The 288,358-nt window shown below is 32.8% G+C and overlaps 4 protein-coding genes across 11 annotated transcripts in view; all 4 read left to right on the top strand.

Moving 5' to 3' along the window:
* LOC143258601 (trithorax group protein osa-like) overlaps window positions 1-88,243 on the top strand; it is a 132,958-nt gene extending 44,715 nt beyond the window's left edge. Inside the window, exons 3-16 of one of the 4 annotated variants that reach the window (XM_076517798.1) lie at window positions 37,306-37,492; window positions 50,065-50,160; window positions 50,965-51,687; window positions 53,680-54,080; window positions 55,675-55,710; window positions 56,714-56,902; window positions 58,109-58,319; window positions 60,451-60,994; window positions 64,808-65,108; window positions 68,384-68,428; window positions 76,028-76,223; window positions 76,752-76,817; window positions 77,469-77,686; window positions 84,945-88,243. In XM_076517798.1, coding sequence (XP_076373913.1) covers window positions 37,306-37,492; window positions 50,065-50,160; window positions 50,965-51,687; window positions 53,680-54,080; window positions 55,675-55,710; window positions 56,714-56,902; window positions 58,109-58,319; window positions 60,451-60,994; window positions 64,808-65,108; window positions 68,384-68,428; window positions 76,028-76,223; window positions 76,752-76,817; window positions 77,469-77,686; window positions 84,945-87,128 — 5,397 coding nt within the window. In that variant the 3' untranslated portion in view covers window positions 87,129-88,243. Of the gene's footprint in view, window positions 1-37,305; window positions 37,493-50,064; window positions 50,161-50,964; window positions 51,721-53,679; window positions 54,081-55,674; window positions 55,711-56,713; window positions 56,903-58,108; window positions 58,320-60,450; window positions 60,995-64,807; window positions 65,109-68,383; window positions 68,429-76,027; window positions 76,224-76,751; window positions 76,818-77,468; window positions 77,687-84,944 lie in introns of all 4 variants that reach the window. The other 3 variants (XM_076517797.1, XM_076517799.1, XM_076517800.1) reach the window with 3 other exon arrangements.
* Window positions 88,244-112,544: 24,301 nt separating this feature from the next.
* On the top strand, window positions 112,545-184,318 carry LOC143258599 (uncharacterized). Its single transcript, XM_076517795.1, has 17 exons — window positions 112,545-113,110; window positions 123,026-123,140; window positions 126,997-127,170; window positions 137,352-137,458; window positions 138,621-138,817; window positions 145,942-146,018; window positions 151,812-151,881; window positions 155,661-155,705; window positions 158,932-158,976; window positions 159,368-160,260; window positions 163,222-163,342; window positions 167,792-167,933; window positions 173,208-173,326; window positions 173,642-173,774; window positions 175,002-175,082; window positions 178,387-178,485; window positions 182,743-184,318. Exons 1-17 carry the CDS (start codon window positions 112,821-112,823, stop codon window positions 182,798-182,800), a joined length of 2,766 nt encoding a protein of 921 aa, XP_076373910.1. The 5' UTR covers window positions 112,545-112,820; the 3' UTR covers window positions 182,801-184,318.
* Window positions 184,319-188,447: 4,129 nt separating this feature from the next.
* Window positions 188,448-226,503, top strand: LOC143258600 (uncharacterized). The gene is made up of 17 exons (XM_076517796.1): window positions 188,448-188,538; window positions 189,498-189,737; window positions 190,548-190,990; window positions 193,261-193,360; window positions 193,633-193,872; window positions 197,324-197,512; window positions 203,119-203,241; window positions 206,956-207,126; window positions 207,628-207,752; window positions 210,006-210,075; window positions 210,842-210,946; window positions 211,555-211,636; window positions 213,298-213,425; window positions 215,507-215,656; window positions 216,923-217,164; window positions 223,188-223,408; window positions 225,596-226,503. Exons 1-17 carry the CDS (start codon window positions 188,461-188,463, stop codon window positions 225,715-225,717), a joined length of 2,829 nt encoding a protein of 942 aa, XP_076373911.1. The 5' UTR covers window positions 188,448-188,460; the 3' UTR covers window positions 225,718-226,503.
* A 16,888-nt stretch (window positions 226,504-243,391) lies between these two features.
* LOC143258598 (serine/threonine-protein kinase 40-like) lies at window positions 243,392-281,715 on the top strand. Of its 5 annotated transcripts, none has more exons than XM_076517791.1 (10): window positions 243,392-243,602; window positions 244,353-244,445; window positions 251,542-251,666; window positions 267,154-267,239; window positions 267,819-267,953; window positions 269,858-270,088; window positions 270,691-270,859; window positions 273,487-273,631; window positions 277,649-277,768; window positions 279,777-281,715. In XM_076517791.1, exons 3-10 carry the CDS (start codon window positions 251,552-251,554, stop codon window positions 280,108-280,110), a joined length of 1,335 nt encoding a protein of 444 aa, XP_076373906.1. In that variant the 5' UTR covers window positions 243,392-243,602; window positions 244,353-244,445; window positions 251,542-251,551; the 3' UTR covers window positions 280,111-281,715. The 5 variants fall into 5 exon arrangements, with proteins under 5 accessions (XP_076373906.1, XP_076373904.1, XP_076373907.1 ...); XM_076517789.1 differs by having other exon boundaries at window positions 243,422-243,602; window positions 244,331-244,445; XM_076517792.1 differs by having other exon boundaries at window positions 243,426-243,712.
* Window positions 281,716-288,358: the final 6,643 nt, after the last annotated feature.

Here is a 288,358-nt window from a genome sequence, read left to right as displayed (position 1 = left end):
AAAACGTTGGTTTTTGTGTTTTTTACTCTTAAGCCACTTTTTATGTCTAAGGAAGTAGAATTTATTCAAGAAATCAAACGTGAAGATGAAGTGTTTAGAACTTTTTAAATTACTTTGTGGCAGTCGGCTGCCATAAAAAAAAGGACCAGGCATGGCCAGGTGGTTAGGGTGCTGGACTCGTAATCTGGGGGTCGTGGGTTCGAATTCCCGCCACACTAAATGTGCTGGTCCTTTCAGCCGTTGGGGAGTAATAATTTTTCAGCCAATCCCACTATTCTTTGGTAAAAAAAAAAATTAACCCAAGATTCGGCAGGTACCCCGCTAGTACAGCGGTAAGTCTATGGATTTACAATGCTAAAATGAGGGGTTCGATTCCCCTCGGTGGACTCAGCAGATAGGTCGAAACGTTGTTCGCTCTTCTATGTAAAATATTTTCTCAACCCAAACGAGCCGTTTTTGCATATAAATTTCTCAACCGATGTGATTTTGTTATAAAGAAAGAACAAAAGAAACAAAACAAAAGTTAGCAGTGGGTGGTGAGGACTAGTTGCCTTCCGTCTAGTCTTATACTGCTAAATTAGGGATGGCTAAAACAAATAGCCCTCGTGTAGCTTTATGCGAAATTCAAAACAAACACACAAGCCATAAAAAATAAAAAAAGGAGTGCATAAACAGATTTTAAAATTCATTATGGCGATTTGAGTTCCATTTTATTAGGTATGTATTTCCAAATGTAAATAATGAAGCTATTCAGCGAACTTTACGATAGTAAAGGCTAGGAAATATCGAAATAAGTGAACCATTATCGTCACATACGGCCCTGTATGGTCAGGTGGTTAAGGCATTCGACTCGTAATCCGAGGGTCACGGGTTCTAATCTCCTTACACCAAACATACTTGCTTTTACAGCAGTGGAGACGTTATAATATTTCGGTCAATCCCACTATTCGTTGGTAAAAGAATAGCCCAAGAGTTGGCGGTGGGTGGTGATGACTAGCTGCCCTCCCTTTAGTCTTACACTGCTAAATTAGGGACGGCTAGCACAGATAGCCCTTGTGTAGCTTTGCGCAAATTTCAAAACAAACTAAACCGTCACATATATTCCAGTTTTAAGGAAAACTTATCACAGTGTTTGGATAATCCGTTTTTGTTTTTTTTTATATTTGTTTGTTTTAACTAATTGCTGTAACTTTCAAAGTTAAGATTTAAAAACTTTAAACGGAATATTTGAAATATTATAGGCTTACGCGGTACTCTTCTGCCTATGTAGTAATATTTTATGTTCGGATTCGATGTAGTTAAGCGTTTAAATTAACTCGAGTTCATATGGTTGAAAACACATGATAATTCCTTTAGTAATATATTGACATAGTCTATGTTTATTGTTTGTCTATTCCAGAATGTTTGCGCAAAGCTTTGCGCTTAAACTAATCTTCCTTTTTCAGAGCTTACGTCAGCTGTTTCAATAACAATCTTATACCGAAAAGAACTGTGTTTTTTATGCTTTAAAATATTCTCGGAAAGCTTAAAGTGACACTAATATGTTCTAAAGATTGTTGTTCTAAGCCATTATAGTCCCCTGATGTCTCAGCAGTAAGCTTGTTTTATAACGCTAAAAATCGGATTCGATACCCGCAATGATATAGCACAGATAGCTCATTGTGTAGCTTTGCACTTAGACAAAAACAAACGTCGTCATTCTGTCGGCGCATGTATATATAGATACAGTTAACGTGCATGATGTCCTTATAATGGAAAACACTCTGTACGACTGTGGAAGGCACTTTACGTGTGGTGGTGAAGTGAATTGATAAGTTACAACCATCATTTCCAATAAATTCTATGTTAAAAACAAAAGTCTAATGTTATGTCTTCACAATGGAAGAATAACGTGGTACTTTCCTTTAGAGTATAATTTGTAATACTGTGTAAAATGTGTGAAGAAATCAATTGAGTTTGTGAATAGCAACTAGATGTACACTTATATATACAACGATTAGTTTAAAACGTGGCAAGAACTGTTCGAATTGCATCATCTTATATTGATTGTAATAGGATACATTTATAATAAACTTATATGTTAAGTTATTTTGTATTGTTTTCAAAATATCGAAAGTGGCGCGAAAATAGAATATTAGATATACTGCCGACAGTTTAAAAAAACAACAAAAAACTATCGATTATATCGAACTTTAAAGTTTTCTTTAATTTATTTGCATAAAACACTATAGTAAGCCGTGGGGGTCGTCACAAAGTTACTGTCAATTCCACTATTCAGTTATTTTATCCAAAGAGTTGGCGGTGTGTTCCTTACCTGTAATCTATCACTTGCAAATTAGAGACGGTAGCCCTCGAGTAACTTGGCGCGAAGTTCAACAAACAATAGCTTGTTAGATAATAAACAGTTTGCTGTATATCGGGCCTTAAACAAATCACAAGAATACTTACTCCAAAAGAGAAAACTATATCTTATATTTTATTATTATCTAAAATAAAATATTAAATAAATAATTTCAAAATCTTATAATTTGAAACTGGAGAATCTTCAATAATACAAATGTTCGGATGTATATATGTTTTTAAATATAAGGACGAACTGAAAAGTGTTTAGGGATAGAAAGGCCGTGCCTCTCATGATTGAAGAATTGTTAAGCTTGCTTAAGCAAAATCAAGTACAATTATATGTGTATTTTTTTATATATACAAGTATAATAAAAAATTGTAAAAACGTCAAGTTTTGACTAATAACATTCAAAGAAATCCTCAAAAAACAAAAAACAAACTTGCTGAGTCTTTAAAACTTCATTTCAGTGGAATCTGGAATGAAATACACTCAGAATAAAGTTTTAACTCTATTATAACGTTTATGCCACATCAAATACCCAGAGCTAATAAGCATTTTGGGGTAGGTCTGCAGTGAGGTCCATTGCTACATTTCACAACAAATTTACGTTTTATTTAACATTACGTTTCAAAACTAGAAGAAAGCTTAGTGGTTTTCTTTTCTTCCATCAGGTCTATTTTTATTCAGTTCTTTATAGAGGATTGTTTTTTTTTGTTTTCACACAAAGCTACACGAGGGCTATCTGCGCTAACCATCCCTAATTTAGCAGTGTAAGACTAGAGGGAAGACAGCTAGTCATCACCACCCACCGCCATTTCTTTAGCTACTCTTTTACCAACAAACAGTGAGATTGACCGTCACATTATAATACTCCCACAGCTGAAAGGGCGAGCATGATTGGTACGACAGGGATTCAAACCACGACCCTCAGATTACGAGTGGAGCGCCTTAACCATGTGGCCATGCGAGGCCAGCTTCATAAAGGAATGAAATATTCCAAAAACGTTGCAGGGATTCCAACCTTGATAGTTAGAAAATAAATCACAGAGTATGTTACACGCTATAAGTAAATAAAGCTTAATTTCAAATTATAGGGATTGTGGTGATTGGTTAATTTAAACACATACTCAGCTTTTTCAATATTTCTATATTTTAATATTATTTTAACTTATGTGGATAAAACTTGTAGTCACGTGATTAAGATACCTTAATCAACCACTATTAAATAAACGTGGATAAAATGCTTAATTGCACGTTATAAGTCTGATTTGACACGGATGTTTTTCAACAAGCCAATCAATTATTAGACGCTCTTTGTCTGTGTATTACGAAATCGACAATATTTTGTAGTATTTAGACCCATTCACCTTAAACTACGATATTTATTTAGGCTCTGATTACCAACGATAGTACTTTGAATGTTCTCTCCATCGCCACAGCGGTTAGTCTAAAGCGTACAAGGTGAAAAAAACCGGGTTTGTACTCATGGTGGGAACAGCTCAAAGAGTTTATTGTGTAACTTTGCTCTTAATCACATTATAAAAAACAAAACCACAAAAAATATTTTTTCACTTATAATTCCTTACAGATGTTTATTTCAACAATAATGCTACTTTACATCAACTTAATATTGGATAACTGTAATTTTGAAATCTCAAAAGCACTTCAAACACTTCTGACGTAGCCCAGTCAGGCCGTTGACCAAGACCTATGAATCGTGTCTAGTTTACGAGAAACTTAAACACACTCTGCATTTTGGGTCGTGGGTGCGTTATAAAAGTGACAACCAAATCCCTTTATTCGATTATAATAGGCCAACAGTTCACACTAATTACTGTTGATTAACTACCTTTTATATCGGTTAAAAATTAGGGACATTTGTGTAGTGAAAATTCTAAAACAACTAAAATAAATTACCGTAGAAAAAAATGTTTTATTGTTTTTTAAGAAGGGAAAGTTTATCACTTGGTTATTGTACATATTTGTAACACTTTCTAAACTCGACAATTCCAGTGACTCACTAATAAACTTGATAACTTATAGCGCTTAAATTCGGGACTCGATCCATCCAGCAATCACAGTGTAGCTTTGCATTAAAACAAACCATCCGTTTTTAACCTTTACAACAACCGATGCCCCCCAATGGCTCAGCGGTATGTCTGCGGACTTACAACGCTAAAAACCGGGTTTCGATACCCGTGATGGGCAGAGCACAGATAGCTCATTGTGTAGCTTTTTGCTTAATTCAAAACAACAACCAATTCGATGACCTTTATTAAGCATACGTTTAAACGGTGAAAGAGTTCTTCATCATCAGAAATACTAATGACAACAGTTCAGTCCATTCAACATGTGTAAATTTTCGGTCTGATATACAAAGTTAATTTGAAATAATAATAATAATGCGACCTATTAATTATTTAACAATCCCGAATGTTTGCATGCGCACATTATCAACTATCGGTTCATCAAGACCATGCATGTTATTTCACATATGCGGTTTGTTTATTCGGTTATCAAAACTGTGATGGAGGTCGTGAAAATTATGCAGTCAGTCTTGTAGTAACTCGCTCCTGAAGAAGTTGGATGAACGTAACGTTCTGCAAAGAAATAAACAGAACATTCTGGAGTTATTGGTTGCTCAGTAAAAGTTAATTATTTTTAAATTACTCCAGTATACACTTCTATGTCTTGAGAGAATTCTTAATCATTTGATTATTTCACGACGATTGCCCCAGCAAACATTCTCTATTATTCAGTATTTCACTTTATGCCTAACCAGGAACTAACTTATCGTTAGAAATACTTAGGCACAAAAAAGTCGTTATGATTTCATTATAATATACATGCAAACACCAGCGCGGAATTCTATTCAGAATATACTACATCTTTATTTATTCATTAATTTCTCTTCCTCACCAAGAAAAAGAAACTCATAGATAAATAACTGTAAGTCCAATGAATAATAATAGATTTGTTGATAGTTATAATTACAGTAATAATGCTTCTTTGTTTGTTGCAGTGTAACTAATACATTTTTGTCTTTAGAAGACAATATTATTAAATAAAATTATGTGTATAAAAATTTAGAGAATATTAATACTGATAGAGTTAAGTAAATTAAAACAAAATCTAAAGAAAGGTTTGTTTTGAATTTCGCGCAAAGCTACTCGAGGGCTATCTGCGCTAGCCGTCCCTAATTCAGCAGTGTAAGGCTAGAGGGAAGGCAGCTAGTCATCACCACCCACCGCCAACTCTTGGGCTACTCTTTTACCAACGAATAGTGGAAATGACCGTCACATTATAACGTCCCCACGGCTGAAAGGGCGAGCATGTTTGTTGTGACGGGGATTCGAACCCGCGACCATCGGATTACGAGTCGAGTGCCTTAACCACCTGGCCGTGCCGGACCCTAAAGAATGGACTGCGTTAAAAACAGCAAATCCACACCTCTGACTAATTGTACTAGTTTATTATAACACACAATCAGAAGATTGAAAGCGTCGATGTATAAAATATTAAGAGTAAGTAATTTTACAAAACTCGTCGTCGGTAATAGATATGGTAAATACTGTGTGGTTGGAATACTATTATTGTACACTTTTCTAATTCTTGAAAATTAGTGTAATTAGATAAACAATGGTGTGTAAAAAAAATACGATGGACCTGTTACAATGTCGTGTGACAAGTATAATTAATAAGAATTTCCAGTTGTTTGACTCTGTAAATATAACAATGTAAATGTGTTAATCAGAATTTTAAAATCGTCAAAGTTTGAAAACGAAGAAAGGCAGATACAAGCGAAATTGTTTGTTGTTTTTTAAATTAAAAATGGTTCGCAGGTTGGCCATGTAGTGTAGATGTACCTTTCAGAATTAGCGAACCTCGTAGAATCTGTACAATATTTTCAAACATTGTCCTCGCTGTAATCGTCACTGATTATAACCGACACTTAATCCTTTAGCGTGGTTGATAAGTAGTAGGATGGGTGCTGCTGACAGCCCTTATAACTTTTCTATAAATACATAATACACATATAATTAGCTAATAATAATTTAAACACCTGCACAGTCACTTCTTTGTTGTCGGCAGATGATTTGTGTGCATTGTTAGCCAAAATAACTATCAGACATGTTTATAAAATTCGAATTCGGGGGAATATAATTGTTTCTCAGCGCGTAAGGCGTGCGACTCGTAATCCGAGGGTCGCGGGTTCGCGCCCGCGTCGCGCTAAATATGCTCGCCCTCCCAGCCGTGGGGGTGTATAATGTGACGGTCAATCCCACTATTCGTTGGTAAAAGAGTAGTCCAAGAGTTGGCGGTGGGTGGTGATGACTAGCTGCCTTCCCTCTAGTCTTACACTGCTAACTTAGGGACGGCTAGCACAGATAGCCCTCGTGTAGCTTTGTGCGAAATTCCAAAACAAACAAACAATAATTGTTTCTTTAAACATTTTATATTGTTTGCGTGAAATAAATACTCAAAATTACATGAAACCAGTCACTTTATCAGTGACCGAAAGCGATATGGAAAGGTTTTTTTTATTTATGAATTTATAGATCCCCTGAGTGTAGATGAACATGTATGTTATAGTCTAGAATGTGGATGATATTCTGTTATTAATAATTATTGAATATACAATTAATTTATGTTAAACATGAATTTAGAGTTGTATATAGTTGTTTCCTTTTTTTTTCTGAATGTTCTTAAACAACTAAAATGGTAAAAACTTTGGTATAGTCAGTATAAACTTCAACATCCAGTATTGTTTTTTTAACCTGAATCATTATAAGTTTTCTTTCTTTAGTTTGTTTGAGCTTAATAAAAATAAAAACCAAGCATTTTTTTAACTGCATTGAACTCAATCGTAGCGTATGATAGGATTTCTTATAAGCGTTTATCCTTGAATGGAAATAAAAGTACATATTAATACATGTGTGTAATATATATTTATATTAATAATAAAAAACGCGAGTCAATGTGTGGTTACCATGGCAACATTGAAACGTTTTTCCACGAAGCCCAGCAGGTGTCACTTCTGATGTGTATAATCGATTATTGTAAATGAAATAAGACGTATAATGGTTGTAGAAAATTATAACGTAGTAAAATCCTAATAAGGATTTCTGTACAAGACTGCCAGTTAGTTTTCTGAAGTCAGTTTTAAATAACATTTAAATACACGTTAACATTCCAACAGTGATCAACTAGGTATACTGTTATTATTTTTACTCGTGTGTCATACGATTGTTGTTTTTTGTTGTTTTAATTTTTCTTCTTAAAGTAATAAAACGTATGTGAACTATATATCATCACTTAATTACCCTATCTATTCATTTTATACACCCTTATTAAGTTTCTACTTATAGGCTCTCAAACACTAATATTTTATTCATTGATTTACTTTTTCAGACAATCTTTCATTTTATTTTAGAATGTAAATGAAGTAATTTTGATCTCTTGACAACGCAATTTATTAGAGCGTCGGTGTATAATGGGTTAAAATCCTCTGGCTCCATATGGTGAGCCCCAAGAGATTTGTTTGACAGTAGTGGTGTAATGTAATATTTTCATTTACATTACATCTTACTAAACATTTTTTATGAAAGAGGGCGCTTAATGTTATTTCGTGAGACGTGTATGCACGTTGTTTGCAACAGTATTTTTGTCCAAACACCAAGAGATGAAGTAAAAATATATTATACGCATTTGTTATATAAACAGTTATTGTGGATTAGAGTTTGTTGTTGTGGTATTTATTTCATTTTTTACACCTTTATTCAGTATGCTTAAAAAGGATATTATGTGATAAACCCATTAATTAGAAAACTGATCGACATCAACTGTATGTTTGTAGAATAATCTCTGCTACCCATTTCAAATAAAAGAATTGTATAAACAAATTCAAAATTGTGGAATATGCAGCATTTTCATCATTATTTATTCTTGCACTGTTTATAAAAATAAAAACAGAAACATTAAATCGGAAAAGTGGATAATTAATAAGTTATTTATTTATCATATAAAACAGATGTTAAATAGGCAAGATGTGGAGTAAGGAGAAGTGAAATATTTATTTACTCGTGTTATAAAAAACGTAAGTATAAAACAAACTAGGAAATTGTAAATAACGTACTTTATTAAGATAACTGGTCATGTTACCTTCTCTCGTAATCCGAGGGTCGCGGGTTCGAATCCCCGTAACACAAAGCATGTTCACTCTTTCAGCCGTGGGGGTGTTACAATGTGACGGTCAATTCCATTATTCGTTGGTAAAAGAGTAGCGCAAAAGTTGGCGGTGGGTGGTGATGACTAGCTGCCTTTCCTCTAGTCTTATACTGCTAAATTAGGGATAGCTAGCGCAAATAGCCCTCGTGTAGCTTTGCGCGAAATTCAGAAAACAAACAAACGTTTCTTTCCTTTTTATTATTCACGCTATGCATTTACATTTAATTTATATTATAATTTCAAATGTCAAAATATTACTAAAATGGTGAGCGGTATTACATTATTTAAATATATATTTCATGAAAGATTTATTGTTTCACTAAATTTTAAATGAAATGTTTTCTTTGTTTTTACTATTAATTAAGCCTTTTATCGAATTTTAACTTCGTAAAACCTTATCTTTATTGTTTTTACAACTAATAAATGACGCATTTTGGTGATCTTGTCTATCTTTTACTGACTCTTACGGTCAATATGTCACAATCTGAACTCTTCTCGCAAAACGTGTTTCTACAAATATAAGGAAAACAATTATCGCTAACTAAAAACGCTATGTAGGGCTGACTGCTGAACTTGAAAAAAAAATGAACCAAAAAAGATAAGGAAGGAAGTGGACATATCATTTGATCAACTAATGATCACACAGTAGACCAAGTTGTCTCGATTTTACATGAAGAGTAAATTCCATACATAACTGGCTTTCCCACTTCTCTATTGATAGCTTGGTGTTTGAATAGAATCGCAGCTTTTATTATTATACCTTTCCTTCAGTTAACTTTAAAATACTACATTTGCGAATATTTTACGATAAAGTAATATTTTAATATTGGAAAATCTGTTTGTATTTGTTTCACCAGTGAGGAAACCAGTAATTTAGGCTTAGTCTTCTATGTGATTATCAGCCAGATCAAGTGATGTGTCCACTTCCATCCCTGTTATGCTTGACTCTTTGTTTCTTTTCAGTAACCATAGCTTTTTATTTAGCCATAATTTTTTTACTAGTACTTGTTTGTTTACTTTTTTATCACATGGTACATGGAGTACTAATGTATTATAAAGCTTTATAAATTTTGTATAACAAATAATAAAAAATGCGTTATCAAAGATCGTGAAAACTTTTGTTCTATAAAACATAATCATAAAATCATAGTTACTGATAGAACTATGTAGGCGCTAAGACTGTTGAAGAAACATTATGAACGAAAATAAATCTTGGTTTTGGCTATTCGTTGATTTTAGGACGCTCTGGGTAGCTGAAAAGCGGCAAATACACCAGAGAATGAGCAACTATGTCTTCATATCTAGCTTCTGATTACCTGTAAAGAAAGAAATCTTGATAACTTTTATACGGACGTCCGTGTCATCCTTCCGATAAACTGACAGTTACGTTAAGGGCTTCTGAAATAGATCTATGAAAAGTTAGAAACGAATTTTTTGTGTGTTTATTATTATAAAACTGTTTTAACATTATATAGAACAAGGCAGCAAAGGAAAACGATTATATTTGAGCTCCCCCCAAATGAGCCAAGCCCCCCTCAGCCCCCCAATATTGTTACCTACATATATTCATAAAATATGGAAAACACAATCGTCGTTGTTGCTTAACAATTAACATCAAAGAGACATAGATCTGTAGAACTCAACGTCTTCATTAAGATGAAAGATAGTTAACCTGATAGTGACCTTACTTTTCCTCAGAGTGTATTAACTTCACATGGGATAATTCGTTTCTGCTATGTAAACTATGTCTTTATGTTATATTTCTTTTGATTTGTAGCTTTACTCTTAATGGTATATTAAATGTTCAATCTAAGCTAATCTTGATTTTGTTTATTATTGTGTATTAACTTGGGTGGAATTTAGGTGAGCCTCTTCTTTTACAGTTTACACATACGCATATTTTCATAAACAGATTATTTCTAATCTGTAATAATGAATTATTAATCAGAGTATGAGTTTCCAATGAAAACTGCATTGAAAACGCAGTTCAAAATAGCACACCTTTCTGAACTGTACCTTGGTATTTACATTATTATAATTTACCATCTATACTTCATATTGATGGCATTTTGGGAAGCCCCTCCAGTTTACTTCAGCCCCCCCTAACGAAAATATCCTGGCGCCGCCACTGATAATAATCTTGCCACTTATATAACATTAATATATTTTAGTTATGTTCATCACATATTAGTTAAATTACTGTTTAAAGGCTTTTTTTTTTTCTTCGGTCGATGAATTGGAATTTCTCAGTGTAAGTTAATGTGAAGTTATGATAAGACAAATATTCCACTTCTTAGGACGAAACTCCTATGCAAACATTAATATTTATGTACAAACTGTTTTTGTTCTCTTTTTTTTCAAAGAGACAGTTAATAGAATAGACAATAATAATTTATTTAATAAAGATTTGAAATGTACCTAAATGAACACTTGCGTTAGTTGTCATTACACAAACTGAGGTACCAGTTCTACTTCCGGGGTATGAGGATTGAATGTAGTGGTTGAACTAGTAAGTTAAATCATGAATTATTATTTATACGCATAATTTATTCCGCATGTACATTATTTTATTTTAATAATCCTTCTTTACAGGGTACTAGACTCGCAATCTGAGGGTCGCGGGCTTGAATTCTCGTCACACCGAACATGCTCTCTCTTTCAGCCGTGGGGGCGATATAATGTGACGTCAATCCCACGATTTGTTTATAAGAGAGTAACTCTTAAAAATTGGCTGTTGGTGGTGATTTACTAGCTGCTCTCTTCAATCTTACGTTGCTAACGCAAATGACCCTCATGTATCTTTGCGCGAAATTCAAACCAACCCTTCTTTTTACGGCCTATGTGTTTGAAACTGAAAACTTCTTGATAGACAACATTAGAAGTTCTTCCCCCTTCCTGGGTCAATATAGAAAGAGGTTTCTTAGTGATCGTACAGAATTGATCATGTGACACCGCCGCTTTAATGTTTTGGTTACCTTTTTTTTTTCCTTGTCAAAATGTGAGTATCTGACACTTTTAATGGAAAAAAACAACAACTTAAATTTCACAAGAAAAACTAACAAATTTTAGGAATAAAAATTGGTCCAAGACTGTGAAGTCATTAGCTAAACAAATTTATTTTTGCTCTGTGGGTGGGTCCGGGTAGTAGCTGCTCCTAGGTCCATTACATCATCCTACCAAGTTTGGTTGAGATTGGCTTAAAGACAACGAAGTAATTCATGGATAAGCAAACAAACAAATGTTTTTACTTTTATTATATAAATAAATAGTACCAAATTTTTAGCTTCTTTTTAATATTATCTTTTATTATTACCCCAGCCTTTACCCATCCCCATTGGTTTATTGGTACGCCAGATAGCTTACGATGCCAAAATTCAGCTTTAAATACCCACGGTTGGCACAGCATAGGTAGCCCATTGTGTAGTTTATCGCATGAAAACAAACAATATTTTTACAGTCAGTGATAGTAAAGGAAATTTTTGGAATAAATGTAAATTAACGCGATTTAAATAATGCTTGAATAAAAAGAAAAGCGGGAAAATAATCCTCGTTACTCCTCACCTGTAGGTTAAAACTGGTAATATTTTATTTCATCTTTCCCTTTGTATAGACGAGATATTTTTTTAATTAAAGTATATTTCAATTTAAATGTGTCTCAGAACGGCTGGTATGGGTATTAACACTCTTATTGAGGAGAGAACAACGTTTCGACCTTCCTAGGTCATCTTCAACCTATATAACACTCTGTAACAAAATGTTTACTTTTTCTTATTCTAGGGCAGAAAGTTTTATTTCCAAATTGCTTATGCCTAAAGTAAATGAAAAAAAACAACACTTTTTTCTCCTCAAACTTTGCTTTTGTGATTATTTGGGAGCTGATACGTGAAAGTGATTTACATTACAGTCTCAAATCTCGAAAAACTACTCACTTCTAAACATATTTGTTCATTTTTGTATAACTTTAGTGTAAATACATGTAAATCTTGATTCATATGTTGCTTTATTCAGACCTTATATAAATGAAAATGTGCAAATTTGTCCGTTTTTACAAAGAAAATAGGTTAATTTCTAAATGTCATTATCCAGGTCACAAAAGCAAAGTTTGAAGGGAATAATGACCATTTCCTGTACTTTTACAACATAAACAATTAAAAAATAACTCATACTATCCAGGAACAAAATTTGTGTTACATAGTGTAATAGATGACCTAGGAAGGTCGAAACGTTGTTCTCTCCTTATCAATAAAAGTGTTAGTACCCATGCCAGCCGTTCTGAGATACATTTTCATTTGAAGTTGGGTTTCTCGTCATCAAGGATATTTCAATTTATTCATTTAAAGATTTGTTATAGAAGAATTGATAAGTTGTGGGTGCCTCTAAAAATATTGAATAATCATCACAGTTAAAGTTAGTTTTTTTCCTGTAATCGGATGAGGGATGAATGTCAAATCATGTCTATATTAATTTAATTAAACAGAAAAACGCATAAGAAAGTTAAATATAATAAACTGTACTTATGCCATAAAGAAATTCGAGTAAGAGTTTTCTAGTCTTTCTTACGTTTGGTTAAACTACATAAGTTATTTCCTACACTAACACACTTCAATGTAGAAACCTACTTGTGCTCTTTTTCCTTCGGTATAATACATTCTACTTTTATCCATCAGAGAGCGCTACAATAGAACAGTACCCCCCCCCCCGTGTTATATATATATATATACACACTCTTTAAATTTAAAATTTTTTAGACAGTTTTTAATTATCCAGATTATGGGCATGTGGAAGGAGAACTTACAATACACACGTACTTATAATAATGTTATGTTAAATTAAAAAGATTACTTCGGTACTGGCGAACAAGATTCGAATATCTGCGTTACCAGAAAATATTTTTCTACGTTATAAGAGCAGTAACTTATCCCTTTGCGTTCGAAATTAGGGACGACGACAGATAGCTTTAGTAGCTTTGCAACAAATACAGAAACTTAAGAAATGCAATCACTAAAAAAAATGACAAATATATAATTATGAGATTGCTAATTTAGCCTTATTACAGTTTAACTTACACGTCAGTGCCTAATTTCGTATACTTTTGTAGCTGTGAAAGTCAAAGTAGAATCAGAAGTATAAATTTGATAACTGCTAATGAGGTAAACGATTCAGTTTGGCAGTATACTTATAAAATTCAAATAATTGTGCGTGTTCACTGTGACGCTTCATGAACAAAAATCTTAACGGAACATAAATCGTTTTAACTGTAAGTTTACGTCCACTATAAATAAATATTTTAATAGTAACACCCTTCACATATTATTTAGGAGGCCGTAGCAAAACATTTTAGCTTTAATAATATTATGAAGTATTAAATTATTTATGCTTAAATATTCATAATAAAACCATATAGCTGCACTTTAGTAAAACAATGGCTCGATTGTTGAGTGAGATAGAATAATATTGCTTAGAATAATCGTGTTAACATTCTTTTCTGTTTTGACGATTTAAAGATTTTGAGATCAAACGTAGTCTTTTCTCTCTTTAGTATCAGAAGAGGAAATATGAACTTGTGATCGAGCATTTTATGACGACAGTAATTATCTTGTTTAATAATTGTAACACATCACGTTCCTTTGTTAGATGACTTGTATTATCTGTTACGTAGGAGATTTCAATTTATGAAACTTGTAAAACGATTATCGTGTTCACACATCTCAATAACATATTATTATCGCTATAAATTTGTAAATATGTAATACATCACGTGATATATTTAACATGAAATTAGGTAAATACATAGTAATAAAGTTTTTGGTTAGAAACTTCATCTTTGCATATATATGTTGGTTATATATATTCTACGGATATAGGTCTTATAGGTTGCATTTCAGAAATAATGAATTTTATTTAATACTGTAATTTGCATAACCTTAAAACTCTGATGAAACTACTTTCACGAATTTACTCTAAAAATCGTTCATGTTTCTTTTTTTGCCTGTTTTTTAATTTTTTTTATTTCAGGATGGTTTCAAGTAGAATTGAGCCTGTGTGAGAGGCTAGAGAAGAAACAAAGATCTGACTAGAGTTGAACCTGTATGAGAGGCTAGGAAACGGAATGAGGCTAACACGCGGCTGCCATTACACACAAGCACGAGAATTGACAGCGTGCTTGATAAATGGCCATGTAGTGCGTGGAAGTGAACTAAGCTGGCAGGCTTATTCGCAGCGCTCCCCTACTTCGCGAACTCTGGGCGCATGAGTGTACTGTAGAAAAAACATGCCACTAAAAACGGGAAATTTTAAGAACGTCTAAACTTTTTAACTATACTAAAAACTATCTTTAGAGTTTATCGCACGTTTTGAATACACGTAGACGAATAAAATTCGGCCAATTTCAGTTATGATTCTCTATCGGAGACTCGAAAACTATGAAATGTGTCCACCCCTATATTTCGAAAATGGCAGTGTTCGCGCGGCTGTTTGCGGCATGGTGGTTGTCGCAACCGTTACTGTTTCAAAGTTGCCTGACAGCATATATATATTTCGGTATAAGTGTATATAGTACATGTCTGCATTTTTATTTTTTGAGGCAGCTGTAATGTATAATATAGCAATCCAGACTGACGCGCGTCGAAGAAAGATTGCTTTGATCACAATTATATTACTTAGTTCGGTAATCTAACTCATCGACTATGCCTCGGAGAAGTGGGAGAGACAGTGAGAATTAGCGAGACGGAAATTAGAGGCACATACGCCAGTAAGAACTTGATAACGATTGCACTGTTTTATATCCATGCTGGTATAAATTTAAAAAAATCTTTTTGGTAGCTACTTTGGTATTTGTATAAACATATGTGCAATCGAACCAGTTCACATCGTATATGTATGTTTTACCTAGTTATTTGTTAAACATATATACCTTTAAGAACGTATAATACTTCAACACTTTGCATATTATATCTTACACGCGTACATTGTAGCTCGCTTGGTGTACGTTGTGAAATATCAAGAGCCTCTTGTTTGTTTGAATCAAGCACGAACGGTTCGCGCACATGGGAAATAAAACCTACTTGGCCCCATAGCGGAACATGTCGAACGCTACTAGCGCCGCCGTACTTTCGTGGTGAGGCCGCGCAGCTAGACGGCTGCAGTGTTTCGGTTGACGTAAGCGAGTTGAGAAACTTTGTTCCAACGCAAGGTTAGTAGAAGGACGCCTGCTGTGTGTATGTATGTGCGTGTGTGAGTCACGGGGAAACTTGTACTGGTGCTGTGCGTGCACTTTATATATATGTATGTATATTCAGTGGTTCTCCGCGTGTACCTATATATATGTATGTATATAGGATAGTTGTTTTAGCGCCTTTTATTTTCGAAAATTATCTTACATGATGTATATGTAATACTGTAAGTTGAACTATGAGGTTCTGTTACTTCTCGATCTACCCAGCAAACTGGCACTTTTCTACAAGGTATCAAAAATCTGTATGAAGTTATTAGGTAAGCTTATATAAAAATAAATAGAATAAGCTACTATAAATATACTTTGTTGCGTGATTTGTGGATGTGTACCTACCTCTAACATTGCCATTTCTAAGCGTAATTAAGGTACGTCTGTATTTCATAGAACTTTTGTGTGTAATGGCTTTATTTATCATTTATTTTAAAACCATTATAGGCCCAGTGAGTTAATTTGAAATCGTAGATTATTTAGATATTAAACTGATTGTGTTAGTATAAATAATATCTTTTTGTACTAACTAATTTATGCCATGAAATGATATTTTTTGCCATAGACTTTGTTATAGTGTTTTGTACACCATGTTTCTAAATTAAGAGTTGTATATACCTAAACTTGTGTAACAATTATTATTATTTGCTTATGAGTCGTGTCGAATTTAATATGAACAAGATATTGTTAACTTTGAAAATACGAACAACTAATATGTTTGTCTTCCAGTCGTTTCGTACTTTGTCAGTGTGAAGACCCGTATTCTAACACAGCATAGTCAGTCTGGCACTGTTAGTGGGAGTTTCTCCGTTAGTGGATATTTACTGTTACAGAAGTAGTAAAACATTGTGTTTAATTCTGTTTTTTGTTAGATTAAAGTTGTGAATATGATCACAATCTGAACTACACAAGACAAAAATTATGTACTGCTGTCACACGAGAACCTGTATTATAAAAATACTTGTATATAAATTAATTGTTATGAAGTTAGTGTACAGACACGTAAATATGTTTTGTATAAACTCCCATAATCTGATTTTTCATCATTTCGTCAACAATAACAAATACCTGTTAAAATAAAAAAAATACTTAGAATTCACACACCATGCTAGAATATAGTAATAACGTACACGTGAATGCCCAATGATGAATTTGAAGGTTTTTATTGTCATGTTACATGAAAAAGATCTGGCACGCGAGATTGATGTTTCAAGTTATGCTCCGCGCTCTTACCACTTCAACTGGGTAGTGCTTCATATATACTGTTTTAAACATGTGCCAATATTTTCTTCAGCCGGATTTTAAACTTCCCTCCACTCACCTTGTTGTTTTTCTACATCTCGCAGCTTACATGTGACCAGTTTAGTCGTGCGTCACACTTTAATTTACAACACCCACTGTGATTGTGAGAAACATAAAACTTCCCTGACACAGAAGAATGTACATTGAAGTTTGATCGTACATGTAATCTAATGTTATAAATGCTGTTTTCTTTGTAATTGTTATACTCATGGAGTGGTTTGTGCGATTTGTAGTAAGTGTAATTATACTCTTTTATTAAAGTAATTAAATGTTGCCATACCATACGAATAAAGACGAGGGGAACCAAACCATGCGACCAGCTGTATCACCCCTTGTGAATCAATTTCCATTTCTAACAAATGTCACGTGGGAAAAATAAATCTCTTTCATGTGTTCAAACAGAAAGGCGTACATCAAGTCACTAGTGAGATTTAAGATTGACGAGCGATTTATAGAAACGTAATTTGTAGAAGAGGCGCGTCAAGTTTTCCTAAATAGCTTCCACACTAATCTAATTTATTTGAATAAAAGAAGAAAACGAAATTTTCATAAAATGACTTTGAATGTCTAAATATGTTTTGCTGTTGACAAAAAGTTTGTTTATTTTTATTTCAGTTCGATACTGCAAATACAATTTAGAAATTTTGTTTTACTCATTTAATATTTGTATTTGATAACAATAGAAGTTTTTTTTCCAGTACAGTATTTCACAAACAAATTGGTTTAAGCGGACAGATTGCAAATTAAAGTCGTATAAGTGTATAAAATTAGAAACGCCAATTGAGTTTTTTTATTTATTAAGCTATAAAAATAAGTAAATAAAAAAGGATTACCTAGGCTTAATATCTAACCGATGGAAGTTTCTGAAGAGAGCATGATCTAACCATAATAATGGTTACATCGTAAGTAATTACAAACCAGAATAATTATTCCATATTTTTACAAGTTCACAAAATGTACGTTGGGGAGAGAGAAACTCAAGAATGTTTTTAATAAAACGTCTAAGGGGAATCGCGGAAAAGCGTTGTTCTGAACGCTTAAAAGAAAGTTGTTAAATTTGTGAATGACTCTTAATAACAGAAATTAGCCTGTTTGGAGTTACTGAGTCCAGTTGTCACGATTGGCCCGGTGTAACGATTTCAAATTACCACTGCTTTCAAGTTACCCCCCGGTAATATGAAAACCGTTTTCATATTACCGGGGATAAGGACAAAATCGATTTCAGGTTACCCCCGGGGGTAGACTGAAGTCGATTTCATCTTTTCCCCCTTGATTTCAAACTACCCCCTTCCCGATAGCCTCGTTTTAACGGTTTGTTAAGATGCTAGACGTTTTTATCGCACTCAGTGTGTGTAAATGAAATTAACACATTAATAATAATGTAAATATTCGAATATTTATCATGTTCTATCAATGCTATCAATCACTCATTTTTATATCAGTGCGCATAAAGAAATATAAAAAAAATTAATATGTATAAATTACAATATATCGAATGAAGACAGTATGTAGACCTTGTGGTCTGGCGAAGACGAGCCCTTAAAATACCTTTTATCTTATATAAATCAACAATTTTAATAAAAGAAATAATAGGCCTTTTGTCTATTATCATGTACTTAGATACGTACTCGACACGCACTACAAATATTAAAAGCAATCATTATGTTTGTCATTTTGGCGTTAGAAGAGGGGTAATTTGAATACAAGGGGGGTAATTTAAAATCGATTTCATGTTACTCCCCCGATACTCTGAAAATGATTTCATATTACCGGGGGGGTAATTTGAAATCGTTCCACCGGCATGGCCAGGTGGTTAAGGCGTTCAACTCGTAATCTGAGGGTCGCGGGTTTGAATCCCCGTCGCACCAAACATGCTCATCCTTTCAGCCGTGGGGGCGTTATAATGTTTCGGTCAATTCCACTATTCGTTGGTAAAAGAGTAACCCAACAGTTGGCGGTGGATGGTGATGACTAGCTGCCTTCCCTCTAGTCTTACACTGCTAAATTAGGGACGGCTGGCGCAGATAGATAGCTCTTGTGTAGGTTTGCGCGAATTTCTAAAACAAACCATTTTTCACGAGTTCACGAAGGTAGTTCCTAGTTTTTCTATGCTTCGAGTTCAGCGTTAGCGTCATGTTACCGAAAAAACGATACCGATTACTGTGTCCCATTAGTTAGCAGTGGTACTGTTGGCTAGTCAGTCAAAAAATTAGTGAGGGATCGCCTAGAATTGAGAAAACCCGTATATAGCTTTGAGTATATTCGAAAAGAAAGTCGTTTTTTTAAAAAAGTATATTAACGTCTTAAGCGATGCTTATACTGTTAAGAATTAGTGACGAAACCGATATTTAAAGTTAGATCAGGTTTTATTATTTATACAGTTATAAATGTTGTGAAAAATTGCTTGCAGCTCTAGAGACGCGCAAAACGTTTGCTGCCAAGTGAGTATTTTTATTGCAACGAGATTCCTTTAACTACAAGATTTGTAGAGTAATACAAGTGAAATGTGCGTAATCGTAGACACCAAAATGTGCAACTCCGCCGAGTGTTTTAGGTGGTGCATCATAAAACTTTAGCTAATATTGAGCCTAAGTTCGATAAAAAGATAACTGTTTACCGTGTATGTGTTTTACATTAGATTTAGTTAGGATTAAACTGTACTGTAGTGAATATTGTCCATAAGTAAACTTAATGTTATTTAAGAACCTAAAATCAGACCTTTCTGAAAACTTCAAGCTTTTAGTGCTATTTTACTAAATGGTTAGTAAATAATATTTGTATTTACATTTTTTTCTTGTTATTTCTTTATTCATAGAGTAGTTGTTGAGCTTTCTGGCGCAGACAAACGCTTGCATTTTTGTCTGCGCATCCTTATAAGCCGTACCGACAGCAGAGTTATATTATGACAAGATTTGGGTGTCTGCGATTATAATTATTTTGTATTATTCAATAAATCCGGTGTTTAAAGCAGTACTATTGCAATAAATACTGTAATCTGAACGCAGATGTCATGCAGGCTTCTGCTAGTTGTTATTTTTCTCTGTTGTGATAATACGTGCACACGTCATTTCTGTAACAGACATAAGAACAAGCATTTTATTTATATTTGTAGTGTTTATGTTTATATATCACCTCGAGGTAGTTTAGATTGGTGAAATAGTTTTAGAACGTATTTTAAATTCTGTTTGTTTGTTTGTTTTTCTGTTTCGTCCAGTCACAGACCCATGGCGACCCCATTTTGCCCAATCTTTGGGACGTAATAGATTTCCCAGTTTTAACTTACCTTTGTTTTTTCGTCATGTTTTAAGGAAAAATAATAGTATATTGTAGTAACCTGGGACGACAAATAGAAAATGTAACCAACATTTATGTGAGGTTCCATTTAATATTTTTGTGAAGACTATAAATGACACCCTACTGGCCTGCTGCAATGAAATCATCAGTCACATGATCAGTGGTGGATGAAATATGCTTTGACTTTGTTGCAATGTGTGTTGAATGTTGGAATATTAAGCCTAGACTGAGTTAATATGCTGTGAAGCTTAACGTATCTCAATTTAACTACCTGACGTTTATGATCATCTTGATGTTGGAACATACCCAAGTTTAGAGCCATAACGTTCGTTTCACATTGCTAACGAATTTTTCTTTTTTTTCAGTTAAACTGCTATCATCAATATTCATATCAAAATATTTAAAAGATTATGTAATTAACGATGAAGTAAATACAGTCGCGTGCATTCTGTTGTAATGCCTTTTAAAAATGCAAATCAGAAACTAAAACGACAATCTTATTCAAACAGATATAAAGCGGTAGTGGAATGGAGTGTATCAGAACTACATTTTGATATTGTTTGACGTTTTGTGGACAGTGTGATGCTTTAAGACATTTATCTTAGAAACGGTATGTAAATGTCTTTATGACGCAAAATATTCATACAGTCAGATCGTAAAGGTATGTTCTGAACGGGATTTAGATTTTTCATGATGAAAATATCCATTGTACTTAAGGGTATTGGAAAACAAAGGATTATGGACCAACTTGTGACATCAAGACTAACCATAAAGGAACCAACAACAAGTTATGCTCCTACTGTGGTAAACACAGGTGTTGGTGATAAAAGCTTTCAATGTTTTCCAGACAACAAACAGTATAATCAAGAAAGCTTTATATCTGGAGAAGTGACACAAGTCCGTTACACCACGCATACCTTAATCAGTTGGAGAACGAAACGTATTCACGCTGTTTCTTTGAAACATATACCAGTCAAGTCGTCGGACGTAGGACCTACGGATTTCCGTGTGATCAGATAATTGAAATGGGGCTGGGAACCGGTGTCCTCAGTGTAATAGATAGAATATGGAAAGCAGCACGGAGGAGTGACGTGCTTCGAGCATGACGGCTTTACAGTACATTCTTATGTAATGGAAGTCACGCTGCAGCACTATTGTCAAAATTTACGGTTGTCAAAGAGAGCATGACCGAGTGAGAATACATGGACTGTAAGGCTTGTGCAAAGTAGTCTTCGTAAAAGGTTTACAAGAAAAAACAACTTGTATTTTCTGGATGGAACCAGCCAGTTTGTTACTTGATATGTGTGTTATATGAGATATTGTCAAAACCTGGCTACATATGCAAGTCATAGCTAACCACAAAGCAAGGAACCGATAAAACGTATTTTATCATCAGCTAAAATCTGCAGTTTTGGATAAAATCTGAAATGGATAATAATATACTCTCTGTCTGGTGGATCTAAATTTGCTTTCAGTTGGGGAAATGGGTAGATGTAGATTTTAATGGTAATGCCCATGTAGATGGAAAAATAAATATATGTACATTGAAAGAAAACATTAGTTAATATCATTTTTAAAGTCTGAAAAATATATCAGATTCTTGAGACTACTCTTTGTAATTTCATTATTAGGGTGATGAAACAAAATGGCGGCCATAAAAATTACTCATTCAAAACCACCTTTAAAATGTCAAATATTAACAATAAATAGTTCACACTATTGGCTGAGCAAAACTAAGGCTTATTGTACTTATAAAGCCACCTAAATTGCTATATAGATGTTTGTGGAGTGAATCAAAATTTCACTATTTCAGCAAATTTTCATCTACTTAAATAAGTAAGCGACTTTTCCAGATAAACATAGAGAAAAAATGACGAACCTTATCACACTAATTCTTTCAGAAAACTTTTCCGTTTGGGGTCCCAATGATTCCTTTCTTACTAAGAGGATACTACTGTGTGTGTAACGAATGATGCGCTACTTTGCGCATATAACTAGATTTTAGGATAGGCTGGTAGAGATCCTGATAGGTAATCAAATAAGGTAACCGTGCGCCCCACGTTTGGTATTATTGAAGTACAAAATATATCTAATCAAAAGGAAACAAACGCATATAATAATAATAATAAAAAGAACATAAATTGGAATCGATATTTATATAACCTAGCTAGTTCTAGTAATATAAAAAAAATCAGTTTTGCAAAATGTGTTGAAACAAAAACTGATTTACTAAGAACTCATACTAATTAGTGTTTTACCAAAGTAGGGATAAAAAAAATAAATTTTAACTCAGAATTTTATTAACAGTTTTCACACATTAAACCTTTCCATATAACTATAGGTTTGGTCCGGCATGACCAGGTGGTTAAGGCACTCGACTCGTTTTCCGAGGGTCGCTGGTTTGACTAGTTGCCTTCCCTCTAGGCTTACACTGCAAAATTAGGAACGGTTAGCGCAGATAGCCCTCGTGTAGCTTTGCGCGAAATTCAAACTGTAGGTTACGTATATATTGATCCCTACTTGTAATAATAACAATAGCCTTCCTTGCTAGGTGTGTAGTGCATTAGATCCAGTTATTAATAATTGTACTGTCTCTTAAATTTAACTGTTTCATTGCGTATACCACATCTTATCTAATTAGGCACAATCGTTAATTAACGTAAACAGTCAATGTTAATTTAGATGTAGAAATTTAAATTCCCGTTGATTGAACTTTTACTCACCTCGTGTTTTTCGTGTGTTTGACTAATTGTTAAGCTTTATTTTTAGTGTTGATATATAAAATATAATCGTAAGTGTATGTATCATATTGTGACTTCAGATGATTATCAATTGTTTGTTTTCACGTGCGTGTTTTTATCAGTACTGAAGGAATAGCATAAACAAACCAACTGTAGCCTTAATGAAGGTATACGCAATACAGTTTAACGTTAGGATTTTTGAAACAAGTGTGAGCGGTTTATTTTGAAACTGAATATTTGCGGTATCATTGTAAAAACTCGTTACAATTGTAGAACTTGATAAATAATCACCTTGAGATACGTTTATTCAAAGAAAAATTTTGATTTTACTTTAGCCAGTAGGTAGTTTCGAATGAATCTCGTGTATACATAGAAACAAGGTTTGAAAACGCAAACCAAGGGCTGCGTGAAAAAAACTTCTATTAACATCCTAAAGTATTGTTATTCTTAAGTTTTTATTCACAACTGTGGGTTCTAGTCGTGAGACTAGCGGTTAGCAAGAAGGGTTTATGGATCTGCTGGTCCATGGTTCGCGCACCGATATAAAAATCACAGTCATATCTTTTGGTTTACAGTTCCCAACAGGTTGGCGTTGAGTGGATATCGACTAACAGTTGCTTCAAAATTAAGGATTCTTATAGTTTCGTACGGTTGGTATCAAAGGAGTAACGAGCAACAAGTATTAAGAGCTGGTTTTTGAAGTTTCGAACGTCGTAATTTTTTTGTCTTAATTAATTAAAAATATTTAAGGAAGATACATAATTGCCATTTCTAAAATGCTACACACACACACACATTAATTGCAAATTTAGTCGAATATGGAAATATTACTTGAATTTAGTTTAGATAATATATGGTTCTTCTCTGGACAGCGGTAAGTCAAGAATTTACAATGCTAAAATCAGGGGTTCGATTCCCCTCGGTGGATACAGCAGGTAGCTCGACGTGGCTTTGCTGTAAGAAACACGCACACACAGATAATGATTATTTAAGGAACTACTACTACAATGAGTCTACCACTTCAAAATCACATAGCTTATATCATACTTACAATACAGATAAGTCTAAAGTATTTTCGCCAAAAAACGTTAAAAAGAAAATTGATAGACGTTTTACTATTTCTAAGGGCCCGGTATGGCCAGGTGGTTAAAGTGCTCGATTTGTAATCAGAGGGTCGCAGGTTCGAATCCGTGTCACAACAAATATGCTTGCGCTTTTAGCCGTGGGGGGTTTATAATGTTACGGTCAATATCACTAGTCGTTGGTAAAAGAGTAACCTAAGAGTTGGCGGTGGGTGGTGATGACTAGTCAGCTGTCTTCCTTCTAGTCTTACACTGATAAATTATGGATGGCTAGCGCAGATTACCCTCATATAGCTTTGCGTTAAATTAAAATAGAAACAAAACAAACAATTTCTAAATTGGATCCACCTATGAACGTTAGTGTTTTCATAATATCATACATTTTTAATTAGATACAAAGCAAAATGTTTAATATCAGAATATTCATATTTTAAAGATTTTGTTTTGTCATCTTTATTAAATAGGACGTTTTATGTTAAGTTGGTTGTATAAACACGTATTTCATCCGATTGTTCATTTCGTATATTGTTTCACAACTTTTCAAGCCACTGGTGTTCTCCTCAAACAAGTTACGGAAGTATCACACAGGAAATGACGGACTTGAAGTGTTGGAAATCCGTTTTCCTTCCAAATATGTTTATGTGTACATTGAAACATAATTACAGTGTAACTTTTTGCTCAATTTATGCACATTTTAAACGAAAAGCTCATTTGAAAAATAAATTTCTTGAGCGAAAATGATAGCAATAGTGACCATAATATTTGAATGTCTGATTCAAAAGTACAGCGGTAAGTCTACGGACTTACAACGCTAAAATCAGGGGTTCGATTCCCCTCGGTGGACTCAGCAGATAGCCCGATGTGGCTTTGCTACAAGAAAACACACAAACACTGATAGAAAAATTAATATATTTTTGTATGAGCTAATCTGCTGTCAGCTCTGTTTGGAGAGACACCTAGTAGTGATATTGGAAATTATATTCTGTTCGTCATGCTGTGGCAAAAATACATGAAATGCTATTTTTATGGCTAATGATTATTCACCCATGTTGTAAATATTTAAAGTACTCATGTCTTTATTACTTATACAGAGTTAGAAAAGTAGCAAAATGTAAAAGTTTATGCAATTTGATTTTTAAGAATAGTGCTTTTAAAAAATACTTGTGGAAGTAATTTTAGAAATATCAAAAATAGTAAAAATACGAGTTCGAAAAAGTATGAGAAGTCTTCGAATGGTTGCTTATTACGTCATTGCCTGTTTTCAACCGTTTCGAGCTTATTTAGTAGCGTCATAAGTAGATTGAAATTGAGGCTTAAATCTAGGATTATTTTTATTATTATAAGCATGCCTAGAGTATAAGTTTGAAAAAGAGAAAAGATACAACTATTAATATCTTATTTGTGCTGGGAAACAACATAATCTCCATAATATTAGTGCTAAGTAAAAGACTACATAAAAATAGATCAAACTGCTTACATTCCCCTACTATATGAGGCCTACTTTATTTTCTTTTTTAAATTCAAAACCGCGGTGATGAGCCGTGAATTTGGCTAAACTAGTCTGTTGCGACGGGAGCAGCGAATCAAAGAGCAGATGAGGCTTCCAATTAATTTTTTCTTCACTGAAATTCATGTTTTGGTAGAGAAAATAAATTAAAAAATAAACATTCATGGATTACGTATATATTTTAAGATAATACAAGCCTGTAAGTTATCGAGATGGTGGATTAACTATTGCGTATCTGCTGTTACATTTTATAATGTAAGGGTATTTCACACGTGTTCGCTGATTAAGTTTTTAACATGAGGGATCATGACAGATGATTTATAATATGAGTCGGGTTATTTAATTCTCGTTTCGTGTTTTTAGTTTTAATACTAGTTTTAAAACAGTAACCATATGAATATATTATATTCTGGCATTATAAAAATCGCCTTCACAGTTTGCTCCTGAAAAAGAAAGGTCCACGTTTTGAAAGCGCTCGGTTTATGGGGTTTTTATCATTTTGTGTCAAGACTTATTGAACCTACGTTTTTTTCTTTTACATCATTAATAAAAAGCGACTTTTTTATTTGCAAAAGACGTAATTTTATATTTTTCTTGAAGATGTCGTCATTTAAATATTCTATCAAACTGGAAGGGTTTTTAAATGTTTTCTTGCTATTCAAATTAAAGCATGCATTTATCTATCTATCTATACGTGAGAGAAGCCAACCACGTGGTTTGCTCCTTTTCCCGCTGATTTACGATCGCATCACCGTACAGTAACATAATTAGTCTAAGAACTTTAGTCGCGTTATTTTGTAACTTCCTTCCCTCCAACTGGTTCCTCTATATTACTGCCCCCTACACACACCACCTGGCAGACTTGTTAGTTATCAGACTGTGCTTCTAGACAGCAGGGCGCCACCAAAAAAATAGTAATTGTTAGCTTTATAGACCATAGACCAACTGAGAACTGTCAAATCTAATTGTTCGTATACTTTGGCGAAGAATAGTTATTAAACTAAGACTGTTTTTCTGTCACAAATCTGGAGGATCCTTTCACACGTGCTATATGCATATCTAATAAACAAAAATCTAGTAGTAATCCACAGTGTTTCGTTTGGAAGAGTCAGCTGTCTCTCCAACATTGGACAACTAATGTATACTTGTAGCATCCTGTGTGAGTGTGTGTGTGTATACTTGTAGCATCCTGTGTGAGTGTGTGTGTGTGTATACTTGTAGCATCCTGTGTGAGTGTGTGTGTGTGTATACTTGTAGCATCCTGTGTGAGTGTGTGTGTGTGTGTATAGTTGTAGCATCCTGTGTGTGTGTGTGTATATACTTGTAGCATCCTGTGTGTGTGTGTGTACTTGTAGCATCCTGTGTGAGTGTGTGTGTGTGTGTACTTGTAGCATCCTGTGTGAGTGTGTGTGTGTGTATACTTGTAGCATCCTGTGTATAAGTGTATAGTTAACATTCATCAGCTCTTTTAATTTTAATTTAATTTAATTTTATTTTATTGATTTTGAACTTTTTTTAATCGAATTGAAATACTTTATTTTGTATTTCACTCTATGTTTATCTGTTTTACTCCCTCATTTTAATATAATTTTTAATAAACTCTATAGCATTTTTATAGTAATACCGTAATTAGTTTTGATATAAAGTATTTAAAGTGTATTGTGCCGTGTTAATGAATGAAGGTCGTAACGCAAGCTTGTGTAAACAAACCATCAAATAATTCTTTAAGATGGAGCAGAAAACAGCAGAAAAAAAAGGTTTTCCTTCTATTTCGATCTCCCCCTTTCTTCAGTTCTTGTATTTGAATTTTAAGAGACAACTGTCGTTAAGATCACCTCAGCTTATAGTTTTTGGTTTTAAGTTTGGCTATAAAGTTAAAAAAATGTTTTTTATTGTGAAGTAATTGGGAGAGTGTCGGTTTTAAGGACTAACGGTCGTGCTTAGTGAATTCACAATAGTTTGGTTTGGTTTGTTTTGAATTTCGCGTAATTCTACACGAGAGCTATCTGCGCTAACCGTCCCTGATTTAGCAGTGTAAGACTAGAGGTAAGGCAGCTAGTCATCATCACCCACCGCCAACTCTTGGCCTACTCTTTTACCAACGAATAGTTGGATTGATCGTAACATTATAACGTCCCCACGGCTGAAAGGGCGAGCATGTTTGGTGCTACCGGAATTCGAACCCGCGACCTTCAGATTACGAGTCGCACGCCTTAACCCACCTGGTCATGCCGGGGCTGATAGTTATTTTCTTTCCTATATCGTGTTGTAAGGAAACAAGTAAAATAAGTAAACATAAGTATCTGTCTGTCACTCATCTTCCCTTTATCACTTTTTTGTGTGTGTATAATTTCTGTGTATGTTTGTGTTTCTCGTTAAGTATGCCGATATAAAACTTAATGTAAAGTGATTAGTTTTAAGCATTTTCATCAAATTGTTTACATAGGGTTAAACGCATTTTATTACAAAGATTTCATTATGTTAATCTCTTTGGCGTCAGAGATACTAGGAGTGTCGCTTCGGGCGAAATATCTACTTGATATATATTTGGTTTACGTCGTATTCTCAACTACTTGATAGTGCAATGCTGCCACGGTTAGGCTTAATTCGTAGTTCTTTCCGAATAAGGTTATTCGTATAGTGAGATTTTTAAACAATGTCGAATCCAGGGGCATGACGTTTCCAAGAAGGGAGCTTCAGTGTTTACCATGGAAATGAAAATACTCACACAGTAGAGCACTTAAAACAACTACTCTGAAACCAGACATCAGGCTAATCTGAAACATTATGCCATTATGCAAAGAGAAGGATGTGGTTACAAACGAGAACCCTCCGAACTAGGAAAAAAAGCAATTGCGATGAAACTTGGAAACACCTTTTAGTACCGTTAACAAGATAGTACACAAGAACATGAAGTGGACAAATGTTCACAAACTCACAGCCATACTTTGAAATCAACGGATATTTTTATGAAAAACATCACCGATAAAAAGAGAATTGAACATTCTCGTTCTCCCGCATACATCCAAGTTTACATATGCAGTTCCAATAGACATTTGTGCCTGTGACCTTCTTAAGTGTGTTTTTGGAAACCGATATCTATTTACATAAGATCAGTGGTTCTGAAATTTTTTCGTTGCGGGTCGCCTACCGGTCTCGCCCGCGTTTTGTTCTCATGTCTATTCTCGGCAGTGGCGTTGCGTGTCAGTGAATCGTATTTTAGGAACCACTGCCGTCGAGAGTTAAATCATTGACGTTGCAATGATTCGCATGTTTGTTGCAACTGAAATTGCTGTGTCGGACAGTGGTGTGTAATGATGGTCATCACACTGAACTTGATCGGGGATGGAGGGAATAGTTCCTAGAGTATCGAAGAACTTGTAGCTCAGTTTTTGTAAAGTGCGAATAACTTAATGCTGTTGCTTTTTGACTCTAAGGTGAATTTCGTTAGTGTTATCGGTTTCATTATTTAATGAAAATTCTGAGTGTTACTACGTATCGTATTGGTTTTTACACTTGTGAAGGTTACTCAAAATGAAAGCTCGCGTTAAAGTGAATTTGTATTTAAATATTACACATATGGATTTACTGAAAGAAATATATATTCGTGTTCTGACTATCAGTTTTACGCATGTAGATATAAGCCATTGACGTAATAATAATAATAAAACTACTCTGTTTAGGACTGACCAAAATCTCTAACTGACCGGATCTTTTGAGGTCAACCGAGTTTACGACTAGAAATATCAAGGAAACCAATATTCAACCATTGTATTATTATTATTACTAAACATTTTAGTTTTCGTGTATTGGTTTGATATTCTGTACTTTTATTCAGTGTTTTTTGTTTTTTTTTAGAATTAAATAACATAGAGCGCACGTAACATAGAACTTACGTATTTTAGTTTTGTTCTAGAAATCCTTGTTTTCATAAGTTGTATTGGATTTCAAATTGTATTGGATTTTTTATATACGGTGAAACGAGAATAGCATTCCTACGTATATTTATTATTTATAGATCAAGAGTGCGTGTGTATTATTCATATTATTTTATGTACTACTGCAACGCGGCTTTCGTATCTAAACTTCAGTTAGTGAAATACGTAGAGGAAATCAACACCTTAGGTCATTTTTATACGTTTTCATTGGCTAATTCAGTAAAGCAAGTTTAATACTATTGCCAGAGTATGCAATATAGAAGCTCACACATAACTGTTATATAGTTTTAAAGAAAATTTCTTTCGACTGACTGAAGAGGTAAAAAAAACGCATTTTTTTAAGTTAATGATGCCAAATTGTTTGCCCATATTTCCCACGAAAATCGTTATACGAAGAACAACAGTGTGATTTACAGAGGAGAAAAGCCCCGAAAAAATGATATGTGGGTTTGCTGTATAATTTTTATCTATTTAAAACAGTGGTTTTCACGCTGGGCGGTACCGCCCCCTAGTGGGAATTTGTAACATTCAGAAAAAGTAAACTTTGAGGGGACGGACAGAAAATGTTTTGAGATTTTTAAAGGGATATTTGTTAAAATTAAACCAGAAGAATATATTATTATCACCTAACAATTCTAATTTTGGTAAAATATTTTAATAGGCTAAACATTTATTAGAAAGGGGAATGAGCGCTTAATTTTTGCTGAAGGGGGCGCTGCGGCGAAAAAGGTTGAGAAACGCTGATTTACATCATCAGCAGAGAGAATTCTCACATTTTATATTAACATAGGGCAAATCACACCTCAGTCATATCTTTTGTTCTTACTGTATATTAATAAATATGAAAATGTAGGTCATATTGTATTATTTCAAATAATCTGAAAGATGATTTAAATTGAGATTTTGAAATATTATTAAGAAAATACTTCCAAAAGTTTGTTATATGCTTGTGGTTTTTCTTGAAGTGTGGCATTTAATTACAAATAAAATTTGGTTTATATTTGTTTTATGATTTTTTTATGTGTCACGCAATAGAGTAAAAGATAAAAAATTTATAATTTACGAAAGCTCGCGTTGAGTTGAATTTGTATATAAATATTACTCGTGTGGTTTTACTGAAAGAACTAGATCTTCGTATTCTGAATAAGTTTTATGCACACAGATACAAGCCATTGACGTTGTAATAATAAAAAATACTGAGCATGTATTAGTGGTGTGTGCATATAATCAAAACTTTCTGTGTAGTAAGCATGATCCCCGCAGGGCTTAGCACGCGCTCTTTTGTCGACCCTCTCATTAATCATACAACAGACTCCGTCATCTGATCTAGTCGTTTTTGTGTGATGGTATTAGCTGAAAACATAATTACTGAAGCCGTGTGAATTACAGGAAACTCCCGGCTTTGATGGCGTTGTGAATTCTGGTCTCATAAATGATGCATAAGTAATTTTACCTTCTTGCGTGCTAACAGCCAAGATACGAGGTGGCGCTCTGCCAGTGATATGCCATACAGGATAGTATGTGCGTCATGAATTATAAAGGGGGTACTTTAATACGAATGCTCGTGGTCTACATCAAAACAGTTGATGAAGTAGTCAAAAACTGATTCAACGAAACTGGACTCGTCGTTTTGAGAGAATTGGGGTTTACACAAAATTTAGGTCATTCGGTATTTTAACTAGTTATAACTTAGGTTCACGTACTGGGAACCTGTAACCAGTGATACTACTATGTATTTTAATGTAGTTTTTTTAAATGCACGTTCTGATATTTTTTGTATATTTTCAGTTTATCCCCGCAGCAACAGTAATGTTATTATCGTATTTAGTCGTGAATTATATTCAAATATAGAAATGTAGTGTTTCCATCCCATGTCTGTAAGTTGTATGGTACTGATATGAGGTGTTTACATATGTTTGGACACACATTTTAAGTACAAGCTAGAAAAGTATAGTCAAGTACATGTTGGTCTACATACCTCAAGTGTTAATAAATTAAGAAACAAAATCAGGTCCACAACGAGATTTGTGTCATTTTAGAAATTTGTTGCACCTTTTATAGGTGATCCTTTATGCTGGCTCTTACAAATAAACCTTCAAATTTTTATATACCATAATCCGTGTGACCACTGTTAACGTCACCGTATTTTTGAGGTAAGGGAGAGTACGGTGTAAAGAGTAACGAATCTCATACGGCCAGTCCAGAACATTGTCCACTGCTTCGTCAATACAATGCATGTAGAAATAGGCAGAGCCTCGTTGCGTTTTGTAAAAGAAAGACGTGCTAATAACATCAACAACTTTCAGTTACTGGAAAGAGTGTTTTCCAGTATTTCAATATCCTCTAATCTACCTACTCGAATCTATCTACTATTTAAAGCGATAGTGTTGTCCAGTTTGTTTGTTGTTGTTGGTGGTGTTTTTTGTAAGGATACATGTCATCGTTTAATTACTTTGTCCAGTTGTGTTAGAACATGATAGACGTTTCATAATTGGCGTTGCAAGTGAACAACAGTTTTGAATTCCATGTACCATAGAATAGCCTGTGATGAACAGTAGCCAATATGTCAGTGCTCATTGACAAAGTTGTGAATCCTGGTTTAGGCCAGAACTGATGAAATGGAATTTGGGGATTTTAAAACTTACTTGTACACTTTAGCAAATGTTTTATTTTCCTTGCTTAACAGTTATTACGTTTTAAAATGTTTTGAATTAGCGTGGCTGAAAGTGGTAGGCGCAAATGAACTCTTGTGGGAGGAGGACGGGGAGCGATAAAGGTAGAGACAGTGATACAGAGTTAAGCCTTTTAATATATTCTTCCATTATATCTCGTTACTTATCCCACTTTTGCACGCGTGGGACTGGCATAGATCGATGGTTTGGGTGTTCAACTCGCAATTTGCGGGTTGCGGGTTTGAATACATGTTTCAGCATACATGCTCGCTCTTTCAGTCCTAGAAGCGTTATAAAATTACGGCCAATCCCATTTTCGTTGGTAACAGTTGGTGGTGATGGCTAGCTGCAAATAGCTCTCGTGTGGTTTTGCGCGAATTTCAAAATAAACAAAACAGTTTACTTATTTATTTGGCCTTGAAGGGGGTCCAAGCAAGTTCGCGAAACTAGCTCTGATCCTCATGTAGTAATTATGATGGCATTACTTAGGAACCCATAACATATGCTGGAAGAAGGAAGAGGTCAAACACACCCGATTATCCCAAGCCTTAAACGACCAAATTCCAATATCAAGTGAGAGAGAAAGACCCATTCATTTATAAAAAAGTAAATGGGGAGAAGAAACTATATTTATTTAAAGGGGATTAGACGATAAAAATGTGTAGAACATTAGTTTAAATCGTTATAGACATCGTGTATCTGTTTAAATGTATACGCACCGCAATCAGGGGCAGTTACGTCTTACTGAGTATATGGGTGTACAGTCTGAACAGCTTGTGGGCATTTAAGCCAAAGTATTGTTTGATTTTTATTCCAAACTCAAATCTGCGCTGTACCCTCAGCACGGATCGAACGTCAAACTGAGCTACAGTGTCTAGAATTATTCGTTTCATATGCTCAATGGAATTTTTAACTCCAGTTTTAGTTCAGTGGAGGCAAGCAGCTTCAAAATGGCGGAGTTTAAACTTTGTTTCGAATAGATGCTGTTACATGCATAAACGTTTTTTTTGTAAGCAGATAAATTAATCATAAGATGTCGTTTTAACATGTCTGACCACTCAAACTATTTCTTTTAGATACCCCCCCCCAGTGGCTCAGCGGTATGTCTGCGGGCTTACAACGCTAAAAACCGGGTTTCAATACCCGGGATGGGCAGAGCACAGATAGCCCATTGTGTAGCTTTGTGCTTAATTCAAAACAACATCTTTTAGATAATTATAATGTTTAAATATTTTGATGTTTTGCAGTATTTCATTGGTTTTAATGTAGATACTGTTTTATGTATTTAAACATCTCTCTCAATAAATTAAATATTCGTATCATTTTTATTTCTAAAAAAAACTTTTCTCAGTACTTTGAGGAAGTTAGTGTATGTTATTTAATACAAGCACGCGCAAACATATGTTATTTAATACAAGCATGCGCAAACATATGAAATGCTTGCTGATTTACCCCGTTACCCTTTTCTCTCTCTGAGTAGCAACCTGTTATAAATTAAAGATAATTATTCTTTGCCTTTTTTAAATATGATTTATTATTCTCTCTAAAGCCGTTTTATTCTTCATTCATAACTTTATAGTGGCCATAGACACTACGTTCTAAAACAAATGAACTTATTTATTTGAATGTTAATCCAGTAAAAACAACATGCGTCCTATGGAAGGAAGATTTCTCTTAACATGGAATCTGTGTATTATTTTTCACTGTAATTGTTATTTTATCGTTAACGTATATCTGTCTACGTTTGTTGAAGTTATAGCTGTTTATAATTTTTTCAGTTTTAAGTCTTTGCCCTAAATTTAATATAGGTTTCCAGTGATTTGTTTTTAAGATACGCATATATAGTTCAGTAAATTGTGCATTTATAAGATGCGCGTGACTAGATTCACTTGGAGAAATGTGATAACGACCTGAGAAGAGCATTTCGGTGGAGGGTATTGTTACAAGGAATGTCTGATAGCACAGTGAGCTTGACCTTCATAGAGATCGCGTGGTTTTGTGTTATTAATAGTTGGATTATGACTTCGTAACAAATGATATAGAAGAAGTTTCACACACTTAAGAAGCTCTTTTATGGCCCCCTCCCTGTTTGTTTTTTTTCCTTCCTTGGATCCAACACTGATGTTTGATGTACCCAGTTTAGAAGCAATCGAATACGAATTCCTGACAATAGAACATAAATATTTAAACGAGTTCGGTTTTTTAGAATCATTTAAGTGACTCGTATAGTGAAAGGAAAAAGTATAAAACTACTTAGAAGTCATTATTAAACCCCTCGAAACAAAAACTTAAATGAAGTGTATTGACGTTTATAAACAGTTTTTCTGACAGTGAAACCGCAAACAAAAAATTCATTGCATATTAAGGACTGAAAATTGAAATTAAGCTACATGTTACAATACTGGGAGAGCAAAGTACCACTTAGTGACGAAGGTATCTGAAAATGTAGGACGCTTACAGAGGTAGGAATACACCATCAGATTTCCTCTCAGTGCTCAGATTAATATGAAGAACAGGTGAGGGTACTCAGGGTCACAACCTTCCACATCTAGTAGTTGCTATTTGCGTGAGAAAAATAGATAGATAAATAAAATATTTTACTATAATTGAACTACTGAGAATGATGGTTAAAACTTACTTTCTGTAGTTAGCATTCTGCCATTTTTTTTAGTGGTCGGTAACCTCTACAATAATATCTGTCAGTATGGTTATAGTGTGATACTGACAGAAACAGGTACCTCGTGTGTGTCTTCAAAGACCTGGTTAGATGAGTAATTAGAAGCCAGTATTAAAGTTGAGTTCAAATTGTGTCTCATTGAAATACTACAAGTAATGGCACTTTTAACATCAATTTCAATTTAATGGGGCCAGCACTAACAAAATGGCGGAGTTTAAATTTGGTCTGGAGCAGGCGTGCTTAAAAGTTTTCCTTCTTCAACAAATAAATTGACCTGTAAAAAGTCGTTTTAACATGTCTGACCACTCGAACTATAAAAAAAATATTATGTAGGAAATTATTATGGTTAAATATTTTGACGTTCTACAGTTTTACATTTGTTTGGTTTTAATGTGTTTTTTATCGTTATAAATAATATTAACGAAATCTACCAACTGATCTTGGTGTGAAAGGTGTAGAGAATATTGCTTAAGGATAAAAAACAAATATTTGATTAGTATAAAACACAAAAAGTAGATTTAAACGGGATAATCACAATAACAAATTGATCATTCAGGGTTATCTTCATTACACCAAAGGTATCCATAAATGAAGGGAACTTTATTTCGTGCATTATAGAACATCTAAAAAGAAAATAACAAAGCCATATAGTTTTATCCAAATTCTCTTCTTACGTCATATTTACAGTACTGTTTGGTATTTCTCATAAATTTGTTGAACTATGAAACTCGTATTTCAACCGTTCCTCAGTTTGTATTTTTTAGATACGTCATGAAACGCTGTATGAATATGTTTTTATGTTAAAATCTAGCTCTAACGTTTAAAAATGTGGACTTGATATTGTGATTTGTGTGTTTTATAGTTAAGCACAATGCGCTATCTGTGCTTTGCCAACCACGGGTATCGAAACCCAGTTTCTAGCGTTGTAAATTTGCATACATACCGCCGTGCCGCTGAAGGGGCATGGTATTGTGGTACATAATAAGGAAATTCCATTTTTTTCATCGCCCTCCAGTGACATAGCGATATATCTGCAGACATACAATGCTCGAAACCGGGTTTCGATACCCGTTGTGGACAGCACAGATATCCCATAATGTAGCTTTGTGTTTTAATTCAAAACAGACTTTTTGTTCTGTGGTTGATCTCCTCTCATTATCAGAAATAATACTGTAAAAAGTGTAAATATCAAAATAAGAGTCATATTCTACATGAAATATTCTTGTAGTTAGAATGGTAAAAACATGAAAAAAATGATTTTTTATATAATTAACCAATTTGCATATAGAAAACGTTCTTTTCCTAATTTGTTTTCACACAACAAACTGTCTTATCTATTTACTACTTGAATCCTAACTGAAATACTGTTTCAATTTTGGACACTGATTTGACCAACCCACCATTTGTCAACCGACACAGAAATCTGTAATAGTGAGAAAAAGTTGTTGAACAAGGAACGAAAATACATGTTGTACATTATGTGTGTGTTTGTGTATCTGAAAATGTGTTACATAAATATATATATATACGTATATTTCCTTTACCACTGAGTTATAGCAGGTTACAGTATAGTATTCATGTTAATGCTAATTGTTCCATGGAAAGGAGAGACAAGATATATAAATCTGGAATATAGAGATTTATCAGGGATATTCTACATGGATAATCCGTGTGAAACAGTAATTATTATAATACGTGCGACTAGATTTTAAATAAATCGGTGAAATTCTATACTTAAATTGTCATAAAAATAGAGACTAAATCACAAAAGTCGATAATTCTCGAAGTTTTTTCACTGATTCACCATAACTCGTTGAAGCTTTTAACGTGTGTTTATTTTCATGAAAGTTTCTTAAAATTGTCAGAAATATTTAGTTTAGTGTTCGACACAGTTCATTCTTTTGGAATCTGTTATATAATTTAATTTAAAAAATCAAGTACTTTTGTTTGGTTGGAGTTTTTCTGTACCTTTTATGGGCAAAAAGGAGGAAATCAGAATTCATTAAGTATCTTCAAAAAAAAAAAAAAAAAATTGGAGGGAGTGAGGCTGTCATCAAGTGCTCACCAGAGCACATGCAAATAAGGCACTTGAAAACATATAACTTTGCACAGAACCAAGCAATGTTGTAAGAAACACGTGTATGTAGTTGTGTTTGCATGCTTTCACTTGTATAGCGGAGGGTGATAAAAGTTATTTAATAATTGGATTATTTTTTTTTGTAGCTTAATGGAAATGCATTTCATTCATTCGCCCTTTATTATGTGGGATCCTTTACTTATGATTTCTATTATATTTAGGATACTGCCGATGTTCCTTTAGACTCCGTTGGAAGGGAAAGTGGTAATACCACTCCAGTCCTGAGGACGCCAAGTACACCTCCAACTTCTCAGGTGCAGTCTCTACTTCAAAGAGTGTCGCCACTGAGGCTTGTTCCCTCTCCTTCGGGATCATCAACGGGTTCGCGGTCAATGTCTCCAGCTGTTGGCAAGTTTATTATGTCTTTATATTTCGTGAACGTTTTTCTGTATATACAGGGTGGCCCGTAAATCCATACCCATCCGTATATCTTATGTATCCTGGGTATCACCAGTATTCTTACGCTCATGTGCCCACGTACTTGTCACAATACGCTCTTCAAGAGTAAATGGGCTTACATCGGCCATATTTCTATGAAAAAAAAAAGAAACAAATTTATTATACATGCATAATTGAATATAATCAGTGATGTCGAGAAACCCACTTGTTGAGAAATGTATAGGCAAAAACGGCTCGTTTGGGTTGAGAAAATATTTTACATAGAAGAGCGAACAACGTTTCGACCTTCTTTGGTCATCGTCAGGTTCACAAAGAAGGAGGTAACTGACCGGAAGCTGACCACATGTTTGAAAGGGGTTGTGTAACTGTGTGTCGAAATGTAGAGGGCGGTATTAGATGTTTGAATATATAATTTTATTTATTTTATTATATTAATATAGGTATAAAGGCGTTCCTTTATATTGGTTTATTTTGGGCTTAAGTTGTTGTATAAGTAAGGCTTCTTTAATTTTGCGTTTGTTTATGTTTGTTTCTTTATTTAGTATTTGAGTGTTTTCTATAGTTATGTTGTGTTTAGTTGACTTGCAGGTGACTTTTTATGTTCTTTGAATCTGGTTTCCATTTTTCTACTTGTTTCTCCAATATAGAAGTCGTGGCAGTTATCACATTGTATTTTATAAATAAGTTTACAGAAGTTCCAACCACTGAAGCCTGCAAGATAGCCTTAGAACTCTATATCCGAGACCCTAACCCAACTATAGAAATTCCCAGTAACCAGTTAGCAACCCTCATAGAGTTCACCACGATAAAGACAAACTTCATGTTCAACAACCAAAACTATATACAAACAAATGGCCTAAGTATGGGCAGCCCAGTATCACCAGTTCTAGCCAATATTTTTATGACACAAGTTGAAACACAAGCAATTAACACAGCATTACATCCACCACTATACTGGTACAGATATGTAGATGACACGGTTGCGGGATTCAAATCTACAGAACACATACTTAATTTTTTCAATCACATTAACTCTATACATCCCAACATTAACTTCACAGTGAACAGGAAGAAAGCAATCAAATATCATTTCTTAACCTCAAAATTACAAGAACTGACACACAATTCAAAACAGAAATCCACCGAAAAATCACCCATACTGGACTATACATTCCTTGGGACTCAGCACATGAAACAAAACAAAAACTCAACATACTAAGAAACCAAATAAACACAGCCATAAAACTATGCTCACCAGATAAAATTAACGATGAATTAGACAAAATAAAACAATACTTTATCAACATCAATAAGTTTCCTCCACAAACCGTAGAAAATATTATACGCACACACCTAGACAGAAAGCAAAATCAACCAACTAAAGTAAATACAGCTCACGAATCAAAAAACCACGAAACCATATACTGCTGTATACCATATATTCCTGACATCAGCAAACAAATAACCAACATTTGGCAAAAATTAGTAACAGAATATGACATTCCAGTTAATACCAAATTTATTCAAAAACCAGGCACAAAACTGAGGTCTATACTATGTAAAACTACACTGACAAACACCACACCAACATTATTTATAAAATACAATGTGATAACTGCCACGTCTTCTATATTGAGAAACAAGTAGAAAATGGAAACCAGATTCAAAGAACATAAAAGTCACCTTCACACGTTTTTGAACACTGCAAGTCAAATAAACACAACATAACCATAGAAAACACTCAAATACTAAATAAAGAAACAAACATGAACAAACGCAAAATTAAAGAAGCCTTACTTATACAACAACTTAAACCCAAAATAAACCAATATAAAGGAACGCCTTTATACCTATATTAATATAATAAAATAAATAAAATTATATATTCAAACATCTAATACCGCCCTCTACATTTCGACACACAGTTACACAACCCCTTTCAAACATGTGGTCAGCTTCCGGTCAGTTACCTCCTTCTTTGTGAACCTGACGATGACCAAAGAAGGTCGAAACGTTGTTCGCTCTTCTATGTAAAATATTTTCTCAACCCAAACGAGCCGTTTTTGCATATAAATTGAATATAACATAATAACATATGGATGGGTAGGGACTTACGGGCCACCCTGTATAAATATTTGCCACACTGTTTAGTGGAACCAGCTTTATCAGTTATGACTTAAAATTTATATTTGAGTAATATCAGTTCTGAGTTAAGTTATTTGGTAAGAAATGACGTTCATCATGTCTTTCTATAAATTTAGGGACAGGAAGTCTGTGTGGTTTTGTTATATCAACCCGTTGTTTATTTTGAGTGTACTTTGTTTTGAAGGGAATTCATTTGTCTTGTTTGTGTTACAATCAGATGTTACAAACTAATCCTAGTTTGTCATATAATAACAGATAGGAAGGAAAATGAGTTCTATATTTCGATGTATTCAACTTTCTCTGACAACTATAGGCCTAAATCATTAGCAAAATGAAAAGTCACTCGATCACCTAGAATCATTGCAAAAATTAAAATAATTTGAGGCAAGACTAAGTACCAACAGAGCTATTAATGATGAAAATCAACACATTGTCAAAGCAGAAACAGGCCCGACAATCTGAGGGTCACAAGTTCAAATCCCAGTCACAACAAGCGTGTTCGTCCTTTCAGCCGTGGGGGCTTTATATAATGTAACGGTCAATCCCACTCTTCGTTAGTAAAAGAGGTGGTGGTGGGTGGTCATGACTAACTGCCTTCCCTCTAGTCTTACACTGCTAAGTTAGGGATGGCTAGCGCAGATAGCCTTCGTGTAGCTTTTAATGAATTTCAAAAACAAACAAACAAAGTAGAAACAACACAACACGGAGAGAATGTGTTGGAGAAGTTTACTGCTTTAATAATAAAGAGAGTTTGGGACTGAAAACATAACACTGCATGAGAGTTTAGATAAACTGTTCGACCATACTAAAGGTTATTTTCTCAAACCTGTTTGATGATGTGGTAAAAGAACATCTTGGAAGAATCACATCATACGAAATCCACGATCGTTACTTGGGTAAAAATACGCAAATGGAGATCGTGTAGTTGTAGTCAAGAGAGGATTAACGAATGCTTAAAATGAGCAAAACTCAAATAAGTGATTTTGTATAGTGCACCTGACAAGTAAAATAGAACAAATAACTAATATTTAAATTTATGTCGGTGTACGGAACCCATGGTAATGTCGCAGACAGCGTAAACATCCTAGAGGATTTTTTTTTTCTGGAATTCCTAAAATTGAGAGATTCAAGTGGGGCTGGATTGAACAGGTTATTTCTGCAGAATCTTTACGACTTGCGACTTCATATTGCAGTCACGAGAAGACAGAGCCACTATAATGGGATCTACGTGAAAGGCAAAAACAGCGGAGTGCAAAAAAATTGGAAGACTTTAATACGAGCGGTTTTTTTATTCCGTGCAATTACTATTACCATTGTCTTAGTTCTAAACAATGCAGAGCTAACTGTTGTGCAGAGGCTTTTGGGCTCGGTTTGTAATCTGAGGGTCGAGGGTTTGCATATACGTCACACCAAACATGCTCGCCCTTACAGCCGTTAGGGCGTTATAATGTCAGGTCAATCCCACTGTTCGTTGGTAAAAGAGTAGCTCAGAGTTGGCGCTTGGTGGTGATGATTAGCTGCCTTCTCTCTAGTCTTACACTGCTAAATTATGGACGGCTAGCGCAGATGGCCCTTATGTAGCTTTGCGTGAAATTCAAAAACAGTTAAAACAAAACTTTATGACACACAGCGCCTTTTTCTGAACAAATGACGTAAGAGTCAAGACACCCAATTATATGTCTATAGTGTTATCGGTAACAATAATAATAGTAGCGTAACAGTAGACATAATTAAGTGACTACAGGCATTGGTCTGTTTTGTTTTTCAGTCTGTTACTACGCGTCACACATAATGATGACATCATTATGTTAGGAAACCCCCTGTACTACCCTCATTTCTCGTTGGAGTACACAAACACATGCACCGATGAATATATTCATCCTTACTTCTGTGAACAACACGTCGATATCAGCTGACACAGGCGATTTATTGACGCGCGGACACTGATCGTTCTGATGACCTTGAGTTTGCTGGGAAAGGAATATAAAACTTAAAACAATGACAAGTAGCGAAAACGTTATTTTCATAGTTTTTCAGTTTTTATATATTTATTTGTAGATAAAACTTCCAATTCCAACATTTATAAATAATTTGTGGAGATACTGGCCAAATGTTGACACGAAAACACTATTAAAATTCAATTTTTATAGTGAGTAGCTGGCTCCCCATGGCCAAGTGGTTAAGGCACTCGACTCTAATCTGAGGGTCACGGGTTCGAATCCACGTCACACCAAACATGCCCACCCTTTCAGCTGTGTTGCCCAACAGTTGACCAGCTGCCTTCCTTCCAGTATTACACTGCTAAATTAGGGAAGGATAGCATTGATAGACCTTGAGTAGCTTTGTGCGAAATTCAAAACAAACACTTGAGTAGCTTATTATAAGCTACCATATTTTTAAACATACCTATTCTAGCAAATTTTTTATATTTATCATTAACTTGTTTAATAATTCATTCTAAAACTTCCAAAAATTTCTAACATAGTTTTTTAAATTTAATGTGTTACTTTGTTAAAGGCAATGAAAACATTACCTTAATAGGTTTGTCATGAGACCCCTCTTCTTCCAGAAATTCAGAAAGCATAATGTACAAACCGTTTAAAACAGCACCTAAACCTATATTAGAAAGACATTAAACAGATTTATGCATCCAACGTGATTTATGTAGATCTATCTTGACTGCTTTATGTAACATAAAGTTTTAATGATTGTTTGTTTTGAAGTTCACACAAAGCTACATGAGAGTTATCTGTGCTAGCTAGTCATCACCACCCACCACCATCCTTTGGGTTACTGTTTTACCAATTAAAAGTGGGATTGACTGTTGCATTATAATACCCTGATGGCTGAAAGGGCAAGCATGTTTGGTGCAACAGGGATTCAAACTTGTGATCATTGGATTGTGACTCAAGTGCCCTAACCACTTGGCTATGCCAGACTAATTTATAATGTCTAGGAAACATAACCAAACAATTTATTTTTAACTCGTTCTTATAAAGTACTTACTCAAAATGTTCCAATAACATCAAAAATCTAACCTAATACTAAGTTTAGTAAATGAAAGGTTAAAAAAATTATACATCTCAGTTATAAGGAAATTAAAATATTTCAAATATCCTGTTGCATAACCCTGTTTTTGAGGTGTTCTTATTTTTGACATATTATAAAACAATATTAACTGCCATATTTCATCAAAAAATAAAATAATATTATATCTTTTGGCACAATTAAATATTTTACACCACAAACATGGCATAATAACATTATAAACATGTCATAATCTTATCCATGTATATGAGCAGAGTTTAGAGTGCCAAACATGTATTTGTAATTATACTTTTTGTTTGTTTTTTATGCAAATTAAGAAATATGTTTTATAAATAACTTAAAATCTATATTTATTATAATATTTTTCTGGTTAAAATTTGTAATGCCTACTAAAAGGTTATTTCATTAGATTTTATGTTTCAGCCATAATTTAATAGGTACCACTGTTTTTTAATTTAGATGCAATACTCACTAAAGTCATTGTAATGTCTTAATACATCCACAATGTAGTACTTGCCAAAATGTTTAAAACTATGTATAATTAATTATTGTAATGTAACACCCAATGAAAACTTTTTAATTAGCTATAGTCTGCAACCATAATATTATACCCATCAATAATATAATACTTGTATAAAGGTTTTTAATGAGATTTAATGTAAAACCTTAATAAAACACTTTGCTAAAGGGTTTTTAATTAGATGCAATATACAGCCATAACATGTATCATAAAGATGGTTTTTAATAACAACTATAATAAAACATCTACCAAAATGTGCAATCATAATACAACATTCACTAAAAGGTTTTAGTTAGATTTCATCTACTGCAGTAAAATACAATGAACAATAAAATGCAAATTTTGGATTACATATTTAATGGTTTGTATATTGTCTCACCAATGTTCAGGCTGCTACTTTTACCAACAAATAGTAGAACTGACTGTAACTTTATAATGCAGCTATAATATAATTTTATTCATAAGTTTTTGTTTTTTTTCTGATACCATGAAATTATATGTTTTTCCCAACAGCAATTATACTGAACATTGATGTTTCATTTTGCAAACTTTACAAATATTAATATGTTTAACAGTTAACAGATAGACTTCCAATTAACTAAAACATGTTGACTGAGTAATTCAAAAGAATAAATTTGTAGTATTAATGTTAAATACTATTGAAATCCTAAGTAAACATAGGATGATTGTGGTGTGTAAAATAAATCTCAAAACTTCTTTCATACAGGTCTGCTAATTGAAATTATAGCAACAAATGTAAGCCTGTGATTATCCCAAAGGAAACATAAGAAAAGCAGTCTGTGAGAATAAAATAAACCATAAGACATTCATTCCAAATTAGAAATCACAGTACTTTATTTCAATCACCATTCATTTACTGAATGTCAGCAAGAACCTTTCCAAGGAAATGGTTCATCAGAAAGCACAAAATTAACATAACTTGCTATAAAAAGACAACAACAAACAGGAATAAATTGAGTAATGTAATAGAACTTGTCCAAAACAAAAGGACACCAAAGGAATTACACATGAAGTAAAATATTGCATATGAACAATTTTATGTAGGAGGAAACTGAATGCAAGGATCAAAGATTACTTGAAGGGAACATCCTATGTTTTTTTTAACATTTAACAGAAATCAAACACTCCTTATCCAAAAATAATATTAAGATTCTATCAAATGAAATTAATATAAACAGAAGGAAAATGGCAGAAGATGTACTGAACAAAAAATCTTCTTTGAACATGCCTCCAAGCTTCCTTATACTGATACCTATAATTCCTATAATACCTATAATTTTGTATTTTTTTATATGTTTTGTACTTTATAGTTTTAACATACATAAAAATGTTATTAACAAAATAATTATAATTCAACGTGTGCACTGCCACAAGAATGACTATTATGTCTTAATTTTGTAACTGTTGTTAATTATATGTTGCTTGAAGATGGCCTATTGGGCTGAGAAGATCTGATGGTTAAGATACTCTGCTCACAGTTTGTTGGCCATGGGTTCAAATCTCATTACTGTGTAGAACCAACTTTTCAGCTATGAGTGCATTATAATGTGATGATCAAATCCTTCTCTTTGGTTGGGGTAACCCAAAAGTTGGTGATAAGTGTTGTTGACTAGCTGCCTTCCCTCTAAGCTAACACTTTTAAATTTTTAAGTTAGGGACAGCTAGCATAGATAGCCACGAAGTACGACTGTATGAAATTTAACAAAGAATAGGCCAATCCTGTAGAGTGCAACATTGCAGTTTTAATTGCCTAAAATCCATTTCCACTGTAAATATGATCATAATCTTGAGTTTAATCATCTGGTAGTGCCCTCTTATTCAATACTTAAGAACTATTTCAGTAAACATTGAGGATGTGCATTTTATATGCATCTATTACCTGTTGTTTTTAATTCTGGATATCAAAACTAGGCCTCCAATGTGTTGCTTCTTCATCAAATTATATTCCAGTATGTTAAAATGTGGAAACACTTATTCTTCAACTTTCAAAATTTTTATTTAAAATAGCATAATTCTTCATAGTTTAAAATGTCTAAGATAATCTCACATTGAAGGAATAATTTTTAGTTTCTTAAATTGTAAAAAAGAATAATTACCATGTACAATAATAAAAAACTTGGAAATTATCAACATTGTCCCCCCCCAAAAAAAAAGTTTAAACTCAACACTAAGCAAAAACAACTTTCATTCTAAAGAGATGATGCAGAGAAATGATTTGACCAAGATTTTCACAGTAAAGTTTTAATATTTGTGTGAAATCACTAACAATTTCACCTATTAAAATATGATAAAACTTAAGTAAAAAATTATCAGCAAAACTTGAAATTGTGAAATGTCAAAGATTTGTTTCTTGTTAAGTGCAAAGCTACACAATGGGCTATCTGTGTTTTGCACACTGGATACTGAAACCCAGTTTTTTGCATTATAAGTCTTCAGACTTACCATTGAGCTACTGGGTGGCAGTGCCAAAGGAATAACTATATATCAGATGACCAGAACCACAAATCTACCAAGAAGTGAACTTTATTAATTCATATATACATATAATGGTGGTAAATGACTGTAAAAAACGTTGTGATGTTTTGTTTGAATAATTCATTCATTAATATCAAATACTGTGATAACTATAATTCAGATTTAATGATAAGGGGAACTTTCTGCTTTTATAGATGGTAGTGAAACATAAGACTTTCACTTTTTAGAATTTTTTAAAAGTAACACTGTGAAAACTGCTAAATTACCCTGTTGTAAAGTGTACTTTAACAATGAACATTTAAAGAGTTTTGCTATGTAAAACATTTAAAACCTTAAATTTCAGAAGAAACAACCTTAATAAAATTAACTTGTGAAGATACTCTACAGTTACTTTCTTTTAAATTTAGGTAGAACCTAGTTATGTTATTAATTGGAAGAACTTTTTGTGACCGCCTAGCATGGCCAGGTGGGTTAAGGCATTCGACTTGTAATCTGAGAGTTGCGGTTTGTATCCCCATCACACACCAAACATGCTTGTCCTTTCAGCCATGGGAATGTAATAATTTGACATTCAATTCCAATATTTGTTGGTAGAAGAGTAGCCCAAGAGTTGGCAGTGGGTGGTGATGATTAGCTGCCTTCCTTCTAGTCTTACACTGCTAAATTAGGGATGGCTAGCACAGAGAGCCCTCAAGTAACTTTGCGCAAAATTCAAAACAAACAAACTTCATTTTTTTGCTTTTTATAAAATAAACTGATGGTCAGGCAGTCATCATGGAGTCTAAACTCTCTTCTTTTCACTGTATACAACTAAAATGATTCATTACAAACAGAGAATTATGGTTAATTATTTAATGAAAGTTTCATACTCTAGTGTTTTGTACAGTTCTATTATTGTAGTTTAGTTTTTTAAAAATCTCATTTTTGACATTTTGTATATTTCTTAAACATTTGTTTCATTTGACATCTTTACCAACTTTCATATGTGAAATATATTTCCTATAAATTCAGTTTAATACTAATTTTGTAAGTTTTATATGTTCTGTGAATGTAAAAATGACCTAATAGAAATCCATGTCTTTTTAATTTCTGTGTATGGACTAAACTAACTTATCAATTGAAGCTGAAATACTGTGTTAATTAGTTCTTCCATGGATTTTCTTTGTACACAAAGAAAGATATATCACAGTTTTAACTTGAGCTGGATAAATTGTTTACTATTGAAAACAAATGTTTTAATTTAAAACCTGAATGTAGTTATACTGTTTTTTATGAGTAGATATTTTACAACAAATTCTAAATTTATCACATCTCAAAGCCAAATATGAATACCTATAAAGCACTAATAGTGCATTCCATGTCATTTTCAGTTGTCAGTCTGTGTCAAGTAGAAAAGTTATTATGTCATTTTTAGTAACTGAGTGAATTTTATGTTAACTGAGGTTAAATTTGTCGAGTGTTCTGTTTGAAGAGCACTTAACAAGGCACAGTCATATCTTCATAACTTCTCTGGCTTTCTTAATGAAACAACTTGAAATTAAATCTCCTCTTTCAAGATTCAATAATATATAACTAACTGCTTTTTATATATATATTTTGATGTGGCAGAAACACCATAGATGCACAGTTTCATGCAGCTTATAACAGTAGCTTTGTAGGTGTTTGAAACTTTATAAGCACAAAGATTACAAAACAATTTTCAGTGAGTTGTATTGGATAACTTCATATACTATTTAAAACTATTTTATTACTACTTAGAAACAAACAAAAATATATTTGGGCAAACAGTACTTAAAGTTACCTGATTTTGAGTACGAGTGGGTTCACTATATTCTACTTATTAAAATAAACAAGTATTTACAGAAATTGAAAATTTGAGAGGTGGAAGAGCAGTAAATAATATATCTGGCTCAGTGACTATATATGTGTACATTAGGGACACTTATCATTATAGCCAATTCTATATGTATCTAGTTATTGATGCACAATACAATATGCATCTAGATACAGAAGTTTTAGCATTGTTTGTAACAGTGTTTGCTAGCCTTGTCTATAATTTATCACTTATATTCCTGACATTGCTGTATTTAATTTCTTCACACTTTACAGTGCTTTTCAAATTCTCAGGTTTGATCAACTAAGTAGCAACTGGCGAGAGAAGTAAAATTAAAAAAGTCAATATCTGTCTATCTATTTTGTTATTGTTAATTTATGTTACTTTGCATGCATATTTTGATAAAACAAATGAACACAACATGTAGTGCTCAATATTTATTTTCCTTTATTAAATCATTAATTTTAGTAAAAACATTTTATTAGAAATTCTGATCTTTTTCTGTACAAAAGACTTACAATGTTTACTGAAAGCTTGTCAAATTTCATGAAGATACATAAATTGTATCACAGCAAATGATGTATCAATCCAATCGTATCACTGCTTCATGACAGGATACTTATATTGCTGTATTGCCACACCTTTAATACATATATACACAACAGTGAGCTGATGGATTATGTTAACCATACTGTGGTATATTCAAACTGCTCATTTAGCCTGTGTTTTGAGTCCACATCAATACCAAAATAAGTTGTGGCCAAAGGAATTGATACCTTTAACTAAATACTCCATAATTCAAAGCAATTGTAAGCACAAATATTTATTAATCTTTAATTGCTTTTAAATAAAGTAAGAAAGAAACATACTGTAGTTGTGTAAGAAACTAAGATATCTCAAGAACCACTGAAATTGAAATAAAGATATTTGTGCATGTCAAAAGTATTGGCACCCATGTGTCAGTATGTCATATGTTTCTTCCTTTTGCCTTTATCACAGCTTCTAAATGTTTTAGGTAGTTATTATTACATTTTGTTTATGATACAAAAATCTTCCTTTATTCCTTCCTTTTGCCTTTATCACAGCTTCTAAATGTTTTAGGTAGTTATTATTACATTTTGTTTATGAAATTTGAAACCACTGTGTTTTGAATACTTCCTTTTCTTGAGGTAAATTCAATACATTGTGTTTGGTCAAATCTGTTTTCAGATCAGTTCAAAGCATTTTGATCAGATTGAAAGTCAGTACTAAACTTTTATTTTCCATTTTTTGATGAAAACTTTTGTGTTTATAAGTATTTGTACACTTCTTTCCTCTACTGTTATGGTAGATTTTGTCAGACCTTTCTTTAAATCCTTTCTTATATGTTATAGTCTTAACATTTCTGAAACATCCACTTTCTTCAGTCATTTCAGTTAAATTATTCTTCTGATACTTCTTAGTGATTATTTTGATTGTTAGTTTTGGTGTTACTGATTTATTTGACAGTTAATTTTCTGATTCCATTTCCTTTGCTCACTAACAAAGGTTTGTATCATATGTGGATCCACCTTCTTTGTTTTGACCATTAAGTGCTAAGAACATAAACTGCTTTCCTTCAGTTGATGTTAGAAATAATTATATGTGTCATGGTATGGGTAATGATATTATAATGTAGCTACATTGTTAAGTAGTGGTGTATAATTTATGAATTGTGTTTTAACTTGCTCAGTTAAGACAAATCTTAACTTGCATTGTCTTTAAAATGTGAAGCTGCAGAAACATTTGACATTCATTTCAGTTTTGGTGTTTTGTTTTTTAAATTTTAGTTTTTGCATGACTATAACTTTTTTTATTTTGTTTAAAAGCAGTTAAAGAACAGTAAATGTTAGCACTAACAGTTATGTCCAGTTATAATTAAGGGTACCAATACTGTTGTCTACAACTGTAATATACTGTTTAACAATATTTTTAAGCAATTACTTCGATTTTTGTTACATGGAAAGGAATTTCAACCAACCTACACATGTATAAAAGGAATCCAGCATAAACTTCCTAAAAGGTTTTTTTCTTTCTCATGTTTATTGCTAAAAAATTATGTTTGTAAATTACAGTATTAAAAACAAATGTTTAACCTATGACATACTAGATTATGTTCTTTTTACATAACATTGGTTAGTTGATATTATATATTTCTGTATACAGTTTTTATTATATTATTTATTCATTATCATTTCTTTAAGTTTAGTTACTTGCTTCTGATATATAACAGATTTGAAGACTAGTATTTTAGCCTTTTTCTTTTTACTTTAAGCAGATGTTTTAATAGATTACACTCTGAAGAAACAATAAATTTGATAATAATACACATTTAGAGTAAGTAGCACAGATGCTCTACAGAATTGAAAATGTATCAATAATGCTGTCCATATCTGACATGCATGATAATTTCATGATTTAATGAGTGAATACATCAAGTATATTTGTTCATAATACTAGGTAATCAGCAGAGCTTGCCCATGCCTCCTAGACCATCAAGCCAGTCTGATGGCAGTGGTTGTAATAAAATGAATCCATTGACAATGGGTAGTCAAAGTAAGTTAATGACTTATTATGATGACCTAATAATAAAACTTATTAACAGGTGAATAACAACTATTAAAGCAGGATAGTTTGGATAATTCTCACAGTGCAGTATTACTTAAAGTAACCACATAAACTTAATCAATAATAAGAGAAGTTAGTACTTTAATATCATAACTTAACAACAACATTTGTATACAAAAAGTTCTAATGTGTTAATGTTAGTGTACAGTTATAACTTTTCAAATAACTTTGAAATTACTGGTGTTCTGTACCTTGTTCATTAAATATTTATGTAAGCACAAGCAAGGAAGCAGAAGAGCACTCCTGTTAACATAGGTATCTTCTATACAAACCACTTAATAGTATTTGCATTAAAATATTCATTGAATACAAGTTTAACTTCAAATCAACAGTATCAGTAAGATCTTTCTAGTTTTCCAGAAGTTTATGACTAATGCAGAAGTTATTCTGCTAAAGAAAAAATCAGGATTTGAAATTCTGATTCCAAAATTTATTGTTATAATGGGCACTTTCAACCATTCAGACAGACTTTTCATATGCAGTCTGTCCAATGACCCAAATCACCTCAGTTTTTGCTGCACTCCAAAATAAACAAATTGAATGTATTAAACACTTGTTTTTAATTGTTAATAACTCTTTTTACAAACATTTTTCTGTTTTTAGCTTAGAAAATTAAAAACGAGTTAAACACACAAAGACTTTGACACATACAGTTTTAATAGTAGTTTAATTTTTAATTTAGTTTTTGTTCTGTGAAGTTTGCTAATACATATATATTTATTTCTTTTCAAGGTAATTATCCTCGACCTCTAAACTCTTTGGGTATGACTGGTTATGGTGGTCCAAGCAAAAATAGCTGTCCACCAAGTGCTCCTGGTGCAGTTGGACAACCTGGTGCTTCTAATATGACAAGAGTGGTAAATCATGCACTAGTGCTTCAGAATTTTGGAGTGTCACCTGGTAGTGGGTATGTAAATTCACAATATAGCAGTGGGCCTCCTCAACAGGGATATGCTGCAAACAACATGATGCCTCCACCAAATCAATACCGTAAGAGTTCTGGTGCACCTGTTGGAACAGGACCTCAGGCAGCTGCCCAAGCTGCCATGATAGCTGCAGCGAACACAGTTAATTCACGGCCACCTGCAGTGCACGTACGTCAACATGTTCATCAAAAGATGTATGGAAATTCTGCATATAGCAATATGCATTCACCTCAGCATCAACAGCCACATCAAGGGATTCCAGCATCCATGGCTCTGCTCTCAACTAGCAGCACCCTAGTTTCTCAGACTTCTCCCCATCAAATGGTACCCTCACCATCATCAGGAAATTGCAGCTCAACTTCTGTTCTTGGACTTAACATTCCAAACAATCAAGAAATGTCTAGTGTAGGACCTGTTGCTTCTTCTGGTACACCAGCCTCTCAGTCTTTAATTAGAAACCAAATTTCTCCTATGTCTCCAGCAATTGCTGTAATGAATGGTACAAATAGTTCCTCTCCTGGTGGTGCTGGTGGGTTTAATCAGTCATTATCGCCATGTGTTGGTAATAATATAACTAATTAATTTTGTAACCTTTTCATAATGCTTAGAAATCACAAATACAGTTATATCGTGTGTTCTGTTTGTGAAAGTTTAGTGTATCTTTCTCTCAGGTGATTCATAAATACTTCTGTACAGTGGAATATGAGTTTCAATAACTGTTTTTCCTATTTTTGCTGTGTGATCAGTTGTTTTGTAATTTATGGTTTTATTATAGTTATTCATTTTTAATTATTAGAATACCAGATATTTACCTGTAAAGCATATTTCTTGTCTTTAGTTGGAACTAAACTTTTAAAAAATGCATAAACAAAACTTTGTAGTAGTAAGAGACAAATATCTATCCAGAGTTACTTAGCAGGTTAACACAAAAATTATCTAGTAAAACATTTACACCAATAATATCTTCCTGAGACCACCATCCAAAGCATATTTCTTTTGTATAGCATCTTGCATCATAAAGAGTGTTACTCTTGCATTAATCATTTTTATAATGAGTCAAAATAATTATGAAAAACTGGCATCACCTGATATTTGAACACTAAAATTCTATTCACTTATTTATTTACATTCCATTTTATCAACAGATCTAAAAATTATAAAATGTCTTAACCACTGATGAGCAAATAAAATACAGATTGTTTTTATTATTGAAAAAATGAAAGAACAAAAGAATTAAAGTACCATGAAACTGTCTTCAATTTCATATTAAACTTAAATATTGGATTTCTAATACTCTGTGAGTAAATACAAATTTGGACTCAATTAAAAGAAGCTAGTGCATTGTTTTTCCACTTTTTAAGCATTCAGAGTAAGTATAAGAAAAGTGTTCATTAGTTATTGTTTTATTTTTCAACTCAAATTTGTAATATTATCAGTTACATTTTGTAGGTTATTATACATACTGAAAGAAACAACTCATGTAAAGTATATTTTATATTATAACACAAAATTTAAAGAGAACAATGGACCTATTGATCATATTAGGTCATCCCATCTACTAAATTAAACTTCAATAAACTTAAAACAAGCATTTTATCATTGAAATGTTTATCAAGCCTTACCTTGAACTCCCTTAAATTTTCTGCATGTACCACAACACACCTGAAGGTAAACCATCAGGAAAGCCAAAATTACCTTTTAGCTGAGAATGACTCCACCCTTGACAGAACTTACAAATGTATTTCCTAGTCTAGGTTCTAGGACAGTGAGGTACTCAAAATTTTGTTCCCAGACATTTTGTTATTGGTCAGCTTGCTGCTGTTATTTTTGTTTCTAGGGTATTTTGTTATCATGCCATTTCATCACTTGTTTCAGCTATGTATAAATGTGTTATTATGGCTCAACAACTATTCAAGGCAGTGACTGGCTTACAGGCTTGTGACTTAGCAAATAAATTCCACTTTCTTTGTGAAATTGCTCATGGTCTGAATCATTCTTAAGAAGTTCAAATTTTTTGTCTTTTTAAATGTTTTACAACATAAGAGCCTATCTTATTTTGAAGGAGTATTTCTCTAATAAACTAATGTTTTATGACATTTTACTAAGAAATGTGTGTCTAATGAACTAATGCTGATAAAATATTATTTTTGTTTTATGATCTTAAATAAGATTTGTAAAGTAAAATAAGGTATAAAATTATCAGGTAGCAAAATGACCTGATAGAAGAATACCCTGGTAATGAAAAGACTGGTAGCAAAATGTGTGTGAATGAAATATTCAGTAGTAAACTGTTTGGCTACCCCTTATCTAATATTTTCACCATTGAGTATGAAAATGATGATGTATCAACACTCTCAGTATATGATCATCCTTCATATGACAACATTTCCATCCCAGGTATCATTTTAGTAGTATTCCTCTGAATCCTTTCCAACATTTCAATGTTTTCTAAGGTGAGGGTCCCAAGACAGAACACAATGTTTCACATGTGGTCTAAGAAATGATATTTTTTACCTTCCAGCTACAACCTCTACTGTAGTTACCCAAAGCATCAGCAGCCCTGTTACATCAACTACCATCATTGTGTCTGGAACAGCAGTTATTCCAACAGAAGGAGGACAACACCCACATCAAGTAGCATCATCCATGATGTCACAACACCACCAGTCATCTGGTAGATGTCCATTTGGTGCCAATCCTCCACCCATTTTAGATGAAGGAAGTCAAGCATCTAATGCATCTGGGTCATCCTCCTTACCAGAAGAAAGAGGTGAAACACCAAAACCTAATAATAAAACAGCTATTTCTCATCCTACTACTCCAAATCCTCTTTCGTCACCCAATACAACTCCTATGTCTTCTTTTCAAGATGATTTTGAAGGAGTGCCAAGTCCAGGTTGGCCAAAAACACCCTCCAGCCCTGTAAGTGAATTAATTATTAGTTTTTTTTTGTTCTTTACTTAGAACTTCTAGACAAATTAAATAAGGAAAGAGAAAGCTTATGTAATTAATAAATTTAGAAGTTGATAATGTTTTAATGGTATGTTACAATCATATGAGTGCTTGTGTTGAATATGTTTTGTTTCTTATCAAAGCTGACAAATTTTTGGCATTATTCTTTACACGTTTTTATAAAACCTCTACAATTTCAACTCTCACATTATTTCTGTCAGTGCAATTTAAAAATCATATGCAAAAATAAATTGTTCTTTTGATTTCATTAGTCATTATGAAACCTTATCTTCAAATGGATGGAAAATTAAGAGAACTATTAATAAATTAATTGGAAAATCTATTGGTTGTTCTTGTAAATAAAAAATACAAGAATATCAAAAGCTTTAAAAAGTATTTCATATTTTTTGATGAAATAGTGTGATTCAAAATAAAGAATTTTATGTTTGTATAAATTTATTAGTATATTTTAATAAGAGGGAATGAACCTTTCTGGTAAGTTATTGTGATAATTTTCTATTTTTATTATAATCTTTTTATTGAGAAGTATTTTGTTATTTCTTGATTTTATAATATAAAAGCTAAGTACATTTATACTAGAAGTAAATGTATGTAGCAATTTAAAACAAGTGGGGAAATACTAAAATAGTACCTTTTTAACTTGTGCTTTTATCATGTTAAAATATTGTTACTGTTTCCTTCAATAAAGAAGCGTTTAACATACTGCTTTACATTATCAAGCAGAGTAATGTAAGTGCTTTCTAAATGAACTTAACAGCTTACAAGTTCATTCTGTAGTAGGGCATTATGTTTAATAACTAAAAGTGTTTACATTTGATATGGGTTTTATGAATAGTGATAATTAAGTACTGAACTATTCTAAAAGAATTTAATATACTAGACAGAAACAATATATTCATAATGCTTCAAAGAACTTTTTCTTCAGAAAAAACAGTTTACTTTGTTAAACAATGCAATGTTTTATTTCAAAGTTTCTTAATCTTACAGACTGTATTTAATCCTCATTGAATACATGTGTAATTTTGCATTGTTAAAAACCAAAGAAGTTATTGGTGTGTAAAATTGTTTTGTAGCCACTGAACTGACATTGTTAAAATCCAAGGAAGTTATTGGTGTGTAAAATTGTTTTGTAGCCACTGAATTGACATTGTTAAAAACCAAGGAAGTTATTGGTGTGTAAAATTGTTTTGTAGCCACTGAACTGACATTGTTAAAAACCAAGGAAGTTATTGGTGTGTAAAATTGTTTTGTAACCACTGAACTGACATTGCTTGATAATGCAATCATATTCAATTGAGTTTTATGAAAAAAAAATATATTCAGTACTTCAGTTTTTATTTATACTTTTATTTACTTAAACTATCAGTTTCAAAGGAAATCCTGAAGAATATTTACATGACTTACAACTTGTTAGAAACAAAATAAAGGTTTGTTAAAAACGTCCATGTCAGAGACTGTTTTGTTTAATTTAATGACATTAAGGTGAAACTTTTTTTAAAACACAAGTTATTATTCCAAAAATTGACATGTTATTTTTCCACAGGTTGTAAACAGCCACGGATATGAATATAATATAAAGGTATTGGTTGTATTTAGCTCTTTATAACAGTATATTAAACAACCATTTTCTCTCAGGCTTTTATAATTGACATTTGAGCATGATTTGGTGTTTTTTTTTTGTTGTTTTTTTTATCTTGGCATGTAAGGACCTACCTGTCTAATTTTAAAAGATTGTTAAATAATATTGGATTGGAAAATAATTACATTCTTTTGTTTAATTATATGAAATATTTTCAATTAATGTGTATTTAGTAGAGCTTTGGTTTTTTTTTCCTTGCATCAGTGGTTTTACAAAAAGTACAAATATTTTGCAAGTTTTGACTTGTTATCATACTGACTGCAGATAACTTTGCATTTAAATAAATGGTAGCTTATATATATATTTCTTTTATAATAAATTATCATTTTGTATTTCTGTATTACATATGCAGATTATTCAACTTTATGAAATACAGTCCAAATACAGTGAAAATGTATATTTGAGCACTGCTTTAAAAATTTGTCTAACAATAAGAGTTATAGTAATTATACTTGTTTTTAATTGTAGAAATGTAAAATGGTGAATATTTCACATGCAAATAAGATACACACACTTACTGTATTATTGTATTACATAAAGCAAAACACTCAGCCAATTTTTAGAAAATAAGTGATTTTTACCAATAATAAATCTTAGTTTACACATATACATTTGAAGAGTTACTTTCTAAATGTTTGTTTAAATTGTATAATATGTAATTATTTATTTTTAACCAATAATTTTAAATATAAATGTAATGTGTAGAACTAAGTGTTTGTTGACAGTAATGAAAGAAAAATGCACAAAAACTTGAGATATATTAGTTATTACAAATAAACATACATATTAAGTGTTTGTATAATGTACTGAAATTTCACTGTGAGCTATGAATGTGCACCTAAAGCATCCCCTTAACATTTTTAATATATACCAAAATTTTATGTAGTTTAATATAGTTTGCTTTTAATACATTTTTGATGGTTTGGTTTTATTTAATTTTCAGAGACCTGATGGTCTACTAAAACTCTATGATATATCAGATGAGTCTGAGCGGCATGCCTTTCTAGATAAACTAATTATGTTCAATGAGGAACGAGGAACTCCACTTTCCCTGTGTCCCACAATTAGCAAACAACCTCTGGACTTGTATCGACTCTATATCACTGTGAAAACAAAGGGAGGCTTTTTTGATGTAAGAATAAAACTAATTTTTTCAAGAATTTTTAAAATAATTAAAAGTTACTTTACATTTTCTTTATTTATTTCACTAAAGTCTTTATAAATAAATTTTTAGAGGTTTAAAGGTTAAAAGTTTTAAAGTAGAAAATAGATTAAACTATAAAAGGATTTAATCATTGAAAATATGTCAAAGCAGAGGTAAAAGTTGAATTTAATCAAACTGAAAATATAAATTTATCCGAAAACATATTGTATATATGTGGAATTAAAGAAAAACTTGGCAGTTTTTGCAAGTTGCAGCTGTAGGTAATTTTATTAACCTGGATTTACTGCTTTAAAGTGCAAATAAATTAAAACTATTTTGAAGTTTAAATGCATCAGACATGGTTTATAATTTTATTATAATAACATTCTTAAGTACAATTGCTTGGAAACAGCAGTCATAACATTTCAGATAGTTAGATGAAATATTAATTTACCAACAGTATTTAAATTTGGGGATAAATCTGGTTTGCAATTTCTTTTCAGCATGTTTCTTTTAGTGACATTTGCATATGTATGGTTTCAAATAAAGGCAACAAATACTGTAGTTTAATTGACTTTTAAAGTTAGAGTTTGACATAAAAAATGACTGGAATTAAAAGTTAATGATATGACAGGAAATATTTTAAATGTTTTTCTCTTAATTGGCTAAAAATGGGTGCAGTGTATTGTGTAAGCCAATAAAGACTGTTGTGCAAGAATATTCCCTCAGTACCATCTTAATTATATAACGTAAGTAAAATAATATACTAATTTATAACATTAATAACATAAAACTATGTTTTTGATTGTTTTGTGTAATATTGTGTTGGAGTGTGGGGTAGGGGATAGCATTTAGTTGTTGACTTTAAGTGAGCCATTTAGATTGCTTCATCTGCTTTGTTCACAGAGTTGTCTCTCACCAGTTGCAACTTCCTATCAGGTATATCTCTGAATCATAAATGTGTTAGTTTTATTGGTATTACAACAATCTCATACAAGTTGGGGCTGAGTATCATCTCACAAGTTAAAATTTTGATAGTAGGGTCAAATGGCCAGTGGGACAGCTGCATCAGTTGGCAAACCTATAAGTATGCCACTTTGTGAGTGTAGTTGTAACAAGGACATATAACAGCTGAAGCTATTGTATTTAAATTTCATTGCTCTATATTTTTGCATATTTTGTTCTTTCATACAGGTAACAAAATCTAAACACTGGAAAGATGTTGCAGGATGTGTAGGAATTGGAGCTTCTTCAAGTGCAGCATACACTCTTCGGAAACAGTACATCAAGCATTTATTGCCATTTGAATGTAAATTTGACCGAGGTGGTGTAGATCCACAGCCAGTTGTACAGCAAGCTGAATTAGCATCTAGGAAGAAAAACAAAAGTTCTTCTTTAGCCTCTAGTGAGTTTTTGGTTGTAATTTCTGATTTTTCAGACAAAGCCATTTATTTCATCCACAATGTTGGGCATCTAAAGAATATGAATAGTTCAAAACATAGCTCCTGATGTTATTTAGTGGGATGAAAAAATTCATTATTTATACACTAAAACCATCTGAATATTTTAACAGTTAAAAAAAAATAGTGGCTTAAATATTTTTCTTGGGCCCTGAATAAAATGGCAGTTGGCCATGAACCTACTAGATTTATTGTTAACCTCTATTACAGAAAAAGTGAAAATTGGGGAACACCTGAATGTAAGTGATCATTGCTGTATCAGGTTTGATGTTTTGCTGCATATGGAGATCAAGAATAATAATACTTTGGTTACAGATTTAAAGAAAGGAAATTTTGAAGGGATGCAACAGGATAGATTGTGAAATGGTCAACTTAGTTTTTTTGGAGACTGATCATACATATAACATTTTTATGGATAAATTTCTAAATGTTCAAAGTAAACATACTCCTAGAAAGAAAAGAGTGTCTGCAAATAGAATGTTAGGTTGGCTTACAAAGGGTATAAAAGAAAAAAGTAAAGAAAAGCATCATATATTCTAGAATATTAGATTGACTGGTATGACAGGACACTTAGAAGATTATAGATCAATAAAGTTGTTTAAACAGGGAATTAGGACATTAAAAAAGATTTATGAAATAAGGTTGATTGAAAGTGTAATAATTAATAGTAAGGACTTCTTTAAGTACATTAACTATAAATAATATGTTTCAATGGGAGATGAAGGAAGACTTGTATCTAATGATTATGAGATTCTGGATTATTAAATTCTGCTTTTTCTTCTTTTTTCATTAATGAAGATTTGAGCAGTGTTCTTCATCATGTATGGTTCATATGTGGAAACAAGGTCAAACAATACAATTACATTAATTCTGAATTTCTTAACAAAAATTGGAAGATTTTTAAAATGTATAAAAGGCTCCTAGGCTACATAATATTTCCCTAAGGGTTTATAAGGAAGTTAAGGATTAAATATGTGAGCCACTTGGTACTATTTTTTTAAGTCACTGAATAGTGGGCAGATGCCAAAGGATTAGAAGTTCACTGTTGTTACTCATCTTTTCAAAGGAAATAATAAAGATTGTCTCATTAATTGTAGGTCTATCAGTCTTACATCAGTTGTGGAAAATGTTGGGGAACATCTGATTAGAAAATGCTTTGCAAAGTCATTTAACAAAGTGTGTAATTTTATTGGATTGTCAACATGATTTCACTAAGGAAAAATCTTGCCTTACAAATCTTTTGATATTCTTTGAAATGGTTATTGCTTATGTAGGTGAGGGTAAGAGTGTAGATTTGGTATATCTGGATTTTCAGAATGCTGTTGATAAGGTGCTACATAACAGGCATATAAAACAAATTTTATCTATTGTTATGGTTGAGGGATAAGTTAGTAAATTGGAAGAAAGAGTGTCTCAGTGGAAAGAAAGCATGGGTCTTTATAAACTGAGTTCAGTCAAAGTGAATTAATATCACAAGTGGGGTACTTCAGGGCTCAGTCTCAGGTCTTTTGCTCTTTTTGATTTATATTAATGATATAGGTAAAGGAATGGTCAATAAATTACTTACATTTACTAATGATATTAAAATCTTGAGTATTGTGAGCTGTGAAGAGGTTACTACTGCTTTAAAAAAATGACAAAGTAAGGAAGGCAAATAGATATAAACTTTGACAAGGTAGAAGTCATCTTCAGTTAAGGTAGTTTTATTTTTCTAACAGTGTGGTTGACCTCTGGAGTGCGTTTCCTTTAACTGTTGTGGAGGCAGTAAATTTAAGCAAATTTAAGAGAAATCTTGATAACTATATGGATGATAAGGTCTGGTTTTATGGGTTTGTCGTTCTTCTTTGAGTCAGAGCATAGAACAGCTGAGATGGATCAACAGATCTGTTGTTTCCCTCAACATTGTCATATTAACTTTTTAGTATAATATTTCATTTATATTAAAATAAAGTAAGATAAAGCTAATACATTTAGTTATTTACAAGTAGGCATGTCTATATAACAGTAGGTAATGAATTTCCCTATTTTTTGCAATTGCTTTGCCTTGATAACTTGTGTTACTATAATGTATTACAGATGTCCAGGAACCTTTTCCACATTCTACTCCTAGTAGTCAATCCGTGGATGGTTACCTACCTGGAAACTATCTGGCATCGTACACTCATCCTGGACAAGGTACAAGTCCTAGTCCTATGTCCAACTCTGAGTTTTCTGCCCATGGACAAAACCAGCTTTTGGGATACCCTCAAGGCCCACCACCTTCTAACCATTTGTGTACAGTTCAGGAAGGTGGCATGCCTGTTCCTCCACCTGTAAACATGCCAGGTATTCAGTATCAGCATAGATCTATGCCTGACTCTTATGGTTACAGTCAGTCACCAGTAAATGCCATGGGACCAGTCTACCGTGGAGGTCAGTCAATAACTAGTGGAGGTTCTTATACCTATAACAGCAGCTCATCCCATGACCAGTTTCGTGAGCAGCCAAACATGAGTTCTTCTGAAGGGACCTACAGAAGTAGGAACATCATACAGGATAATTACAATTCATTTCCACCTAGTCATGCAGTTGGTCCTCAGGGTTCTCAGTACTCTTATCAAGGACCATATGAGAGAGAAAGGTAGTTTTTTAAATATTTTTAATAATATGAAAAACAAAGTACTTGCAAAACCAAATGTTGTGTTGAGTTAATAAACCTGGAAGAATTTTGCAAATGAAGCAAAATATGTAAAATAAACTAACATTAATATAGTATAGAATAGGTACATCAAACAAATACAACAATAAACATGCAATGCCAAAAAAGAATTTTTTTTTTTTTTTCGGGGGGTTGTGGCGGGAGTTAATTGCCATACCTACTTAATTTATTCATTTTGAATTAATTTTATGATTTTCCTTGTTGGTCAATCTTCTTCACACCTTTGTAATTTTATTTATTTCTGTGCTAAACAGAAACAGTAAACACGCAAAAAAAAGATAATGGGAAGCTAAAAATCTTTTCTTTTGGGGGTGGTGGTGGTGGTGGTGGAGGGAGTTAAAGTTGCCATACCTTCTCAATTTATCTATTTTGGATTAGTTTCTTGTGTTTTTTTTATGTTTTGCCTTGTTGGTCAGTTGTTTTCACATTTTTATAGTTTTATTTATTATTTCTGTGTTCATGTTGAAAAAAGATGTCTTTGATAATGGAGTAGTGAACAGTTAGAAGTACCTCATTTATTAGTTATTGGTGCTGTTGAGGAAATGAAACAAATATATATGCATCATTTGAAATAAGGGTGGAATTCCTTGTACCCTGGCTAAAATTATGGTTGTCCAGACAAATATCAATTAATATGTACCACAATTAAAGGTGAATATTTGTACTGTATTTTAATGAATATTTTGCCAATACTAAATTAAAACTTTTAGTTTATTTACATATACTAAAATAATTATTAACTGTTTGTCAGTCATCTCCTGCACCATTGTTTTGATATTGAGCAACTTGGAAGTTGTGACAAAGAAGCAATAAATGCTATTGGTTGAGAAAGTAAGAGAGGTAACATACATTGGTAAATGGATATGCTACAAAAAGAAGTTTATTATTGCATGTAAACTTCTGTTCAATATTCAAGCTATTATTTGTAATTATAGTTTTGTATTTCCTGTAGGAATTTAAAGTGGAATGTGAGTATTACAAAATGTTCATTAAACATGTTATTGATTACTTATTGCTCTTTCTAATCAATTTTACTTTCTTCATTGTCAAATTCTCTTTGATTCTTAAATCTTGTTCATTGTTGAAACTATGTACTATAGCTAAGGTCCTTTCATCAGCAGTTCCATCACACTCGTGATCTAGGTTTTTGGAGATGTTTGAAAAATTACCAACACTTAAGACTTCAGATCCACTAAAATCAGTATTGAACTTTAATTCATCAATGACAGAAAATGTTTATTGTTTTAAAAAAAAAATAGATATGGCAAATCATAATTATCACATCAGGTTTAACAAAAATCAGTATCAATATTCGTTTTTCAAAAATAGGTTGACTAACTAGGAAATTTTTTATAAGATGTTCTGGTTGTCCATGACAACAAATTATCATTATTTTGAATGCTGATATGTAACTGTTTAAAAAAATATTAATTTCTTTAATGCATTTTAAAAAATGTAATGAGGCATATAGTATTACAGACTTGAATTATGAAAATAATTAAGAATCACAATGCATCCATCATTTAGTAAGGTTGACCTCTTTATCATCCAATCACTGTTGTATTTGTTACTTGTATAACCATATATTAAAGGAGTAGACAGTTTTAGTGACATGACTAACATAAGATATATCTTTAAACTTTAAACTGGCTTGTAGTGCTCTTGTCTTCACATTACAGTATTCAAAGGGAATTGTTAAATATAGCAAACAAATTTGATCACAAGCTACACGTGGCTTATGAACCACAATTCCAACTTGTTTTAAACTGGGCGTATCAAATTCCCATCTGATTTCAGATTGTGGAAGGGAAAGTTGGGTTCTTAGTTACATGAATAGTTCTGTCTCTTTTGAGGATTTGGATATCCTTTTAATCTCCGATTCCTTCAGGTTTAGCACACATTCAGTCCCTTCAGTAATCACTACATGACTAATGAATCAGGAATTTCAATCCACTGGATCATCCAGTCTCCATCAGGATCTACTTACTGTTCACAGGCTATGGTTCAAGGTCCAGATCTGAGGAATGTTGTGATGATTTATTTCCATCATTTTCACAGTGGTCTCCTAACTTTCCCATTATGGGAGCATACATTTTTGTGACTTTTTTGTTTTTGAAATTTTGTTATTTCTCTTTGGGGCTCATTCACAATCTGTCATCCTTCTTGCTTGATATTTTCCTTAGGTAATACATTTCATAACAGGTCACCTGTCTCAGCCTAGTCAATTTATCTCAACTGAATTAATTCTCCATTGCAAGTTTTTCAGATGGTTTTGCTCTCAGTTTCAGTCTCCAGTGATCAGTGCATTTGTCACTCTTTGCAACTCAAATACAAAATTTTTGGTCCCCAGTACTTCATTCTCAGGGTTGGGTGATAGATGCATTCAGTCCAGATTGGATGGGATTGTACCACTGTGCCTTTCCTTAATTTGTATGTTATTTAGAGTCCTGGCTATGATTCAGTCCTCTACTTGAGAGTTGTTAGTATCCCAAGGCTGGCCCAACCATCGTTTCCTCTTATACAGTATCTTCAAGAGGGTTTACATCTGCCACTTCCCCTGTGGCTATCTCTGTTGAGGAAACTTTGATCCAACATTCCACACCCAAACTTTTCCAAGCTCATTTGGGTTTAACTTGTAAAGTTGACTTGTGTGTGCATAATGATGGGTTTGAATCTACTTCAGTCAAACATGCCCACAATATCATTTTTTAACTTGGTTCCAGCTTCATTTCCTGTGTTACACAGCTTTCTTCAATCATTTAAGAGTCCTTCCTTTCAAAATACCTTTTCATTTATTAACTGAGATATTAAGGGGTATTTCATGTTTTGCATCAATATACCTTTATGCCTTTATCCTCATGTACCATATATCACTTTTCCCTTAAGGGATAGATTTGTTGCTGCTGGTATGTGAATATCATAGGTTAGAATTGTTTATCACTCCATTTTGGTCCTCCTATACTCTAAGTCTTTTTTCCTAAGTCTCTGGCTGCCTGAGAAGGGGATACATCCTCCTCATCAGTTCTTTTCCTAGCTATTTCTCACCTGTATAACCAATGAAATACTGACCATATGTATGTCCTGATAGAGCCCTGAGGAAGTATGTGGCTTGCACTGACTTCTTTGTGGTGATGGTACTTAATTTTTATATTCTTCAGGATACTTTTGTTTCCTAAGATTTATCCTCAACTTACTTTCATCAAGTGGACTTTCAGATATCTGTGTTGCATATTCTAGACTGTTTACAGATAAGTAAACTTCTGAATCGCATCTCGTGAGGTTTGTCACGTTTCTGTGTATTTTCCTACCCATTTCAGTTATAATCAGAGGTATTACTGGTAATACATATTCAATTTAGGAAAATGTTAACTTTGACTACTTTTGATTTGTAAAATTTATTTGACAGAGTTTATTTTATAAGATATTCATTTTTGCAGGATTGGATAATCATACTTATAAATGACTTATGGATATTTAATTTTAAAATTATATATTTTTCTCTCAAGTTAAATACTTAATATTCTCATTAATTTATGTTTAGTTTCCAAGACATGCAGTTTCTGTAAAGAGTATGTTTTATTGTATCTAATTGCTTTTTCTGTTTTCATTTGCTCAGGACTTTAGACAATTACATTTGTGGAGTAAATATATTTTTTTAAATAATAAAAAATATTAATGTTATTATTATACTGATACTGTAAACTGTTATTGTTGATTTTTTTGGGGTTTCTCCAGGTATGAACATCAGCAACCTGCAGTACCTCAGCCATCATCCCAACCAGGAAATATGATGAGTCCTACTCAGAATGACCCCAGTTTATACCATTCATCAAGATATCACAATCACCAGTTGATGCCTCAAAATCAAGAAAATATGGGCATTCAATCAAGTAGCAATTACCAAGGCCAGGGGTCTTCAGGCTCAACTCCTTCTCAGACTCCATTTTCAACTTCTGGACTTAATGAAGGTCAGACTCTAAATCAAAGGCATTATGTACAAGGCCAGCAAGGATTGGACAATCAGTGTAACTACCAGGTTAGTCAGTACTTATTTCATTTGTGATTTCATAAAGTAAATTTTATATGTTCATGGTTGGACTTTCATTTTCATGCCTTTTAAATGAATTGGAATTGTAAAAGTACCACTCTCAAAGTTAAATTGAACTAAAGAACATTTAATATGTGTAATATAACAAAAACAATTTGTGTTTGTGTATATATATAGAACTTGTATAATCATTTATTTCTGATGGGTTCAATAATAGAATAGCTCATCCTGCTATTCAAAAATATTAAAATAGATGGTTTGACTCATTATGTTCCACACATCAAAATCACTACATATGTTTAGCTGTCATTTAATCATCAGTATGTTGAGAGAGGCAAAATGAAAAAAAAAGAATTAGTAAACAGATATTAGTCAGCTGTGAAATAACTATGTTGTTACTAGTTTTCACAATGTGAAACATTTGCTTACATTCATATTTTTTATTATTTATTAAAGAATGACTCAGCTTATGGAAGTTCTTATTTACTTTGTAATATGCTAATTCAAAAGTGCGAAAACAAGACTTAGGATACTCTCAAATTAATTTTTAGTCATTGGTAAGTCATTGAATTTGGTTCTTGTTATAAATTAGGCAGGTCCAAACATTTATAAATAATTAATGTCTGAAACATGTCTACTAATTTTGTGGTTACTTTTGTATATACAGTACTGTGCAAAAGTGTTAGGACAAAATCAAAAATTAGATTTCAGACTACTTTCAGAGGACAGTGGAAGGTAAATTACTAGTGAAGTTTCAAAAGTTTATTTAAGCTTCATATGTAGCACAACAGAAACTAATTGTTCAGCAAACATTTAATATTTTGTGTATGTTTCCCTTTTTTGCTTTTATAATCTCAGGCAGTTTTTCAGGCATTTTTGCAAAATAGTTAATAAAAGTGTCCTTTGGGATTTTATTCTAAATGTTTCTAATACACTTCCATAATGTTTCATTGGAAGTTACTTTTGATTTGTCATTTTTTTGATCTATCAAGTTACAGATCAGCTCAATTGGGTTGAGATAAGGGCTCTGTGGGACCCATTGCAATATTTGAATGACTCCAGCAGCTTTTTTTCATAGTTAAATAATTTCTGTACAGGTTGGATGAGTGTTTGAGGTCATTATCTTTTTTGATAGTAGAATCCTTTACTGATAATCTCAAACCATTGAGTATACCATGATTTTTCAGTATCTGATGGTACTTGTGCTCATCCATTATTTCATCTATTTTGCAAATATCTCCTGTCACACCAGCAGAAGAATACATCCAAATTATCACACTGTCCCCTTATGATTTATGATAGGTGTTATGCACTGATGAGAGCATCTCTCATCTTTCTTCTTTCTAACATACAACCTATGGTTTGAACCATATATTTAAAAATTGAATTTTCACTGATGAGAGCATCTCTCATCTTTCTTCTTTCTGACATACAACCTATGGTTTGAACCATATATTTAAAAATTGAATTTTCACTGATGAGAGCATCTCTCATCTTTCTTCTTTCTAACATACAACCTATGGTTTGAACCATATATTTAAAAATTGAATTTTCACTGATGAGAGCATCTCTCATCTTTCTTCTTTCTGACATACAACCTATGGTTTGAACCATATATTTAAAAATTGAATTTTCACTGATGAGAGCATCTCCATCTTTCTTCTTTCTGACATACAACCTATGGTTTGAACCATATATTTAAAAATTGAATTTTCACTGATGAGAGCATCTCTCATCTTTCTTCTTTCTAACATACAACCTATGGTTTGAACCATATATTTAAAAATTGAATTTTCACTGATGAGAGCATCTCTCATCTTTCTTCTTTCTAACATACAACCTATGGTTTGAACCATATATTTAAAAATTGAATTTTCACTGATGAGAGCATCTCTCATCTTTCTTCTTTCTGACATACAACCTATGGTTTGAACCATATATTTAAAAATTGAATTTTTCTGTCCATTACATCTTTTTAAAATCATCAACAGCCAAATATTTGTACATTTTACCAAATTTCAGTCTCTTGACAGTATTTCAAAATTGATGTAAAGATGTTTTTTTAATTGCTTTTTGCCCAAATATTCCACTCTCATTGAGTCTTCTTTATGTTGTAGATCTGGACACTTTTTTGTCATTTGCTACGTGATCATTCATCTCATGCTTGAGATCAGTGGCAGAATTCCTTTATCTCAAAAGCTGCATAAATGGAGATACTTAACATCAGTATCACTGAGCTTAGGTGTTCTGCTTCTTCCTTTCATATTTATCTGTCTTGGTTTCACAATATAGGGTGTACGTGATAGTGTTTGGGGAGCATTTCAAGTCTGTAAAATTTGTTGAAAAGTCCAACCATAATCAAGTAAAGCTTTTGTGCAAACTCTTTGCTCTACTGACAGTTCTCGATGCTTTTTAGACCATGAATGACAACAAAACCTAATATACAGTGTTAAATACCAAGGTTTATTTGCGGAGTACTATCTAATTTGTTCTAGCGTACACTGGTACCATATGCTAGCTCTCTGCTAGCTACTTTCTATATAGTTAAGACATTGCATGGAGTACCATGTCATTTATTTAAGCACCTAAATTTGATTATAGTGTTCATTTAAGCAAAATTCTTAGGACATGATTGTGGTACAACTATATGGGAATTCTAAACAAAGTAAATATTTTCACCCTGGCTTCTTCAGTTGTCAACAGGAATCAGTGAAGTATTACCACAGTATTGAAATTTACTTTCTATAAAGGTATAGAAGAATTATCCCCATAAAATGGAAAGAATAACAAAATATTCTTGTATCTTAATACTTTTGCACAGTAGTATACATATATCAGATTATAATATTTCCAAAACAAATGAATTTAAAGATAAACTGAAGGGAGCATTTTTAGTTTGTTAATTGTTTCAACTTTCATTTCAAAAACTGTCTAAAATTAATACATATGTATTTGTTTTAAAATATATAAATGAACCTGTTTTCTTTTTCTAAGAAATACAAACATCACAGTGCAAAATAAGACAACAGAAACTGATTGATTAAGGAGAGGCTATGTAACATTTTTGTAATATGTGTTTGTTGTCTGTGTGCTCATTTGACTTGAATAGTTGGAATGGAAAGGCACATGAGTTTCCATCTGTGGATACAGACCTCATATAATATGTATAGAGTTTCTTCAACTTGTCTGTTAAATATGTTTATAGTAGAAATCGCATGTTACTACTTTAAACCATAAAATACATGCGTGTCTTATTTTTCCAGATGTCACGCATCCAGTCTGCACTAGCTCAGCGATTAATGCCTAAAGTAAGACAATTATCCAAAGAAATTACTTACTAACAATAAAAGACCATCTTAAGTAACTTCCATATTTCCCATCATTAGTATTTGATAAAGAAGTATTCTGTGCTTCTGTACAATAAAAAGTTAAACATTTTTTTAACCCTGAATTTTGGCCATGTTTACATTTCTCACCATCAGTTTTTAATGCAAACTTTGTACAATATTTTGAGATACTAAACTGAACTTTTTGGTTAACTAATAAAAATGGTTAGAAAAAAAATGTTTATCTGTGTTGAATTATTCAAGTTAGGAATTGTTTTTTTTTTCCAAGTGTTAATAATGAGAAATATAGACTCACTGCAGGTGGTCTTAAAATATACTAACATACTTACTAACCCCCAAGAATATTTGCAAAACAACTGTTACTCTTTTATTTGTTTTGTTTTTGTTTGTTTTTTCATTTCCCCACTTGGAATCTTACCATCACTCATTTTGGGAATATTGAATTTAAATTAGTACATCAGTCAGAAAAACAAATTATTTCATTGATATGTTTTTCTTCTCTAGAAAATTAAAATAATTACATATCTATGTGTGTGTGTGTGTATAGACACATGCACGCATTTTATTTTTTTAAGCTCAAAATGTTTATAAAAAATACAAATGAAACTTACTAGCTTAAATTGACATTCAGGAAGAATCTGTGTATGATTCTGCTGTTGTGATAAGAGTTTTATGGTTTTCAAATCATGCATTTTGTAATTAATGGAAAAAAATATAAACACGTAATGTAATTGTAAGTTACAAGTTGAAGCCTTTAATTATGCTTTTATGCTCTGAGAAACATCATTCTCATTATACAGAAGTAAGTGACAGTTAAAAAGTTTGAAGTTGAAAATATGTATTGCCATTAATCTGACATTCAGAAATAAAAAAATGTGGTTTTAATGGTCACCTGTTGTACTGTCTTATGATGATGTGTTCCTCTGGGCTCCCCTTTTTTTCTTTTAGTGGAGCACTGGAGTCCTTGCCACTCACTGGTTTATAGCTGCCGGCCAAAATGGTGTATCATGGAGGATTCCTCCTGAGTTTGACCAGTTCCACTCCAGAGAGAGTAGGATGGTGGTTTTAGGGCCATATAATACTTTTCACTCCTCTGGCTGGCTTTCCTTCTTCCACTACACCCCGAATGTCATGTTTTCGGGTGCTCTGGTGGTAAATGGATACAGGACCATCCAACATAAGCTGTCACTCACTCTGAAAGGCAAATGTTACATTCCTGTTCTGTTTCACTGGGCTTGAGGTGAAGATGGTAAGGACATTCCTCCATCACCATAGACAGGATGTAATCTTGAGACTTCACCTGATCTACCACCAAGGAACACTGCTGTTGCTATTCTTTAGCAATATGCAGCACTACAGTCATAATTACCCATGGGCAGACCAAATTGTTTTAAGATAATGGCAAAATCCAAAGCCAGCTAGAATGAAAGCAACTTAATGGTTTTCTTGATCATATGATACGTGAAAACAGCAAGTATATATATATATATACGAGTAACATACAAATGCAAGATATATTTATATACTACAAGTTTAATTGCCTCTTTACTTCAGATTTATCTTCAAACTGAAAATTTTAACTTTAATGTTCTCAACACATGCTTGGTCGATTTGATTAACCATGTGACCTCTTAGTAGTGTTTTAAAGTTTTTATATAACTAATACTTCTAACTCTCAATATAGTGTGTGTATCTTCACAAAATATTTTTAGTGAAGTATTTTTAATAAATTAAAATAAAGATTTGTAATTAAATATGTTAAACATTTGTTTTGAATAGTTTATGTGCAAAATAATTTTCATCTTAAGATAAAAATGCTTTTCCTCACCTCAAAAATCTCAATTTTCTTTTATGTAATCCCTAAAACTATTCTACATACATTTTAATGTGTTTTTTTTTTCAGTAAAACTTTATATTTTATCTGTTATTTTCTCTACTCTGTATCTCTATCTTGTCTTTCTATTGGTTACAGGTAATATGTATTTAAATATAAAAAAAGAACATAACAAAACCTGAAAGAGTGAATGTGACAGGTGGATATAACAGGAGAGGTCTGATTTTCTACCTGATTGCTCTGTAATCAAACAAAATTAAAGGCTATAAAAATTATGGTTTCTCTAAGTGATGACAATTTTATAATGAGTAATTTACATTTAATTTTGTATATTTCAGTTAGGTGGTGAATAAAATAGAGAAGAGAAAATGTCTAGAAAAAAATGTGGCATGTGTATCATAATAGGGGAAATTCAGGATACTTTTAAATATTGCCTTGTAGGATTAAGAACTTGCATATTATTAAAATATGGATTATTAACTAATATTTTATGCTATACTGATTGGTAGAACATTAAAAAGTAAGACAATAAATCTTTGTGTCCTGTGTGGTAAAGGATACCCATGGTTTGAGGGTTATCATCAGTAAAATCATAGATATTCATTTGCGTGGAGGTGCTGGTCTGTGGTAGTTTCTCTGATGCCAAAATGGTCACTTTGTCTAGCAGAGGTTTGAGTGATTCAAAGCCCAGTTATCTTGCATGTGTTGGCTAACAATGCAATTCATCTATTGGCTCTATCAACTTAAATGCTAAGCTAGTTACAGAATTCTATGGGTAGGTACCATAATTCAGCTTTTTCAAAATAGGAAATAATAAGTATACTGGTGATCATCAAAACTTTCTTCCATAGTGCAGACCAAGTAGGGTTTGGAGATTTTTAATATAAGCACTTAAGAATGAAAAATCTCATTAGCTAGTTGAAGAACAATATAGCCAAAAAAAAATGCTGTCTTAAATAATAAAATTCTGATGCAGCATATTTCCTTTTCTCACATGTATACTTGTTCAGTGCTGCCTTTTATATGGAAAAATGTTTTGCATGCCACAAGTTTTGAACTCCCATATACCCCATAGCCAATGTGGTTCAACTGCATTTAACATGTAAATCATAATGACTACCTTCAATAAGAGTGTGATACACTATTCTGATGCTTGTGACTCCCTCTATTTGATTCTCCCAAACTGCCACTTCTCATTAGGCAGTGATCAAATGCAGACATTTTTCAATTGTTCTTTTTTTCACATGTTCATTTCATTTGTTTTTTAATGCAAATCATTAAATTATGTGATTGATTTATTTGCAACAGTTATTTTTGTCTACAGTAGTTTGCCATAATAACTTACCATGTTTAAGGATTTTTTCTTATTGTTTTCAACTTCTTTACAATTTAAAATGAATTCTGAAGTTTGTTTTGCAGTTTCTGATATTATTACCTCTAATTCAAATGCTGTTTTCAGCTTCAGATCTGGGGGTTCAACTGAGAATTTTTTGGCTATTGTTTTTTAGGAAATTAATTGTTATATGAGGCATCCTTTTCCTCCTAATAATGTTTGGGCTCTTCCTGCATTTTCTGTACCTGTTCATGACGAAGAGGATCTTGACTTTTTTCTTTTTTTTTACTACCTGTGCCATGCTTTCTCGTACATCTACTATGAAATCTATGCTATCTTGGCATAACTCTGCCTTTTTGGATGTATTTTCTGAGATGTGTTCTCATTTCACAGTTTTCGTATGATGCTGTCACTTTTATGACATGGCACCTGTCATGAGTTCCTGGTATTTCATTCTTCTTCTGATATAAGGGTTCATGCTGAGTATTTCATTTCCCAGTTGAGTTCTGTTGTTAACATGTTTTATCCTCCATGGATTTCTAATTTTTGTATTTTGATTTATCAAAAGCTGCTCAACTTTTTTGACTCCCAACAGTTAGTCAGTTTTGGTCATGTAGAGAGCTATCACTGAAAATTCTATCCATTTCTCCCACTGTCTTTTTTACCACCTTCATCGTACTTTTACAGCTCTTCTACAGTACTCCATCATACATGTCCTTTGTGAGGCACTCCACTAACCCACTTTACCTCCTTACTCCTCATTGGTACTGTTGTCCTTTTTGGCCTTATACCTTCACAAGGGGTTTTGTTGTTGTTGGGATCTTATTTGATACAACTGTTTTTTTCACAGGTTCATCTACCTTCCCAATATCTCTCTGACTTTCAAATAGCTACTTTTCTCCATTTGTTTTATTTTGAAGATTTTACAGAGACTTTATGTACATGTGTAAACTCTTTGATTGGGCACTTTCACTTTTTCCTGGAGTTTCATTTCCATCATCCATTGGAAGAAACCATTGATTCAGGCATATGGCCCACATCTCATACTTTCATATCCCACTATCTTTATTGGATAGCTGTTTCTTTCTCTTCAGGGCACCACCTTCAAACTTCAGTATGGTTACGACTAGGTAAGTTATCATTTCTATATATATTTTTATCCTCCAGTGACGTGACCCAGTTCAGATTCAGATCCCACTCAGGGAAGAGCATGAACATTATTTTGACATTGGCATCTTTCATTCCTGAGTTACTGTCTGCAGCAAGATGTAATCATGGGCACTTGCAGCATCAGCAAAAGTTCAATGTCCAAGAGAAGAATTCTTCTTTATCCAATAACTCTTTCAAGTGACCATTTCCCTTAAGCATCCAACTCATTCTCTTGGACGTCCTTTGAATTATGAAAAATGTCATTTTGATTACAACAAAGCCTTTTTAAATTTAAATACAATGATTTATAGAATAATAATTCTGAAACTGACTAAGCTTGCAAAAATGAAATGAATGGACACTGTATAAATACAGTGAACAATTTTCATTTAGTAACTCCAACACAGTATGTTTATTTGCTTAAGATACTAAGCATTTACTTCAACTGGAACATAAGCTATTTTCTCTTCAAACTATTGGTAGTGATTGTATGCTAGATAAACTAATTATAATGTTATTTACTTAACTTGGTTAAATCAGGTTCATCCAGAGCTACTAGTGGTACCCAAGTAACTGGTCATTCCCAATGAAACATAATGAATATTGTAACCTTAAAATAACACCTGACCTGCCATTGCAGGACACTACTTTCTACACTCGTGCGTGAACCACATGCTATATGAAAACTGCACATGCCAGAATAATTGACAAATTCCAAAAATACTACATTAATTTTACTAAGAAGGTGAAATATACATGGTATATGTATGTGCCACATTATGCCTGTTTCGATGCTTAAAAAATTGTTTTTCTTTTAAAAATCGTTTTTTTTAATTGTTAAATGTAACTAGATCTAATTGTTACATCTTAGAAGTATTATCCATCTTTCCTAAATTAGGGATGGCTAACACGTGTAGTCCCCATGTAGTTTTGTGTGATTTCAAAACAAACAAACAAACAATTATTCATTTTCAAAGTGGAAATAAATGTTCAAACTGAAAAGCCATTTGTACAATTATCAGGCATGTTAGCTTAACCCAGTAAGTTGAAATATTGTCAAATATAGTAATTTATTGATAAAAAGGGACCAATTTTTTAGAAAATAAAAATGTTGAAATGGATTTAATGGGTAATGAAAAAACTTTATTATAAATTTATTGTGTGTTGACAAGATTTTGTCATCCTCAGAAAAAGAATTCTTGAAATGTCATACATTTTTAATAAAGTTTCTTCATTACCCAGTTAAGCCATTTCAAAACCTTTTCAGTAATCTCTTAGCCTTTACTGTACATAAAAGTCTAAAACTCCAAATAACCTGCTTTTTTCCTAAATTAAGTAGCTGAATGGATACATCAACATTATTAATTAATCATCTGTTTCAGTCTTATTGCTTATCCAAGGGGCCAGGCATGGTTTACTATTCTTGACTGTACATCTAAGGGTCCATAGTTTACATACCATTACTGAAAACAATTTCCAATCTGCACTTTGAGGCCATGAGTGCATTATAAGAATGATGATCAAATCCCACTACTACTTTTGAGTAGCACCATAGCTAGTGGTGGGTGTAGTTGATTAGCTGCCCTTTGTCTAATCTATCAGTTCAAAATTAAGCATGACTAGCACAGTTAGCAGTTGTGTAGCTTTATGAGAAAATTCAAATTAAATAGATCATTATCCAGTGGGGAAATCTTGTATCTCTGTTTTGATAATATACCATTTATTATTCTAACCATTAACTTACCTTTGTATGTGAGTGTGTGTTGTTGTTTTTTAATGAATGTAAAATTTTTTCTGGTATTACAAAGTAAAAGATTTAAATAATTTTTTATATGCCTTCAGTTGTGTGTCAGTAGGCTTTGTGTTTTTTTTTTTAAAGAAAATAATGATTACAAATGTAGAACATCTATTTATAATTACCTTCTCAAACTATACATACAGCTTATTATAATACGAGTATACTTAAAATGTATGTGCCATTTTTTCATTAGACTTTTTTTAAGTGAGAGAATTTTGTATAAAGTTTTACATTGTAAATAAAAAAAAGCTTAAAAATCTGGTAAAAGTGCTTGAAAAGAATTACAGTATAAGTGATAAACTGGTTTTCCTTGCTTCACCTTATATGATTAATTGCTTGTGTTGTATTTTGTACAAGAGAAATATCCTAAAGTCACATGCAAATGATTGTTTTTTTTAAAGTAAAAATTTACTTTGTCAAAAAAATTCTTCTTTGAAAGAAACTAACAGAATTTCATTTACTTCAAAATACTATGTTATTTATCTTCAACTTGAGACTTTTACTAATTACTGGTAATGTAGGATCATTCTTATAGAGTTGCTTAAGCTTCAATGGAGAATCTCTGAAATATTGTCATTTAAAAAAAAAAAAATCACTATTTTTGTCTTTTTTTTCACCTAAGGCTGTGAGTAATTAATCAAAATAACAATTAAGTAGTATAAAGAATATATTACATTGTGATGTTAATAGATAACTGAAATGGCAGGATTTTATTGAGAAAATAAATATTTTATTTTTGGGGGGTATAATTGTCTTTATAATAATTAATGAATTATGCATTATCAGAAAGTTGTTCTGTACAGTTTGAAAATGGCTATATTTTGATTGTGTGAGAGTTATTTAGTTTTTCATTTTCTAGAAGTGTATATAATGTGCATGTCTTTTTTTGACCTGAAACACATGTTTAATGATAATCCATGTTTATGACTCTCATTTGGAGGAAAAGGCTAGAAACAATGTTTAAATTTCCTTCAAAACCATCAGCATATACCTTTCTTAGAATAAATATTTTAAGGCATATGATGATGACATTTAAGCATTCTTTTTGGCTCTTAATGGATTTTCTGCAGCTTTTATTGGTATCTGAATTGAAATTCAAAATATGATTAAGACATGAAATATGCTATTTCAACTAAATCTTCTTTAATGCATAAATTATACTAATGAATTGTTTCAGTTATATTGATTATGCCCCTGTTTTTACTCTACAATTTCAATTGATTATGAAACTTGAAGTAATATCTAAGTGGTTTGTTCAGCAGTAATCCTATTGTGAATTGTATCCTGTGCTGTTTCTTCTGAACTGTGTATTTAAAAATTTCACATTATAAGTTTTAGAGAAATAATTTTGTCATTTTATTACTTTTGTGATAAGTAAGAAAATATTTAAATACAAATAAAATAAAAAAATTATTAAAACACAATCTTTCACAAAATTACCAACAGAACCCACAGAATATGTACATTCAAGGTGTAACCTCACCTAATAAGATGAGTCCCACTAGTGGACCCTCACGAGATATATACCAGCAAGACACATATGGAAAACGAACACCAGAATTTATGAGGCCACCTCCAAGTCAACCTGAGCAGTACCACATGGAAAGTTATGGACATGATCAGACACAGGGATCCTATGGAGGTAATAAGGAGAAGAGCTCTAGTCATTACTGTACTCAATAAACAATTAATCATTCTAAATATAACATAGTTATAGTCATAATTTCAGCTTAAACCTTCATGAAATTTATTATATATTAATTTTATACTGATATTTGTTGGAAGAATATGTAAACATATTGACAGCAATACTATAAAAATTAAAACAGCAAAAATTTTGACCTAAATATCACTTGTAATCTTTAGAGTGATTGGTTATGTTTACAAAAGAAAAATAGTAAAATTTCTTCAATCTACCCTTTGTTAGAACATATTTAAGTTTTATTATAAGTTGTTTCGTAAAAAAATTCAGATATATGAATTTTTATTATTGTTTGAAGCTATATTTGTAACATATGCTCAAATATTGATTGCTGAAAACAGTATTCATTGATTTGAATTATAATCAAATTTATCTGACTAGGTTTTCTGTTTGCAGGAGTAGACTAACAAGAATTGTTCAACTTTCCAAAGTTTATATCCAGTATATTCTGTCATTTTTCTTTTATAGATCGAAATCATTTCTACAGAGGATCACAAGTGATGGTACAACCGAACACAGGAATACCTTCACAGGGTTAGACTTTTCTATTTTTATGTAACTCAGTTGCAATATATTTTATACAGAAACATTTATTTGTAATGCAGGCAAGGTGCTTACTGTCATTTATTTGGCTGTTGATCAGTAAATTAAAATAGTGACAGGTTATGGTGAGGTCACCATGTTTAACATTTTTTTCAGCAACATACCTTTTTTTTTTTAATCAGGCTTGTCTTGAATTGTTTATGCATAATTTCATGACCTCATTGAATAAAAAAAGAATAAAAGTAAAATGAAGTTGCAAGTTCTTTCATGTTTACAGCAATTTATACTTTTTAAATTAATAAGCATAATTTAAACACATCCCCAGGTGCAAAACAGTGTATTTGCCAACTTATACTGCAAGAAACCAGGTTTCAATACCTGTGGTTGGCAGAGCACTAATAGTCCTTTCTGAAGCTTTGTGCTTAATAACAAATGACAATAATTTAAATACATTTCAGTCACCTGTAAGTTATCAATTAAACAGTGAAGTTGGATTTGGTATTTTCTTCTACACATCCCATGCTTTTATTTTTTGTGTGTTTATATTTACCTGTCGTTATTGCACGTGATACATCTCACAACAACTGTTAAATAACTTTTGTTCCTTGACTAAATTTATTTTACATTTTGTTATTTATCTAGGTTGGCCAAGAGATAGCCACTATCGTCACTATCCCTCTCAAGCACAATACCCACCTGCCCGCCGAGATGGATGGGATGGGCCACGAGTAATAGATGGATCGCAGTCAGGTGCAACTCATTGGGGTGTATCTGCATACCCTTCAGCTAGTGGAGTGAATATGGTTAATAAAGTGCAATATGGGCAAGACAGGATGTCCTATCAAATTGAGAAGATGCCTGTAAGTCCTGTTCTTTGACAGTTATTATTTTAAATACAGAATCTATATTTTAATATTGATGTTAGTTGTTATTATTTAAAATAATTTGTGGATTCTCCCTTGAACTAAAGGCTTTTGTCACAAAATTCTTATATTATAATCAAAACACAGTCTTCCTCATTATCATCATCAAAAACAGGAAATGAGAAATAAATGTTAATGAATTCACAAATACTGGCAGACAGCTCTAATAAAATTACTACATTAACAGTATACACTAGGTACTTGAATTTAGAATAAAAACTTACTAGTCAAGTACAAGGAGAGAGAGGGATGAAACCTTTGCAAATACAAGGGTTCCTTGTATAAGATAATGGATCCATTCTATAAAGAGTAACATATAATATTAACCTCAAGGACCATGAAATTGTTGATATAATAAATGGATCTCAAAAATCTAAACTGTCAACAATAGCAAGAAAAGCATATTATTGGATGAGTTTTTTTCTTCTAGGTGTAAAAGAGTTTTGGAACTTTTAGCTCATAAAGTCAATTTCATTTCAGAAGAACAAAAGTTTGAGATAAATAGAATATGTAAATGGGTTTTAAAAAGATGTTAGTTTATGAGAATTAACCAAGGTTTGAGAAGTAGCTGAAATTTTCAAGAAAGTCCATCAAAATTTTTGTAAGATGATGTAAATAATTTGAATCTTTTAAATACCACTGGTCTTGAAGGAATCATTTAGATTTTTTACCATTTCTGCAAGTGTACACCATGCATAAATTTTTCTTGACTTCCTGCTCTGCTCTGAAAGCATACATATAAAATGATGACATCTATAAGTCCACAAAATTTGTTGATACTGTTGCTGTTTAATAATTTTGTAAGTTATTTATTGATAGCAAATTATATCTTTTAAACACTTTTTTTGGAAAAAACTTACATGAGGTGCTATTCCCTTCTCTCTTTTCCTAAATGTCTATTGTGTACTCTAATAAATATTGTGAACAAGCTTCAAGATTTCTTAACTTTCCAAGGGAACTAACTATAGATATGAAGACTAGGAAGTTGCTTTATTTCTGAAAGCATATTGTCTTTAGCAGAGTCAAGAGAAATCACATAAGGCTAAATTAAAGAATATTTATAGAGTCATGAAAAATTACTCCAAATTTAATAAATCAGTTGTTTAAAAGTAGTGCAATGCATTATGATAAAAAAACATTCTAAAACTAAAGACTGGCACAGTAGAATGAAAAATTTGGTAAGGATAAATTTGTTATACAGAACTCAGTACTCAGTGTTATGTAATAGTATCAGTAGACATTTTTATTTAAAAACATCACTACAATAATTAAAAGCATCATATGCATCAAATTCATTAACATTTTTCAAATACTCAAAGGAATTGATGTACTTGTATAAAATATACTTCTTGTAATATAAATGAAGAGCAACATTCAGAGAAAATTATTTCGGTTCCAAATCACTATAATCTGAAAACATTTACAGTGTAAATATATATACATATATACAATATTTCCAATAAGGTACATTACAATCAACTTACAAATGTAGCTATTCTTGTACAGTGCTGCCTTCTATATGCAATAAATTGTTTGCATGCCTCAGGCTTTGAGCACCCAGATGCCCCATAATCAACAAGGTTGTGCTGCATCTCACATGCAAATCATCATGTGCAGTCCTCCATCAATTGAAGAATGTAACCCCCTCTATTCGATTCTACTGAATTATCACTTGTTTGGCAGTGTTCATATCAAGGTGTTTTTCATTGTACTCTTCTGTTGTGAATCTTTGATTTTTTTTTTAACATTGATTAAACTGTTTTGTAAATTTATTCTGAAGTGGATTTGTTATTCTCACTTTTCAAGTATGTGCAACCAAAGAAGAAAGGGTTGATCATATTTTTCTCCTTCTGAGCCTAGAAAATCCTCTTTTACTGCTTCCCATCGTTCTCCTTACCAGACTTTACTTTCTGTGTAATTCAGTTTTATCAGAGGAATTTGTTATCCATTTCCTTTCCCCTCCTCTTTTATCACTTTCTGTTGCTGCCTTTAATTCCTACAGTCAGTCAATATTTGTTTGAGGCAGTACAGAATCTTCTCTCTCAGATAGCCATTGAACAAGTATCTCATCCTTCTCTAGAGCTTTATTCCAGAGTGTTTGTGGTATCCAAAAAACTTGAGGACTTGGTAGTCTATGATTGACCTGTCCTGCTTCAATCAATTTTTGGTTCTGCCTCACTTTACCATGGAGTCTTTTCTCACCCTCAGGTGTGATTTTTCTCCAGGTTTGTGGATGACAAAGGTAGATGTCTCAAACACTTATCTACATATTCCTGTATCTCATTGGTCAAAAGACTATTTTTGGTTTGTTCACCATGAAGTAGTATAATCAATTTCACACCTTACCCTTCAAACTTGCTTTGGTCCTGTATGTCTTTTGCTGATGGTCATGGTTTTTATCTGACATATGCATGCTTGAGGGTTGTGCTTACACCATTACATGGACAACTAGCTTCTGTTAGCTCACTGCAAATGGGAGCTTACCCATCACACTCATCTATTTCTTTTGGAGGCAGTTAGTGTAGGTTGGTTAATCAAGATGAAGTTATTTTTTATGCCTACCCACTAATTGTACACTCAGTTTCTCAACACTCATCTCATTTGGGCCCAATCTTCTCCTTTTGACTCCATTTGATGGAGCTTTCAGTTCTCCATGTTCTTATAGCTCATGAGGTGCTTTTGCTTTTGGGGATGTGGTCTTCTATAGAAACCCTTATCTCTTTGTGTCAAACACATATAGGGTCTCTTCAATAGACCCTGTACAATCAATGGTGCCTGATGCAGGATCTTTTGAATGCTTCTATTTGACTTTGTCTGTCCATTGTTAACAATCTGCATTGGTAGTTGGACAAGGTTCACATGTTGGCAGGTGTTTTGCTTCCACCCCCTCATCCAGGTTTGCATACATTCACAGAAATATCCCTTCACAGTTGGTGGCATGGATCAACCAACAAGAAGTTTCAAATCAGTGGTCTCTAGCCAAGAGGCCATGCCCTATCAACATTTTGGAACTTCTGACAATACTGAACTATTTTCTTCATCTTGCCAGCAGTCGGTTGGTCATGATCGATTCTGACAATCCTATGGCTGTAGCTCATATCAATCATCAAGGCAGTACCCATTCTCATTTCTTTTGTGCTTGAACCTTGGACCTCCTTTTTTGGAGCCACATACTTGATATTTGTTTTTTTTCATGCCATGTTCAAGGTGCTTTCAACCTTGTTGTGTATCATCTTTACTGGCAAGACAAAATTTATCTAACAATTGGTCTCTTGATTGTCATATTTTCTGGTGACAATTCCTTCAGTGGGGTATTTCTCACCTGGATGCATTTTCCACATCCCTCAGTACCAAGTTACATCCATTTAGTCTTCAGTTCCTTCTCTACTTCCACTGGCTGTCAGTATGTTCAGCAAGGATTTAACCTCCTAGGGTGATTTCAGTACTATGTCCATGTCAAGTCCTTTTGATTGCTCCTTACTGGCCAGCACAACTGTGGATGGTTTCTACAGCTGTTCCGTTTCCAGTCTACCCCACCATTACCGCTTCCTCTTACTCCTTACCTTCAACCTTAGGCACCAGCATTCCATCCAGCCTTTCCTATCCAATCTACAAGCTTCGTTTTATCCAGTCCTTGGAGAGGAGACCTGGATTGTTACAGTGAGTTACTTTATTTTTAGCATGTTCTATTTGCTCTTCCCCTGTGGATGTTTATTATCATAACTGGAACATTTTCTGCTGTTGGTATTTGGATTGGTGGGTTTCACCTGTTTAAACCACAGTTCTTCTTACAGATTTTCTCATTTCGCTGTATGATGAAGGAACTTCTGTTGCCTCGAACACGTGTTATTGGGCTGCCTTGTCCCAAAGTTTCTGATTTTTCTAATATCAAAATGTTTTTACCTCTCCTACCCTCTCACTATTGTTGCATTCTTTCTGGATTAGTTGAACTCCCTGGCACATGGTCCTTCCAGACTAGGATGTGAGTGTAGTTCATCATTGTTGACCTCCATTTCAATGTCTGTCCTCTTGTTAGTTCTTCATTTATCCCTTAAGGTATATTACCTTTCCCTCTTAGCCTGTGGATATTGTCAGTCATTTTTTTTGCCATTGATGTTTCAAATATCCTGTATCATTACACGTACGTGTTTCTTTATCTGAATCGATCTTTTCTTTCCAAAACTTTGGCAGCGTGTGAGGGTAATTTTTTTTTCTTACTGATTTCCAATTACCACCTATATCTACAGTTGGATCTGGATAGAATTCTATGTCCTGTACATGCTCTTTGTTGCTATATTGCAAACATGGCTTACTTCTGGAGTGCATATTCCAGCCTCTTCATTCCATAGCAACTCTCCTCTGTTTGTGACCTTTCTTCTTCCATTCTTACCAGTTTGGCTCAGCTTTTAATTAAATGGCTTATTCTTTTTTGTTTCCTTCTTCCTGCAGTTTGTTCCACATGTTCTCTCACCAGATTAGTACCATACCTTTATCATGGCATCTCATATCCATTGGAGGAAATTATTCTGTTGAGTATGGAGACCACATCTCATACATTTGTCTCTCACTATCTGCATAGTATAGCTGTATCTTAGTCAGGTTATTGTCTTCCACCTGTTCTCATTCTTCAGACTTCAGTGGGACTGTGACTAAGCAAGTTTTTGGTTGTTGTTGTTTTTTGTATGCACACACCTGTTATTTTAGAGGGACATTCCCCCCTTTTTTTCTTTTTATTTTTACTAATCTTGCTCTGTGGTAAGTCATGCTTGCCAGATATACTTAAACTTGTCAAATCCACACTGTAAAACTGTGATGACTAAAAATTATCATTTTCATGTCTACTAAATGCACACTGTGGTGATGAGGTATTCCACAAGATTGTTCATAGGTTTTCCCTTGTCATATATTTGCTTCACAAATATGCCCATTCTAGACTGTACTAACCCATGGGCTTCATGAGTAAAGCAGAAGGGGATAGTGTCCATCCCTGTGATTTCTTAGATTGAATAAATGAGGAGTGGTCTGCTTTTTAAAATACAGTTTTGTGGTCACTGTTGCACTGTCTCAGGTGTTGATGTTTCTCCAAACTTTGCACTGCATTTTCTTCTCCTTTCTCTTCTAGTGGAGTATGGGAGTTCTTACCACTTTCCAGTTTCAAGCCACTAGTGTGGTGGACCATGAAGGCATCATCTTAAATGTGATCACTAATGCAATACAATGCAAACAGTATTGAATCCATTTAATCAAGAGTAGGGTGTTGGTGTTCTGCTAGTTTAGATTACAAGATGTCCTCCATTATGATGCTACATCTCTGAATTGGTTTATTCAAGTGTATGTTGTTGCTTTGGTGTGGGCTTTCAAAATTGCATTTTGCCTTTTCAGTGGGAATCCATTATTCTTCTCCACTTCATTGATGTTGGTTCTCTGTGGCTGAGTTTTTAATTTAGAACTAATCATTCTGAGTTCTCACAGATGTGTTTGTTCTCTCACTCATTTGGTCACAGTGGATGAACCTACAGGTTACTACAATTCTTCCTATGGTGCTACCTCTCAAAGATTTTCATATACTGAGGATGTTACTGTGCTGTAGGTTCTTGTCTTATTGGTTCTATGTGGGATATTTCCCAATACAGGGATATCTTTATTATTTCAGTTATCCAGATGTCAGGTTACCATATTGATGAAACATTTATCACTTTGATGTCGAGAAACCCACTTGTTGAGAAATTTATATGCAAAAACGGCTCATTTGGGTTGAGAAAATATTTTACATAGAAGAGTGAACAATGTTTCGACCTTCTATGTAAAATATTTTCTCAACCCAAATGAGCCGTTTTTGCATATAAATTTATCACTGTCTTGTTCACAGATCTGTAGATATGCTACCTTCCTCTGAAACTTTCATTTCTGAAACTGGTTATTGTTAGGAATGATTCTCAAATATTGACAATGAAACACTATAAATCAACTCGTACTAACAGCTCTTTGGATTTAATTCACACATGCATGTTATCAAGACCAAAACTCTGAAATAATAGCTACTTAGTAGAGCAACATGAATTTATGAAACAGTCTATCTTATAATAGAATCTTACACATCAGAATTGGTTAAAATATTACAATTAAAACTAAGCCAAAATAACAACATTAGGAGAAATTTCAGAAAAATGTGTTGTTTTTTTTGTACTGGAAAGGCTTAAGTAAAAAACTTAAACATTTTATCAAAGTTTTGTATTCAAACTGTTCATTAAAATAAACAAATTTCTTCATTATGTTGACTAAGGTGGAGGTAGTTGCAGTAATCATACACTAGAAAGATTTTGTACTAAAATTACATATTGATCCAAAACAGAATATATGTGATAAATTGAATGACTGTTCAGCACAAGAAATAAAGCTCACATGTGACTACCCCTTACATACATGATAAACTGTTTCTGAACTTTAACCTGTCACATTCAAGTATTTTTTTTCTGTTTAATTGATCTCTTGGTCTACTATCTATCTTTGTTATACAAAGGCTGTTTTGTCCAGTGAAAAATAAATCTTTATTAACCTTATTAACAATATTTAACTCACTAACAGATAGTAAATTAGTACCATTTGTGTTGTGTAGTTTGTGATATGTCATAGTGGATTATATTGTATTGTGACATTGTCTGTTTAAACCATGAAACATTTGGACTAGAGATATTTGATTACATAAACAATAATGCTTGAATTGTTTTTTAAAACTCATAATTTAGATAATTTAGCATATGTAGAAATATGTATGGATTTTTCTCTATGTTGAAATACTTTTATTTGCCAGGTGTATACACTGTTGCCAAATGAAGGCTTCAGTAAATGGGCTGAAAGCTCACAAATAAAAGAATTTTAGCAGTAGAGGAATATCTATGTATAATTATAAATGATAATGCTAGAATATTTTCCTCAATAGCCAAACAAATACAAATGAAAATATTTAAAAATTGGAAGTGTTTACAGGAATGGATCAGTTCATTATTGTACATGCATATAAAGTTTTTCATGAGTAAAGCTCAAAACGTTCCCTATATTTTCTGTTGTTTAACTTCTCAGAGTTGATTCACATGTAGCAAACCAGTGATATTTTACATTTTCATGTAGTTGTTGGATTATGTTACTTTTAAATACTCATTTGAAAGCAATAATTGATGGTAGTATTTTCTTTCAGCCTTATTCTGCAGCAGGCCAAGCTTCCCATTATTCTTATCCTACGCTGAAGAAAGAGGTCATTTTTCCAATTAACACTGTGGAAGGAGTAGTTCCGGTACTAACTAAACGACGAAGACTAACACCCAAAGATGTGAGTCCTGTTGATCCGTGGAGACTCATGATGTCACTAAAGTCTGGATTATTAGGTGAAAGTACATGGGCCCTGGACACGCTCTCTGTTCTACTCTATGATGATAATTCACTATTGTATTTTGGTTTAAGTCATTTGCCTGGGCTTTTGGAAGTACTGTTGGAATACTACAGACGTTGTCTGAACCTCATATTTAGTATAGGTGATGAGTTAGAAATGGTGTATGACGTTCATAATTATGGTAGGTCGGATACTGAGGTACAGTACCCTGTCTTTGAACATAACAGCGAGTATTCTAAAGTTCAAGACTGTTCTTTTGATTTCAGCTCAGAAAACAGTTCCACCAGCATTAAAGACAAAATGCTTGTACTGAAGAGTCAAAATTATACAAAGAAGACAAGATGGGGAAAAACAGTAGGAAGTAAACGAGCAAATGCACTTTTTGTCATGGACTCTGAAAAGACATGGGATTTCCATGAGTGTTTTGACAGTGGTACCGATCATTGGAAGTGTGGTGGTGGAAATACTACATCACATATACAGACCCATTTTGAAAAATTGGAAACTTTTGTGAAGTTTGTTCAAACAATAGATGACAAAAACATCACCATTTTAAAAGAAAATAAAGAGCAGTTAAAGGATGAAGTCATTTGTGGTCTGCAGGATATAAACAATAAAGATAATATAGTTTTGAACTGTCAAGAAGAACATGTGAAAAGAGACAATTTAAATGCAGAGGTGCTTCAGAACCACCTTAATGTGAAACACACTACACAGAATTTTAATCCAGAACATACGGATAATTTGATTTCAACTTACAGTTGTGAAGAACAAGATAAGGAAATGAAAATTGAGCAGAATATGAAGAACTGTAAAGAGCATTCCAATGAAAATATAAATAATGATGACAGTAATAGAACAGAAAAACAGATAATCAGAATACATCCTTGTTTGTCCTCTCGAAAAAGGCATCCAGATGATTGCAACTTAGAAAAAGAAACGTATAACCGTGATAATCCATCACTGTTTGTGTTAAGTGATGGGCAAGAAAGTTTGTCTCGTCGATGTTTGTGCCTGTCAAATCTTATCAGAAACCTTTCATTTGTACCAGGAAATGACTTAGAAATGTCCAAACATGCAGGACTTCTTGTAATTCTTGGAAAGCTCATATTACTACACCATACACATTTACCACATAAGCCATTTCAACAACATTATGATCATGAAAATGATATGGAAAATTCTGTTACTGATAATTCATGTAGTAGTTTGAATGGTGATCGAGAATGGTGGTGGGACATGCTTCATCTACTTCGAGAAAACACACTTGTCACCCTAGCTAACATAGCTGGTCAGTTGAACTTTGCCCCTTTTCCAGAAGAAGTCAGCCTTCCAATCCTGAATGGTTTGCTTCACTGGGCAGTGTGTCCATCTTCTTATGCCCAGGACCCCCTTCCAACTCAACCAGTATACTCCGTCCTGTCCCCTCAACGTTTGTCCCTTGAAGCCCTATGTAAGATCTCCGTTCGAATCAGTAATGTGGACTTTCTTCTGGCTACTCCTCCATGGAGCCGGCTTCAAAAACTATTTTCTTTTCTTGCCCAGTCTCTCAGTCCTAACAAAGAACATGTGTTACGAGAGTTTTCAGTCGTGCTTCTATCAAGCTTCGCAGAGGCTGATAATAGTATTGCTAGAGCTATTGCTCTTCAAGATTTCTGTATCTCCAATTTGTTTACATTTGTGGAACAAGCAGAACAGAGTGCTCTTCAGGTTGCCAACAGGCAAGGCATCAATGCCTTGCGTGAAAACCCAGAACTGATGGGAACAACTTTAGAAAAGGTACGTCGTGCTGCCTCAACATTACGGTGCCTATCTCGTGTGCCAGAGAACAAGGGTCTCTTTATGCAGCACCAACAGCGTCTCTTAAATTTAGTAATGTCCCAGATATTGGATCAGGGAGTTGCATCAATTATTGCAGATGTGTTGTATGAGTGCTCTCAGGACTCCCAAATATGTAACGATGCTAACTCTTTAGGATTTACAGTTTCTTAGTAAAACGTTTTAGAAATAATTGTTTTAAAATTTCACCATGTGACTTTTTTCAGCTCTCTTCCTAACCTGGCCTTGTCACTTTTAGGTGCAATGTTTCTAAGGTATGGGGCCGAAAACCTTCTTCATACAAAATGTATTGTTGACATGTTTAACTTGGCCCCGTTTAGGCAACAAATTTTTGATGGACTGAAATGGAGGGAACAGAAAGGCTCAAAACTTCATCCTGTAGCCAAAAGAGGCAAAAGATGTGCACGAGATACTTGTATTTATTGCTAGATATTTTTTAATTTTGCACTAGTTCTTGTGTGTGTATATTAATTTAGAAAATGTTGTAATACTATATATAGTGTTATTCAAGGTCTTAGCACCAAAAATAGGTATTAAATCATGTCAAGATACACTATTGAGATTGTTTTTCAGTGACACAATTTATTACCTCTTTTCAAAAAAGTGTCACAAAAAAGTAAAAATATTTGATCTCGAACAACTTTCAGTGACAGAAAGAGTAGAATACATGCATCCTACATCATGAACACTAACTGTTGTTCTGATTATTTTAAAAGTACTACATATTTATCTGCTCTATTGAGGATAAAAATGTTACAACTTTATTTCTTAGAGTTAATCTTGTATTGATATTTTGTTCAGTTATTGAGGGGTAGAAGAAACAGTGACAATGAATAATTCAGTTATTTAGAATAAGATGTACAATAAAAAGTTACACATTTGCAGCTCTTAAATGAATGATTTAATAACTGGGACTGTGGGAAGGAAATATGAAACTACATTAAACAACAACCTGCTCATAATTACTCTGTACATGTGTAGAAATGTTAGTATGTATGTGCATATATATGTGTGTGTGTGAGTGTGTGTATGGTTAAAAATTAGGGAGTTTGCTTTGGTGGATTTGAAGTTACTTTGACCTCGTGTTCATGGACTGTTTACCATCTTCAAGATCATTTCAAAGTGATTGAAACTTGTGCTTGGGGATTCCTGAGTCCAGCACATCCTTCTCCTTTTTAGTCCTTTGATATTGGTATGAACTCGTACAAATGCTTTATACTATGTATATGTTTGATGATAAATCACAAATAAATGTACAGTAAACATTCTCCACTCCATTTGTTTGCTTTTCTTTTAAAATGTGTGGTGCTTTTAAAGTACGAGCATGAAAGAAATAATACATATACAAAAAACAGAATAATTCAACAATTTGGAAAGTTGTTTATTTAATAGCACTTTGATGATGTGGTTTATTCAACATGATTCATCTAAATATTTATTTTGTAGTATTCTTTTGAAAGCCTACTCTAATAATATCTGTACTGACATATTGGATATGTTGATATCAAACATTCATCAAAGTCTGAACAAATTTAATAGTAATATATGATTAACCCCATTTCATGTTGGAGAGACGTTTTTGTTAGTTGATTCTTAAATATAACTTGTTTGGTACTCTCTTTTAAATTTGTTGCAGTATTTGGAATCTTAATTTTCCATCAGTGTGGCATAACTTGCACTATTTTCCAGGATGTGAGGGACTAAATCACTATTCAGAATTTCAAGTAAATCTGTAATGGCTGCATATGTTGAACAAGAGAAGATCTGGTTCCTCAGATGTATAAAGCTGTTGTTTTGGCTGTTTTCACAAATTTTGTTGATATTGATTAAGATATTCAAGGAAGGCTGTCCAGATATTGTTTTGATGGTTTCCATTTTCAATTGCAGACAAACGCTCCTAGTCAGATACAGGCTTTAGTCTGGTGTGTGAAACGATGAGAAAGAAGTTGTAGCTGAGTAGCAGCTATAGCAATAGTAATAATATGGTAGAGAGAGCAGTGGGAATAAGAGAAGCATCAGTGGCATGGCACAAAGGAATGCAGATAGACTAATCAATGGTTCTATTGCTTTTTTATACCAATAAATATCTAATATTCCTAAGCACTTTTTATTTCACTAAATGTGATATATAAGAAGGAGTGTTTCTACTATTTTATTCAAAAGAAACATAGTTCATCCAAACCTGTAAACTAATGAGTGGTTAGTTCTTTTGGCAAAGTGCAGTTTTTGAAGTTAATAGGCCTTTCATCAGAGTATATTTTTTGGGGTCTGAGTTGAATACAAGAAACCATGACACCCTTCTGTATTTTGTTTAGTTCCCCAAATTTTGTCTTACCAACTTTACAGACTAGGTATTAAATATATGCTAAATATCCCTGACTTTACACAAGCTTTAGCAATTTAAATAATTATTAAAGAAATGTTCTACCAATGGAGAGGAAGATCATTGAAATTGGATTTTCTTCTTGCATTGGACTTTTCATCTTTGTTATTATTGTTGTTGTAAAATAACATACATATACTGAAATTATAATATTAAAATAATCTGCAAAACTGAGCAGAAGTTGAATACTTTTTAATCTTTTTATTTTTTTCTGTTTTTATAAAAGTTAAAAGAAAACACCAAGCATAATTAGTTACTAGCTGGTTGTCATTTTGATTTAATTCTAATGATCAATTAACGTTTTTGAGAAAATGTGTTAAATAATAACTGATATAGCCAAATTCCAAAGAAAGTGTAAATAATGCATTTTATGAAATTAATTTGGCGTTGTATGATGTGGGAATCCTGAATAACAAGCAAAGAAACCAAGTAGGTTAAAGAGAGAACTTAAAATAATACTAGATGTACTTTTTAATGTGATTGAATATTTGTTAATATTATGTGTCATGAGAATGAAAAAAATCCTATTCCATACTATTAAAACTGGAAGAAGAAGAGTAGGTGATAGAAGTTTGGTGATAGAAATGTGTATAACACTAATTGGTTAATATTCTAAGGTACACTCATAACTTTTGGGTAAGAATTGTAACGTAAGAAAAGGAATGGCAAGAGAGAGAGATATCATGCATTCAAACTAAATTCCTAATCTGGCTGAGGTAAATAAAATAGACTGTAAACAATGTCTGGCAAAATGAAAACTTAACTTTTAAAGTGGAAGTAACTGTGTGAAACCTACTGCAGTTCACGTATGCTCTAAGTTCCTCTTTGTATTAGAAAGTCACAAGAGGTTATGCTTATATTCTGATGTAGGCTGAAAGAACTAAAAACCATATACTTGAATTCACAGGTTTAACTTTTCCAGAGTGCATATGCTACCCATGTCGCTTCATTATCTCATAGACAAAAATATAGCAGACACATTCTTCAAATATTTCTAAACATGTACATAATAGATGTTATTAAAGAAGACAAGAATAATCAATCTTAATAAGTTCCTTGAACCAAATTCAAAGACTAGAATACATTCATATAAAGTGTGCTTTAGCCCAAGTCGGTGCAGAAAGCTTCAAACTTTGCATTTGTTGGTAGATAAGGGCTAGTAGTACTTGACTGCTGACTTTTTTACAGAATCAGTGGACTCTCTCTGTATGTACAATATGACTAAGAAACTATATTTTTACACACACAAGGACACACTTCTCTAGTTTCAATTTCAAATATTCATCCTGATAATTACCTTCATTCTGTCCATGGTGTTGGCAATGTTAAGTCAGGAATATGCTTTACTTCTTATATATAACTTGTCTCCATTAATCATGAACTGGCTGAAGTGTTGACTTTTCACAGAACACTTGAAACTTGGCAAGTCGACTAAGATTTTGGCTATGACAGCATCCATTATAAACAGAGTTTCATGCCCATGTATCAATACTTATGGTTCTCCTCACCAGTCACTGTAACCTTAGGGGCAACTTTACTGTTGTATTTGCTCAAGTTGATGAACAGATTTAACTCAAGCTGCATCAATTTAAACCAGTATGAGACGCACTAGCCATTACTTTCTCTTAACTATCCTGCATCTGATGTAGCATTAGTATAAAAACATGAATGTCTTGCGATTGTCTCTATCATCAGAGTATGGACAGTCATGAACTGGTGACCTGTTAAGTTACAGATAATGAGCTTCTTACCTTTCACTGTTAGTGTTTTTAAGGGAAGTAAAATCCTGGCTCCATTTGTGGTTCAGCCATGGTAACTGGGTCAGAGAAGCACTGCTACTTCATTCTGAATGAACTATAGTGATTGTGTCACGATTCTTGTGGCGCTTGCCATACAGGACCTAGTAAAGAAGGTGGTTGACAATTTGTTTAGCCTTTGGCGTTAACGTGGATTTTGGAGCATATCTCAGAGCTGTGTATGCAGCAGCAGATTCCACTGCTGCTATTTTATTCTGCTTAAACTCATAATTTAATTTGACCACTTCAAACCATGTCACCATAACATTGTATTTTGTTAAACAAAATGTGGTGCTACATGGATTCCTCCAGTACATCCTAAATGAATATGTAATATGAATGAGAATTCCTTCTCATGCAGTCTCCTTAAGAAACCTGCATGATTGGCCAAGTTCTTGTGGAGTTTTTCACCTTAAAGCTTTAAACTCATGCATTTAGATTGCTTTGTTATCTACACAGTTGAATATTCAGTGTAACGCATTAAGTTGTTATTTTTCCGAATGCTCTAAGACATTTAACAAGACTCAGGATCAAACATAGTACTGCCTGATCTACAGTCCACCCACTCCAAGCAAAACCGTGATAGAAATATTTGAGGAAACAGTAAAAAATCCTCCCAGCTGTTATTCTAAGTGCTGATGGGTTCACCTGCTTCACATCATTACTACAATTAAATGGTGGTACAGTAAGGTCCCCATTATCAGCTTCTCTGTAGCTGTGCGCATACTGGGAAGTCTTTAAGTCATCCTACAATGGTCTCAAAATGCAAGCATTTTTATGAATGAGTCATATTTGAGAAAAATATTATAGAAGTCATCATAATGATGCAAAGTCGAAGAAGACATGCCATAGTCTCATTTGACTTCGACAAGCCATTTATATTGTCCAGAAAAATTATTTTATTCAGGGAGTTCAAAAGTGTACATGCATCCTGATAATTTTGTTATCTTTTGGTTAAGTCTTAGGTAGAATGATGCAAGTCATGTAATTGCACATCTTAATGACACAATATGCAAGGTAAAGCATCATCGTTACGGTCTATATCGACCTCAGTCACTGGGTGTGATGTCATCAATATGCCCTGACATTGGGTCGTAGTTAGGCACTAGCTGCTATGCTTAGTGGTAATACGGCGTTTAATGTCAAATTTCATCCAACATACACATTTAACCTCTATTCTTGGCCAGAGGTGACTCCAACCAACACCTTTAGATGCCTGAGATTGATAATAAACATCTTGGTATCTCACAGGGAACATGCCGTTAACTACTGCGATATTCAAGTAGCTCAACATCCCTATGGCTCCCCACTACTCTCACACAGTAAACATTACAGATACTTTAACAACAGTGTGAGTGGGTGTCCACTAGCCCACAACACACTAACATATTACCAAGGACAAAGCAAGAACGAAGGCATACCAATTACCATTGTCAGCAAATATTTTAGTTCTAATAGAATGCCTTGTTTAGTTTTTATCACATTCTTAGATCATGCCGTTTCCTCAACCATAGCTTTCTTCTCTATACCATAAATTTTATGTGGTCTCAGAAATTGTTCTTTTCTTCTATCGTCACTATTACTCAATGTTATGGGTAACAAAAATACAAATAGAAAAAAGTTGTATTAAAAATAAACTACAATAACGGAATCCTTTGGCCACAGCACCAAAATATTACTAGCTAATTGCATGCTTTGCATGTTCTTGTGTTAGTACAACATTCCCCGAGTAATATTGTTGACCAGGATGTAGATATTTGGAAAATGGTAGTCAACTTCTTATGTTTTGATCTTTTCATTTCTCTATGGTGGTGTTTTGTGAGAGATTGCGTGCGAGATATCTTTATGACTTGGCAAAACTTATGTTAGGGAGAAGGAAAGTTACGTATACCAACTTCCAATGCTTCTGACGCTCCTACATAAGATGGATTCCTTGGTAATGGTAAAAAATTAAAGTGGCGTGATCATTATCATACCAAATATTTGATATATCCTGTATTATTAATAGGAAACATCTCATGAAGAGAAATGTTGTGTCCATACACTAATCTCAAATCAACATGAGATGATGTAAGAATGCCTCTGGAAAGGAGTCGATACCTATGTTTAAACGAGATTCATTGTCATTGATGATTGATAAATAATTGATAACAGAAATATCATTTAATAGTTATGGAGCATTACTCATGGACAAAAGTAGAAGTTCAAATAGAGATTTTGTACAAAAGTAACATTTCAATAAAAAGTTACCTTTAAAGATTACATTACTGATGGATAACAATAGAATTCTAGTCGAGATTGTTATGTAGAAGTAAAATAGACAAAAAGGTTATCCTTAAAAACAGTTAAGGACATTACTAATGAATAACAATGGAAATTCAAGTCAAGATTTTTATACAGAAGTACAATTGACAATAAGAGGTGACATTTAGAGACCGTTAAAGAGCATCAACGATGAACAAAGAAGAGTTTGTTTGTCTGTTTTTGAATTTCGCACAAAGCTACTCGTGGGCTATCTGTGCTAGCCGTCCCTAATTTATCAGTCTAAGACTAGAGAGAAGGCAGCTAGTCATCACCGCCAGCTCTTGGGCTACTCTTTTACCAACGAATAGCGGGATTGACCGTTACATTATAACGCCCCCACGGCTGAAACTGGAACCATGTATGGTGTGACGGGGGTTTGAACCTGCGACCCTCAGATTGCAAGTCGAGCATTCTAACCACTTGGTCATAAGTTAAAATATAAATTTTATACAAAAGTAGCATTTGACAGTAAGAAATAATATTTAGTTACCGTTATTAGATATTTCTGATGACCAACTTCAGGAGTTCAGATGTATATCTTACACACATTTTACGGCAGGAGTTTTACTTATCTGCTAATAGATAATCTGGCGAAACAAGAATATAATATCAGCTGAGTGTCATGTGATGAGGAAAAAATGAATTAAAACGTAAATAACAACTCACTCTTGCAAAAAAAACTAACTTATATGAGTGTGTGGTACAGGTGCATTATTTCACAGTAACACAATCTCTTTAGGCTAACAATACAAAACATTCGTAGCAGACAAAGTCAACAAGATGACAGTGACTCTTACTCAATAAGAAAATACATCCTAGATAGACAACAACAGAAACCCAAATTAGTATTGTCTACAAAAGTATTATTTTGGATTATATATATATATAAAGCACCTTGAAGACTGGCAGTACCAACAAGGTCACAGTAGTGATTCATGTCAACAAAAGAAACATTTTTTTGTTGACATAATTTGTTGTGTTAAATACATAACAAAGCTGAGAATATTCTCTCATCACAATAAAAATTCGTGAACCATATGCGAGCAGCTGTAGGTGGAATTAAGAGAAAGATACACTGCTGGCCAAAATCTTAAGGCCAATGAACATAAAGAAAAATATATACATTTTGCGTTGTCAGATTCAACCACTTATTTGAGTAGAGTTTCGAAAAATGAAAATAAGAAAAGGAAAATAAAAAACCTTTTTAGCATTTAATAAGAAAAATGTGACCACTATGAAATTAGCCTAAATACTAGCTGATCAAAAGTTTAAGACAATATAAAAAAGAAGTCCTAAACAGGGTAGGAAGTGTCCAACAAGAAGTCTCAGTAGTGAGCTGCTCGACCGTCATTGCGAATAACTGCAAATATTCGCTTTGGCATGGACGATATAAGCATTTGCAGAAGACTGGCTGAAATGTTATTCCAAGTAGTGAAGATGGCTTCACGAAGATCATGTATTGTTTGGAACTGACGTCCATTTCTATAGACTTCCCTTGCCATCTACCACCAAACATTTTCAATGTTCCAGTTCGGGCGAATACGCTGGATGGCCCAAAAGAATCACGTTATTCGCCATGAAAATGTTTTTTGTCCTGCTGAAAGATCCAGTCATTTCCACACAAGTGAGGGCCTTCAGTCAATAAGGATGCTCTCTCCAACATGCCAATGTAGCCATCTGCTGTTTGACGCCCCTGTATAACCTGAAGCTCCATTGTTCCATGGAAGGAGAAAGAACCGCAGATCATGATGGAACTTTCTCCACTGTGTCGTGTAGAACCTGTCTCTGGTGGGATACTCTTGGTGTGCCAGTAACGTTGGAAGCTATCTGGACCATCCAGGTTAATTTTTTTCTCATCAGAGAACAAAATCTTCCACTTTTCTACGTTCCATGTTTGGTGCTTCTCAGCAAAGTTCAACCGAGCTATTTCGTGATGTGGAAGGAGGCGTGGCCTTTGAAGACGTTTATGGTTTTTAAATCCTTTATCTCGTAAATGCCGTCTTATTGTTCTTGAGCTGCATTCTGCGTCCGTAAGGATCTTAATTTGGTTCGACGATCGGCTGGTGTCTTGCCGCACAACCCGTCGAATCCCCCTGCTCAACGCCGGCGAAATTTTCTTGGTCCGACCACTTGAAATTCTCGTTCCGTATTCCTCAGGGTCTTTTAAGAAATTTGCAACAGCAGTTTTACTACACCCAATCTCACCAGCGATGGCACGTTGAGAGAGATCTTGCTTTTGCAGCTCGACAATTCTGTCACGTTCAAACTCTGTCAACATTTTAGCCTTTGCCATGTTTTTACCCAATGTAACACAGAATATGTCAGTGGGAGGTGTTGATAACGCTAATGCTTGAACACAAGTCACTAAATTTTGTTACGTGTTTACCGATTAACGCTTCGTTTCAGTATGGTCTTAAACGTTTGACCAGCTAGTATTTAGGATAATTTCATAGTGTTCACGTTTTCCCTATTAAATGCTAAAAATGTTTTTCATTTATATTTTCCCTTTTCTTATTTTCATCTTTCGAACCTCTACTCAAATAAGTGGTTGAGTCTAACAACGCAAAATGCATATTTTTTCTTTATGTTCATTGGCCTCAAGATTTTGGGCAGCAATGTATCACAGCCTCATTTGTTTATGTTAGGAAATGTATGTAACTGTTCATTAACAAATATTGCATACCACACTTTATGGAGTTGCTTGTCTTGGTGGATGTGTCATGCAGAGTTAGATCAAATACTTCATGTTCCAGTAATATATACTTTTTTTTCACGCTGTGGAAGTTCAGACAGTTCGCTTAGTAACCAACAATTAATACGTTTCCGTTAATACATAGTTATTTTCTTTGTCTTTCTACAATATATGTAGCTATAGTTTTAGCAATGCAAACCATTGTTTATGTAAAATATATATGCCGTTGAAAAAAACGAAAACATATTTTCCAGAGTATTTTGTTTGTTTGTATTAAAATAAAACTATACATCGAGCGATCTGCGCCATGCCCAACACGAAGAATCTGTCCCAGGATTTCAATGTTGTAAGTTCATAAGCTTATCGCTGACCCACTGCGGAATTTATACTAAAATAAGGAACGTTGTAACGTAGGCTGATTCTGGTCATTGATTTGTTTTTATCTACACAGTCATTTCCGTATTAATACAACATCATAATTAAACCTAATCTACCTTCTTGTTTTATACACACAAAAACGCTTCATTTCTGTATTTGGAGGTTCTTACTTCCAAGTAACAGTCCAAATAAACAACAGTTACTTTCGTTGTTTCTTCATTTGAGTAGTGTTATTTATAAGTAACGTATTCATTTATAACCTACGAAAACATACTTTTGTGTGCTTCAAACCTATGTAATAAAGAAATACAAAGAAAACATTTTATCCGCTATATTTTCATAATGCATACAATAAAGGGTTAACAAGAGAACGTTGCTTACAATAATAGAAATGAAGAAAACTGGTCTAAACAACAGCGAGAATGAGTACATTAAGAATGTATTATTTTCCGTTACGGTATCTGGACAAAATAATGAAGTACTTTTGTTAAAGCTAGTCATTTAAAAAAAGAAAAAAAAATGAATCAAGCAACGCAAAAACGTACTTTCACGCAGTACAAAATAATACATCTCAGTCTCTCTCACGTGGATTTATACATAGGTAATTATGAAATTGTAGCTAATATAACTTGATATAATACGTTATTAGATTAGGAGTATATTTGAATTTTTTTTATTTAGCAGAATAATCTACCTGGTCATCAAAAGTTTCATTTTTACGATAATATAGGGTTTGATCATTACGAACGATGAAGTAGAACTTTCAGATAATTGGCCTATTTCACACCCTAATGTCTTTTCCCATTATCTTTTTTGTTATTATTATTAATTCGAACATTTCAAAACTGGCTATAGACGGTGAATGGTCATCAAAACCAGTAACGCTGTAATATGGAATGTTCTTATCTATATATAATGACTAAATTTTGTTACGTGTTTACCGATTAATGCATCGTTTCAGTATGGTCTTAAACTTTTGACAAGCTAGTATTTAGGAACATTTCATAGTGTTCACATTTTACTATTAAAATTAAAAAATTTTTAATTTTTATTTTCCCTTTTCTTATTTTCATCTTTCGAAGCTCTACTCAAATAAGTGGTTGAGTCTAACAACACAAAATGCATATTTTTGCTTTATGTTCATTGGCCTTAAGATTTTGGCCACCAGTATATGTATGTACACACAATATGTATGGTGTTGTGTTTGAATAATACAATATGTATTTGAATTCCATGTCTGGGTTTAGGAACGATGTTTAAACAGGCCTGCGTAAAATAAATAAAACACGAATATCTGTTTATATAATCTTTCTAGATAATATAAGCATTAGCAATTGTACTAGTGTCACAGCGGTATGTCTACGAACATATACTGCTAGAAACCGGCTTTCGATACCTGTGGTGGACAAAGCACAGATAGCCCTTTGTGTAGCTTTGTGATTAATAACAAACAATAGCAAATATGTTGTTGTTGTTGTTTTTTACATAAAAGCTACATTAGAAACTACATAACAAAGATGTTAAATAAAAATGAGGTAATAGTTAAAATGTTTAACGTATCCTTTATATACCACTATAAATAGTAACTCTCCTTTAACACTTGTGTTCTGTTGTCTATAATCACGAATTCTTAAGATTAAATTTTCTTTATCAATTTTTGATAAATATTTAAATTTATCTCATTGATTGTTCTTCTGGTAATTGGATCATTGGCATTACCCAGATGGCTGGTGGAAATCTTCCCAGACAGGATCGACGCCTATTTGGAGGTATTACTTGCATAGTTACATTTATTTCTATAAAGTATAGAAATATTACAAATGCATAATATCGTTAAATTGTGTGTGTGTTTTCTTATAGCAAAGTCACTTTGGGCTATCTGCTGAGTCCACTGAGGGGAATCGAACCTCCGATTTTAGTGTTGTAAATCCGTAGCCTTACCGCTGTTCCAGTGGGTAACCATTAAAATGTACAAATAATAGCTCCCAAGAGCAAAATTCCGTCTTATCATTCCACTAGCAAAATTTATTGAACATTTAGAATCATACAGGTCTATAATCACTGTGGCCCGGCATGGCCAAGCGTGTTAAGGCGTGCGACTCGTAATCTGAGGGTCGCGGGTTCGAATCCCCCGTCGCGCCAAACATGCTCGCCCTTTCAGCCGTGAGGGCGTTATAATGTGACGGTCAATCCACCATTCGTTGATAAAAGAGTAGCTCAAGAGTTGGCGGCGGGTGATAGCTGCCTTCCCTCTAGTCTTACACTGCTAAAGTAGGGACGGCTAGCACAGATAGCCCTCGAGTAGCTTTGTGCGAAATTCAAAAAGAAACAAAAACAAAACCATATAATCACTGTACTACAGAAGATATCTTATAGATGTGAGACAGGAGCGTAAAAACTGCCCTTTGCAAATTACTCTGTGCTGGGAGGGATGCTAAATAGGGGCCCACAGAGCTATAATAAATCAGATTTGAATGGAGCCAAACGGGGAAATTCTGTGCTATGTCTCTGATGTAAGGTACATAGGGTTATAAAAATGTTGAAAAATATTTAGAATTTTAATATAACTATTTATTCAGAATGAATTACATATTTTTAAATGACCAGTAATATACTTTCTTTCATCTGATGACAAGCAAAAACATGTCTTCTGACAGACACAGATCTGCAGACCGGCTGTTGGAAACTAGAAAGCTTGGAACACTTTTTTATTCTGATACAAAATATCCAAAGTAAAGTTTTTATTTGAAAAAAGAAACTCGTTAGTTTTAAAGATTTTTAATTTGACTGAAATGTGGTCATCGATTTACCGATAGTTTATTACCATTGTTATATTAGTCAGAATAAAGTACCATTTGTTTCTCTTTAGAAAAGGTGATACACAATTGTGAGGCTGATATTGTACTTAAAATATATTTACGGAGTCTTTTATAGCTTTGTACGAAACTATTCTCCTTTCAGAGGTGGCCTGGCATGGCCAGATAGCTTAAGGCATTTAACTCGTAATCTGAGGGTCGCGGGTTCGAATCCCCCGTCGCACCAAACATAATCGCACTTTCAGCCGTGGGGTCATTATAATGTGAGGTCAATTCCACTATTCATTGGTAAAAGAGTAGCCCAAGAATTGGCGGTGGGTGGTGATGACTAGCTACCTTCCCTCGAGTCTTACACTGCTAAATTATGGACGGCTAGCGCAGAGAGCCCTCGTATAGCTTTGCGCGAAATTCAAACAAACCTTTCAGAGGAAATGTTTCGGAATTTTCACGTAATTATAATATATGATTATAATATATTTTTGGAAAAAAATTATAATAGTTGTTGTAAGTAAATTCTAAAGTGACAATAACTTTACAGGTAATGTTTATTAAACATTACATTAGTTAGGTTGAAGATCTATATATTACTTTTTAAGAACAAATAACTTTTGTTTTAATTTTCATATTTCCAGCTACAAATGGTGGTTTCCCTACTGGTAAACAACTAATGGATTTACAGGTAATAATTTACATGTTTTTTTTACAATATATATATATTGTTTTTTATCTTGAAAATAAAAAAATGATATATTATTCATACGTTACCTGCCATCTGCAAGTGCAGAAACCTCAGTAATAGCAGCAACTTTGCGTGGCAAACTTTTAGGTTAAACTCTAATTTATTGTTCTATTAAGCAATAAATCTTTTTTTTTACTTAAATATTATAAGTTATGGCTTGAAAACAAGCGTATGAGAATATATATAAAAGTAATTAGTTTTTATTGTTGAATTAGTGAGATAAAAGATTCAAAACAGTTCTTCCTCGAAACGTAGTTCATTTGTTTTATAACAAAGCCATTCGCTGTGTCCACTGAGGGGGATCGAACCCCAGATTTTAGAGTTATAAGTCCGTAAGTTTGTTGTTTCTCCACCCCCGGTGGACAAGTAGTTTGGAAAACACTTAAGAAAAATAATGCCACATTGAATGGGAGTTTGATGTGGTGATTTCAGTGATTGCTTGGAATTGATGTGTTATGACTCTGCCACCTACTGATCTTATCGCCAACACCTCTACACTACACTGGTCTCGTTGTATATTTATCACTATACTAGCAGATTTAAGATAGACTAGAACCCTCATAGCGAATTTAGGATGTGAAGGTTTTCCAATATAACAACGTAATTACTGATCGTGAAAGAGGCTTTGGAATAGGTGGTACTGTGGCAAAGACATTCACTTTAATAAACGTAGGATAAACTGATTTCATGATATAACGCTCTATTGGAAATCTTTTAAGTTAATTTTTATAATGATTACAGTTCATAATAGTATATTCCCTACTAAACAAGTTACTAGTGGATTTACGGGTGACATTTCTTGTTACTTTTACATCAAAATATAAATACATTTTGTATCAAGAAAATAAAGAAAATGTATGTATTTGACATTTTATTTGATAATGTACAGAATTTCTGTAAAAACAGCGAATTTAAATAGTACACGTTTAGGGTTAAACGATAACCTATTATTGTTATATATGTAGACGATTTATGTAATATATGTTGTTTTAATTTCAATATTCGAAATAATTAAAAAGATTTAAAGTTTATACAAACCATATCTGTAAAAACGATTTTTATAGTAAATAAATTTTATAGTAACCTATGACAAGATTTGATAGCCTATTACTTATTAGATATTTATGAATAATAGAATATAAGTTTTTTATATCATTATTAAAAATGATATACGAAACTTGCATTTTATATGTCTTTTGAACAATTTAATTTGGTAATGGTAAGCTAATTTTGTAATATAACGCCCCATTATCAATTCCTGGACTGGAAAGACTTGTGAACTAATACCCCATTAGTAGCCCTATGACGAATTGATTTTGTGAAATAAAAATTCTATTTCCCTACCATACACTACAGAGGTGGAGATGGGAAACAACAACAAAATATTAGTGTATCTAGCGGTAAAAAGAACACAATAACATCCCTAACACCAATAAAATTTGCTTCTTTCAAAGCGTTAGCCACTTCGTTATTCCTACCACTTTAATATAGTTTATAGATTTTCAAATTTAGTATTCCTAAGTTATTTTTAGCATTAATACCTTTTTATCATTTTTTTCTCATATTTAACAGTGAGGATAGTAGGACTAGGGAATACAAATATAAATTTTGGACAGGGTAGGAGTCACCTTCAACTAAGACCTTTTTAATTTTCAAACTGGATGGTTGATCTTTAAAATGGATTACTTTCAGATGTTGCGGAGGCAGTAAATTTAAGTGCGTTTAAAAGAAAACTTGATAAATATACGAAAGATAAGGGCAGGCTTTGAAATGTTCTCTTCCACATTTATCTATTAATAATTGTAGTTTAGTTTGGAGGATAGACCACCAAATGTGGACCAATAGGTCCCATGTTGTACCATAACGTTATTTTATGCCTTATGTGTATTCTGTCAACAGTTTAATGAAGATATTAAACGAATGTTTTACTTCTCGTTCCAATTATACATAACACTTCGCCACTTGTTGAATTTACTGAAATTATTGTTTAGTATAATTGCAAATTACTTTTAAAATCTCACACTACTTTAAAAGTATCTATAAATAATAACTTAATTATAGGATTAAAAAATCGATGAAACAACTAATCTGATTTTCACAATATCCCAAAATAATTGCAGCATTTTTTTCACTTCCAGTAACATTCTATGAACGATGGATTATTGTATGAATTTGGCGGGATTTCATTATACATTAACAGTCAAAAATAACATCATCCATCCACTTTCGCCTCCCAGTAAGTAGCTCAGGGCTATGTCTTTCGAATTACAACGCTACAAACTGGGTTTCGATACCCGTGGTGAGCAGAGCACAGATAACCAGATATGTAGACGTAGCTTTGTGCTTAATTACAAACAATCTACTTATTTTTATTTAATGAAATATATATTAGTTTTATATTAATTGAATTCTGATTGCTGGCTGACGAAATACTTCACGTATCATAAATTTCACGACAGTTTTCTTCTAAAATTTGATAAAGTACAATTCGTGCATCATATATATACGTTAAGTAAGAATTTTATGAAATAATAAAATAATTAATAAAGTTAGAATAAAACACAATAAGTGTTGTTTTCACTAAAAGTGATAAATATTTTAACGTTTCTTTGTAGGTTGATTCTAAAGTAATATCTGTATGTTTGTTTAGTATTATATTAAGTGAAAAGCAATATGCTGTTTTTATAAACAAATTATAAATACATTTTGCTTAAATTTTCATAATATTTCTAGATCTCAATGGTATTTTCCCTGCTGGGCAACCCACTAATGGATTTGCAGGTAATATTTTATGCTGCTTTTTTGTCAAGATAAAAAATGTGTTTTATGTGTAGGAAAGATAGTTTGAATTTCATACAAGCTTATACGAGAGTTTTGGTTTGGTTTGAATTTCGCGCAAAGCTACATCAGAGCTATTTACGTTAGTTGTCCCTAATTTTGCAGTTTAAGACTAGAGGGAAGACAGCTAGTCATCACCACCCACTGCTAACTCTTGTGCTACTCTTTTACCAACGAATAGTGGGATTGACCGTAACATTATAACGCCCTCACGGCTGAAAGGGCGAGCATGCTTGGTGTAACGGGAATTCGAACCTGCGACCCTCGGATTATGAGTCGAGTGCATTAACCACCTGACCATGGCGGGCCTATACAAGAGTTATCTGCATTGGTTGATTAGTTGTCCCTAATTTAGTATTGAAAGATTAGAGGGAAGGTAACTACGCATTATTACCAACCGCCAACTATTTGGTTGCTCTTTTATCCACGACTAGGGGAGTGACTGTCACATTATAACACCCACACAGTTGAAGGGGCGAGTAAGTTGGGAAGCAAAGGGGATTTGAACCCTCGTTCCTCAAATTATGAGTTTAGTGCGCTAATAACCTAGCCAGGTTGGCCTACAATAGAAAGTCTTATACATTAGTTGTCCTTTATATGTATCTGACCAAGAAACGCAGAAAAGTTCTATAAAAACAGCGACTTTCAAAGTAAGTTTAGGGTTAAACGATAAACTATTATTGTTATATACTTAGATGTATCATTTAAATAATAGACACTTTTTCATTCCAATATTTGTAATGATAAACGAAACTTACACTTCGTATAAAACCGATTCTGAGAAATATATAGGACTCTATTTATGCATCCACACATACTTGAATTGTTAATTTAGTGAAAATGCCCGGCACAGCCAGGTGGTTAAGGCACTTGACTCGTAATCTGAGAGTCGCGGGTTCGAATCCCCATCACATTAAACATGCTCGCCCTTTCAGCCCTGGGGGCGTTATAATGTTACGGTCAGTCCCACTATTTGTTGGTAAAAGAGTAGCCCAAGAGTTGGCGGTGAATGGTGATGACTAGTTGCCTTCCCTCTGGTCTTACACTGCTAAATTAGGAACGGCGAGCACAGATAGCCCTCTGTAGCTTTGCGCGAAATTTAAAATAAACAAACAAGTGTTATAGCGAATGTCATTAATATGCCCCCTCCCCAGCCACCCAGTTGCATGGAGCCCGAAGGGTTTAACACAGCGTATCACAAACTTTCTCCGTTTACAGTGCCCTTAATGTCTCAGCAAGTTCTTCACGGCGCCCATAGACAAAATGAAAAACCTAACAATTCTGTTTCTTAAGTAGTTAGGTCCAAACAACTCAATATTGAATAAGTATTTATATCCTAACAACTTAGTAGAATAATATCTGTAAATTGAAAGTAAAAACAATGTTTTTTGCGAAATTCCCAAACAAACAAAAAGGAATGTAGCGCGATCTCATGCTAAAACTGTGAACTACCTCAAGCTAGTAATTTTTGCGGTGTTCGACAGATGTCGATATCACTGTGTTTCCCTCGAAAATTTGAAATAATCTTCAGCTTCTTCTTTATAGGTATTTTGGTATGTTGGAAATTTTTATACCCAGAAGGGTCAGGTGCTAAAAGACCTCTTCCTCCATCTTTAACTGTCATTCTCAGCTATTACTGTATTGTAGTTGTATTGCTTGAGGGTCAGAGTAACCCATATTACTCCGGCCCTTTTCAGGGCAATGTCCATATATTGTTTACAATTCTTTTTTTAGCGAGTTATTTATTTATTTTTAAATCTATTTATATAAAAATATTTATAAACTATGAATATAATACTAAATGTAAACATCTAATGATTGGTGGCCTGCTTGGTTTCTATTTATTAAATATATATTTAAAATATCGTTCGATTCGCTTCTTCTTTATGGGTATTTGGGTATGTTTGGAGGATCAGGTTAAAAAAGATCTCTTCCTCCCGCCGCGCCCCCCAGTGGCTCAACGTTATGTATGCGGACTTACAATGCTAAAAACCGGGTTTCGATACCCGTGGTGGGTAGAGCACAGATAGCTCATTGTGTAGCTTTGTGCTTAATTCAAAACAAACCAAACTCAAACTGTGCGCAGCTAGTCATCACCACCCTACCCACCTTCAACTGTTGGACTACTCTTTTACCAATGAATAGTGGGATTGATCGTAATATTATAATGCCTCCACGGCTGAAAGTGCGAGCGTGTTTGGTGTGACGGGGATTCGAACTCGCGACCCTCGGATTACGAGTCGAGTGCCTAAGCCACCTAGCCTTACCGGGCCCACCGCTTGGGAACCACTGGTTTAACTGTAGATTACATGTATAGGTAATATCTGCAAATTTGTTTAATATTATATTAGTTTAAATTGAAAATTAATTCATCCCTTTTTGAAACAAATTAAAAATACATTTTGGTTAAAATTTTATATTTCTAGGTCTCAAAGGTGATTTTCCTGCTGGATAAGCCATTAATGGATTTACTGGTAATATTTTACGCTTTTTTTTTTAAATCTAGGAATGAAAACTAATGCATGTTAGTTGTCTGTTACATCTCGGCCCGGCATGGCCAGGTGGGTTAAGGCGTTTGACTCGTAATCTGAGGGTCGCAGCTTTGAATCTCGGTTGTACCAAACATGCTCGCCCTTCAGCCATGGAGACGTTATAATGTGACGGCTAATTCCACTATTCATTGGTAAAAGAGTAGCCCAAGAGTTGGCGGTGAGTGGTGATGACTAGCTGACTTCCCTCTAGTCTTACACTGCTAAATTAGGGACGGTTAGAGCAGATAGCTTTCGAGTAGCTTTGCGCGAAATTCAAAAAACGAACAGTTGATGTAGCTGTGCTATGCTGATATTGTCACCTCACTGTAAGAAAAATAATTCTAAGATTATTACAATTCTCTGAATATGACCTTGTGGTTGGGAATTATTTTGTTTTTTTAACTGTTGCTGAAACAAAAGCGGTTCATTTTGTCTTATTTGTTTTATTTCTTTAAGATATATGTGAATTATAAATAATTATACACTTTGATAAAAAGTTAGGAGTTATCTAAATTATTAAGGCGTACAGTAAACTTCTGTTTCTGCCAAATCTGCAGTAAGTATGTCTGTAGTCAGTGCGTCTGTAGTAAGTGTGTCTGTAGTCAGTGCGTCTGTAGTCAGTGTGTCTGTGGTAAGTGTCTGTAGTAAGTGTGCCTGTAGTCAGTGTGTCTGTTGTATATGTAGTAAGTGTGCCTGTGGTCAGTGTGTCTGTAGTAAGTGTGTCTGTAGTCGGTGTGTCTGTAGTAAGTGTGTCTGTAGTAAGTGTCTGTAGTAAGTCTGTCTGTAGTTAGTGTGTCATTTCCTATATTCGGATGCAATAATAAAATTATGTTTGTTTTTTTGCTCTCATCGAAACAACCAATGAAATGAACGCTGTAACAGTGGCAAGTCTTCGGATTTACAATGCTAAAATAAGGGGTTCAATTATCCTCAATGGACGCAGAATATATCTCAATGTGGCTTTGCCATAAGAAAAAAACCCAACAAAAACCATATTTAGTGTTTACAAGGTTCAGTTTTGAGCTATTCAAAAGGAAAATTATACGAACGTGGACTGTAAAGTAGAAACAAAAAATCTGAATGGATGAAAACCTATCTTTTAATTAATTTTGTATCAACATACAACAAATACAAATATGAACAACATCAGACAATATCATGATTTTGAGACTGTCCTTTAAATGTTCAGCCGCGATCTTAATGGATTTTTATACCATCTCAAACTTTAGAGCTTCATTTCAGAATACACAATTACTTTTATTCATCCTAATTCTCGTATCCTCACCGTTATAACATCTATAAAGTGGTCATGTATCAACGAAACCATTATTTCACGAGCAGCATCAAGCAAAGATATTTGGGCAAGCTGTTTTGTATTAGCTGTGGTGTTTCAATCTGAGATGCCTTCTGCTACAAATTACGGAATAGGAAAACTTTATTTAGTCTATACCAGGGATCGGTAGCTTGTGGCTCTCTAAGGGGATTTGCACTGTTCTCAGAACATCTGTTGTCTATCGAGAGGAGTCGAACCCTTGATTTTAGTGTTATAAATCCGAATACGTACGTGTTTTTTTTTTAAATGTTAAATCGTTAGGGTATATTGTGGGTCTCGAAATGTTTTGGTCTTATCCCAAAACAAGGCTTGCCGAATCCTGGTCTATATCTATTACCATTACTGCTGTACCATCGGTTACTGAAAGCCCTTCCTGTACTACTTCAGCCACTACACTAAAAATCCTCTTCTAGAATTTAACCAACAGAGAAACCAACAGGCTATAATGGGTACCATGGGAATCATACCAAGATCAACTTAAAATCACTTCCAGTATAATTCATCTTACTGCCCGTCTAAAAGGACCAATTTTGATAACAATGAGTAACTTTCTTATCCAATAGGTTTGGAGTGTCACATCAGAAATAAATATTCAGAGCAAAGTTCTGGAATAGGAAGGACGTTCCCCCAGTGGAACAACGGAATGTCTGCAGACTTACAACGCCAGAAATCGGGTTTCAATACCCGTGGTGAGCAGAACACAAATAGCCCATTGTGTAGCTTTGTGCTTAAATTCAAACAAACTACGAAAGTAGATATTTTTACCCACTTATCTTCTGTCGATGTTTTTCGTGAAATGATAGATTTGTTGGCACATGAATAATTTATAGTTACTAAAATAGATGAAGATATTAGAATTATACCGAAGGAAAGTAGTTGTACATCTTCAAAGTAGAAAAGAACATCTAATCACTCAACAGTTTACTTTCTATATAGTTTGTTCAGCCACCAATGCCCTTTTCTACTTTACTGATGCTATTTTTTTACCTCTTTGATGTCTTTCTTTACTTTACTTTTGACTGAGTTAATTTTAACATCAGTGCCTTTTCATAATTCTTTGGTCTGGTATGGCCAGGTGGTTTGGGACGCTCGATTTACAGAGCTGCAAATTCGAATCCCAGTCACACTAAACATGTTCGCCTTTTCAGTTATGGGGCGTTATAATATTTCGATCAATCCCACTATTCGTTGATAAAAACCGTAGCTAAGGTGTTGACGGAGGCTGGTAATGATTAACTGTCTTCTTTCTACTCTTTCACTTCTACCTTAGAAACGATTAGTGCAGAAAGCCCTGGTGTAGCTTTGCACGAAATTCAAACAAATCAGACTTATTCAGTCCTATTAGTTTACTCTCTTTGTACATTACCAGTATTTCATCAATTTTATCTTCAAATGCTTTATTTTTGTTTTTCTTCTTTAACTAAATAACATGTCTCTTGCTTATAACTCCTTTCTTAAATTCTGAACATAACCTTTAAATTACGTAACCATCTTTTCTTAATTTTCTAAATTTATTTTATTATGGTTTATTATATTATTAATAACAAAGTGACAAATTATGTTATAAGTTTATATAAGTCTGTGGTAAAGTAGAAATTACAGTATAAATACAATCCAAAACTACTAAGTACTGCCGATGTAACCAATACAGTGGCCCAAACATGAATGTCAATGATAAAAATATTGACACTGTTATCTTGTTATGAAGAACAAAGCTATACAAAAAGTTATCGGCGCTCTGCCCACCAGGAGTGTTGAAACCCGGATTGTAGTGTATAAGCCCGTAGATATGCCACTGTGCCACTAAAGGAATAAGACCATTAAAAATATATAAACATTTACGCACTTGCGCGACATTTTTGTTTGGTTTGAAAAAAAAATTGCCAGAAGATGACACAAAAATATCAATTGCGGCGCTGCTGTCTCGAAGTGGTTATGTATTAAAAATTGTTATAGCTTTTTTTATCTTATCATACTTGAATGTAATGCTCATGTTTTCTATGTGTCAAAGAAATAAACTGTAAATATTTGTATCATTGCGTTAAAAGCTCAGAATATATTACCGAGTGAAGAATATTTAGAAATAAGAATTAGTTTTCAGTGTGTGACGACATTTAGGCCAGCAACAATTGTTTTAAGCCATATTTTGGTAGGCCTGAAAGAGCTAATTTCTTTCAATTAATTAATTTTTGAGATGTCTGAGATTAGAGAAGACGCTTCTAGAACATTGGTATATATTTGGAGAATGGGGTTTGTTGTGTGATGTTTTTTCTGTTTATGAAGTTATGTGTATATGCTTCCTTCTCTAATAACAACATTTATTTAGTTAATGTTTAGAGTATATATATGTGTATGTGTGTATGTAAAATATTTACATACACTGCGTTTGATGATACTGCCACAGACATTATCCGTTATCACAATAAGTTGACAACCTGTACCGATAACAGTAATGCGATATATTAAACACACACATGATATTATATATGTACATATCTTTATAAATAGCTGTTAAAGGCCCTTGATTTATGATAGCATTTTAGTCGATGTTTTCTTGTTACACCACTGGTTATAGTTTATAAGTACAACATACCAGTATTATTTTGAATACCATATATGTACACAACTGTGCTTATAAAAATATGTACTATTGAAATAGGTTCAATTCTCTACAGTGTATAAATGCATTTGTTTTACGTTTTGAATGTTGTACAAACACTTTCATATTCCATACAAATTTTAAACTATTGATCTTTAAATAGAATTATTTTAGAAACCTTTTTTTTTTCTAAATTTTTCACCTGTAACTGTAGTTATGCAATGTTTGTTTGTTTCTAAATTTTGCGCAAAGCTAGCCGTCCCTAATTTAGCAGTGTAAGACAGGGAAGGGAGCTAGTCACCACAATCCACCGCCAACTCTTGGGCTACTCTTTTACCAACGAATAGTGGAATTGACCGTTACATTATAACAACCCCACGGCTGAAATGGCGAGCATGTTTGATGTGACAGGGATTCGAACCCACGTCCCTTGGTTTACGAGTCGAGTGACTTAACCACGTGGCCGTGCCAGGCTTTTGTGCAGTGTTAGTGCAATTAGAACTTATCTCTATTGTATGTAACAGTAATAATTATTAAGTACAGTGGTATTTGATGAGTGTGTGTGTGTGTACGTGTTTTCTTATAGCAAAGCCACACTGGAGTGTCTGCTGAGTCCACCGAGAAAAACTGAATCCTTGATTTTGGTATTGAATGATGGGGATCGATAAGGTTTCCAAATAATTTACGCACCGATAAACTTTACTGTTGAATGCCTAAGCGAAACTATTGTTTACGAGATATTGTGCGTATAAATACTAATTATACGTTTAAAATGTCGCTAAGGTTTCCGGTATAACAATTTTAAAAAATTAAAACAGCAGCTCTTTTTCAGTGATGTCGAGAAAACCCACTTGATTTTTCGGTGGATTTCTGTTTTAAATTTAATTACAATCTTGGTAAATACATATTCTCCAAATATGTAACATCAGCCAGCTCATTCATCAAAGACTCTTTTAATTTCAAGTCTAATCTAAATCAACTTAATCATAAAGCCTTAATGGCCACCGAAAAATCACCCATACTGGATTATACATTCCTTGGGACACAGCACATGAAACAAAACAAAAACTCAACATACTAAGAAACCAAATAAACACAGCCATAAAACAATGCTCATCAGATAAAATTAAATATGAATTCGACAAAATAGAACAATACTTCATCAACATCAATAAGTTTCCTCCACAAACCGTAGAAAACATTATACGCACACACCTAGACATAAAGCAAAATCAAACAACAAAAGTAAATATATCTCACGAATCAAAAAATCACAAAACCACATACTGCTGCATAACGTATATTCCCGACATCAGCAGACAAATAACCAACATTTGGCAAAAATTAGTAACAAAATATGACATTCCAGTTAATACCAAATTTATTCAAAAACCAGGCACAAAACTGAGGTCTATACTATGTAAAAACTACACTGACAAACATCACACCAACATTATTTATAAAAAACAAGGTGATAACTGCCACGACTTCTATATTGGAGAAACAAGTAGAAAAATGGAAACCAGATTCAAAGAACATAAAAAGCCACCTTCACACGTTTTCGAACACTGCAAGTCAAATAAACACAACATAACCATAGAAAACACTCAAATATTAAATAAAGAAACAAACATAAACAAACGCAAAATTAAAGAAGCCTTACTTATACAACAACTTAAACCCAAAATAAACCAATACAAAGGAACACCTTTATACCTATATTAAATATAATAAAATAAATAATATAAAATAATATATTCAAACATCTAACACCGTTCTCTATATTCCGACACTCAGTTACACAACCACTTCCAAACATGTGGTCAGCTTCCGGTCAGTTACCTCTTTCTTTCTTTGTGAACCTGACGATGACCGAAGAAGGTCGAAACGTTGTTCGCTCTTCTACGTAAAATATTTTCTCAACCCAAACGAGTCGATTTTACATATATATAGCAGCTTTTTTTATTTACTGCCTACCTGACCCGACAATGGGAATAGCCTTAAAACAGCTCGGACTATCGCTACATGATTTCTATAGCTTACTTGACTAGTCCATGATTATCGGCTTTTATTATTCCAATAGATATATACAGATTTTTAATAAATGAGAAACATATCATGCACATATTTAAATATTCTTACACCCATTTCAATCCAATAGATAGCGCTACATATAGATGAATAGATACTCGATAGTTCCTGATGGTAAAGTATGCATGATACTTTGTTCATGTGTAACATAGGATGTAAAACACAAGAATATTAAAAACTTTATGAACTTTAAGTTGAAGTAGAGATCCCGCTACAAGAAATAGTGGAAGAAGAATAAAAGCCACAATGACAAATTTATAAAATTTAAATCCGACATTGGCAACTTCATATATTTATTTATAGATCAAAGTAAGGACTGCATTTTATAAATTTGTGATTGTAATCTTAATTTTTAGTAAAAAATATAGTTATCAAGAATATAGCTATAAAAAATATACATGTTGTGTACATTTCATAGACATATAAAAGGTGAACAAATAAATAAGAAAAATAAATAAAATTTGAACGGAAAGTAGAGATCATTGGTGATACGTGGAATTGGTTTAAGAATCAATCCAACTGGTATCACTGTACTTGTTTGTGTACTTTTTTTGCAGCATTTATTTTGTTTAGGATACTTCTTATAGCAATTCTTTAAATAACCAACGGTCCCTATTTTCCGTTAAAATTTTATTTTATTTTTTCATATTTATGTAATATATTGGCAGTAGTATTAGTAATTTATTTATGGTGGAAAACAAAAACTATACTTTACTAGAGCATGGTCTATTGTTACAATTTTATGCAACATACGATGGCGTTTTTTTTTTCATTAAATATATGTTGGAACCCAAAACTTTTATACAGTGTTTAGGCACCTGAAAAAAACGATAACAACTTTAAAGGTTATTTTGCTTGAAAAAGTCAATGCATAAATTCAGTTCAATATACAATTAGTGCTCATAATGAATAATTAGGAGCCTAGATATATGTAAATTATTAACCCTATTCATGAAATAAATTAAAATTAGATTTCAAATCTAAAACAAAAAGCAATATATTTATAAATTAAGATACAAAGTTGTATGTAAAATTTGTTATATAATGCACCTGTCAGACGTAATCACTTATACGAAGTGGCGGCTGTGTTGTTACCAATTGGCAACTGGTAAACAAAGAGCAGAACGATCGTATACGGCATTTATATAATGCCAGTGTTGAACTGTTGAATTGAAAAGTAGAGCTAGGCTTTATGTAATATATAAATTATTTATAAAATTTAGCAGCTGATATACAATGATGAGAAAATATATTAAATATTAAGAACTAAAAATGTATCTATATATATACATTTAACTTAGGTTATTCACATATTCTGTTGACTAACCGATTTATACAAATTACAATGAAGAAAGTACTGAAGGCTACAAAGATATTCAAATCCAGCAAAAAGGAAGCTAAGCCTAATGCTTTTAGTGGCCTTACTAAGCGGTTAAGCACTGCATCTCAGAATTCGACCTGGGATATCAATTCAACTTTTTTATGTACGTCTTTAGGCTATAATATAGATTTAACTGTAGAGTTGGTGGATAAAAGGTTTACAAAACTTCACAAAGCATGCTGGATAGGAAATGAAGATAAAGTAAAGAAACATATAAAGAAAATAGACGTGAATTCCCGTGATAATGAAAACAGGTAAAGTAATTATGAATGGTTTTAATTATTGGTATATTGATTTAAAGTAAATGGTAAATTTGCATAAATATGTTTTTAGAAAAATATTTTTTAATGTGATAGTTCAATGTAAAATTATGACTGCAATAAATTGCTATTACTTTGCAGCTTGGAAAGACCTATGGTTTATCATTTGGCATATTTTATAATTTGACTATAAGTGTAACACCTAAAAGATTGTTTAAAATAACAGTCTGTAATCTTATTTAATTTGATCTCTTTTTTTTTTTTCTATTGTTTGTTGAATGTGAGGTGTGAATTCTGTTGGAGATAATTTAGATTTGTAGAATATCATAGGAAAAGTTAACAGTGAATCATCAATTCTAAACATGGTTTTAGAGAAAAGTTTTGATGTTTTCTGCAGAAGTTAAAATATCCTTGTTTGATTAAAACTATCTGCAAACATTCTTGGCATATTGGTTTCTTGGTGTATTACATGTGTGTGTGTGTGTAATAGTGCTTATTCTGTCCTGGTGGTTTGAAGATACTGAGTTATGCTGTGTGTTGTATGTTCAGTGGTATATATTGTTTAAGTTGAGGAACTATGTAATAATCACAATTAAGAGCTGCCCGCATAAGAACTGAAGTTGATTATTTCATTTGGTAAGAAGTCAGTTTTGGAACATTTATGTATACTATTTTCCCATACAAACCTAGTGGACATTTTCCTGGCTAAAAGATTCAGGTTGAAGCTGCAGTCAAGATGTTAAGAAATACATTTGTAGTCTAGGAAATAAATAATTTGATACTTGACATGGAATTGGCATTAGGTGCTGTTAGCCAGTTGCCTTCCTTTGGTTAGCAGTTTAAACTTGGTAACAGGTAGCCTTTGTAGCTTTATTGTAAACAGGGTGAGCAAGTTTAGTAGCAATGGGAATCAAACTCAAAATCCTCAAATCGTAAGCCTCACCTCTCCATTTTGCCAAAGCTGAATAAAAGGTAGTAAAAAAGAAACTTGTAAAACTGAAATTAAGCAGAGCATAAATAACCCATTATGTAGCTTTGTACTCAACATCAAACAATAATATAATAATTGGAAACATTAATTCTGATATGCTAATTATTGTTGTGACAATAAGAATTTTGACAAATTCATTATTGGAGAGATTGAAGACAGTAATAATCAGAAACATAAATTATGATTAATAGAATTATTCATAATTTTGATTAATTGATTAGTTTACTTGACAGTAGTAATTGCTGCTCATGGGTAATTAATCAAACTACCTGGCAGTAGTGCTGTGTATATTATTTTGTAGTTTAATTATGTAACTTGAATAATATGTACATTTTCAAAATCAGTGTACATCTACAGTCAAAACTGTAGATTGGGTGTGTAATTATCATGCATTATTTTTATTTGACTGTATACAAGATTGTCATGTACTTCAATTTATTTGACTTGTATGCATATGTCACATTTATATAGTTTCAGCTTTAATGAATATGACAATGTTTAATATTATTATTAATAAGCTGAAAAAACAAAAATATGCTGTACATTTTTACACTTTCAGTAGAACTGAAGCACAGTAAACTTCAAATAATATTTTTGACTTTGAGATAATTATTTTTCACCCTAATAGTTAATAATTCATTTAGTTGTTAATGGTGAGTAATGGGTGATAACCATGGGTCAAGTGGTTTTCGGTCATTTTGTTTTTTCGTATCCCTTTGTGTGGCAAACAATTTGTTTTAACTTATTAGATAAATTATTTTATTGTATGTGTATTTTGAACATCTTTTCTGGTCAGCTATAATAAAGAGCTCTTTTTTTTTTTTTTATATATTGTAAGTAAAATAAATTATTATGTGAGTTTAAGTAGTAATTGTCATTATTAATGATTTAATTGTGTATTTTTTAAACTTCTTTCTGTGCATGTCACAATGTTTTACAGAGTTACATTAAAAATTTAATTAAATAACTTTATTGTTAATGTGTTTAAACAAAATTAGTATTATTATTATTTACATTTATAATTCATTGATGTATATTACCCAAGTTTTAATTCATTTATTTCAAAAGAAACTTTTAAAAATATACTTAAATTTCAGTTTTGTTGTCACATGATGCAGGAATGTTTAAGGATCTTAACATTTTGTCTTTTATTATTTTAATAAAAGCACATGTAACAGTACACTGGTATGTCTAGTATCAATAATAGCACATGTAACAGTATACTGGTATGTCTAGTATCAGTAATAGCACATGTAACAGTATACTGGTATGTCTAGTCTCAGTTTAGCTAGATGTGGGATTTTTGCAATGGGAACCATCTTGTTCAAGGGATCTTTCTTCCTCTACACTTATTGAATATATTTGTCAAATCATTCAGTATGTATATTATTCCATAAATAGAAATTCTTACAGGCTGTATCATGCCCCATCACATTTACTACCTTTCTGGACTAGCACTTTTCATGACCCATGAATGAAATCCTCCAGGCTGGACTATGGACTACCAATACCATTGTCTGACATTACCTCCATCATCTGATAATTTCATTTTCCTCGGGATATTTTCTTCCTCCAGTTGCTATTATCCAGTTGACTTATTGCCTTTGGTGGATGCATCCTTTACTTCCTTACCCATTTCTACTCTTATATGATTTGCTTCTCTGAACCAACCAGTGGCAGTTGTTGCCTAACATGTTATTCTTACTTTTCTATATTCATATTGAGTCAGGGCTAACAGAAAGTGTTAAACTTACCCAGTCTGGCTGGAAATATGTCCACTTTTGAGATGCAAGACCAATAATGTGGTGTATATGTATATACCTTTCATTATTCATTCCAGACTGTACCTTCCATAAAGTGACATGGAAAAAGCCAATATCAAGAGGTTGTCTGCTCACTTCCTTGGCTCATGCATATCAGCTTTACAAATAGGTTTTACTCTATTTCACTTTCTCTAATAAAAGACTTTTGTGGTAACTGGGTCAGTTGGGTATAGTCACCTCTCCAGTGCCTCTCAAACACAAAGTCCTGTGGTTGTTAAGTGTAACACAGGAGACTCTTACCACTTATCAGTTCCTAACAGCTGTGGTGGTAAAATTGGAGAGTTCCTCATGGGTTGTATGATCTTTTCAGGAAGCGCAGTGCTAGGGGTGTACAAATCAGTGAAGTGTAAGTCACCACACCTTATAAAATATACTAATTTCCTGGTAGTTTAGCCAGCTGTATGGGGCAAGTGTTCTCCTCTTATGACAGGAAGGGACCTTTATTCCTGTTCTTATAATGTACAGTGAGTAAATAATACAAAATAATACATATCAAACTGTACAGTCTGATCATTGCCCTGGCGACACTACACTTTGTATCCAACTGACAGGCTTTGTGCAAATGATTATTTCAATATACACTTTTCTCTCCATTCTTGTGACACATTAGCTTTGCATTCATCCTTTTGTACTGTTATCTGAGCAGAGGTTATGTCCTACACGAGATAAATGTGGTTTCTCACAAGTATTGCTCCTCTAGGACACTAGGGTGTGTCACCCTCCATGGATTTTCTTCTTTATCACTTTTTCTGAAAAGAGGTCATCTAAGTTTTTACAATTGCATGACCACATCATAGTGGAATTATAGCTATTGTTTGCAGAGAGGTAAACATATCATATGGGAAGTTAACATTTTCTTCACTTGAAAATTTGTTTTTGAGAGATACATACTTCTTCCCATTATGTGTGTGTAGTTTTTTCTTGCCTCCTTCAAGATAGATGTTGATTTCATGTGCAAGTGCTTCTAGGGATATACTGCACATGTAGAATGTGTTGACCTTCTGTTGATGGAAATCTGTTGCCACATGATAATTACATATGCACTAGTACATTCATATTAAAATGTCTTTGGGAGATTTGTTTGTTTGTTTTGAATTTTGTGCAAAGCTACACAAGGGCTCTCTGTACTTTGGTGGAAGATAGCTCAAGGCTTGTGGCATGTACAAAATCTCAAATACAAACATCTGAGCATAAAGATAAGTATGTACTAGAAATACATTTTCAAGTTAGGAAAATATTAACTTTTGACTTACAATTAATATGGTTGTAAATACATTATAAAATTATTTGAGCTGTGTAAGAAAACAAAATGCAGGACTGACTCCTTATGATGCTTCATTAATAATAAGGGTCCAGTTTGAATGGACTTCAGTAATAACCTTTTGCTTTCTCCCATCTAGAGTCTGTTTTATTAGTCTTTCTTCAACTACTGCTGATGTGATCTTAGATATTTTTTTGTAAAGTAGAAGCCTGCTGAACTTAAAGCAATGAATCACTGCTTCTGCCATTAGACTGTTTACATTACACAGTAATATGACACTGTTAACAGCAAACAAACATGTATGGTGCAATAAGCCAAGATTTCCTCATAGCTTGTCATAATCTTGGCTTCCAGAACACAGGTGGAGAAGATTTGTTGGCTTGTTTACATTCCAGAGGTTGAAGGAGAATTGTCTAAGATAATAAAATTGTGAGAAAGTACTTTTGATATGTCTCTGTACAAAGTCTGGGATGGTTCAATGAACTTGGTAGGTATTTAGATATCAGTTATCCTCTCCAGGGTGGTCAAAATTTTTAGTGATGTAGATGTGCAAGGTGTGTAAGTGCTAATGAACATGTATATATGTTATTTCTATTTAATCATAAGTGTTTAATTTTAATTTTTTTTCTTTAAACTTAGAACAATAAATAAACAATTTATAGTAAAACTGTGATCTGAACTCGTGTGTTGTACTTGCTAAGCCTTGCTGTCTCATTTATTTTCTCAAGTAGAAGTAGAAGACAACTTCATGTTTTGTAAATTTCAAAGATTCATTTTAGAAAACTAAAACAAATTATCAAGTTACTGTAGTGGTATACATAATGCTACTGTAATGTATCTGACTCTATAAGATATATATATATGTGTGTACTTTAAAAAATTCTCTTTGTTCAGAGCAAGATTCAGTCAACAGACTTCAAGATTTCCAGTAAAAGTTTAGCTTTTGTTTTAAAGTCAGTTACAAACAACTGTCAGATGTATGTAGTTTGAAATGTGCTATTTTTATTAGTTATAAACATGTACTTAAGAGAAGTAATAAGACACAAAAAAAGGATATACAGCATTTTGTTCTTAATATTTTTTTAATTAATAAATTAAAGCATACAATATTAAAATTTTTATTATAAGCTATGTATTGATGGTAACTTTATTGACATACATTGATAATAAAGTTGTTTCATTAAATTTTGAAAATAACTAAAACATCATAATATGCATCCTTTGATCTTTTTGTGATGAAAGGGTTAATGAATTTTTTTAGTTCTTCCAAAATCATCTTACTATCTGGTCTATTCTCAAAAGGTTGTATGTCTATTTCTATTTTAAAACCTTTGAAGGAGTTTTTTATTTTTTAAGCAGTTGTTTTAATTTACAGCTTCCAAAATCATTTGCTCCTACCAGGAGGTAAACAGTAGACATATTCTCTAATGTCTTCTAATTTAATATTTGACAAGCATTTTCTAGTCCTAGTCTTTTGACTTTGAAAGAAACAAATAAAATTCTTAAATTTACATGTTGAAGTTTTAAGCATAAGAGTCAAAAACATAGTGTTGTATTTTGATAAGCAAAGGTTAAGCTATGTTTATGAGCAAAATATTTTGGTAATTTTAATATTTTTCATAAAAGTAAAACAGATTTACTAGAAAGGATAAAAAGAGCATAGAAAAATTGTATATATGTTTACATTGTACTGTGCTTGTAAGAAATTACACTTCCAAAACATATTTATCTCTTCTTCAATGTACAGCTAATACTTGACTGTTAGGGTTTCTTCCTTTGCCCATCTAAGCATTGGTTTGATTTTTTCTCACTTGCTCCTGTCTTTTATATCCCACTAAATTGTCCATACTAATATTTATCTCATGAAACTTGCCACCTATGTCAATGTGCCCTCTATTTTGATACTGTTTTTGAGCACCTCATTCAGATTATATCACTTTTTGTCTACAAAGAGTTTAGAAATGTGATTCACTAAAAATGTATTTTTTTCATTGTAGCATTCCATTTTCAGGTATGAATTTCTGGTTTACTGTTTCTGGAAAGGAGGCTAATCAGACATCCCCTGTCCCACATCTGATATTACTCAACAGTGAGAGGGAGGGGTCTGCCTCAGTTGAGGCTATCCATTAGCTGATTCATAGTGAAAGGAGGCATATATTCAGGCTGGGGGTTATTTTTAGGGGGTTCTGAGGTTGCTTTGCAGATAATTGCACATTCTGATGATATTTTAGACATGCTTTTTCTGGCATCTTTGTTTATTACGTTGGCTTCTGGTGAGAGCATTTTGGATCAGCCACCTTCATCTGTGTTTCTTCAGTTAGTCATTTAGGTGTGTGATGTTCTGGGGTTTTATCACTTGCCTTTGAGTTTACACCTTTTGTGATGATGGAAAAGTCTCTTCCATTACCTGATGTTACTGTTCCTACAGGGAGGTTTACTGCTTAGTTTCATGAAGGGATAACTATACCTTGACTGCCATGTTTGTCAGAACAGTGTGCTTTGGCTTACCACTCACTGACTGCTTATGCCAGTGGAGTTTGTTCTTGCATTGGGGTTGGTCATTTAGTTCTCATCTTCACCACTATTATCCCTCCAGCCTGTAGTGTTTCTAACTGCAACAGATCCTTGGCAGGGCTGCCAGAGTTGTTTGCCAAGTGTTGGTAGAGAGACTTAATCCAGTTCTTCCAGGATTTTGTTTCTTCCCATCCATTGTGTCCAAGCAGACAAGAGATTGATGTCCAATCATCGTTCTTTATCATCTTGACCAATTCTTAGATCACAGTGGGGTCATTCATTACCCTACATTGGCATTTTTCACCAGGACTGTGAATGTTAAAGTTCAGTATTACCTATTTCCACATTCCAGTAGTAGAGTTGTTCAACCAGTATCTATGTTTTATGCACAATGGTCAGGTATTGCAGTTCAGGACTTTACTCTTAGGATTAGCATGTGCATCATGTGTGTTTTGCAGAACAATACAAGCTTTTTCTGATCACTGTCATTCTTTGGGTGTGTGCACACATCATTATATGGATGACTAGTTACTTATGTCTCCATCTCATCAGTTGGTGGAACATCACAAGCAGATTCTCCTTTCATTCATAAGCCACCAAAGCAGTCTTTATTATCAGAGTAACAAAATCTATTTTCATGCAAATCCAATACATCATCTATCTTGGTGTCTTTTTTGACATGTATTAAAGTTGGGCTCACCTGAATCCTGTTCAGCTCCATGCTGTGGGACAGGCAGTCAGACTGCATGGATAGTTCTTTTTTTTTTTGATATAGTGGGAATCTTGAATCTTCAATTCTTTTGGGACTTGCATACATGAGATCCCTTCAGTTGTTGCTGAGCAATCAGTGGATCATGAACAGCAGTGCCCCAGGATCACTCTGTTTCCTTGAATGGTGATTAGATCAAAACAATATTACAATAAGTGTTCCTCTATCAACATCTCATTCCAAGATATATCTCTTCATAGATGCCTCACTTCAGGAGGTTGAGTGTATTTACCAATGGTCAAGTATTTCAGGGTCTAAGGACATTTGATAGAATATTCTTCCACATCAGTATTTTAGAGTTTGTTGTAGTCTCCAAAGGGCAAAGTCTAAAATCATTGAAGGGAAAAATTGCCATGCTTAAATGTGATAATTCCATGATGGTATCTTACATTTCCCATTAAAGGAACAGTTGATTATGGGATCTTTGTTTACAAACATTGGATCTTCTTTATTGGGCTCACTCTCATCTTATCAGCCTACAAACTTGCTATGCTCCAAGGGTAATGAATTTGATAGCAGATCATTTGTCATTTATCTTGGTTCAACCAGATTCTTGTGAATGAATTGATGTTGCATCACAAGGTTTTCTGCTGGATTTGCCACTCATTGAAACTCTCAACTACAGTCATTTTGGTCCCTGCAATTAATCCTCAGGCATTGTTGACAGATGCATTCAATCAGGACTAGATGGTATTGCACCTCTATGCCTTCCCACCAAGTCATCTGTTAACCAGAGTTCTGGCTATGGTTCGATTCACCCCTTCTTGGGTATTTTTGGTACCCATAGATTGCCTGGCTTAGTCATGGTTTCATTTTCTTCTGTATCTTCAAGAATCTCAACTGCTGACACTTCTTTGACCATCTCTGTTAAGGCAACCACAATATGAAGTTATACACTGAGACATTCTGAAGCCCAAGCATCATGTGTGAAAGTTATGCAATACTTCAAAAGGCACTGGGTTGAGTTTTTAAGTTGCAATGAATTTGTATCAATCCCTCCATAGCCTCACAATGGATGTTTCTCAAAGGAAATGGTGTAATTTTCTACATTGGTGTTTTGTGAGGAAATTGAACACACTTTGTTAAAGTGTACCAGCCACAGTTTGTTTTTTGACTTGGCTTTTTGACAAGGGTTTAGCACTGTCTACAACTTCTTTATGTAACTCAGCTTTATCAACAACATTATGATACTCAAAAAGTCAGACGTTATTGAGTTCCCAGTGCTATTCTTTTTTCTCTAATTGTTTTGACTCCTTTTATTCCAAAAGGTCTTTTCAATTGCCTAACTGGGTTATTAAGGTGGTATTACATGTTTTGTCTCAACATCCCTTTGAACCAAGAGCCTCATGTACCATGTATCAGCTTTGCTATAAAATTTATTTTTTTGTTGTTGCTAGCTTGTGGATTTTGTCAATCAGACTTGTTTGCACTGCAAGTGCAGAGAACTCTGTCACTTAACTTATGTCCTTCTATAACCTAGACTGGCCCTGCTTACCTAAGATTCTGGCGTGCAGAGAAGGTAATAAATCCGTTCGTAAATTCATTTTCCTGCTTTTCTTATCTCTAAGGCTGTTTGGACCATGATTGCTTGTTAGGTCCAGTCAAGGCCCTGAAGTGTTTTGTGGCTTGCACTAACTCCTTTAGAGATGACAGACAATGACTTTTTATTCACTGGGACTCATGAGGTAGGTCCAAAAATTAATTGATATTTTTTATTCTGGGCACTCTTTGTAGATAGGGAAACTTCTGTGAGTCAAGTCTCATCAGATTTATCATATCTATATGCTCTTGGCTGCCTGGTTTAATTGCCCACTGGGGTACATCATGCAGGCTTGTATGTGGATGTTTCCTAATATTTTTATCTGATATTATTTGTATGATCTGGCAGTTTTTTATTCTGAGGGTTTGGGACTATCCTCAACAGCTATTTTCACTACATTAGCTAGATTATAAAGAAAGGTATTTTTTTACTTCTCTTGTGTCTCTTTACTTTACAGGATTCTCCCTTTTTTTTTCACTGGATTCCACTCTGTGGTGAGTGTTGCCCTGGCAAGTGTACTTTTGTGAAACCAATTCTACTGTAGTAATCACTAATTCAATATACTTTATATAGGCTCTGTAGAAATGAGGTGTTCCATAAGATCACCTAGAGGCTGACCAGGTGGAATTACTATACTATGCTGTCATCCTTCCACCCTACTAAGAGCCAGTGTTAGAGACTGGGATTAAGTCAGTCTTGAAAAGGTGATAAATGGGGTTCTTATGTATATACCAGGATAGAAGGCACATTGAAAAAGGTGGAGGGTGTCACAAGATAGATATTGCCAAAGGCATTTGAATGAGGTATAAAAGACTGGAGAAAGTGAGAAAAAAATTAGGCCAATGCTTATATGAGCAAAGGAAGAAACCCTGACAGTCGAGTAATAGCTATAAGTGTGACAGGAGGTGAGTATTATTGGAAATACATTTTTGATTTAAGAAAATGTTAACTTTTAGCTAGTTTGGTATATCCATGCTATAAGACAAAAGTATAATAGTATTATAATTTCAGGTTACCATTACATCTAGCAACTGCACAAGGACACAAATCTATTGTGGAATATCTTATTGCCCATAAAGCTCTTATTGATGTTATAGATGGTGATGGAAGAACACCTTTGATGAAGGTAATCTGTTAAAAAAATCATTATGAAATGTTCTGAGAATAGATTTCTTTCGGTAGACTAGCTTGTTTAATATATATTTGTTGTCACCAACAGCTAAAACAAGGTACTGACAACTGATGAATAAATTTCTATTTTGTGATATTGGTGGCCTTGACTGACTTAATTCTTTTCATAAGTCTTTTTTTAATAAGTGTAAAATTGGGTTACTTTTTACTTCATTTTTATGATATTACATTTTAAATTGGAGAATAAACATTTATTAATCATTCTTTTATCACAAGAGAAATTATATATTTAAAACATACTGCTTAGTTCTACAAAGAACTGATTTCTAAAACTCCACTGTTTTAAAAAAATTTGCATGCACCAAGCTGTCACCCCTAAATGCAGTAATGTGAACTCACTAGTCTATGATGCAATCAACATTAGACAATGTTCCTTCACTAATAGGAGAGTGATGCATTGTCCTTGGGCAGTACTCACCTACAGCACTTAGTTTAAGTGAAAAGTTCTCCCCTCCTCCCTTGGTGCTGCACATTTCATTCATGTTCTTTTCAGAAAAAGATAGAGAAGAACAGGATTTTTGCACTGTGCTTTATTTTAACTTTCAGTTATCACTTGAATTTTGCCATCTTATGTCTTTTAGTTTTGTTTATTTTTTCTTGATTTCTAATGAAAGTTAACATTTAAAAAGAAAATTTCATATCTTTTGGGACAATGAGTTTTATATCCACATTACTAAAACATCCCAAGTTACAGACCCTCTTCCACATGGGTTCTTTCCACTACTTCAATGGTGACTGTAGGCAATTTGCAAGTGACCAGTGTTACTGCCACTGTGTAAGAAGTGGTTGATTCTTTTCTGTATTATTTAGCTTTGATTCCAGATTCTTAGCCTCCTGCCTCTTTATTTGCTATTAAGCCTGCCTTATCTATGGACAAGATTGGCCAGCTTTTTTTCTACCTGCTTTTACTACTGGTTCTTCTTTCATGGCTAGGGACTGGATAGCCTAGCCTTCATTTTTTGCCTGTATAATAATATAGGTGTGTGATATTCTTTCTTCTGGTTCTTGGGCTAATTTACTACATATCTTTCTTTTCCCCTCACCTTGTATTTATATTTCTGACAATTTTTTCTGTCTCAGTTTAATGTTGAACCTAAGTTGCCTAATCTGCCATGTGTTCAAGGCTCTTGTTCTGTGACTTATGGTTGGAATCCATCTTTCCTCATGTTTCAGTCCCTTGAATCTCTTATATTCACTTTGGGGATTTTTTCTCCTAAATGGTCTCCTTGCTATCCTCGTTCTGTTAACTTTTTTTTTGCTCAGTATACTTATTTGGCCTCTTTACACAGTCTTTCTAAGGTTGTGTATTTGCTTTGCTGGGGAATGTTGCACATATTTCATCTCCATGATGAATTTGATTTGTTATTCCTAACTTGCCCAGCTAATTTGGTTTCTTTGCTTGTGCCTTTACTTGGTTGGGATGTCTTGCTTTCTTTAATTTGAACACCTTAGTCTTATATATCTCTGTTGCTCTCTTTTTTTTTTTTTCTATGAAGAAGTTTTTAAAGAGTTTTTTTTCTGATAACCTGGAAAATTGAGTTGAAGTAACGTGTTATCAGTAATCTCCACTTTATTGTTTCCTATTTGTCTTAGCTCAGGGATAATCCACAAGTTTCTTGTTCCTAGATATCTCATCAGACAATCTCCTATCATGTTGTTTTTTTTTTCCCCTGCTACCTGACAGGTTTGCTATTGTGGTAATAAGAGGTGACTTGCATCTGGTGTTACCTTTTGACTCTGGCACTGAAGAAGCTTGACTTGTTCATTTTATGCATTTTTGAATTATCTTTTAGGAAACCTTTGTATCATATAGGTGTATACAGGCACTTACTTCCTACTTACTTTATGTTTTCACTTCAAACCTTTTTCCCTTGAGTTGGTCAAGTTTGGTCTGTAAGGTTATCACCCAGTATCTTATTTATTTGGGGTGACTCTCAATATTTTTTTACTGAGTGAGTTTGGGCATTACATTTCTGAAACATGGAGCTTCTTTTTACCAAAGCTGTCATGCCTTTTTGTACTTTAACATAAGATATTTAGTCTCTTTTGGATGCTCTGGCCTCACCCTTTGTGATAAATTCAGTTGTATCCTCTTCAGTGTACTCTAATGGATCAGTAGTGTATGTCCAGAGATCCAGGGTCTTTTATTTTTACTCTGCATTTACATCATCTTGTCATAATGGTTTAATTGCTTGCACATGATTGTGGGCATTCCTCTTCCTCCATTTCACCCAGATTAGAGAACCAGATAAGAAGGTTCCTAATCTCCATTTGGCCCAATTACCTATGGTGAAGATTATAAAGGTAGTAGGTAGTATTGATACATCATTTTATGTGTATTTGTTCAATGGTAAAACTGGTAGGATAAGGTGATTTAAAGATTTGGCAAGGTAAAATTCATTTGAAAATTAAGGAATTTTATTTTTCAAACATTTTGGAAAGAAAGCCCTTGAGACATTATAGACACAATAGGATTGAATTAGTTCATCAGATGGCTTGCTGAATAATTTTTGTTTGATTAAAAAGAGGAATTTTATTTTACACTGGTGACTATAAACACAGTGGAACTATATGCAGTTGTTTTAATTGTTTTTTTTTTTGTGAATTTCGCACAAAGCTACTCTAGGGCTATCTGCACAAGCCATCCCTAATTTAGTCGAACTCCTTAGCCCACCTGGCTATGCCGGGCTAGTTGTTTTAATCAAAACCAAAGATAAAATTTACAATTTTGCCAAATAAAAGCTTTCTTTGAAACTTTTGCACTCTGTAGGAATGCATAAAAATCAGTATTTGAAATTTCCAACAAAGTTAAGCACTTTTAATCAATTCTTGAGCAACATAACAATGAAACCTTTTTAAATTGTCAAAGCTGTAAACTTATATAAATGCCATACGTAAAAATAAAGATAGTTTATTTTGAAGAAACTGCATAATCTATAGAAACCAACTCTCAAGTTTCAAACTATTTCATCAAGTAGTTTATTCTTTTTGCAATAAAACAAACCATACCTCAGTGTCATCTGTTCGGTTCACTCTGGTGTTTTATAAGTTAAACACTAGATGGCCATGAAATAAAATAAGTAAACTACTGTCATTATTTTTAATTATATATTTTCTTAAGTTATTTGTTTTTAAGTATTGGAGTTGCAGGGTATGAGTAATAATAGTTACATCAGACTGTTAGTTTTTGTGAAATGTTGGTTGCTATGTATATGAAAAGTTTAATGCATATTCTTTCCTAATTTTTTGTCCATATAATTGTTGTTTAATTAACAAGTTACCTTTTACACATGTATCACAGCAAACAAAATACATTAATTGCAGTTATTCATTTACTTTCTTTGAAGTTAGACTTGTTAAAATTAGTTTCTAATAATATCAGTAATTTTTAAGAATGCTTTTCAGAATTTCAATGTATTTGTTGTGGGATTGTCTTAATTAAGATTAATATTGTTTTGGAAATTATTACATCAAGAAAAAATATTTATGAACTTGAATAGAATACGTTTAGAAGCAAAACAGTAGTGTATCTTTGTTTGCAAATATATGTTTTATATCTATTGTTAAATTATTTTCTTTAGAGATCTGAATGCAATTTTTTTTCTTGGGATTGCTCTTATAATTATTATATTTATCACATGCAGGTTTATAACATATTACAAATATATGTATAATCAATGCTTCTGACTAAGATAATTTTAGCCAAGTAGAATAAAACCAAGTTTGAATTTTTTTTCTTTGTGTGTTATAATTATTATAGAGTACACATGCAGGTTTATAACATATTACAGGCTGTTGAATGCTACCATGCACATATAGTTGAATTTCTACTGGCCTGTGGTGCTAATGGTAATCTCTCTGATAAGTATGGAGATACATCACTTCACTTGGCGGTAAAGACTGGACAGCCAGAAGTTGCCTTCACACTTTTGAAGCAACGAGTGGATGTTAATGCAAGAAATGCTGTAAGCTATGCTAATGTTTCTAATATAATTTTGGGAATTACATTTTTATTACACACTTTAAGAAGTTCAGCTTTAATTATCTTTCTGAAAAAAATCATAACATTTTAATAATTTCTTTACCAATTATGAGAAAATCTATTATGGAGAAATGTGCCAAATATGCAATAACTTATATTTGATATATTCTGTTGTCTTCTGTTTGTTTCCTATTGAAGAACTAATGAAACTTTAATGTAAATGGTGAATGCACCGACTTAAAAACATTAGCATGTTCAGGTGAAAGGTAATGTTAAGTGTAAGTTTAATGAATAATTTCTAGTAAGAAAAGCAAGGTTTTGTTGTTCATAATACAATGAATTTGTTTCTTCAAGGCTATTCTTGTACATCCATTCTTAGGAAAAGCAAAATTAAATTCATTTTTGTTTTCCTGGATATCACTTACTCCTTCTTAAATTCCTTTGAACTTCTGACTTCATACAGCTGAAAACAACTTATTCCATATGTCAAATGCCCTTTTACAAAAATAAAACTGTCTTAATGGTGTCTGTTTTGTTTTTATCAAATACTAAACTTATTTTCTCTTTTCCTATTATTTTAAGGATACAGTGCAAAGGAATTGGAGGCCTTAATCTCATTAATTACTCCCCCCAAATATTACCCTGTGTAATTCAGTAAGATTGTCTTTTATATCTCTTATTTGAAGGGAAAAGAGATCTTAATCTAAAGAATGTCTTTGATCATTGTGATTATCCTTGTAGCTTTCCTTTGAGTCCTTTCGAGCAAGTTACTATTCTTTCTTTGATAAATTGATTAAAACTGTATACAGTATTCAAAATGAGACCTAACTTGTAATTTAAACATATAGAGAATTTTTTTATATTGTAACCAATATGTTTATAAATACACCTTAAAATTCTGTTAGCTTCAGTGTCCTGAGTGACTTATTTACCATTTTGATAAGATCCTTTTCTTTGGGTCCTCTGCTAATTCAGCATTAAGTCTATAGATTTGCAGCATTAAAATCAGAGGTTTGATTCTCCTCAGTGGACACAGCAGATAGCCTGATATGGCTTTGCTATAAGAAAACACACACATTTTCTTGTAGCCATTGTATTTATTAGGTTTCCATGTATATTAAAAAGATTATTCAAATTACAATAAACAAGATACTTTACCATGCATTTAATGTAAATAATGGTCATTTGCCAGATATTATACAACTTACCAATTGATTCAAGACATTCTGTAGTACCTCAACATCTTCAGTATAGCTAGAAATACCCAAAAGAATAATCTTTTTAGTTAACTTTACAACTTATGACTTGTTAATGCCATTATTATAAGTTAGAAATAAGAAAAGCTGCAGCACTGACCCCTGAGGTGTTCTACTAGTAATAAAAGCCAAGTTTTACTGGACTCCATTAATAACAATGTTTTACTATCTTCCATTAAACCACCCATTAATCCATTTATCTAGTCTTTCCCCAGTCTCTACTGATGTGATAATCTTAGCTAACCATTGTGTGGTATCATCAAAAGCTTTTTTTGAAAATACATCATCTCCCTTGTTCAGTTGAGTTTTTTAAAAATCCTGGTGAGAAATTTTTGTTTGGTCTTAGTTCTTTGTACACTTTTAACTCAGTTTTTTATTCACTACCAAGATACATGGTTCAAATAAATCTAAGTGTTCCTATGGAATGTTTTGAATGTTGTTAATATATACTCTTGTAAAAAACAAAAGAGAAGAAAACGTTTTAAAAACAAAAGAGAAGAAAACGTTTTACGCCTAAACCATTTCATAACTGTGCCATCTAAATTGCACATTATAACATTTTACTTAACTTTAAAATATTTACAAAATTTGTTATTTTTGACATTATTAGCCTTTGACAAAGTGAGACATGGTGACCTATTCAACATGTTGTCAGACCTGAACATCGATGCTAAAGATCTAAGAATCCTTAGAAACCTTTACTGGCAGCAAATGGCAGCTATCAAAATTGAAAATGAATTAAGTGAATATAGACCAATTGAAAGAGGGGTGAGGCAGGGATGTGTATTTTCACCAGATCTTTTTAACTTATACAGTGAAATAATCCTACGAAACATCAATGAACATCAGGGAGTCAAAGTAGGCAGATGCAATATCAACAACTTGCTATGCTGATGACACAGTCCTCATTATGGACTTGAACGAAATCTACAGACTCTCCTCACAACAACAGTAGACGAGAGTGAAGAAAAAGGCTTGCAGTTAAACTCAAAGAAAACTGAGTGCATGGTTATCTCAAAACAATCAATTACACCCACATGTAGCACAACTGGCAAGGACGTGAGAATAAAACAAGTCGAAAGCTTCAAATATCTTGGATATACTATAACATCAAATGCAAAGAGTGACACAGAAATAAAGAAAATAATTGCAATGTCCAAGGATACTTTCAATAAAATGAAGTCCATATTCACAAACAGGAACATAACAAATGTCACTAAAATTAACACCTTGAAATCATATGTATGGTCTGTTCTCTTATATGTGAGAGCTGGACACTGAACAAAGATACAGAGAAGAGATTAGAAGCTGCTGAAATTTGGTTCCTTAGAAGGATGCTAAAAATATCATGGACTGAAAGAAAAACAAATGTGGAAGTCATGGAACTGGCAGGATACAAAGGGTCCCTCATGAAAACTATAAGAAAGAGACAAATGGAATTTCTAGGACACATCTGTAGGAAGAATGGGATAGAGAAACAGATGCTATGTGGAGAAATAGAAGGGAGGAAAAGCAGAGGGTGTCAAAGAACTAAATATATTGACAGCCTCAATAACTATGTCACCAAGAACTCAATGAGCAACATCGAGTTGATAAGGAGGATTGACAACAGAGAAGTCTGAAGTCTGGCATGCCATGGTCATCGATGTCTGCCTCAGATTTGACACATGAAGAAGAAGAAGACTGCTGTGTTTTTTGAAAATCTTTTAGGATTTCATAGTATGTCATTTTAACCAAATCTCTGGTCTTCTTGTAGTTCTGTAGATTTGTGGTATTCTCACATTTACTTATTACTATGCAAGTGGCTCACAGTTCAGCTTAATAATGGAGATTCATGCAGGGTAATCAAACAGTAAATTTGAATTTAACTAAAGCATCAGGTTTAAACTAAGAGAATAAATGCATGTGACATGTGAGGGAAGATGGACAACAATCTTTACTTATCGCAAAGCGAAAAAACAAACCAAAAACAACAGTATGCATATTTCAGTCAGTTATTGTAAATTATCATTTAATTTCATAATTGTAAAAAAGTTCTTTTTTGTAAAAACCACTCAAATACTTCTGAATGCAAGTAACACAGTCAGTCCAGTATGCTATATTAAAGCAATTTTAAAGCCTCACCACATTATTACAGGTTAGGCTACTACATCTTTTCATGCTCTGTTTTGACAGTAGCCCTGCAATGTAATTTCCTTTGCAGAACCTTCCATTGTAAGTCTTTAATGTTCAAAACATTGGTCTTAAAGTAAGCAGTTCTCTTTGATCTTTGTATTCATTCTTCTGATTCCTAAACATCTCCTTTCACAGTATCTAACAGTGATCGTGGATCTTCAAAACAATTTTCCCAACGTGACATGTACTACTTTGTAAAATGTTTCATCCATTGACCTGTAGAAAATGGCATGAAACTTGTTTCAGCTTTGAAGATGCATATTCACCTCATTGAGTGTTATCACGTACTGCCATATTTCTCTGGCAAGCTACCATTCATGCAATTCTATACAGTTAGTGTTCTTTTTCTCAATATATCTTGGAAGCTACTACGTATACATGAATTGTGTTGCCTTTCTAGATGGAGATCTTTCTTCATTAAGTTACGTACTGTTGCCTAGATAATGTGGGACAGCTTCAGCAGTTATATTTTTATATAAAAAAGAAATGTGAATTTTTTTAAACAAAAATTTTTTATATTTTTTAAAAAGTGGCTGATTAATTTCCTAGAGTTTAATTAGTCATTATTTCAAACTTAGTTTTATATTTAAGCAAAATACTGTCATTAGCAGAAAAAATATATTTATAAGCTTTCATTATACTGAAACATTAAAGCCTGCTAATTTAATTAATGCAATTAAGAATTGTGTAATCAAAATCTTGTTTTAAAAGCTAAACAATCCAAGAAATTATCTACTTGACTTACTTATCCTGTTGTATTGTGGACAGCATATATGGCAGAAGGAGTAAGTTTGGGCTAGAGTAGCTATATTAACAAAGGACATTGCAAGGTAAAATAATGAATGTAGACAATAGCTTTTCCTTCCAGCAAGTTTTAAATCCTATGCTGAAGGGCAAAACCACAAGCATATGGTAACAGCTAAGGATACCTGACGTGAAAGTATATTTTTTTATCTCAGGAATCAACTCAGACTTGTTTAGTGATTAGGTTAAATTTTATTTTATACTCTTTTTCTCTGTTTTTTTCTTTTCTCTTGCTTCTTCAAGTTATAGATCAAAATTCTACATTTAAGGTGTAAACAACAGTACAGTAGGGAGTTTACCTGTTGTTTTAGCATTCACTTGCTCTAATCCTGGCATGACTGAGGTTAACTTGGCCAAAAGTAGGAGATAGAAATTACATCTACTGTGAGGTAGTATTGCCATTAATGTGGATTTATATAGTTTGGGGTTCTCATTTCAAATAATTTAATTTGTTGACTTACATTTTAGAATATATATTTTATAAATTGGAAGGTGAGCACCAGTGTGGTTATGAAGTATTTTATAGGCTTAGGTCGACCAGATCTCCTGTCTTTCACCTGTGCTATATGGTGTTTGCCAACAGTCAGGGGAGGGGCCACTCATAGTCAAGACTGTTTGTGATGTAATCTTTTGTGACATGGAGATATATATATGTGGGTTAAGAGTGTCTCTCTGGGAGGTTCTGAGACATTTTTTGCAACTGAACGGTATTGACCAATGATAATTTAAGACTTTCTTTTTCTGGCTCCCCATTTTACTAGGTCTTCATCAACAGAGGATCATTTTGAGCAGCTGCCTCCTGTTTACTTTTTTCAGTTAGTTACTAGAGTTTGTGAGGTTATGTGGATCTCTTCTATTGCATAGACTCTACTACTTTCTTGTTAGCAGAAAGGATGGCAAATGACTGTTTAGTTCTTCTGTCTTCTTTTGATATTGCTGTTTATACTGGGAGAAAGGATGGCAAATGACTGTTTAGTTCTTCTGTCTTCTTTTGATATTGCTGTTTATACTGGGAGATTTTGCAAGTCATTTACATGATGAGATAGCTATTCCTTGTTCTCTGTATTTACCAGATCTCTATACTTTGTTTGACTTATCACCACTAGGAGGAAACCTATTTAGATTCTTAAGGGATAGATCTCTTTTGGGACCATTGAGGACTAGATTGGAACTTTGATTACTTTAAATAGATCAATTTTCTCTTATTTGTCTTACTCTCACTCCTCAATTAAACTGGTCTGAAGCAGTTTGAGGATGAGATGGTGATATTACTGACACATCTACCTTAGTCAGATTATCTTCTTCCTTTCTTTCATTGGTTTCCTGTCTTGTCTGTCGTTAGGATTTATTGGGTAGAGGTGTTTTGTTAAAAAAAAGTCCATTTACCATCTTTTATTCTTGGGGATTGCAGGAAGCTACTTGGTAGCACATGGTATTTGCTGGAGTTTCAAAGACTTTAGAATCCCAAATTGATACTGCCAATAGACATGCTGCTTTATCACCTTTGGCTTCTTGTCTTTCTGGCTCTTAATTTTGGAGTATTTGCTTGCAGTGTTTCCCAACCTACCCTCCTTTAGTTCCTCAGTCTCTTGGTTCTCACAATACGATCCCTATTTATTCTCAGCATTTTGGCTTGGCGGACTAATGACAATGATGTTGGTGACTATTCTGGAGACAGTGGAGCATGGAAGCACAGTTACACAACTTCCTGGATGTTTAGAGCTCTTTCATCAGTGATCCATTGGCACTCTAGGTTCTGGCATCAGGGTTGATCGTTCAGTTTACATCAGCTCCACCATTTCTTTTCTGCCTATTATCTTTTTTACCTCCATGATATCCATGGAGAGTGGAGCTCCCTTCCACAGTCATAATTGAGATGTTAGTCATTTTTCTGGGATTCTATTCCCATTTATTCTGGTACCCAAGAAGACAGGAGAATGGCATCCAACCATTGGTCTGTCTCGACTCATCCAATTTTTATATCCTTCTTGCTTCACAATGGAATATTTCCTGAACTTACAATGGCACTTTACACCAGGGCTCTGGATGACTAAGTTTGGTGTTATCAGTGCTTATCTTCATATTTCCATTGCAGTATTTTTCCAGAGGTTTCTTAGGTTTGTACACAAGGATCAGGAGCTACAGTTCCAGATTATTCTTTTTGTCTTGCTTCAGCACCTTATGTCTTCTGCAGAGCTGTATGGATGACTGACTCTATCCTATCAATTAGCAGAACAACATTCCAAGAATCTCCTTTCAGAATCTACAAAAATTGGTCTTCTGTGTCAGATTGGAGAAATATATTTTGTCACCACTGCAATATCTTTTACATTTGTGTGTGTTTTTCAATACTCCACTTAAGTCCAGCTCAACCAATCCCTCTCAGGCTTCAAGCCATGGAAAGAGCCATCAGGCTTTCACTTCTGTCTTCTTCTCCTACTACACAGATAGTTCTCTCTCATACAGGAATGTAGGCATTTCTCAAGCTTCTCATTCCTTTGGGATGGGGGCATATGAGGTCCCTTCACTGGCCACTGCATTTTGGTCCTTTGAATCATCCTGTTTCATTACTCAGGAGCAACATCATTGGTTGAGAACAGTGGTTGGATTGGAGCAACACTGCTATTGGGTCACCTATTCCACCATCTCCATCCAAGATCCACCTGTTAACAGATGCATTTTTTCAGAGATGAGGAACTTACCTTCAAGGTCTGGAGTTCCAGGGTACTTGAACAGGAAAGTAGTCTACCCTCCATATCAACTTTCTCAAATTTCTTGCAGTACATCAGGCAGTGTTCAAGGTCCATCTCTTAAGAAAGGAAAATTATCATGATACATTTCAACAAATCCATGGTTGTATCTCAAATTTCTCCTCAAGGAGACACACATTTTCAAGACCTTTGATTTTGTACCTTGGATCTTCTCTACTGTGCTCATTCCTATTGTATCAGTTTTTTAGCATGTCATGTCCTAGGAGTGATGAAAATAACTATATATCACTTGTCTTGATTCAAGCAGATTCTTCTGACTGAATAGATGCTATATCATTACGTTTTTTCAATGGATTTGTTCTCAGTTTGGGTCTTTAATGATCAATGCCTTTGCAACTTATTGGAACTCTCAGCAGCAGGTGTTTTGGTTTCTAGGACTACATTTGTAAGTGTTGGCAGTAGATGTATTTAGTCAGGATTGGAGAGACTTACATCTATATGCCTTTCCCCTGATTCGGCTATTGCCCTAGGTTCTAACTGTAGTTTGTCCTATTGCTGTTGAGTTTTCTTGGTTTTGCCTTATTGGCCAACTAGAGCATGGTTCCTGCTTCTTCAATATTTGCAAGAATGTCCACCACCCAGATGTTCAGAAACTTAATCTTCATGCTTTAAACTTCTGCAGTTCTTTGCTCAACATAAGGGTTTAACTCCTAATGTTTCTCTGCTTTTAACAAAATCTCTCCATAGGCTAACCAGAATTGTTTATCAATGGAAGTGGAATATCTATCATCATTGGTGTATTCAAATGAAGTTAAACCCTCTTCATTCAGAAGTATATATCATATCCCATTTTTTAATATGGGTATTTGAGAAGGGATTTCTTTTTTTATGGTGACTTTATATAAAGCATCCTTATCTCCTATATTAAGATATTCTAAGTATTGGAAGGTTTTTGAATTCTCAGTTCTGTCAGGCCTTAATTTTCTTTCACCCAAATAACCTTTTCAGTTACCGAATTGACATTTTACAGTTGTTTTACATACCTTAATATGGACCATCACTTGTGGACAGTCATGAGTAAAGCTAAAGGAGATCTTGCCTATCCCTGCTTTTAAAAATGTAGGAAACTTAATTCACCTTTTACACAGTTTTGGGTGGCAGATGGAGACTTTTTCTCCAGAGTGTTTGAGTGTGTTCCTTCACTCTTGGAGAAGAGGGTGAAGTTGGAGGTATTCCTACTAGGGACCCTTGATGTTTTTCCCAGATGTGCAAGAGTAGCACCAGCCTCTGCAAGAACCTACTTGTAATTCTGGTTCAGATTTGATAAGAAGTTATCTGGTTGAAGGGGGAATGGCCCTTCTCTTTGATCAATTTTGATTCAGTATATTGGTCATAGAAGGTGGTCCACTATCTTTTCATAATTCTGAATGTGCAATAGTCCCTCCCTAGGCCCTTGGTTTAGCACAGGTTACATGTTCTCTCCATAATTCCAGGGGCAAGAGGAGTACTTTGTCTATTTAGTTGGGGAGTGAGGATGAATGTTCATAATTTCAGCCCAGATGAATTCTGCTCCTTTGGTTTAGTACAACATACATGATCTTGTCATTCTTAGTATGAGGTGTTGCCTTTTGGACTTTATCAAATTGAAGAGAAAATTTGTCCACGTAGGTATTGCTTACTTTCATATCCTGATTGCAATGGTATGAAATGCATCACTCTTGTTACAGGTTGTGATTCAGTCAAAGTGTATACATACACATATGTATATAAAACATTGTGGTTCAATAGCTCTAGCCACTAGTGTAGGATATAGTTACCTCAATTCCTTAATTCCAACCCCAAGTTGTGGAACCTTGGCTATCTGGTTGGGACTTCTGGTGGTAAATTTCCCGAAATATTTCTGACCAAAGTATAGCACTTGCAGCCCACTAAGAATTTGGTTTAAATACTTTTGAACAAAGTATCACTAATTTAACATTGTTTAGTCTTATCAGTTGCATTCTGTTACTGTGTCACAACTTCAGTTTTCATTTTATAGTGTAATTAATTATATATTCCATAATACATTATGTTAAGCTTATTATGTTTTAGCACTATACTCCCAGTATAGTCCTATATGAATTTTCAAGAATGATAAGAATGTAGAATAATATAATTACAACCACACACTATTTGTCACAGTGATTGATCAGCAGTTGTCATTGCTGATGATGAATTTTTCTCAGTTCAGAGCTCTTTAGTTCAGTTGGGATACAATGCACAAAGTAGTGTTCATAATACTATTCATATAGGTCATTTGTTACAACAACAATTGTTATGGTGTGAATTCCTTTTAGAAGCTGACAAAGTATTGTGTAATTAATTATATTTGTTATATGTTATTTTTCATATATATTTTTAACACTACATTCTTGATAGGTCTGGCATGGCCAGGTGGTTAAGGCACTTATCTCGTAATCAGAGGGTCGAGGATTTGAATTCCCATCACATTAAACATGCTCCCTTTTTCAGCCATGGGATGTTTATAATGTGATAGTCAATCCCACTATTACTATTTGTTGGTAAAAGAGTAGCCCAAGAGTTGGTGGTGGGTAGTGATGACTACCTGCCTTCCCTCTAGTCTTAAACTGCTAAATTAGGGAAGGCTAGCTCAGATAGCCCTCATGTAGCTTTGAGTGAAATTGAAAACAAACCAAACCCTGGAGATTGATGTCAACTTTTGTACAATTTCTCATTTTGATATGGATTTTTATTATTATTATATTGCTTGTCTTCAAATATGTAATGATAATAATTTGTTATTATATTGCTTCCATTTTAGAAGTGATTGTGCTTGATAACCAGTTTGAAAAATGTCAGTTGCATATTTTGATATTCAAGTAAACTGAGTTATTGGTAAAGTCTTATAATAATTGTATTATGATCAGGCATAATTTTGTTTTTAAGTTTACATTTAGCCAGTCTGCACTTTTGTGTGATTTTGACACGCAGATGTAATCTGTATTGGAATTCAGTTTTTAGAAACATTGTTAATTAAATAAGTGAGATTAGATTAAAAAAATGCAAAAGATGAAGCCAATTTAATTATTTAACTTTATGTATAATTGTTTTTTTTTAATAGAACATAATTTTGTTTCAAGTAAACCACAAAATGATAATTAATGTAATGTCTAGTTGTAAAAAATATTGTGTTTACAAGTGTTGTTTGTAACTCACAGGAAGGATGGACTCCACTTCATATGGCCACAGCTCAGAAACAACAAAATGTGGTGAAGTACTTGTTAGAAATGGGTGCTTTGATAAATTCAGCTGATGAAGAAGGAAAGTGAGTACAGTACATTTTTAAGACTAGTAAGCCAGCTCACTATTTTTTCAGTCATAAATTCAACCATGGTTCACTGTCGCATTTTTGAACAATAACGTTTTTAATGTTAATTAGTAACTTTATGATACATTTATATTTTATTAAGTTTTTTAAGCTACAAATGTAGTGAATACATTTATCATGCATTGTTTACATTTTTACTGTTGAGTTATTTTTATTTCTTGAACTCTCTGAGATTTAATCTATTAATTTAGATATAATTGTTTTTATGATTGAAAATTTTTCCTGCAACTGTGGCTAACTGAACAAAACCTTTGCAATGGTCTTTTCTATCTGAGACTTGAGGTGTAGTCTTAGTTTACAGAATTGGAGCTTTTTTTTCCAGTTAAAATACAAGGTCTTAAAGCCTTATTCATATTGAATTTGACATAAAAGTTTGTGATGATTTGATGCCAGTATTTAATAAACATAAACACATGTATGCAGAATAGAAGTTATAAATACACATTTTTAAATCTAATGTTAAACTTACATTTATATCAGTACTTCTGTAAATCTTTTGTGGATTGCAAAAAAATGTTTTCATACTGTGTACAGGTCTTATTCTATCCAAAACTTGTTTGTTATACCAGTTACTGTGTAGAGCTTAACAACTATTAACAAAATGGTTAATAAGAGACTAATATTATTGAAAATAAAGCAAGCAGAACAGTGAAAAATAGTGTCAGAAAAAGTAACGTATTTTGAGGTATTTCTCTTTAGTTCTGTGAAACAGGTCTTCAGCACATTTCAACTCCATTAATTTCTTGAAAGAATCTAATTAACACTCAATATCTACATTAATGCTGAAGTTAAATGCTGACTCTGTCAGCCAAAACCATTGAGAACACACAAATCATTCATTGTTCAATGTGATAAGACATTTAATGTATTCAGCAGGTTGTGAGAAAACTTGACTCGATTGTTCAAGTTCCTTGTTACTTCATGTGTTTTGGAACTCTGCTGTCTATTTCATTCACATTTTCCTTTGACTTTTTTTTTTTCCTTCCTTTCTTATCAAGTTATTGCATAATATCTACAGACCTGTATCTTTCAGTTTTCATGAGTATTAAGAGAGAAATGTGTAAAATGCATTAATTTTTGTTTTTCATCTATTACATAGGACACCACTTATGCTGGCATGTAAAGCTGAAAATGCTCCTTTAGTGTCTTTGTTACTCAGAAGTGGAGCCAATATGGAAATGCAGGATAATCAAGGATGGACTGCTTTAGATTTTGCAGCTTTAACCCATAAATCGGAAATTATAGATATGTTAACTCAAAATTTGAAAACAGCTGAAGAGGGTAAAAAAGAAAATGGTATGCTGTTATTTTACATATTTTCTGAATGGGAACAGGTCTTAGGGTTTAAATACATAAACTTGATTTTATTTGTTCAAAATTCAAACTTCTTATTTTTTCCTTCAAAAATGTTATATGATCTTTAATCCACCTCATCTCTTCCTTATATTATTTGATTTATTTATACTGGAAGAAATGTTAGACAACATCATACTTAGAAACATAAATCATAAAGATTTCTATAATTTTTAGAAGTTCTTGTGCCTAATAAACTGATTATTTGTTAAATCTACATGTAAAAATATTTTCTTGACATTAGTGATATAATTTTACTAATAACTTTAGTTAATTGCAAATATCACAGAGCAATGTAAATAAATTCATTTCTGCTTTGAAAATTATAAAATAAAATTTAGTTTATTAGTTGAATGTTTGAGTTATTGTCTTTAGTTTGGTAAGAAAAAATAAAATCATTTAAAATTATAAATGATGTGTTTGAGCTTTATTTAAATTTTGTGAGCTGGGAACTTGAAATGCAAGTTGTGTACTGTGTGCATCATGACATGAATCACAGTTATAGTTGTTGTAAAAACTGAACTACGTTTCCATAACAAATGTGGGTTGAACATCTGTTGACGTACTGAAGTAAACTTGTACTTTTATTCTAATTTTAGCTGTTTTTTTTAAGTTTTAAAGTTACCACTGTTCTTGTTTTTTACATATAAATTGGTTGTTTGTTGACAAAAATTGATACAAATATTCTTTAGTCTTTAGCTCTACTTGTGTGCATGATAACTTTCAAGCATCTTGTTTCTAAAATATTTGAGCAATGAACATTTTGAAAGTTGTTCCAAGTGACTTTAATGGTGTGTAACAATCACACAAAAACCAATATATGCATAAGTTTTTACAGTTTTGAATACTGTTACTTTATTGTCCTTTTATTTGTGTTAAAATGGAAAGGTCACAACATTCATACTTTGGGTCTGTCTGATTTATGTTACATCTTGAATTTTTTTTAACTCTCTGAAATTGGCTTGGTCACCGACCTTTTAACCCTTTCACAATTGGTGTCTTTAAACAGTTTATTTTCAAAATTTTATTAAATAAATTTATTATTACTATACATATCAGTGAAATTGGCATTAAAATGTAGTTTATATTTCACATTTTAATGTATGTATGTTTTAATTTTTTAATTCAAAAGAAAATATATTTATATAAAAAGTAAATATTGATATGTGTGTATCACATAGTACTTCTTCATGTCTTGTTGCTCAGTTTATATATTTTAATGCCTACCATATACATCTACCATTAATTAAAGAATAAGAAACATGAATTTTAGATACTGACAAGTTAGAATATGAATGTGGAACATCCTACCACTTTGATTTGCTGAGAAATGAATGTTTCTTGCAAATCAGCTAAGGTGTCACCTTCTCATACTCCATTCTTTGCAAACCTCTTGTTTAGTTCCATCTACTTTTATCAAGGGTCTGTTTACAACCAATAGAAGGGACATGTTGTGCTTCATGCATACAGTTGTTTGTTAAGAACTTGGAGGAGAAAATAATTTTGCCAAGACTGTTGAATGGTGATGATAAATTTTAGCTCTGAACAAAAAATAATTTAAATGAATATGCATAACAATATAGATATATTTACATTTTAGAAAGTGGCATGAGGTATTATGCGTACAAGTGTAAACTAAAAAAAAAAATACAAAAATATGTAAGTTATACAAACTCTGATATACAGAATTGTATATAAAAATGTTTGAGAATGAAATTTCCAAAATATACGTGAAGCTCTGCACAGAAAACACTATGAAATGAAGGAAAGTAACATATATACAAATGTATGAATAAGAAAAGAAATTTTGTAAAATTATTTTGAACAAAAACATTATAAGAAAGGACACATTATTACACATTCAAATACAGTTAAAATTCTAAGATGCTACTGTCTAACATATTTGCTAGTTTTAGAGAAAAATAAATGTTTGTTAGAGTAAAATAAATAACTGTATTTGTAATAGGAAAAGATCAGACACTTTTACCTAGTATGTAAACAATGCTGTAGTGAAACTTTCATAAACAGATTAATTTTATGTTATAACATGCAAGTTAAATCAGTTGTGATAATTTAGAAGTTTTTGTTATGCACTAAGTAAAAGCTTAGCATCTTTGAAGAGTATCAATGATATGATACTCTTTAAAGTGTTTCATACAGAGGTACACATCACAGAGTGTACACTTTGTGAGTATTCTGTTGTCTCTAAGGCACAGACTCCATCTTGTCTTTTTACCCTTTTTAACAAGTGTTAGATAATGCCTGTCAAGAGTAAATCTCAGATGAGAAGAGTCCTGTGCAATTCTTCGTGATGACGAGGAACCCAGTTGAAGTAAAAATGTATCTCAAGATGGCTGGTATTGGTATTAAAACTTTTATCAAAATGTAGTAGAGAACAACATTTGAAGCTAAAGATGACCTAAGAAGGTCGAAATGTTGTTCTTTACTATATTTTTAAAGGTTTTAATACCCATACCAGCTGTCTTGAGATACACCCTGTGCAATTCTTGTAAGCAGAATACTAGAAGGACTAGATCTATTTTGAAGTAAAGGCTGAACAAGATAAATAACCAGCCCTATTCTGAAGTACTCCTGTGATAATTCTTGTTGATTGGTCTTTGTTTTATACAGAATAAAATCATTGATTATGATCAAATCCAAAAGCCAGGAAAACATGTTTTTGTACCATTTTATTGACCTTCATCCAGTTGAATAGTAGCTGAGGAATTGGTCATTGAAGTCTACTTCTTTCATAAACTTGTTCTAGTCTGTAATTAGTTGAGGTTTTGTAACTTCAACATTTCTTCATCTTCTTATAGTTGTTGTGGCACTGGAGTGTAAAGTAGAAATGGTGTATATGTCATATGTCTTGTTTGTCTTGTCTGTTCAATTCACTGCTGTCAGACTTTCACATTTAGAAATTGTGCTTCCCTTTTTTTTAGGATTGTTGCAACCAGTTCTTATGGGCAACCAGTTCTTTCCTTATCTCTGTCCTTGCTGCATGCCCTGCAAGCATTAAGTTCCAACAGCCAACAATTTATTATCAAGTAAACAAGGGGAAATGTAGAAGCTGTCCATGAAAAGAGTGTCCTACTCTGTTAAATCTTTCCATCAGGCCCATGACAACATTGTCTGCTAAACCTGTGGCTGACATTTGTCTCTTCTTGCTTGTGTAGATCTTGAATTTTAAACAGTATTCGCTTAGAGCATCTATCAGGACTCGCATTGTGATTGGAGAAAAAAAATCCTATATTTTGTACCCAACATTTGCTCATCTACAGACAATTTCTTGTAAGAAGAATAGTGAGAAACAGTGGATTTCAGAAGAATCTCTGTGACAAGTCTGACCTTATAAAGTTTATCATGGTTAGGGTTAGTCCTATAAAGTGTTAGAACTAATATCAAAATATAGATATTTATGGTAGCTAAAAAACCTGCTTCTAGAAAATATGTTAGTAAACCAAGCATTTTGAAAGGGAAGATAGATAGATCAATAGTCAGAAATGGAAGGATGAGGCATAAGGCCCATACCAATAATGAGGTTATAGCAAGATAAGATGTTCTCAACAATAACATCTGTCCACAATATAGTTTTTTTCTTTTGAGATGTTTCATTCTGGTGATTCAGTTTTTATGTGTATATCTGTTCATTTCACCTACAATTAGGTGTGGAGCTTACACTGTAAAAAGAAGTTTGAAAATTGCAGTTGGTTTATTCAAAGAGATGCTTTTTCAGGAAATAGGTTCACCTCTGTTGAATGTATCTGATGTATTTTTCTCTTGTGATCTTGCCCATGGCCATTATGTTATTACTTTGCAGAGGCTTCTTTTGTGAGGAAAGATCAGTGCTAGCACTCACTGGAACTCCAGCCATTCCCCTACTCCTCTTATCTTTTCCTTTTCCCTGTAGTGGTGATGCTTGCTCTGATGTACCTTGCTGTGGTGAATCCAGAACATCCTCATCCAAATGAGTTTCACCAAGTACATCTTGATCTGTTCATAAGACAGAGCCAAGAAGAGCTGGTTCTGTGTTCAGTGACCATTTGGTCTTGTAAATAGGTTCAGTCAGAGGCATTGACACTGAAACATAGGTATTTCCTCTAACTGAATTGCTCCTTCTTCTGATGAGAAGGAAAGGTCCATAAGGAACTGAATATTGTCCTGAAAAGAGATTTATTCTTTTTCAGCTCCTAACTTTTTTGCTTTAATGTGTATCCACTGGAGAAAAAACCCAACAAAAACCAAAAACATTCCATGTAAATATATATATATATATATATATATATTCCCTGTTGTACATATACATATGCTTTACATGTATGACATGTAACATAATTTCAGAAGCAGTACATGATATGCTAAAATACAGAATAGTTGCTCTGGAATTAGATCGATAACTATAAACTGAACTTACTGGAAAGACATTCTGTAAATGTATATTATAAATGATTATTACTTTCTTCAAGGTAAGAGTCAGTATACTGAAGGTATTTCATAACTGTAAGGAACTTCTGAACTACACTTTATCTGCATAAGTAGGAATGTTTTCCAATGAACACTAGGCTTATAATGCCTGGGAAACGAAACAAGTGGGATAAGTAGTACTGAAACCTGACTTTTTATTGGTTGACAAATAAGTGGTGAAAAGGGAAATAGGATTTTATAAGCATGTGCTTAAAATTCATTTTTGTACATTTATGTTGCTAAATTCTATCTCAAAATGATTACCAGTACTTAAAGAATTCCAGTGTTTATTGTATCAACACCAAACCATGTAACAAATGCTTTGACAGGTTTTCGAAGTGTAGAGTTGTCACTCTTGAAAGGTTTTGATACATACATAAGCCAATAAGTTACACATCCTGTTATTGGCATAAACATTTTTTGTGATGCTAAGTATAGTGCGATTACTTTGAATTTTTCAAGAAAATGCTTTAGTGCACATAATCTGATACATCAGACATCCTGTTCTCAGAGCAGGGTCCAAGTTTGCTATAGTTTTTGCATGTGCTTTCTTGCTTTCAAGTGTATTGTATTAAAGTGTGGTCATGTAAACAGCCTACTATACAAGTGCCAATTTATTGCTTTATGTTCAGTGGTGTTCTACTTTAGCTGTTAAAATCAAGTAAACACAGAAAACAAATGTAAAGTGTTTAGAAGCTCAAGCTCTTAAGAGAAGTACTTTGAAACTTTGTGACTAAAGAGAATGAAAAAAGGGCACAGCTGCTTATTTCTAATTTTACAACTTGATGATAATTTTTTTGATGATGTTGGTAGTCCAAAAATAGTAGTCGTTTTTATTTGAAATATAAAATTTAGAATTAAATGTTCTTGAGCAAAATAATACAATGCCCTAAAACTACTAAAACTAAAATTTACATGATATTACAATTTTGAATTATAACCTATGTTTTGATGCCACGTTTAACAATATAAATTGATAAATAAGTTTAAGTAAATAGTCATTTAATTCTATTTAAAAAAATAGGTCATGAGGTGCACTTTGACCCATCCAAATCCAGTAGGTTAACCCATTTCGTCACTGTATTAATAAGGGAAAGATAACTCTTTAACAGTCAGTTAATGGATTTCTATAAATTAGGCTTGGAAGTCCCAAAGACATTTAAACTTTTGAGTTAATATTGAATGCTGTTTCATTGCAGTGATTATTTTTAGGGCAGTCTACTATATAAAGACAAAAGTCATCCATCCATCATTTTGATATTTTGGCTGTTACTGTACTGTAGATATAGTAACTGATGAGATGAAAATGTACGTTTAATGTAATCGTATAGTTTTTATTATCATATTGTTTATTACCCCAGTAAACACTGTCATACTTAAACTTGCAGATTGCCATTGAAACAATTCAATGACAATTTTCCTAAACATATTGATAAATAAATATAAAATGTGCAGTCAACAGATTAATCTCTTTTGATCAGAGAATATATGCAGTATGTAGGTCTAATGAGGCCATTTACAACAGCTTTTGGTTATTCAATGCATTATTTCAATAAAGAGAAGTGCAGTGCATTTGTTTTCAAGCAAAGGAGAATAATTGTAGGCAAAAACGTTTGAGTTCTAATGTAATGCATACATCCAACACAGTGGAGAGCTGAGGTTTACTAAATAGCCACAGGGATTTTTTCTGCTGGTCTCCACTGATTTTTGTTGTTTTACTGAGTGCAAGAAAAGCCAACTACAGAAATGAGTGTTTTTTTTACAGTTGTCATTTTTGTAAGAAGTGTCAAAGGAAGATAAATCAGTATGTTTAACATTGTACAATAAAATCATGCAGGTAAATAACATATGTATGTAAATATAAACTGAAAACAAGAAGTATAGACATACAAGTTTCTCTCTCTATACATTTTTCAATTCATGCCCCTATCTTTAAAATATTTCATTCAATTAACAGATAGGGGGAGTCACATTTTTTTCTTAACATTTCTTCACAAAATGAAACATTATTGTTCTTAAAAGTTTTTTTTTTCACAATTTGACCACTCATCACAAATGAAGAGTGATGGATTGATGTGAAATTTTAGGAATTGCAAAAAATGAAACATTTTATTATTATATTCTCTTGAAAATGTACACTTTAATATAGAATTTTTTGTTCTATGTTTGTATTACCTGAACAGTTAATGTGTGTGGCACACACATTTATCTAATATATAGGTTAAAATATATTTATGAAATAAGGGTTCATTGATTATTATATTAACAAGAGTTATTTCATTTTAAAATTATTGAATTAGAAAATTTTTCAGTGAAATATAATTTAAAGTGTGGTTTTGGTGTATTGTTTTCCAAAAAGTTAAACTGATTAATCTATTTAAATATCATTGCTTCTGGAATTGCATTTTGAGATAGCTTAGTAAAAGCCAAGAGATTTATTCACTGTACATTTTGCCATAACTTTTGTTGAAATTAGTGTATTATGCTTTGTGATTTAGAGGATATTTTTATAAAAAATCCTGTAGGTTAAGTACTTGGTCACAGCAAAACTTTAAGTGGGTGTGAAGTGCTCAAATACTGAACTGTAATATCTTTACTTGCAGATCCTGAATGTGGAACACATGACCAAGACACATGGAATGATAATGATAGTATCAATGAATATTTGAACTTGGAAAAGGTAATTATACTTATGGCATTCAGGAAATTTTTCAGTTTTAATTCCGGCAAAATTAGGATTAGAAAATATGGTGATACTTGTTCCCTCAACTTTAGCTTTTTTATTCATAATTTTATTTTGGTAAAAATTGTACTCCCCCCCCCGAAAAATTTCCTGTATGCCTATGATTGCAGACATGATTAGATTGTCTGTCTAATTTGTGCAATGATAATAATTTTCTTTTAAATTCCTTGTCTCCAAAATGTAGTCAACAGAAATTAACATACATATTTAAAATTAGTTTGAAAATGATAATCAGAACACACCATGCATTAATACATTGGTGACCACTGCTATGTCTAGATTGTTAATAGTGTGGGTTGTTCATTTTACTAGACTGTACAGTGTATACCTTAAATTAAGTATTGCAAGCTTCATCATGTTAATTTTTTCCATACTTAACATTTATTTTCCAATACTATTTTAAATGTACTCGATTTTCCATTAAACTGTTTGAAATAAGGGAATGAAAGAAACTTGTAGTTATGCACAAAAATCATTAAATCACAAAATTTAGTGAAACAAAAACTGTTACTGAAGCATATGAAAAAATGAAACAAGGTATCAGATATAGAGAATGATGTATATCACAATTTTAATGTGCAGTATATATCTGAAAATGAAGTAATTCACTCTTTAACTTCTTTTATAAATATTCATCAATCTGCACAGATACAGAGAATATAAGTTATCTGGATTCACATCAGCAAATATAACTCAAAGTATGGATTCTATGATACAGTTACAATTAAGAAAATTAGTATTAATCAAACCTTTATAAGCAATGAGGTTTTATATTTGCCAGCTGTCAATACATCTTAAGTGTGAATTTCTGGATGTGTATAAAAAAAGTAAGCTGTCACACATTCGTAATCATCTAATTTAACCCTTTGATGACAGGTCATGGGTCAAAGGCCATGTCATTGAATTTGCTAACTTGCATTCAAAATTTATTGAACTACTATTTTATGAATTTGTATCAATAAGTTTGGAATCATATTGTGGATTATAATTCAAACTTTAATATTATATATAAATTAATTTCTTAATTTAAAAGTAAATATTAAAATAACACACCTAAATATAGATTTTAGTGAGTTACGTGGTATGTTGAGTGCATCACTATTTAAAATTAGGCGTTTGTGATGTCAAAATACCAAGTCTATTGTTTTGTAAAAACTAAGAACTCAAATTATCATTATTAACAAGCTAGAATATAAAATAAGAACCTCGTAACTTTTTTATTTTGCTGAGATATGGCTTATGTACTGAATCAAACATTTTTGTAAATGGTCTCATATATACATATTTCAATATATGAGTAACCAGTTGACAGCTTAGAATGCCCCCTAGTGGTTTTCTCAACCATTTTAATCTGTGAAAGATTACCACGTTCTTTCGAACTAAGATTTCATGAAGGTAGGTTGTGTCTGTAGTCTACTCAGTTTCATAATTTTTTAAATCTGAATATAGCTTAGTTACCAAGCTTAATAAATTATAATAGAATTCTGAGGTATCAGTACTGTTATTTAGGATTTTGTAGTTATTAAGTTGTATAAATAAAACCTAAAAAACTTGTTTGATATCTTCCACATGTGAAATTTAAAAAGGCTTAGCAACCTATGTCCAGTAGGAACCGAGTTCAAAGGTCATAGCTACTTTGCTTTACTTTTAGATTTATTGTTCTATATTTTAAGAAAAGTAAGTTTAATTTATTTCTAAACAGTAATGATGTGTGTGTGTGTACACGTGTATAATGTAAATAATTGAAATGTAACTGTATATTACAAAATAGTAATCCATTATAATACAGTTGTGGCAGGGAAGACCAAAGGTCAGTTTTATATTATTGGATATGTGATGAGTGTGTGTGCACTATGTTCATACAAGTCATGTAATGTCAGCTTGGCATGACTGGAAGGCCAATATAATATAATATATATATATATATATATATGGAGCTATGAGATGTAAGCTACTAAGACTAAACATTTGTATTTTTGTGTTATAATAATTAGTCATTGTAGCATGAAAAAAGCATAACTTGTATTCATTTCCTAATTTTTTATGACGGTTAGGATGTTGGTCAAATTTACAGACTCCACATACTTAGGGTATAGACAATAACATAAAATATAAAGTCTTGCTGAAAAGAAACATTTGAAATCTATTTAGGAGGTTTTAGAGATTACACAAGTAATATTTGAGATTTTTGTGATGAAGAATAGTTTTTTAAACCATAACATGAAATAACTATGCACTCAGACTAGGTTAAGAAGAAGACTCAATATTTTTACAAACAAATCTTTAGTAAAAAGATCTGATTTTTTTAGTACAAAAGAAACTTGCAATCTTTACTAAACTATACCAAATATTGTGTATTGTATCAAAAGTTGTGTTGCAAATACTTGACATGCAAATGTGTGGACGAGCTCATGTATTATATTGAGCCGATTTGAGAAAGGTTAAATGCTTGGTAAGGAACGTTTTCATTGCAGATTTCAAGCAAGCAGGTACCAGGTAAATCATTCTGTTCTTTCTTATAAAAAGTAGATATCTGCCATTATGCACCATTACAAATCAACATTCTGATGAACTACTAGTTTAAATTTTCAGTTCAGTACAAAAGTTCTTGAAATACCTGAGCATTTTTTATTGTAACAAAATCATTTAACAGTTTCACTACAAATATCTTTTCTTGTAAAAAGATGCACTTACACTTTTCCTCTCATAAGTTTACCCAAGATGCATTTTTAAAGGTTGACTTATGGTGCCTTAGCAAATATCTGTGGTGATACGCTACTATATTAGAATATGAAAATTATTCTTATAAGGAGCTGTTAATGCTTTGATTACATAGGATAAAGTGTATTTATTCGTATGTAACACTATGTAACAAAATTTTTACTTTTTTTTGTTCCTGGGCAAAAAATGTTATTTCCCAATTGCTTATGCCTAAAGGAAATGGAAAAGACCTATTTTTCTTTTCAAACTTTGCTTTTGTGGCCTGGGTAATGAAATTTTTAAATTTACCCATTTTCCAGAATATTCCAGGTAGATTCAGTGCTGAGTAGCTGATAGAGAATTTTCTTGAACTTAAAAGAATTTTCAAGAACTTTCTAGAATGTTGTAGAACTTACAAAAATTTTCTAGAATATTGTAGAAATTGCATGTCACAAGTCAAAGGAAGTGTCATTGACATGTCTCAAGCTTCTTCACTCGTCAAGATGGTCTCTGCTTCTGTCACAATGTATCTAGTCTGTGTGAGGTAATTGGAATTGCCTGTAACTCAAACGAGTGGCGCCTCTTTATTGATAGCTCATCCAAAAGCCTCAAAGCTGTGCTGCTCCATAACAGGAATAAGTATTCATCTCTTCCCCTGGCTCATTCAGTGGACCTCAAAGAGAAATACAACAGCATCAAGAAGACCTCAATAGAAACCTTGAAGTATGATGAGTATGGCTGGGAGGTTATTGGAGAATTCAAAATTGTGGCATTCCTGATGGTCTCCAAGGAGACTTTACCAAATTTCCCTGTTATCTTTGCCTTTGGTACAGCAGGTACACCACAGTGCACTACAACAGGAAGCACTGGCCACAATGGACCATGTTCTCTGTGGGGAGGCACAATGTCAAGTGTGAGCCACTAGTGGACCTCCAGAAAGTGTTGTTCCCACCATTGCACGTAAAATTGGGTCTTATGAAACAATTTGTCACAGCTCTTGGTAAGGAGTCTTCAGTCTTCAAGTACCTTCGAGACTTCTTCCCTAAGTTGTCTGATGCAAAGATCGAAGCTGGCGTCTTCGTTGGACCACAAATAAAGAATATCCTGGAGTGCATAGAATTCCCCAAGAAGCTCAGTAGGAAGGAAAAAAAAGCTTGAAGCAGTTTCGTTACAGTGGTTCAGGGCTTCTTGGGCAATCACAAGGCCGAAAATTATGTGGAACTGGTTAAGGCTCTGGTGAAGAACTATGGCAAAGTGGGCTGCAGGATATCCCTGAAAATCCATATCCTTGATGCTCATCTTGATAAATTCAAGAACATGGGAGCATATTCAGAGGAGCAAGGCAAGCACTTGCACTAAGATATACTGGACTTTGAACATTGCTACCAAGGATCATGTAACGAAAACATGATGGGAAACTATATTTGTGGGCTGATACATGAAAGTGATTTACATTACAGTCACAAATCTTGAAAAACTACTCACTTCTAAACAATTTTGTTTATTTTTGTATAACTTTAATATAAATACATGTAAATCTTGATTCATATGTAGTTTAATTCAGATTTTATGTAAATGAAAATGTGCATATTTGTCTGTTTTTACATATAAAATAGGCTAATTTCTAAATTTCATTATCCAGGTCACAAAAGCAAAGTATGAAGAGAATAATGGCCATTTTCTGTACTGTTACAACATAAGCAGTTAAGAAATAACATTCTATCCAGGAACAAAATTTGTGTTACATAGTGTAATTAATGAGCATCCCAACATCTGTATGTACAACTTTGTTTTATTTCTTTAATTTAACTTTGCAGTATTACATGCACCTGAATTCATTACTAATCAGTAGTTAGATTTAAATATATATTAATATTAATGTAGATACAAGCAAACTTGAAATGTTACTGTGCATACTAATACATATTTCTTATTTTGCAGTGAAAATTTGTGCATCTTTCACATAAATATAGTTTGTTATATATAAATCTTGTGAACATTATTTTCTGAAAGTGTTGATGATAAAACAAAAGTACAGTTATAATATAAGTCATTACATTCAGATTAGATTTTATTTAACATTAAAATCATATTTGGTTCATAATTTTAGAGATTTTGTTATGTGAGATTATTCCAGCTGATATGTTAGTTTACTATTGTTAAAATATTTTCTCTCAGCCAGTGAGCTTGAAATGTATTTTTCAGTGGTAGAAAGTAATTTGGCATATATATCAACTATTTTAAGATCTAGTCAGAGAAACATAAATGTATCTTCATCTTCAAATTCAGATGATTTAAATTTAACAGTTACTGTGTACAAGGAGACTGTTCTACCCTGGGTATTTTTATGGGTCAAGTAAAATTGCAAGTAACTTTTAATCAGTATTTGTGTGAATTCACACACTTTTTAAGAAAGTAAAAATTTAGATTAGGTTTATTTGTGAAAAGAGATTATCAACAGAAGAGGTATTTAAACAGACATATAAATATTTTTTTTTTGTATAGTTTTGCAATATGTGTTTAAATATATATATATATGTTTTGTTTTAAACCTGACTATTATACTCAAAGTAGAATCTTTGTCAATGTCAAAACGATAGTTAGGCTTATTAATTACCATTCTGTTGTGTTTTTTTTTCAGTGGACGATATTATTACAAGTGAAAATTTCATTTCTTGTACTTTTCATTATAGCAAATGTTCTTCTATGTACTAATGTTGCAATTTGAATTTCCTCCAAAATTACTATAGTCAACCATTTATTGTTATTATTTTGAATAGTAGAAATCCTGTTGATGGTAAGTACTATTGAAATATCTGTTGCAAACTTGTTAACTCAAAAGACTGACATTGTTGTGAATGGATCACTTAAAAAAATTCTGGAATAAGACAGTGTTTCATTTAATACAGTCTTCAGTAGAAGTTTAGTTTGAAGTAAGTTTGTATAAAAACAAATAAAGTTTGAGATGTATTTTCAAGTAAGAAACAAAATATTTCATAAAATGTTGTTGGTTTCTTTGCATTCTTATAGAGTGAACCAGAAATCACAATAAAGGAAGCTTTGCCATCCCCAGTTCTCTCTTCTTCAAATGAACATGAAGGTAAACAGCAGAATTTTTTACTTACTTCGTAGTGAGATTTTTAAGAAGTTTGGTACAAACAGCAAGAATTTTAATTCCTGAGATGAACTGAATAAAAATGTCACAGTAGTGCTTCAACCACTTTCATTCATATAAACATGTTAGCTTTATAGCTGGGCCATTGACTTGAGTGACTTATCATCTCTGAGCATCAGTTACATCAATTAATGCCACGTAAAATATTTGATTAATCAAAATTACAATTAAATCAATTAATGCCAAAAAATAATTAAAGTAATGTTTCTGATTATCACTGTTTATAGCGATTGAAATATTGCTCTTATGATTATTCATTATTATTATTGGTTGATTCAAATTTGTTAAGCTTAATTGACTAGTGTCATGACTCACAAAAATAAATGAGTAAATGAAGTTAGACTTTTTGATTTGATATTTTTAATTATTTCAACTATCTATCCATCCATCCAAATAACCAAAATATTGCCATTATGTTTGTAGTGAACCACAAAGCTTTATGTTAGGGTATATGTGCTCCAATTATAGTAGGTATTAAAACTTAATTGCTTTTAGAATTGTGACTTATTATTCATTCAAGTTTGTTCAGCTCTGGGCCAGCATTACATGTTTATTTTGGGAGGATGATGTCTCATGATTCAAGGGTCTCTGGTTCAATTTTCCTTGTCATCAAACTTGTTTGTCCTCTCAGCCATGAGAGTGTTGTATTGGTTTATTTGATTTCAAGTTGTAGTAATAGCACTCAGGTTGTTTGCCACTGTTCCTCATTTTGACTATCTACAAGAGAGAAAACATTTGTCTGGTAGCACCTATCACCAACCAACCTTTAAGCTATTTTAGTGTTAAATAAATAATAAATTTCCATTTTTTTTGTGTTTTTGACCTATGATTTGGTAACTGTGTTCTTTAATGTCAAATGTGTTTAAAATCTGTGTTTATATTATAGTTTATAATTTGCATAACTTTATTTTCTAATGTTAAATATACTGTAAATTTATTTTTCCTTCACTGTGTATTTGCTATGTTTGTAGCACTACATTTTTACCTTTCTAAATTTGTGTTCCACTAAAAATTTTGATGCTTGTTGGTATATCTGGAACTTATAACATTCTGAAAATGGGGCTAATTGCAAATTAGTATTCTTTATTCACTTTGTCCAATCATATTTTATCCATATTATGAATTACATATGTAAATGAACTAATAAATGTTTTCAGTGAATGATAACAAGATCATTAAATTAATGCTTGCAAATTTTAATTGGTTAATGTGACAAAGCAAAAACATGACATAAAATATACTTTTACATTGTACTTAATATTATATAGAATAATATAAAACATACTTCATTATCAGTTATATGTATGAATATGTAATTGTAATATTGCCTTCATGAGGCCAAGTGAAAAATGTTATTTTGTAGTATCCCCACTGACTCTTAAAAAAATATATAAATTTTTGTCTATTTTCATGTATCTTAAGACAGTTGGTATGGGTATTATAACTTTTATTACAATAAAGTAGAGAACAACATTTTGACCTTCTTAGGTCATTTTCAGATGAACATTCAAGTTTGTATTCTGTCATTATAATGTTAATTTTTGCTTAAAAAACCCCAGTAGGTAACGTATTGTATGTTGCTTCCCAGTGTTTTTGTACAACTTTCACGTTTTCCCAAGACACAAAATTTAAAACTTACAGCATACCCAGTTGATAGGAACTATACCAGTATCTTTTTTACAGTAGATTATAAGTCTCAAACATTGCTATCAAATTCTTTAATGTAATTCAAAACATACATGATCTATATACTACTTATAAATACAGTAATACATAGCTCTTTATTTTTAGAAATGTTTCTTCCCCTTAACATCATGCTTAAGTAATGAGTTTTCTCATTCAGAGAAATAGCTTAATGTGTAAGACACCTCATGCACCCATGTGATCAATGATCAAGTGTTCTCTTGTTATTTTCAAAATTCTTGCAAATAGTTAATTTTTTTGCAAATTTTCATAAATATCTATCTTGTGTATATGAGTTCAGTTGCAACATTTTTTTTAAAAAGCAAGTTAAGTGCACACAGTGTTGCACAGATAGCGTATTATCTGAAATAACTTGTTTATAGAATGTTTGGAAAAGTAAGGGCTATTTTAATTTAGGATAACATAAACTCATTGTGTAGCTTTGTGCTACAATCACAATTATTTATTGGAAGTAAGTATGCTATAAGAAGGAATAAAACAACATATATTTTCTAAAGGAACATATGAAACCACAACAACAAATAAACTGGAAGTAATGTAAATTTTGATTTGATAGAATGCATGAAAAGCATTCTTTACTTTAATAATGGTGTACTGTGCAGTGTAGCAATGTTTAATAATAAAAAATAACAAAAAAAACTGAAAAAATAAAAATCCTACCTTCCTACTCTTTTTCCTTTTTTCCTGTAATGTTGCCATGAACATAAATGAGTATTTGATGTTAGATGAGAACATCAAGGTTATTGATGAGTGAAAATTGCCCATGTAAGGTGCAACACAATTTAAGGAAAGCTATTATGTGAACAGAGGTAAGTACATATGAGAAATACATTTTCGGTGTTGGGAAAGTGTTACCATTTATTATTTTTCTGATGTGTAATCAGTGTTTCCATAATTTAAAAAATATGTTTCTCTTCTGAGGATACTTAGATATATTCAGACAACATTTTATAATAAGCTAATAATCTATTTTAAAAGATTGTTGAAAAACATGACAGGTTTTGCCACAGGTCTATATGAGGTGTCATTTAACTGAGTACATCTTTTCTTGTTGGAAAGGAAATTAGTTTTTAAAAGTATGTTGAAGAATAAATAACATTTTACAAACAATACTGATGTCCGTGGAATAAGTAAAGTCAGGAAGTATCACAGATTTTTAGATTGAGTACTTACTATAAATATTTCTTCAAATGTCACAAACATTTATTGATTATTTCACAGTTAATACTAGCTGTTTGGCTATTTAATGATATGTAAGTGTAATAGTAATATGTTTTAAAAAACATTATTACTATTATCAGTGACAGCAAAACATATTTTAAGTATATGATTACCAGTTTATTTAATTTATGTAAATCACTAGGGAATTACTATATATTTAGAAAACAAAATGGCAGCTACAGAGTTGAGATTATTTTAAAAATAAAATTGTGCTAAAAGCTTTGGCTTTTTTATTTTTAACTATCTCGTGTGTGAATAATGGATTTTTTTAATTCAGTGTAATTTGATCATTGAACCCAAAAAAATGAAACTATTAGAAAATTCCACTAATTGTCCCACTCTAATCATCTTATCATCATTCAGTCTAAAGTTAAGTCTGAAGAAATAGCTGTTTCTATAAATATATTCTGGGAACATGGCATTTTTAAATAAATTAATAAAAGATAGTCAAGAAACAGGTATTTGAAGCAGAGGAATAAATTACAGCACTCTGAACCATCATATTTTTTTCTGTATGTGCAAAGCTTACTTGATCAGAAATATTTGCATATAATTCAAATTTATAATTTGATTTTAATTTGGAAATTCTTACCAATGTGTTTAAATACTATGCAATTTTTATTGCTGTGTATTAATTGGTTAACTTTTTTTCTAAGAAAACATTTTTTTTGTTTATATATATGTGTGTGCATGCATTTACAAAGAAAAATTATTATTTTTGCTTGGTTTTAATTAAGCCAGAGAATAGGGATTATATTAATGTTTGTTATTTTTTGCAGCTCCAACAGAAGCAGATTGTTTGGAACCAAAGGAGAGAAAACACGGTAACATCTTAATGTACATTTCTCTGATAAAATAAGAGCAGTCTCATCTAAGAAGCATTTTTAGCTTGCCCATTTGTATGCTTTGTTTTTATAAAAGAGTTTATCTCAGTTATTAACATAAATAAATAATAATTGGTCAGTCAAAATCGGGAATTTTGTATTACGTAAACCCACCTGTGAAAAACTGTAAACCTTTTTTTCTTGTGGACTAATTCTAACTCTGTCAACAACCATTTAACTTTTGATTTTCAATGTCACCTTACCCAAATCTTGCCACTCTTTGACTTCATATGTGACCTATTGGGCAAGCTTTAGGGAATTTTCATAAGTCTTACTTTTGTGCCACAAGCCAAATTTATTTTATTGACAGCTGTGCTGTAGTCTTTATGCATCATTTTCTTTGCTTTTAAATTTCGAAATCAGTGCTAACTGTAGTTCATACAAAAGATTCTATAACTCTTTGAATTTTTCTGGAGACCATGTTCACACATTTTTCTTGTATTGTGCAAGGAGTTTGCATTGTAAGTTCTCTTTGATAAGTGTTATAAGGATGTTAATACTCAGCCATCTGTTGGTGACCCATTTTGGCTTTTCTGATCATGTGGACACAAAATATGTGGGATATCAACCCTTTTTTTTATTGTTGGTAAACAAATCCAATCTCTTATCTAAGCTGTCTATCACCTTATTTGATTCAAGAGCAGGATTTATCTGCTGGTATTAATCCTGAAGGAGCTTCTCTTAGTCTTATTTCACATTTATCTCAGTTACATACTATTTTAAATCTTGAACTTAGTTTTATTATTTTAGATGATTTAGTGTTTGAATTATTTCAACTTCTACTTCCTTATGATATTTAGGTTGTTAGTATTGCCTTCAGAAATCATCAAAATATTAGTTTTTCATGTTTCTCTCATTCCTCATGCAGATGGACTGTTAGTGGAGTCATATTCTACTTCTCTAATTTTTCATAAGTTTTCTCCACAGATCATTATTTTGGGGAGGAAGATCTTTCAAGGGCTTTTCTTTCTTATCTTTTCATCAGTTTTCTTTCTTGTGAGCAGTGATTTGTTTCATTTTTAGATTGGCTATCAGCTATTCTTATTTATCTAACTGTTTTAATCAGGATCAATTTTCTTTGGAGTCTTCACTTTTTGTGGTTCTATCTCATTTAGTATATATTATTACATGACATTTATGTTTCTTAGCAGTTACCTGTTGTACTATGTTGCAAAGTGCTTGTCTGCATTTCCCATTCAACCGGTTATTTCAGTTGATTTAACATCTTGCACTGTTTTATTTTTGTAGGAATTTCATCCAAATTAGTTTCTTGTTCAGGAAAGGCTCATTAAAAGAAAGTTGTTATTGTCTCTTTTGTTTCTCCTGCTCTGCACCCTCTTTCATATTTCTCAATCATCAACATCTACTACTATTGTTTCACAGTTTAATTGCCAAATGTAGAAGTAAGTTATAATTTTCTCCTTGAACCTGCCAATGTTGTTTTTCAAATCTAGACATGCTCTTCATCCAGAGTGTTGGGCATTATGTAGGATCATTTGTTCATTAAGAAAGATCATGAACAGTAAAAGTGACTTATCAAATATAATGTGAAAGAATAAATCTAATTTCTTGTATCAGGCTAATTTGGATAAATTCAAATAATGATACTTTTCATAGACATCAGGGGCTTAATTAATCTAAGTTAAGGTTCCAGCAAGTATTGAACCACACAAAAATAAGGATACCCATGTAAAAACGATTAAGCTGTAGCATGTTCAGAAAGTTTTTACGTACTAGTTTTTACCTGTTCTGGACAAGTGGACAGTTATTAATGTCAATTCTTATAAAAGTTAATTTCATGTTTGGGTGTGTTTTTGTGTTCATTGAATAAATTAGCAGAAAACTGACAATACTAAAAACCATTGCACTTTGAACTTTGGGATTGTGGATGTTTTATGAAGTAATCGATCAGATAAAAACATTCTAAGTGGTAAATATTGTTGATTAGCTATCCTCCATCTGGTCTTATTAGTTCAAAATTATTGACAAATATTGTAAAACCCTTGAGTAACCTTGCATAAATATTTAGAAACAAACAAACAGTTCTTGGATGTGGCATATTAAATTGATCTTATTCTGCTATTATGAATCAGAGAAAAAAAAAATTTTTAAGTTATGCAATTAAGTAATTAACATCTCTCTTACAAGTTATTATAAACTTATAATTCATATGCATTTTCTAAGAATAAAATTTAACCTTATGTTAAATGCAAAATAGAGTTGCTACTCTTTTTATGTTGCTACTGCTTATTATGATAATTCAAAATCTGGCACTTGGTTTGTTTCTTAAAGTTGACTCAAATGTTTTCCATGGACTCTAGTTAGTTGGCAGCCATCCAGTATATTATTATCAATAGTTCTCAACACACTTCCAAAATTTTGTCTATGAATTGCATAAAATGTCAAATTCCTGTTTCCTCTTTGGGACAATTTTATTGAAAGTGATGAGTGGTTTGTAACATATTATAATACTATTGGGGCTTAAAAACAAAGAGGATATCATTGATTATTTTTTGTACATGTAAAAGTATCTTCCAGAAATAAATATCAGCTGTTTTTTACTGGGATTTTTAAGCTCTTGTTTTAATTCTAGAAAGCCTGGAGATCTTAAAATGAACCAATGATTTATGAATATGCAGGAAATAGAATTATTTACATCATAGAATTTATTGAATGAATAGTTCTTTGAAATTTGTGTCTTGGCAAAGAATTTCAACATTGTAGCTAAAAAAAAGGTCTTTCCCATATGAAGTATGTATGTGTGTTTTTATATATATCATAGAAGATGATTTTACTGCAGTATTTTATGTAGGAAATAATAATAAAAAAAAACTTTAAATGTTTCAAGTTATTAAAAAATGTTTTACTTGTGTAAAAGCTAATGATGGACAGTATTGTTGGTTCTAGTAATATAAAAGCACTTGGAGTGCTTACTGTTATGCCAAATCACTGATTAATCCATTTTATTGATTTTAATTAATTTATCTGCAACAAAAACAGATGGTTTACAAACTAAGGATCACTTTTGATTTTCATTGAGTGTCTTCTTTTGATAAAGAGGTAAATTTTGTTATTATTGAATTGAATTTTATGTCAAAAAGGTTTTTAAGTATGCTATGATGTTTAAAAGTCTAACATTGATTTTTAATTCATATGGTTCTTTCAGGTTCAGCAGAGAAAGAATTTGCAGCAGTAGAACAGAGAAAACTTGGTAAAGTGTTGAAGATTTATATTATAAATAACATTATAGTTGAAAAGGAATAAGTCTTAATATGTATTTAGTTAAAAAATATATTCCATTGTAATTCTAAATTTTTCTGCCTGCATACCTGCATAATTGAACTATGTTTTATTGATGCATAATTGCAGCCTGAATGTTCATTATTTATTTACTTTGAAAACAGTTCAATAATGTGAAATGTATATGAATCTGAATAATTACTATTTCTTTTGATGTATGTATGCAATTTTTTATTTCTAATGTTGTATACTCTCTGAATGCAAGCTTCTTTTTATCTTTTAGCATCAGATTCTAAATATTACTTCAAACATTTTTGTTCAAAGGTAATTTATTATTTTAATTATGGGATATTTCTTCACAGATTTTCTTAAAGAATTTGGTCTTAGCGACCCAAGTGAAATTAGTACTCCTGAGATTAGTAGTATTTCTGATCTAAAAGAAAAGCAAGATAATGGAAGAAGCCAAAACATGCATGATGAAACTGATATAGATCAAGACTTGTCTACTGTAGATGAAGTAAGCCAACATCAAGGAGGAGGTCGAATCTCTGAAGAAATAGATGCTGAAAAGGATAATTTAATCTCTGTTCCATGTCTGATAGATAAAGATAAATTACAACCACAATCAGAGGTCACTAAATCATTTCTAAAGAGTGACTGGATGATTGCAGCTCATTCAAGTTCTGAATCAGAGTCAGAGGTAGAGGATATTGTTTCTCCTTCATATATTCCTTCTGCTTCAGTGGTAAGAAGAAGAAGCAGTACACACACTGATGTTTCACAAACAACTTGTTCCCCTGATGTTTCTCCTACAAAGCCACCCCTTTCATGTCTTACTACCTATCATACCTCGCATCCTGAACAAAGTCCAATCTCATGTTCACCTTCACATCCTATTGCTCCTTTCATTAAAAACTCAATAGTAGATTCACCAGAGAGCCCTCCAAGTAAGCATAGTTACAAGAATGATCATTTCTCTGAGTCTCCTAGAGCCAAAACTTTTGGTTCCACTTTAAGTGCTGAAATTTCACCTAAAGATCTGATGATGAAGGAAGATCCTGCTCTAGTTGACCCCTTAGATATGCTGACTGACAGTGAGTGGGACAGTGAAGATTCAGCATATAGCAATGAAGAAAATATTATAAATAAAAGTATGAACAAAGAGGAAAATGTGTTGGAAAAGGCAAGAGACAAGAAGTCAAAGAATATGGGGGATAGTACCAAAATACAGGATTTTTATTCAGAACAGCCAAAGGTAATAATTACAGGTGGAATTAATTTTATTATTTACAGCAACAAAAAACACTTATGAATGTAAAAAAAAAAGTCAACTCTCTTTATAGGAATGCACCCCACACACTTAATCCACCTCTAGCAATATGCATAGCTTCTATTATTTAAATTACATAATAAAATCATGTGCATCAGAGGTTTCCCTCTCTTTTTTACCTTACTACAGTATTAGTAGAGAAAAGGGTGAAATGTGACTTATCAAACCACATCACATGCTTACAGTAATTTATAGTACTTAATTTGCATTTTGAATGCATGCTTTTCTATTTGCATCTGAGATAATTAATTTTCAAATTTGTTGTTGGCAATTTTTATAATATTTTTCACATGATGTATTTAGAGATAGTTGAATTTTACTGTTGAAAGAATTGACAAATTAAAACTTAGTCTGGTATCTATTTCATTTTATAAGCTTGTTGAGTAATTCCTTTTTTTAGTTAATCACTAGCAGTTGGCAACCATAATTTTTCCTAGTGATGTGCATATACCTATTTGATTGATGATGAATGGCTTTTTAGTGTTCTCCTGCTAAATGGATATCACATTATATCACTGTGAAAATTGAAACAATCTTTTGTTTTTCCCACGATCCTGCAGATTAACTATAGTATGACTGCATCTATACAATAAGAGGTTATAAACAATTGCCTTTTACATCAAATGATCAATCTAATTTGCATATGCAAGTAGATCATTTGCAAAAGTAGCCAAGCAGTTTAGGTGTAATTTCATCAATCCGTTCCTTTTTGTATTTTGTTATTAGAATGTAAGTATAAATTCTTTTAATTTTCTGTTTATTTCTTTTATAATTCAGCTCTGATATGTAAGTGGCTTAAATGATGATAATTACAATTTACTGAAGAATCTTGTTTAAACCATAACAGTTGTTATTCATGAAAAATGATGACCTATAGCACTTAGACCTCTACTGTGTCTGTCATGTCCCAGCTGGTCTGATGGACCCTGGTTTGGGAGAATGGTTTTGTTGTCACAGGATATGGTAGATATAGTGTGGTAGGCATAATATATTTTCCTGTTCTTTCACTAATGGGTTTCTTATAATTATATGAAACCTGCTTGATTATCGAATTAAGTGGAGATGATTATTTTTCAACATCTTAAATTTAGTTTTTAGAATGACTCGGGTAGGTATGCATCATTACTATTTTACGTAGCTTGAATACTTTTATTAGATGTAGAACATATGCTGAATTTACTAAATTATAGGTATGAGTATAGAAAATTTAAGATGGTGTATTTTTAATGAAGTTAGAATTTTCCTGCTATTTGCAAAGTGGAGCATTATTTAAAATAATATATTTTTTTCATTCAAAAGTGTGTGTATAGTGAATATTATGAAAGAAAAATATTGTTAAGGGAAAAGAAGAAATGATTGTTTTCAGAACCAGTGTATAGTCCTTCTTTGAATCTCATTCTTACAAACAAAATATCGAGAAAGTCCATATCTGTGGCCAGTAAGTATTTAATGAACTTACTAAGTAAAAATTACTGATTTTTCTCATTTCCAAATTTTTCTTGAGAATATTTTGAGGGGACTGATTTTTCAGTGTTTACATTTTATTGTTCAGTCAGTTGGGTTTTATTAAGGTGCAAGAAAGTTGGTGCAAAAGATATGCACATAATACCAATGGATCATAGGAATGTTCAAAACTTAATCTTGCAAGGAAATCTTTATTTAATAAAAGTTAGATAATATTAAAGTTTTATTCTATTTGGTCACAAACTGATATGCTTTAAAATCTTTCAAAAGAGTAGTTTATTTCTAGAATTTATATAAAAACATTATTTTATTTATTGTCAGGCACATTGTTTTTGTATTGGTTTAATGGTTTAAATTGTATATTTGTAGTTACAAAAAAGATTTAGCTTCCAGACTGTCATTTGTTAACTTTGAAAAACAATTAAAAGTGGTTTTCCTTTAATAGATTTACTTCAAAAAGGTATGCTGAACTTAGATGTAATTTTACATATATTTTTCTCGATAAAGCTTTTTCAACAATACTAAATAAGTTGTTTTTTTTCTGATATAAGCAGTCCAGTTATTAAATGAAGATTAGGATATACTAATATGAATATCAGTTGTTTCCCAGTTAATCAATTGTCAGTAACTTATTGATTACTTTCTGAATTTTTCCTGCATTAAGCTTATCTCATTATTGATGAACTTGTGATCTAGTCTTCAGAAATATGAGAAGACACTCATGTTTGATTCCACAATCTACTCCAAGTTCTAGACTTGTTGATTTGATATAAAATTTAGGTATAATAATCACAAAATTAAACAACACTGATAATGTTCATTCTGTACACCACAATTTTAGGAAGGGGTTTCTTTGAATGACACTAATAACTTAAAACAGTATACTTTCCTTTTCTTGCCTTTCATGAAGCTGCAGCCCTGTAAGAGATGAGAAGGCATTAATTCAAAGTTAGATTTGAAAACCTTATGAAAGTTGATAAGGTTAAGACCCTTGCAAGTAACCATGGAAATAGGCTAATCTCTATTTTTGAAGTATTGTAAAGTTTTTCACAAGTTTTACCAATAAATGAGCTGTTTCCAAACTTATCTTAGTACTTGCTTTGGTAGATGAATTGAATGGTGTTTTGATGATGACTAAATAGTTGTAAACTCTATTTTACAAATAATTACATTGTTTTAACATTTGCTTTCAATATGAAACTCATATTGTTATAGTAAATCCTTGGTGCATGGTGTGTGAAGTTTGTTAAAAAGATTAACCTAAGCTATATAATTGTGATTTAGAAAGACTAGTTTACCTTTGAAAAGTAGTTTATCATATTTAATGTGATGTGCAAGAATTACTTAATTTCTTGTATTTAATGCACTGTCTCTTATTGAGTTACAGTTACATATATTGAGTGTGATGCTATTCATTGATAGGAGACATCATGCCCAGAATCTGTTGAAGGGACACTTGGAAGACCTGATACTCTACAAGGATCAGAAGAGATGTGGGAGAAAAATGCAATAGTCAATGTTAAAGATGTTAAGGACACTAATGGTGAGGAGCAGGAGGATTCTCCCAAACATTTGCATTCTTTTTCTTTCTCCAGTGAAAATTCATGTATTAATGTTGAAAATAGCCAGGTAGCAACAAACTGTAACAACATTAATGCTGAATTTTTTCCACAGTCTGCCACCATTAGTACAAGATGTATTGACACAACTCAATTTATAGACAATCAACTCTTATATAATACAAGAAATGGTGGAAAAGAGTCGGATAAGAGTATCATTAGTTATATGGATGAGGCTAAAGAAACTAACATTAAAGAAAATAAATCTGAAGTAGAACCAGTTTTCAGAAGCCTAGAAAAATCAGCTTCTTCTGATATTGTTCAAAGAGAAGTTTGTATTGAAGCAAGATCTCTAGAAAATGATAATCCAAACATGTTGGTGGGGAAAATATTCACAGAAGAACACAATAAAAATATTTCCTTTCCTATAACCAGCTCTAAACAAGTTAGTTTAGTTGAGCAAATCTTTGATAACCAAGTAACAGAAATTGCACATTTAGATAACACAGATAATCATATGGTTGAGCAGACATTTATAAATCAGAATCATGTGTTACAGTTTGATTCTAAAAATCTACAGAAAGATACAATATTACTTTTTGAAACACATGTGCCAGAAACAGATGGATGTTCTGTTAGTTGTAGTGATTCCCAGCAGATTTGTGACATCTCTAAAGGCCATGAGTTTATATCAAAAAATAATTTGGAAGTGCCTATTCATGAAGATAATAAACAGTTCCAATATGATGCACTTTCAACAACATTGAGTATAGAGAAAGCAGAAGAAGAAACTGTCTCAGATGCTGTAGCAGTATTTGTAGGTGATGATAAGAACAATCTCTCATCAATAGTTCCAGAGAAAAAACTCCCAAGACCTAACTTTTTAAATCTTGAAGGTACATCAAATAGTTGTGAATCAAAACACACTGTAAGTCTTATGAAACAAGATATCTCTAGTGACTTATGCTCAAATAAACATATTTGGAATTCTGTAAAACCTCCATCCAGGCTCACATTTCGAAGAATGAGTGTTGATCAGTTGGAGAATCAAGCCATAAATCATTTCCTTCAAGATGTAGGGAAACAGAATGTGGTTAATAAAAATAATCTAGAAAATTATGGATTTAATCACAAGAAAGATTTTAATTTTCAAAGAAGAACAAGTCATGATTTATCATTAGCCAATACCTATGGCAATTACTTGAGGGAAAAGCAAATGAAACTCAAACGAAGTGTCACTACTTTTGATGAAACACCTACTTCTGAAAGTGAAATTTCATCTAATAATAGTACTAAAAACAATGAGCAAGGCTTTCCTATAAAAAGCTTTTCTGTAGTTTCACCAGAAAATAAAATCTTAACACTTAATTCTTTTCACTTTATTAGTCCAGGAACATTGTCTACTCTAAATAGAACCATGTCTCTTTCAACTCACCATTGGAGGTCACAGAAGAGAATTACTGATAAACAAAACTCAGAAGTTTTAGAATGTCAATTGAATAACTTTAATGGGGAAGTATCATCTGAACAGACATGCAGTAACCAAAATACTTTAAATGCTAATTTCCATAATGATACATCAAACAGTGTTCATTTACAGAACAAAAATAGTTGCTTTAGAAAGTTCGGTAGTCAAGAAAATATAGATATTATTAAAGCAAGAAGTTGTGAAAGTTTGGAGAAAATTCCAAAAGCTAATTATTATCGACGAATTAGTTTCTCGGCAAGAGCAAAACCCTATCCCTCAGAGTTAAGGTCAACTTTTGACAGTTTGGACAATTACTCCGGTCAAGGATTAGATATTATTTCATCTCAAAATGACAATGAATGTGCTCTAAGAAGAGCTCAGTTCAGAATGTTTCATGCAAAATCTTTGAATGAACTTCCACATACCTTTTATGAAGTTCAGTCACAGCCTAACTTGTTAACAGATCACAGACAGAGAAGAGCCTCAGTATGTGTTACAAGCATGCCTTTGGAAAAGAAAACATCTGGTACTAATACAATTCATAAGAGGGAAAGAAGCACTTCACTTTCTCATGAGGCATTGCAAAGCACTCTAAAAAAAATGAATTGTATAATTTCAAACAACAGAAGAAAAGCTTTTGGTCAAAGTTCACAAGTATCTTTGGGAAATCAGAAAATCCTACTTTGCCTGCAGTATCTCAGGAGGAGTCTGAAGATGATGAGTATTCTGAGCCTGGTCAAGGTATGGAAACATCACTAGATCATGGTTATACTGAAGAAGAAGAAGATTCAGATGAAAGTGAAACTGCCTGTCCTAAAAAAAAAATGAATTCATTATTTGATGTTGTGATGACTTTGCTTGCATCTGAAAAGAAGAGGAAGGAACAACAAGAATCCAGTTCAGGAGATGAACACTCCAGAGGTTTGGAATAAAATATTGTTACATGTATTCTGCCAGGCACGCTTACTTTGTCCACACTACATCACCTTCATCATGCTTTATCAAGTTTGATAACTAGTACCTCACATGTGGCATGCTAATTCTATCTGAGGAAATTAAATTATAATAATACAAGAATGTTTCTTACAACACTATGATTTTTTGTTTTTAATTTTGCTACTTTGTTTTTATAATTTTTGCATGAATTTTGCTTCACTTGTACTTCTAGTCTAAATTCTTTTAGTTTGATTACAAGTTTGGAGAAATGCTTTAAGGATTTGGTTGTTTGCTTACCATTTATATAAATGCAATTATTTCTCAAATAAAATGCACTTTTCAGTAATTACAATTCAAAATATTTTTGGTATAATTTATAATTTTAGATAGTGGTGTTCAATATGAAATTATTAGTACCAGATAACTGTTTGGTAATCACAGAACTTGTTTGTGTATAATTCTAGCATTATTCTGTTGAACTTTAACATTACAGGAACATTGTATATTAATGTAATGAAAAGTGTAAATATAAAAAACTATCATGATTTAACAGACTAAAGTTTTTGACATGAATTGTAACTGTTAGTTAAAATAGATTACTTATTTTATTGCCACATTTTTTTTATAGGATAATCTATTTGAGACAAATTTCATGAAGAACTATTATCTTGATAATACCATAGTAAACATTTATTCTATAAAAAAATAATCAGACCCTTTCTTTTTCATCATACTTAAAACCAGGCAGTGTATAGGGATTTTATAAAAAAAAATTACAACTTCTAGGAAAAGTAAATAAGTATATTAAAATAATAAGTTTCATTCAGGAATGTTTGGATATATTTTATGGAGAGAAATGTCCTGTTTTGTTAAGCTTGGGCATGTGTTCAGTAGGGTGTTTACCCTTTGATAAAGCCATAAGGTGAAATGTTGAAGTATAAAGAGAGAGAGAAATGTCCTGTTTTGTTAAGCTTGGGCATGTGTTCAGTAGGGTGTTTACCCTTTGATAAAGCCATAAGGTGAAATGTTGAAGTATAAAGAGAGAGAGAGAAATGTCCTGTTTTGTTAAGCTTGGGCATGTGTTCAGTAGGGTGTTTACCCTTTGATAAAGCCATAAGGTGAAATGTTGAAGTATAAAGAGAGAGAGAGAAATGTCCTGTTTTGTTAAGCTTGGGCATGTGTTCAGTAGGGTGTTTACCCTTTGATAAAGCCATAAGGTGAAATGTTGAAGTATAAAAGAAACTTCACTGAATATTAGTTATCTATCTTCATAAAACATATTTACATTCTGGCATGCATTGTGCTGTCTGACAACTTCTGAAATTTCAAGAACTGTCAAGAAAGTATCAAATATATTTCTCATTGTTAATCAATCTGTCAAGCTTACATAAATAAAATTACTGAAAGCATTGTTTTACAGACAGTATTCAATGATTCTTGCAGTATCCTATATACTGACATACATTTTATTAAAATTACAAATTTTGTAAAGTTTTAAGGGAAAAAAGCAATGATAGTTTATAAGAAGTGTGATTTAGATGTGCAGTACTTTTGATGATAATCATGTAAGACAAGTAATTTTTAATATATAACCATCGTAACCTTCCAGTACTATAAGAAGTGCTTTTCATAGATGTGAAACTGCACAGATAAAATTGTATTATTTCTGTTTTTAAATTTAATTTGGCATAGCTCAAAAAACTTTGTTTTGATAATCATAGAATTTGTTGAAATAAGTGCACATGTTTAATTGCAGTTGTTTTATCTTAAACATATAATGATAATCTACTTATTTGTACACAGAGAACATGAACTTGTTACATATTTAAGATATCAGACTAAAGATTGATTCTAAATTAAAATTAAAGTAATGTATATCTATGTAAGGTAGAATTTAAGCGAGTTCATAATTTTTTGTCTTACTGCACTTCAATTGTTTTTTGTTCTGTTTCACACTTTATGTAAGAATATACCTAGAAGTTAATTAGTTATTCATAATTCAATAATTTATTTGTTATATTGGTTATAGAGTCTGAAAGACGATCTTCACATCCTCGAAAGACACCTCCAAAACCGCCACCAAGGAAGACGCGTAGAGTTACTGATGAAAAATTACCATTTGATGTAGAATCTTCATTGACTCTGACTACTAGTCCAGAAGTTGAAGAAAAGTAAGAAATTAAAAAAAGGAATATATATACATTAAATAAGTACAAATATTTATTGATAAATTTGAAAATTTTATTTTTACCTTTTAAAGTTTGACATTAGCTAATAAAAAGTTGAAATTTATTTCAGCATACAAATGAAATAGAAGATTGGGTGAGAGAAGTTAAATTTTGAAAGTAATACTGAAGAAACCCAGAAAAAACAATCTGGTGGATATGTTGTGATGATTTAAAGACTATAATGCATATTTTTATGATCCTTAATGAAATTATGAATATATAATAAGATAAATAAACATTGTGTATAAAGGAACATGTTTATTAAAACTTTACAAACAGAACAAGGCTTTGTACAACTGCTGAATATTATTTTTAATTACTTATAGGATATGTAGTATTGAGTATTAAAAGTAAATAAGAAATTTAAAATAATGTACTTATTCCTATCCAGGAAAAAGATCAAATGATATGACTTTATAATGAATCAATTACAAATAGTAAATTTCATACTACAGTTTAGAACAAAAGTAAGTCTTTAATGTTTAGTTCAACAAGTCTGTATTTTGACAGCCAGAACAGAGGTAGGATAATCCATTAATTTGACAAGAAATATAGCCTCCATAAAATTACATTTTCTGGACACATGAAATTTTTTTACCACATGTCCATGTGTGCTACAGGTTCTTGCATTGAGGTTAGTCTTTCAACTAACCATTATTCCTCCAACCTACAGTACTTCCACCTCCAGTAGATCCAGGGATTGTGAATCTTTGTTACAAGGTTATCAGAGAGTTGTTGGTCAAAGGAACAGTAGATATTCAACCCAGTTCTACCATGATTTTTTACAGTTGTGCCCAAGAAAATGGGAGACTGACATCTGATTATTGATCTTTTGGATCTCAACTAATTCTAAGATCCTACCAGATTCAGGATGGAGTATTTCCTCACCTGACATTTGCATTTTTATTAAGACTGTGGATGATCAAGTTTGTTGTTGCTGATGCTTATCCCCACACTTCCATGACAGAGTTGTCTCACCACTATTTGTGTTTTATGTACAAAAGTCTAGTGCTGCAGCACAGAGCTTACCACTTGGAATAGTATCTACACCATATGTGTTCTGCTGAATAGTATGAGCTTTTCTCATCACCTTCATTCTTTTGGCCTGTGCCTACATCATTATATAGGCAACTTGTTACACCTGGCACCATTTCATCAGTTGTTCAAACACCATGCCTACATTCTCCTTTCAGAAACCACCAAGGCAAGCTTTATTATAAGGGCTGAGAAATCTTTTGTTATGCCAACTCAGTGCATTGTCTATCAGGGTACCTTTATCAACACATGTTTAAGGCATGCTCAGCTGACTCCCATTTAGTTCATGTTATGGAACAAGCAGTCAGACTCTTATGTCTCTTCCTCCCACTGTACAGTTGGTGTGGGCATCACTTGAATATGAAATTTGTTTGGGATGAGCACCCATGAGATCCTTTCAGTAGTCACAGTGCAGCCAGTGGATCACTTTATATCCTTATAAAGTATCATCATCTAAGATCTCTTAAATGCTTCACTTTAGGGATGGGGTGCTTATATCAATGGCCAGGAATTCAAGGATAGCCTATGGATGGACAACAAAACTTCCCTCCACATGAGTATTTTAGAGTTTCTTGCTCTCCAGAGAGTAATGTTTCAAGGTCTAGAATTATTAAAAGGAAAAATTGTCATGTTTCACCCTGACAGTTCCATGATGGTGGTATCTTACATATCCTATCAAGGGGGCACTCAATCTTGGGGTCTTTGTTTTTGAACATTGGATCCTCTTGATTGGGCTTACTTCTATTATATTATCCTATTAGCTTGCCATGTTCCTGGGTGATGGATTTGATAGCAAATCATTTGTTTTGACTCAAATTCTTCCAACCAAATGGATGCTACATCACAAGGTTTTCAGATGGATTTCTCTCAGTTTGGAACACTGATGATCATTGCATTTGCTACTCCTTGGAACTTTTGACTACAAACATTTTGGCCCCCAATATCTTATCCTTGGGCATTGGTGATAGATTGAATGGGATTGCACCTCTATGAGTTCCCTCAGATCCATTCATTACACAGAATTCTGGCTGTGATGTGGTCTACCCCTTGTTGTGTACTGTTGGTAGCACTGGATTTCCTGGCTCAACCATGGTTTCCTCTTCTTTGGTATTATTTAGAGTGCTCACCTTTGCTGATTCCTTTTTGTCCATCTCTGTTGAGGCAACTATGACCAAACATTATACACTCAGACATTTAAAAGCAGAAGTTTCATATGGGGTAATTATGAAGTCCTTTGCACAGCATTAATGTTTAACTTTTGAAGTTGCCATGTATTTGTTTCTGTCTCTTCCTAGACCAACAGTAGACATTTATCAAAGGAAATAACATTCATTGACAATGGCGTATCACAAAGAAATTGAACTCACTTTGCCTAAATGTACTAACTGTAGCTAGTTTTTGACCTTTCTTTTTGACAAAGGTTTAACATTGTCTGCAGTCACATTGTATAAGGTAGTTTTGTTGACTACGTTATGATACTCAAAGGGTCATAAATTAGTCCCCTGTGCTATCTGACATTCTTAAGTCTTTTGAGTTCTTCATCCTTAAAGGCCTTTATTAGTTACCTAACTGGGATATTATGGTTGTATTAAGTATTTTGTCTTGACATCCATTTGAGCCATTACTTTCAAGCACTGGGTATCACCTTTCCATTAATGTTTACATTTTATTGTTGCTGGCATATGAACATTGTTGGTCAGTTATTTTCACTGCATGTGTATAGGACGCTTATCAGTTTACTTATGTCCTTCTATACCCAGATAGGTCTTTCTTATCTAAGACTCTGGCAGCTAAGGAAGGGGACAAATCCTTCTTACAAATTCATTTGCTCACTATTTCTCACCTCTATGATTAATCAAACACATCTCTTGTTATGTCCAGTTAGAGCCCTGAAGTGGTGCATGACTCATCACATCTTTTTGTCTTTAACTGCTTGGTTGAACTGCTTGCTGGAAAACATTGGGTAGGCTGGTATGTGGATTTCTCCTAGTACATTTGACATTATTTGCATGATCTGGCAGTTTCTTCTCTGAGGGTTTTTGACTACCTCCTGCAGCTATCTTGACTAGATCAGCTAGATTATAAGGAGAAGTGAGTATTTTTTACTCTTCTGTCTCTATTTTTCAGGGTTCCTTCCATTTTTTTTTCCATGGCAAGTGTTACCCATGCAGGTGAGCTTTTATCAAATTTATTCTGCACTAGCAACCACTAATCTAATATACTTTATAAAGGTTGCAATAGGCTTTGTAGAAGTGAGATGTTCCATAAGACCACCTAGAAACTGACAGAGTAGTATTATCCTATTATGCTAGGCTAATGTTAAAGGACTATCATAAGTAAAGCATAATGGGATCCTGCCAATCTTTGGATTGAATAAATTGGAGTTGGTTTGCTTTTAAACATTTATGGAACTAGGCTCATCTGTTGCATTATTCCTCAGGACTCCCAGACATGCATCTCATCCCCTTTTTCTCAGATTCTGTTAGTAGATCTCAGGAGTCCTTACCACACCTAGTTTCCTCCAGAGTGTAAGAGTGAATTCTTCCACTCTAGGAGAAGAGGGCACAGTTGTGGTTACTCCTACCTGTGTTCCTAGATGTTTTTACCAGCCTATATGGAGCCTACATGTTCTCCTCACCTTTGGGGAAAAGTGGAATTTAACTTACCCACACAGTTGGTGAGTGATGTTGTGTGTTCATAGTTTCAGAATGGATGAGTTCTCTTGCCTCAGGTTGAGTAAGGCATACATAATCCCATCATTCTGAGCATGGGATATTATCTTTTGGCCTTCTTCAGGTGGAGGATAAGGTTTGTGTATTTCAGTGTTGCTTTTTTATTATTATTGCAGTGGCCCTGAACACATTGCTCTGTGGCTAGAGGTTGGGATCCACTCATAAGTGTGTGTGTGTGTGTGTATATATATATATATGTAGTTTGATGTTCAATTGCACTATCCATCAACAAGGTGGGATATAGGGACTATGGCTCTTTAATTCCAGCACTGAATTGCAGCTATCTTGTTGGGGTCTGCCCAGTGGTGATGATAAGTTATAAAATTCCACCCACAATACAAGAATTAAGTTATTAAGTTGTTGGTTAAGAGTTTACCTGTTTTGGATGTAGTGCAGCTCCCCACTTGGATGCCATTTTTCTATTAACACAGCCATGATCTAGGTAAACACTTTCTATATGGATAATGTCTTCATTGCACATTCTTCTTATTAATGTAATATTCTAGCAATAAGTGGGAGAAGGGGTATGTTTTAGATGTTAACATTTTCTTAAATTGAAAATGTGTTTCCAATAATATTTACCTCTGTTCACACTCTTCTGCCTTTCATGTCCTCACTAAGAGCCAAATAAGTCACTAATAAGTGACTGGGATTGTATCAGTGTAGAGAAAGTGACATTATCTGAATGAGTTTATATAATTATATATAGTGGCAGAATTGAATGTCATGAGATAAATATTACCAGTGGCAATTGAATGGGGGGTATAAAAGGCTGGAGTAAGCAGGCCAATGCTTAGACAGGTAAAGGAAGAAACCCTGGTAGCCAAGTGATAGCTATAAGTGTTAGAGAAGGTATTATTTGAAATACATTTTTGATTTAAGAAAATGTTCAACATTCATGAATTAATATAACATCAATGTATTGATAATTTATATATATAACATTAAAACAATATTGATATAATTTTTTAGAAAGGAAAAAATGTAGGAAGATTATGAGTATACAACTTTCAAATAAAAATGAATATCTTTGTGTAATGAAATTTTGACTTTTTATTTCAATAACTCAAACCACTAATTTGGTTGGTTAAATAAATCTTTTCTTGTTATTACAATTTAGTGTAAAATTTATATGTTGATTTCAAAGAGGGATTAAACTTTGTTTACATTTAAACTTGGCTCTTTAGTTTGATAATTATTGTATAATTTCAATAATAATATAGTAATTAGAATGAATTTCAGTCCTTTGGTGAAAAATAAAAATAGAATTTTCTGAGGAAATGGTTTGTTTATATCATTCTAGATTTACTTATGTTTGATCTATTAACTTTTAATATCAAATTATATATTTGTTATCTATAAAAGATGAAAACTTATTTACAAAGTTAATGGTTTCATGTTTGAGTTTAAAGAGACAAATTTGAAGGTTTTTTTTTTTTTTTTTACATAGTCAGCAGATAACAAAGTTGCTGCAAGGTGACTTTGACAGTACTACAGATAATGAAGATTCTATAACAGAAGACTCATCTGTGCCAAAAATTCCAGAAATCTCTCCAGAAACATTAAGAAGTAAGGAGTTTATTAACTGTCAAAAAATAAAATACATTTTTTTATATTGTGTATCTGTAATGACCTATTATTTCTTTACTAGTGTAGTAAAATTACACGTTTAAGGGTTTTGATAAGATTTTAATAAATTATCATTCAGTACATGATACAAAGTAATATGAGGAGAAAATTCATAGATTTATCCTCAAAATTATTTAAGATTTAAATTTTTGAAAGTTATATGAAATTGCTAATTTAATTTTAATAAATTAATTAACAACAAATATAGACATTGCCAGATAATTTCACACTAACCTACTGGTCTCATCATTTCAGCTGCCAGTGGCTTTCAGCAAATCCAGGAAATTTTGAGAAAACAGTATTTTATTTCTGTGAAAGAAAGGCATGACAAGAATAATCTAAAAAGTCGACTGAATACTTTAAAGTGTGAAAGAAGTACTCTTCAAAGGTATGCTAAAAATGCTCAGTGTTAATAAATATAAAGGAAGATTACACAAAACAGTAACTAAATAATATTTGGATATCAATGATCTCTACTACTTATGATACCACAAAGTCCTTATTTGGACCTGCAACATAAGCCTTGTCCAAATTTAAATGTGGATGCAGAAAAAATAATGTTTGCAGACTATGTATATAGATTTTGGAATGCAAGAAAGTTATAAATTACTGTACTGATACTCCAAAAATCCACTGTAATTTACAAGACTTCTTAATTCAATTGTATTTGGGTCTAAAGAAATGTAATTTGTGTTTATTGTAATACTTCAAACTTTCCATTGATGTAGAGGCTTTTCTCTCCTAAATAACACTTGGGAAAAGTGACAGAATTACATGGAAGAAATGTAGAGCTTTTGATTGGTTATAAAATTATTGGTGTTTAAAAGTAGGCATAGATAAACAAGTCTTCTCAAATGATGAAATGGTGGGCAGAAACAATATGGTGGATTTGTTAAATATTGAGATACTCAACAAACAGAAAAGGTAGGAGGTTCTTATTTTATATTCTAGCTAGCTATCATTGGAAATTTGACATCATAATGTGGGCTTCAGAAAAGTAATCTAACCACACCCAGAAGGTGATGTACCATGTGACACAAAAATAAAATCAATATTTAGCCTTTTTTTAACAATTACTTTCAAATTAAGAAATAACATTAAAACATAAATAAAATTTTGAATATAAGTGTACAAGCATGATGACATGCTCTTTGACCTCTACTTGTGCCCATAGTGTTTATTCTGGGAATAAGAGAACTGGTATTACTGACTTCGGTTACAGTTTTCTTTTATTTCTCATTGATAACCAATGTCTTGCCTTACACCTTTAGGAGTGTTCCACTAAAACACTAACTGTAACTGGTAGTGAAAGCTTCAGTATAAGAACTTCAAGTAGGTTCTATAGCATACAATTATATTTAATGTTAAAAGAGTATTTGTTTGTAGTATTTTTCAATGTTTAATATGTGTGTGTGTATATATATATATATATATATATATATATATATATACATGTGTATTTGTTTTTCATTTACTGTGTATATATATTTTTTTCTGTTATGAAGATTATTTTGCAGCATTATCTTAACATTATTAAAACTAATAGAAGTGTAGTGATTTTGCTGTTTTTTACATAGGATAAGAAGAACTGTAATTTTTGTTTTTTATTTTTCAGTAAACTGCAAGCAGAGAAGGCCAGTCATAATGGATTACAAAAAAAAATTTTGACATTGGAAAAAGAACTGTTAGAACTTAAGTAAGTAATATTGTTAATCTTGTGTGTTGTAGAAATTTTTCCAGGATTGAGCAAAGTAGTATGAAATTGTGAAATTAATATTGAATAAAAAAAAATTCGTGCACATACAGTCATGTGAAAAAGTTAGGACACCCAATGAAAGCCTGTGTATTTTTGTAACATTTTTGGATATATAGATATTTAATCTCAATGTTAGCAATACTGAGAGATTATAGGAATATAACTAAACAATTAAAACTGAAGAAAAGATTTTCAAGATCTTCTGTAAATGTAATTCCACAAAAATGCATATTCTAACTGAGGAAAAAGTCAGGACACCCTACCCCCTAATAGCTAGTGTTACCCCCTTTGGATGAAATAACTGCAGTGAAACGCTTCTTGTAGCCATCTACCAGTCTCTGACATCGGTCTGAAGAAAGTTTGCCCCACTCCTCAATGCAGAATTCTTTCAGCTGCGAGATGATTGAGGGGTTTCTTGCATGTACAGCCCGTTTCAAGTCACCCCACAGCATCTCAATGGGATTAAGATCTGGGCTTTGACTTGGCCATTCCAGGACTCACCATTTCTTAGTTTTCAGCCAGTCCTTGGTGGATTTACTGGTATGGTTTGGGTCATTGTCGTGGAGCAGGGTCCAGTTCTGCTTAAGCTTTAATTTTCGTACAGATGGTCTCACATGATCCTCAAGCACCCTCTGATACACAGTAGAATTCATGGTGGATTCTATGATTGTGAGCTGTCCAGGTCCTGCTGCAGCAAAGCAGCTCCAAACCATGACACTTCCACCTTCATGCTTCACAGTTGGTATGAGGTTCTTTTCCTGGAATGCTGTATCTGGTTTACGCCAAACATGTCCTCTGTTCTGGTGTCCAGATAATTCAATTTTGGACTCATCTGTTCAAAGAACATTATTCCAGAAGTCCTGGTCTTTGTCTACATTCTCTCTGGCAAACTTCAGTCTGGCCTTGATGTTTCTCTTGGAGAGCAAAGGCTACCTCCTTGCACACCTTCCATGCAAGTTAAACTTGTGCAGTCTCTTTCTGATTGCAGAGGCATGCACATTCACATCAACAGTAGCCAGAGCCTGCTGTAGGTCCCTTGATGACATGTTAGGATTTTTGGAGACCTCTTTAAGCATCTTGCTTAATCAGTTTCAGGTAATAACACCCCGTAATTCTCTTCCAGTAAAGGCAGTCAAATTGACTGACCTCATAACCACTTTTGAACTCGTTAAATTTCTATATTATAATGTTTGATGCACTGTGTGTATATCCACAAAATTTGACAGACTTTACTAATCATTACAAGTCTTTTATTGGATTTTGTCTGTGAATATACTTATTATTTTTGAATGCTAAGTGATTTCCATGTTAAGATTAAAAATCCTTTTGTTTGTCTCAAAAATCTCAGATTTTATTTGAATATTCTCTAAAATCTATTCAATAAATTTCAAAGGTTTATTTTCAGTAAAATTTTATATTGTACCTTAACTTTATACAAATTTGATCAGTTTGACTGACCTCATAACCACCAAAAATACATGTAATTATTATATCTAAATTAACCCATTTGTCTTCCTAGAATGACTTCAGTTTATAATATGAAACTACATTTGTTTGTCCAAAATAACTTCAGTATACATCAGTTTATACTTACATTTTGTTTTATCTCCCTTTGAACCATGCATAACTACTATACTGGCTAATATAAGTTGTAAATTACTTGACAAACAAGCAGTTCACATTACACTGTTCACAAGGTAACTGTGAGTTGCTCACAAGTTTACCTTGTGAAACAAATTTTGTTATATTATTATTTATTTCATCTAAACTAACCTTAATGTTAATAACATAAAAAGTTTGCTATTTTGCATATGAAAAACAAAAAAGTACTTATGTTTTTTACTTGTCAAACTGTTGATGACTTTAATTCTATTTTTATACAAATGGGAAAACTGCACTAAATTTTTATTTAATTAAATAATGCATCAAGGAACACAGAATAACAACCTGCAAAAAGCAGACAATGCCCCACAACTTATTATTATAATTTTTCTGGCTTTTTAACTATGCGACAAGACCTGTTAAAATTTCATCTGAGCTTATTAGTGTGTTTCTTGGGGGAGAATCAAGCTTGAACTAGAAGAGAATTATGTATTTCTGTTTACTGAAAATAGTGTAATATAATACATTATTTGACAGATGAAAACATTTGTATACACTTGGTTATAAGTAATACTACAATATTGAACATCAGAGAAATATATTGGGAATTTCTCAAAGAGAGGGTGTGGCAAGATGGGTCTGGTTGATATTTTCATAGTTTTGTAACCAAATGGAAGACTATAAAAATTATGCATTACATGAATGATGGAGATATTATAATAAGTAATTCTTGTTTAAATTTATACTTAGTGGGGTGGTTAATAATTTAGATAAGAGGGGATGCCTTAAAAACAAATGTCACAATTCTCATAATAGAAGAAATTCTAGTTTTGTTTTTTAAATATTAATCCGTGATGACAAGAAAACCCACTTGTAAGGCTCCTCTATATAAAAAATTTTCTTAACCCATACCAGCAGTTTTTACATATATATTTTTTAAATATCGCTTTGTAAAAATAAGGACTTGTAACATATATTCTATTTAAATATGAATCATTTGCTACATTTTTATGCTGTATTTATTGGCAACCATGACAAGAATAGAGTTTAATTAATACTGTCCTAAAACATTATGACAAGCTTAAAATGATGCATATCGTGAGAGGGTTAAGTAGTAATTCTGGACAAGAATTAAACTTCATTTAAACTAGTGGATTTATTGTATTTTTACGAGCATTACTTGGGGGCTTAAAGTCGAGCAATTGTACTACAACTGAATAATTCATGCTTGTAATATAATATTACTATTTACAAAGTTTATTCATGATATTAAGAAAAATGTAAGTTAAAAAACAAGAAATGAAACACAAAATTCCCACAATCTGAGCACTTTTGAAAGGTAGATATTTCTTTAATCAAGTGAAATGGGGCAAAAATTTCTATGTTTTTTGAAGATAACATCAATAAATATGTTATTCAAAAAACGATTCTGGTTTGCTTTCCATTTATAGTAAGTAAGTGTATGAAATGTTGTGATTGAAACATTTTCCCCAAAGTTTTACGAAAGGAAGAAACGTTTCATTTTTGGAATAATTTCTAACATATGCTTTTAGGAAAGAAAGATACTGTATGCATAAATTACTGTACCAAAAGCAGTAGTAATAAAAGTTCTTTGTTTTGATATCTGTTTATTTTTCACCAGTTATAGAATTGAACAGGAAAAGAATAGCAGGATGGATGCAGAGAGTTTACTGAAGACAGTGCAGAATCAACTGACATCTACCTTAGTTGCTTACAACAGGTAGATAATGTGACCTAAGATTTATCAAAATTTATTTTTCTTTATAATTTACAATTTTAACTTAATTGATATTGTTGGAATATATTTTGAATTTGTTGTATATTAGTGTTAGGTTGAAACTTTATATCATGTTTGCAGTTCCATGGTGTATAAAATTAGACTGTAATCCATCTTAGTCTATACAGCATAATTTTGTCTTCTAAGCTAGTTGAAGCCATTAGATATATTGGTCCTATATACACAGATTCAGTTCCAAGGATTGACCCTTTAATGGAAAGGCCTGGCATGGCCAGGTGGGTTAAAGTGTTCGACTAGTAATCTGAGGGTCGTGGGTTGGAATCCACATTACACCAAATATGCTCGCCCTTTCAGCCATGGGCGCATTATAATGTGACAGTCAATCCCACTATTCGTTGGTAAAAGAGTAGCCCAAGAGTTGGCAGTGGGTGGTGATGACTAGCTGCCTTCCCTCTTGTCTTACACTACTAAATTAGGGACGGCTAGCACAGATAGTCCTTGTGTAGCTTTGCATGAGATTCAAAAACAAAACATTTACTGGAGAATTAATATTGTTATTATACTTTTGAATTTTTATCTTTATTTTTTCTGAAATTTAGTATGCTTTTAGTAAATGTGTAAGATTCTTGTACACAAAAAGTTAAATTTTTAATAAAGAATTTGTACTAATATTTCTTTTTATGAATATACTGAGTCATTTTTTTTTATTAGTTGGAGTGAAAGGTGGTTGTTATGCTCAAAATAAAAATGCTTCTTTTCATTTTGAGTTTTCACATTTCATTTGCATAATCTCAAGAACTTCTTTGATTAGTATCAAGTTGTTTTATGATAACACTATACTTTATCTGATAGTTTCTCTACCTGAACTGTAATAGCAAAATCAGAAATTGACAGTAAATTGTAAAGCTGAAAATATGAAATAAATCTAAGTTACTCTTTTTTTCTTCTTTCTTTCTAGAACGACTACATATAACACATAGTTGCACACTATATATTCTTACAGCCAAAGCTAATAGCCCTTTCAAATCTGAATTAATTTAGTTTATCATTTTACAGCTGCATTTGATCAACCTCAGTTTGCCAAAAACCATTTATTACTGCATGAAAAATTTGTCTAAATAAATACTTGAGTTACCAGTACACCATGGTTGAACTACAGTCATGTCTCATTCTTTTAAACTTAAGTTTTCTTTTCTAACTTAATGAGTTTCTATTTTTCACCTTTTAGTTAATTTTATAGCATTAAATAAAAAAACAAGAAATGTAGAAGTCACACCTGAATTTGTCTTCCTGTCTTGAGCAGGTGAAGTACTATAAGTCAATTTTTTGTAATAATGTTGTTGGTGCAAAATGTTATTTATTCTTTATTTTATATGTGAATCACCTACATAAAAATTAGAATATCCTAAAACTTCTGTAATATAACTGGCTTTCTAAAAAAGCTATAAATGGGTCATTCCATGTCAAATCCAGATTTTGGAAAATTTTCCAGGCGACTCCCTCAGAATCCCTTGAAAAAATTCACATGTGCTCATCTACCCATATAATGAAAAATTGCCAAACATTAGATCAATGTCTCTAATAGTTTCTGATTTACAGCCTTGTAAAATTTAATAAATTTTGTTTTATATTTGGCAAATTCATTTTTGGGCAACTTTGGCTGCTTAAAGCTGCAAGAGTAATGGTGGTAGAAGGCTGAAATTTGCTACACTGACTGAATTAATCTCACAGAATTCAAAAATAGTCTCAAACCAAGTTTATCTCTCTCAGGACTTTCATAGTGAGGCTGTAAAATCACCCAAAAACCCAAAATTGTAAAAAACATTGGTTTATTTAATAAGCCATAGTTCTAAGACTTTATATGATACAAAGTTGAATTTGTTTTCAAATTTCCTATAACATATCAGTTGATAAATCAGCAATTGTAATTAAAAGTCTGCTAGATCTCCTGTGAAAACATTTAGTTGCATGCAACTTTTTATGATTTAGCTAAAAATAGCCCTACTTCAGGCCACAGTTTGACCATGTCACCAGTTATTCAGCCTTTTCAGATTTTTACCATATATTCTTACATATCTGAACATGATCTACAAAAAAAATCAGGATGGTGTTCAACCTACTTTGACCATATGTTGTTCACTTGAAAAATAGCACTTTAATTCAGGTGTGTTACTGTATGCAAATATATCCATACAAATTTGAAATAATGTGTGAATCCCATTGAGATATTCTAATCAGCCTTTACCATATATTCTTACATCTCTGAACACGATCTTCAAAAAAATCAAGGTTGTGAAAAATAATAAGTTATCAAATTTTAAGTGTTTCTGATATGTACCATTGGGAAAAGGACCACATTCAGGGCATTCAGTTTTTCTTGTCAATCAGGAATCAGTCCTGCAGAATTGTGTAAAGTTTGATCTACTTGAGTGCTATGAAAAAGGCAAAACTGTGGCAGGTATTAGGTCACATCATAGCTTTATTCCTCACTCTACCAACAAATTGTATATAAGAAGGCTATCAGATTATGATGTGTACACAGTTGTAACTGTTGGTAGTAGCAGTGAAAGTGATGCTGCAGCAGCTCAAATAGGGTCTAATGATAGCAATGACAATTATCATCCAGGGAAATATATGGCATGCATATACGATCATGAATGGTATGTGGGAAACATAAAAGATAGATCAGATGAACATTCTGATGTGTTGGTGTCATTTATGAAGAAATCAAGAAACAAACTGTTCTCATGGCCTGCAAGATCACATAAAGATGAAAGCTGGATTCCTTTCCAACATATTCTTTGTCTGATAAGTGCACCTACCATGCAAGGCAGTAAGTGCTCGCCGCTATGTTCTAAGTCAAAGTGATCATAACATAATCAAACTCGAATTTCAGAAATTTATTCAAGCTGTCTGAACAAAGCAATGTTTATTTGATGTTGTTAAGGCTAATTTATCACCAAAGCAGTTTTTGAAACATTTCATTGTCACGATTATTGCAGTTTGGTATGATTATAATTTTTCTCAGTTATCCCCTGTTGTAGCACTGTGCTTTTTGTGTCTGATTTACCTTTGTATTTATTATATTATGAATCTTAAACTCAGTCATATCTGCATAACTGTAATGCATACACAATACATTTACATTGCCATGTGATCTAACTAGTTATGCCAATAAACTTGTTCAGAAATTAATTACTTCTTTCTTGTTTCTTATAACTTCATTATTTAACATTGTGAAAGGCTGGTTAGAATATTTCAGTGAGATTCATAAAATTCTGACAGGTATTTTTCAAAATTGTATGGTTATATTTGCACACAGTAACACACCTGAACTGATTTTTTTTTAAATAAAAAACGTATGGTCAGAGGATACTTGAAAAACTTATAACTCAAAAAGTAGGTTGAACACCATCCTGATTTTTTTTGTAGATCATGTTCAGATATGTAAGAATATATGGTAAAAATCTGAAAAGGCTGAATAACTGGTGACATGGTCAAACTGTGGCCTGAAGTAGGGCTATTTTTAGCTAAATCATAAAAAGTTGCATGCAACTAAATGTTTTCACAGGAGATCTAGCAGACTTTTAATTACAATTGCTGATTTATCAACTGATATGTTATAGGAAATTTGAAAACAAATTCAACTTTGTATCATATAAAGTCTTAGAGCTGTGGCTTATTAAATAAACCAATGTTTTTTACAATTTTGGGTTTTTGGGTGATTTTACAGCCTCACTATGAAAATCCTGAGAGAGATAAACTTGGTTTGAGACCATTTTTGAATTCTGTAAGATTAATTCAGTCAATGTAGCAAATTTCAGCCTTCTACTACCATTACTCTTGCAGCTTTAAACAGCCAAAGTTGCCCAAAAATGAATTTGCCAAATATAAAACAAAATTTACCAAATTTTACAAGGCTGTAAATCAGAAACTATTAGAGATATTGATCTAATGTTTAGCAGTTTTTCATTATATGGGTAGATGAGCACATGTGAATTTTTTTGAGGCATTCTGTGGGGGTCACTTGCAGCCCCCTGGATGATTTGACATGGAATGACCCAAATAGATTAAAGAAATTTGGTGAAGAAACTAGTCTTGTAAGCAGAATATTCTCTTTCTGTTTGTGATAAATAATCCAATAGCAAATTTTAGAGGGAATTATAGACATTGTTTTGACAGGCAGGATAAGGTAGGAGCATGACATATAGGCTTGTGCCTTTTTTGTTTATATTTTAGGAAAGAAAGAAACTTGGAGGCTGTATGTTTGCATTATGGCTTAATATCTACAGTATAAATGTTTAATTGGTGAAGAATTTAAACGATATGATAGGGATAAAAAGAAAACTTGAAATGAGAGAAGAAACATCACATGATACAAAGGAATGAAGATTGAGAATTTATTTAAGTATTTTTGTTTTGGTATTAAGAAGTTTGATAATAAAGGTATTTAATTAAACTTTGAATGTAACTCTGTGAAAAGTTTTGATGTGTGCATTGACTTACAGCCATAAACTTAGGGTTAATACAGTATGAAAATACAATGTTTTAAAATTTTTATCATTTCTTGCTCCTGTAGGTATTTCATTAAGGCACATTTGATTTTACTAAATCTTTTACACTTAGTATCATTATTACATAATTTTAGTCAGTATAACTTTTCTTTGGTATGAAATAGAAAGGTGCTAATCGTACTTATTTTGTGAATATAATATGTAATTCTTGTGACTTGCTGTGGTATTGTGAATTCTATCCACTCATTTTGAGTAGATGCATTACACCAACACTGCAGTTAGTTCTAATATTTTCATATTTTTCAGTGTCTTGTACATATTTTATGCAATTTGCATGGGTATAATCAGTGAATAATAATTAGTGCACTTATTATCTGTTGGTGAAATAGTTAAATATTTTGTGTAGCAGGTTAATTCTGTGTATTGTATCCAAACAACCTTCATAAAACTGCTAGTTGTTTTATACAGAATACATATTTATATTTCATATATTCTTATTCATATTTGGTTGACATTAATTAAAATGTTCACTGATTTCATCAAACAGAATTGGTTTTGAACCAGTGTAACTGTAGAAACTGAACAAAGGCATAAAAACATCAAGTCATTTTTGTTAAACTGATACACATTTTTATATTGATTTTCAAAGTTGACTTTGCAATTAAAAAAAAAAAAATTATTGTTAGCTTTAACCAGGAAGAAGAGAATGTAAAAGAGAATAAAGAACAATCAAAGATTTTTCTTTCCTGGTCATCTTAATCTTGCAGTAAAATCAGTTACAGGATGATTTTTAATCATTAAACTCTTACTGATTGGTAACTACTATAGTTTAAGCACACTAAAACGTTAGCTTATGAGCTGTCTTCCCTGAATTTTTAAATGTATTTTCCAAGTCTCAAGAAAGTATGAATAGCATATTTTATTAATAGCTGACACATAAATAAAATATTTAATATTCAATTATCTTTGAGTAGAATAGTGATTTCATAGAAAGGTATGTTTTTTATATTGCTTTTTCAAGGATATATGAAATTTGGAATTTTGTAAAAAGAAATGGTAATGCCACATGTATTTGGCAGTCAACTTGTGTAATAAATTATCTTTATAAAACTTTATATGACTCCATTTATTTTACATATTTTCATAATGGTAAGTGTTAGTAAAATAGCCTTTTTTTGCTCATTATAACCTCTTACAAAATATCTCAGAGAGATGTTAAATATATAAAAAAAAAGTTATTTTTGATTTTAATTTAGTACTTTTTATTAGCAGTACATAACATTTTTCTTGTTTTGAAATAGGTTTTGGAAATGTAAATACCATATTTATAGTGTGCTGTGAATAAATGAAAATTTTTGTTTTATTTCTACATTGTAGTGACACTGAAGCCAAAGCAGTTTTACAAAAACAACTTGATAGTCTTGAAAAGGATGTTAAAACCTACAAAACTACAATTAAGGATGTGAGTTGTTTTAGATCTATGTAACCAGATGTTGCTTTAAGAACAGTTTGCTGAACTTAGTTTCTTTTTTTACAACAGTGTAACATTTGGGTTTCACTTAACAATATTTATTTGTAAATCATTAATTTTTTTCTACTTCTAAGGAAGATGAATTTAAAAAAATAATTTCTGGTATTTTGCACTGTAAAATTTTATATTTCTTTATCCACATAGGCATAAGGAGTGGATAATATTTTTATATTTGTAAAGATTACAGAAAGTTAATTAGATATTGTATTGTGTTCCAATCTTGTAAGTATAGTTACTACATTTTGTAAACTGCTTGAAGCTAGTGATACCTCTTTGTAAAAAATGTTATTTAAGTGACTGAAAAGTTCTAGCTTTATTAAAGCTTTCTTCTTTTTTAGCTGGAAGATGAAATAATGAACTGGAAAACTAAATTAGAAGAAGAACAAATTAAACCATCAAAACCTTTATCTCCTTCACAAGTGAAAAACAGTTGTGATGAACATGAACTGGCAAGTAACAAATTACTTAGCTTCTGCTTTAGGTTTATGTTGTGATATTTAGAACCCTTGTAGTGGTTGCTGTACTGTTTATTAGAGGTATAGTAATGAGCATATTCAATCTTTTTTTATTAAAGCTTTAGAAACTTCTTTTCTTTTTCCAAAACTTCTGGAACATCTTGATTTTTCTTTTAATGTTCTTTTTTGTGTACCATTATTATGGTTTTTTTGACAATGAGTATAAATGAAAAAAGATTTTAATAATTAACTTCCTAGTTGACATTTTCTTAGTTTTTTGTAACCAACTTCTCACATGATTTGATTGTGTAGTCAGTTTTGTACATTTATAAAATATTACAAAACAAAGTTTCTTGAAACTAAATTATACACTAGTCTTGTTGCTTTTCACAGTAACATAAAGTTACAAATAGAGAGTGTATTTAATCAAGAAACAATTTTTATTTTGTCAGTTACATGCATGTTAGTTATTTTGAATAGTTTATTGATTTCCATAGCAATATTGGACAGGTGAATGGATTAAAACTAAGCAAGTTTTTATCTGTGTTTGTAGGTGTTAAGAAAATTTCATGTTGCTAAGTTCTAAATCAAGGCACTACCATGTGTTTTGGGGCTAAAAAACAACATCCAGGATGTACTATGTGTTATTAACAAGAGTGATAGTTTAGTGGTTTTCTGTCTTCTGTATCTTGGACTGTGATAATTCAAACTATTGCATGTTTTCAGTGGATGTGATCAACTGGACTCTTACATCATACCAAATTTTAAGGCAACCTGAGATGTAACATATAATTTTGATTGAATTTATTCCTTTTTTTACTAATTCTTTTCACCTAAAGTACAGAAATGTTTTTGATAGAAAATATACTTTATGGATTTTTTTTTTTTTCCAGATTTGGTATACTGACAGATCTTTACAACCTCTAATTAAGAATCTCATTTTGTTAAAGTATAAGTTGCATGTACAATGTTATTCAACAATTTAGTGATTTATTGTTGAGCATGTCTACATAGAAAATCACATGAATTATAGGTCTAGCATTTTCACTACATCTCAACCTAAGAGTAAAAGTGTACCATATTTAGCTTTTGTCATTTGAACAAAAGATAACTGATTTTCAGCAGGAAATCTATAAAGTTGAGAGTATGTGCAGATACATAAGCATTGGTTAGGTCAAGCAAACTAGATTAGCAGTTTCTAGCTCAAGTTTTTAAATGAAACGAGGGTGGATGGTTATTATTCATTGCCAACTTTTCAGTGCAGATTTACTAAATTTTATGAAAGTATTTTAGTTAAAGAGCATTTAGCTTAACATTTAGTTTAGGCAATTACCATAAATAATGATACTTGATATGACTGTACCATTTGCATAGGGGTGATGACAAGAAACTGTAAATCTAAATTCCATGGTGTCAGTAAAAAGAAAGCCATAAACACTTTTAATGAGGAAAAAGTACCACCATATATTTTAAAAATTCTAGTTGGTTCTGTAAGATAAAGGTCTGTTTCAAATAATAGGATTGAGATCCTAAGGCTAATGTTGGTTACTGTCAAATGTAATTTTCTTATTTGGTGTGGTTTATTGGTGTGTGTTGACAAAAAAAAAGTTATGCAATTTAATAAAAAAATACCTTATGTGCAAAAAAAAAGATGCAGCTGAGAAAGAATTGAGTGTGCAACTTAAAGTATTGAAGTCAAAATTAGCAATTAAATTACAAAATATGCAACCCAGCCAACTAGTTCATGAATATTTGTTGTAAATTTCTTATCAATGCTATAAGTATAGCTACCAGTTTGGTCATCAATTTTGATTTCATTCCTTTAAGTCAAACACTGAATTCTTTTTTTTTTTTTTCACATCTAAGTTATTTTTGATTAGATATGTATATGTAGAGTTTGTTCAGTCCTAAAATTCTTTTACTTTTAGTGTGATTGTTCAACAGTATTTAAAGATGATTTTTCACTGTTATCATTTACATTAATAAAGTTGGTTTTTCCACAGATAATCACTCCAAGAGCTTTCATTCATAATATGCAATATTATCCTATGGATAGTAATTTTTTTTATGGGTTAATCAAATAATTTGAAGTTATTTTTATGTTACTTTTATTTACTTCTATGAGGCTGTTTTGGTAAAGAATGTTAAATATTAGAGCCTTCAAATGTTTGTACTAAAGATGATTATTCATTATACTTAGCTTTAATGAAACTTTTTTAGTCAGCTGCAAGACACCCTATTGTAAATAATGCATTTTATTTTCTGATACAGTTACGACAGAAAGTGTTCGTACCCCTGCATCCCGAGTAGTTTTTTTGCTCATAACTTAAAAAGTATCATGATTAGGCTAATAGACGTATAATATATTATAAATATTATACTAACACACATCTACATATATTTTTATGTAAATTAAACAACAAATAAACTGTTTATAAACAAATAACCAAAAATAGGAGGAGCAGAAAGTGTTCATACATTTCAGAACGTGTGAAAAAACTGATATTCCCATAAAAATCTTGTTTAGTTTGGTGAATAAACTACATTATACCATTCCAGAACTAGACACTAGGTTCATAATTATTGAAAATTAGCCAGCAAAAAAATTTACTTCCGGCAATTTAACGCCGTCTTTGTCATTATCTGCTTGGTCATCTTGGCAAACAGGAAACAACTGTCCAGTGATTTAAAAAAACCAAATATTTGTAAAATACAAGTCTCGTGTGTCTCTTTCCGGTATTGCTACACAACTTAATGTGCCGAAATCTACTGTGTAAAGTATAATTTGCCAAGTTTAAGCTTACAGAAATCACTCCTAACCTTCCTCCTTCTGACTGCCCCACCAAAATTCCAGAGAGAACCAAGAGGAAGGTTCTCAGAGAAATTAGTAGGAACCCTCATTTAACATGTAATGACATACAGAAACTGGTAAGGGAAACTGGGGTTGAAGTAAGCACCTCTACAGTTACGAACATGTTACACTCTTCTGGGTTCAAAGTATGTCGTCTTTATAGAACTCCATGTTTAAAGCCTGTTCATTTAGAAGCACGATTGAGGTATGCAAGAAAGCATGAAGATAAACCTTTTACCTATTGGAAGAATATTCTTTGGTCAGATGAGACTACTAGTGTTAATACTAAGCTCAGATTTTAAAGAAAATGTTTTAGTATATGTCTGCTTATAAGGTTTATCATGTACCCAACAGTACCATAAATAAGAATACCAGAAACATACATATGTATATTGTGAAGGTTATAATAAATATTTTATTGGTTTAATGAAAAATTTGTAATGTTGAATCTCATGATGAAGTCAGCGAGAAAATGTTTCGTAACATCTAAGTGATAATAAAACTGTATTAACCAGAAGTAAATCTGCTTATTTAATTTTTTTCATAACTTATTATGTTATTGATTATGAGATAATTTTGATACTAAAGGTGAGATATGCTACTCAGATGAAGATCCTAGAACATCAGAATGAACAGTATGAAGGAGAGAATACCTCACTGAAGGCCCAACTTAAAATTCTTCAGGTATTAGTTTAATCTTTTTTCCCTAGACAATGGATTATAAGGTTAACCATACATTCTTTTGTTGTTTGTTTCCAACCAGGAAGGGTAAGCAATTGAGGTTTATTTATTTGATTATATAATTCAGAATACTATTTCAACTTAACTAGGGATATTCTCTGATAGTAACATTAGCCTAAGATATATTCCTGATATGTTCCTCTATTATGACAAAACTATTGTATTTTTATTTATTAGTTTCACTCTTATTTATTTTAATTGTGTTTTAGTCTACAAATATCCTCACTTTTACATAACATAACACGTTATGTTACAATTATATAACATATTGTCAATATGACTTTTTTTTTCGTAAGAGATAAGTAGGAAGAACTGAATTTTGTTCCTAACAAATACTTTTTCCAGGTTGATGTTGATGCCAACTAGAGTATCATATTTGGGATATTAAAATATATCATAAAATAAATGTACATTCTTGATTTGATAATTATTATTAGTTAGATATATATTTTTATTAATAATTTGGAAGTATCTCTAAAATAGCCTCAAAGCTGTTTGTTGTTAGTTTACAAAGACTAGTGATTGGTACAACACAGAAGTGATGGTAATAAAGTAATATTAAGTAGGGTGTTAATGATTCAAAACAAAGAATCATCATCTAATTTTAGGTCTTATTTTACCAGAAATACAAATATTCAGCTAATTGTATTGTTGTAAAACACAGGAGAACCAATATCAGAGATAAAAAAACAACAAATGCAAGCTGAACCTACAAAAGTACCCATTTCTGACTTTTCCAGAAAACTTTTGAAGCAAGTAGCTAAACAACCAAAAATGATGTACAACCAACAAAAAGGAGGAAGGAGGGAGGGACATGAAAGGAGTGTTTGCATTAATGTTTCTCTTTTTTCTTCACTTTTGTATCTATTTATATGTTGTTTTTTATTTACTTTTACCTGTAGAAAGAACTAGAGGACAAAGAAGCTGAATGGATTGAGAGAATAAAAGCCATCACTGTGGAAAGAGAACACTTAGAAAACAAATGTGAAATTTTACAAAAAGAAACTGCAGTCGTACATGAGAGTTTAGACAGTGTGTCATATAGATATACATCAAACTATGCCACCTTGGCTGAAGAGAAGGAAAAAGTGGAAAACAGATTAGCTGAAGAATTAAAAGATAAAGAAGAAAAAGAAAAGCAGGTACTTGGTTTTCTCACAGTTGTTTCTGATTTTTTTTCAGGATTAATTAGTGTTGAACACTGATATAATATTTTGAAAATAGAATAAGTTTATATGCAATTCAGTTGTGACTTGATATGCTTTATCCTAAACTTGATTTGATATCTAAAGTTTCCTTAGGCATTACTTTGAAATTATGTTCACATATTCTCAAGGAAAATTGTTCATATGCAATGTGAAACTCATGTGATATTGCTGTTATATGTAATAGAATTAGAAAAGCTGATATTTAGTTATAAACAAGAGGAAATCCTCAGTAGCTGCAGCATTTGAAATATTTTTAAGCAGGATTAGAGTAAATTATTCTGAGACCTTTTTTTTCATTTTTATTAGTTATATGTTTTGTGCACCAGCAATACCAAGTCCGAGGCACATGTATACATGATTCATTGTTATTGCTCATTAAGATCTCTATCAGTCTATCCTCAAATTAAAATTATTTTAAGCAGGATTAGAGTAAATTAAGTTATGTAACCTTGGGCATAGTCATTTACATGAGTTGAAAGGGTTTTACCTTGTGAGTTCAAAAGTATAATTAGATCTCAAATTGGTAAAGATATGATGGAGATATGAGCTTAAAGTTTTGTACTTGAAAGAAACAAACCATAAAAAAACTTCAGATGCATTCTATGAGCTGCTGTGTAGCAGCTAAAGGCTGATTATGTGTAATTGCTACTTCAGACTTAATCTATGCTGCTCATAATACCAAGATTCACTTATCTGACATTTACGTAATAATGTAACGTTAATAATTTAATTTCAAATTTGCAGTTGAATGAAAGCAAAACCAGGTTAAAAAGACTTGAACAAGAATTAACTGAAGTTAAAGAACAACTTCAGTCCACAAGGCACAATTTAAAGGAACAGACTGAAAAGTTCCAGAAAATAAAGACAGAGCAACATGCTGAAAAGGAAAATCTTCTTGCTGACAATTCAAATTTGAGAAAACAACTTTCAGAAGCAACTCAAAACATACAGGAACTCAAGACCCATTTAGAAAAGAATGAACATGACTCTAGCCTCATGAATATGAACATGCATTCAGAACTTGACAAGATACAAATTATGCTTAAAGAGAAGATTAACCAAAGTGAAAAGTTAGAAAAGGAGATAGAAGAAGAAAGAAGGAAGTGTGTTAATATTGAAATAGAGAGCAGACATGTAACTGAAGAGAATAAACAATTGTATGAGAAAGTTAATAACCTAGAAGATAAGTAAGTGAACTATTGCAAAATAATTATCTTATTTTTTCCTCCTTTTGTTTTGCCTTTAAATAAAGCTATAGGTTTAAGTGTAAATTCTACAGCTTATTCTTGCTTGTATATTGTTTTTCACAATATTACATTCTATTCTACAGTTTTGAGTTTTCAAGTACCCTTAATTTATTCAAGATCATTACACTGTAGTTTGGGAAGCCTAGTGGCATAATTGTATGTAGGAATAAAAGAAAAGTATGTTTAAATAGTTATACTAATTATCATGTTGATTTTTAGTTTTGCTCTAATTGGAAGTTAATATTAATTATCAAAATAAATATTACTTTTTTACTAAGATTTTTACTTTAATTTCATAAGTGTAGGCCCTATAATTATCTAACAAAATACTGATTATCTTTAGAAATAGATTTAAATATTAAAAAGTATCTTTAAATAATTATTTAATTCTCTTACATGCAAGTGGATGCACCCTGCCTTGAGGACATAATTGCACAATTGAATTATTACAAAAATCAACTTGATGCAATTTTACCTCAGCCTCCAAAATAGAAATTTGTTCAATAAACTGCTTTATTCTTGAAATTTTTCTATATAAAAAATAAAAAATTGCAATTCTTGACTTTTGGTTGATTTCAGCATGCTGTAAACAAAAAAATCATTTTTATAAATTCCTTGAAATATTTCTGACTGAAATATAGCACTTATAACACACTAAGAATTTGGTTTAAATGATTTTGAACAAAATATCACTAATTTAACATTATTTGGTCTTGTCAGTTACATTTTATTTCGGTGTCACAACTTCAGTTTTCATTATATAGTGTAATTAATTATATATGCCATAATACATTGTTAAGCTTATTATGTTTTTAGCACTACATTCCTAATATAGTCCTATGTGAATTTTCAAGAATGATAAGAATGTATAATAATAGAATTCCAACCACGCACTATTTGTCATATTCGTTGCTGATGATGAATTTTGCTTGGTTCAGAATTCTTTAGTTCAGTTGGGATACAATGCACAAAGTAGTGTTTATAATACTATTCATATAGGTCATTTGTTACAACAACAATTGTTATCTTGTGAAATCCTTTTAGAAGCTGACAAAGTTTGATGTAGTTACTTATATTTGTTGTATGCTATTCTTATTATGTTTTTAACACTACATTTTAATATAGTCTGTTACAAATAAAATCTATATTGTTGGTAGTGAATATGACAAATGCAGTGGGGATGAAATATTTATTTACTATACACATTTCTAATTCTTGAAAATCCATAACTGATTAGATTACAATTTTAAGAACTGTCAATTCATAAAAAAATATCACATATAAATATAAGATGATGTATTTGCAGAAAGGTCATCTCATATTTCAAACTAATTCAGTTATTAATTGTTTTTGTTTGTTTTTAGAAGAAGTAAATCATATTGGATGTTATTAAGCTTGATTATATTTTAATTATATTAGTGTGTCTTTTCTTAGTCTTTAGATTGGAAAATTTTGATATCTTCAAGGTCTTTTGATTTAAACCTTGCAAAGGTGTAAAATAAAATGAATTTTATATAGATTGTTTTACAATTTTTAAAATGTATGTAAAGAACTAGTCATAATACAGTACTCTCACAAGAAATTGTTGGTCAGAAACAAAGCAGAAATCATGCTAGTTGAGAAATTATTCATAGTAGTTTATTTTAGGTAGTATCTCAAATCTAATACAGCTGTGATTATATTAAAATTAAAACTGAATTATAAATATTCTTTAGTTTGAGGAAAGCTAAAGTAAAAAGTTTCAATAAGAAAGTAGTAATTACTCAAGGATAGAAATTTTCATAATAGCTTCCTTTTGGTAATGTTTGAAACATCATACACTTATGATTTGGTTACAATTAAAACAAGTTATAAAAGTTTGATAGATGTGTTATAGAATAATTAATTATGTTCTTTCTTTAATGTTATTTTCATTAATAGTGTTGTTTAAAATATTTTACTAAATATTTTTTATTACATAGATTATTTTGCATTGTTACAAAGTATTCTAAGCTGCGAGATGTTATTGGGTTTAAGGCTAGGAATACCAGTAACAGCAAGGACACTTAACTTGTAAATCAATGCATTTTGACCTTTATAAATTAGATTGGTATATTAATTATTTATTTGAACCATTAAGTTAATTTTTACTGCTTTTTATCAGGAGGTAATAATAAGTCAAAAGTTTTAACTAAATTCTACAATTCCTACACAAATTATGTTTTAATAAGGCTTCTGAGTCAACAGCAAGAAATGGCTACCTTGAGTGTTCAGTATGAAGATGCCAAAATCAAAGCTGTAGCTGAGAAAAACGCTAACATCAGTTCAGAGGTATTTGGCTATGTTATTTGCTGAGTATTGTATAAATTAATTTTGTTGAAAAACCAATGCACTGAAAAGTATGGTATACAAAACTTTTTTGTTTTTATTGAATAGCATTGATTAAGTGTGAATAATAGTTTTTTATGAAATATAAACCTATTCTTAGCTCACTTTTAACCATTAGTTATGAATATAAATATTTAGTGTTTGAGTTTTTTTTTTAAATATTGTCTTATAAACCACTTTGTATATGTGTAAAAGTGCAGGTTTTTTTTTATTAGAAATGTACATTGGATTCTTTACTTGCTTCTCTTCGGTCTGAGCATGAAAAATTCAGATCTATGTTGGAAGAACAAATTGAGTCCCTAAAATCCACAGTGGAAAATCTTAGAGAGGAATCAAAAGTGAAAGATTCCAAGTTGTGGGAACTAGAAAAAGAGTTGAGGCAAGCACATAGGGAGATATCTGACTATCAAAGAGAGCTGTCAAAGCTAGACTGTACTAAAGAGATTTCAAAAAAGGTGAACTTTTTTTATATGAAATAGAAATATATTAAAATTAACAGAATGATAAGTTTAATTTCATATATTGCTGGAAATAAGTTTCTGTTTTTATTTGTATTTATTGAATAACACAGAAAAAACTTAGATTAAAACCTATTTTATGTACTTTTTAATTGCTTTAAAATTATATTTTTGTATCAAAGTATTTCCTGGTATGCTCATTTGTTAATTACATGTGATCAGTTCAGTATTAAAGTATACATTTTATTTTATTCTGATGCAGTACTTATTACACATTGCAATAATACTATTGAATTGAGTGCATTCTATTAAAATGATTTTGAATATGCAAATTGGCAAGTCACATAACAGTCACAGGTGATATGAATATGTGGTGGAAATTTATGTATTAGAACTACAATTTAACATTATTTGACATTTTGTAGGTACTCAAAATTATTACCCAAAACTGATTGTTTTTGGGAAGGGTATGTAACAATTCTTTCTGACACAAAAAACTCATACATTCAGGTCATAAAATTATGTGCAAATCAGAAATTTAGAGTATCTAAAACAGGGATATTCCTTGTGCTTAATAGCACTAGAATGAAAAGAAACTTGGCTGAACCTGGGGTAGTAGGACCACCCAAAACATACTACAACAAGTCATTCCCCAGCGGTAGTAGGCAAGGAATTTGTAAACACAAAGATCAGGGAAATAGCTATGTTGGTGTCCCTCAAGTAACAGTATGCATCATGAATAACCCTCTCTCTATGGGCATCTTTTGCACATGTCATGAGGTTTTGGTGAGTTGCATTCAAAATGTAATTACACTTCTTTGTTATCATGTTATACAAAAAAATTGGCATAAAAATGCAGCTTGCAAACCAAATTTTGATTGTATATAAGATTTAATTTCTAATTTTATAAGGCAATGTTTTAAAAATTCATAAATTTCCTCTTGTTTGAGAATTCTGACATTCTCTATTTAGACATTACTTCTTTAGTTTATTTGACACCCCTCCAAGAAAGTATGAAATTTAGCATAAATTACTTATTATAATAATTTCATTGCTCAGGCAAAGCTTAGTTTACATAGCCTTTAATTTTATTTAATTATAGAGCAACAAAATAGAAAATCAGATCCCTCTTATCATACTTTCCTGTCCATTCTCTCTTTCAAAAGTTGCCAGTTGTTCTTTCTGATATTTAATGCTATATTATTTATAACCAGTAGAAAGCCAAGGTTTTCATCTATCAAATAACATCATGTTTTATATGCAGAAAATTCTCAATTTTGCTTTCCATTCAAACTTTATTCTCTCAAGAAACATATTAACAAGCACAGATAACATTTTAATGGTTCTTTTTTGCATACTTAAAAAACCATAGAAGTTTTGATGGTTATGGGACTTTGCTTTTTGCATTTTATTATTCTCTGTTATTTGGTGCATTACTTAATTAAATTAAAAAGTATTTAATGCAGCATTACCATTAGTATAAAAAAGTAGGGTTAAGAGTCATATTTTTTATGTATGTTTTCTTTACTTATTATTATAAAAGTAACTGAAAAGGAAAATTGGAAACCTTATAGGTTAATAAGTAAGGTAAAATAAACAACACTAATAATTTTTACGAGGTATGCTTACAAGCAACTCTTGAGTAGTCTGTGTGTTATGTGATTCGATACCCTAACATGAGCTGCACATTCACCAAGTGATTTATAATTTACATCGTTTGGGTAATAGTTAGATGCAGTTCAAAGGGCCATAAATGAAGAAAATGTAAGTTTAACTAGGTAAGTTTAAAGCTATTTAGGATAAATAAATGTAGTTTCTACATCCAGTCATTTACCTCCTTTGTTTCTTGCTTTGCTTTTATCCAGATCTTGGTGAGGAGAGTAGGTTTCTCTTTTCAAGTAGCTTTCCTTTTAACTCATTCCATACATGTTTCTTAAGTGGAAGTGTATAAACAGAAATGTAAAATGTTCTACAGTTAGCCTGTAACTAATGGATTCCCCACTGTCTGATCTTTAGATCTGACTCTCTCATTTTCAGGGGTATCCTTTGGATGCTTGCATGAGGTACTGATCCTGCCACCTAATCAATGTGGGATTCTAGCTAATCTTGTGAGAGGAGGTAGGTACTGTAAAAGAAGTTGTAATTTTCCTATACTGATGAGGTATTTTCAGTAGGTACCTTCCTCTTCTCACACTTCCTACCATTCCTTTCCACTTTTCTCTGATGTTTATGTCTTTTGTCTAACCTTGAAGTAATATTTGGTAGAGGCATATGGAAGTCACATGCTTCACATGAGTGTAGCATGTTCCTATTGGTGGAGAAATGACACATAACAATTTACATGAAAGTCATGTTGGAATCATTCAGTTCCAAAAGGGGGGGGAGCAGAAGACTTGTGGTACCTATAAAGAAAAAATAATAATTATAGGGGCAGCACTAAATGAGAATAATCTATACACACACACAAATAAAGTGTAAATATTTAGTCTTATTAAAAAGTATTAGTTGAGTTGGTTCCTCAAACTAGTAAAATTTTAAATGTATTTCATGTCTTAGCTAAGTTAAATTTTCTAATGCTTTACTAATAGTTGAATACAAGTTCCTTTGGTGTTTGATGCTTATGTCAAAATACTTATATGCAAACGGTTGTCTTTCAAATAAGGAAAAAGTGCTTAGGTTTAGGAACTATGTCTTTTATGTCTTAAAACAGATCTAGTGAGTAGAGTTGGTAGTTTGAAAAATGTGGTTTATGTATTTCATGTGGAAAGTGTTATGTGAAAAGTATAAAGATTTGAACTAATTGTAAATTTTAATAAAAAATTAAAATAATTCCAGTATTCAGATCAGAGCTTTTTTAATGTCTGTGTGTAACATAACACATGGCATTAATTGTCAAAGGCTGCAAGATGACATCATAAAAAATTGTACAAAGACTTTAACATGGTTTCAAATACAGTTAAAAAGCAATTTCAAGGATAAAGTAAAATAAATTTATCAATTTAATGAATGTATGATTCTGTTTTTTATTGGTCTGCATTTATTCAGAAACTGTTAAATATTATTACTTTAAGTGCAATTAAACATAACCACAAATTCCTCAAGATACTTCAGAGAGAATAAAATCTCATCTAGCCAGTCAGAAAATGGTTAAATCTATTTTGAGTTAGTGTTTAAGAATTTATTCTATCCTTTCACAAAAGGCAAAATAAAACCTTTTCGAAAAGAAACAGAAATTTACAATAGCTTATAATCTAAGTACTGTTTTGTATGCTGTATATACTGTTTTGTTTGCTATAAACTTTGTATGCTATAAGTACTGTTTTGTATGCTATAAACTTTCAGCAACTTTAACAAGAATTAGTTGTTTTTTAAGTATTTAAGTAAAACTGTAACATTATTTTATTTTGCATTTCATAAAAAAAAAAGATGTTTGTTTTTATAACATTAGACTATTGAAGAACATTATTTGGAACAATCCAGATTAAGAACAGAAATAAGCAAGCTTCATGAAGATCTACAGGATACAAAACAAAAATATGGACTTGCTGAGACTGAAGTGAAAACTCTTCAAAAGCAATTGAATGAAGCATACAGCATGAACAAAAATAATGCATCAAAAGCTGTTCTTGAGAAAGAGGTACTGTGTATGTATGCACATTAGAATTTTCTTACACTCTATTTGTAATATCTGTAATTATGTTTTAGGGCTTAAAGCTGCAAAGCTCAAACTTTTTTATGTATTTATAAGTTGATCACCATAAAATCATTATTTTTATCCAAAAGACTTGAAAGAAATAAGTGCAATTTTTAGTCTGTTGGATTATTCTTAATGAGAAGTATAACACTTTGTTGTATTTGTTTTATTTTACCAGACACTGCAACAAAACTGCGTGTCATCTCTACAGGGTTGACACTTAAATTCTTAATGCATGTTGTTGATTTCTCAATAAATAATTTGCTGTCAGTGGGGCCCACTTATTGCATAATAGTTAGATTAGTTATTTTATATATATTTTTTGTTACAGAGACTCCAGTGCAAGGAACTGACCAAAAATTGAAAGAAATTTATAATTTTTTTTGCAATATGTGTAAACCCAGCATTAATTAGTGGAATTAATTTCACTATTGGCAGTATTTTTGTTTGTCTCATATGCTGTTGGTTTCTATAAATCAACAAAATTATAGATCTACAAGCAACTTAGTATGCAAACAGTTTTAACTTCTTTTCTTTTTTTTTATTGTGCATTGGATAGTTAACCTACTGGTTTTACAGGGTTTCCATAAAGTCTGGTGATATATAGCAATTAAAAAAGTTCTGTGTTGGAACTTTTGTTCCACAATTGTTCAATGTGGTCTCCTCCTGTGTCAATACATTTTTGAAGGCAGTGCCAAAAGTTTTCATGAACAAGTCTTAACAAAGCAGTATTGTTTCCCAGTAAGGTGATATGTGTTCCTAATTTTTTCATCATAAACTTGAGATGTTATGCAACCCCAGAAGAAATCTACTGGGCTAAGGTCTGGAGATGTTGGTGCCCATTCCATAGAGCCATGCCATATATTAAACCCATCACAAAAATCTGAAATAATTATGTTTAACCTTTGCTATTATCATCTAGTTGTGGCATCAAATGGTCACCTAACATCACAAGATAATTTTCTCCAGTAACACATTCAGTTTGAAAAACATTAACCTAAAATATGATTGCAAGAGACAACACTATACTATCACTTTAGCTGTTCCTTGTGCCTTTGCATGACAAAACCAGTGCAATAAAAAACAAACTTAGGTAATAATAAATAAATAAATATATTTAGGTTTCCCCATGTCTTCAGACTTTTGTGGACACTGTGTAGTACAAAGTCATTAAAAAGTGAGATTAGTTTTTTTTAAATGACTAGTCACAAAATTAGCTGTAGTTTATAAATTAGTAAAAATATCTGATTAACCCAGAAACTCCAATGTACTACTTGTATTTTGTAGTTCCTGATATAACATAGCATATTTTACTCAAAAACTTGCTCTAGAGTTAGCTGTGGGTAGGAGAGAAATTTTTGTATGTCAAAAATAAACAATATGAAAAGTACACATTCCTTCTACATAATTTTCATATTTAACCTCTTGTTATTATACATTTTATGAGATGAAATGGAAAGATGTGCAAAGAGTTTTGCGTCTTAGTTAAAACCTGTCGAGATGGGTTCAGGTGAGATGCCATGTAATCATGTTTACAGACTTACATTCAAAATGTTATTGAACTACTATTTTACAATTGTATGTCAATAATACTGTAGATTATAACTCATATTTTAGTATTATACATTAATTAATTTCTTAATTTGGAAATAAATATAAAAATAAATAGGTAAATATAAATTTTTCTATGTTAGGTGGTATGCCATTTTTTGGGTTTGGTCAGATTACATTTTATGATGTCCACAACACAATGTCCAATTATAATCTCAGATTTCTGATATTGGCAAGCTAGAATATAAAATAAGAACTGCTGCCTTTTCTATTTGCTGTGATGTTATAACATAAGATCCACTATAATTGGCTCCACCTTCCTCTTCATAATTTGAGAGCTTGTCTATTTACACCTGCTTTTTTAACCCATAAGTATATATTTTCTCTATATAATTTTGTTAGTCTCTGTAAGTTATTTATGAGAGAAAAGCTCTTATATCGTTGGAGGGTTTGAAGTATTACAATCAAGAATATTTTCTGAACAGAAATTAGATTTTTTTAGACCAAAATACAATTTAGTAAGAGAGTCTTGTAAACCACAATGGATAATTGGGGTATCATTATAGAAATTTATAACTTTTGGTATTCAAAAATGCACATAAAAAGCTTACAAAATTTCTTTCTTTCTATGTCCAAATATAAATTTGGATGAGGCTTATGTTAAGGGTTAACAAGTATGACTTACAAACTCATAAAAGAACCTCATAATATCATAAGTAGTGTAGATCATTCTTTTCTGAATATTTTTTTTGCTGTTCTATGTTTTATATGCATTTATTGGTTATTGTGTAAGCATGGTAAAATAAGAACAGGTCATTCATAAGCACTTGTGTACTTTTACAGCACTAAATCCCAATCACCCAGGATGATAACTAACATTCAAATACATGATGAGTTTATTAAATCAGAGACAACTTTGTAAAGAACCATATCATAAATAGTTTTTCTCATTTTTATGTGGTACCTAAGATAATTCCTTTTGAAACCATTCTGTTGTAAACAAGTAGATAAATCCAGGATTCAAATAGACTTTGCAGGAAACGTCTGTTTATTGACCACAAATTCAAATACCTACGAACATTATTGGATCAGCCCAGACTTTCTGCACAGCCTTAACATAAACATTTTATAATACTTTAGACAATTCATTTTTAATTGTTATACTGTCAACAAGTTGGTAAATCCTATTCTACTGTGTTTTCAAAGCAGAGAAAGTTGTAAGAATTGTGCTATAAGATCTTGTTTGATATTGATGGTATCAAAGTACTCATTTGAAAGAATAAAGATAAGAAATAGGCCTAAAAATTTAGAAAAACTCTCAGTAGATTTATTTTGGAACTTTGTTGTCCATATTTAAAAAGACAGACAGTGCTATCCGTTTTGTTTCTTCTTGTTTGTAAGTTATCTCGTGGCAGTAAAGTAACTACACAAAATAAATGTGAAAAGGTTAGAAATGTAAACTCTGACCAAAAATATTTGAAGCTTTGTAGTTAATAATAATGATACTATATGTTTTATTCTACATTTGCAACCTTTATTTTTGTTATACTTTACTTACCTATCCACAACCTGGATAAGTATAATGTTGTAGCAGAGAATGTAACAAATAAAATATAAATATTTACTGAAATATAAAAGTTTAAAATTTAACTATGAGGTTTTCATTTTTCACGTTTTCAATATTTATTACTACAAAAGTAACTAAAATATAAAAATTAGAAATTATTAGTTCAGATAATGAAAATAATAAAATAACTTTTCATGGGATATACTTGCTGGCAGCTTGATATTAATATGGTAACCTGATATTTTGTGTATGAAACTTTCTAATGTTCACTGATAATCTACAGAATTTTGCAAAGATACATGAACATTATAAAAAATTATAGCATACTTACTCTCATGGATACTTTGGAGGTATTATGCCCAGCCTATATTCATGGAGTCAAAAACAAGTTTAATATCTTTCTTGGTTTAACTTACCTACTTGAATATGATTTCTGTATCATTTTCTCATTAATCTAATGTTACACCTTATTAAGGAAAATATTTTTCAGCAGTGACTAGTATAATCAAAATGCAGAATTAATTGATGAAGGTATTACTGTTAAAGACAAAGTATGGTGGAAGCTACTTCTCACCTATAGTATATTATGGATTTTGTCCTTTCTGGAAGTATCAACATGCAGAGGTGCTTTTTCTGGTTAGAAATAAATTAATATGTAATATTTTCTACACATTTCTATGATGATTGGGTGATATTGAGACGTGGGCTCACAACTTATTGTCATTGGACTATAGTTTATTAAAGAACCGTCAGCACATGAACTGCAAACATGCACAATCAATGTTGCATGGTGCTATGCAGTGCTTACAGCTAATGTTATCCTGCAGCAGTGAAATATGATAGACACTATGGTATTCCTACAGAATGGTGTCTCTCTTTGTATTAATAATCAAATGAAATGTATTGTGGGAACACTTTTGGGACAATCACTTCATGAAAATTTGCTTGTGATTGGTCACCTAACTCACCAGAGATTTGTGGTTGTGGAGATATCTGAAGTTTCTCATGTACTGTGGGAACCCTTGCACAGTTTCAGACCTCAAGGATACGTCTGTTTAGAAAGTGACTAGCATACCAGATTGGAAGTTCATCGTTGGTGTAATGTCTGTTGTCACATGTATGCAATACAGTGTAGATGCTTTGAGGAACATAGGGAAACTGAATAATTGTTTAATTGTTATAAGCAAGTGGCTGTATAATGTATTAATATTATGTTGCTCTGTATAGGTTACTGTTAGCTACACTTCACTGCAATGACACCTGAAAGGTTATAAGCAAGAAACAAAAAAAGTGAAATTGTTGTTTATAGTCAACAACCCAAAATATGAAAAAGGTGGTTTCAATGTTCAACCAGTAAAAATTGAATCAACAGGTCTGATGTTATAATTTTCTAAATATCCTTCAAGCAATTTCCTGCTACTTAAACTAATGACTCATTGAACTGTTTAATGATTTAATCATACTTCCAGCCTTGAATGATAACAGTGACAAACAACTTTCAGCACATTCAAATTTGAGACATTAACATAGAGTTAGTTAACAGTGTTTTGAATATTGTACTCAAAGAAGTTTTTCATGACCCAACTGTCTTCTGGGAACAGTGGCATGTGTAAGTCCAAGCATTTCTTTCATATAACTATTGTTCAGACTTGAATCATCTGAGCAAGTACATTACACAACTTACCTACAGAAAAGTACATACCTTGAAAAAGAATTGAAAACTTGAAACAAATGTATGTATTATTTTTTGGAAGCAAATAGCAGATTACATATAAACATCAATCAAATTAATGTAAAATATATTTTTAGCTTTGATTATTTGATGCTTCTATCAAATCAAACTGTATATTATCATAAAATGAAGTGTATAGACTTGTATACTACTATACATTAAGTAATTTATTTATAGCTGTTAATTTTTTGCAAACATGATAACAGAACAATGTTGGTATTTGTGTTTATTTTAATTATCTTAGATGTAAGGGTGATTGATCTATTTTTTGCTATCATTTTCGTTGAAAATGAGTAAGCATTGTAAGAAATGGTGAATAGAAATTGGTTTTTACTTCTTTGACAGTGATGTGTGTCATAATGAAAGAGAAGCATGATAAATTTCGTGACTTGCAAGATTTAATTTAGTTGAATAAGTTTACCAAATGTGCATAGAGAATTTCAAAATGTTTACTTCACTGCTTTACTTGGTGTTGGGTTAGATTTTATTGTAACTGTGGTTAACGACAGCAAAACAAATTTTAAAACATTTATTGGGAACCAATAAGGAATTGTGGTGTTCAGTTAAATTATATGGGTATCTTGTTTGTGTGTTCTCAAACAGAAAGAGAGTATGGTATTCTAATTGCTAGATAAGTGTTTTAAGTAGTTAGTACAGCAGTGTTACATTGATGTGTTGTGCAATTTCTTTCCACTTCAGTTTGCCGAAGCTCTACAACGTTTACACAAGTCAGAAACACATAGAAAAAATCTTGAAGGCATAGTACAAAAAAACAATAAAAAGATAGAAGACCTAGGATCTAATTTAGAAAATACTAGTCAGGTATGTATACTTACATTTCTATTCCAGATTGTAGAATCATTATATTTTGATACAATACATTACCTCTTCTTACACATGTAGCTATTCTTCTTCAGTCCTGCTCTCTATATGCAAAACGTTTTTCCCATGCCACTAACCTTGAACTCCATGCATTGTTTAACTGTGTCTTGCACATAATCATCAGGATTCCTATAATGCATTGTACTTCTGTCATATATAAATTTACATGTCCAAGGTGTAACTTTGGCTACGTGGGCTCTACAATATGTTGTTTGAGTTCACTGTAATAAAAAGTATGTGCAAAACACTTTATATAATCAGTTGTCTATCCTTTGTCATTGTTTAAAATGTCAGATGTTACTTCTTAACATTTCAGCATCTTGGGGAGTACAGATAGCAAAGAAATGTTATGCACTAAGGAAAGTTTGTGGATACACAAGATGTGTTCTGAATTAAATGTTAATCAAATAGCTTCTCCTTTATTCCTTGTTACAGCTAACATAGTCCCATAAAGTTTTGTCAGAAAAGAACAGTCAGTAAGTAGCTAATTGGGTTACAAAATATTGTAAATTAATTATTTTCCCTACTTTAGGTAGCATAATTTTTTATTTACTTTAAATACACAGCAGTTATATCCCTAACTTGTATGTCATCAAAAAGAAAGCCAGAAAATTAAACTTATATAACTTAGATATTATACAATACACCTTTAGAAGGAGTGGGTTTTCTTTTAGCGTGAGTAACATTCTGGAGTCTGCTGAAAAAAGCTGTTTTGTTTTTTTTCTTTTCTTGTAAGATGTATTTAAAGGATAGTAAGGTTTTGTGGTCTTTTCTTTCTTTTTCTCAAAAAATACCACACTTAAAGCAGCTACGGGTCAAATGCACAAGAGCACTGAATATCCTCCGTGTCCTCTCTTCTACCAGTTGGGGAGCAGATCGATGTTCTACGTTAAAAGTATATCGTGCTCTTATTTGATCAATACTCGACTATGGATCAATGGTCTATGGCTCTGCCAGACTTTCGGCCTTAAAGATGCTAGACCCCATTCATCACCAAGGACTTCGACTCTGCACTGGGGCTTTCCGCACCTCTCCAGTTCATAGCTTATATGTTGAATCTCATGAACTTTCTCTGCACCTTTGCCGTTTGCAACTATCTTTACTATATTTTTCAAAACTTTGTTCCTTACCAAAGTAACCCACCTGGGGATGTGTTTTCCTTCCTCAGTGGGCTGTACTTTTTCAGAATAGACGATCTGCCATTGCTCTGTTTGGCCTTTGCATCCAGGCGCAATTGGATGACTTGGGTCTGTCCTTGGATAACATTGAAGATTCCACAGGTCAGCCCATCCCACCATGGCTTATTACAGCCCCCAAATGTGACCTTTCTTTCAGTCATCTGAAAAAAGGCAGATACTCCAGATTGGAAGTACCGTCATTTATTTAATGAACATCTTTCAAAGAATCATTCTGTTCCCATTTATACAGATGGTTCCAAATCAGGTAATTCAGTGGGCTCTGCTATGGTTTGCTCCTGTTCGGTGGTTGCGCGCAGAATCCCCTCTACAGCTTCTGTGTTCACTGCTGAACTGTATGCCATATCCCTGGATCATATTGAAGCTGAGCAGTACTCCAACTGCATTATTTATACTGACTCACTTAGTTCTATACTGGCCCTGGAATCGCTTCACGTTGGTTCACACCCTGTTCTTGCTGATATTCAAAACAGACTGGCTCATTTCTCATTAACTGCTACTTCTATCCAGTTTTTCTGGATACCAGGCCATGTTGGTATTTGCGGGAACGAACTTGCAGAAACAGCAGCTAAATCTATCTGCTCCGGCACTATCACCAGTGTGCCTATTCCATACATGGACTATGGTTTGTATTCAAGGCTTGGCTCCTTGTCAGCTGGCAGTCCACTTGGAGTGAGCAACGCAAAAACAAGCTTTTTCAAATAAAACCCTACATTGGGCTTTGGCCATCTAGCTTCTGTAAGGTTCAGAAGGAGGAAGTTGTTCTAACTAGACTACGCATTGGTCACAGTTTTTTAACTCATCGTTTTCTTTTATCTGGAACTGATGCACCAGCGTGTAGTTTGTGTAACATTCAAATCACTATCAGCCACATTTTACTTTCTTGCCATCGTTATGATTCTCAATGACAGCAATATTTTAAACATGTTTTTTCCCAGGGTTTATCAGTAACATTGGACAGTGTTATTGGTGATGGTGACACTGTCCACCTTGATAAAGTTTTTAGTTTTTTAATGGCCATTAATCTTTTTAATCTTATTTAAGTGTTGAATATTTATTCATTACACCTTTTTAATTGTGGTTCCCTTTTCACAGTTTCATTTTCTCTAGTTCAATTTGACATTGAAAAATGGCCAGAACATTAAATAACTCGACACCAGGACTGGAAAGGCCAACTTCATGTGACTAACGCTGGTGTTTGAACTACCCGTTAGTCGTCCTGGCGAGTTGTTATTCCAATTTTGCTGCATGTCTTTTAAACTTTTATTACTTTACCCTTTGGTACTGGCCATAATGGCACATAACCCAGAACCAGGACTGGAAAGACCAACTTCAGGTGACTGACGGTGGTTCTGGTACTTGCTTGTTAGTCTTCCTGGCGGGTTATGATCATTACCATTTTGCTACAGTAAGTACTTTACAACTTCTTTTACTCTGCTTTCTCTCTTACCATTGTAAACTAGGTGTCAACATTGGTTTTATGCTTTTTCTGTTTTTCAATGATGTTTTGTTTTACCTTCATTTCCTTTTCTGTATTTTACTACATTTAATTTATTTTTATCTTTTTACCGAACGTTTGGCGCAGATAGCCTAGCTGCTTTGTGCCATAAAACACTAAATCAATCAATCAATCAATTTTTCTCAAAAAAACATTTATAAATGTCCAAGAGTGATTTGTTTACTTCTGTTAGAGGATGTGGATTGTCAAATCTGGACTCTTTATATTTGCCTTAAGATACTGCTGAAAATGGCATATAACATTATATGCTAAAAGAATTATTACCTTTTCCAATGAATTCCATCAATGCTGCTTTGCTTGAAATGTGACAGTGTGATAAGATGTTTCTGGTTCCGTTAGCAATTACTAGTGAATCAAGCTCAAATTAGCTAAAACTGTCATGCACTATAACATTACTCATACTTCACTCTTAGAATGATACAGCCATATACACAGTGTTCTTCAGGTTGTTATCAAACTTCATATTCATCCATTTGAAGCAAACAGCATTTAGAATTGTTGACTGCTACATATTTTATTTCTGTTGCACTGTGAGAGTCAATAATTTATTTACAATAGAATGAAAAATGGTGTGAGAGCTACAATACAATCCTTAAAGTGTTGATTGACAGATATAATGCCAGTTTTATTTTGCAGTATTTTTAAATCTTCACAGAACACAGAGTGATTGGTTTGGATTTCTGGATAAATATTTCGCATGAATGCACATAGTGGTCATTCATTTCTTTAACACATTACTCTCATATATACCATTAGAACCAAAGTATTCCAATAATGTGAGTGGGAAGTGTGTTGTTTCAGTACTTTTTGTAACAGAGTTTGTGTCTGTTACTGATAATGTGAAATAAGAAATTTATTACAAAAAAGTTATAAGAATGTATTTTTTGCACATGTATATTTATTTATTCTGATAAACTATAAAGATAAATATTGTTGTAGAAAAAACTGGAACTGGAAAATACTATCAAGGATTTGGAGAAGAAAAATGAAGATTTAGAAAAAAGATTGTTTGAAGCAAAGTTAACTTACTCAGTTTATTCTCGTGAAGCAGAAGAAAGTAGACAGTTGTGGCAGCATGAAACTAAAACAATAAGCCATCTTGGTATCAGAGTAGGTTGTTTTGACTAGTATACATGCTAGCAACAAGCATTGTTCTTCATCATAATATATATATTTATTTATTACTTAGTCTTCCAGTCTTTTGATTGGTGGTTACCCTTTACAGTGTTTTTACTTTTTATATATTTGCATTAATTAAAGTAAATACAGTTTTAACATAAATCTGTAAATTATTTACACATTATTTACAAATGATAGGTTATATCATTACCTGTTATTTTCTAATTTCCAATGAATATCTTTATGTGTAATTATATTTCTTCATTCTCTGTTTTGTCTAATATTATGTGCACTTGACATCCCACAATTCTCTATCCATTCTGTTGCATATGTATATTTTTCTTACATTCCCTTATATATCTAGGTATCTCTTTATAAACTGATTTTTTTCTTCAAATTTTACATTTTCTGTATTTCTATATCAGTTTTTTGCATAACTAAATATTTTTTGTTCCCAAATGTTTTTCTCTGACTATTATTTCTCATTACTAGCTAAGTGAAGTGGAAAAACAAAAGAAAGATTTAGAAACTACTGTTACAGATTGTCAAAAGAAAGTTTCAAAGGCTTTACAAGTCAAAAAGATAGCAGAACTTCGTCTTCAACAAGAACAGGATAGGTATAGACAATTATCTGTTGTAAACAACAACCTGTTGTTAAAATGTTCATCCATTATGATTTAAAGGTGGTATTAATATACAACTGGATTAAATAAAAGATTACATTGTATGTTTAATGTTTTCTCAAATCACATATTCTTTTGAATGGGAAAGCAAAAGGTTTTTTTTTGGTTTTTTTTCAGAACATTAACATACATTTGTTATTTGTGTTTGATAAAAAAGATAATCCTCCTAAAACATTAGCTCATCTAAAATTATCTTAACCCTAATCATTTTATGTTAATTTTCTCACATGTCCTACTTAGATTTTTTATACCTTAAATTTCTCTCCACTTTTAGTTATTTTTTTGTCTTTGTTAGTAATTTTTGTTTTATTTCTATGTAGAAAATTTATGACAAAGAATAACTTTTCTGCCAAATGTTTAATTTTTGTATTTAAAAATGAACCAGTATTTTAAAGAAACAACTAAGAAAAATATTGGCCCACTTTTTAAAAGAGGACAGTAAAACTTATTATTCCACTGTTTCTTAAAAAAAATAAAAAAGAGGAAACACATTCTTTAAAATGTTAGTATTCTCTAACAACGAGGCTATGGAAGTTTCATCCAGACCAGACTGAGCAACTTTCAACGTTAAGATAACAGAGGGTGATACTGCTTTAATGTTTCTTGCTATATCATTAACTTGGGGACATTTTTCTGTGTTTATTTATTTTTTTATTATTGAATAAATTTGAAAAAGTTGCAAATATTTCTATTACTTACAAGATCTAAGTATTAACTATCTGTTAAAACAACAAGAAATATTGTGCTGTATTTATGTATTTTGGGGGCATATTCAGATAATTAAGACCCCTTCAAGTTTTCATAATACATAACTTTCTGTTTCCAATTACACAACAAAAAGGCTTATTCTTAAATATGCCATATGCTAATACCTAGTAAAAAGAAAAAGATGATAAATATCAATTGTTTTAGTAGCACATCAATGAGGCTATTTCAAACATCACTTAGAAGTATGTGTAATGCGGAAGTATGTGCTGGTTGTAAAGAATATTAAACAACACAATGAATATAATATTAATCTGATTTGAAACAAATGATTATTGAATATATCTGTTATTATTTGGTTTGTTTTTATAAAGTTTTATATTGTTAAAAAATATAGTAATAAAAATTGCCCCAATTTAAATTTTTGTTTAATTTAACAGATTAATCATTCTTATTATGTTTGTTTATAACTTGAATATTGTTGCATGTTACAAGACACTTCAACTTCAGTGTTGATATTGTATCTAGCAGTTGATGTGCTGAGTTATAGATCAATAAGATTAAGATTCATTCCTGTTTTTGAATAGTCTTTACACTTTCAACTGTGGGACATTATAATTATCACAGAAAATATTTCTATTTGATTAAAGTAGCTGCATATTAGGTGGTGTCTACTGCTAAGTAATTGCCCTCAGTTTGATCAACAATTCTAAATTATAGATTACTATACCTGAATCTTGGAATAGGCTGAATATTACAGAGTATCAAATTATTGTTACTTAAGCAACCTGTGCTTACAAACCTTCTTTTATGGAAGCAGTTTATCCAGTGTATGTGATAACTCACTTGTGTAAGGCTCCAGTAGTGGGGCTTGAAAATGTACAATAAAAAGAAAAGAAAAAAACATGGAAAACTAGCTATTAATTACTATTATATCCCATATAAGAGAGTGAAAAATTATTATGTGCTATAATTCTATGTATACTTTTAACAACTTATTGCAGAAAAATATCAGTAAATAAAAGGGTTGGATTTTGTGCCTTTGATTTTTATGATGCATGAAATTTAATTTAAAAAAAAATTGCAGCAAATATTAAAGTAAATATAGGATCTTCTGAATATATCAGACCTAACAATATGAGGCCAGCCAAAACAATTGTTTAATTTTGAATCCATTCATAAATATATTTGTTAATAATTTGATATTTTATAAATTTTAAAAATATTATTGGTGACAATAAATTTTAGAAATATTAAATTGTTATAAAATATGCTAGTTTTACGGAGTGGATTATTGCTTTAGATTTTTGAACACATTTTTTTCTGTTTTATTGCAAAATAATGTTTTGTGACTTGCAGTTGCTCAGAAGTTAATGATTTAGTTGATAATTTAACAAATAATTATATTTGAGCACAGGTAGTATATTATTACTGGACTATACAATAATTATAAGTTATTTATCTTTCTGATTTTTTTTATAGAATACAACAACTGAAGGAAGACATCATAAACTATAAAGCACACCTGAAACGTGCAAAGCAAAAAATAGAGGTATGAAAGTTTAAAGCAGAATGATGTTTGAGAGAGACAGTTAAAAATAGAAGTTAGAATAATATTAAGAGTATTCTTTAACAGAAAAACTTCCAGTATTGTTTGTAATTTTAAGAACTTTAATAATATGTAAGTGTAAAATTTCCTTTCTTAAAAATATATTTAATTGGAAACACATTATGCAAACTAGATGTAAATATATTGTTTAAAGTTACCTTTCTTAAATGATGACATCACTAAGGCACCTAGCTTCATACATTGTAAATATTATGTTAAATGTCTCTTTGCATTTTGTAGTATTTTAATATTCTTCATATTTGTTTAAAAAAGTTTTTCTAGTCTTTCTTTTATTTTGTGTGAAAAAGTGTTATGAAGTTACTTCACCTCCAGGCAAAAATAAGTCTTCCTCAAATTGTAATTTAACTTATATTATCGTGTATTTTATATGCTTATTATATGGGCTAAGTAATGCATAATATAGTATTACAATTCTTCCAATTTGAAAATTATTTCTTTTGAGCTAGCATGATTAAGACTATCCAATAAAAAAACGTGTAATTTACATAAAAATGATGAATTTTTCAATATGTTTTGTAAATACACTAGTTATATTTTAACTGTTTTTATATTGTTATTGTAAGATCTATATTTACCCCAAAAGCTTTAATATATTTGTTCAAACAAGAGCACCAAATCTTAATTGAGTTTGATGTTAATTCCTTTCATACATGTTAATAACAGGGTGAACATGTTTATATATTTTCAGGATTTTGAAAAATTTCCAGCAGAAGTTAGGTTATTAACTCAAGAAAGAGAGTTTACCCAGAAGAAAGAAAAGCTCTTAGAGACAATCTCAGATCAAAGAAGACAGGTAGGTATTCCATGTGATATTTCTTTACTTAACTTGTACAAGTCCTTAGCTGCAACTCACAATCCTTGTTTTAATTTATAAAATAATACAACTTTTTTGTTTGATATCTATTATATAACTTAGCAGTTTTTTACCATGACACTTCATTTTTATTTCTTTGATATTTGTGTGTGTTTTTTTTTGGAAGATAATGACAATAAACATTTGAAAGGTATTTCCCTAAGTAACCCTGCACAAAATTATGATAATATTCTAAGTTTACTCTATCTTTTAAAAAAATCTACATAGGCTATTGCTCAAAAAATAGTTTACATTAGTAGTTTGAGCTGATCTTTTAATCAGACATTATCTAAGCATACAAATTCAACATGGTTGAATTTAGTGCTATCAATAGGTAATATATTTAAGGTTACAAATTTTTTGTGAGTTTTAACTGTATATTTTTGCCCTATTATCAGAACATTTCTACAAAACTAAAACACCATTTGGCATGACAGAACTTGATGTAAGATAAAACATGAATAGATTTATTATTTTCTGGATTTAATAAATTAAAAGAATAATATTTATTGTGTAGCTTTAATACTAATAACCTTTGTGTTTTATAGATTGAAAAACTGGAAGAGCAACTCAACAAGGAAGAAGAATTACGTCATCAGGCTGAGGAAGTAAGCCATAAACTAAGTGCAGGTTGGTTAATTGTACCTTTTTCAATTGAATAAAATATTTTTTTTTATAAAGTTCTATAAATAAATAGCATTATAATTCCATAATAGGTTTCTTTCTTGTGATAGTTATTGGAAGTAATTTAATACCTTAAAGAGTTAATAGCTGTATTTAACATATATGTACTTTATAGATTTTGAGAATCCACGTGCTTATTCATAAAATAAACAAAGTACATGTAAACCACTTTCAAAATATTGCTGGGCATTTACTAAGAGTGAGTTTTGGCAGCCAGGAAAAATACATTAATTGTTGTACAGTATGGTGTTATTAAAGTTTTATTATAAAATCTAAGGTTATAAGTGTCAACTTTTGGAGCAGAACAGCAACAGTAGTGGGGGAATGATATTTTTTTTCCCATCACATAACCATGACCTTTACAGTTTACATATATATTTATTTTTTAAGTTAATCTAGTATGTAAACAGTGACTGTCCCTATAATCTTGAATCTGTTGTACAACAGTAATAAAATAATTGAATCTGCACTAGATCTGTGCTGTGTATAGTTGACAACATTACAAAGACATGTGAAATAAACATTAACAAAACTACAAGATAATTCATCATGTGGAATACATTCAATGGCCCGACATGGCCAATTAGTTAAGGCACTTGATTCCTAATGCATGGGGGCATTATAATGTGGCAGTGAATCCCACTATTTGTTGATAAAAGAGTAGCCCAAGAGTTGGCAGTGGGTGGTGATGACTAACTGCCTTCCCTCTAGTCTTATGCTGCTAAATTAGGGACAGCTAGCATAGATAGCCCTTGTGTAGCTATGCACGAAATTCAAAACAAACCACAACTCTTGTATAAGCTTGTATGAAATTCAAACTATCTTTCCTACATATAAAACACGTTTTTTATCTTGACAAAAAAAGCGGCACAAAATATTACCTGCAAATCCATTAGTGGGTTGCCCAGCAGGGAAAATACCATTGAGATCTAGAAATATTATGAAAATTTAAGCAACATGTATTTATAATTTGTTTACAAAAACAGCATATTGCTTTTCACTTAATATAATACTAAACAAATATACAGAAACTACTTTAGAATCAACCTACAAAGAAACGTTAAAATATTTATCACTTGTAGTGAAAACAACACTTATTGTTTTTTATTCTAACTTTATTAATTATTTTATTATTTCATAAAATTCGTAATTAACATATATATATATATATATATATGATGCATGAATTGCACTTTATCAAATATTTTTAGAAGAAAACTATTGTGAAATTTGTGATATGTGAAGTATTTCTTCAGATATCCCTCATGCAGCTTTGCACGAAGTTCAAAACCAATATGTGCAAAAGGCATTCGTACCATAGCTATTGTTATATATGTTAACCTTATGCCATAAGTGCTGTTGTTGAATATGTCTTACTATGTGTGAATTTTCCATAAAATAATGAACAATGACATTGTTTTAATTTTGTTTCCTTGTTTAATTTCTGGGGTTTGAATGCATAAATTGTTTGATCTGCAAAATATTGCATAAGATAGAAGATATAATATTTTGATTTAAGCCATTCTTGTTTTGTTAATGACTCCAGATTATGATAATGTTTCTTACTTGTAAATGAAAACTAAAAAAGATATTTATTGTATATTCAGAACTTGTTTCGTTACATGGAGGAGATCCTAGCCAAATCCATCAGCTCAGGGCAGAGTTACTTAAAGGTGGTAGTTTTAAAGGAAACTTACTTTTCCCAAAGTGTCTCTCTGAAAGTTGGAGGCCTGAGGCATGTTTTATTTGTAATACTGTTTTTGATACCTTTACAATATGCAAATTTAATTTTTTGAAGTATAAAAATCAACTAAAATGGTGTTTGAAAAAATGTTTTTGACCTGATTTCACAAAAAACAACTAATCTAAAGTTTTCATTACCTATTGGTTTTTAACCCTGAAATTAAAGGATATTTAAATTTTTATAAAAGTTTTAGCTAGGTGAAAGCAAAATCATTGTTATGAAAGAGTTTTCTTTTCATCTCAGTTTATTTTAAATTAAATTATGCATTTCACAATCCATCATATCATCTGAAATAAAAATTATTAACTATTCAGCTTATTATAATGTCAAACAGGTTATTTTAAAGATGTGGGGAGTAAGCTTTATGTTAAATTAATCACAAAATTAATATTTATTTCAAATACTAGGAATATGATATTAGTGGCAATTAATGCAGATTGCCAACTCAATTAATTTTACAAGAGAATCAAGAAGTAGAATTCACAGAACAAAAACATTTATCAAAAATTCATTCAGAAAAGTTATTGCAAAAGTGAAATTATTAATTCTTAATTGAGATATTCTTTTCATTCTACAAAATATATTTCTGTAATAATATTGCTTCACTTCAAATACTATAGAAATAGACAATTTACTTATGGAAAAACTGAATTATTTTCCAGTTCTAGCAAATCTGAAGACTCAACAAATTCTGTATATAGCTGGTATAAACTCTTTGACAAGAGGTGAAGTTATTGTAATGTTATCAACACTTCCATCAAATACTAAGATTTTTTCAAGTTTATATGACATGTACCCTTTATATGCATTATTACAACAAATTCTAATTTCTTTAGCTTACTATATCTTAATGGTAACTTTATGTCCACAGTATGTGATGTCCTTGAATGATTAATGGAGCTGTTACGTTCCAGTGAGAATATTGTTACTATACCATGTGTATATCAACTGGATTGTCCACAAACAAACAAACAAACTTTTAATGATGATAACAACTATTATATCTTGTTTGTTTTTTTTCTGCTAGGTCTTTCACATTTGAGTGAAAACTATATATTTTATTTAATGTCTTCATGCTTGTTCATGTATTTTGGTCTTTGTATTAAATTCTATTTAAAATTAACTTAGTGAGTTTTTCAAAAAGTAATGCTTAAAATCAGTGTTGATAAAGACCTTATGTACCCTTTATCACTCCTTTGAAAGAACTGTTTGCAGGATATCTTTAGTGTTCCAAAAACATAAACTACTGAAGGCAAGACCAACTTGCACCAGCAAGTACTAGTAGAAGGGTAATATAATGTGATTCTTATGACATATTGCATTAATAGTATCATTCCTCTGGATGTAAAGGTTTCTAAGTACACTAATGCTTATTTCCTGTCTACAATATACCTTCATCATCACCATATGGATTCAAAACTTGTCTGTATAAACAAACACATTTTTTTTGCACATGAACTGTTTTTTTTTTCTTGCTGTTAGTAGAACTTACCTTGTAGAGTGTAGCGTACAGGCCAGTCTTGTGAAGTTTGTATCTTACAGCCACTTCACATGAGTCAGCTGTGATTTGTCATCATCATTTTATCTAGTAGTTCCTCACATAAGTGAAAGGTACAGATACCTTTTTGTTTAAATTGTAAACAGTGAAGCACTTTCATTTCTGTGATTCACTTCAGAGTGAAAATTAAGACTGTGTACAACCAGTATTTAAAGTCCAGGTCAAATGACCTTGTCATTTGTACTTCATGTACATTACTGGTCATCTGAAGCCTAAATTTCTTAATGATGAAGTAGGGTAAATGATTGAATATTGTCTCATAACACTGGTTTTGTTGTGTTGTATCTTTTATACTAAATTATAAACTTACTTATTTGCTGAAATCAAATTAAAGTATGCTGTGCTAATTTATTTTCTCTTCATGAACATAGGATATTTACTTATCAGTGGGAGAAATAATTCATTAGAACTTGTTATAAATGATTTTTAGGAACAATAAAAAAGAAAACTTTTGAAAATGGGTTATAATTTACAAACAGAGATACTTTTAGAATTATGTGTAACATTTTTTCAGGCACATCAAGATCATTTGACCAAACTTTTGAATAATATTAACACTGAACTTCATAAGCAGTCCATAACGAGAGATATTATGGAGAAAGATCGAGCTATGAGCGAAGCTTCCATAAGACAAGATTTTTTACGTAACAAAAACAGTTACATGGTAATTGGTTTATTTTTAATTTGTTCCATTTGGCATAAGTTTGTGTGAAATGTTGCTTGCTGTGGTGGATCAAATACATTAAATAAAACTCTTCATCAAAAAAATTTTTAAAAGTACATATAAAAGTTTTTGAACTGTTCTACCAAGTATGCATAAAATTCTAATGGTTTTGGTTCAGTGATGACAGTGTTGTTAGTTACTGGACTTGAAGTTATAAATTTTATAAAATTACCTCATGCATGAAATAAAAGATTTGAAATTAAACTAATCAAGTTGATAAATAAAATAGGACAAAATTGTATTTAATGGTCAAAGAGAAAAACAAATTGTGATGTTTCAAAGCTGGCTACGGAGATTCACGTATCAGACTTTAATACAAATTCTTAACTGATTTTCGTTTTAACCTTTAATAACAAACATAACACTGACCTTTTGACTCATTCTAAAGTTGTTCTCAGACATGAATATTTAAACAAGCTAAGCACTTTGATAAGAATAATAGGAAGAAGTTCATAATTTTAAAATAAGCTCAGATGGTATTTGAATGTATTTAGCTGAATGTATTTAGAAGTAGCACATGGACATGGAACATATTTAACACTTCTTGTTTGTTGGTGATTAATGTGAAAAGTTTGCTTGTAGTAAAAAACTAATGTTGTGAATGTTTTTTTTTTGTAAGTAATGACCTGAGAATAGTTTAAAAAATAACAATTTGATGGTAAGTAAAACTAATGCTTTGGTTGCATTGAAAATTGTTCTTGATATATTTCAGTATGACAGACTGAATGAACTTCAAAACTAATAACTTGAGTTTATTTAAGAATTAATTCAGTGAGTGTATTTAAAATCATATACCATATAAAAAGCTATATGATCATGTTTCTTAGGCTCTAACACATTAATGTACTTCTAAAAGTTATTTTTAATTCATCAAAAGTAAGAGTTTAGGCAGTTAACATACATTTTTAACATGCAAATTGAGAATTTAAAATATAAAGATATGTATGAGATATGTAATTACATTTATGGATATCTATAAATTTCTCCTTTGTTTTTGTCATCATCACTGAACTAAAGGTATCAGCCATTCTCCTAACAGTATGTTGCAATCATGTATATGTGTTAATATCATTTGTTTTGTTCTCTCTTTTTCAAAGATGTTTATTGTGCTATTGGAAATTTGACTTAAATAAATAAAACTCTATAATTGCTTCTGGTTATATTAAAAGCTATTGAATGAGTATTATGTTACTTTCAATCTCTTAGGAACAAATATCCTACTTGCAAAAAAAGCTCTCAACAAAAGAGACAGAAAGAGGAGATTTGGAACAAAATTTGGACCAATTGAAAAGGAAGTTAGAAGCTGAACAGTTAGCTAGGAAAGGCTTAGAAACTCAAATATATGCTACTGGTGGATCTTCAATGGTGAGACAATTGAATAATCTCCCAGCTGATAGTAAAATACTGAACAACTTTCGTAATTCAACAGTCTCTGATAACCAGGAAAGGTTAGTTATCTATTATCTTCCAATTTATTCTTGAACTAAATTCAAGTGAAAATCACCCTGTCCTTTTGGATCCATGAAAAAAAAAATCTTAACCCCTTCCACTAAGTTCTCAGTCCCAGAGAATCATCCTCATAAATGTTTTGTACTTTTTATAATTTTCATATTATAACTTTTAATGCAGTACACATATCTTCACAAAATTTAGCAATTATCATTAAATACAGTTACAACAGAAAGTGTTCATACCCCTGCGTCATGAGTAGTTTTTTCCTCATAACTTAAAAGTATCACGATTAGGATAATGAAAGTATAGTATGTTATAAATATTATACTAACACACATCTACATAAATTTTTATGGAAATTGAACGACAAATTGTGTATAAACAAATAACCAAAAATAGGAGGGGCAGAGAGTGTTTGTGCATCTACTTTAATAGTCAGTTATGTAACCTTTCAGGTGAATTACTTGGTGCAATCTCTCCTCATAACCCTCCATGATCGTTTGACAGTACTCAACTGGTATTTTCTTCCATTCTTCTTTACAGAAGGCCTCCAACTCTTGCAAGTTTTTCGGATGACGCTGATGAACCCTGGTCTTCAACTCATGCCAAACGTTTTCAGTTGGGTTGAGATCGGGATGATGATGGCCACTTCAAGAACTCTTATATGGGTCCTCTGCAACCAGGGTGTGCTTAGGGTCATTATTGTGCTGGAAGATCCAACGACGTCCAAGCTGCATGTTCCGAGCATCATTCTTGATATAAATGCCTAATATATCAACGTACTCTTCTTTTTTCATGATTCTGTTGATGCAGTGAAGGCTGCCTATATCAGAAGAACTGAAGGAACCCCATAGTATGATCGAGCCACCTCCATGTTTAACTGTAGGGATGGTTTTCTTTGGAAGATTTCGTTCCCCCTTCTTATGGAAAATATTGCAAACATTGTTGTGGCTTAAAAGCTCGATTTTAGTCTCATCTGACCAAAGAATACTCTTCCAATAGGTAAATGGTTTATTTACATGCGTTCTTGCATACCTCAATCATGCTTCTAAATGAACAGGCTTTAAATATGGATGGCATGCTTTGAACCCAGAAGAACGTAATGTTCGTAACTGTAGAGGTGCTTACTTCACACCCAGTTTCCCTTACCAGTTTCTGTATGTCATTACATGTTAAATGAGGGTTCCTATTAACTTCTCTGAGAACCTTCCTCTTTGTTCTCTCTAAACTTTTGGTGGGGTGGCCGGAACGAGGGAGGTTAGCAGTCGATTCTGTAAGGTTAAACATTGCAATTATGCTTTGAACAGTAGATTTCGGCACATTAAGTTGTGTAGCAATACCAGAAAGAGACACACGAGACTTGTATTTTACAAATATTTGGTTTTTTTAAATCACTGGACAGTTGTTTCCTGTTTGCCAAGATGACCAAGCAGATAATGATGGAGATGTCATTAAATTGCCGGAAGTAAATTTTTTGCTAAATTTCATTAATTATGAACCCAGTGTTTAGTTCTGGAATGGTATAATGTAGTTTATTTGCCAAACTAAACAAGATTTTTACAGGAATATCAGTTTTTTTCACATGTTCTGAAATGTACTAACACTTTCTGCTCCTCCTATTTTTGGTTATTTGTTTATAAACAGTTTATTTGTTGTTTAATTTACATAAAAATCTATGTAGATGTGTGTTAGTATAATATTTATAATATATTATACTTCTATTAGCCTAATCATGATACTTTTTAAGTTATGAGCAAAAAACTACTCAGGATGCAGAGGTACGAACACTTTCTGTTGTAACTGTTTTACAAGGCTTCTGTACACAAAATATCATATTTTTGAATTAAGTTTTAAGATTTTTTTTAAATTAAAAGATTTGTTCATCCATTTTTTTAAAATTTTAATTATCCCGTGTGCAAAGTAATGATCATTTTAAAGTTAAAAACATTTTTATGTATTATAAGCTTGCCAACTTTAATTTGCAAAATCTGAATAACCTCCTCATAAAAAATGTAGATAAATATCAAACTTTTTTGAGAAAAAAATTATATTTTATCCATTATTTTCTCTATCTATGTATGGGTTTGGTTGAAGTTACAAACCCTTATAACTGTCATACAAAATTTGGAAATAAGACTTGAGTTATATTTTTTTCTTTCTATTAAGGCTGCAAATTTTAAAGTGTGTTTATTCTGAATAGTGAAATTTTGTAACATTATCCATTTATTTATATTTTTTATTTTATTGATATTTTTCAGCTATGTTTGACTAACATTGCAGAAGCTGCAATCATAGAGAATGTGCATCTCATATTACCTCCATTAACATAATATTGATGTTTACAGAGTGATCTGTTGTGGCTTTGTTCTAGTTGATCAGTATTTTGTAAAATACAGTCACATTTTTGATATTACATTACATATTTATATATATTGTTACTGCTTACAAATAAATTCTTAAGTTCTGATGCAGTACTTGTATATTCTCACAAGATTGGCTATACTCAGTTAGTGCTGCTCTTTGTATGCAAATGTTTCTCATGCATTCCACAAGCCTTGTGCTCCCCTACATCAGTGGAGTTATAATATTCTTATATTCCAACATATTCCTCATGCAATTCATCATGCATCATTTCTTTACTAACAATAGCATGACATGCTCACATGATGCATGTGATTCCCCTACATTCCTCCACTGAACCTTCATTTCTCATTTGACAATGTTTGAGTTCAGATGTCTTCATTTATGTGCTTATTGCTTCCTGTGTAATGGTTGTTTTGCATGAAGTGCTTCATTTTTGTCTCTGTATTTCTGCACACGACAATTTGTAAACATTTTCTTGAGTTATGAATTCCAAAGTTCATGTTACCACTTCAGGGGTCCCACCAGCAACCAGGTTTTTTTTCATGCAATAGGTGTGAGCAACCTGATGTTAGGTCTTTTTGCTTTTATTCTTTGGGATTTTAATATTATATAGAACAGTTTTTATCCCAAGACATCACCAAAGCTCCTTCCAAGTCAGCTGAAATTGTTCAAACTGATAAGGATTTTGATCATCTTTTCCCTTCTCCAGAGTTTGCCATTTCTTTTCAGTTGAAGCATGAGGAATCACCTATGCCTAATTTAGTCATTGTGAATTTTATTTCTCAGGTTCATGAATTTTTGTATGTCTTTCCCCTATCTCTTATTCATCTCATCCTTTGTTACATGAGCAATCTTATCAACTGTTTCTTATATTTCTTCTCTCCTCTGATATTCATGCTGATCAATTTTTCTCATGCTTAAGTGTGGGTATCAGCATGTTTCACTTCCCAAGCACTTCTGACCACAACCTTTCTTACCATTGTGCAGACTATTTATTTATAGATAAGTAATTGTTGATTTCATTGTTACCTATTTGAAGGGTGGCTTATGAACTTTAACATTGGTCTTACATATGCCCAATATTGATGAAACTTTGTAGTATGGATGGCAACTGCCTGTTGTGAAGACACAATTGTAGAGGATGACGTTTTGAAAGTCTTCCACCTTTCATGTTCAGGTCAGTGTGTGTGTGTAGGTGTTGTCATTCTTTTATAGTGCCTTGGTGGATTGTGGGGAGCATGTTATGATTGGTTGGATTATCACTGTTTCTGATTGAAGGAAAGATTTCCTGTAGATTCAACTAATGGCAGCCACAGGTTATTCAGCTCTAATCTGGAATCTCTGTTTAGTGAAGGTTTAATAGTGTTAATATAAAATGATTCTTTGTTTTTTCTTGTCTTCCAGAATTTGTTTGTGTCAATGATTCTAATTTTCTCCCAGTTTATTTTGTGTCCAGCTGACGTGGTGTGCTCTACAATGGCTGAATTTTGTGTTTTCATGAGTTTTGTAGTATTTTTATGTTCTTTTATTCTTGTCGCAAGTTTTCTTCCCATTTCTCCAATGTATGTATTCTTGCAAGAACATGGAATTTCATAGATGACGTTTTTGAGATTCTCTTGAGGTCACTGTTTGTTTTTTACAAGAATGGACCTTATGGTATTGTGGGATTTCCACTGGACTTCTGTGTTGAATTTTTGGCTATGCATTTTGAGTTTTTCACTGAACTGTTGTAGGTATGGTAGGTAAATTGTGGTAGTGGTGGTAACTTTCTGATATTTTCTTTCTGTTGTGGTTGTCTTCAAGGAGTTTTTGATGAAAGAGGAGGTACAATCATTCTGTTTAAAACTCTACAATCTTTTGGTGTTGTGCTTTGATGGATGTCTTATTGCAAATGTTTTCTGCTTTGTTGTTTAAGCATTGGATTATACCATGTTTTATCGAGGTTGGATGATAGGACTGGACGTGTAGATATCTGTCTTTGTGGGTGGGTTTTCTGTATACAGTTGTGGTTATATATCTTGTTTGTTTGCTGATGAGTAAGATTTTTGACCTGAAGATGAAAGACAATACTTTCGAAACATTGTTCTCTACACTTGTATCTCCACAACAGGGAGTTGCTGTCCATTCTATAAAGTTTCATCATGAATACTCTGCCTAAACAATCTATCAAAAAATGCCCAATATTCTTGCCTTTGTCTTACCCTGATTAACCTTCTGTGGTATCTTTTTTTCCATACATTTTTTAATGGAGGCTCTCTTAGGAATCCTTAAAGATTTTCTGTGGATAACCTTCTCTTTTACATGCTAGCCTGGATTTTGTTCTTATCTCTGACATTACATATGTGGTTTCTTTGTTCTTGGGTCCTTAAAGGTAGGGATATAGCATAGGCTGTGGTTAATTTCACCTCAAAATATCTCAGGGGCTTATGTTTTGCACCTTCTTTGAGATGTTATGTCTTTGGTACAGTCTCAGAAACTCAGGTGACATCAGCCCATTTCCAGTCAACCCTTATGATTTTTGTGGCCCATTTGTCTTGGTCATGGCATCACATGCCACCTATTTGCATTTTCTGTCCTTGATCCTACCAACCCTTACACACTCCTTCTAAGCTGGGTACTTATTTTCATCAATTTCTTCGATGAAATAACATCTATCAACACCAGTACTTGTGGACTTGGGTCTGGTGGGAGCTTGATAGTTGGAATTTCTCCCTTGCTGGTGTCACATTATTAATGAGCAGTGGGTGGTACAAGTACTTTCAGAAGGCTTCGTTATCCAGTTTCTTTCCTCACCTCCTGGTTCTCATAACCTTGTTTTCTTTCCTCCTTTTCAATATCCCAAAGACCACGGGGATTTGATATTAGAGTGAGCAATCGAAGTATTTTACCATCCTTCCAGGATTTTTAATTCCTGTCTATTTGTCCTCGAGAGAACCAGGTGACCAATTATTGATTTATTTCACCTCAACTGCTTCATATCACTCCCCAAGTTCACCATGGAGTCTTTTCTCACTACAAGAAAGGCATTTTCCCCAGATTTGAGGATGACAAAAGGGATGTCTCCATCTTTTCTCAGCATCTTAATGCCACATCATTCTTGACCTTATCTTTTTTTTGTCTATCTTTGGGTGGCTTACCAATTTTGGGCTTTCCCCTTTGAACTTGCCTCAGCTCCTTATGCATTTTATCACATACTTCTAGCTTTTGCTTAGGATATTCACATTCTTGGGATGCAATTTCAATATTACTCAGAATATTGGCCCTTTCTGAATAGGAATCAGCCATTTGTACTTACAAACTTTTTTCTGTGATAGCTTGAGTGGGCTGACTGATCAAATTGGAGGGGGTCCCTCCTTTGACCCATTCAATATCTAGTCCATTTGGAGGTCCTTTTACTAACAAATATCAGTCACACTCCACCTTTTTCATTATGTTTTCATTCTATGAAACTTTTATGTTGTAGGATTTGTTTAATTTAAATAATTAATTTATGACCATGAATTAATGGTGCAGTAGAGAAATAAATTGGAGTGAGGAACCTGGTACTGTAGATCTACATTTAATGCTAATACCATTTTATATTCAACAGTCACATTTGATTAACTTTAAGGTTTATATTTTTTCTTCTTCCTTTCTTTCTTTTTTTTTAAACAAGTGTTGTAAGGCGGAACTCCCAACTGACTCAAGTTAGTACCCCAATTAGTGACTTACCAGTAAACAGCTTACCAATGTGGCTTTCAAGTCCTATCAGAAAACACCAACAGGAAAGATTGGGTACTGGTCTTTCCTCGAGTGTGGAATCTATATATCCAACACCACTAAGCTACCATTTTCAAGCAGAATTAGACAAAATTTTCAAAAAAAAACTGGCCTCAGGTTAGTTCTGATTGGATCTTCCTGATTATTTTATTTTTCTGCAAAATTATTTTGTTTTTTATAGTTTTCTTAACAATTTAATTTGACTTAGTAAATCTTTTTACAAGCAATATCTATCCTTGTTTCTTTTTTCTCTTCCTACATTTTCATATATGTATTTTTACATAAGTTCAGTTAGTAAACAAGAATAGATTTACAAAGTTTTCAGTATTGGATGATGAAATCTACTCCAGTAGCTTTAGTTTTTTTTTTCAAGTGTTGTTGCAATAATGAAACTTTAAGTTTAGAATAATGGTTTAATTAACATGTATGTTTTTGAAGCCTATGTTTAAATTTTTTGAGCTATTATTTTTCAAACTTATATACAATGAATTTACTAGCTCTCAGGTTCAGTTGTTGTATGTTATTATAGTCCAGTTAAGTGTGGCTGTAAAACTGAGTGTTAGTCTTGTTGATCAATAATTTAGGATCAAATTTAATTTTTTAGGTGTTTAAGCTTAAATATTCATAAGAAATAGGTTTCAGTATATATATTGATTATTGATTGATTATTTGAAGTGGTTTGGTCATTGACTGTTTGATATATGAAGTAATTAACCCAGATAATGCATGGTATTTATTTTACTATTGCTAAAACATAATTTTAAACATTAAACAAAACAGAACCAATATCTACAATAAATTTGTCCATATTTGCCTCACTTCTCAGAGCATTTTATTTTACAGGGTGTTAAAATCAGCAGTTCTCAAATAGGGGAGCCCCAGGAAAGTGTCAAGGGAACCATAGCAATTACACAGTATGATTAAAGTACTGAGTAGTTTCACTGAGTAGCGGAATAAATATGGCGCTCTATCAATAGTACTTCTAAAGCAAGTTGTGTTAAATTGTACTATACCAGAGTACAGGGGATTCTAAAGTACATCACATTTAGGCTTAGCAAGCAGTAGTTACAGTTTATTCACTTAAGATTATTATAAAATGGCTAAAAATGCAGCTGGGTTTGGGTTTCGAAAAATTGATGTGGACCAGTATAATTCTATAAGAGGCCCTAAAGAAGATGTGGAAAACTGCTACCGATATCTGGCTCAGCTGAAACGAGACCTTTTATAAACAGTCACCGCATAGAGCTCTCATTATTGGTACTAAAGGAGAAAACATCAAAGATATTCGATTGCCAATTATTCCGACTGGCATACACACCTCGTACCTGGGCAAAATATACTTCACCATTAAACTGGACTACTAACATCATTGACCAATACTAACCATTAATGTTAAAACAGACAATACAGTATTACCCATTTATATGTCATTAATTTTTTTTACATTCTAGGTTGGGCACTGGGTGGGTGTTGTTTTCGGCACCCACCCAGTGAAAGTGTTTTTCTCTGGGTACTCCAGTTTCTCCCACATCTAATTTCTTGCCATTGGATTTATAGATCCCAGGCACCCTGGCCCTGAAAGGACCTTCTGTCTCTATTCCTATCTCTCTCCACTCCTCTCTTTCCTTTCTCTCTCCCCCTATATTCTCTCTCTCTTTCTTTTTCTCTCTCTCTATCTCTATCCCTCCCTATGTCACCAGTCCCCTGAAGAATGTGTGACCTGCTGCAGCCTTGATCTCCCTGCTCGTGATCATGATGATTTCCATCCAAAGCAGACCAGTTCAGATCTCCTGCTCCTCAACTTTCCTATTTTATAGTTATATTCTGTCATACATCATTCAATTTGTTTTTTTTTTCTTTCATGACACTTACCTTATACACGTGTGGGGCTGAAGAGAAACAAAAGTTTCTGAGTGTCCCAGGTTTGCCTTAAGGGTCTCCCCTAAGGTCTTTAAAACCTAAAATACTACCAAGTTTAATACATCCTGAGTAGCAGGGGTTTGTGCTTAGAAAATTTGAGAACCACTGTGTTGGATTGTTATAAATGGAAGTTAGCTAGTGACTGTCATAAATGTGCAGAGGAAGTAGTGGAAAGTATATTTTTACAGACTGTTTATTTTACGTATTACTGTATGGTATTTTTAATGATGTTTGCTGGAATAAAAAAATTAGCATTTGAACAATACAAAGTTTGTTAAGAAAATTAATGAACTGCATTATACTTTTTAGTGAGAAGCATTAGAAATGAAATAATACCTCAGTTTCATGTTAACATCCTGGAGGATATATTCTTTTACATTTCAGATCCTCTTATTGACATTGCCATACCAGCTAGCATTTCTCATGAAACGAAGTCCTTAGACTCAGCATCAGATAAGACAGCTTCAGATTACTTAGAAACTCTTCAGAAAAAATATTGTGTATGAGAAGCTCATGGAAGATCAGAATTGTTGACCAGGTTTTATTTCTTTTTTCTCAGACTTAATTTATAGGCATAAATGATATTAACTCTTTTGCACCAGGTTATCACTTTGTTTATTATTCAGGTATTTTTCTGATAAAAGAATTAAGCCCTTGTGTTATCTCTGTTATTGAAATCATATGACTTTATGAAACTAGATTGCACTTCTTCTCAAAATTTGAGTACTCATGGGTTATCAATATTACCTTCACAGAAATGGCAGTTCTTTCCGTAAAGTCAGAGGTACGTTTTTCTTTCAGGCGTAGGTGATTTATGTCAGTTAAAAGTGTATGGCTGTAAAAACAGATATATGTTTATTACATTAGTCACGACTGAAAGTGCCTCAAGCTGTACATAATAAAATCTGCTAGATAAGAAAGTGCCATAAATATATATTTATTTAAAATGGATATTTCATAAGTTATTTGGTTATACGTTTGAACAATGTGTAGTGTTTCTGTGTAGTTTTGGATTGCTCTAGATCAAACTGAAGTAATTTCTTGTGTTCCGTCCATAAAGGATTTTGACTATAACATATTCTCATAAATTTAATTTTATTAACAAATAAATATAGATATGTATACAATTATTATTGTTATTATTTGTTCACTGTGGCTTTTAAATTAATGAAATTATTATTGAATTTCTGTATGTGTGCTGCCAGAGAGTCTATTTATTTTTTCTTTTATTTTACATTTTTGTGAAAGAAATGTAGAAAATGAATTAAATTGTTCAACACACTTCTTAAAAACGTGGTGTTTGTATTGGTTTATTACAAACTTTTAATTGCTCTCATCATGTCTGACACAACTTGCAGACCATAAGATTCAAAATGTATAATAAAGTTGTGATTATATGAAACACAAACCTTTAATGCCACACCTATTTCATCAGTTTTTCTTGGTTTTTAGCATAATAGAAAAACAGCAGCAAAAAGTACAATTCAGTGTAACATGTGGAAAGAGAGGAAAAAGTTTGAGCCATTTTTTTGGTTGAGAATAGTTTTGTAGACATTGAATGCTGTTGACTTAGTTTCCCTCCCTTTGGTCAGTAGATCTAAACTAAAGATGGTTATGTGTGAACCTTGTAAGTTCCTTGACCTAGCTGCTTAGCCCATGTATTGAATAAAGTGCAATTCAAGTTTAAAATACTGCAACTTATTTTGTTAAATACATTTGTGTTCAGCAGAATTCTATTGGATTTCAAGTTTAGATTTCCAAAATAAATGTTTAAGATGAAAATGTTCCAATCGCAGTTTTAAACATACTTTGATGTTATAGTTGTCGATACCTAGTCTTGAAATATATTTGACTGGGCATTGGATATGTATATTTATTTAATGTGTTAATACTATAAAATATAAAAATGTGTAACTACACAATTGATAAACCTTATATGTTCTTCTTCTTCTTCATGTGTCAAACATGCGGCAGACATCGACGACCATGGCATGCCAGACTTCAGACTTCTCTGTTGTCAATCCTCCTTATCAACTCGATGTTGCTCATTGAGTTCTTGGTGACATAGTTATTGAGGCTGTCGATATATTTAGTTCTTTGACACCCTCTGCTTTTCCTCCCTTCTATTTTTCCACATAGCATCTGTTTCTCTATCCCATTCTTCCTACAGATGTGTTCTAGAAATTCCATTTGTCTCTTTCTTATAGTTTTCATGAGGGACCTTTTGTATCCTGCCAGTTCCATAACTTCCACATTTGTTTTTCTTTCAGTCCATGATATTTTTAGCATCCTTCTAAGGAACCACATTTCAGCAGCTTCTAATCTCTTCTCTGTATCTTTGTTCAGTGTCCCCTGATATGTTAAAAAAGCCAAAAGAAGGTGGAGAAGAGAGTTCAAATAACTGTATGAACATGAAACCAAAATTAAAAAAAAGGAAAATGGTATTTTAGTAAATAAAAACAAATATGATGACAACAAATATGTTTTCCAATTAATTATTTTTGAAAATAATTCAGTAAAGCAAACTAAATTTTGATAATCATGGGAATTTATTTGTGTGGTTTTTCAAGATTAAGCATAGCAGAGTTTGTAAGTAGGCTGATACCTTGTTGTGAGCTGTGCCATTATTACATAAGGTGTAATCACTTCATTCTAAGCTCATATAATATGAAATATATGCTCTAGGAAATTTGATTAACCAAACCATCAGACTGAGGATGATAAATCAAAGTATAAGTTTTCACCACACACACTACATTAAATAAATCAACAAATAGCTGTCTATTAAAGTGTGGGTCTTGTTTCGTGCCCTGAAGCTGGTGTTTGAGTATAGTGCTCACGAAATCCTGGCATTGCTGCAGTGTCTTTGACATTGTAGTGCATCCCCTCATAGAGGTCCATGGTGGGTCGGGTCAGTGGGCACCAAAATTTCCCTTTCTTTATTATGGATACTCCGATTAAAAATCTTAATAAAATAGTGAAAAACAGTCTATAGGTAAACGACCACGTCTTGAAGATTCTGATCAGCAATCCTCACCATCCGTACTACCTGTTGTACCTCATTTTCTTATATTGTACTCACTTTCAGACAAACTTTAAGGCAGATGTTTCCCTTTTTCATTCAGAAGGGACTAGAGGGACTTGCTGGCCATCCAAAGTCAGTAAGAAAGCTTTGATCTAGTGACATATTGGTGGAAACATCCACATCTCAACACAGTGAACTCCTGTTGCATTCAAAGGCTATTGGGGATATATACCTATAGAGGTTACACCTCATGCTTCTTTGAATTCATCATGAGGAGTTATTGTTGAGAGGGATTTGGAGAACATCCCAGAGTCGGAGATTCTCGCTGGTTTCTTTACCAAGGAGTTTCTGCAGTGAGGCATATCTCCACTTGCAAACATGGAATTGTGGTGCCAACCAATGTCCTCATTCTGACATTTACGTCACCATGTCTGCCTGCCACCATCAAGTCAGGTTATCTTAATTACAGAGTATGGCCATACATTCCAAACCCTCTCTGATGTTTCCAGTGTTAATGGTTTGGTCACTTGAAGACATCATGCTGTAGTTCCTTGACATGTGCTCGTTGCAGTGGCAGGGACAATGATGCCTATGAGTGTGAAACACACCCTCATTGCATCAAGTGCAATATCTATCACCCATCCTACTCTCGTTTTTGCCCTAAATGGTTGGAAGAAAAAGTGGTGCAGCATTTGAAAACAATTCATAACATTACCTATCCAGAGGCTCGAAAATTGCTGTCCACCACCTCATCTCGGATGTATGCTGCTGCACTTCCACAGCTACTGTGGGAGTCTAGACAGGTCTCTGTGCTTCCTAAAGAATCGTTCTCCAAACAAGTGAAAAGTCTTTTGACCTCCATGCTTAAAAAAGTTGATGAATCAACTTCAACACCTATCTCTGTTCCTTATATACGTTCCACCAAACCCTAAGATCCACATCCTTTGGTTCCAAGTACAGGCATTTCCTCCAATCCATCTTCCTCTTTCACTCCAGGATGCAAAATAATCATTCGTTTGCATCCTCAGTCACTGGAGTCCCCTTCCAACTGCAAAGACCTGCCCAATAGACCCGGAGCAGGATCCATGGAGGTCGTTAGACCTCCCTCGAATAAGGAAAGTAAGGAAAAAGATGTGGTCGTAAACAAAAGGGTTCTCCACCCAGTTCACACGTAAATAAAAATGTCCATCCTGATACAATGGAACTGTCAAGGTTTACATTCTAATCTAAATGACATCAAAACACTGATTGCTTCCTACCATCCTGTTTGTCTCTCCTTACAAGAAACATTTTTGAAACCTGCCGATACAGTCACCTTTCGGCAGTTTTCTTTATACAGAAATGACAGGCTGTGTGATGGACGAGTACATGGAGGTGTGGTGCTGTTGGTTGATCAGCATGTGCCCACCCTGTCTGCCACTCGACACACCCTTGGAGGCCGTAGCTATCCGTGTTTCCTTGGGTCATACCATCACTGTTTGTCCTCCCTATCTGTCACCTAGAGAGACATATGATCAATCAGACCTTGATGCTCTCATTGAACAGTTGCCATTTCCCTTTTCATCCTGGGGACTTTAATGGACGTCATCCCCTCTGGGGAAGTGCTGGTATTGATAGGAGGGGTCGCTCTGTAGAGCGCATGCTCTCTGATCACAACCTTTCTCTATTAAATACTGGTTCTTCTACTTATATCCATGTGCCTAGTCAGTCCTTTACTGCTATTGATCTCTCAATTTGCTCCCCTTCATTATTTTCCCATTTTTCATGGAGGGTTGACAATAATCCACAAAGCCATGATCATTTTCCTATAATCTTGAGAGAGACTGGCCATGGTCGATGCCATCCGACTCGCATGCTTCAATGGAAACTAGATCAAGCAAACTGGCCCTCTTTCAATGCTCTTGCAGAACTTGATCCTGCCATCATCTGTAAGCCATCAATAGACGACTGTGTGGCAGCAGTAACTGACTGTATTATACAGGCAGCTGCTCAATGTATTCCTAAAACCTTGACACGTTTACCACGATAATCTCGTCCGTGGTAGAATCATGCCTGCCACATGGCTCAAAAACACACATGAGATACTTTTCGTAGGTATCCCACACTTTCGAATCGTATCACTTTCCAGCAGGCCCGTGCACATGCTTGGTGGGTAAGATGTCGAAGCCAGAAGGGCTCTTGGATTAAGTTTGGAACCCGCATATCTTCTATTACAAGTTACAAAGTTATATGGGACAAGATTCAAAAGGTCAGTGAGCAATTTAATTCTGTCTCCCTCTGGATCTTGCTTTCTGATGGCCCCGAAGTAGCTGTTACCTGGAGCATTGTTGATACTTTAGGTGAAAGCTTTTGCCAAGTATCTAGCACTTCTGCTTCATCCTTCACCTTCTTAACCATTAAACCTCTTTCCTTTTGAGCTGAGTGTCTCTATGACTATAGTCATCCCTTTACACTGGTAGTACTCAAACTAGCCCTTCATTGGTCTTGCAGTACATTGATTGGACCTGATGATGTAAAATACGAAATGCAGCACCATCTATCTCCTGCTTCTCTTGCTATTCTGATTGTTTTTAATCAGATCTCGCAGGAGAATGTTTTCATGGTGCCTGGCACTAGGCTATTGTCCTACCTTTCTCCAAGCTTGGGAAGCATCCTAAGATTCCTTCAAACTACCATCCAATTGCTTTGGTAAGCTGTCTCTGTAAGACCTTAGAGAGGGTGGTTAATGCTTGTCTTTTGGTTTCTCGAATGAAACAACTACCTCTCGCCCATCCAGTGTGGTTCTGACGACAATGCTCCATTATGGATCACCTGATTCGACTTGAAACGTTAATTAGAGAAGTCTTTCTCAAAGGACAACATCTTGTATCAATTTTCTTTGACAATGAGAAGGCTTATGATACAACATGGAAGTATGACATATTGCGAGCCCTCCATTTATATTGGTTACGTGGCCATTTGCCCATTTTTATTAAAAATATTTTAACAAACAAGCAATTCCAAGTTCTTGTGGGTTCGACACTTTCCTGTTCTTTTCTACAGGAACTTGGAGTCCCTCAGGGTTGTGTTTTGAGTGTTACACTTGTCAGTATAAAAATTAATGCCATCAGTGAACAACTTCCTCTCACTGTTGCAAACAGGCTCTTTGTCGAAGACTTTCACATTTAATGAAGTCCTCGAACATAAGGTATATTGAGCAGCAGCTACAGACTGCCCTCATTCGTTTATTGAAGTGGACCACAGCAAGCAGCTTTACCTTCTTTCTCTCTCTAGAACTGTTTGCATGGACTTTTGCTGCCAACAGGATATTCACCCTGATCCTGAACTCCGTATTGGTGAAGTTTTGGTGCCTGTGGTCTCTGAGACTAAGTTCTTGGGGCTTATCTTTGACTTAAGCTCTCCATACATCAAGCAGCTATGGATCAAATGTACAAGAGCACTGAACATCCTCCATGTCCTCTCTACCATCACTTAGGGAGTGGATTGATGTTCTATGCTAAAGATATATCGTGCTCTTAATCGATAGAAACTCAACTATGGATCACTAGTCTATGGCTCTGCCAAACCATTGGCCTTAAATATGCTGGACCCTATTCATCATCAAGAACTTCAGCTCTGCACTGGGTCTTTCTGCATTTCCCCAGTTTAGAGCTTGTACACAGTCTCATGAACCTTTTTTTGCACCTCCACCGTTTGCAACTCTCTTTACTGTATGCTTCAAACTTCGTTCCTTACCAAAGCATCCCACCTGGGGTTGTGTTTTCCTTCTTCGATGGGCCATGCTTTTTCAGACCAGATGGTCTGCCATTGCTCCTTTTGGCCTTCCTATTCAGGTGCAGTTAGATGAATTGGATCTGTCCTTGGATAATATTGCTGAATCCACTGGTCAGCCCATCCCACCATGGCTTCTTACTGTCCCCAATTGTGACCTATCTTTAAGTCATCTGAGAAAAGTAGACACTCCTGATTGGATATACCATCTGCTATTTTTTGAACATCTTTTGAACCATCCTTCCATTCCTATTTATACAGATGGTTCAAAATCACGTGACTGTGTGGGCTCTGCTGTGGTTTGGTGGTTGTGCACAGAATCCTCTCTACAGCTTTTGTGTTCACTGCTGAACTGTGTGTCATTTCTTTTGCCCTGGATCACGTAGAAGCTAAGCAGTATTTGAACTGCATGATTTATACTGACTCGCTTAGTTCTCTTCTCATCCTGGAATCGCTTTATGTTGGTTCACACCCTGTTCTCGCCAATATTCAAAACCAATTGGCCCACTTCTTTATAACATCTATTTCTATCCAGTTTTTCTGGATACCGGGACCACATTGGTATTCGTGGGAACGAGCTCGCCGACACTGCAGCTAAGTCTATCTTTTCTGGTGCTATCACCACTTTGCCTGTCCCATACATGGACTATGGTCCTATATTCAAGGCTCGGCTCCGTGCCAGCTGGCAGTCGACTTGGAGTGAGCAACGCAAAAACAAGCTTTTCAAAATAACACACTCTATTGGACTTTGGCCGTCTTGTTCCTGTAAGGATCGGAAAGAGGAAGTTGTTCTAACTGGACTACGCATTGGTCACAATTTTTTATCTCATCGTTTTCTTTTATCTGGAACTGATGCACCAGTGTGTAGTTTGTGTAACACTCAAATCACTATCAGCCACATTTTACTTTCTTGTCATTGTTGTGATTCACAACGACGGCACCGTTTTAAGCATGTTCTGTCCCATGATTTTTCCATAACGTTATTGGTTATTGGTGATGGTGATACTGTCCACCTTGGTAATGTTTTTAGTTTTTTAAAGGCCATTAATCTTTTTAATGTCATTTAAGTTTTTTAATATATATTTTACACCTTTTAATGTGGCTCCCTTTTAAAAATCACAGTTCATCTAGTTCAATTTGAAATTAGAAATTGACCATAACATTAAGTAACTCGAAACCAGGACTGGAAAGGCCAGCTTCATGTGACTGACGGTGGTTTTTGTACTTACCTACTAGTCTTCCTGGCAAGTTATGATTATTACAGTCACGCTACAGAAAGTCCTTTACAACTTGAACTACTGTAGTTTTTCTCTTGATGTTGTAGACTAGATGTAAACATTGGTTTTATGCTATTCATTTATTTATTTATTTTTAACTTTTTGTTTTAACTTAATTTCCTTTTATGAATTTTACTGAATTTACCTTTTTACCAGACGTTTGGCACAGATAGCCTAGCTACTTTGTGCCATAAAACACTAAATCAACCAACCAACCAACCATGCTTTACCATACTGCATGATAAGTTGTTTCCAAGCTTGATCAGTTCTTTTAATTTTCTCTTAGTATTTCATATTCTTTGATCAGTGGAAATCTCCATATTTGCCTGTTTTATTGTATTAATTGAGTTACTCTTTCAGTCACACAACAGCATTATTTCTAGGACCTGAACACACTGTAAGCAGAAGCAAAAGCTCGTATGTGAGAAAAACAATTCCATCCACATTTCCACGCTGCAGGTGTTGCACAGTTAGTACTGTGCAGTGAAACTTTTACTGTTGCAGAACTACAACCATACCTTCTAGTCCTCGGTAGTTAATGAGCCACATCTTCAATACATAATATATGCTAGCAGTACATTATCTACCATACTGGTAAAAATGCTTAACAATTATTGCAACAACTTCCTACTTTTTTTGACTTGTTTATAGTTTTTCAATGTACATTATGCTTGTGATTATGCTGCTATGATTCCTCTATCACTGGCACTTATATCCAGGATATCAGATAAGCTGATATTGGTGAATCAACAAATGCATGTTTTAGCAACTGGTATCACTTGGTAGTCTTCAGTCTATGTTGTAAAGTGCCCAGACTTGCTTTCGTCTACTTGGGTACTTGTTTTTTGCATTAGTACTTTGAGACTGTTACATCCAAAAGCATAGGATGTTCTGTTATTTCAATTCGGGATGCAGTAAGCAGTTCTGTTTTACCTGGCTATGGAAATTTAGTTAGGACCTTTTTAATGTTCAAAGGAGATGCACTGACCGACATGAATACCAAATACAGTTGAAGCTGGGCTGGGCCGTTACAACATTGTCAATGGATCCTGATGTAGTTAAACCTTCTCAGCACTTGGATGAGCTCTACAAAAATGTGTTTTGGGAAGGTCCTCATTGGTTTGTGGGATATAGTTCTCCTTTCTCCAATGAATGCATTTCAAGTGCCAAAAATTCTACTTCACCAGACTTCCAACTATTGAACCTTTTAAATTCCAAGGAGGGGTACTCAAAGATTCAGCTGGCTCAGGTTTAACAGGGGTCATCACTGGTCAGCTCTGTGGTTACTTTCCAATATCTAATAGTCTGGGAGGTTGGATCCCCTGGAGACTTCGGAGCCAGTCTATCAGCACTTTCAATTAGAACCCTGCATGACAGATGAGTTGACAAAAATTAAATTTTCACCCGTCAACTCTTAACTCTTCGTGTCTAAACCTCAGGTTAGCCCATGGATGCTTATGGACTGCATAGTAATAGAAAACATTTTGAACATCTCCAAACAGATAGCTTCCAGTGTACTCGCCTTCTACATGAAGCGTTGGTTTTTGAGTCTGGCACTATGAATGAGAAATACACAACAGCTACTTGAACAAAGATAGTCAGATGATTTAAGAACTTTATCTTAAAAAGCAAATAAATTTGGGATTTAAAGGTAGGATCAGTCAAATTCTTACTGGGTAAAAGTGTAGGTTAAAGCTGTAACAGCATAGTTACAAGCAATCTTCTGTCATAAAATTTCCCTCATAAACAAAGCTCCAAAATTATCGCTGTAGTCAAGTGACACTTAAACAGGCTTACGTGTATATCATATAGCTATATTTGCTCGTACAAGATCATTGGGATACATGTATTCATTTCGCTTGTGACATCGCAATCGTCCAGGCTTCATTGGGTTTTGTGCTTGACCTCCATTCAGTAGTGCTCTTTATTGTCATTATTGCCAAAACATTAGTTCACAGCTACTCTGAAATCCAGCCACATTTATTCACTACTGTATTTTGCAAATAGAGATCGGGTCTTAGAAGAAAGAAGTGGAAATCTAGTTTCTTGACAAGTAACTAAAATAAACCTATTATTATTAGGTTGGTTGGTTGGTTTCGTCTTTTATGGCGCAAAGTAACTAGACTATCTGCGCCAAATATCCGATAAAAAGTTAAAATTAAAGTGAAATTATTAAACTTCATTAAAGGAAATTAAGGTAAAACAAACAAAGTTTAATTTTTAAATTAAAAACATAAATAGCATTAAATCCAATTTTTATATCTAGTCTACAGCAGTAAGAGAAAAACTACAGCAATGTAAGTTGTAAAGCACTTTCTATAGAATAATTGTAATAATCATAACTGGCCCGGCATCACCAGATAGTTTAGGCACTCGACTCGTAATCCAAGGGTCGCGGGTACGAATTCCCGTCACACCACACATACTCGCCTATTCAGCCATAGGAGCGTTATATGCAGTTAATCCCACTATTCATTGGTAAAAGAGTTGGCAGTGGGTGGTGATGACTAACTGCTTTCCCTCTAGTTTTACACTGCTAAATTAGGGACAGCAAGCGCAGATAGCCCTCGAGTAGCTTTGCGCGGAATATAAAAGAAACGAATTATCATAACTCACCAGGATAACTAACGGGTAAGTTCAAAAATCAGCGTTAGCCACCTGAAGTTGACCTTTCTAGTCCTGTCTTTGAGATATTTGATGTTATGGCCGTTTTCAGAAAGTAAAGTAATACAAGATTTAAAAGACTTGTAGCAAAATTTTAATTATTATAAATAGTCAGGATGATAAACGGGTCGTTCAAACAGCAGCGTTAGTTACTTGATGATGACCTTTCCAGTCCTGATTTCGAGTTATATTGACGTTACGACCATTCTCTAATTTCAAATTGAACTAGATGGACTTTAATTCTTAAAAGGGAATCACATTAAAAGAAAGGTCTAATCTATAAATTAAAAAAACAACTTAAATAGCATTAAAAAATAATGGCCTTTAAAAAACTAAAAGCATTTCTAAGGTGGACAGTGTCACCATCGCCAATAACACTTGGAACGAAACATGTTTAAAATGATGCTGTCGTTGAGAGTCCTAACGATGGCAAGACAGTAAAATGGGCTTATCATGACCTGAGTGTTACACAGACAGCACATTGGTGCATCAGTCCTAGATAAAAGAAAATGATGAGTTAAAAAACTGTGACCAATGCATAGTCCAGTTAGGACAACTTTCTTTTTTCGATCCTTACGGAAGCAAGACGGCCAAAGTCCAGTAAAGGGTTTTATTTGAAAAAGCTTGTTTACACGTTGCTCATTCCAAGTCGACTGCCAACTGGCACGGAGCCGAGCCTTGAATATAGGACCATAGTCCATGTATGGAACAGGCACAGCAGTGATAGTGCCAGAGCAGACAGATTTAGCTGCGGTGTCGGCAAGCCCGTTACCGCGAATACCAACGTGGCCTGGTATTCAGAAAAACTGGATAGAAGTAGATGTTAAAGAGAAAGGGGCCAGTTGGTTTTGAATATCGGCGAGAACAAAGTGAGAACTAACGTGAAGTGATTCCAGGACCAGTAGAGAACTAAGCAAGTCCGTATAAATACTGAAATTTAAGCACTACTTTGCTTCTATGTGATCCAGGGCAAGAGAAATGGTGTACAGTTCAGCAGTGAACACAGAAACTGTAGAGGGGATTCTGTGCACAACCACCGAATCACAACAAACCATGGCAGAGCCCACAGAGTCACCCGATTCCAAACCATCTGTATAAATAAGAATGTAAGGATGGTTCGAACAAATAACACAGTATTTCTGGTCGGAAGTATCTGGTTTTTTTTATATGACTTAAAGAAAGGTCACATTTGGGAACTGTAATAAGCCATGATGGGATGAGCTGACCAGTGGATACAGTAATGTTATCCAAGGACAAACTCAATTCATCGAACTGTGCTTGGATACGAAGGCCAAAAGGAGCATTGGCAAATCGTCTGTTCTGAAAAAGCATGGCCCACCGAGGAAGGAAAACACAACCCCAGGTGGGATTCTGTGGTAAAGGTCGAGGTTTCGAAACATAGGTAAAGACAGTTGCAAACGGCGGAAGTGTAGAGAAGGTTCATGAGACTGTGTATAAGCTCTGAACTGGGGAAGCGCAAAAAGCCCCAATGCAGAAATAAAATCCCTGATGATGAATAGGGTCCAGCATCTTTAAGACTGAGGATCTGGCAGAGCCATAGACCAGTGTTCTGTATTCTTGTTTTAAGCAAATAAGAGCATGATATATCTTTAGCATAGAACATCGATCCGCTCCCCAAGGTGTGTAAGAGAGGACATGGAAGATGTTCAGTGCTCTTTTACATTTGACCCGTAGCTGCTTGATGTGTGGTATAAAGGTTAGCTTATGGCCAAAGATAAGCCACAAGAACTTTGTCTCAGGGACAACAAGTGGCACAACTTCACCAATACGGAATTTAGGATCAGGGTGCATGTAAACAGTTCTAGAGAGAGAGAAGTTAAAGCCGTTTGCTGTGGTCCACTTCAATAAACGAATGAGGGTAGTCTGTAGCTGTTGCTCAATATACCTCATGTTCGACGATTGCATTAAATGTGAAAGTCTTTGACATAGAGCCTGTTTGCAACAGCCTGTTTGAACTTAATCCAAGAGCCCTTCTGGTTTAATGGTTAAGAAGGTGTAATTTGTGATATAAGATATGCGGGTTTCGAACTTAATCCAAGAGCCCTTCTGGCTTTGACATCTTACTCACCGAGCATGTGCACGGACCTGCTGGAAAGTGATATGATTCGAGAGTGTGGGATACCTATGAAAAGTATCCCAGGCGCGTTTTTGAGCCATGTGGCAGGCATGATTCTACCACAGACGAGATTATCGTGGTAAACGTGTCAAGGTTTTAGGAATACATTGAGCAGCTGCCTGTATAATACAGTCAGTTACTGCTGTCACACAGTCGTCTATTGATGGCAGGATCAAGTTCTGCAAGAGCATTGAAAGAGGGCCAGTTTGCTTGATCTAGTTGCCATCGAAGCACGTGAGTCGGATGGCATCGACCATGGCCAGTCTCTCTTTAAATTTTGGGAAATGATAACTGCAACAACAGAATATTTTATTGTCATATACAATAAGACAATAGTGAAATAATACCAGGGTTGTGTTGCTATTTGTCTCTGGCTGCTCACTCAACCTCCACTTTCATGCATTTCAACTACACCTGTACTGAAACATTGTTTAGAAAATATTCAGTTGAACCGTATGCTTCTAAGATAAATTAAATGATTAAAAACATTCAATTACGTCCGAATAAAACATTGCGTTCACTAAGTTTACTATTGGTATGATCTATGTACTGTTTGTGGATTTACCTTCCGAAGATAATTATTCCTCCTCGTGAATATTTCGATTAAATCTAATTCAAATGTTATTTGCCACAGATACCGAAAATGTCAGATCAAACATGTTAGAAAATTACAATTAGCTTTATATACTGAAATCTTAACAGTCATATTAAATCCTTTATGTTTCGTATGTTACTTTATAATTGCACTACTCATGTCTTTTATCTATTTTTGTTATATAGCATAGATGAATAACTGTATAACATCTCTACACAGGTGCAACAATACACATTTATTTATACACGCATAATGCTATTTGCATACATCTCATCATTGCGCATCATCACATACATTAGTAGCTGTAGTCAGGTTGTTTAATAACTAATGTGATGCCTTTAAACCAAATATACTTTCTCGGCATCATGAAATAATTGATCATGGCCACATTTCGTTAAATTTAGACTTTAACTTAAAATTATTTTCGACCAGTAGTTATATTAATGCTATCACTATAATATGCATGTATATCAATTCACACTTAACCAGTCTTGGCTAAACAGAATATTTTATTGTCATAGACATCTTCGTACCCAAACAGCAAAATATTGTACTTCCATTCGCGAGTTTATCTCCTCACTTTAGTTGGGTGCAGATAAAAAATAAACATCGGCAAATCCACCAAAAGTATTCCATGATATGCACAGCAATCCAATTTATATTCTGTGCTGAGAAACAGCTCACCATCATGGCATCTAGTCCTTGTGTTATACAAAGTCTGAAGAATTTCCCGCATTAGAGTTTTGGGAGCTACTAGCTGCAAAGAAACGTTTATAACCATGTCTTGATGGTTCATACCTGGTATAGAATGCATTCATGAACTCTCAACTGTTATACAAGAACATCTGACTACGTCCATCAGTGTTACATTCCTCAATTTATGGTGGCTGGCTTCACCTTGTTGCTGCATGGCAAGGAGCACCAAGCTAACTCTCGGTCCTTTAGTTACTCGTCTGGAAACGCCTTAAGCAGCAGTTGTGGTATATAATCATTAATGGAATCTACTACCACATGACTTAACGTTGGTCACAAAACATAAGTAATTTGATGTGCAACGGAGAAAACTACAGACTTTTCATTTGGTCGCAGGATGAGGTCATTTTGCATGGTCAGTAGTAGCCCTATCTCTTCCCATAATATGACCCAAAATCCACTTGGATCACATGAATTATCTCCACTTCACCTACCACAATAACAGAACAACGTATAAATCTCATACCTTTTTTAACAGGTCATTGTCTAGGTAATGCTGCTTTATATCTGGACAGGAAACAGTAGACTTCCTGTGTTGGCTCTAATATCATATTACACAGATCAACACATTAGAACTCACTTGAAGTAAACCACAGAACACCTTTTGTATACGTGAGATACTATGACACCATCTGCAACAAGCAAACTGTGGAGCACAACTTCTGTCCAATGAGGTACAGTGAATCCCTCAGCAATGTTGTAAACTACAGAACATAACCTGTTTACGCAGAAATACTGTGACTATTTCTACAACATGCAATTCGCTATCCTGGGTCCAGGTTTTGCTAGCATTATATGACTTTCCCAAGTAAATCAAATTGACAAGTTCCATAGTACATTCATCCTTAAAATACCGACGTAAGATTTTTGTTTTATAGCCAGTTTATTTAGACATAATTACATACACGACTGTCATACCTCGTGTGACATTAAATTAAAATTTGATGACTAAATCACGTATAGTCTAACACTGTTTGCCAGAGAAAAGTCAGTGACAGCTTCGGTCTGTTCCCTAATTTATGGTAAGATCAACCAGAGTGCAAATACAGGATGAGCACTGCCCTCTAAAACAGAACTGGAAGGCGGGTGAAGACATTATATATATATATATACGATTGAAAAGAGTATATCCAGGGAAAGAAGGTCTTATAAAACAAGGAGATTTTCTAACATAAAGTTAGCTGCACCCAATGCTTTAGAATAGGCTAGTAATGCTGAACTACATTTGAAATATATAAATGTAAATGTGAAATCCAGGTGTGAGTGTTCTTGTGGTATTTTCAGATACACTGATTTCCTTTAGAGTAATTAGGTTGGAACTGCAGAATAAATGGAGATAATTAGAAACGTATTACAGTGAATAAATAAAAATAAGAATGAGTTTGATACAAAGAAAGATACTGAACATAAGTTGCACACAATGATATAACCTTAATTTAAGTCAAACAACAATCAATCTTAAATAAAAGTATAGATGTGGTGCCTTTATTAATCAGTGATGTGATGTTAAATTAAATAACAATTTTCAAAAATTCAAGTTATATCAAAAAGTTGTTGAACACCAAAGTTGTACCAATTTATTAAGCAAAATCCAAACGTTATTTCCATTCTTAGAAAATATAATATTCTGCATGAGTACTAACAACGTCATTTGACCTTCAAGTCCCTTGTCTTTTCATTTCTCTTGCATTCATACTGATTTTCAGGAGCAAGGTTTGATCAGTCCAAATCATTACTTTATACTCAAGAGATCAAGTAAAGGCTACTACGTATATTAGCAAAAACAGAAAACTCTGCAATAAATCCTGTGGTTAGGGCATAAAAATGTCTTCTTCTTACCTACTCAGACAAAACTGTTTTCTTTACGAGTGTTAGATAGGGCTAGTTTATAATAGTAAATTAAGGAATGAAACTAGCTAAATGATCGTTTTTAAGCTAAAATAAACAGACTGAACATCTGTCAGTTTTTATGTACGAGCGGGATTCTTTAAAGTAGGTGTTTGTAAGTTCTTAGCGATAAAATTCAACAATAAACAAATAGCGTTCATTCCACTTGTTTTGAAATAATATTTTAAAACAAATGAAACATATATAAAATTGTTTGTTGAACTGTTGATTTATTACAGTTGAATCCAAATCTTTAAATAATTGTCTATTTTCTTTTTGTTAAAGTTCACACAGGCTGGTTCACTTACTTCAGAATAGAACTTGACAAGATAAATTATTCTTTGTGCTCTGTTACTGTAATACAGTCTGCGATACTTTCGCCTCAAAATTAGCGCTATAACTGTTGGACACCACAATTGTATCCAGAGCTTTACATAATCGTCTCTTTACGTCCAAGTTCATACAGGCTGGCTTAATTACTTTAGAACACGACTGATACAATTAATTTATTTTTTCACTCTGTTATAACTTCATTTTAAAAATAATCACTATTTGCTGTTTGTGGCTGAGCTCACAGTCATGTGGCATTAATCTAGCCATCTGTCTTTTTATCTCAAACAATATTCTGGACACATATTTGCAGCCTGACAGAGAACTAGAGCGTTCCACACACTGTGAGATGTTATGATGCAATAACAGTTAATTAAAAATACAAAAAAATGTAGAAGGTCCTTGTTTAGTTTGGTTTGTTTTGAATTTCCCGCAAAGGTAAACGAGGGTTATCTGCGCTAATAGTCCCTAATTTAGCAGTGTAAGACTAAAGGGAAGGCAGCTGGTCATCACTACCCACTACCAATTATTGGGCTACTCTTTTACCAACGAATAGTGGGATTGACTATTACATTATGACGCCCCCACGGCTGAAAGGGCGAGCATGTTTGGTGTGAGAGGGATTCTAACCCGCAACCCTCAGTTTACAAATCGAGTGCCTTATCCACCTGGCCATGCCGGGCCGAATGTTTTTGTTGCGTGACGCAATAATCTTTCAATCACCTGTTCATAACTAATGAATTATACAACATATGATTCTTAAAAAGTTACGTAAACAAACCTATAACAAACTATAGCTTCTAAAATTAACGAAATTTAACACTTGCACTACACAAATTTTTATTATACCTCTCGCACTAAACTTAAACAAAAACAGTTTGTAATGTGAAACAATCTTTATTTATAAAAGAACAGATGCTAGATCATAGATATTAGATTGTTGTTTCTACCAGAACTTCAAATAGATCAATAATTTGCTTACACTAGATGTCTTTTTGCTAAATTACCAAGTAGTACTATATCAATTCAATACCTCTCGTAAAACAGGAAACGTTAGGTTTACCCATTACGACTAGGCTACTCACGTGGATGGTCATTCGCATACTACACAGGTGAAGCAATTACTGCTAGAAACAATTCACTCCGTCAGTAAAGAACACCGATGTTATTGGATTTTTTTTTTTTTCACAGTGTGAGAAGTTGCATAAATGTTTCTGCGAAACAGTAGGTACTATCTATCAGAGAACAACCAAGGTAATTAGAATGAAAGGAATTGACCGGTTTTCTAGATCAAATATTTATTCAAAATTTGTACATAAACAAGATATGTTGAAAGAATTGAATATTCTTATATTAATATAAGAAGGAAGATTACGCATATTAAGCCTGCTACCACATATTCACATACCACGCTATCACCAATATTAGCCCTATTAGCTTAAAATGTTTCGACAGTTTTTGGCATTCAAAATAATATCAGTAAGGGTCCATTCAAAATTATCATCATTGAAAATCATCCAATTATCCATAATTACATGACACGTCACTTCTTCTATTGAACATAAAAATTTTGAAAAATAAGACTTGATATAGATTAATAAAGTGACATAAACGTCGTTTTAGCAATATATATTAAATTAGTGCATTTATATGAAAAGATAAAAAAGAGACTGTTGATATTTTTAATTAGTTTATCGAACATATTCGTGCAAAATTATAAATGTTCCCTAGGGATTAAAAATGTTCTTTTTTGCTGTTATTTGAAAGCTCTACCTAGAGAAAAATGTCTATACTAGCAATAAATGTTTCGACAGCGAAAGAAATGATGACGCCTTGACGGGGAAATCCTTATTATGTTTGAATTTCCGGTGATGGATGGTAGAGATTAATTAAGGTTTACTTACGTAACAAGTTCGCCAAAACAATATAAATTCGCTTTTACTGATAGTCAGGTCAGTTATTGTTATTACTATATATCATGTAATTATTTAGCTAATTGAATAATATTATAGTTGGTATCAAGACTGTACGAATTTAGTAGAGCTTTGTACTCGTACCACGAGTAAGTAAAACAGCATTTTTTTGTAGTTAATTACATATAAGTCACGATTACTGGACCAGTGAAACAAGCATTAGTGAGAGATCATATACTAGTTTGACTAAATTATTATTGTTCTTATAAACTTAGCGTTGTTAAATTATTAGGGTAGACGGTATGGTATTCTTTGTTAAATTTAAAATAAAAATGAAGAGATTATTACGTTTTTTTCCCTCTTATTAATACAAGGTGTAATATATGTATTTGCGTACGTGTGTGATGGATTTATCTACTTATCTGCCATTTTTCGCTTTTCAGTTTTGGTTTAATAAACGTGTGACAGCTGATTTTAAAAGTTGTATAAAGAAAAGGTTATTTCAAATACATACATCTGACATGATAAACCTTTTATCATATGATGATATCTGCTAATAAATAACAGGAATGTTGAAACTAATCTAATTATTATCTTGAGAATCATTAAAATTATTTATTGAGTTTGTATTCTCTGAGTCATCATTATTATCAAATATTGCCCTCATTAACAAATGTTTTTTGTGTCGATTATATTTTCTCCTTGAATTCCATTGTAGCGATGTTTTACACATATAATATATATAAATATTGTAACATTGCATATAGTTTGATGCCATAACCAATATAGAGTAAAGGAGGACATGTTCTTTCCAAGGAGACGTGCTGTTAGTTTCAAGGACTTCAATATATCAAGAAGAAGTGACATGTTTTGGTAATAAAGGTAGGAATGTTTGGTCAGACAAATTAGCTTACAAGTTAGTCTGAGCTCCATTGTGTGGTTATTTTCTCAATCAACTAATAGGCATAAGATAATTTAAGCTGCTAGGTATATAATATGTGAAAACAGCACAAATAGTTGAAATAAAGTTGTCTAAGTACATTTATGAAATGAATTGACCCTTAAATGGCAGCCGTCATAAATTGATGCTGCTACCCACAACATTACCGTTTAAGGGCTAATAACAAAACTATCTCAATTGAAGCCTAGTATGCCTTTTTTTTTTTTAATCTTAAACTTTTGTACTTATCCTGTTGTCTTAGCACAAAGAAATCAATCCCCAGATAATTTTATAAATGTCAATAAGATTACCCATTATAATTTTTCCTAAAATAAAATTAGAAATCTTTATTTACATAACTATTCTATATCCATAATTATACTTGTGGACTTCATCCAAGCTCTTTTTTTTTTTTTTTTTGATAATGAGATCAAAGCTGTATATATTATTTCAACTGAGGCTTAAATATAGAGATTTGTATTAAGAGGTCATTATGTACTTTTGCCTCTAATCAACATGTCTACAAATAAACCATAAAATTCTATTAACATTGTTACTTAAAGGCTTGAGTGATATCCACCACTGTGTAAAAAATCTTTTCATTACTTGTGTTTGAGTGTGACCCTATCTTTATTGAAATGCAGTCCATATTATAACTCTAATACATTATCTTGCACATACTTATAATTAAAGTTTATTTGCTAAATATTTATCCAACTAACTGACCAATCCAAGTCATTTTTTAGTGTACAAACATCCTGAATACAGTAATAATAAAAATATTTTAGTGCCATCCACAAAACTTACTAATTTTGCCCTTTATGTTATCATTAATGTAAATAAAAGAAACCAAAGATCCAAGCTCTGATCCATGTGAGTAAATATTCCTTCATTTCTTTTTAGTTATTTGTCTGTATTTTATGCACACTTTAATTTGTTATTTAATTGAGCTGTCTCTTAAACTTCTTTATGTATGATATCATCTTATATCCCCCCTTCCCTCAGTGGCTCATCAGTAAAACTGAAGACTTAACAGTATTGAAAAATAAGGTTCCAATATGCATGGTGGGTGCAGTACAGACAGCCCATTATGTAGCTTTGTGCTGGCCTGGCATGGCCAAGCATGTTAAGGCATGTGACTCGTAATCTGAGGGTCGCAGGTTCGCATCCTGGTCGTGCCAAACATGCTCGCCTTTTCAGCCATGGGGGCATTATAATGTGACGGTCAATCCCACTATTTGTTGGTAAAAGAGTACCCCAAGAGTTGGCGGTGGGTGGTGATGACTAGCTGCCTTCCCTCTAGTCTTACACTGCTAAATTAGGGACAGCTAGCACAGATAACCCTTGAGTAGCTTTGTGCGAAATTTCAAAAACAAACAAACAAACAAGCTTTGTGCTTGATTTAAAAAAAAAAAAAAGGACAAATCCCGCATTAGAGTTAATTGTAACATTACCGTCACAGTGAAACAAAGTGGCACTATGCTGTTTGTAATGACAGCTGTGGTAATGTTAATGATTTGGTAGTTGTAAGGACTTGAGTGTTTCTATGACCGTATGAAAATCAGTTGGTCACCTGGGATAATTAAGTAATGACATTTTTGTCAGTGCCCAACAATCATCCTGCTTTGAGTTGTGATTTCATCATCTCATAGCAAGTATATGTATACATATAAAAAAGGAAAGAAAACATATGACTGGCTAAGCCAAACATTAAAGTAGTTTTAGACTGAAGATTGCTTGAAACCTGCTTTCACTTCCAGGAAAATTATGGAACTGATTGGTTGGTCTGTAACAGTTGCAAACTCGATTCTTGATACCCTAATTGTAATCCATATAGATTCACCTTTTGATCACAATTATTTGTCTTCATTCACAAGTTGAAGCAGTTCATCCCTTTTCTAAAGTGCTACTCCATGTCCTCTTTTTGTTACGTCTTTCAATTATTCTTTTTTATATCTTACCAGATTTCAGTAATTCCCAGTATATTGTAGTGTCAAGTTTCATCTTGACATCTGAAATAATCTGTTTTGTTTTTGATGCTACTAATATTAGATCAATAGCAACTAAGCTTATCTTTACATCTGACAGCCTTATCTTTGAAGTTATTTAACATTTCATCCTCTAACCCTTTTTTCAGTGTCCTCATTACTCTAGCTGTCTAATTAATTTGTTGATTTTAAATTTCCCAAGCTCCTTCACTACTGTGTAAGTTTAGTTGAAACTGTCTTTAGTGAATTCCTTTAGAGACTCCTCAAATATCTTGTTACCTCACCTGTTTAAATGAATGTATCTGTAGCATGTAATTAACCATTGGCTAATAAGCTATCCCATAGTTCTAACCAATTCACATTTTGCATCTTTTCTTGTTGAGATGCTCTTATGTTATTAATAAACATGTGACTGAAATTATGAATGTCTTTGACACATTGCAGTGTGTGCACTAACCTGCCCATACTTCTTCACTTTCCCACCTTCTGCGTAACGTATTATACTTGTGTCAGGACAAAAATAAGATCTATTTTCTTGTCATCATCTGGACTTTCTTATTTACAGTCATACTGTTAACAATGATCTTGAAAGTCAACAGTAATCCTGGTACAAATATTTCCAACAACATTGGAACTTTTGAAACTTATTTGGAGGCCTTCACACATGGTCTGTTTTTATCTTATAAGGTGGTCATGTGGCTGCATTGTCAATCCTTATTGTTCAGTGTATTCGAGTCATTTATACTGAATTGTCTGCTGGTGTTCCATGATGAGTTTCATATGAGTGTATAACCCCCATTTTCTCATCATTTTGAACAAGATCAATCTTTTAGGCATGTTTACCTTCAGTTGGTGCTTGTCCTAATTCCAGAGATGTTTCTCTGGAGAATGCTATATTTAATGTCTTGAACTGATTTTTGTTACAGCAGAAGATGCTAACATCATGTTAAAAGATTTATTCCTTAAATACTGTTTAAACTCTCTCCTGATATCTTGGTTGTTTGCCAATGTTTTTGGGAATTGGTAAAATACTAATATACTCCACATTCCACTTTTTGTATTGCTTCTCAAGTTTTTGACCTTCACCTTGGTTATTGTACGAGTGAGAGTGCAACACAAAAAACAGACTAGTGTCAAAGGGACGTGGGATTTCAGCTGACCTCCCAAGTTTTTTTTTCCTGTTATTTTGTTTTTAAAGGTCTTCTTACCTGATTGTTGAGTAAGGTATTAGCATCTCATTTTGCTACTGGTTGTCTGTTTTTTAGATGACCAGTGTGTGATGTTCATTCTGCTGCTGTAACTTCATTGTGCACTTCTTAGTTGATGCTCATTGCATCTACTTGTACTTTTTGATCCTTTTGAGTGGCATAATGTTGAAGTAGGTGAGTTTTTTTTTAGTTTTGTACTCTGACTCAGTCATTGAGTGTGTGTTGGTCTGAACAAATTTTTCTCCAGGTTGTAAGAGGGAAGGGTGTCATTTGTTCATTTATGGGTGTTTTAGCATCATGAACCTAGTGTTGGACACAGATCCTTCAGTTTTGTCTGTATTTTTATATTCACTTCCTATTTCTTTGTAGTTTTGATGGAAACTGGAGATCTGTGACAGACCAGTATCAATTCAGTCTTAATCTGGATACACTTCATTTTAAACTGGAAAACAGGAGGATGTTATGAAAGCTTTTTTATCGAGGCTATTAATGACTGTTTTCAAATGTAATTTGTTTGTACATAAAATAACATTCTGTATAATGTCTTGTATTTTAGTACCTGGCAAGCACATTCTACTTTTTGTCATTCTATTCCCCCAGTTTTAAACAACTGTTGTCAGTATAATTAATGAGAGAGATTTCCCTACTGTGTACATCTTTTGGTTGTCTTTCTAAATACAAGCAGTTAACGGTTCAAATCTGTTAGACTGGTATGTCAATGCTAATTGAACCTGCTTTAATGCTTGTATTGTTATGCATCTTTGCACACATAACACTTTTCTCTATACTTTCCCAAAGTAAGCTTTGAGCTTTGCAAGTTTAAAATATGATGAGTTGTTTGTATATTACATTTCTTTTTGACACCAATTTAGCTTATGCTGTATATTCTGTAGTAGATTGTGTGTTAATATACATGATAGATATGAACACATTTAATTTACCTGACAGAATTTTTTTTGTTTATTTAACTCAACACAGAATAGGTAGATTCATAATTTTTTATATTTTAGTACAGTTTTGTGTATTTTTTTCTTGTTAATGCAGTAAAAATGTTTACAGTTTTGGACTGAATTCTGGGTTGCATTGCTTACAGCACTGTATTTGTCTAAATGTGAATAAAGGCTACTTACTTGATCTTTCTGATAAGTAAATATATCTGCACAATAACTGTATATAAAGCATTCTGTATTTGAAACCACAAAGTCAGCTATTGGGTATAAACACTGAAAGCATTCCTGAAGGATTGGCATTTTTTATTTTTACAGTCAACATGCTTCCATCTGTTTGTTACACACCTGCTGTCATGCACTTTCTCATTCAGATGTCTGCCTGACATTGAAATGTTTAACCAAGTATAGATAGATAAGGTATTTACATAAGTTAATAATTGAAATCCAAAATATTAGGTTGGGTTAGGTAATTTAAAACCTGATGGGTACCTGGGCTTCAGTATACCATTTCAGCATCTAGTTTTAACATTGAGAAGTTTAAAGCTCTATACTTGTGGTATGTATATTTGGAAAGGACTTGTGTGAGAAGATGACTGATGCTATGGAAGCAGAGATGGACCTAAGTATGACATTATAAAAAAACCCTCTTGTGGGGGTTCAGCTGTTGTGAAAAGAGCTATAAAGATAAGAGTTACTGATCTTTTTGTAAGAAATTTGAATTTAGGAATAGAAAGGTTATTACACTACATATAGGACTGGTGAGGTCTCATTTGGAGCATTAAGTTTGGCTTTGATTTTCTTACTTGAAGATGGATATCAGTATGTTGGAAATAGTGCAGAAGTTGGATACAATATTATTACTGAGATAATGCTGTGTATTATATGAGATAAAGCTTAGAGTTTCAGATCTTATTTATCTGGAGTGCAAAAGAGTCAAGGTTGACTTTATTTAACTATTCAAAGCTGTTAGAGGTTTGCATGGTTTATGTATAATTGTTTAAGTGGTGATATGGAAATTTAAACTAGTTTTAGATAAACATAAATTAAATCCTGTTTTTTCAGTTATGTATAGATTGTGGAACAGTTTATCTAATGACATGATAAGTGTTAGTGGATTAATTAGTTTAAATAAGGATCTGAAGGGCTTACTTTTTTCATTTTTGGTTTAAAGGTGACCTCAGTTGGTCATTCAGCCATTACTCCTTGCTGATGTTAAAATCCATTGTTATTAATTCACAGGTTATCACTCATTGGCCAGATATTCTGTTATCTACTGTATGAAATTAATATTGAAATTGGAGTTTGAATGAGTAGTATGATTGAAAGAAATATTATAATAATTATACAAGCCTATTCTGAACACAAGCAATTCAAAATTATCTTGATGCATATATGGAGTAGAAACTTGTACATGAATGCTTTTTTCATTTTAGTTTTTTCCTCACTGATTGCAAACAGCAAAAACCTGTTCCAGGTTATCAGAATGTGACTGATGTAATAAATTACTTGTTCAGCCAAATTATCATTTTATGAATAAGATGAGATTTAGTTTGTAATAATAATAAATAATAATAATAATAAATTTATTAAGCAATAAATTAGACACAAAAAATCAAATATCAATATAAAACCATCAACAAAGAGTTAACTCGTCCTGTGATGGTTAAACACATAATAATGTAAAATCAAAACTTACAAAATCAATATAAAGTTCCCAGAATATTATCATCAGTATTTAAGATCCATTGTTTTAAGTATTTCTTTTGATTAACACGATTAATAGAAGATCTTATACTATAAGGAATAAAATTATGAATAATGAGGTGCCAAATAAAGATATTGATGAAGTGTAACTGTTTTAATGGTGTGGGTACATTAATTGGAAAAAAGATTGAAGTCGCGTAAAATATGAAGTGACTTTAAAAGGCCTATTAAAATAAACATGCAATGTAGATAAAGCTAAAAAATATAAATAAAGTTTATCATATGAAAGAGGGAGTTAAATTTACTGAAATCGTATCAAGCCTATGAGTAAAATAAGAGAGAAAACACTTTTTGCAACTTGTGAATAGGAATTAAAAAGTCTTATATGTGCCACCCCAAATTGAAATACAATATTGTAAGAAAGATTGAAAGAGAGCATAAGATGTTAAGTTTTCTGAATTTGATTCTTTGATATTAATTTGAGGACTGATGGTTGAAAGATTTGTAAACATGGACTTTAGGTATATATTTAAGATGTTTCTAGTCCATCTAAGCTGATTATCAGGATGATATTTGTTTTTAATGGTGTAGTATTGAAAAAACATAAGTTTGTATTTTTCAAATGAATTTTTCTTACTTCACGAGAATATTTTCATACAGCTTAATTTTGTTAAAAAGTGGTAGATGCAACTTATACAAAGTCTTAGCTGACTTGTATTGAAGTTATTGGTTTTTAAAACTGTCCAGAATTGTCTGTGGACAGTGTTTGTACAGTGTTTAATTAAGCAAAATTGCAGTGAGGTCCAAAACATTTTACTTCCTCTGTAAATGTTAGGGCTTGAGTCTAATTCCTTTAATGTATATATATAGAAAAAGTGTTGCCTTAAAACTCTGATAGAATAATCTTTATTTTTAATGTATTTTTTTAAATTTTGTTTTCTATGGTTAAAAATTTTTTTTGAGAGAGATTAAGCAAGCATAGTTTTTTCTCATAAATACATTTTTAAGGGGGGAATTAAGCACTTGTAGGTAAATGATTATTTTTCCTTGTAATTTGTATTCTCAGTTTCTCCTGATTTGGGCATTATGTGAAATAATAATAGAAGCAACATTTTTATGAGAATTTTATTTTATGCTAAATTTCTGTATTTTGACTGATAGAGAAGGTTGCTTGTTTTTTCCCCAAAGGGCAGCTGAAATGAAAAAGGTAATAGCAAGAGGAAATGATAGAAAGAGGAAGCGACAGTCCTCACCACTTGCAGGAACCCCTGTCAATAACAAGGTTATTAAAAGAGCTGGACCTTACCTTTTAGGTAGATTTTCTTAGGTGTTATAATTTTTTACTAGAACATTTGATAATTTACAAAATGCCAATTGATTCATGTAAACATAACTATTTAGCTACCATATTATGCATACATTTTTCTCTGCATATTGAGTCAGGTGTAGATTCATGATGTTAGAAAAATGCATATGTTCAAGAAGTCTTGATAGAAATGGATTAAAAACCTTATAACCTGAGCACTTTTGAAAGGTGGATCTTTCTTCTTTGGGGGCAAATTTCCTAGTACAGAAGTTTTGGAAGGTCTTTAATTGATAATTAGGAAAGGCTGCATAAACTTTAATTAAAAATTGACAGACCTGATGTTGCACTGGATTGTGAAACACATGATGGATGAAATGCCTGGTTCAGAGAAGCATCAGAATCAGTACTATGAGAACAACATATTATACAATGATTGTGAAATAGGAAATGCTTCTTTTATGAAATACTTTATTGAGAAGCTTTAATATCAGAGATAGAAAAATATACACTCGAAACCCATTTGTAAGTTTTGAACTGTTAAATCAATGACAAAAAATCTTAATTGATAACTTAAACTCTTTCAAGTTATCATTTGAATTATTAGAATAAGTGAAAATTTGGTTGTTTAGAAGGTTGGTGGGATTGATGGTATTCTTTAAAGTGCTGAGTTATATTTGGTCCACTAATGTGAAGCTTTGACAGCAATTCAGCTGAGTATAAAATGATTACAATCATCAGAAAATTATGTTATACCTAGAACTGTTAGCATGCTTATTAGTTTTCCAACATTTTGTTTAGTTTTAGGGTGATGGGAGGTAAAATATTAATATAAAATATTTTTATGTAACCCTGCTTTCAAGCTGCAATAAAGAAATTAAGAGTAATTTGAAACAACCAGCCATCTGTATGTAACTTTTTGGTTTTAATAATAATTTTTAAGTCCATAGATTTTCCACTGTTTTATTAGCTTTCAGTGGTGGCGTGTTGTGAGATAGTACAAAACACTGAATTGCTGAATGAAGTTCAACAATGTATTGGATTCACATTCATAATTTGCTTAAAATTGTTTTCTTCAACATTGGACAGTAACTTGGGTGCCAGCTCATTGTATGTTTCGAACCCCACCATGGTTCTCATAATTGTCTCTCCTTATGCTTGAGGATCTTTGGTTCTGGGAGGCTGATGACAGCAGTGGCATTGGTGTTTATCCTGTGGGTGGGAGACCACAATTATATCACTTACTGTACATCTGGCATTCTTTCACTAGGGATCCTTGGCTACTACATGTTTTGACTTCAAGGCTGGTCATTCATTTTACATCACCTCCACCTTTATCTGTATAAGCTGTTAACTTTTCACCTCCAACAGATCCATGGTGACTGGAGCTTTGTTTCTAGTCCATTAGAGAGCTATTCATCCAAAGGGCAGTAGAAAAGGTTTATCTCATTCTTTTGGGATTTTATTCCCATTCATTTGTTATACCCAAGAGGACAAGCGATTGGCATCCAATCATCAATCTATCTTGGCTCAACTAATTTTTAGATCTGCCTTACTTTACAATGGAATCTTTTTCTCAACCTACAATGACACTTTGTACCACAGCTCTGGGTGACCAACTTTGTTACCAACACTAGTCTCCTCATTCACATACCAGGTTCTTCCTAGAGGTTCCTCAAGTTTGTGCACAAGTGTCAGGTGCTGCAGTTTTGGGTTCTGTTTTTTGGTCTTGTATTAGCATCTTGTGTCTTCTGTAGAGTTTTTCAAGTTTTTCCTTGTCACCTACATTCCTTGTGCCTTTGCACACCTCATTATATGAATGACTGGTTTCTTCTGGCACCATCCTGTCACTTAGCAAAACAACACTCAGTTTCTCCTGTCAGAAACCATAAAACGAACTTCGTTATCAGACTGGAGAAATCCATTCTCTTAACAAAGTAATATCTTGTCCATCTGGGTGTGTTTTTCAATACTTGCTTAAGCTGTGCTCAACCAACCCTCATTAGGCTTCAAGCTATGGAAAGTGCAGGCAGACTTTCACTTCTCTCTCCTACTCCTATTGTTCAGATGGTTCACTCTCTTTTGGGGATGTGAGCATTCCTCAAGCCCTCTCATTCCTTCATGATGAGAACATAAGGTCGCTTCAGTGGTCATAGTGCAACCTGTGGATCATGCATTTCAATCCTTTAGATCAGTGGTTCTTAACCTTGTTGGAGGTACTGAACCCCGGAAGTTTTGTACTTGCATTTACTGAACCCTTTGTAATTGGAAAAATAAAATATGATTTTTTTTCAAAGTCAAAACATAAGTAGATATTTTATTAGTGCACAAAATGAACCATGCATCAGTTGCACACAATATCACTGTGTTCAAGGAACAAAATCAACAAAACATAAATTTTACACAAAAACAAAAACATAACTCAATGAATATTTACTGCAATTCAATGTGACTTTTGCCTTTCAGAGACAAGTTTAGAAATGCACGGCTTCACCATGGCAAGTGCCACTCTCATATCATTTTCACAACAAAGTCTGTTCTTTTTCTTCATTTTTATGTCTACTATTCTTGAAAAGGATTGCTCACAAGGATATGTTGTAACAAATGGTATGAGTATCTCAAGGGCTTTCATAGCAATAAGAGGGTACACTACAATTTGGTGACACCAAAACGTTGAGAGCGTTGTTGTTCTGAAAAGTTACTGTTGAACCTGGTTCTGCTGAAGTTCAACGGCTGTCTCATCCATGCTGGATATGACTCTCTGGTGGGGAAGTATCCATCGAGAGATTTTGCAAGCTCATCTAAGTGCATGGCAATTGCTTGCTTCAGTTCCCCGGGTACAGAAATGTCTCCGATTTTGGACACATCTTTGATTTTACTTATACAGTCGTCCAGCAGGGGAAAGTTTGCAAACTTATCATTCTCTGTTCATCGTTTTCATAATAATAGCTTTTTTGAAAATCCTTGAGGTTTTCTTCCGCTTCGATGATGTTGACACCACCGCCCTGCATCTGTTGATTGAGATGATTGAGAACATTGAAGATATTGGCTATGTACGCCAAAATGAGAATGAACTCAGATTTTTTGAAGCAATCTGTATGACAACGTTGGTGCTCTTGCAAAAACATCTAATTCTATGCTGATGACAAAAACACGATTCAGCACCTTTCTCCGGAATAACCACTGAACGTTAGAATGGTACAGAAGTACCTCGAACTCATAGCCAATTTCATTACACAGCTTTTTGAAGATGTGGTGCTTCAGGGCACAATTTTGCACAAAGTTCACACATTCCACTACAATTTTTAATACTTTTGCCAGTTTTAAAGGCAAGGTTTTTGTTGCCAGTGCATGCCTGTGCATAACACAGTGTGTTACAATGATATGTGGTGCATTGGCTTTCACCAGCACACCAAAACCAGAGTTTCGTCCCAACATGGCTGGAGTTCTGTTCGAACAAACTGCAAAAACCATATCCCACGAAAGATCGTTGTCTCTGAAGAAGTCATCCACAAGTTTCTTCACATCGGCTGCCTTAGTTGTTGTTGTAGGAGGCTTACAAAATAAAAAAATCTTTTTATCTCGTCATTCTTCACATAGGGCACAAATACAACAAGTTGGCTTAGACTGGAAACGTCTGTGATCTCATCGAGCTGAAGGCTGAATTTTGCTGGGCTTGAAATCAGATCTGCAACTACTTAAGCCAAGATGTAGTCGCTCATGTCGTCTATTCTGCTGCTGATGGTATCATTTGAAAGAGGAATTTGAGATAACTTATTTTCAGCAGCTTTTCCCAGCATGATATTTGCCATGTTCAACGCAGCTGGTTTTACGAGTGCTTCACCAACAGTGTGTGGTTTGCCCTGCTTTGCGATCAAGAACACAACTTTGTAAGATGATGTGATGATCGGTTTGTTGATGGATACAAAGCCCGAGAACAGCCAAAGTAGCCTTTTCATCAAACCTGGCTCTCTTTACCTTGTGTTCTTGTACTTCCCATCTCCATGCAGCTTTAGGGAGTGTTCTCTTAGTTTTGCCGGTGCTAGACTAGAATTGCTCAACTTGGCATTGCAAATCATGCGTTGAGGATGCTGACTCCCATCATGTTCCGTTATACACGTGAATCCATATTGTACGTATTCCAGGGGCGTAGATTTTTTACACCCAATGGGGGTGATGATTTTTTGCAACCACTTATGTGGACTATTCAATTTGCAAATTGGTAATCTCTGATTACGTGAACCTGAAAGCTGTAAACATGCGACTGCAGAGTAATCTTGTTGCCATGATACTTCAAGGTTTCCATGTAGGTTTATATAAGTGAGGTGTTGTGAACAGTTTTCAAAATGTTAATAGAATAAAGGTAAATGTGTCACAAATTAACTGCTACATGAATTTATTTCTGCACATTGCACAGTATAAAAGATGGCCATTATACTTGAGAAGGTTACTAATAACTTTCATTACATGAATTATGTTTTCAAATATTAATAAAATTAGTAATTACTCTTGATAAGTTTATATCTACTGAAAAACTGTTCATGTTGTTTGATAAAAATAATTAAAATGTCTTTGCAAACTCTTGAAAATTACACATCAATACAATGTAGCACATAATTATTCATACTTTTCATTGAAGTAAGATTCATTTTGTCCTCTAGTCTACATGTTCCCAAACGTAGACCTCATTGTGATGATCTGTTTATGAATTCTTTCATAAGCTCTTCTGTATTTATCTTGTCAACCTTATCTTTGTGAGTGTGGCAAACTGCTACATGTTTGAGGCGGCACTGAGACATAGTTGACCTTAACCACGTCTTCAACTATCTTATTGCAGAAAAGCTGCATTCACATTTGCAGCTGGATACTGGACATACAAACAAAATGTTCATGAGAAGAAACACTTTACTAAACATCTGCTGGCTTGTTTCATGCATTTTACAGTAAGCATCCTTCGCACCTTTCAGAGATACTGCTTTTGTTGTTCCTTTGAACGTGGGCAACTGAAACTCGAGCCGTTGTACAGAAATTTCTGGATAGAAGTTTATAACCAAGTTGTTAATCTTGCCAGATGTGATCATGTTCTCAAGTGCCAGGTATTGCCTCAAGTCATTGTTGTCTCCATTGTATCTAGTGGTCAGATCTTCTGTGACTGTGTCCACAAATTCATAATATTGGCTTCTGTAGTAATCTCTAACTGTTGCAGAATGGTGTGCTGAGCCATCATCTGTGATCCTTCTGGGGGGTCTGCGAATGCATGGTAGTTCAATAGGCACCAGATCTAAGGAAGTTACCTTTTTCTCAGCTTCATCAAATATCTTGTAATTTTTCTCTGTTCGCAATACCTGCAAATGCTCAATTGTCATTGCAGATGCTTCAATCATGCCAGATACTGTCACTGATTTTGCTTGGAATGCACGGTTTAGTTCCTGCGAACCTCAGAGTGACTACCGAGCTGACTGACCATTTGGGCATCGCTGAGACAATAATGTGTGCTAGTTACAACACAAGTAATTGCAAGTTTCTTGAAAAATACTTAAACAATCACAAATATATTATATTCCTCATAAAGCTCATCAAAAGACAAACATGTTGTGATATAATGTCTATAAGCACGTCTATTAAATAAAAACACCTAAACAAAAACTAGCAATACAATTCAAGTAGAGGCTTCAGGCTGTTGAAATCACTCCTTTTGTGTTTTAATTATACAAGAAAATACAATATTTTTACTATCTATAAGAAAATATATTTTTCTTTTACCATAAAGCACTAGCACTTTATTAGAGGGCAGTGATAATCTGAAATTTCATGGATTAATGAGGGCCACAAACACAGGTCTAGTGAGCCCTGTTGTAAAATCGATGCTCAGACTAAAGGGAGCGGAGGGGGGTGATGTAGGGTGTGTCTGGATCCGAGCAACCCGAACCTGTCATTAACTGTACACTAAACGTACATTATGGTCAGTGGCTTCGGCAGCTAAGGAGAGTAAGGCATTCAACAATAAAACTGGCTAGACATGCATAAGAACAAATGGCATAGGAAAACTGCACAATATACACATAAGATTGATGTAGCTACAAGCTACAAATGGCCTGCCAGACCTAGATCACAGGAGTTGATGCTTGGGAGTAATATTTATGAATTTCATGCTCTGTTCAATCTGTTGTGATGAAAATTTTACTTAATCTTACACTACGCACAAGACGTAGGTAGATTCTGTGATGGTGCTTGCAAGCCTTGCATGTATTCTTAGGCCTACTGACTGATACTTACGAACTATCGCTTAGATCGAAAGGCTTAGAAGCACGCTTATATTAAAGATGTACATTTTGGCTACTGAAAAAGCCTACATGTAGGCCTAATTATGTAATTCGATTGGTAAGAACACGAGGATCACAAGAACAAACACACATTTGTAGGCGTGTGATGCAATAAAACAATTCAACAGACCCAACTGTAGGGAGGGATGATTGTATGCACCATACCCCCACCTAAAATGAAGGGAGGATGTATCCCCATCCCCCCAGGATCCACACCCCTGATGTATTAGTCAGACCACTTTCTGTTTTTGCTCGACATAGTTAGTATGAAGGGATTGGGAAAAAAATCACAAATGATGCAGGATTACTACAGTCTCAAGTCGACTGCTAAGCCCACAAAGTTCCCTACAGCACAGATATCAAGGCCAAGTGATGTGACGTGATCATCCACAGCCAATGATGGCCAAGTGGAGCATGACGTCACGAATCATACAAGTGGGGTGAACGGAACGGACACACACAGTGTGTGTGTCTTGACCTCTGCAGAACTCCTGAGACTGACTCACCGAACCCCTGGGGTTTGATTGAACTCAGGTTAAGAACCACTGCTTTAGATCATTATGTCTTTTTATTCAGGAGCAACATTATCGATTGCAAATGGTGGTTGGATTGGAACAACACTACTATTCGGGCACTCATTCCACCATTTTGTTCCAAGAGACACTGTTCGCAGGCACATTTATTCATGGATGAGAAGCTTATCTTAGAGGTTAGGAATTCCAAGGAACTTGGACAGAAGATTATTTTTACCTTCCAAATCAATGTTTAAGAACTTGCAGTATACCAGGCAATGGTTTAGAGTCTCTTCCTATTGAAGTTCAAAACTGTCACAATCCATTTTGGCAATTCTATGGTGATATCACAGATTTCTCATCAAGGAGGCACCTATTCTCAAGACCTTTGTTTTCATAACTTGGAATATCACTTCTGAGCTTATTTCCATCATATCAGTCTCTTAGCATGTTGTATTCCAGGAGTGATGAATTTTATTGCAGATCACTTGTCTCAGTTCAGCTGGATTTTTTTTGTCAAATGAATGCTACATCATGAAGATTTTCAGTGGATATGTTCTCAGTTCTTGTCTTCAATAATCAGTCTTTGGGACTCATTGTAATTCTCAACACCTGTTGTTTTGGTCTCCAATACTTCATCCTGAAGTGTTGGAAATAGATGTGTTCAGTCAAGACTGGACAGGATTACATTTGTATGCTTTCCCCTGATTTGATTATTACTCTAGGTTCTGACTAAATATCCACCCACGTGTTTGCCATGAATGGCAACTCATGAAGGAGAGGAGAGGATCTTGGTGGTTGAGGGGTACAACCCTAACACACCACTTTGTCCTTGAATTCCTGTAGACGGATGGCCTTTGGGTGTCCCCTCTTGGGTCAGTCGGCTGGTCCACATAGGCTAGAGTCAACCAAGTACCAGTGTTGGAAGTTCTCAATGGGTGTTGTGAACATTGTGTCTGATGCTGGTGTTTGGGTATAGTGCTCACGAAACCCTGGCGTTGCTACAGTGTCCTTGATTGACATTGTAGTGAGTCCCCTCGTAGGACTCCAGTGGGCACCGAAATTTTCTTCTTTTCCTATGGATTCTCCTAATAAACCTTTAAAAAACTAGTGAAAAACAGTCAACAGGTAAACAACCACGTCTTGAAGACTCTGATCAGCAATCTTCAATGTCTGTACCACCAGTTGTACCTCATTTTCTCATCCTACGTTCTCTTTCAGAAAAACCTTTAGGGCAAATGTCCCCCTTTTTTATTCAGAAGGGACTGGAGGGACTTGCTGGCTCTTCAAAGTTAGTAAAGAAGCTTTGATCTGCAGACATATTGGTTGAAACATCCACAACCCACCACAGTAAACTCCTCTTAAATTAAAAGGCACTTGGGGATGTACTTATTGAGGTTACTCCTCATGCTACCTTGAATTCAACATGAGGAGTTATTGTTGAGAGAGATTTGAAGAACATCCCCGAGTCGGAGATTCTTGCTGGTTTCTCCAGTCAAGGAGTTTCTGCAATGAGGCACATCTCCACTCACAAAGATGGAGTTACACTGCTGACAGATATCCTCATTTTGAAATTTACATTACCACGTGCACCTGCCCCCATCAAGGCAGGTTATCTAAATTGCAGGGTATGGCCGTACATTCCAAACTCTCTCCAATGTTTCCAATGTCAGAGGTTTGGCCACTTAAAGACATCATGTTGTGGTTCCCTGACATGTGCTCGTTATGGTGGTAAGGACCATGATGCCTAGGAGTGTGACACGGACCCATATTGTGTCAACTGCAATGGTTCTCACCCTTCCTACTTTTGTTCTTGCCTTAAATGGTTGAAGGAAAAAGAGGTGCAGCATTTGAAAATGACTCATAACATTAGTTATCCTGAGGCTCAGAAATTGTTGTCCACCACTTCATCTCAGACATATGCTGCTGCACTTCGTTCTACAACTACAGTGGGAGTGCAGACAGATCTCTCTGTGCCTTCAAGAGAATCATTCTCAAAACAAATGAAAAGCGTTTTGACCTTCATGGTTAAAAAGTTAATGAATCAACTTCTACACCCATCTCTGTTCCTCCCATACATTCCAACAAACCTCAAGATCCACATCCTTTGGTTTCAAATACAGGCATTTCTTTAGATACATCTTTTTCTCCCACTCCAAGATGCAAAACAATCATTCGTTTGCATTCTCAGTCACTGGAATCCCCTTCTAACAATAAAGACCTGCCCAATCGACCCAGGGCAGGATCCATGGAGGTTGATAGACTTCCCCCAAATAAGGACAGTAAGGAAAAAGACGTGGTCGTAAACAGAAGGGTTCTTCAGCCACTTTGTCTATGCATCATTAAATATGGTCACCTTGATACAATGGAACTTTCAAGGTTTACGTTCTAAACTGGATGACATCAAAACACTGATTGCTTCCTACTATCCTGTATGTCTTTCCTTACAAGAAACATTTCTGAAACCTGCCAATACAGTCACGTTTCGGCAGTTTTCTCTGTACAGAAATGACAGGCTGTGTGATGGACGAGTATATGGAGGGGTGGCACTATTGGTTGATCAGCACGTGCCCACCCTGTCTTTGTCACTCAACACACCCTTGGAGGCCGTAGCCATCCGTGTTTCCTTGGGTCATACCATCACTGTTCGTTCTCTCTACCTGTCACCTGGAGAGACATGATCAATCGGACCTTGATTCTTTTGTTGAACAGTTGCTGTCTCCCTTTCCTAATCCTGGGGGATTTTAGTGGACATCATCCTCTCTGAGGAAGTACTGATATTGATAGGAGGGGTTGCTCTGTAGAGTGTATGCTCTCTGATCACAACCTTTCTCTTTTCAATACTGTTTCTTCTACTTATTTTCACACACCTAGTCACTCCTTTACTGCTATTGATCTCTTGGTTTGCTCCCCTTCATTATTCTCCCATTTTTCATGGAGGGTTAACAATAATCCACTAGGGACAGAAGGCTCAAAAACGGGCCTGGGATACTTTCCGTAGATATCCCACGCTTTCAAACTGCATCACTTTCCAGAGGCTCCATGCACATGCTAGGTGGGTAAGATGTCAAAGCCAGAAGGAATCTTGGATTAAGTTCACAACTAGCATATCTTCTACCACCATTTTCAAGGTCATATGGGACAGGGTTCAAAACGTCAGTGGGCATTACAATTCTGTCCCTCTCTCGATCTTACTCTCTGGCAAGGAGGTAGCTGATGTCTGGAGCATCGCTGATACTCTAGGTAAAAGCTTTTGCTGGGTATCTAGCACTTCTGCTTGTTCCTTCATCTTCTTGATGAAGCCATCAAGACTCAGGCGAAGTGTTCACCTGTTTCCTTTCGAACTGACTGTCTCTTTGACTATAATCCTCCCTTTACACTGGTGTAACTGACAATGGCCCTTCATTGGTCTGGCAGTATATATCTGATGGATCAGATGTTGTACACTATGACATTCTGCACCATTTAACTCTTGCTTCTCTTGATATTCTTCTAATTGTTTTTAACTGGATCTGGCAGGAGAATGTTTTTCCTAATGCCCTGGTGCCAGGCTATTATCTTACCTTTCTCTAAGCCTGGGAAAGATCCCAAGATTCCTTCAAACTACCATCCAATTACTTTGACGACCTATCTCTGTAAGACCTTAGAGAGGATGGTTAATGTTCATCTTGTTTGGTTTTTCGAATCAAACAACCTCCTCTTGCCCACCCAGTATGGGTTCTGATGACAGTACTCCACCATGGACCACCTAATTTGACTTAAAATGTCAATCAGAGAAGCCTTTCTCAAACAACAACATCTTGTATCAATATCCTTTGGCATTGAGAAGGCTTATGACACAACATGGAGGTATGACATTTTGCGAGATTTCCATATATATGGGTTGTGTGGCCATTTACCCATGTTTATTAAAAATAAATGGATCGATGTTCTATGTTAAAGATATATCGTGCTCTTATTTGATCAAAACTCGACTATGGATCAATGGTCTATGGGACTGCTAGACCCTTGACATTAAAGATGCTGGACCCCATTCATCATCAAGGACTTTGACTCTGCACTGGGACTTTCCACACCTCCCCAGTTCACAGCTTATATGTAGAATCTCACAAACCTTCTCTGCACCTTTGCCATTTGCAACTGTCTTTACTATATTCTTCAAAACATTATTCCTTACCAAAGCATCCCACCTGGAGTTGTGTTTTCCTTCCTCGGTGGGCCATATTTTTTCAGAACAGATGATCTGCCATTGCTCCTTTTGGCCTTTGCATCCAGGTGCAGTTGTATGAATTGGGTCTGTCCTTAGATAGCATTGCAGAATCTACTGGTCAGCCCATCCCATTACAGTCTCCAAATGTGATCTTCCTTTAAGTCATCTGAGAAAAGCAGATACACTCGATTGGAAGTACCGTCTTTTATTTACTGAACATCTTTTGAACAATCTTTCCATTCCAATTTATACAGATGGTTCTAAATCAGGTGATTCAGTGGGCTCTGCAATGGTTTGTTGCAGTTCGGTGGTTGGGTGCAGGATCCCCTCTATAGTTTGTGTGTTCACTGATGAACTGTACACCATTTCTCTTGCCCTGGATCACATAGAAGCTAAGCAGTACTCGAACTGCACGATTTATACTGACTTGCTTAGTTCTCTGCTTTCCCTGGAATCACTTCACGTTGGCTCGCACCCTGTTCTCACTGATATTCAAAACCGACTCGCCCGTTTCTCATTAACATCTACTTCTATTCAGTTTTTCTGGATACCAGGCCATGTTGGTATTCACAGGAATGAGCTTGCAGACACGGCAGCTAAATCTATCTGTTCTGGTGCTATCACCACTGTGCCTATTCCATACATGGACTATGGTCCTGTATTCAAGGCTCGTCAGTGCCAGCTAGCAGCCGACTTGGAGTGAGCAATATGAAAACAAGCTTTTCCAAATAAAACCCTACATTGGACTTTGGCCATCTTGCTTCTGTAAGGATTGGAAGGAAGAAGTTGTTCTGACTAGACTACGCATTGGTCACAGTTTTTTAACTCATTGTTTTCTTTTATCTGGAACTGATGCACTAATGTGTAGATTGTGTAACACTGAGATCACTATAAACCACATTTTACTTTCTTGCCATCTTTACGACTATGAACGATGGCACTATTTTAAACATGTTCTGTCCCAAGGTTTGTCCATAACATTAGACAGTGTTATTGGTGACAGTGACACAGTTCACCTTGATAAAGGTTTTAGGTTTTTAATGGCCATTAATCTTTTTAATGTTATTTAAGTTTTATATTTCTTAATTAAACCTTTTTTATTGTGGTTTTCTTTTAAGAGTCACAATTTCTCTAGTTTGATTTGAAATTAGAAAATGGCTGTAACATTAAATAACTCAACACCAGGACTGGAAAGGCCAACTTCAGGTGACTAATGCTGCTCTTTGAACTGTCCATTTGAACTACCTGTTAGTCATTCTGGCGAGTTATTATTACAATTTGCTGCATGTCTTTTAACACTTTTCTTACTTTACCTTTTGATAATGGCTGTAATGACACTTAACCCATAACCAGGACTGAAAAGACCAACTTCAGGTGACTGATGGTGGTTCTTGTACTTACCTGTTAATCTTCCTGGCAGGTTATAATAATTATCATTATGCTACAGAAAGTCTTTTACAACTTTTTTTACTCTGGTTTCTCTCTTAACATTGTAGACTAGATGTCAACATTGGTTTTATGCTATTTATGTTTTTTAATTGCTGTTTTGTTTTACCTTCATCTCCTTTTATGAATTTTACTACATTTACTTTTACCTTTTTACTGGACATTTGGTGCAGATAGCATAGCTGCTTTGTGTCATAAAACACTAAATCAACCAACCAACCTTTTTTACTTTGATAGATCTTTTCTTCCCAAGGGAAGGGGAAAGATTGTTGTCACCAGCCTATTTACTAGCCATTTCTCATCGTTATGATCAATTCAATTATGACCTTGTGTTATGTTCTGTCAGGGCCTTCAAATGTTATATGTGGCTCTTACTTACTCAGATCACTATAAACCACAAAAGATCAAAAGGTGATAGGAATCAGTTGTTTATTCATTGTTATCATACAATTTCTCATGACTTATCTCCCATTATCCTATTCAGATGGCTTTGTAAATTGATTTATAAGGCTTATAATAGATTATTTTTACAGGAGAGGAATATTTTGCATGTTAAATTTCTCCAGGTTTGTCATACTTTGTCATTAGCTACTCAGGTGAATTACCCTCTGGAAAACATTGTGTGGACCGGTATGTGAACTTTTTCTAATATTTTCCCATTTTTTTACATGCATGCTATGGCAGCTTACTCTTCTGAGGGTTTTAACTATCCCTGTAGCTAATTTGACCACAGTTGTTTGCCTTTAACTGGAGATAATTATCTTCCTACTCTCTTTTATTTCCAGGGTCCCTTTTGTTTTCATTGGATTGCACTCTGTTGTGAGTATTGCCCAAGCAGGTATGCTGTTTAATTTTAATTCCACAATAGCAACTACTTTCACTATAATTACTACAACAGGTTGGAACAGGCTCTGTAGAAATGGAGTGTTCCATAAGACCGCCCAGGTCTATATTACTCTATTATTGTGGATTGTCACTTAAGGACTATTGTGATTAAAGCTAAAGGGAACCCTGCTCATCCCTGCAGATCTTAAGGTTGAATAAATTGGGGTTGGTTTGAACTTAAAAACGTTGGGAACCTATTTCACATATTGGATAGTTTCCAGAGCACTGTTCCTCAGAACTCCCCTGTATAGTGGAGCTTGGGAGTTTTTACCACCCCACAGTTACTAGTCACTGGGGTATTGGACAGATTTTTCTTACAGAGTGTTAGTGTGCTCCCCCAATTTTCAAGAAGAGGACAAAGCTGGAGACCTTCCAACTAGGGTATTTGTAGATTTTATCCAGATGTCAGTTGGAGTGATATTAGCCTTCATGGAGCCTACTCATAATTCTGGTTCAAGTTGGCACTACACTATCCAGTTGAGATGTGCATGATCCTCCACTTTGATAAATATTGGTTTCCTATATTGTTCATGGAAGAAGGTCCACTTTCTCTTCATAATTCCAAACACAGAGTGGTCTCATCCTTGGTCCATGGTTGAGCACAGGTTCCACTTCCTCTACATAATTCCAGGGGAAAGTAGAATACTTCTTGTCTACTTGGTTGGTAGTGAGGATAATGTTCATAATTCCAGACCAGATGACTTCTGATCCTTTGATTGAGTGAATTCATACATGGGGTGTTGCCTTTTGGACATTTTCAGGTGGAGAAGAGAATTTTGTCCACTTTGGTATTGCATACTATCTTGTCATGATTTCCAGTTGTGGCTATAGTTTTGGATCTGACCAAACAAAATATGTTCAATGTGAGATAGAGGTACTATGGAACCTTTAATTTCAACCCTGCATTGTGGAACCTAAGCTATCTGGTTTGGGCTGACCTACACTAATGACAGCTTATTCTATTCCACCTTTTTTACAGGAACTGGGTTTTAGGTGAAAAGCATACCTGTTCTGGATGGAGTACAGTTCTCCCACACTTGTGCTTTTTCTTTTGATACACTCTTGTTTTGCACAGATGCTTTTTGTATGGATCATGCCTGCACCATCCCCTTAACTTTTCAATGTTGGATTCTACCTATATTGTCAGTGGAGGTACATATGTTTAAGAAGTTAACATTTTTCTAAACTGAAAATGTGTTTCCAATAATACATCTGTTTAGACTTCTGTCCTACTTTGCCACTAAGAGCTGGTTTATGTCTTAAAAGTGATTACGTTACCTGAACGAGGTGCTTATGTACAGTACCTGGATGGAGAGTGCATTGAAGTTAGTTGGGAATTTTAGAAATTAGAATGTGCCAAGGGCATTTGAGTAGGTTATAAAAGACTGGAACAAGCAATGTGGGTGGAGAGTGAATATTGAGAAACAACTTTATTGTTAGTGGAAGCAAGTGTTATTGGAAATACATTTTCAATTTAGGAAAATGTTAACTTTCCTGTGAACAATGTTCGAACTGTTTTAGGTCAAAACATTCTCTGCTTATCAGTAAAAGTGTTAATACTCATACCAGCTGCATTGAGGTACATGTGGGTTTCTCATCATCAAGAATGATGGTCTTAAGATATTTGAAGAAATTAACTTAATTGCATCCCTTCTTCAACCAAATTACAATTTAATGAACTTAGTGATAAATGAAAGATAGAGAGAGGAGAGAGATTGTAAATGATAAAAACTGTCAAAGAAAAAAATTATTTGAAACAAATATGTAGTTTTTCATTTTTGATAATTACCTCATGGTACATTTCTTTATTTTGATTTGATAGTGTTCTGACTGTTATTATAATAAATATTTTCCTGAGAGAGCTATTTTACACTTTTGTATTTATATATTATACAATGCTTAAGTTTAAGTTTGTTAGATAGTTTCATTTAAGTTTGTTTATTTCTATTTTTTTTTAATATCATTCCAAAAAAGTGATTTTTTTCAGTTATTAAAATATTTGAATTTGCACTTTGATTTGTAATAAATTATTAAAACTCAACTACTTCATTTTAAAAAAAGTCTTTAAATATTTTGAATTGTTTTGTGACCTGAGTACATTAGGTTCTTTTTTTTTGTAAGGGCCAAGGCTTGGAAATTCTCCTGTACGTAGCATTGTTCAGTGTTTAGCAAGGAAAGAAAAAACTGATGATTTTTATTCTGTCAAGGTAGGTTAGGAGGAAATGTAGAGTTTTCCTGGTTTTTAGGTGCAACTTTTATTGCACTGTTTAACTGTTATATGTGAATTACTTTTTAAGCTAATTTTTTAAACTACATTAATTCACTGGCAATGGGATATGCTTAAGTACCATGTAATGTACTAAATAATTATTAAAAATATGTTTCAAGCTCTTATAAGTTAAAAATGCAGGCAAAATAATTATAAGCACCATCCAGAAGTTGATAAGGGAATACAGTCCATAGACATCTTAATTTAACTAATTGGTTTAAAATTCTACAGTTTTATCGACATAGTTAACTGATGAAATCACGTGTAATTATATGACTAGTCAATAATGTAAAACATTTTTTATGCACTATTAATTTTTAGGTCAGTCCATAGGAAATTTTTATAACATTATTTTTCAGATGTTTAGTTCCATTGTTACTACTAACACCACTTTTATTTGCTGCTGATTGTGTTATGGTGTTTAAAAAATATTTCTCATTTGGTGCAATGCATTTTTTCTGTATTTATCTGTATAGTCTTTGTTTATGCCTAAGTTAATTATGAACTTTTTTTGTAGATTCTTACATTACAAGATCCTCAGGAAGAAACACAAGATGATCGTCAAGGCAAAATGCTGTTACACACTGAATACTCACTTCTGTCCCTTCTTCTGGACCAGAAAGGTGTAATACATCATCATGGGCTCTTTAAGGTAAGGGCTTACACTGTTTAGCATGAGGTAGACATTTTACATCTGCTTTCTGAATTAATTATCAATCTAAAGAGTAATTCTTTTTCAATTTATATTTGGTTAAGGAATTAAAAATTACAAGATAAGAAAGTTTTGGCATATTTTAGCTTTCTATATTTAAATAAAAATTTAAAGTATTTAAATGTATAGTGTGAATTTTGATGTGAAAGATTTTTTCTTTTCAGAATTGGGAAAACATTTGCAAACTATCAGTTTGTAATCAGTGTAGATATAACTATTTCAGAGAATATTATAAGATGGATATATAAAGTAAAGTGTACAGTAAAGGTACCATACAGATATTGCATATTTTCATAGGTGAATGTATATGGATGTTGCTGTTTAACCATTGTTTAAACCTGAATTTTAAATATGGTTATCTAGATTGTAACTTTTCATTGTTACAAATATATGAGTAGATACTGTTTTAAAGTTGACTAAAGATTTGTTTCATGTGTTAAGTAGACTAGATATACAAACTGAATAATTCATTATGTAGATATGTTATAAATATTTATTAGAGTGTAATTGGTAGTGAGAGTAGTATGAAAATGTTTTTTACTCTATCATTTCACTTGTAATTTAATTTATTGAATTTCTTTCCAACTTGCAAACATGCAAAGTGTATAGTAGTGTTTTCTGTTATTGATGTTTTGATTTATGTGTTGTGTAATTGATTACCAAGTGTTATCTTTAACTATGAGCATACATATGTATTTATTTCTGGATGTTCTTGGTATAACATAACAGTTTGATAAAAGCTGTGTTAATACACCATATATGCAAGTTAAATACAATTACTTTTTTTTTTGCTTGTTATTATATTCTACCTTTTAATTGGTTACAGAATAATTGGAGGCTTTTGTGATTAAGTAGTCACATATTAAATGAATAACTTATTGAGCAACTTAAGGGAGAGAAGTTGCTGAACCCAGACTACAAGTACCCATTGACAAAAGTTGGAAATAGAGAAAGTGAGACTAATCCTTATGATGCAAAACTTAGGTGTTAGAATTTTAGTTTTTATGACAAACTTGAAAGTACATGACATGAAAATGGTGTTGTATACCTCAGATCATGTAAATGTATAATCTTTTTGGTTTTATTTGGATATTTTACTCATTGGGGAAATTATATCAGTGAATTTAATTTTTTTCCTTTTATTTGTTACATTGAAGTGGTATTAAGAGAAAATGAGTAAAATTATTCTGACTTTTGTTACATTATTATTACTTTTTTTAACATTTGAATTAGTGAGATAATTATCAAGTTTTCTTCTGCAGTGAAAATGGATGAGCTATTGTTGATTATAACTAGTCTGGGAATATGTACACAATTGTAACAAACTTATGAATGGTGACGAGGTCGGTCTTAGGTTACGCATGTTGATGGATCTTATACAGTCTCAAACGTATGTGGGCTTAATAATCTGTTGAATAACCAAAAGTTGCCATCAATCAGATATTCAGATGTTAAATGCGTCATCTGTGGCCAAAGCTCGCATTTGAACTGATGACGTATTACTTCATGCAGATTGTCCCCACAAAGTGCATTCAGCTTTTTGTAATGATCATTGTACATTTGTCTTTGTTAGTTCCAAAACAGACAAACCAGTTTTTTTTTGTTTTATAATGATTAACTAATATTTGTTAAATGTTATCTTTTATTTGATATACAAAGACAACAAAGGAGAACATTATTACAACTTTATAGTGTATTGTAAACCATGAGTTTTATACCTTTTTCTTCTGATGTTATTTTTCTCCATGAGCTAACACATGAATGAAGAATTAATTGTTTTTTTTTTATTCTGTCGATACTCTGAAAATGTCAAATAATTAAGGATGTATTTTTTTTAACAACAGGATGAAGCATGGGAAGAAAAAGAACTCCATACTGGAGAGTTGGTGTACACAGGTCATACCAAAAAGCGCCTCTGTTTGGTCTTGGATTGTTTGTGTGCACACACCTTCAGCATGCAGACGGCAGATTTTGTTAACCTCCAACATTATGTCATAAAAGAAAAAAAGCTATCGGAGAAAGAAGCTGTTTTTATTTTTCATGATGTTGTTCGTGTGGTAGCCTCATTGCATCAAGTAGGTAGTTCTGTACATTTTCATTCAGAAGTTTCAAATATGATATATGAAAAATATTTAATTTTTCTCTGTTCTGAAGTAGAAATTATAAGGAAAAATTATATAACTTATCAGCTATCAGTGCAATAGTTTCACTAAATATTCTATCTTAAAGGTCAAAAAGGAAATGGTATAAGGAAGTGCTTTCAAAAATTTTTTATTGATGACACCCTAATCCACTTACCTTGATTTGCATGATACCTCCATTGCCACTTGCAGTATTTTTTGTGGAGTTGTTTTTTACATTTTTAATTATTCTTTGATGAAACTCTTGTGACATCTTTAGCAACTTGCTGCAACACATAGTTTGGAAACTTATGATGTTAGTAAAAGTTTTGTTGACTCTAAGGAGTTCACATAAGGAATATTTCATTTATAGCACATCTATTATGTTTTTTGAATATATTATTTTCTGATTCTACTTAATTTTGTTCCTGTTCCAAAATTACAAGAATAATGAAACTTTAGGGAATTAGTAAATAAAAATATTTTATAAAATTCCCTTTAATACATTATATTTATCTAGAGGAGAAGACACATGATATTAATTTTTTATTTTACAGAGAAACATTGTCCATCGAGATCTGAAGCTAGGTAACATGGTCCTAAATAAGCGTACTAGAAGAATAACTATAACAAATTTCTGTTTGGGGAAACACCTTTTAAATGAAAATGATCTTCTTAAAGATCAACGTGGAAGTCCTGCTTACATCAGCCCTGATGTTCTGAGTGGTATGTTTTTGGTTAGGTATTTAATCGTTACACAATTATTTGTGACAATCTGTGTACTTTCAGAAAGTTTTGTTATCCAAAAACAAAAGGATTTGGTACATTCTACATCTATAATGTACAGTATGGAAACAATTAAAATATTATAATAAAATGGAAAAGAAGAATCTTTGAAAGTTTTTCCAGTAACCCTTTCACTATGGGCACCTTTTTCAGTGCATATCAGGAGGTTTTTATGAGTTAGTTAACTTCTCTACTTTCTTGTCACAGTATATGAATAAACTTGACATAAAAATGTAGGTAATAATAAAAATTTTAACATTATGGAAGTTTTAAGTTCTTAATTTTATAAGTCAATATTTAAAAGATCCTGAATTTCACTGAGTATGAAATTTGTGATATTTGCTCTCTAAGCATCTCCTCTTCTCTAATTTATTTACCACCCCTCCAAGAAGTAAAAAACTTAACATAAGTTCTTCATTATAATGTTGTCATTGCTCAAGCAAAGCATAATTTTTGTAGCCTTTTTGTTTTTCATTGATATTCTGTATTTATTATTATAAAATATAAAATTAATGTAAATATCAGAAACTGTTTGGATTAGATAAGATCAGGTGAAATTTAATAATAATAAAAGGTTTTCATGAGATATGCTTGCAAAAAACTTTTAGCCTGAGCATTATGTAATTCAGTAGGATAATATGAGCTTCACATTTGCCAAATATTATGGTGGAAAAAGTTAGCTAAAAACAGTTAAAAAAGCAATAAAACAATAACACTTAAATAGGTGTGTACTATTATGAGTTTAAGGGTGTTGATAATTGTTTTTTACTTATTATTTTGTTTTAGTTGCTGATAGTTAAGTTAGAGGTCAAACCTTGAATGAAACATTCAGTTATTTTTGAAAATAACTATCAGTTGAATGATGGAAGAACCGAAATGTGTCCAAGTTTTCTTCAGACTTGAAAAATGGATTCAGTTTTCAAGGTTTTTAGCTTAGTTAGAAGCTGTAGACTACACATAATTAATAGTTTCTTTTTAATAAATGTTCATAGAAGGTTTAAATGAATATCTAACATGTGTTTTCAGAAACCTTTAACATCTGTTGGCAAGAAAAATAGCATTTAGTTATAGCAGCAGCATAACAAATTTAGTAAGTTTTCTGAAAACATTGAATGAAAATAATATTACATTAATGTAAGTAATTTATTAATAATGACAAAGTATAACTATTTTACTTTGTCAGTTGCTAATGGCTTCTGTTATTCTCAGCTAACTTTTATAAGTTTTGTTAATATTTTTTTCTTATATCTAAAGTAACTCATTTTATAAAATTTGACTTTGGTTAATCTAAAATAATGTCAACACTCAGAGTGAATTTACCATTAACGATAAAAGATTGTTTAGAAAGTAAATTACCTTTATATTGGCATCCTCTTCAGTGACTCAGCAGTTACTCTGAATATTTACAAATTTAAAAACCAGGTTTTGATACTCAAGATTGGCATGGCAAAGATAGCCCATTATTTGACTTTATAGTAAACATCAAACAAGCAAACTTTGCAGTAGTAAAAGGACATTTATTGTCTTCTTGATCATGTCAGTAATTATAAAATTAACTTGTAAAATAAGTTTAATGAAAAAAAAAAACATAATGTGTAAAACATCTATTCAATTACTAACCTGCTTGTAAATGAGTGTGCATCATTTTACTAGGTTGCAATTAACAGTACTTATTTATACAATATAAGCGGACAATCCATTAATGAATATTTAAAAAAGTTTTATAATTTTATATTTATGTATACATCATAAATATCGAAATTAAGATTTTGCAGACAGAAGTACAAAAACCCCGATCGATTTCTTTTATGGTTTGTTTCTTCAAGATAGCATTTCAACTGGCAAATAAGCAGCTTGTTTTTTTATTTTTCTAAACTTTTATAGTTAAAAGAAAATTTTATTTTAGTATTACGTTAACATTTAATCTGTTCAATAAAAGTGTTGTCTAAGGTTATGTTTCATTACAGCCACGTGTAATCAACATATTGCTCTCACGTAACAACAAATGATAACATGAAAGATGATTCTGAAATTTATAAGAATCAATGCAAACTAGTCAGTGGATATGTTATAAAGTATCTTAGCATTTAAATAAACTGTAGTTCATAATTTCACTGTGAGATCATTCAATTACAATCAGGATAATAAATGTTGCATTTTTTTTTCCATATTCAATTTAAAATGTATACTTTTAGAAAAAAGCTGCATGATTAAAATGATGGTGCAAGTTGAGCTTACAACAGCAGTAACGGTATGCAAAATGCAAGATAAATCACACTAAATGATGATTTGATAAACTAATATGACAAATCTTGACTCCTGTAACACTATCCCATTTGGTAATTCTAAGTTCCAGATCTAAACATCTTTGTGATCTGTGTGTGTGGACATTTGGTTTTGGAAGGGCTATTATATACCTTTTTATAAAACTAATGAATTTTTAGTGGCATCAAAATACCTACAAAATGTCAAACAATCTCAAAATATAGTTCTGATTCATGCCATTCCACCACAACTTTATGATTATCATTAATTTGCTGACATACATGCTTTGATTTCTGACACAGGGAAACCTTACCTGGGAAAGCCAAGTGATATGTGGGCATTAGGAGTTGTTCTTTTTACTATGCTTTATGGTCAGTTTCCTTTCTACGATTCTGTTCCACAAGAACTTTTCCGGAAAATTAAGGCAGCTGAATATGCAATACCAAGGTAAGTGCTTTGAGTCATTGATGGAAAATTCCCTTTTTAGTGTTAACATGTTATAAGTATTTGATTTCAAGAAATAAGAAAAAATGTTTTTTCTGAAAATTTATTTTAAATACACAAAGAACAAATACTGATTCAAGGAGATAGACGTTCTGACTGTATGGCTCTTGTTTTTCTTTTTTTGTTTGAATGTACATTGTGTATTAGTCTAGTGGTACTGTTGAAATTCAATATGACCAAAGAATATATGTGAAATTTTGAAAAACTTATTTCAATATTTTTTGTGTGTATTATTCCTTTGTGAGTATCAATCATAGAACAACTAGGTATGACAGAGGTGAATGTATTTAGGTGGAATTACTTCTTAATCATTTTAGTGTATTTATACACCAAAGGGAATTTGAAACTCAGGATTTGCCTGTTATACAAGTTCTGCTGTAATGTGTTTTAATGAATTTACACTGATGTTTTTAACTGTTATTTTACTACACTCAGTTACCTACAAAAGATTAATCATTTAATAGCTTTCACTATTAAATATAGAGTAAAAAGAATTATTTTATGCAATCAAATTAACTTTAAAGACATTTTAAGTAATTTTTTACACTGTATTTTGAACAATTTCCAGCTTATGTATAAAAAAAGAGGTAGTTAGTTGCTTTTCATATTTCTGATTATGTATTGTGTGAAAATATAAAACATTTTCTGTAACAAAGGTTTTTTTTTCCTGTATGCTAAAGTGTGAAAATAAGAGGTTTAAGGTACTTCAAATGAGTTTTTTGTGGCTGGTGTTTTTGTATTTCACAAGTAGTTACATTATAAGTCCTTCACACCTGTATTACTAACCTTGTAGAACACTTACTAAAATAAAGCTACTGTACTATTATTTAATGTAACAAAATTAAGTAGTTATTTGCTACCCAATAGGTCTGTGATTTATCCAATGTCATAATTTTCTGATTTTTGAAAAGAAGTACCAAAAATGTAACTAACACACCTGTTTAGTAATTTGGTGTATTAACTATTAGTTTTGTCTATAACTTTCAAAGAGCTAACAGTCAGAAATAAACCTCTGAACTTGTGTCTGACTATTATTTTTTGCATTTTCTTAAATCATTGTTTCTCTACTGGGGTTTATGGACTTCATTTACAGGTGCTGTGAGATTTTAGCAAAATATTGTAAAAACAAAACAGATTGCTACATCACATTTGATACGTTTTTGTGTTCTAAAATAAAAATGAAAGTTGCGAAATTTCATTTCATCCAGGACTTACTGGGGGGAGTGAGGGGTATCTCAATGACTCCCTTCCAGGCTATACCACTGTTAACTGGGCTATAGAATATTAGGGATGTCATAGAAATTATAAACTAGGTAGGAATGTCTTGAGAAAATAAAAAGGTTGAGAAACACTGCCCCAACTTAAAGTTAGTAGCTAAATCAATAACTAGTTGATCATAGGAACTTTCATCAGCACATCTCTTCAAGGACAAGAATTCCAGGGTATTTGAATAGAAGACAAGTCTTTCCTCCACATTAATGTTCTCAAACATTTTCCCCTACTCTAGCAATGGTTCAAGATCTTGTCTCCCTTGAAGAAAGAATTGTCATAATTATCCCAACTTTTCTATAGAGGTATCTCATATTTCTCATTAAAGGGGCACATATTTTTGACTTCTGTTTTTACATTTTGTATGTTCTTCATTTTCCAGGAATGATGAATTTAACTGCAGATAATTTACCTTGATTCAGCTGGCTTCTTTCAATAAAATGCATGTTATATCACAATGTTTTTCAGTGGATTTGTTTACAGTTTGGGTCTTCAGTAACCAGTGCCTTTTGGGACTCATTGGAATTCTCAACTGCAGTTCTTTTGGTCTAATATACCTCATTCTCAAGTATTGTCAGTAAATAATCTAACTAGGACTGGATGCATTTGGATCTGTGTGCATTTCCCCTAACTTGTTTATTGTCTGGAGTTCTGATTATGGTTCATTCTAATTTGTGTTGAGTTCTCTTGATAGCACCATATTGACCAGTCTAATTGTGGCTTTTTTCTTCCTCTTTAGTATCTATATGAACATTCACTTTTACAACTTCTGTTCTAGCCATATCTCTTGAGATGCCCTTGATCAGACATTTTACACCTAGTTATTCAGAAACTCAGTATTCATGCTTCGAAATTATGTTGTTCATTGCCTGACATAAAGGTTTAACTTCTAAGGTTTCTCTGAGTTTAACTAAATCTCTCCTTGGACTAATTGTGGCAACTTATAAGTGGAAACCAAATGCTTATCATCAGTGGTGTATCAAAAAAAATTTAAATCTTTTTCATCCCAAAGCATTTACCATATCTCATTTCTTAATTTGAATTTTTGAAAGAGGTATTGCTTTGCCAATTGTGACCTTATATAAGGCATCCTCATCAACTATTTTTCAGTAATCTAAACATCGGAAGGTTTTCAACTCCCCAGTGATATTTGGTCTACTCAAATCTTTTCACATTCTCTGGCCCTCATTACTACTGAACTGGGATTTTAAGATTGTTTTACATACATTGGCTCATCTTTGGCTGCTAGGGAAGGATTCTTCTCACCAATTTATTTGCCAGTGATTTTTTGCTTTTATGATCAACCTACTATTGATCTTTTGTTATGTGCTGTCAGGGTCCTCAAGTGTTGTGGCTCGTACTAACTCACTTTGAGGTACAAGAAATTGATCGTTCATTCAGTTAGATCCCTCAGTTTTCCATGAATTTTCTCCCAGTTACCCTAACAAGTTGACTTTAAACATTCATTCACATGGCCTGTAATAGATTATTGTTACAGTAGAGGAATATTCTGTGAGTTGTGTCTTGCCACATTCATCATGTTTCAATGTCATTAGCTGCTTGATTGAATTGCTCTCTGGAAGATGTTGTTGAGACTGATACTTGGACTTTTAATATTTTTCCACTCTCATAACTTAAATGGTTTGGCAGTTTTTTCATATGAAAGATTTCAACTACTCTCTGTAGCTGTTTTGACCTCATCCACTAGATTTTTAACCAGGAGTGAGTAACTTTCTCAATCACCTAATCTTTCTTTTTTTCCAAGAGTTTTTTTACCTTTTACAATATTCCACACTGTGGCTGATGTTGCCTGGGCAGGTATGCTGTATCATTTCAATTCTGCACTAGCAACTACTTTCACTATTAGTACAAGTTGCAATAAACTATGTAAAAATTGTGTCCATTAACCCTAGCCACCAACATGGGATATAGGAACCAAGACATTTTATATCCAACCCTATGTTATGGAATCTTGGTCAACCAAATCTGGTTGGGGCTAGCCTATAATTATGATTACTCTCTCCACTCTTGATGCAGAAACTAGTTCCAGGTGAAGAGCATACTTGTTCTAGACTTAGTGTGGCTCCTCTACAAGCGTACCACTTTTTGTGTACACCCCTGTTCTGTGCAAACATTTTCTGTGTCGTTCATCTCTATGCTGCTCCCCTTCAGTGTGTGGGATTCTAGCTATGATGTATCATAAGATGGTATATTTTTGAAGTTAAGATTTTCATAAATTTAAAATGTATTTCCAATAATACCTGTGTCCAATGACACTTTCCTACTCTGCCTCTCAATAAGAGCCTGTGTAAGTCTTGAAAAAGTGATTACATTATCTGAATGAGGTACAGTACCTAGATAGAGGGTGCATTGATGCTGGTGTAGAATTTTGCAAATTAGATGTTGCCAAGAGCAGTCAAGTGGGGTACAAAAGACTGAAGCAAGCATGTTCAGTGCTTAGGTGGTCAAAGAAGTAGAAACCCAGGAGATTGAAAAACAGGTATAGTGTCAGCAGAGGCTAGTATTATTGGAAATACATTTTCAATTTGGGAAAATGTTAACTTTTAGTCTTTATTGAAAAATTATTTTTGACTTGATTTGGATAAGAATTGTAATTTAAACATTCATTCCAATTTCAGTTAATTTTAACTTACATTGAATTATTAATTGTATATCTTTCTCATGTTTCAGTGATGGACATGTTTCAGAAAATACTGCTCTTATTATCAGAAAGCTTCTGATCTTGAATCCTAAACAACGAATGACAGCAGAACAAGTATTAGATAGTCTTCAGACAACGTTTGCTTTGTGGTAAGTGGTTAGATTGCAGGTATTGACTGTTATTAATCTTCATGTGCTACAAATTACTGGATGCAGGTGCAGGTGCACCAAGCTAAACTTTGGATCTCTAACTTCTGTGAGTCCAATAGACTTTGATCACCATTAAATATGCTGGATTACAAGGTAGAGAGACTCTTGAAGGAACATTTAAAGCACGTTTCTCTCAGTAAGTTCTCAAAATAGTCCCACATGTTATCTAGGAATTCTTGAAGGTCCTCAGGAGAACCGAAATTGAATGCTTTACCATTTAATAAACTAGTACATAATTACATTCTTTACTAATCTTATTGTTCTCTTTTAAAAGATCTTGGTAAGCAGTACTGTAGCAATGAAGCTGCAGTAGTTTATAATTCAAGTTTCAACACTACAGAAGTTTTAATTTCTTAATTTGCAATAAAAATATGTAAACAAGTTCATCTTCATTTCTCTTTATCCTGTGACAATTCTTCAGTTTGAATTAATCAGTTTAGTTTCTTTCCACCTCTACTGAAACTTCTGACTTTTCCTGGAAATTACAGATTTATATTATAGATATTGTTAAGAAATGATTTTAAGTATTATAGTTTCCACCTGTTTTGTTGTACATTGATAACAACCAGAGAATCTAACCCATATAGTATTGACTTCCCATTTCCCATCACGTATCGTCTTTAAAAATTTTGGGAATTCTCACTGACAGTTGTTATTACATTGTTTATAACAAATATAAAGAGAAGATCATAATTTTCCAATTTACATTTTAATTTTAGCTCATTCTCCTGATAGCTTTTGGATTATTTAGTATCCAGGTTCAAAGTTGCTATTGCCAAGTTCAGCTCAGTCACCTAAGGGATAGATTTTGAGGGACATTTTACTTAGTTACAAAGCCAGTTAAACTACAATGGTTATAGGATATTGAAAGCTTTATGCATGTTGTTATTTTGTGTGTTTGAATGCATATTTAAAATAAATATTTTTTCATTTACTATCATTGGTAGCAATAAAGTAAGTTTCACAAGAGGCCAGGTGAAAGTATTAAATTTCATATTTTTCTTGTATATTTATTATTTATTATTATCGAAGTGTCTGAAAGGTAGATATTAGAAACTTAGTGGATTAAATAAAAAATACATACACAAAAAACATTTCTTAGTGAGATATATTTGTGAAAAGCTTGTGCATTATCTAAGTCAGTACCAAAACTTGGGCTTTGCATTTGCCAGGTAATTTACAGTTTGTTACACTGGTTTAGTAGTATATATGGTTCAAAGAGCAATGAAGTAATGGTGTTAAAATAAATATAATGTGATGGCAGTACACTATGAGTAACAGTTCCAAGTTATAAAATGCCAGAGATACAGAAATTCTTTACTTTCTTTTGTTTTGTTAACTCACAGTTCTGAAAATATGAGGCTTAGAAAAGTGATTTGTGGCCTTTTTTTATCTTAGTTTGGCTCTTATGATCTCATTTTTAACAGTATATTTATGTATCAGATGAATTTTTTTACATCTGTATTGGAGTAATTATGAAAAGGTAATTGCTAGCTAGACCAGTTTTGTTTTGTGATGAGAAAGAGAGGAACATTATATTGTGGTGGTATCAGAAAGTATTTTGTTTGTTTGCATTTATTGTTTAAACCAGATCTGATTGGTTATTTAGAAGAGACCATTAAGTGATTATTTAATATAAATGATGAAGCATGTTAGCAACAGACTACATCTTACACTTAGCAATAGCTTGAGTTTTACTCTACAGTTGAGTTAATAATGTGTTCACATCATAACAAACAGAAAAGTGTCTTGAGGGAAGAGAATTGTCTCAAGTTATAGTATTTTACATTTAGAAAATAGGTTTTAGCATTTATATGATTTTGATAAACAAAATAATGACAAAAAAATTGTACTACATCTGTTTTAGTGAAGCATTTCTTATTTTATATATCCAAGTACAGTATTAAGTAGTTGAATATTGTATAAATTTATTACCTTTCTTTGGCAGGTGGGCAAAAGTTAGTGTGGCCAATCATGAAAATGATTATCAGGTAGTTCCTGATGAAGAAGAAAAGAAGGGGTTAGAAAAAGATGAAAGTTCTGGAGGTTGGGTTTCAAGTACTAACCAGAAATTAACACAAAATATTGCTCATCATGGTGACTTGCCTCTGAATAATAGCTGTTCTGCACCAGAAGGAATTACAGGTAAAGAGCGTGCAGTAATAGCACCAAGGAGACGGTTGCCTGGCAACATACCAGTGATGCGTGTTAACCAAGATGCTCGTCCTCTTACACCATCAGAAATAATGAACTTTAGACATCTTCTCCCAGGAAGTTCTTGAAATATTTTCATCTTGTGTAAGTGGTTTGTATAATTAACTATTAATTGTGACTGTTGGTTAGATACACTGAATCTATTCAGAATTGCACACAGACTTAATTTGGAGGGAATGATATCTGCAGTGGTATTTCTAAGGACAGGAAGAAATAGTTCATATCTAAAGTAATTGTCTTTATATGTTAATCATGCTCACTATTATAAAAACAAAATTTGGTGCAGCTGGTAAAATAAATGGTGATGTCAAATTAAAATAAAATTTAAACCATTTAAATCTTGTTTCATGCAGCTGCAGATTTTTAAAATTTAAATGTACTTGGATAAAAAAAAATTGTTAATTTTATTGACAGTTGTGTGTGTGTTTTCATATAGCAAAGCCACATTGGGCTATCTGCCAAGTCCACTGAGGGGAATTGAACCCCTGATTTTAGCACTGTAAATCCATAGACCTACTGCTGTACTAATGGGGACATTGACAGTTGTATTGAGATTTCAATAAAATAGCTGAGAATCAAAATGTACAGCATTTTGAGCTTTGGTACATGGAATGGTTCTTTTATAAGTTTTTACCATATAAAAGAAAATACTGTTTTATTTTACTTTGTGAATTATGTAACTTGTTGTTTTGATAGATATGAGATATTTGTTTATGTAATTATTGGTTAAGGCTTTTTCCAGTACTAAAAAATTTGTAGGATCACTTAAGTGCATCTAATACTGAACCATAAAACATGTATCTCAATAACCTATTGGTTTTCAAAAAGTTAGCATTCCTTTTTTTAAGGGCAAGTTGGGACATGCATGATTATTCTGGTTTAATGTTTATTAAGTTCAGTCTTGTGGTTGAATTAGTTTAAATCTGTGATTTTTATCAGCCAATTTCAAATAAGGAAGTATTAACTGTCAAAGTTATCTTTTGAAAAAAATTGTGACATAAAAATATTAGCCATATAAGTTAAAATATAAATGAGTTTTATTTGCTATACTGGAACAGAACTTGGTTTAAAAATTCATAGTTCTTTTCATTTAGAAGACATAGATGAGTCTTGCTTTTTAGCTTTATTATAAAGGTACAAGAACTACACTGGAATGTTGTTATATTTTGTTACATGGTATGATTAGAGTATTATTATTTTTTAAATCAGTAACTTTTTCAAGTGACCTCCCCTGCTAAATCCTGGAAGTGTTTAAACATGGTTTTAAAGTTGTCATAATTGCAATTTAAAAAAGGGACATGAGGTCTAATAAGTGAAGTGTAATTTATGTTGTTTCTATAAATTTAAATGATATAAATTTTGGTTGCTAGTAATAATATTTTGTACTGACAATGACAGTTACAGGTAATTCTATTATAAATACTTGATTAAAAGACAGTTTTCTTAAGAAATGCTTTAAAACTTAGCATGATATTCATAAAGGCTTTTTATGCAGTTAAATTTTTTTTGCTTATGTAATGCTTTTGCAAATTGTCTTCAATCATTTTATATAAATAGCTTGTTTCATTGTTATAAAATAGTTATTTGTTAGGTGAAATATTTATTTTTGGACAGTAGTGACTACAGTTTTTTGTTGGCTGTACTTTTTCACAAATAAAGATATAGAAATTGTGTTTTTGAGTTTCCTAACTTGTGATTAAGTCGCATGTTTTTTAATATGTACAAAAATGTGCTTAAATAAAAATAACATTTATTATACTTTATGCTGAATTATACTCTGTATATCTAAAAACATGTATAACTTATTTTACATTGTAATACAAAATAATATTTATATGGTATCCATATTAATATTTGTTTGTATACATGAAAAACAATTTCCTCTTCAAGTAGACAAAGAATAGGGAGTCATTGCTTCTTTCTTTAACACGTAAGCCTGGCGTGGCCAGGGGGTTAAAGTACTCAACTTGTAATCTGAGGATCGCGGGTTCAAATTCCCGTCATACCAAACATGCTCGCCATTTTAGCCATGGGTCATTATAATGTGACATCCAATCCCACTATTCATTGGTAAAAGAGTTGGTGGAGGGTGGTAATGACTAGTTGCTTTCCCTCTAGTCTTACACTGATAAATTAGGGATGGCTAGTGCAAATAGCCCTCTTATAGGTTAGTGTGAAGTTCAAAATCAAACTTGACCATAATGTACTTTGATGTTTGTTTGAGGTATTTTTATTTGTAATGTGTGGCTAATTTTATTTTTGTTTCTAAATAGGTCATTCTAATTAGTTATTCTTTACAATGGCTTAAGCCGAATTGCTCTGAATGGTTTTAGTTTTTTAGATATATTTAGTTTCTAGAGGGAAACTATTTGAAAGTTGGCTAACAGAAAGATGTTTTCTTTTGTAGAGTCTTCAGAAATTCACTATAACATTTTTAATATACTTGTGAAAACAAACAAATCAAAATGTGCATCACAGAATATAAAACTTGTACAGCTAGGACATATGAAACTACTTCCTGGAAACTCTTGATCAACAAATAACTAATGATAAAACAACTAAATGAAAATGGATTTTAAACAGATTAAGCCAAAAGATATAGATTTAAAAAGGAATCTGAATGTTTGATATTCGTGATTGACCTGCTCTTTTCAGTGTAGCTGTAGTTAAAGTAGAATTTGATTTAGAAAGGATGATAATATTTGTTATTAAGAAAAAATTATAATATGTAAGTACGATAATTTGACAAATTCAATGGATTTCAAAACTGTTATTTTCTCACGATTATACAAAGAGATTAAAACAGCTTGCACTGAAAAAATAAAATTGCATATCTCTTTTATAGAGTTGATAGACCCTATTTGTAGGGATGACCAAAGTAAGCAGTAGGCACAATGCAAATATGCAGACTAAAAAAGTCAACATTTGTTTCTGTACGTGAGCAAGGCAATAAATAACTGTTAAGATACAAAACCAGAAAGTTATGAACACACTAAATTGTTTATCTAATTTCTTAGTTTGGTAGAGGTAAATCTACAACTATTTTATCATTAACATTAGTTTAAACCTATGTTCAATCTGTTTGTGTGCAGTGTCTGATGTTATTGCTTAGTCATAATAACTAACAGCAGTAAAAAAACATAATTCTGGTGTAAAATATGTTTTTATTCCTTGAAGTTAGATTTTCACAAAAATTTAAGGTTCCTTTAAGAAGCTCAAGTAAATGATGAAACTGGAATTACACGCTAATAATGGATGAACGTTTAGATGATTGTAATATGTAGAATACTGAATGCTTTGTATACTGTACAATCTTTGTCTTTAGGAACCCCATCTCTATATTATGTATGAAGTGAAGAAGTAGAAAAAAAAATTCAATACATAAAATATTAAATTTTATTACACACATTCACACAATATACTAACTTTTAGTCAGTGTGGATAAACAGGGAATAAAAACATTTTACAAATGTAAAATGATGAAGGGATGGCAGTGCTAAGAAGAATATAAACAATAATATAGGGGTGGAACATTTATACATAAATCATTCTTATATGATTTTCAATACTAAAATTTAATATTGTACTGTAAAATGCATTTTTGACTTTAATATTACTGCAGTTGGAAGTTGTATATTCCTCACTGTTGGTATGCAGTTTGTATATTGCAATATCATGGTCATGTCAGGGTAGGCATCAATGTCGTATAACTAAGAGCAAAGGAAAACCAAGTTGAGTCAAAACATGTCTTGATCAGTACAGATTCATGCTATGAGACTGGTTGAATTAGCCGATCTCGTAACCCCATCACCACCTGTAGCTCAGTGACATATCTGCAGGCTTACGAACCAAAATAATATATAGCCAGGTTCCACTCCTGTCAACTAAGAACAGGAAGATGAGGCTACAGGGGGTACTGAATTATCAAAACTGGATGATTAAAGATTGGGAAAATGTCGCCTGGTCTGATGAATCTCGATTTTTGTTGCAACATGCAGATGGTAGGGTGAGAATTTAGCGCAAATAGCATGAATTCTGTTTTGTGTCAACGATATAGACTGGTGGGGGTGTGGGGAATATTTTCTTGACACTTTCGGCCCCTTAATGCCAACTGAGCATCATTTGAATGCTACAACATAGTTGCTGCCCATGTGCATCCCTTTATGGCCACAGTCTCCCCGTTTCTTAATGGCTACTTCCAATGGGATAATGCACCATGTCACAAAACATGTACCATTTCAATCTGGTTACACGAACATGACATTGACTTCAGTGGACTCCAATGGACTGCATAGTCTTCCACGTCGCATTCCAATAGAGCACCTTAGGGATGAGAGGGAACAGGAGGTTCGCAGCATGAATGTGTGGTCGACAAATCTGCAGGAACTACGTGATGCTATCAAGTAAGTATGGACTAAAATCATTAAGGAATGTTTCCAATACCTTGTTGAATCCATGCTGTGAAGAATTCAAGCTGTTCTGGAGACAAAAAAAAGAGTCCTACTCGGTACTACATAGATGTTTACCTAATAACGTGACCATTAAGTATATGACATTAATCCAGTTTAACTGAACTCTATTTGTAACAACCATCTGCTTTCTTCTATCCAGCCACTCTTCTATCTAATTTGCTAACTTATCCACCACATCTATAGAGACAATTAATTTTATAAGCCTTTTATCTGGCACTTTGTTAGATGCTTTCAGAAAATCCAAATGTACATCTACACAAGCGGTAACGTTTTTAGAAACTGGGTTTTGATACCTATGGTGGGCAGAGCACCGATAACCGTTTTTGTAGCTATGTGAGTAACAGCAACCCTCACAAAAAATGCCTTTTTTCCCACGTGACACCATGACGCTCAACAGAGTCAAAATAATAATTTATGTGAATATTGTTGTTTTGAATTAAGCACAAAGCTACACGATGGGCTACCTCTGCTCTGCCCACCACGGGCATCGAAACCCGGTGTTTAGCATGTAAGTCCACAGACATACCGCTGAGCCACTGGGGAACAATTGATGTAAAATCAAAGTTTTTAGTAAATCTAATCCTAAATTTAGGTAGCTGAAAAACAGCAACTAAAAATTAGGACTAAGCGTGTTAGGATATATTTTACTTTGTTTTGTTTTAGCTACTCGAGGGCTATTTGTGCTAGCCATCCCTAATTTAGCGGTGTAAGACTAGAGGGAAGGCAGCTAGTTATCACCACCTACCGCCAACTCTTGGGCTACTCTTTTACCAACGAATAGTGGGATTGACCGTCACATTATAACGCCCCCACGGCTGAAAGGGCGAGCATGTTTAGCGCGACGGGGATGTGAACCCGCGACCCTCAGATTACGAATCACACGCCTTAACACGCTTGGCCATGCCGGGCCAGAACATATTTTACAAATCAGCCAATGTTATAGCAAAATACGTATACAGTTACTGAGATATTACGTTCTATCATACTTCAATTTAACATAGAAATACAAATTTTGGGAAGAGATGTGAAGATTAAAAATTAACAAAAAAAATTAAACACTCGAAAAAGTAGAAAACTGCTCTAGCTGCAGAAAGGACAGTTTATTACATTCAACTATATTGTGTACAAAAACGTTTTTTCAGTGTCGTTATATATTTATTGTGTTTCCTTTGCGCATCTGTAGTTCGTAATACAAACTGATAAGACAGTTGTTCGATATTTTATAATGATATCGACTACTTAAAACACAAGCATTGTTTTTTATATGATGAACTCGTTCCAGTGAAAGATATACAGTTGTTATTTATCTGTTATACATATTTTATTATTCAAATACGTTAAGATTTATTCAGTTCGACATTGTGAGAGTTTTCTTTATGAATAATTTATTGAAGCAGTTTCAGAGCAGGGTGGAATGTTTTATTGTATATGTAAATAATGTATAGAATAATAGAGTAAGTATTAAACTAATGTGGTATAGACTGGATTTGAATTACTTACAGCTTATTATTATTAGGATACTGATGACGAGAAACCCACTTGAAGTAAAAATGTATCTGAAGATGACCTAGGAAGGTCGAAACGTTCTTCTCTGCTTTATTAGTAAAAGTGTTGATACCCATACCAGCCGTCCTGAGATACCATATTAGTCAGTTTGTAACTTGAAGTTCTTGATTGAATTGTCTGAAAGAAAACGAAACCCCGAGCTGCAATGCGTTTTAGCGGAAATGTTGTTTTTAATGACTCTCAAATCATTAGCATCTGGTGCTTTTAGTAAATTCCATAGTCTGTTATAGTGGTGAACTGAAAGGCTAGGGAGAAGGTAGCTTGTCTGAGGAATCCATTAATAATTAGCCTTTCAGATATGCTCGCTTAATAACAGGGGAAATGAGCAGTAAATTTACAGAATAATCAGAATTTGAAAATCGACTGAGTTTTCAGCTTTGTGGGAAATAAATAGATTCGATTCGGTTGATGGAAAGTGAGTAGACACTTAGACAATAAACACCATGTAGAACTGAGCGAGAACTAAGGTTCCTATTCAGTATCATTTCTCCTACAATAGTTACCACGTAATGTGTCATTTCGTCATGACTAAAACATGCAGATATCATTCATTCGATAAGAGAAAGGAAGCTGCAGTTGGTATTCTGGAATATTTCGCAGGTAGAGTATGCGTTATCTGCTATGAGAACAACAAATACATAAAGGCAACCTGAACTAAACTCCAATGGATTTATGGATTTCATATTTATGCCAAAACTGCATAGAAACATTCTAAACAAAACACTTACTAAACTCTGCATTATTAAAGATGGCGGAAAATACACGACCTGTCCGTGTATCACACTACAATCTGCAAAAGAATTTTTTTTTAACTGTACAAGTATATACAACTAATTATATATATTAAATATAACCCGATTTTGCTACGAATGCGAGGTGCCTATCTATATCATATTAACAAATATGTTCTTCAAGAAAGAGATAGATGTCATTTGGGATCAAAGTAGTTTCTGAACAGATTCTCATTGTGTTAAATAATGTCTAATATGCCCTTCCACAACAAGTATTATGAAATGGTTCACCAATCACATGCTTTGGCAACATGTTGCACGAGATGACCCACTAATCAAAACAATCTACTTCAAATAACATGAACAGATCAAACATTCAGAAAAAGTTGGGCTTACAGGAAATAGATAAAGTATCGTGTAACGCAAAAACTTTTCTTTTTGTAACCAACATTATTTTAATGCATTTTAAAAATTATGTTTCTAATATACATAAATTGCTAACGTAATTAGAGATATTCCTTAAATACTTTGTACAAAACTTGGCGTTTACCTTAGTAATTCTATTAACTTATGAGTGAAAATAAAGAAAAATGTATAATAAGATGTTAAACATACCATATTTGTATATCTAAAGCTGACAAGACCTTTTGGCCTGTAACACGGTTCATCAGGCCGCTGGGATGTGACAGATACAATAGCGGTTGAGCCACTATTTATATTACCAAACTGCAAAAGTATGGAACAGATTGATTCATTGTTCCTAATTAAGGACGAAGATAAAAAAATAGACTATCTGTGCTATGCCTACCACGCGTGTCGAAAGACAGTTTCTAAGGTTGTTTGTCCGCAGGCATACCTTTGTGCCTGTGGGAGGGCGTAAGAAATAGTGACAGTACGAGGTGCTAGTTTCACGCTCTGGCATACTTCCTAATCCATAATACTTTTCTTCGGTCTTCGTCATTGTTTAATTATTCATGAAAATACAGGGTTTGTGAGTTGGTGTTCACGCACATTAGAATGGCTGAAAGTTAATAACAAGTTGATATAAGTGAATAACGTAATGCACATCGTGGTATATTAAACAAAACAAATCGTAACGCATCATCTCGATTATTGTTCGTATCACATTTAATAAAGTGGAACATTTTAGTTCAGAACACTGATTTTAAAAAAATATTAATCAGTATTTCCATTTAAGTTGTGTAATGAAAAATGAATTATAAATTTTGATGCATGAAGCAAAAAAATTAATGCTAATTCGATTGTGCGTCGTTCAGTTTATTGTCAAATCAAATTCAATGTTTACAGATACAATAAAGCTAATACTTTTCTGTTACGAGAAATATGAATAATTAGTTTTGGTTTGTTTTAAAAGCAAAGTTTAAGTACATTTTATTTCGTTGAAAACTAGATAGAGTTCCCGTCCCCTGGAAGGGAATTATATAAATTAATGATTATTGAAATGTTATCTTAGAATTTAAAAGTTGCTTTCTTTACATGTAATTATAAAAAACAACAACACAAAAACACGGAAAAAATGCCCATGA

Source organism: Tachypleus tridentatus, chromosome 8 (genome assembly GCF_004210375.1).
Source record: "Tachypleus tridentatus isolate NWPU-2018 chromosome 8, ASM421037v1, whole genome shotgun sequence".
NCBI lineage: Eukaryota > Metazoa > Arthropoda > Merostomata > Xiphosura > Limulidae > Tachypleus > Tachypleus tridentatus.
This window is presented reverse-complemented; position numbering and strand designations above follow the sequence as displayed.

What these genes read in the sequence shown, in the direction of transcription:
- LOC143258599 (XM_076517795.1), top strand. Translation starts at nt 112,821, where the DNA reads ATGAAGAAAGTACTGAAGGCTACAAAGATATTCAAATCCAGCAAAAAG. An exon ending in ATGTTAATGCAAGAAATGCT is followed by an intron (nt 127,171 to 137,351) that starts GTAAGCTATGCT and finishes TGTAACTCACAG; the next exon opens with GAAGGATGGACTCCACTTCA. An exon ending in AGAGGGTAAAAAAGAAAATG is followed by an intron (nt 138,818 to 145,941) that starts GTATGCTGTTAT and finishes CTTTACTTGCAG; the next exon opens with ATCCTGAATGTGGAACACAT.
- LOC143258600 (XM_076517796.1), top strand. Translation starts at nt 188,461, where the DNA reads ATGAAGATCCTAGAACATCAGAATGAACAGTATGAAGGAGAGAATACC. An exon ending in GTTAATAACCTAGAAGATAA is followed by an intron (nt 190,991 to 193,260) that starts GTAAGTGAACTA and finishes TGTTTTAATAAG; the next exon opens with GCTTCTGAGTCAACAGCAAG. An exon ending in ACGCTAACATCAGTTCAGAG is followed by an intron (nt 193,361 to 193,632) that starts GTATTTGGCTAT and finishes TTTTTTTATTAG; the next exon opens with AAATGTACATTGGATTCTTT.
- LOC143258598 (XM_076517791.1), top strand. Translation starts at nt 251,552, where the DNA reads ATGAAAAAGGTAATAGCAAGAGGAAATGATAGAAAGAGGAAGCGACAG. An exon ending in AGCTGGACCTTACCTTTTAG is followed by an intron (nt 251,667 to 267,153) that starts GTAGATTTTCTT and finishes TTTTTTTGTAAG; the next exon opens with GGCCAAGGCTTGGAAATTCT. An exon ending in ATCATCATGGGCTCTTTAAG is followed by an intron (nt 267,954 to 269,857) that starts GTAAGGGCTTAC and finishes TTTTAACAACAG; the next exon opens with GATGAAGCATGGGAAGAAAA.